This window comes from Micropterus salmoides, unplaced genomic scaffold (genome assembly GCF_014851395.1).
Source record: "Micropterus salmoides isolate LMB-PRFRI ecotype aquatic unplaced genomic scaffold, ASM1485139v1 Ms_hic_scaffold_8, whole genome shotgun sequence".
Lineage (NCBI taxonomy): Eukaryota > Metazoa > Chordata > Actinopteri > Centrarchiformes > Centrarchidae > Micropterus > Micropterus salmoides.
In genome coordinates this window covers 31984222-32272579 of record NW_024044570.1, presented here as the reverse complement: position 1 = coordinate 32272579, position 288358 = coordinate 31984222, and the positions used below count along the sequence as shown (strand labels likewise).

At 40.5% G+C, this 288358-nt stretch overlaps 6 protein-coding genes and 1 long non-coding RNA gene across 17 annotated transcripts; 1 reads left to right on the top strand and 6 right to left on the bottom strand.

Moving 5' to 3' along the window:
- Nucleotides 1-58875: 58875 nt before the first annotated feature.
- LOC119894352 (UPF0606 protein KIAA1549L-like) lies at nucleotides 58876-171305 on the bottom strand. 4 transcript variants are annotated; one of them, XM_038707052.1, is made up of 24 exons: nucleotides 170793-171305; nucleotides 132060-132821; nucleotides 129219-130013; nucleotides 127742-127857; nucleotides 120569-120791; nucleotides 116052-116185; nucleotides 114972-115140; nucleotides 106216-106275; nucleotides 105207-105367; nucleotides 102108-102279; nucleotides 99946-100106; nucleotides 98171-98206; nucleotides 91552-91745; nucleotides 83814-83962; nucleotides 76170-76294; nucleotides 75137-75357; nucleotides 73962-74115; nucleotides 70899-71140; nucleotides 70455-70623; nucleotides 68237-68334; nucleotides 64590-64735; nucleotides 64350-64504; nucleotides 64164-64237; nucleotides 58876-62431 (listed from the first exon to the last, which is right to left on the bottom strand). In XM_038707052.1, the coding sequence occupies exons 1-23, from the start codon at nucleotides 171037-171039 to the stop codon at nucleotides 64208-64210; spliced, it is 4719 nt and encodes a 1572-aa protein (XP_038562980.1). In that variant the 5' UTR covers nucleotides 171040-171305; the 3' UTR covers nucleotides 58876-62431; nucleotides 64164-64207. The 4 variants fall into 4 exon arrangements, with proteins under 4 accessions (XP_038562980.1, XP_038562982.1, XP_038562983.1 ...); XM_038707054.1 differs by having other exon boundaries at nucleotides 70455-70620; XM_038707055.1 differs by having other exon boundaries at nucleotides 73983-74115; nucleotides 170793-171039.
- A 3974-nt stretch (nucleotides 171306-175279) lies between these two features.
- On the bottom strand, nucleotides 175280-186288 carry LOC119894436 (dynein regulatory complex subunit 4-like). Of its 2 annotated transcripts, none has more exons than XM_038707184.1 (13): nucleotides 186204-186288; nucleotides 185566-185622; nucleotides 184454-184651; nucleotides 181824-182030; nucleotides 181678-181732; nucleotides 181383-181585; nucleotides 180703-180873; nucleotides 180328-180414; nucleotides 178421-178618; nucleotides 177320-177385; nucleotides 177048-177173; nucleotides 176796-176919; nucleotides 175280-175628 (listed from the first exon to the last, which is right to left on the bottom strand). In XM_038707184.1, the coding sequence occupies exons 1-13, from the start codon at nucleotides 186261-186263 to the stop codon at nucleotides 175624-175626; spliced, it is 1557 nt and encodes a 518-aa protein (XP_038563112.1). In that variant the 5' UTR covers nucleotides 186264-186288; the 3' UTR covers nucleotides 175280-175623. The 2 variants fall into 2 exon arrangements, with proteins under 2 accessions (XP_038563112.1, XP_038563113.1); XM_038707185.1 differs by lacking the exon at nucleotides 186204-186288 and adding an exon at nucleotides 185812-186115.
- Nucleotides 186289-196452: 10164 nt separating this feature from the next.
- Nucleotides 196453-229020, bottom strand: LOC119894438 (homeodomain-interacting protein kinase 3-like). Of its 2 annotated transcripts, XM_038707186.1 has the most exons (19): nucleotides 228180-229020; nucleotides 224773-225788; nucleotides 224316-224507; nucleotides 224005-224186; nucleotides 213043-213166; nucleotides 210079-210198; nucleotides 209360-209446; nucleotides 208899-209083; nucleotides 207893-208058; nucleotides 207377-207500; nucleotides 207018-207112; nucleotides 206697-206848; nucleotides 206214-206375; nucleotides 205756-206124; nucleotides 205329-205490; nucleotides 204937-205211; nucleotides 204608-204665; nucleotides 202179-202330; nucleotides 196453-200982 (listed from the first exon to the last, which is right to left on the bottom strand). In XM_038707186.1, exons 2-19 carry the CDS (start codon nucleotides 225784-225786, stop codon nucleotides 200303-200305), a joined length of 4299 nt encoding a protein of 1432 aa, XP_038563114.1. In that variant the 5' UTR covers nucleotides 225787-225788; nucleotides 228180-229020; the 3' UTR covers nucleotides 196453-200302. The 2 variants fall into 2 exon arrangements, with proteins under 2 accessions (XP_038563114.1, XP_038563115.1); XM_038707187.1 differs by lacking the exon at nucleotides 204608-204665 and having other exon boundaries at nucleotides 228180-229017.
- A 1392-nt stretch (nucleotides 229021-230412) lies between these two features.
- On the bottom strand, nucleotides 230413-239786 carry tcp11l1 (t-complex 11, testis-specific-like 1). Of its 2 annotated transcripts, none has more exons than XM_038706232.1 (10): nucleotides 239473-239786; nucleotides 239015-239113; nucleotides 236008-236161; nucleotides 235785-235905; nucleotides 235411-235631; nucleotides 234972-235108; nucleotides 234577-234749; nucleotides 234248-234429; nucleotides 233838-234010; nucleotides 230413-233715 (listed from the first exon to the last, which is right to left on the bottom strand). In XM_038706232.1, the coding sequence occupies exons 2-10, from the start codon at nucleotides 239103-239105 to the stop codon at nucleotides 233501-233503; spliced, it is 1467 nt and encodes a 488-aa protein (XP_038562160.1). In that variant the 5' UTR covers nucleotides 239106-239113; nucleotides 239473-239786; the 3' UTR covers nucleotides 230413-233500. The 2 variants fall into 2 exon arrangements, with proteins under 2 accessions (XP_038562160.1, XP_038562161.1); XM_038706233.1 differs by having other exon boundaries at nucleotides 236008-236140.
- Nucleotides 239787-241166: 1380 nt separating this feature from the next.
- Nucleotides 241167-247954, bottom strand: LOC119893840 (DEP domain-containing protein 7-like). Its single transcript, XM_038706201.1, has 12 exons — nucleotides 247766-247954; nucleotides 247214-247399; nucleotides 246883-247024; nucleotides 246704-246799; nucleotides 245731-245915; nucleotides 244842-245043; nucleotides 244217-244368; nucleotides 243854-244012; nucleotides 243509-243651; nucleotides 243175-243300; nucleotides 242247-242322; nucleotides 241167-241579 (listed from the first exon to the last, which is right to left on the bottom strand). Exons 1-12 carry the CDS (start codon nucleotides 247830-247832, stop codon nucleotides 241368-241370), a joined length of 1746 nt encoding a protein of 581 aa, XP_038562129.1. The 5' UTR covers nucleotides 247833-247954; the 3' UTR covers nucleotides 241167-241367.
- A 1131-nt stretch (nucleotides 247955-249085) lies between these two features.
- On the top strand, nucleotides 249086-268807 carry LOC119893839 (sporulation-specific protein 15-like). Of its 4 annotated transcripts, none has more exons than XM_038706198.1 (21): nucleotides 249086-249188; nucleotides 251538-251627; nucleotides 251828-251968; nucleotides 254498-254569; nucleotides 254750-254821; nucleotides 254914-254949; nucleotides 255116-255190; nucleotides 256852-256890; nucleotides 257631-257766; nucleotides 258821-258900; nucleotides 259113-259235; nucleotides 259387-259446; nucleotides 259682-259786; nucleotides 261302-261403; nucleotides 261592-261732; nucleotides 262632-262836; nucleotides 263059-264791; nucleotides 265470-265569; nucleotides 265747-265886; nucleotides 267274-267356; nucleotides 268192-268807. In XM_038706198.1, the coding sequence occupies exons 2-21, from the start codon at nucleotides 251583-251585 to the stop codon at nucleotides 268367-268369; spliced, it is 3666 nt and encodes a 1221-aa protein (XP_038562126.1). In that variant the 5' UTR covers nucleotides 249086-249188; nucleotides 251538-251582; the 3' UTR covers nucleotides 268370-268807. The 4 variants fall into 4 exon arrangements, with proteins under 4 accessions (XP_038562126.1, XP_038562125.1, XP_038562127.1 ...); XM_038706197.1 differs by having other exon boundaries at nucleotides 263059-264842; XM_038706199.1 differs by lacking the exon at nucleotides 261302-261403 and having other exon boundaries at nucleotides 263059-264842.
- LOC119893841 lies at nucleotides 253118-263406 on the bottom strand. 2 transcript variants are annotated; one of them, XR_005442842.1, is made up of 4 exons: nucleotides 263277-263406; nucleotides 259614-259759; nucleotides 254108-254269; nucleotides 253118-253406 (listed from the first exon to the last, which is right to left on the bottom strand). It is a non-coding gene; the product is annotated as an uncharacterized LOC119893841 (long non-coding RNA). The 2 variants fall into 2 exon arrangements; XR_005442843.1 differs by having other exon boundaries at nucleotides 254108-254194.
- Nucleotides 268808-288358: the final 19551 nt, after the last annotated feature.

Sequence of the window (288358 nt, the reverse complement as noted above, 5' to 3'; positions counted from 1 at the left end):
CATGTTAGGTGTCAGATTCCCAAAGAATTACCCCTTGATTAAAACAATTTAAATGATTTTACTAAAACACAGTTTGAATAAATGCAATATGCTTGTCATGCCTGGTTTAAAGTTGAACCCATGAGTGATTGCATTAATTAACATGACAATTACCACTTTATTAAAGCAAGATCACACTCTGAAGATGGGCCAATGAGATTTTTTTCAGTTGACAGTAAGTAACCACTAAAGAAAAAATGAATTATTTTGATACACAATAGCTTGTCATTGATGACAGTGATGACATTTCTTGCAGGACTTGACTACATTCCCTACAAAATGGGAAATCCTTGAGTCTGTACAGTGTTTAGCATGAACACAGCTTTTTAAAAATGTGAGAGTTCAATTTGAGTGCCAAAGTTCTATTTCCAAGAAAACATGGAGGATGTCTTCATGGGCTTGCAGTACTGCATGGTGAAAAGAGAGTTTCCTTCATGTCTCCCACTAATCCCAGACAGCGGTTTTCTTAAGTTCAGAAACCAATAGGCCAATTAAACTCCCTTTTTTATCAAAAGCTTTTCTCTGAGCTGACGATCAATGGCATGAAAATTCCCTGGGTTTCAAAGAAAGTCACAGCCTAAATGTTTAACCAAATCCCTGTGGCTGCGTGTGTGCCAGAGGCATTTTGTTCAACACACACACGCAAACCAAACTCAGTGAGTCCTAAAGACAAGGGCTGAGCTTAAACTGCTAATGAATATCATGCTACTTGGACGTCATCTTACTTTGATGCATTAATCAGAGATTTGAAAGAATACTGGGATAGAACATGTCTTTCTCCTAATCCATCTATCAGCTGTCTCCTTCTGATTTCCCCACAGAGCACATGCTGATTGATTTAAATCTCTCGCAGCTCGTCTCCAAACCTCCCCTCAGAACCGCTTTAACTCAATCACTTTCTCCTCCTCCTCTTCCTCCCCTTCCCTCTGACTTTCCACAAACAGGCACTCAATGCATTTGTAAATGAATCTTGCGCTACAATATAATCCAGGTAGGGAGCAGCTCTTATCCCTCTCCCTAATGCCAAATAAAGGTCTCGGTTGATGTACAATGCTCCCTTAAAAGCCTCATCAGCTCTAGAAACTAGAAACCAAAGAACATCCCTCCGCGGTAAATGTGAAAGAGTTAGAAGCTCATTAAGTTACTTTTTATTCTTTTTTCAAAGACAGAGAAATAAAAAAATAAATTGAACAAAATGAAAAAGCTTCTCCAGGTAAAAAATGTGATCAAAACAAATGTGAGCTGCGAGCGTGTGGGCTGGTTTAAGGCTTTGATCAGCAAAGGTATTAGAGCTCACTAAGTCTCATTAAATGTAAATCAGCATTTTATCTGACAGATGAAGGGAAAATGTTGAGGTACAGTACTTACAGCAGAACTACGTTGTTGAGATGTGTGGAAGGAACAGAGCTAGAACTGCTACTTCAAAGTTTATAAGGGTGAAGTTATAAATCCTTAAAGCTACACTAATCAATATTTTTACATTTACAATAGATCAAATGTGTTTGCTTGTTGTAACGAACCCATCACTCAACTCTTGTCCCTGTCCCTGCATTTTTGCATTTTTCAGATCTTGGTTTTACAGCCCACATAGTTTGTTTCAGGAGCAGTTTTTAGCAGGCAGCTATTAAACCCAGAGCACCTTTCCTGCCCAGACACCAGACAGACACAGTTAGCAGCTAGCTGGTAAACAAACCCTGGGAAAATGATAGGATTCTTTTGATCACATAGTTTTGATTAAAAATAAAGACTTCTCAAGTGTTGCTGAACACAGTTAAACTGACCTGATGATCAAATGATGTCTTCCAAAATACTTAAAATTTGCGAACACTGGCTTTCAGGTCTAAGAACATTAGATGTTGGAGCAGACCACAAAGAGCGTCGTGAATTTATTTAAAAGTATAAGGGATTTAGTAAAGCACTTCATTTTAATCCTGTTTCCCACTTTGCTGCAAACTGCTGTGGACAATTTTGTGTAGAGCGTGCATACGCTCATTGTAGCAGATCAATACAAATTATGGAGCATGGCATCACCTCTTAAGAGTTCTTTTTTTCAGTGATCCATTTAATTCGGAACAGTGCTGTGAGGAGTTTACAGGAAATAGTCAGCAGAATGATATAGGGTTGACTTCTTGCTCTGCATCCATCTATGACATTAGTAGTCCATTCCGACCTGTTAAGCATGTCATTACTTACTCACTCCATTGTGGCTGACTTTGTTGTTGGATGTATATGATACACCCATTTGCATGCATGAGGACACACTTTAACACACACAGACACCATGGTCGATTTATAATCTCCAAGATGACTCTCCTCTAGTCCAGTGCTCCGTTTATTGCCATTCCATGTAATTTGATTTCAGGGAAATTAAAAACTGATTGTACAGGGGTTTAGCTCCAGCCTACCAACACATACACACACATGAGCAAGCACACACACACATACACACACACACACACACACACACACACACACACATGAACGTGGTGTTAATAGTGAAATGCAATCAGTTCAGGAGATGATATGAAGGTATATTTCTGGTTCCATCTCATAATTTGATGATGCCATGATGTAGTTCAAGCTGTCGAGTAAAGTAGCACTTATGGAAATCAGTTTAAAGGTGCCATGTGGGATCATTTCATTTATCATAAATTTGTATATTTTGTAAGGTGCTTTCCCCATCTTGCACTGATGATTCCTGTCTAAGGCGCAACAACACAACAGTAAAGTTTCTTCACAGGGAAATGACACATGGAAGAAAACAAATTCTTGACGTGAGTTAATCAGTTTAATTTCCTGTGCAATCACAACTTTCAGCAGCAGTTGAACTTAAGATGAAGCACAGAATAAATTATTATAAAGCATGAGATAATGGATGTTAATGCCTTACTGAATAATACCTTTGTGCCATCTCACAGTCTCACATTCAAACACAAAAAGAAAGTCAGTTGTCTACTGACATTTATTAAAATGTCTGTCTTTCCTCCTTTTCTTCATTCTTAGCAGATGTCCTGCTGACTTCAAAATAAACAAGGTGTGTGTGCCCTGGTACTGTAATGAATGTGTGCATGGTATTTAGCATTCAAACTGGGAAAAACACTCCATGCTGTCATAAATTATTAATCTAGCAAGGAACCTGTTGATTTTTTTTCACTGAGATGGCTGTACATAATGTTTCCAGACAATTAATGCTCATCCGTTCAGAACCTTTTTTTGAAGGGGGTAGTTATTATGTGAAAATTAATAATATCCCAAATATTCTGAGGCCATCTACTGAATAGAAATGATGGTTGGTCACATGTTTGTGATAATAGAGGGTAATGGTGCAAATCACAATAAGTACTTCATTTTGAGCAAAGTGTGCTAATGTGTGAACCTGTAGCAATATGGAGCAAACGTTTTTAAGAGTGGATGCCTATCTTGGTTGTATCTCGTGCACACTGACAAGCTCATGGATGCAAAGAACGTAGGTTTTCCAAATTCCTTTAAAATCTGCTATTTTATAATTAAAGAAATGCATCACATTTGATACTCACAGCTCTTTGGTGACACTGAATGTAAACAGAATTGTGGTTGTTTAGATGAAACCTCCACAGGATTCCTTTAATCAATGATTGTGGAGGTTTCAAGCTCTAAATTTCCTCAGTCACCATCATCTTTTCTAAATGTTAACAGCAAATTAAATCTAAAACCATTACTTTCTAACTTCAAATAGGCTATATATTGTTACCGTAGGGAATAATGCAGTTGAATGACTTTACTTCTGACAAACTATACTCCCTTTAACACCAGTCAAGTCCTAAAATCTACAGTATAACCCAATGGATTTTTCAATTTCATTAATTAATAAAAAAATACATGTTACACCATGTATATTAGATTGTACATGGAATAATGGAATTACACATGACTTTTCTTTGTTTTGATCTGCATTATATATCGGCCGCCCCGCTCTCTACAGGTCGGCATCAGCCACTGAAAAATCCATATCAGTTGACCACTAATAATTATAAGTGTTTAGCAGGAACATGGTAGCATTTGGTGGCCTGCAACCACAGATCCAGACTCTACAGCTCCGGAGGCAGAAAAAGCTGCACATAGCGACAGCAGCAGAGACGAGAGAGACGAGAAAGCACAAAACTACAGGAAGAAGTTGGGTTAGTAATATGCATTAATGGGATAAAAATGCATACAGATGGAGAGGGAGAGGAGGAGAGAGGAGGTCAGTGTACCATTGGAACTCCCTACAGCAGCATAATAAGGAAAGTCTTAAGCCTATTCTTAAATGTGGAGAAGATATCTTCCCCTTCTCCAAAGTGGGACCTGATTCCACAGGAGAGGAGCTTGGTTTATGTCTTGAAAGCTTGGTTGTGGTATCTGACTGAATGCCAGCCATCAGATAAAATTTGTCTGATGTTCTAGTGAAGACATCGATAACGATAAAATGTCAGCGGTTTCTGATCCTCTTTTTTTGGTATGTTTACCTCCCCGCTCTTGATAATGGTGAGTCTTATCTTACTGTTGCAGCCTGAGCAGAAAGTTTATCACATAATGAAGAGATCACATCTGTTAGTTTGGAGAAGTGCAGCTTTGTAGCTATGATTTGTGTACTGTAAGTGTACTGTATAAGCGGACAATGAGTATAAGATTTTACCCCAAAAGTTTTCTAGCTAGGACTCCTGTAGTATTCAAGTGAACCACTTAAATGTTGTACAGTCAGCCACATTGTGAAGACACAATGTAATCAACAGATCGGAAAGTAACAATGTTGAATGAGAATATCAGGATGTGTGGGCAGACTCACCTTCACTGCACTCTTGATGACTGTTCCTTTGTGTTACCACCATTACTACATAACACTAATTTAAAGCTGCTAAAGCTGCTTTTCTCTCAGCTGGAAGTCTGGATCAAAATCGCTGAACAATTCAAGGGTGCAAGCAGTGAATCAGTGAACCCTTTTACTGTAATTGTGATGCTGTTTCATGTGCTTTGAGGTTTTTAAGTTCAATTTTTTACTAACACTGGGGACTTACTTGATTGAAAGTATTTTTCAGAACGTTTCATAATGTTGACCCTGTGTGTCAGATGGTTAATCAAATATCTTGCCTGCAGTTTGATGTCTTTTTAAACCACATGATGGAAGTTAATCGTGGTCATGATTGTCCAACTTGATCACGGCTGAGCAGCAATATTCTGCTGCTATCTTGACGCTGACAACGTGAGCAGCTATTGGCACAATATGCTACAAGGTATCTCTACGAGGCATTTAACATGACATGCAGTGTGCTTGCTGGATTGCATTGCACTGCGGCCATAGCTGCTCAGACATACTAAAGACAAGGGCCTGAAAGGATGAGGCAATTATAAGGAAGAGTCCTATTTTGTCCCACATGCTTTCTTATAATGCAGACTCTTTGCTGTTTGCTCTCAACTTTGCTTATATTCTTTTGCTGATATCTTTATTTCTGCTAAAAGTTATAGACAGTGGACCCTGGATACCAGAAAACAGTCAGAAGAAGATGGCCTCTAGTGTTTTTGCTGAGCCAGAGGACACCTATGCTAATTGAAGGAACAACCCACTAGCAAAATCAGTGTGCTGCACTGAGTGTGAGCGACTTATTGAGAGGAAAGAAGATTGAAACGCAGCAACAAATATGTGAGAGTGAGCAATTGACGGACTCTGTAGCAGCTACTAAACAAGGTGATCAGCCACCAAACGTTAATAGACTGTCTTTATGCACAGGATTACATCAAATGTCAACTTGACACGCTTCCCTGGATGTGTCCTAACACCACTGGATTAGTTGCGAAGGCTCCAAAACCAGCCTTTCCTAATGACACTTCTTATAGCCACAGCACTGGCGCTAGACTGACATCATCAACTCCAGCCAGGACCTGGCCTGACGTTGTCCAATGCTGAGACAAATCCAGCAAGAAAGCAAATTAGACTGCCCCACACTGACTCGGACTCCAGGGATTAGACAAAATGTGTGATAACTACATTGAACCCAGGAAAGCTAATCACACTACTAGCATTAAGGTTTGCCTACTACTGGATGATCTGTTGCTGGTTTATTGGAGGTGACTTGTGAGATAGATAGAGATCTGTGGAAAACAGATTTTTTTAAATAATTATCAAAATTAATGCAACAGACTTTTGGTTCCCTGAATAAATTTTTGATGAATACATTTCTGTCCGTTGACTTATTTTTGGAACGGGTGATAAAAGTAATACAGTATAAGTTTATTTTAAACACCATCTTCACTTTTGCAAACTGTGCAATGTCTTTTTTTCCTCTCAGTTAAATGTCTGTTTTATCCATGTGTTAACTGTTGTCATGTTTTACCTCTAGTGGTATTTTGCCAGATCATCTCTGAGAGTTCTGCCTCCCTCCAAATACAATGCAGGTTATTAGATTTTACGTTGTGGTGCTTGTGGCATTTAAAAAATGCATAAAACAATTTAGCAGAAACATGCCTTCTCAGAAACAGTGTCCCCTTTATTATGTGTAATCCACAGGCTTCACTGAGACCATAGCTTCAGGAGAAAGTAGTTGTCAGTGATGTCTGTGGATTGTGCCTTTTGCTTGGGACACTGCTTTTGGAAAGAGATGTTGCTGTTGAGTTTTTTTTTCAAGATTTAAATTCTTTCAGCCCCTTAGACAAATTCAATTGATCTTAATTTTATTGGGGTGACTGCTGAAATCTTAGTGATAAATAAATACAACACAGATCAGCCACAAGAGAGTCTTCCGTAACCCTGTACTTCTCACCAGTATACGCTGCTCGTCCAGCCAGGAGAAAAGCTGATGACATAATTCGGTGTGTTGCATTTTATTTGTCCAGTGCATTTTACTCAATACATTTATAAGTGATGAGTCAAAAACATTTAACATATGAGGAATACATATAGATTGTGCTGATTTATTGTTTTGATAGCATTTTATGTGGAAATACTAATTACTCTATAAGAGAATAATGTCAGGTATTACAAATTTTCACTAAGCTGATACACCTTTTTGTATAACCAGGTAACGCAAGCTGTACAACAAAAAGTCCAGGAAGTGGAGCTTGTACTCATTGAAGATGGAGAAGGACTACAGTTACATCCAGAGTGCCATCCTCCTCGGACGGTTGTCTACTGCTGAGGAGATACCTAGAAGCAGAACCAACAGGAGACCTGATGATCCCCGTCAACATGGGGTTTTAGTCAGGTGTCCCTACCTCAACTGTATTGCTGGATACAGCAAAACCTACAGCAAAATGTAATATGGTTTGTTTTAAAATGTGGTAATCATGTCAGAGAGGTGATTGTGCCATATTAAATCATCTCCACAGCTGCGATACGATGCTACATGCAAAGTCTGAACTGTCTTCATAATCAGTCAAGATACCTCTGGACACACATTGTCTTTCTTCCTGTATATACTTCTATTTGTGATAGTTTGTAGTTTTAGTAGTATGTAATAACAATAATAAAAATAATAACAAGTGTTATACCACATTTGGATGTCATTATTTCAGACTTAAGACATAAATGTAGTTGCTTGATTGCTTATGCTGCAAGTGTAAAGAAAAGGCATTTATCATTTTCAAAGTTTTATTTAAAACAATAAATTACTTCGCACCTCTATAACGAGAGACAGGTGTGTCAGAGGGGGGACAGGTAAGTAAACGCACACTGTCTAACTTGCAAAAAATTGTATTGACACAACGTTTCAGTGCTAGACCTTTATCAGGCAAATGGTGTTAATAGGTGAGAAGCCATCTTTTGTAGGAGTTGACTTGTTTGTATACACCAATCACCTACTAAGGCAAGTAAGTAAGGCAACCATTACAAAGGCATTCATTCATATTTCCATGGTATGAGTGTAAATTTCTGTATATTGAATGTAAAACAATACATGAACTGCACTCATGAACAGACATGCTCTCAAATCTTACTGGTACCTTCTATATCAATAGACAAATAGCTTAGAGGAAATATCATAATAAACACAACAATAGATAAATAGAGGAAAAATAGAGGAAAAACATCATAATACATACAACATATCGCCCAAAAAAATAGGCCAAAAGACAACACTATCAAACTTCAATATAGATATAGAAAAAACACCTTAAATGTTAAAATCTCCACATTATGTGTACAACAAATGACTTGTGGCATCAGAGCATACATATATAAATGAACACAATCAACAGGACACAATATTTTTTGATGGTCCTGATAATATATGTACATATTCATACGTATCCAGGACTGTTTTGAGTTAAAACAGGGGAGCCCTCAGGTAAATCTTAAGTAACAAAACACAGCCTATATAGACAATAAGTGAGTAGAAATGTAGACAATCACAAAAAAATGTTAAGCAGGAATTCATCATTGAGTCCCTTTGGAGCCAATGTTTGCTAAGTATAAATCCAGTAAGCCTCACGCTGTTTAAGTAACTTATTGTGGTCACTAGGTGGAAGGGTGACCTGTTCAGTGCCACAGAACCGTAGTGAAGCAATATCATGGTGAGCATCATTGAAGTGTACGGCTATGGGGTAAACCCGATCATTTCTGTGTATTGTACTTTTGTGCCCGCTTATCCTTTGTTTGAGTTTTCTAGTGGTTTTCCCACATAAGCAAGACCACAGGGACAACATATCATGTAAATCACGTGTGGATACGCAAGTAATGACACTGTTAATAGGAAATGTTTTGCCTGTGTGAGGGTGGGTGAAATGATGTTTTTTGGTAGTATTATTACACTGTGCGAAACTGCCACAACAATAGTTGCCATTTGGAAGAGGGTGTAAGCGTGTCTGAATGTCCTGAATGGGCTTGGTTTTGTACTCCAAGTTGGCATGGACCAAGTGATCCCTAATATTTTTCCCCCTTTTTGTAACAAAAAGAGGTGGATCTCAAAAAACAGACTTTAAAATGTGCCAGTGTTTTTGAAAAACAGATCGTATGGCAGAGGAGTGGACAGAGTGTTGAGAAATGCATGTTACAGAGAATTTTTTTTGTTTTTTAGCACTCTTTTTGAGTACGCTAGAACGCGTTTTCTTAAGAGCCAAATATGCTTGATCGATCCAATGTGAAGGGTACCCCCGCTGGGCAAATCTCTTTTTCACGTCTAACGCTTTTTCAATGTAGTCCTCCATGTGACAGATGACAGATCCTTCTCAGTCGAAAAAATTGACTGGTAGGTAGACCCTTTTTCAAAGGAGTAGGATAGATAGATAGATAGCTTTATTGTCACACATGCACAAGTACACAGTGAAATTTGTTTCTATTGGAGTAAGCCTCCGGGCTGCAGCTATATTCAGCGCCGCCACTCGCTTTCCAGAAAATAATTAATGCAGACAGCTACATAGTATACATGACATAACAACATACAATACATAATAATACACAAGACAACACACATTACATGCGGTCACATGGTGGGATTTTTGGAGGTGACTTGTGAGGAAGAGAAATAAAGAAGGCGGTTTCGAGGCAGTCGGGGGGGGGGGGGGGGTATGGTGTGAGTAAGATAATGAGTCTGTGTTTGTGAAGTATGAGGCTTCAGACTGGCTATGTTGTTAAAAAGAAAAGTTCAGTTCATTGGCCTTGTCCTTGAGGAGAGATAAACCAGTGTGCAGGAGAAGATAGGAAGGCCAGCTGCAAGTTGTCTTCCCGCACGGGTGGAGGAGGGGAGGGGGAGGGAAGGGGCACTAAGACAATAATTTTTAATCAAATTTAGGTGATTCGGTAACATTTATCCGGATCAGTGTCCTTCAATCGCTCTCATCCTCAGCGTCATACGTGCATCCAGTTCATGTAGTGATTTCGACATTGCTTCTAATTTCATTGTCAGACCAGTGGTTACTCTCAGCAGCTCACCAGACTGGGCCCCGATGGTGTCAATTCTCCTCTGCGCTTCCACAGACCGGTCTGAGATGTTACGAAACAGTTCACCGTTCTGATCCGCCCTTTGATGTAAAACCTTCAACTTTTCATTCACCCCAGCTTTTGGGTAAATTTGCTGGTGGCTGTCTTACCAATTTTACGATATATTAGGGAGATTCCAAGCCCGATAATCAGGAAGCCCACAAACAAAATTCCAATTATCCATAAATCTTCAATGTCCTCCACAGATAAAACATCCAAGCAAACCGCTTGCCAGGTCTCCCACGAGACGCGAGCGTAGCCTGCAGCGAATGTTCCACTGGGACAGTTCGGTTCACCCGGTGAAGCACGTCTCTGGGTGAAAATATTGTCAATAGCGCTGAGTGACCAGTTGATTAATTCCATTTTGATGGTTTCAGGAGAACAGCAGGCAGGTGGTCAAAAGAGAAAAGTTTCCACACGACCAAAGTAGACAGAAAATAGGAGCAAGCCAAGATAAGAGGGGAGAGTAGGAAAAGCACGACTACTCTCTACAGTAGCAGGAAGAGGAAGCCATGAAAACTTGTAGCAAGTAACAAAGTGTTTTTGTCAATATCTTTTTTATTGAACATTACACACCAGGTCAATGTACATAACACAGATGAGGTCTGAAGCAGAGCTGTAATTAATCACTGTGGTGTAATCAGTAACAATAAAAAAGTAATAACAATAGTGATTGATTACATTTATATCGCACTTTATTTTTTACACCCATAGGGCTTTGGGGGAAACCTCAGAGAAACTTTGACAAAAGTATACTGGGAATAATATACTAATATTAAAAAAAATATATATATATATGCAAGATGGCGCTGAGTATGGCTGCCTCGGTGTTGGGTGCGCTTTGTTTTTTTTTGTTTTTGTGTGTTAATTCAGTTTTTGGCTGTGATTCCTGGAGCTCTTTCACGAGGGAGGAGCTCATGAACATCAGGGGAACAACTCCCACGGATTTAAATCCCACTTTTCTCGCGTCATCAGTGGAATTATTGGACATTTTGGTGAAGGGTTCTCTCGCTGTCGTTTGCACTGTGAAGCGCTGCAGGAGAGGAAAAAGAGCCAGGTCGCTCGTGGGTCTTTGCCAGCGGGGACTCCGCACACCGCTACCGGCAATATTTCTCTCCAACGTGAGCTCACTGTGCAACAAACTGGACAAACTTCAGCTTCTGGTGGGGAAAAACAGAGACCTTTATTCATCTTCTGTTCAGTGCTTCATGGAGACATGGCTGTGTGAGCTGATACCGGACTCCGCGCTGCAGCTTGCAGGCTTCCAACTGTACAGAGAGGGCCGCGAAACAAAAGGTGGAGGTGTCTGTTTTTTATTAACAATGGCTGGTGTACCGACGTGACAGTGATTCAGCAGCACTGTTCTCCTAATCTGGATTTCTTATCATTAACTGTAAAGCATTTTACTCCCCCCGTGATTTTGCTTCATTCACTCTGGTCGGAGTTTACATCTCGCTGTACGCAAACATGCACGACGCACAGCGCATGCTGGCCAACCAGATACTGTGTGTGGAGCAGACAAACCCGGACTCCCTTGTTATTATTCTCTGTGACTTTAACAGGGGAAATCTCAGCCAAGAACTCCCCAAATACAGACAGTTTATAAAGTGAGCGTCACACGAGCTCCACTGGGACACTCTGATCATGTGATGGTCCATCTGATCCCTGCTTACAGGCAAAAACTAAAGCTCTGTAAACCTGTAGTGAGGACATCAAAGAAGTGGACTAGTGAAGCTGTTGAGGATCTTCAGGCGTGTTTGGACTGCACTGATTGGGACGTTTTCAAGAAGGCTACCAACAATCTGGATGAGTTTACAGAGGCTGTGACGTCCTACATCAGCTTCTGTGAGGACACATGTATACCGACACGCACCAGGGTGAGTTATGACAATGACAAACCCTGGTTCACAGCTAAACTCATACAGCTAAGGATGGAAAAGGAGGAGACATTTAGGAGTGGTGACAGGGCGTTAAAGTACAGGTTTAGCAAGGAGGTGCGAGAAGCTAAACGACTGTACTCAGAGAGACTAAAGAACCAGTTCTCTGCAAACGACGTCACTTCTGTCTGGAGGGTGTTCAGACAGATCACAAACTATAAATCCAAAGTCCCCCACTCCATAAACGATTCTCGCCTGGCAAATGAGCTGAACCAGTTCTACAACGTTGTTCTTCCATTCCATATTTATATATTTCTAGATTTATTTATGTCAACTGTATGTTTGTCTATGTGTAGCACCTTATCACCACAGCAAATTCCTTGTGTGTGTAAAACACTACTTGGCAATAAAGCTCCTTCTTCTTCTTCTTCTTCATATATATAGTATATACCTGTTCATATGCCGTTGTTGCAGGTCCTAGAATATGCGCTGCTTAGCTTGCACCTTGTCCTCCCTGTCCTGCCTCTAGCAGCCTCTTGCTGCCCTCCCTCCTCTGCTTCCACTCGACCCCGGTCCTGTCCAGGTCTGTGCTTGGCTTTGGAGTGCAGTCCTCATCAGAGACAATAATGCTGTCACCGGGAAACTCTAACATGCAAAACAACGTAAATCTAACATGAGTCTAACACGAAAATCACGTTCATGCAGTGTAACTGATGGAAACGGGAAAATGTATTGGCCTATTGGCCTGTTTTTAGCTTTGCCCAAAGTTACCGCAGCTGTTAGCACAGCTACCTGTTGCTAACAGTTAGCTAGCCAGCTTGTTACTGAATCAAAGTCAGTCTTTTTAAACCTATCTAATATTAACATGCTAGCTACATAGGGAGTACTAACAGCAGGGTTAGTGTTTATTTTCAGCTAAAGTTAGATGTTTCTTGTCCCTGATGTGAGCAGCTGCAGTGCACTCCTCTCTGCTCGTCACACTGTGCTAGTCGTCCAGCGGTGTCGGCAACACGCGTTCACGTGCTTAAGGGTTGTGGCTTTTTAAGGAGCCCAGGAGGTAGGGGGTGGGAGTTTCTCTGTTGGAAACTTTCAAAATCGAGCAGTTTCTTGCTAGTTTCTCAAACTTACCTACCCTGCCTTTAACGAACTAGTCCTAGAGAATTAATCTGATTGATGTAAATTTTTTGCTGTGCAGTCTAAAAGGGAAATGTTGTGTTACGTGTGAGTTTTCGTTCAATGGTGTGTCTATTGCCGGCAAAGTTCCATGCTTCGTCAAGAAACAGGAAGTCGTCGTAACTTCACGGTACATGCTCAAATCTGCACCAAACTCAAGTGGCAACCTGCCGGTTTCCTGGGTGAAGCCGAACCAGAAATGCCTAACACTGCAATTCATCGAGTGGCCACTTGAGGCTGGCTCCAAAAGGGAGTCAATCTCCATTGACCCCATGTTAAAAAGCCCAACATTACAGAAGAATAAAACATGCTTACAGCCTGGTACAAAAGATGGTGTTAGTATAGCTAATTTTGTCCTTTGTTACAAAAGTGAATTTTTGCATAAACTAGACTTTAGACCGCTGATATTACACTGGAAATATAGACTGTAATCTATGTAACGGAGTTAAAAATGCACTTTAATCATTCTTATTTTCAAATGTGCATCTGTGGATTTTATTTATCATTTAATGATTTTATTGAATATTTGTGAATTTTATCTCATTGAGTTATTTTTATTTATCTTTATTTTTGCTAATGTTTCCTGTGAAAATGACCCTGGCTGCACACTATCCCTTCTGTACCTCCTAAGCTTCCGTAATGCTCCGTCTCCCTCAGTTCCGTTTTGCCCTGCTGAGGGTAAGAAAAGTGCTGCTGGGCTAATGTACTGTTTTCTTTGGAAATTATATATAATTATAACTTTCAACACATATTGTTTGATGTCAATACAGTTATGTTACATAGCAGTTTTGTGTTAGTTCAACCGTTAAAATAAGTTTTAGCAGTGTTTTGATTTTACATCTAGATATTTTGAGGTGTTCCTGTCTTGTTACGTTTCCAGAGTTTATGCTGTGTGACCATAAACTTCAGTTACCACAGTCACAAACTAGTAGAAAACTAGTTTTGCTGGATATCTTGTTCAATGTGTTAAACATGAGTAGCTAACATAAGCCTAGCTAGTCATGTCTGAGTGCACAAATGCACTACAGTCAAGCTTCATGCTAAGACACTAGCTAACTATTATACATGCCATTCTAAAAAAGCAGAAAGTGATAGACTCCGTGGCCTTGCCAGTGGTAAATGTAAATGCGGCCACAGGCTACCAACCTCCAACCAGACATGCTCCGGGTAAAAGCTACTTCTGTTAACTCAGAGTAGCATATAGCATTAGCTCCTTAGCCTGAGCTAACTCGGTCACGTTGAACTAGCCAGGCGTGGTTTCAGCAACCAGGCACCTCAGCTATACCCACGACCAACCTCTTTGCACATTTGTGGTTATCCGGGAGTCATGCGCCGTGACGCGCCGCCAATTTTGAGCTTCAAAACGGCTCTTCGGAAACCAACTGGTGATGCCACTGACACTTCATCCATTTTCTTATATAGTCTATGACCAAACTTTACATGCTTGATAACGGTCCAACCTTGAATATGTCTACATGCCAATAATCAGTAATAATTATAGTGCCACCAATTGGTAAGGGGAAGTAAGTTCTGTGTGTCAATCATTACACGATTTCCATGAAAGTTTAAAGATGTGTTTAACACTTGACATACTGGGATATAACGTATAATTATCGGGTACTCTCCAGTGCCACCTAGGCGACAAAGGGAGTGACGTTTAAGTCCTTTGTGCAGCGTCCGAAGAACATGACAATTCAGAGCCACATTGGCACACCTGTGGCATCTGCAGTGTGGCTGCCTTTTTATATCCAGTCTATGGTTGCTGCGGCATGTCCCGACGAGCTTCACTTATCGTTGAATCTCGTTGATTCGCCAAGAAAGTAATGTAAATTATTGTTAAGAAGAACCTCAATAAATCCTACTACTACTACTACTACCACTACTACTGTTAACTAAATGTTTGTGAGTTAAAGTTTGACACAACACCAAGAGTTGCTCAAGGGGCGAGTTCGCCTAGAGATGCTTAGAACTGTGAACATTTCATATCCCGATGAGTTAGTGGTTGTAGCTCAATCTCTGTTACCATAGTGTGCTGACCACATTGGCAAAGAATGCCCGCAGATAAGAAAAATGCTGTGCTTCTATCAAAACCAGTTGGGTCTAATCTTAAAATTAATTCATGAACATGTAATGTGCTGTGTGTGATATGGTTGATAATCATTCGGCTAGCTGCGTGCTGTGCATAGCGTTGAGACTAGCATTATTTCTCATGCAAATAAGCTTCCTGTAAGCTGTGTATGGAACCCTGCTAGCAACTGTGTTTATGAACTGTAAAATGAGTAGTTTTATCTAAGGTGCACTGTATGCTGTGTGGTAAGCAGGAGGGTGTATTTAATTTTTTAGATGTTTATGCCTTGTACCTTGAGGTACACCGTGAGTTGCATTATTATGAGTTAATGACAAAAGAAAAGGAGATATAGAGAGCAAGAACTATAGTAAGTTAGATCTCAGTGGACATTTATGATAAGTAACTGTGCTGCGCATGTGTTATATCACATGTTTGCATTTTAAAAGACTGACTTAGGATTTTGTGACATGGAAAAGTTTGACCCAGCAGGTGGCATTTTAAAAAATGTAACGTGGCTGATGTAATGGAAACCTTTAAAGGAATCACTGTTGGTCTTTCACATATCACCCTGCCATTCACAGTGAAAAAACTTACAGACTACCAGTTAATGCTGCTGCCTGCTGCTTGCTTCTGCTGGGCAGGTCACTGCCATAGGCTGCTTTTCTTTTTTTTTTATTTGGCTGCCCACGTTCTGATTTAAAGAATGTACAGTTTGAGTTTAAGCTATGTAAAATATATCATGACTTAGGCCTACAGTAATTTGTACGTGACTGAACACGTTTTTCAAATTAACATTCTTCCACTAGTGTAAGTGTTTACAGTAACAAAATTACATTATAGATACCACTATGTATCATATTTTATTTAATTATTTAATTACTGCTTAAGCACTTCTGGTTAGATTCCATCTGCATTTCGTTGCTTTGTATCTAGTGACATGCGCAATGACAATAAAGTTGAATCTAATCTAATCACTACTGGTGATATCACCACATATATACAAAATCCCTTTAACCTGTCTTTTCAGTCTTTTTGCATTTCATGGAAAATATGTGAATGAATGAGAATGTACGTACATTGATGTATTGTATAAGGAAGTTGATAACTTTTATATTCACATTATTTAAAAAAAAAGAAAGAAAGTTTTTTAAAATTTTGCATCATTTATTCTAGCTCTTCTCTCCTGATGTACCAGAATCTAAAATATGGCCTCTGCCTTGTTTTTTTTAGCTAGCAGGCCAAGTTGTAGGAAGCCCAGCAGGTCTTATCACATCTCCAACAGGGAAATTACAATGGACTGTCCAGCTGGAATTAATTGGTTTCACATAACAGACCTTTCTCAAAGCGGATATTTTGACATATCATAGCGGGGAGAACGCTAACGTTGATAATGACTGTGTTCTGTTTAGGTATGCCAGTAAACCAGAATGCACAATAGCACGGCCCTGGCACCGAACACCTGAATGTAATTCACTCATAATTAATGTTATTAGTTACACCTGTGAAAAAAGTAACTTAGACATGCACTGGCACATAAATGCCAGCAAAGCTCACTGCCAAATATGCAAACTATTACAATTGTGCAGATTGGCACAAAAGCATGTGGCACTCATCCATGTTGGATACCTCGTCCCACCCCCTTTATGCGTCACTTACATCACTGAGCAGCTCCTTCAGTGGCAGGCTGATACACCCACGCTGTGTGAAGGAGAGATTCAGAAGATCTTTTATTCCTGCAGCCGTGAGACTTTATAATCTGCACTGTTAAGTATTAAACAGTAACCAAAACTCACAGACTGAGTGAAAATCTATGCACAATGTCACTTTGCATTGTTAATATTGGAATTTGCATATAGTCACATGCAGTGTTTCATATTTGGTATTTTGTTTTATAGGTGTAAAAACATTTTAATATATATAAATTATAGTATTGCATAATTTATTTTTGATTTTTGATATTATTAGTATTATGTTTAATGTCACTTATCACGTTACTTTATTCCATGCTGCTGTAATTTTGAAATTCGACGGCACAGCTGTTGCAACATCTGGTTCCTGAAACAAATTACAAACAAACGTTAGGCTCTGCTAATGCTGTAGTAAGGGCTCTCAGGCACTTAGGAGGGTTTTGACACTAAGATATACACGCAGACATACAGTATACTGTTTATATACTGTACATGATATACATGAGGCTACTTGCCTGTCACCACAGACAAACTAGGAGCAAGAGCCTCATATTCTGCATCTTGGAAACCAGCCAGGCTATATAATAAACAGCCTTTCAGTGCAATGAGCATTTTCCATTTATATTCAGCTGCCTCTAATTGATTTGTTTAATTTAGCACCATGTAATTCATTGTAAATTGTATGGTACACCAATTACTGAACAGAAAAGCAACTGTTTATCTTTCTAACCATTGCTGCTCTCTTGGCATATTTCTAACTCCAGCATAAAGTAGTAACAAAAAGTAATTTGTACGTTACATAAAGCTGCTTGCAAGAGGAAAAAACTTTCTGGGTGCAATCTAAGAGAAAATAAAATGCTTCCCAAGGCCTTTTGGGAAAAAGGCAGAACATCTCCAAAAAGTAGTCAGCTACAGTGTGAATCATTGCGCATAAATATAACCCACTCGTGTGAAACTTCGTGTGAGTCTGTCATAGTGGTACATTTCATGGCCTTTGGGGAGACATTGGAACTTCTCCAAACAGCAGTCAGGGTGCAGATATGTGAATCTTGAGGCATAAAATATAACCTCTGAGCATTAATATAAACTGCAAAGAGAGGGAGGCTGGGGCAGGAATGATGGAGAGAAACACATGGAGGGATAGAGGAAGGTGGTGTGATATGGGAAGAAGAGAAACTAGGTGACTGCAGAGAGATGTGGATGTCCACAGTGTGTGTTTACTTTTAAAAGGAGCAGGCTTTTTCTTTAGGGCAGCAGCATTTGGCATCAAGTCCATGCTGCTTTTCTTGTAACAGCGAGGACAATTTCCTCACGGTGATGAATCACATGCTTTGTGGATTATGCTTTTTTAATTTCATTTTTAAAGATATTTGTCTTCCATTTCAACCCCTCGAGAGATTCAAGGGCTGTGATTCATTTTTAAGGGCTGGATTTTACTGGCATTCTGGCATCAAACAGGAAAAACAATTCTTTTTTATTAAAACACTGTGGATGTTTTGACTGCACAATAATTGATTGTGTAAACAAATCTTTGTGTGAGTGTAATGCAGATGTATGCCTGTGTCTGTTTGAGGGATTTGTCATCCTAATTTCATGCTAGGAAAAATACTTCCACCGAAAAGAACATTGCCGCCCACGTTAGGTCACAAATGACCCCTCTTGAGTCCTGCTTTTGATTTGATTTCAGCTTTCAAGGTAAACCAGTGCAGTTAACCGATAGTCTAAGCCTAAAAATAGGTCCAAAATCGTCCTGACAAGCAATCAGACAATCCTACCGGTTGCTGGATTACAACTTTATTTGAAGGTTGTTGGGCCTCACAGTCTGGTAGACCAAAGACTTGACCTTCTGATATCCTACAAGCCTGACCCCGGCCTGTTGAATTCCCAAAGCCTGCCATGTGGCTTGACTACACAAAGCAAGTCAGAGAACAATGGAAAGCTCAGATGGCTCTGTCAGTTAATACCTGTGAACTCTTAACTTTTAAAACCAAACCAAAGGTTTGTATTGGCTAAAGCTTTCAGGGGGCGGAGTACTCCCAGGAAGTACAGCCATTTTGTCAACGGAGGTATAAAACCCAACACCTCCGAACCCTCAACCCCCAGTTCTTCAGAGGACTTTAAGGAGGTAAACAAACTTTGCCTTTTTGCAACTGCATTAGCAGCCACAGGGGATATATTCTTTCAGCGCTGAACTTTCTTTGTTCCTGAATACAGCCGCCACTCGCCGGACGAGCAACTCTGTTTTGTTTCTTTTTTACCTCTATTATTTTTCTTTGTGTTACCAACACAATTTTGGATCCCTAAAGAAACTTATACACAAGATAACATTTCGTGCCTGCAGAAGAAGACGGATAAACTCCGTGCTTAACTGAGAGAAGATCACCTCTGTGTTATACCTTCTCAACCAACGTCGACTTCACTGATTACTGCCGCCAAAGAATCAGCTGTGCCGTTGAACCTACCGGCATAGCTGAGTGTTTGGAACAGTAATTAGGATTTTTGGTGTTTGTTTCTGTTGTCTGAGAACAGATACAAGTGCACATTATATCTAATCCAAAGCCAGCAACCACTGCTGAATGAATCATTCACTGCTGGTGGCTGTAAGATAGTTTGTGGTATATTGTATGTATTTAGCTTTGCTCTGTGCCTTTCTCTCCTCCTTCTGCTTACTAACCCCACATGCACACACCACGTGATCTGTGAAGCTAACCAGACCTGTGACCCACAGTAGGCTAGCATCAGAGTGCGTCCCCATTTTTTTAGTTCAGGGGAGAGAAATTTTCCGCCATCTTGATCTTGAAATCACATGGTTTGACCCGCCACATTGATTCCAAAATCAGCTGGCCTCTAGCACAACCGGATCTGTCACCACCCACGTGGTCAGATCCACCCCCCTCTCTTAGTATCTCCCCCTCCTTTGTCTCTCACTAAAGTTACTGCAAGTAACTGCTAAAGTTATTGATCATTGATCTACGCTTGAGTTGAATAAATCCTTTAATAAATCCTAATATTATAATTTTAAGAAGTCGTTGCCTGTGATTATTTGTGTATAATGTTTTAGTAAGAGTTGGTTGCCACGGCCAGTGTACAGATTCACCATTCTCTGTTTGCCATCTATAGGTGGACAAACCCTATTTTAGACTGATCATACTTGGCTCATATTTGGTTATTGGTCCCTGATTCCTGGGTGGTGCCCCACATTTATTAATTATAATTAATAATTTTATTAATATTTCTAGAATATCTTTGATATTCAGCTAATAACCAGAAGGCAAGAAAACTTCTTGCCTTGCGCGCTCATTGAGCAACTTCCATTCTAATGAGTCTGCGTCATATTGAAGTCCAGTATCTAGTTCTGTGGATCTTTCTGCTCTGGTGCCATTTTATAATCAAGTGGCTCATGTAGTCTGTCTAGAGGGAGCATTTGTTCCTCATTCAGACAGGGGAAATAGAGATGAGAGAAAGGAGAGAAAGTCATGGACAGAAGAGCTCATAGTTTGAGATGCAGGAGATTTAACCACTTGAATTTCTCTGGATATAAAACCACATCAGTATTTAATCAGTATGTCAGCCCACCACTACACCAACTTTGAATATCTCATCTTGGATCTTAATCTTATCTGTGACTGAGACAAAAATTGATTGTCCTTCGCTTGCAGTGAGGGCTGCCCTTTTTAAACTTTCGATTCGTAGTGATTCAGATTAGGGCCGCTCGGTGGGAGAATGTTATCATCTCTTGACATATTGGATGCTAGAAACGGCAGACTGATCAAACATGCTTTGAATCAACATTGGCAGCTCAGAACAATCACACTGATTAAAATTCCTAGGAATCAACACATGAAAGACCTCACATGCATATAGGTATCACACACATTCCACCCTTTGCATGTATTCTTCACTGTCACTGTACCATTGATCTAAACTTTAAAAGAACTGTCTGGAAATTCATTTGATACTCCCAGTGTGTGTGTGTGTGTGTGTGTGTGTGGACCAGATTCCTCAAAAATGAATGACATAATGAATGTTAGCTTCAGTTCAGTTTGAAAGGTTGTGAGAACATGCTTAACCATCCAACAGTTTTGCTTTCTGCAGAGAAATAAATATTATATTTTGATGGGGCTGCTAACATATGTCGTATTTTGTCACACTTTGCAAGTTCAAGGGATGAATTTTTCTGGTTTAGAAATAACAACAACTTAAAGATAAAGTTTTGCACCCACATTCATGCTCTCTCAAGAGGATGAATCCTAAAAACTTGCAATGAAATTTGGTACAGATATTTGTGTTCCCCTCATCAGGTCAAAAATTTATTTGTGACCAAATAGCTGCAAGCCTATGCCATTCCCATCAGCCTCAGCTGTACTTTTGTTTAGTGCTAACACGATAAATTAAAATCAGAATCAGAATGAGCTTTATTGCCAAGTAATATTTTTCACGTACGAGGAATTTGCTTACAGACATACAGTTGTCATAAATAAATGTAAAAATATATAAATATAGAATAAGCAAGTTATGGACAAATAATAGAAGATGGTGAACATGGTAAACGTACCTGCTAAACATCAGCATTTTGAGCATATAAGCATGCTCTGACATATAGAGCTGCTAGCATGGCTGTAGTCTTGTTTAATGGACTTGTGGCAAAATGTGTGGGCTACCAAAGGAGACATTTCAAGAAGTTCCCAAAGAAAAATATTAATGATTCATATTGGTTATTTTAACATTCTAAAACATACCTGCATCTTCTTGGTCACTGCTTGATTAGCAAGCACACAGTGTGTATATCATATAGCTTTGCTTACCCTGTAGCAGCTGACGTCACATATCAGGTATTGAGTGGAATTGAATTTTGCAAGAACCAAAAGGACAACAGATTCTTACAAAGTGAAGCCTGATGTTCCCATATCCCACACTGTATCATACTGAGATTACACACTCAGCAGTGAATGAACAACAATTTTGTTGCCAAAGAGAATGACATAGACCAAACCCAGCATGGCAAGCCAGTATCAGTAGTTCAACATACACAACAGTGATTAAAGTACAATTACACAAAAAAGTAACACAGCCTGTTTCAACAACTGCATTTCCTTCTAATAAGATTAACCAAAAAATGTAATTGATTGATGTTAGCAGTCACAGTTCCAGAAACAGTGTTGGGGTTTTTTCCCATCAAAAAAAGAATAATTCAACTGAACCTCTACCAGCGACTGAAATAACATAAGGGATTTTATCAGGTCACAAAACATTATTGTCACAGAGCCTTTTATATTCAAATATGCGAAGATCTGCATTCCATATTACATTTAGGTGCTAATCTGAACGGACATTTTTCAAATCAAAGAGGCATTTTCAATGCCAATGTGGGAATAAACAAAGATTATCCCTAACATTTGTTATGTTGAGACCTCAACAAGATGTTTATGCTACATTCTGCCCGAATGCAGCGTGGAGTCAGCTTTTTTTTTGATGCTCAAATTAACTTGTGATACAACAGCTGTATCTACCGTCGCTCATGTCTCATTCACTTAGCAAACACACACAGTTGTGGCCGGAGTGTAGCTTAAACATCCAGGCTGTTTCACTTACAGGTACACTTACAACGATACATGATACAAATGTTGACTGGCAAGACAATGTTGGTAATGATGGCAAAGATGGCGGAATATAAACGTGATCGATGGTACAGTGCTGTATCACAGGTTAATTTGGGCGTCCTGCCACAGCTAACAGCGGCCTCCACTTTGCGGTCCATCTGAACGCCAAACACCTCAGCCTGTTTCTCTTATGTAACTAAGAACACATTTAAACACAAATCAGACAGACAACATAAAGATTTGGATGGTTTATTGATGTTTTGCAGTGTTTTGAACAGCAACACAGTCACCTCCACCAACTAATTTGCAGGTAGGAGAGGTCTCTGTGAATCATTGTGCAGCTAACGATGTAGCCTGCAAACTATATTCAGGAGCATATATCTACATGATGATACATTACTTAGATAAGCAAAGTTATCAGAACGTATTTCCTGGTTAGCAGTCAATGGATCCTGAAGCCATGCCTGCGACACATCTGGGACTATGACCAGTTAATCTAGCCACCACTCTGAGAGTGGCTCTGAGCTCTGGTAGACTGTGGTCAGCTGATGTGGTGGGCAAACTATGCAACACTCATGACATGGAAGGGTCCGACTCTGTTTCTCTTTTTTGAATATTCATATATCGGCTGTTATAAACACTGAGCAGATATATCTGCAAGTAGCTTATATTGGCCGATAATATCTGCAAAACGATAAATTGGTCAGGCTCTATTAAACATACAAAGATTACATACAAAGAAGAACCAATTTCTTTCATTTATTTGAGAAGATATGGTAAAAGTGCAGTTTGTCAGACAGAGCAATACATATTTTCAACTCTATGACTATGTACAACTTTTCCAGTCATTGCTAATTCAGATCATCCGCCTTTGCGACTCATCTACAAACTGTGACTCAGTTAAAACATTTCTCCCTCCCGGCAACTCTGTCCTTTGAGTTGACTCTGCAAAGAAGAGGGAGACAGCAAATAGACTCCCAATTCTGATGAAGAGCACACAGCCACTGCATTTATCAGCACACAGCAGAGAGGAGTTTTGACATGCTTACACACACACACACACACACACACACGTATACACACATTTTTATTGCAACTCAATGCACACTGATACGTACAAACACAACATCTGACATCCAAAGTGCACACACACACACACACACGGCTGTTTGATGAACCATTAAAGTGAGGTGGATCATATCAGTCATGTTATTAGACTTTTCTCCCCCCGGCTCTGTTTGTTTGCCTCTCTGTAGAGCTGCCTGCTAGTTGTTGCCTGCAGATGTTAAATAGTCTATTACTGTAAGACAGGTTGTCACAGGGTTTCTCCGCTTATAGTTTGCGACTCTCGGGAGATCTTTGTAAGCTTATTTTGGGTAATCAGTAGAAAATAATAATGATCAAATACAATAAATTGTACATATCACATGAAGCGTTGACAGCGACATATACTTCCCGCCGAGATCCTTATGGTTGGACATCTCAGGAGCAAAACACAAGATCTAACATTTTACAAATACACAATTTGTGCCACAGCCATATATTGATGATTTATATGATACAACAATTATTCAACTGAAATAGTGTTCATAACGGCCTTTATAATTTCTGTTCTGAATACCTGATTTCTGTTTAAATCATTCCACAGATTTATGAGTTACACGGAAATGTCACTCCTAAAATACATTTGGTAGGCCCAGCAGTCTCTGTCTCAGACAAACCTAATATGATGTGTGGATTGTGATTCATTGAAACCTTGAGTTTTGTATCACTTTTTATGATTCAGGTATTAGGGTGCCACTCAAAAATAAAGTTTCTAATTTTCATCTTCCCACCCCCCCAAATGAGTTAATAACGTGACAAAAACCAAGTTGACAAAATTTGAATGTTTTCTAATAATTTTCAACACAGACAAAGTTTTACAATATTCAGCATTTTCCGATTTTATCATGTAATATTAACTTTAATATCATAAGTTAGAATAATGTAAAACTCCTCAAAAAGATGACACATAGCTGCTAAGAGTTACTTCATAAGTTAATAATAAACCCTTAAGTATTCATAAGTGTCCAGAGAATGACTGTATTGCAGCTTAAAAACCAGCTACATGTGTTTTTTTGTAGGCTAGCTCTCCAGCTCACAGAGTAGCTGCAGATTTCTATGAAGTGGATGAAACACATGCACATGTAAACCAGATAGACTTTCAGATCTTAATTATGGAAGTGTTCAAGCAGCATAAGTGGGCGGCTTTGACTCAGGGTAGAACGGTCGCCCCCTTAAAGGAAGGTTGGGAACCCGAAATTGCTCTTCGTGGCTCTGCCGTCAGTGTGAGAATGTGTTAATTTCTGTTTCTGATGAGCAGTTGGGTCTCTGCTCATAGGTGGGTGAATGTGATGTAGTGAAAAGCACTTTGAGTGGTCGAAAAGACTAGAAAGGTGCTATACAAATACAGCCCATTTACCATATGAAAATGTTCGGACTGTAGATCACCGAGCCCAGTGGAAAGCTCTGAGAGCCTAAATGTGTACGTCCGCACTGCGCTCTAATAAATAGAAGCGACAGCTGCAGAAGAAGCCCTTGTTAAGTGACCTCTCTTGAAGTGTCCTTCTTTACTGTACCAGAAAATAACTGGTAGGTGGTGCTAAAAATGAGAATAATTAAGATTAACATGACACACAGATGCGACATGGCGGTGCAGTGAGTGTAAGTGGTTGTCTGTGTATGTGTGGCCCTGCGATGGACCCCGCCTTTTGCCCACTGTCAGCTGGGATTGGCTCCAGCCCCCCCGCAACCCTGTACGCAGGATAAGCAGCTGACGATGGATGGATGGATGGATGACACACAGATGCTACATGGTGGCGCAGTGATTGGCACTGTCACCTCACAGAAAGAGGTACTGTGGATCGAGGCCCAGGCCTTTCTTTGTGGAGTTCATGTTCTCCCTGTGTCTGGGTGGGTACTCTTCATGTTCTCCTGCTTCCTCCCGCTGTCCAAAGACATGCATAGGTTAATTGGTGACTCTTTGCCCTTAGGTCTGAACGTGTGTAGGACTTGTTTGTCTCTATGAGTTAGCCCTGTGATGAACGAGCAACCTGTCCAGGGTTCACCAATGACAGCTGGGACTGGCTCCAGCCCCTTCGCGACCCTGCACAGAGTTAACTATACTACTGACTACGGCTGCAATAGTGCTAACCCAAAAATAATATTCTGATTACATAGTATTTAAACCAAATAATAACACAAATCAGAACACTGAAAAAGAACAGTTAAATTATATAAAAAATTATAACAATACTTACTCAAGGATTAATTTAAATTGGTAGAGAAATTTTGAATTAAATAACATTTTATCACAATGAAAGTAAATATAAAAACATTGAACCCATTGAGCTACCAGTAAATATTAATATATTCGAATGAAACTTCTCACAGTTACTATGCATCATAAAAGGAACAGAATGAGGAAAATGTAGAAAAAAAAATTGGCCATTACATTGAGTGGCACCCTATTCAGGTTTAGTACCTTAATGTAGAACTTAACGAAAAGTCCATATCCAGCAGTCTTGCAACGACGACTCATTTATAGTCTTGTTTCTGGTGACCTGACATATTTTCGTCCAGCATTCACTCTCCTTTTAGCTCTGTTTTTGTCTTTTCCAATTCCTGAGTAATATATGTGGCTTGATAGCTTGCTACGTTCCCCAGCACTACGTTCACCATTTAGTGGCTAACTGTATCTCTCTGCCGGAGCGTACAGTGTGTTTATCAGATAATAAAGCTCTGTGAGTTCAGCAATACGAGTGACCCCTTCACAGAGCAATTTGACTATGAAAATGAATAGATTTTTTGCTGCAAATCAATACCAAAGTAAACTCTCACAAAAAAATGAGTTCCCTCCTAAGAAAATGTTTTGTTGCTCTCAAATAGATGTGTCAATCTGATCCCCAACCCAACCCGAAGCGAAACTCTAAACAACATGACGAAATGAATTTGTATTGAGCCAGCCCTGTGGGCAGTAAGGACTGAGTAAAAGCTGCTTATTTCTGAGCTGATTCTAAGCCCACACAGAAAAGTAATAGTCAAACTCACCCAGAGAGGTAAATGGGTAAACACATCAGCACTTGCCCCAGGGGTTAAAGTATTGGTTCTTCACCTTCTGCAAGTTTCCTCTTTAGCTTTTAAAGATTAGATAGATAGAAAGCAATTGTTTGGATAAAAAAAATCTATGAAGAAAATGTTATCATGACCACATACAGTATATACACATATAAACTTTAAAAAATGTTCTCATGTTGGGGCAAAAAGTGTACCTTTTCCTTCCACCAAATGCCATGTATAGTGCTGATTTCCCAGCACCACAAACATCCTAAATTATACATGATTGCTCCACTGGGATTTGGTTACAGCCATTTTTCCAAATTCTTCAGCCTGCAGCCATTACCGCCTAGCTCTCTATTATAATCAAAAGTATGAACTCTTTGCCACAGTCACTGTCACTATTCAAATAATTATTGTGGTTATTATGGAGGCCCCAGCAGCTTGCCAGGTCCCTTTCCATTTGAAACTGTTGAAACCCTACTGAGAGTAAAGCCAGCCACAGACCAAATGGCCAAAACCAGCCAGCATTACTAATAGTGCTTTGTTACTTTGTGAGAGTTATCCCACTGAGCTGCGCTGGCACAGAGGATTGATGCTCTGAACACTCACAGCTACTTTGACAAGGCTGAAACATAGCTGATATAACAACATCAAGTTGTCCCCTGATGATGATTCTTAATAATTTTGATACTGCGCTGACCTTTTGATTAATGTCACAGGCATACCTGTCAACCCTTACGTTTTTCCTGTGTTGCTCTTCTGTGTCATCCCGTTTAGATATTTCCCTGTAAACCTACTGTATTTTTAACCTTTAAAAAAAAACCCCACTGGGCCTATTTGAAATGTTTGCTGTGAAGAAGAAGAAGAAGAAGAAGAACAGTAGCGTGAGGGGATCAGGATAGATGATGCATTGCTCTACAGAGTATTTCACTTGCATATTGCCCTAAAAAATAGAACGGCCTACATATTTACGATATGCGAGTTTTGACATAAATACATAAATTTGAAATTTAAAAAAATAACAATAAAACAACAACGATTAACAATTAACAACAAATATGTGCAATGTTCCAGGTTCGTGCATGATATGAAATGAAGTGACATTTACATGTGCAGAGACGTATTATTTGAAAGGGGGGAGGGACAGTGGGGGACCCGGGTCTTGTTAATGAGGCTAGCTGCAGATGGGAAGAAGCTGTTTTTGTGGCGAGAGGTTTTGGTCCTGATGGACCGCAGCCTCCTGCCAGAGGGGAGAGTCTGAAACAGTTTGTGTCCAGGATGGGAGGGCTCAGCTGCAATCTTTCCTGCTCGCCTCAGAGTCCTGGAGGCGTGCAGGTCCAGAAGAAAAGGAAGATTGCAGCCAATCAGCTTCTCTGCAGAGCGAATACGCTGCAGCCTGCCCTTGTCCCTGGCAGTGGCAGCAGCGTACCAGATGGTGATGGAGGAGGTGAGGATGGACTCGATGATGGCGGTGTAGAAGTGCACCATCATTGTCTTTGGCAAGCTGAACTTCAGCTGCCGCAGGAAGTACATCCTCTGCTTGGCCTTCTTGGTGAGGGAGGTGATGTTCAGCTCCCACTTGAGGTCCTGAGAGATGATGGTGCCCAGGAAGCGGAAGGATTCCACAGTGGTGACTGGGGAGTCACACAGGATGATGGGAGAGGGTGGGGCTGGGCTCTTCCTGAAGTCCACGACCATCTCCACGGTCTTCAGAGCGTTGAGCTCAAGACTGTTCTGGCTGCACCAGGTCACCAGATGGCCTACCTCTGGGCGGACTCATCCCCACCAGAGATGAGCCCAGTGAGGGTGGTGTCGTCCGCAAACTTCAGGAGCTTGACAGACTGGTGACTGGAGGTGCAGCTGTTGGTAAACAGGGAGAAGAGCAGAAGGGAGAGAACGCAGCCCTGAGGTGAACCGGTGCTGATGGTCCTGGAGTCAGAAACATGTTTTCCCAACTTCATGTGCTGCTTCCTGTCTGTCAGGAAGTCAGTGATCCACCTGCAGGTGGAGTCAGGCATGTTCAGCTGGGAGAGCTTGTCCTGCAGCAGGGCCAGGATGATGGTATTGAAAGCAGAGCTGAAATCCACAAACAGGATCCTGGCGTAGGTTCCTGACTCCTGTCCAGGTGCTCGAGGATGAAGTGAAGGGCCATGTTTACTGCATCATCTACAGACCTGTTGGCTCTGTTGGCAAACTGCAGGGGTCCAGAAGAGGTTTGTGATGGATTTAAGGTGGGACAACACAAGGCGCTCAAAAGACTTCATTACCACAGAGGACAGATCAACGGGTCTGTAGTCATTTAGTCCTGTGGTCCTTGGTTTTTTTGGGGGGCAGGGATGACGGTGGAGGCTTTGAAGCAGGCTGGCACATGGCATGACTCCAGTGAGGTGTTAAAAATGTATGTTAACACGGGAGACAGCTGATCAGCACAGTGCTTCTGGGTGGATGAGTCCAGCCCAGCTGCTTTGCACAGTTTCTGCCTCTTGAACAGTCTGTTGACGTCGCTCTCCAGGATGGTAAGAGTGGGGGAGGAGGTGGGGGATGAGATGGTGGACTGTGGCCGATCAGTGGTGTGATGGTGGTGGTGTCAGGTCTGTCCCATTGTCTTTCAAAGTGACAGTAAAACTGGTTCAACTCGTTGGCAAGTTGTGGAGTGGTGGGATTTAGGTTTGTAGCTGGTCTGAAGCCTCTCCAGACAGAAGCAGAGTCATTCCGTGAGAACTGGTGTTGTAGTCTCTCTGCGTACAGCTGTTTAGCATCTCGCCCGCCTTGCTAAACCTGTACTTTGACTCCTTAAACCTGGCCCAGTCGCCACACTTCCTCCTTTTCCAACCTCAGCTGTCTGAATTTAGCTGTAAACCAGGGTTTGTTATTGTTATAACTCACCCTTGTGCGTGTTGGAATGCAGCTGTCCTCACAGAAGCTGATGTAGGACGTCACAGCCTCTGTAAACTCATCCAGATTGTTGGTAGCAGTCCTGAAAACATCCCAGTCAGTGCAGTCCAAACACGCATGAAGATCCTCTACAGCTTCACAGCAGAGTTTTATTTTCTGCCTGTAAGCAGGAATTAGATGGACCATCACGTGATCAGAGTGTCCCAGTGGAGCGCATGTGACGGCGTGATAGGCACTGCTAACTGTGGTGTAACAGTGTTCCCCTCTCTGGTTGGACACTTTATAAACTATTTGGGGACTTCTTGGCTGAGGTTTCCTTTGTTAAATTCACCAAGAACAAGGGAGTCCAGGTTTGTCTGCTCCACACACAGTATCTGGTCGGCCAACATGCGCTGTGTGTCCTACACGTTGGCGTGCAGTGGAATGTAAAGACCGACCAGAATGAATTAAGCAAACTCACGGGGGGAGTAAAACAGTTTACAGTAAATGATAAAAAATTCCAGATTAGGAGAACAGTGCTGCTGAATCACTGTCACGTCAGTACTCCAGCCATTGTTAATATAAAAACAGACACCTCCACCTTTTGTTTTGCCGGAGAGTTCTGTGTCGCTCTGTACAATTGGAAGCCAACCAGCTGCAGAGCGGAGTCCGGTATCAGTCCACACTGAAGCACAGAACAGAAGATGAATAACAGTTTCTGTTATTCCACCAGTAGCTGAAGTTCGTCCAGTTTGTTGCATAGTGAGTGCACGTTGGAGAGAAATATTGCCGGTAGCGGTGTGCGGAGTCCCCGCCAGCGCATGAGCGACCTGGCTCTTTTTCCTCTCTATACAACCACATTTCACACAAGTGTGTGGAAGTGTGCATGTAGCTACTAAAGTGTGCATGTAGCTACTTGTTAAAGAGGTGGTATTATGCTCATTTTCAGGTTCAAAATCTTATTTAGGGGTTGTACCAGAACAGGTTTACATGGTTTAATTTTCAAAATACACCATATTTTTCTCATACTGCACATTGCTGCAGCTCCTCTTTTCACCCTATGTGATGTACGTTCCGCTCTTGAGCTACAGAGTGATGCATCTTTCTTGTACAAAATCTTTGTTGGGAGTTGCACATGCGCAGTTCCCAGGTAAAGACTACTAGCCAATCAGAAGCAGAGAAGGGCGGGTCGTAAGAAGCAAGGCAGTGTGATCCAAATCAAAGCCACTTCAGACTGCATCCGTAACGTAGCAGATGGTATAAGTTAAGTCCACAACCACACATCATCATTGTTCCACATCTTACCATAAACCACTACAAAAATCACCATATTTCAACTCAATTTTACATAAAAATTGGCCAAACAATTTGAACATTTGCTAAGTAGCTTTCACATTAGCATTGTAGCTATAACTTTAGCTGTGTTAGCCAACGTTTACAACAACTCCGTGTAACAGAGTTAAAAATGCACTTTAATAATTCTTATTTCCAAATGTGCATCTGGGGATTTTATTTATCATTTAATGATTTTATTGAATATTTGTGAAATTTATCTCATTGAGTTATTTTTATTTATATTTATTTTTGCTATTTTTTCCTGTGGAAATGTCCTTAGCTGCACACTACCCCTTTTGTACCTCCTAAGCTTCCATAGTGCTCGTCTCCCTCAGTCGCGTTTTGCACCGCTGAGGGTAAGTTGTGTGGAAAAGTGCTGCTGGGTTTATGTATTGTTTTCTTTGGAAATTGAACCATTTACGTTATAACTTTAAACACAAATTGTCGGCAGGCGGGCCATGTCATGTCACCTATGTAGTTTGTCGGAGTTTTTAGCGTCTTGTCAATTGAGTAAACGCTGTATTTTTGTATGTTTAGGAAGCAGAGGTAATGTAAGAGGAGGCCAGGGGGCAATTGATGTGTGCATTGTGTTCTGCAGGTATGTGTTTTCCTTCTGTTTATTCATGTAACTTTTGTTGTCTCTGTCAACTCCCACAGACACTTTTTATTCAGACCACCAGGTGTCGCTGTTAGGCTATGTTGTTTTAAGGAAACCTATGTACTGTTTTTATGTAATTGTTGCATTTAATATTTAGTATTTTCTGAACAGTGTTAATGGCTTTCTATGAACACTATGTACACTATGAGCAAAGTAACTCATGTGATGTTGGAGTAATGTGTTTGTAATGTATTTTTAATACATGAAGTGCTCAGTCGCGTTTTGCACCGCTGAGGGAAGCAGAGGAGGCCAGGGGGCAATTGATGTGTGCATTATGTTCTGCAGATGTATGAGCCTATAAATTGTGGAAAAGAAGTGATCTCAAGAGTCATCCTTCACACACCCGACCACACCCGTTACATCCGCACTTGAATAGTCTGTGAAGTTACATTGGCGTGTTTATTTTAAATATAATTCTCAACCAATAAAGCATACTTACAGGTTGTGAATATTGAATTTCCTGGCCCAAACAGAGTCTGAGAGAGAGTCGGGGAGAGAGTCGGAGTTAGAGAGAGAGAACATCGTTGAACTGTTGTCGGTGTTCTGATGATCTATGCTGCCTTGCCAAAAAATGTTACCATAGCGCAAATCGGCCCTGCTCCGTTTTCCATTGCAGGTAGTACCCAGAGATAGTTGTAGCTTGTCGTCATAGCGACGCCACACACAACTGCCGCGACGTAATGTTCAATGCGACACACACAACAGCGATCCACACAGCTTTCCTTTTTTAAGTTAAAACATTTCAACATTCCTCAGAATGTAAAGACAGATAAGCGGTATGAAAACCTTCCAGCTGTGTTTTCCTCTGTCTTTGTTGCTGCAGCGGTCTGTATGACGGCGGGAGCAGGGGGCTGTGTGAGCGGGCGGCTGGCCGGCATCACACGCTCCTCCCGCGGGTTGGCAAAGGCAGCCACTTGCGGAGCTCCTCAACTCCGAAAATATTCAAGCACATTTTTGTTCCGCCATCACTTTTCGTAAAACTGTCAATATTCGAAATCTACACAGCGGATTTCTCACTTCAAAACTTCTCAGAAGTGGATTTAGTGATGAAATTCTATATTAAAACTTTCTGTTGCTGGCCTCTGTCTGGCGCAGCAATGATGATGCAGTGAATAGTGAATATTCTCTCTGACCAATCAGCAGTCTGTCTGTTTTCACGTTACATTTTAGTATCCCTCAGCTCGCTTGGAACCTCGACGGAGGTGAGGTGATACGGAAAAAAGTACCTGGAAGCAGGTGCAACATTTCTACAATGGAAAACCAAACAAAGGCGAGTCGAGCTGGTACTGTGCAGTGGAAAAGTGGCTAAACTTGGTTTGAGGGCGTGCCTGACCCCGCTAGCCGCTTGGCAAGCTTTATGATGCCTTTTCATTGTGACATCACAGTGAAGGAAGGGAAACGGCTGGACTACAAAAGAGCTATTTTCAAGCGGTTCAGAGCAGAGCTTCCTGTGGGAGATGGGAACTCCCTTTGGGCTGGACTTTGGGCTTTTTCACTTTGCAAACCTGTTACATGCACAAAAAAGAGAGATAACTCAATAAAGGAGAGGGGAAAAGCCAAAAAGCACAATACCACCTCTTTAATAAGTGTCTCAAAATACAGCACCCATACAGAAAACTCATAATTATTAAATAGACAACAAGATGGGAGTAGGGCTGTCCCGGTGAAGTAATTTCAATCCATTCAATAATTGTGGAGACATTTACCAGTACACGCCGCATTTCACAATGTGTATCGAGAAATGTCTTGAAAGCTAATGGATTAATCAAATTTAATTAATATGGTAGACATATTCATGTCCTCCAAAGGATAAATTGTAATAACGTTGGTAGACCTCTGACTTTTACGCTTATGCCATCATTTAAATTTCACTTTGTCCAATACTTTGGTTTACAATCAAATACCTGCAAATCTAATCACATTCTCATCTGCCTCAGCTGTACTCTGTGGAATATACAGTACTATAATACAATCGTGAGGAAGATACATTATCAGCAAGTGTGTTCATAATGTATGATGGCGATCACAAAGACAATAAAATCATTCCCAACACCAACAACACCAAAGATATGCAGCAGGCGATCAAAAACATCCCAGGTTTAAAAAGCAGGAGCATCATGTGTGTGGCCACATTACCAGATGAGCTTTAACACATTTTATGTTCGCTTTGATCTCAACAAAAAGTCAGCTGTAGAGTCTAAAATAGTTTTATTTCTATGACTTAGTATTAATCCACCCATGTATTATATATAATTGTCATATATAGCGTTTGTTTTTGTGAGTAGCATACAAGGGAACTACAATTTAATCTTGTTATACAGCTCTGTGTTGTAAAATGATGAATACCTTCACCATGTACCTTGTTTAATGCTAATTAGCAAATCTGAGCATGCTAAATCAATATGGTGAACAATATACCAAACATTACCTGCAAACACCACCATATAAGCATTGTCATTGTGAGCATGTTAGCATGTAACATGCTCAAAGCACAGCAGTAGTGTAGTCAAGTGAGAGTAGGTGATTCATATACAGTATACCAGAACTGCCCCATTTTCTTTGAAAGTGAGAGTAGAACTCATTCAATTTGTTGGCCAGTCGCAAGTTTCACTGCCTCTGTGTTGAGGACTGTAGGTATCGGTCCTGAAAACATCCCAGTCTGTACAGTCCAAGCACGCCCTAAGGTCCCCCAATGCTGTGATATCCTCACAACAGGTTTACAGAGCTTTAATTTGTGCTTGTATGCAGGAATCAGGTGGACTTTAAAGGGGTCGCTCGTAAAAATAACAGTAAAATAATATATCAAATTACCCTCTGTGGAATGTAATATGCAATTACATTAAATAAATGTACATGGACTATGTTTTACCTTGCTGAATGAACGAGCCCTAATGCAAGTCATTACTTGTGTCCCAGCACTGTCATCCATCATCCTCTCAAACAACCACAATTATATCCTAAACTATGCAGACAGCAGGTTCTTACAGAAACGTGACAGCAGGCCACTGAAATTTAATTGCATCCTTCCAAATGTATTGCTCTCCTTTGATCACATGGTCTTGGTCTCCCCTCTCCTCCGAAATACTCCAGGTGGTCTTATCTGTACTGCAGTTGGAGGATGAAAACAACAACATTTAAGTAAGATAATCCTTCACAAACATGACACCTTTGGCTGGTTTTGACATGCTTTAATTGTGGTGAATGCACAGGAACGATGTTCTGGTAGTAAAAGTTGAGAGGCAACGGCTTTCCTGCTCAGATTTCAAAAATCTATTAAATGCTTTTTATTGGAGGAAATCACTTATAGTTGTTTTACATGCTTTCTAAAGCATGTTCATGAAACAAATATAATAATTGAATGCAGAGCAAATCCATCTACTGTCCGTACAGCCAATGGGAAGGCTTGACATTGCATTGGTCCCTGGAACCAGTCTCCAGAGTAACGTTTCTGTGTCAGCGTTGTCATTGCTACCGGCTACAGGAATTCTGGAACCTGCAGAGATGTTGCGTCCTGATGCATTAAAATCCGAAAGGATGTAGTAAACTCCCATGGAGGAACGTTACATTGTGAACAACAAATTTGTGTTGAAATCCTGCTCTCTGTGTCGGGGCTGAGCTCCAAAAAAAACGTACACACACGGACCAAAGTCATTGGTCAACATAGCAGAGACGCCTGTAGCAGGTCTAAACTACATATGATTTTTAATAAATTTATGAGAATACCCAATTATGAATTTTAATATTCAGAGAATATTAATATCTAAAGCTCTCGTTTTGCGGGGGCACCACGGAGATCCAATCCGCCCAGAGTCTCCGGACCTCTGGGTAGCTTTTAATAATTATACAATTATCCACAGTGATCAATTAGCTAATAATCGCTCAACTATCTTAAATCGGTCAGTCTGTCTCATCTGAAGGGTAAATTCTCTTGGCAGGGACTTAGAAATAGGCAACACACACAATTCCTTGATTAACAATGGTTAAACAATGAGAATGGACGTCTATTGTGGGAGAATTTGACTCATACGGCAGCTAATGAACGCAATTAGATGATAACTCAGTTAAACTTGTCTAGGGGTTTAAGGACTAAAGATAAATGGATTAACAACTATTGGACGTCACTGACCACAGAATGTAGGGTTTTGGTCTTACTGCTTGTGTTTCTCCCCGCCGGGATGCTGGTAAAACGGCCTCGCATTGGCAGGGTCCGTGCGTTCTTGGTTAGGACAGCTTGAAGCTGTCGGCCAGTCGCTTTCTCTGCCAGGGAATTGCTCCAGGGGTCCGTCTCTGGTAGGCTTATTGAAGAAACTTGCAGTGGGGGCCTTCCCAACCCTGTCTCGGGTCAGGTTTAAGTCATCCTTTGTTACTGCTGGCGGGCCACGTAGCGGCGTCTGACCTCCATGGGCTTAGCTCGACGTATAAAGCTTAAAAAGAACTTGGTTGTTCTTGAATGAACTATTGTAACTTAACGGACAGATAACTTTTAACAAACAAAAAGAAAGAAAATAAAAACAAGTAAAGTTGCTGTTAAACGAGGGAAAAATCGATTGTCGCGGCACTTCGCGTGTGGAACTTCAACCGAAGCGAAGGCGTTTGTTGCGCTGGGCTGAACTCTTAGGGCGTTGCCGGGAGAGGGGGCACGCCGGGCACAAAGAACAAGAGAAGAGTCAAGAGAGTGAACACGTCATGTGTCGCTGTTTTGTTGGTTGGGGCGGGGTTCCCCAGAGGGCAGTCCTTAGTGGCCACAGGGTGGGCCGTTTCCGGTTTCCCGAGGGACTGTCTTTCTAAACTTTTAATATGTCTAAAAAAAGGAAAGAAAATCTATTTGCACGTATTATAATCAAATATCTTCCCACAATCAAACCTCAATTGTTGAACGGTTGTACCGTTCTAAGTTTAAGCATTTGATAACAGGAAAACAATTGTCAGTAATTAGACATGATAAATACAGATAAACATTTATACATTGGCATGTAATACTGATTTTGTCCACTTGGGGGAGCTCAGGTTATATGACGACAGCTTAGATTAATCCTAAAACACTCTTTGCTCAGGAACTGGGAAATTTAGTTATTTAGCCTTAAATTCAAGCTGGCAATTTATAGAGTATAGGATGACATTTCTTTATCATCATTTCTAAAGGTGTTGTCAGAAAGCATTGTGAACAAGCATTGGTTACACATAAAATAAAGGAATGTCATTAACCTTGCTGAAAATTAAAACACTGCAAAACTAACTTATTTAGATTCTTTTCAGCAATAATATCAACAACAGATAGCAACAACATGGTAACATAACTACTCAAATAAGAGGCAGCGCCACTACTAATTTAGTAAGGATTATTATTTAAAAAGAGAACAACAGTTTATAATGAAACATTGTTTTAGCTCAAGAAGGCAGGAGTTGTGCCCCCTTTCGTATATCCCGGCTTATCACGTTTGCACTTGAATCTTTGTTTGCATAAGGGAGTTCAGGTCTGTGTTTCTGGTGTCCTGGAGTTTCTCGTCTAGGCGTGAAAAAGAGTATCTCTTTGATGAAACACCAAGCAAGGTCAGTTGCCACAGTTACATGTGTGTGTGTGTGTGTGGGGGGGGGGGGGGCAGTTTAGGGTTTCCTGCCCCCTTTTAAGGAGAGTTCTGATAGGCTGTTCAGGGAAAAGCTAATTGCTGGTTAATGTCCCTTTTGTCAGTTTAACAGTCAGGCACCGCGTTATCAGGCTGCGGAATCAAAGGTGCCAGTTTTACAATCAGGCTGCTCAGACACAGCACTTAGGAGAGAAACCTTTCACCTTTTCCTTTGGGTCTCTTCAGCCGTCTGTTGAAAGTTGATCTCAACCCCCTCCTTTCTTTCTCTCAAAGAGAGAGGAATAATTTTGAGTAGTCCAAATTTATTATTTTATCAAATGGCCAAATCCACCCTGTCAGTTCACTACACGCCACTTAGGAGAAGTGAACCAGGTGAAGTGAAGATAACTCCAAGATTACTCAAGCTGACGACAATACGCTCGTTACTGTGAGTGCAATAAAACCTTTGTGAGAAAAAAGCCAATACTTAATTAATACACCTGTTTAACAAGCACATGCATGGAAAAATTTAGAAAGTGTATATAGTATAAATAGAGGATATAGTGACTTTGCTGTTGTAAACATTACTGTTGCTGCTCTAGAAACAACATTTAGTTATATTTAAAGTATTCAATTCTAGTCCTGTTCTGAATTCATTCCTTTATATAATATATATTTTTAAAAGCACTTTTAGTAATGAAAAATAGCCAATAACAGTACTGATAAAGAACCGAACCAATATGAGTAGTAGTATCAATAAAATCGAAGTCTTACCCATTTTTAAACACAATTTGTCAAAAAAACAAATTTTTGGAGGGGACCAGAGAAATTTTGAAAGGAGACACACCACTTAAAGAATCCTCAATACAACTCTAGCCCATAACGCCAAAGATGGCGATTATCTTGCCCCTCCAGCCTGAAAACCAGTCGTCTGCTTTTAACAGCCAAGGCAGGAAAAATATTAAGCCAATTGTGTGTTTCCAATGACATAAGGGTCTACTACGCAATGCATCACGACCACCATGCATGCATAGTAGAAGTAAAACCGGTGGGGAAAAACGCTTTTTAATCCTTACTACTACTCACTGTTACATGACTGTACTCCACCAGAAAGCCCATGAAAATAAAAATATTCACTTGGTTTTACTAATACTTTTCCTAGGCAGTCTTCTAAAGAGAACTGTGTCATTTGGTACTAATTACAGGAAAAACAGAGATAATTTCCCTCAAAGAAATGCCCCATTACACTGAAGAAAATATTAATTTATCATTGAAAACATTATTCTCCATATTTGTTGAATTTTGCCTTTAGACTAACGTCAGCTGACCTGCTGTGCACTGCCTTAAGTACCCTCTCAGTTACATTAGCAATTCATTTGAATTAATTAAAAGTGTAAAAAGTGATAACTCCTCCACCTCCTTGTCCCTGTAATAAGAACTAAATCACATGGTGCTTTCTAGGGACTTTGTTGTGAATTTACAGTTACATTTCAGTTCCTTCCTAGACAATTATTAGGAAATTATGAGACCTGTAAAAGAAAGTGTTACTGAATGTAAAAGGTTTACATATTCGCAACAATCCCTGGTTCAAGACATTACTTGCTTCTAAAAGCATGGAAATCAAGAAAGGACAAATTAATTCATCAATAAACAAAAATGCAGTCTTCAGTGGGAAGCAGAAATGAAATGTGATCATGTATCATGCCTAATTGGGGCAGATGAAAAAGTGTCCTTTTACAAGACACTGAACCCCAAATTATTCCTGATGGTTTCAGAGTTCTGGTTAAACATGTTAATATTGTCATATCCTCTTAAATACTTTGGCATTAAGCTAATTAATGGAAACTTATTCACATTTCATTTAGATGAAATTTTAGATATCCCCTTAACTTGCAAACATCTGGACTTATTTACATTTCCCACAATACCTTTTGGCAACCTCTAATTAGTCTAGTTTCATTCAAAGTCTGGTGCTCTGTCATGCATGTGTACAACCAAGCCTCTTACTTGAACTGCTCTATGTCTTAAGGTTGCATTGAATTGTGGGCAGTGATGCTGCTGGGGGAGAAATTGCTATTTTCCTCTCTTCTGTGATGGATTCCTCCCTGGTGAGGCCACGACCAAGCTGTTACTCTTTGATTCTTGGGGACTGACACCAAAACGTGACATTTCCATCAGTGTTTGATGTTTCCTTGTTGCCTGTGGCTGTTAAAGTGTTTTAGGGTTTTTTTTCCTAAGAATTATCAACAAGTGATAATCTCTGAGCACGATGGCACATCATCTTTTCTTCCTCTTTCGACGTTAACAACTAAAGCCATCCCACAAAGGCATTGCTATGAAGTTGTTTATTGACTTTATACACACACACACACACACACACACACACACACACACACACACACACACACAAAAAAGGAAGGACCCAAGTGGAACACCCAAGGCTATGCTCTGTGATTTATTCATTCAATAACCAGCAGGACAATCATTTTTCTCCATTTGGCTGCATTAGCCCTAAGAGAAAAACTGCTAGTAAATAAGAAATAGTGAATGGAGAAAAAGAACTAGAACTACATTATTGAGTCTGACCTTCTACCAACTGATGACATGATCTCCTGATGGTAAAATTTGCAGTGCACATAACTCATGCCAGATGAGTAAATACACTTGGTGATGGAAATGAGAGAGGAGAAAGGTTTTTGAAAGCTGCTGAGTGAGATGCTGCTGAATTCATTTCACCTTTTCATATCCAATTTCTTGACTTCTTTCCTCCATCCTCTCTACTTCCCTTTTATTCCTTCATTCTTTTGTTCTTTTGTCTTCACCTCAACGTATTCCTTTGGGGTAATAGGCCCGTCAAAGATTGGTTTGCGGGTCTACTGTACAGATTCCAAAACTTTTTGTTCCTACCAGTCCCCAAAATATGTGAAATAGGGCCGAGGTTTGAAAATACCAAAATCACCCTTTAGGTCGTACATTGCAAAGGTGACATACTTAAAGAGGTGGTATTATGCTAATTTTCAGGTTCAAAATCTTATTTAGGAGTTGTACCAGAACAGGTTTACATGGTTTCATTTTCCAAAAAAATATGGTTTCAAAAACACCATATTTTTGTCATACTGCACATTGCTGCAGCTCCTGTTTTCACCCTGTGTTGAAGGCTTCCTTTTAGCTATGGAGTGATACATCTTGTCTCTAATTGATCTTTGTTGGGAGTTGCACATGCGCAGTTCCTAGTTAAGGACTACTAGCCAATCAGAAGCAGAGTAGGGTGGGCCCTGAGAAGCCGGTAAACACGGCTTCGGTTCAGCTGTATATATTCCTCTTACCAGTTTAGCAACATGGACTGGAGCAAGAGTTTCAGAGTGGTGAGTTATTAATCTGTAACAAAAGTATCTTTTATCCATAAAGTTTTAACTGAGCTCTGTCTCTACATCACAGGAACAACTTTATGTCCATTGACTGCCTGGAGGGTAGCTCAGAGTGTTTTTCCACCAATGTTTTTGAGGGCATGTTGGACTAGCCGCTTGGCGATTTATGACGCGCATTTTGCTGTGTATTCACAGGGATGAAAGGAAAACGGCTGGAGTACAAACGAGCTGTTTTCAGGCAGTTCAGAGCAGAGTTTTCTGTGAGAGATGGGAACTCCCTTTGGGCTGGACTTTGGGCTTTTTCACTTTGCAAACCTATTACATGCACATAAAAGGTATATAACTCCATAAAGGAGAGGGGAAAAGGCAAAAAGCAGAATACCATCTCTTTAAGAGATTACAATGAAAGTGATGGACTCTTAAGGTTTCAGTATCTGGGTTTCTCTTTCTATAGTTAAGATGGCTGACGGTGGCGGAAGGAGCTTTTGGTGTTCATTATCTGTGAAAATTCAGGCTAAATTCACCAAGTTTGCAGATCCACCATGCAAAAATGATCATTTAATCTATTGCTAACATAAAAATATAGATTAGAGCAGCTTTGCCCAACAGCACCTTGAATTTTCTTTACGAGATGAAAAGAAAATTTGTAAATTTATGCTTTCTTTCCTTCAACGCTTTGGTTCCAAACAACCTCGCTCACAGCACACATTTTGATGTCAACAAAAAATATGGTGGCGAATAGAACATATATTACTGTTGGGATTGTATATCAGGAGAAACCAACTGCGTATTTGCAGAGGGAGGGAGAAGCTTGCGGTCGAACATGTTCTATTATATTCTGTCATATGTTCGTACTCTATTCTCTCTGTGGTTGCAAATATTCTGTTAACTAGTTTATTCATGACAACAGTAATGTTAAAAATCACGAGTATCAACTGTTCAAGACCCCTAAAGAACATCTCTCTCTGTTCCCTGTTGTCAACAGCTACATAAATGGCAGCACAAATAAGCTTTTCAAAAAGCACAGACGGAAATAAATCCAAGACACTCAACCCTTAAAAAATTAAAAAGCCAGCTTTCTGTCGTGTCTTCTTGTCTCAACAGCCTGCCTTCTGCAGCCTTTCTGTTCCTGAATTCATTTTTTTCATTTTTCAGTCATTACTGTGTTGCAATGGAAATGGAGCCATAGTGAAATTTAATTAGATTACTACTTTTCTTACTGCTGTCACCCTTTCATTTTTCTCTTGGTCTATTATTGTATTGAGGTGCTGTTAACACTTTCATGCTTTTCTTAGAATGAATTAACTTTGTGCAGCTTTTGTTATATGCAGTCAGCTTTTCACCTCATTTCTGTGCTCCAGCTGACCACCAATAAACCCAATATTAACTTTGTTTGCTTCAATGTATGCCAGTAAGTAATTGTGAACAGGAAATAAGACTGCATCATTCGGAAATGTTACACAGAAAAAATCTCACTCATCAGGCAATGTGGTGTTCTCTTTTTTTTCAAATTTTGTCACTCAAGCTTTTAATTAAATTTAGTAAGTAATTAACCAGATGTTTAGAAGTTAAATAAGGTAAGAAGTGAGTGTGTTTGGCAAAATAAGTGAAAAGAAGGTGAGAAAGTAAGGAAAGCTACATTAACTGTGGGAGGGAGTGAAGTGCACAGTTTGTAAGGAAGTGAGTAAATCAATGTGTAAGTAAGGAGAAGAAAATTAAATTAAGGATGTTAGGGATAGGGAATTAATATGCAGCTACAACGTGAGAAAGTATGAAAGTACTTAAAGAAGTGTACTGTACATTAGTGCTTATTTCATATCATTTTTGTATATTTATACATAGGTATAAATAAGTAAACAAATATGAAAATAAGGTCTGTAAGGCCGTTATTGGAAACTGGATAAATCTTTAACCAAAACATTTTATCTGTAGGTCTGAATTAAAATTTTAAATATGCAATATATTGAGACTGTCCTGACCAGAAAACAACAGCATTGTTGCGTTTATGGACTAAGATTACTATAATGTTTAAGTTCACCTGATGAGGACCGTGTGGCTCTACTAATTATAGCTGTTGTCTGTCAGAAGCAAAGGTGGAAGAAATGTGTCATTGTATCACAGCAAAACTTACAGTGAACAACCACGGAACAAGATGCAAGGGAAGTTTGCCCTTATACATTTCCTATGAGTGAATCAGCTTCCAAAGCACTGTGGGATAGCAGACAATGCTGGACTGATCTGCAATGCAGTGACAGCGCAGTTTGTTTACTTCCTGTAGGCTTCAGTGGGTCTGGAGTTGATGGAAAAATGCAAATGGATGCAAATATGACGAATTGAGGTGAAGACACATCCTTGCAAGTTCAAAATGTTTCAACTTAAGCAAAAAGATTGCGCACATCCTGAGGCTGTATGACTCCACTTCGTAAACGTTCCAAGATCAGAGCAAAGCTGAGAGGCTGGAGGAAAATAAGAGAAAAGAGTTTCTGTTGAGTCTGAGCTAGCTAGCTACAGCTAGCGTCAGAGCAGCACCACTAGGATTTACATCTACAGTATACTGGAAATACAAATGAAGAAAGTAGTGTACCCTTTACAAAGCAAGGTGGAAATTAATGATATGGTAGGTAGGTAGGTTTGTTGTCACAATATAACAAGTTATAGAGTGAAATTGAGTTTTGTAACTCCCTTCTGCTACATAGCAGACAATATACATAAGTGCAGAATCAATTATAAAAATAGTAAACAGGAATAAACGATTATCAGTGGAGCAGTGCTGAGGATGAATTAGAGTTTAAAAGTCTGATAGCTTGGGGGAAAAAGCTGCTCTGCAGTCCGGTTGTGTGGCAGCAGAAAGTTTTATATCTCTTACCAGAATGCAGCAGGGTGAACAGGCTGTGGCTGGGGTGTAGTGGAAGTGGAAGTCGGGCTGGCAGATGGGAGTGTAGCCTTCACTTTCTAACCTTAGCCATACCTCAATCAGTTTATTTGCCGTTCATATGGTACTAGTATAGATATTGTAGATAAAAAACCTGGGGAAAAAAACATCGCTCAGTGTAATTCCCAATCATCCAATATCAACATTCTTGTTTGGCGACAAGGTTGTAACGCTTTTTGGTCCCAACTGGACTGCAAAAAAAGTAGGCAGTCAAATTTGCACAAATGACTCAAGATAAAAATGAATTTCCTCATCCTCATACATCATGCCATAAGGGAGTTTGGGGGTGGTTGCTGAGCGGTTGCTTCAGCAAAGCGTGCAACATGTTTTCCTAGTAACAGTCAATGTTGTTAAACTGTGATCTTTCCAATGCCTTCATCAATTAGTTATTCATTTAATAAAGCTTTCCCAAACCATAAAGTCTCTGTGCCTAACTGAAGCATTACCATAGAGGTGATGGAAATTACAACAGAAACATTTTGTCACAAAGTTTGGAGGACTTGCAGTCAAAGTTTTTGTTTACTATATCACCAGCACTAATTACTATTCATATGACGTCTATCATTCTCCCCCACTGTGTGCTGCTGTCCCACATTTTGTTCTCCCTTCTAAAACAGCCATGGACCAATGTGATAATGTCACCGATATTGATGTGCTCTCACCAGGAAAGCTGTGGAGATTAGATAGACAGAGAGGAAGGAACAGTAAAAGAGGTGCAGATGGAGCCAGAAAGTGGATTACCAGCAGCCACCCAGGCTGAGAACCAGAGAGAGAGAGAAAAGAGCAGAAACAACAGAGGGGACAGAGAAAGCGAGGGAGCGACAGACACAGAGTTCATGTGGTTCGCAGGGGAGCTGTGGTGCTTGGATGTAATTCACTTTACTCTCTCCAGAGGAATCCATTTACCCCCTTCCTGCAATTATGGGGCCTTGTTTCCTCTCTTAATCCATCTGCAAGTTTGTTTGTGTTTATTTCTTGTGACTATTAGAGCACACACATATAGATGTACACACACACACACACACAGACACACGCACCACAAAGCCACTCTTCTCTGTTATAAATCCCTCATTACTGGCAGTAGTTGTTTTCCTTTTTCCTCTCTGGCAGTTGGATCTGTTTTCCCTCGCTCTGCATTATTAGGTTTGTGCTGTGGAATCACAACATGGAGCCTCCTCACCCCACAACACTGGGGCACAGGGAGGGAGCGACAGGAGGGAATACAGACTGAAATGCTACAGTCACCACAAATAATCATTTTGATACAATAATCACAACAGTTTCTTTGGTGATGTTTCTTCCTGTCATACTAAGTCATCAGTGATCTTATTCACAAGGTCCTGGTGGGAATTATGGGACATTTACAGACTTCAGAGCACCAGATGGCACATGCATCATTAAATAGTACTCCAGCAATCTAGTATTGTACTTTCATAAAGAGGCAGACTAAAGATGTAATGGCCTGAAACAATGCTGAAGATCGTGACTTGTAGTCCCTGGTATGGGTCAAACACCAAAATGGATATTTCCCATAATGCAACCAATTGCATCTCCAAACTCCATATCTCCAAACACACAAATGCACAGGAGAAAACTTGCTTGTGATGAGCATATTTATTTCCATGTATAAATTGGTGGAATGCCCCTTTAAAAGTGCCATGTATAAGAACTGAGACTTCTTTCCGCCTGTCGAATTCATACATAAAAGAATGGGATTAGCATATCACAAATCAGGTCATAACTGCTGCTGACTCCCATTACCTAGTGAGATCAGTTAATCATGCAACTTAGCGGTCCTCCCAGCAGCCTCCCAGTGAACCGAACACAGACTGGACTATCACCTCTTGATGTACAAAGTGGTATCATGAGACAGTATGAGCCTGGGCCGGCTCGTTAACATATTTGACATAATATCAGAACTGTTACTTCTTCACATTATGTTGAGATTATTTGGTTCTTGACTTCTCTCTAATGACCACTCACAGGGCAGTTGGTTCATTACTCTAGCTGGCGAGCAAACTGCTCACACGCAAGCCAGCTGGGAGCATGCTAGCTCTAGTCAGTCTTTTCTCTGTACTGGGACATTCAGACTCACTGGGCCTCTGTTTGCTATTGGTCAACAGTATGAATTTGTGTGTCAAAATTCACCAAGATAGAACTTTATGAACAGATTTACTTTGACTCTGGGAGCACATCAATTGATCAATTGTTTTTGGGTGGAGGCAGACATTTTTCTCAAGTGAGATCAACTTAATGTCAAGGCTGAGGTCAGAGCTGCAGGTCGTTTGTAGAAATACCTTTTCATAGGACAACATTCAGTGTGGATTCAGAGGTAAGACGGGATCTTTTGGTTCATGGTTGAGATGTTCCTCTTCCGATTGGGTCGTAGGACTGGTGCTGATGAGACACTCTACTTCCTTTTTGAGTGACAATAATACAAAGCTGACATGCTGTGCAGGTGGCATTTCCATTTAAAAAGATGCTAATTAAGTCAATAAAGTTTATTTGTCAGTGTGATCAAATAAGGCACCATGACAGTGAAATGTAATATGTCATAGATTTGTTTTGATTCCACTACTACTGCCATCCCACTGTACAAAAATGAAAAGATATCAGGTGAAAAGGGTTCACTAGGAACACTATGGCATAATTCCAAAAAACAATGCAATCACACACTGGCCATTCTGTTTCTGTTTAGCTGACATACCAAAGCCTAATCTGCAGCTGCTCCACTGACAATGAACATGAGACTGTGTAAACGTAAACTTTGTATGAACTTCATGGGAACTATCAGCAGGGCTGGAATAATATCTGACACAGATTTCTTGGTTGACAACATCACATACATTTTTTACCAACAATTTGATTGGTCAATCAGTGATAAAATATGTGTGGTCCTGATATATTTCATTTAAATTATTTGTTTGGCACAATAGTATAGGTTTTAGTTTGCATATCAGCTATGGAAAGTAACTCAAGAATGATACTTAAGTAAAAATACTTGCGGTCTACTTACCTTAGTATTTCCATGTTTTACTACTTTAAACCTTTACTCCACTACATGTCAGAGGGGAATATTGTTCTTTTTACTAGGGCTACCCTATATTTATCTGACAGCTACAGTTACTAGCTACTTCACACATTACTATTCTACATGCATTTAATTTATTAAAATATGATGCATAGTTATGGATTGACTTCCTCAATACATATACATAAGCATATGCATATGTAGTAGTTAAAATAAGGTCTATTTAATCAGCAATAAAATAAAAAAAAATACAGTGGGTACGGAAAGTATTCAGACCCCTTTAAATTTTTCACTCTTTGTTTCATTGCAGCCATTTTCCAAAAATCAAAAAAGTTCATTTTATTTCTCAGTAATGTACACTCAGCACCCCATCTTGACAGAAAAAAAAAAAATGTAGAAATTTTTGCAAATTTATTAAAAAAGAAAAACTGAAATATCACATGGTCATAAGTATTCAGACCCTTTGCTCAGTATTTAGTAGAAGCACCCTTTTGATCTAATACAGCCATGAGTCGTTTTGGGAAAGATGCAAAAAGTTTTTCACATCTGGATTTGGGTATCCTCTGCCATTCCTCCTTGCAGATCCTCTCCAGTTCTGTCAGGTTGGATGGTAAACGTTGGTGGACAGCCATTTTCAGGTCTCTCCAGAGATGCTCAATTGGGTTTAAGTCAGGGCTCTGGCTGGGCCATTCAAGAACAGCCACGGAGTTGTTGTGAAGCCACTCCTTCGTTATTTTAGCGGTGTGCTTAGGGTCATTGTCTTGTTGGAAGGTAAACCTTCGGCCCAGTCTGAGGTCCAGAGCACTCTGGAAAAGGTTTTCGTCCAGGATATCCCTGTACTTGGCCGCATTCATCTTTCCCTCGATTGCAACCAGTCGTCCTGTCCCTGCAGCTGAAAAACACCCCCACAGCATGATGCTGCCACCACCATGCTTCACTGTTGAGACTGTATTGGACAGGTGATGAGCAGTGCCTGGTTTTCTCCACACATACCGCTTAGAATTAAGGCCAAAACATTCTATCTTGGTCTCATCAGACCAGAGGATCTTATTTATCACCATCTTGGAGTCCTTCAGGTGTTTTTTAGCAAACTCCATGCGGGCTTTCATGTGTCTTGCACTGAGGAGAGGCTTCCGTCGGGCCACTCTGCCATAAAGCCCCGACTGGTGGATTGCTGCAGTGATGGTTGACTTACTACAACTTTCTCCCATCTCCCGACTGCATCTCTGGAGCTCAGCCACAGTGACCTTTGGGTTCTTCTTTACCTCTCTCACCAAGGCTCTTCTCCCCCGATAGCTCAGTTTGGCCGGACGGCCAGCTCTAGGAAGGGTTCTGGTCGTCCCAAACGTCTTCCATTTGAGGATTATGGAGGCCACTGTGCTCTTAGGAACCTTAAGTGCAGCAGAAATTTTTTTGTAACCTTGGCCAGATCTGTGCCTTGCCACGATTCTGTCTCTGAGCTCTTCAGGCAGTTCCTTTGACCTCATGATTCTCATTTGCTCTGACATGCACTGTGAGCTGTAAGGTCTTATATAGACAGGTGTGTGGCTTTCCTAATCAAGTCCAATCAGTATAATCAAACACAGCTGGACTCAAATGAAGGTGTAGAACCATCTCAAGGATGATCAGAAGAAATAGACAGCACCTGAGTTAAATATGAGTGTCACGGCAAAGGGTCTGAATACTTATGACCATGTGATATTTGAGTTTTTCTTTTTTAATAAATTTGCAAAAATTTCTACATTTCTGTTTTTTTCTGTCAAGATGGGGTGCTGAGTGTACATTACTGAGAAATAAAATGAACTTTTTTGATTTTTGGAAAATGGCTGCAATGAAAAAGAGTGAAAAATTTAAAGGGGTCTGAATACTTTCCGTACCCACTGTACATGTTCTGGTTTTCAACCTGGGTCTTATTTACATAAATGTTTCTTTTCTGACTAATATGTCATGCTAACTTTACCCTCACCAACGTGGTGAAGATTCTGGCAAAACAACATACAATATAGGCGATCATGTCACAATCTGCCAACAACCCGTTCCTTTGGAACTCTATTCTCTCAACTGTAGAACTTCCATATTGCTACATATAAGCGCAACCTGGCTGCACACCGTATAAAGGAAATGGATCTCTGACAGCAAGGTAAAGCACTGAAAATAATCTAAATATAGCATACAATTGAACTGATATTGATTTTTTTGGGTGATTTGTCTTCTTTTAGGTGTATAAAATAGATTTGTTGCTGACCCAGTCCACAGAATTACATTGCTTAGCTTCTGTGCTAGTACTCCTGTCTACTTCTAATACACTGACTGTGGATACACAACATACAGCCCCAATTAAAAAATTCAAAACTATCCCTTTAAGACATTGACGCACAACTCTTTTTTTCAGCTTCCATTTTTCTGCACTTCAGAGAGACATGTCAGTCAAACAGTGTAGGTGTGTGGTGTGTTTGTCATTGAATTTTTTTAGCTTCAGCAGTGATAGATAGCCATGCTATCTATCACTGCTCTTGCAAATTACCAGTTATTCTTCTGCCGTTCACTCCAGGCAAACTGCTGCTGTTGTGGCATGAAAACTTAAAACAAACGACCCCCTTGGGTGCTACAACAGCACCTCTTCCATCAGCTGTTGGTGTGTTGAATCAACTTTGTTTTATATTATACAGATGTGATTGTAACTCAAGGCTAAAATAAAAAAGTTGATGGAGTTGCTTAATTCTTGGGTTGCTTATTTTCCACCTGATAAGATAGGCTTGAGTTTCCAGTTGTGTGTGTGTGTGTGTGTGTGTGTGTGTGTGTGTGTAATTTACACAATCTATCTAATATTTTCTTCCCACAGTCCAGACACATGCAAGTCAGATGGATTAACATGAGTGTGAGTGAATATCTGTGTGTGTGTGTGTGTGTGTTAGCTCTGTTGTGACCTCCCCAGCGTGTCTTTGACGCAATGCCTGCTGGAATAAACTCCATGACCCTGACAATGATTAACCGGGTAATGAAATTGAATGCTTTCTTTAAAATGGTATTAAATAGTTTCATAATTAGGAATATTTTTCTTTTAATTAACCTCACACCAAATGTCAGACAAGGTTACATCCATTGATATACAGCAAATTCAATCCTTGGACCAAAGCAACATGTTCTTTTGTGAGTGTGAGCATGTGTGTGAAGACATGTCCAGACAAGCAGACAATGGAAGGTAATGATCTGACACCAATTAAGATGATCACAGCCCACAGTGTTGTCAGAGGACCTGTCAGCCTCCAGCTGAGGTCACAGCTCCGAAAATAGAGGATGAGAAAATGAAGTGTTTCACTGATAGATAAATTGATAGATGGAGAAAGGTGATGGAAAGAAGGGGTGACAAATGAAAAGATAATATGTGTGTGTGGTTTGACGGATGTGGGTGGAGGGAGCCCCCGGGGAGATCATGGGAAAATAGGGCTGGTGCTGTCACAGGAATGGATATATTGAATGTAACATGTTTTTAGTCAGGGTTGATGATGTGGAATAAATGATGGCTTTCTTTTACAATATCAACAACATTATCTCATCTGAAACCTGTCTTATATTATGCCCACGGAAAGATGTATGTAAAACCGTAAGCTCTTCCCGTCTCCATTGAGCTATTTTGGAGTTTGATGTAGGTGATACATGTCAGTGTCTGGAGCCACTTATCTGTGTCCAGGGAATGTTACACCCTCTCAGAATCACTGGATAATGACACATGATGACACTGTTTCTCCATCCCTTCCCATGAAAAATAAGTTTTGGAGTTACATGTTTCTAGTGTTGTGTAGCAGGAATGTCTTGCAACAAAAATGCACTAGATAAGAGGCAATAAAGGCATCTGATCTAACCAAATCTATTATGAACCACTGCAAGAATTGGATGACAGAACAAGAGTTTGGGTTTTTTGAGGGCTTTTTCTCAGTGGTGGTGGTGTAATAAAGGAGATTTCTTATTTTTCCTAGTGCATCCCACAGTGCCATCTACTGGTGGTCTCCTGTATCTTTGTATTCCGCATCAGCATATAGGGTAAATGGAGCAGATGCCCTGAGGAGCCTAAACCCACAGTATGTATGCAGGTATAATTATAATCAAAAATTAGCTACCAAAATGAATAAGGACCTCAGGGCCTAAATTAAACTGGGACCTGGATCCAATAATACAGTCATATTGTACTACCTAATGCAGCATGTTTAATTATATCTACATAGAAGGAAGAGAGTGGGGTCAGTAAGTGCTTATTGTACCTTTGTGAAGGGGTGCTTTAGTATTGCACTTCCATAAAGTTGAGGGAACTTGCAAGAAATCGATTTGAATGGTCCAAATTTAAGCAGCAGAGGACAAGATAGCCTGACTTTTATTTGTTAAAATGGTCCGAGCTCACATTTACATTTCTCATAATCCACCCCTGATATGATCTTTCAAAAGACCTCGTTAGCTGCCTGGTAATTGCCCACCTTTTTCAAACTCCTCCTCAAGGCTTTGTAATATAAATGTGTAGTCTCCAAGCTCAAACTTTAATGACATTACTGTGACATCATCAGGGTTTTTTCCTCAAACTTGGCAGAGCTCCTTCAGAGCCACAGAGGACATTATACAGCTGTTTTCACATGCTCAGGAGTAGAGTGAGTAACTTCCTGTTTAAAATTAGAGGAAGTGGCCCAAGCTACATCGTAGAATGATATTTCAGATAGTTATGTGCTTTTGGTTTTATGGCAGGTCTATTATGACGTGGTTTTCCCAGTTTGGTGTCAAATAACTCATAACCTCAAACCCGTCCAATACCTTTGGGATGAACTATTTCCCAAAATCGGTAGTGACCTCACTAATGCTCTTGTGACTGAATGGGAGCAAATCCTGCTGGAGGCTGAAGATGAATGACCATGGCTCTGAAATGACATGTTCAACAATTACTTATAGGGCGCTTTGTTTGGTTGTCCAAGTGTGCAACATGCAAAGTACATACACCAGAATGCATTTGCACAGACCATTAAATATACTGATATCAATTGAGAGCTTTAATGTTAGAATTTGATATTTTCTTCTTGTGTAGAATGTGTACTTCGGTGACGTTTATATATTGGTTTGCAGCGTTAAGCTCCTGCCAACTTATGTGAATTGATTTGTGGATTAACAGGTGTGAAAAGCGGCAAAGGAACCTTGTCTTCATAGAACATGAATTGTAGAAGAGGAGGAGAGGGCGTGAGATGCCTACGAAGCTGACAGGTGAGAGGGAGGCCTGAGACCCTGCAGCTGTGCATCCTCCAAGGCATCTCACACAGCCTGCTAGTGTTGTCTGTGGGTCACAAGAGTTGAGCTGAGGCAGTTGATAGCTTGCATTATCTGCAAAGTTATTATAGAGGTGGTAGGTGTGAATGGGCATTCTTTACCTACCTGTGAAGTCGTTGCAAACAGAGAAATATCCAGGGGAGGAAGAGGTATTAAGACCCTTTACTTAAGCAAAACTAGCAATAACACACTGAAAAAACTCCATTACAACTAAAGGTCCTGCATTCAAAACCATACTTAAGTGAAAGTATGTAAGTATTACCAGCAAAAGGTACTTCAAGTATCAAAAGTAAAAGTACTCATTCTGCTAAAAAAAATGGTCCCTGTCAGTGTTTTACTGTTATATCTGATGTTTCTGGATTAATATTACTGCTGCATTAATGTGCATGTTGCATTTCACTGCTGTAGATGTTTAAGGTTGAGCTCATCATAACTACTTTATATACTGTTGGTAGTCTAATCTACAGCAGTTCATCATATTCTGTAAGATCATCATATCGTAGCTTTGTGTCCTGTGAGAACCAGGTATCTCTAACAAGTCAACTATTCATGAGTTCTGTGATTTTCCAGCTGATCCAAAAGTTTATATAGCTTTATTAGGAGCATTTTCTGTCATCCTTCAGTTTAACAGTCAAATTCTAATTCAAAATTGACCAAATTTGGAGATACATGGTTTTTACTTTACAGGAAGGAAAATTTGTAATCTGAAAAGTAACTGGTAACTAAAGCTGTCAGACAAAGGAAGCTCAGTGTAAGTTTGACAAGGATGACTATATTTATGCTTCACTCATTCACAACTCTCATTCTCATTCACCTCTGGCTCATCATATCAGGGCCCAGTTCTTCATCCCTACCACCAACAGCATTGTCAAGACTGCATTAGTGGGGGTAACCTGTTTGCCTTCACCACCCCCGTATAATACCACATCATCACAATGGGTCTAATCATCAAAGACGTTTCACATTTCTCATATTAACTGTATACCTGTCATCCACCAGGCCAAGTTAAACACATACTGGGCTTTCTGGCCTGGAACCTGCCCCAAGGTAGTTAACAAGTATCTCTCTTTGCCACTGCATCATGTGTATTTGTGGGACATGGGGACCGACATACTTGCCTGCGGGAAAAAAGCAGAGGAGTCTGGCCTTAGTGGTGGGGTCATCGTAGCAACACAGTCTTAAACCTCATGGCTAGTTTCTGCAGCATTAACCAGAGTTTACCTCCAGGGTTGGATATAGTGGCTGAACTGTGCACTCGTCTGTGTGTATGTGTGTGAGTGCGTGTGTGCGTGTGTGTGTGTGTGTGCCTCCCTCAGAGCACCAGAGGAACAGAGGGCTGCTGGGAGACGGTCTGACCATCAGATTGTGGCCAGAACAGCCTACACATGGTCAGAGTGAGGGAGCTGGGCAGGCACGGAGGATTATTGACTTCATAGGAATCTAAGGTGTCAGTGCTGGGTCAGAAAGTTTGATTTCTGGAATCTATATATATATATACACACACACACATATATTTATTTATTTGAGTTGTGTACTTACATTATCCCAAATGTTTCCAACAATGTTCAAACCCAAAGAAATCCGTAATTTTATTTAAGGTAACAGTCCATTTTATAAGAAATGCGGGATACGTCAGAGAGTGAGTAAGGAAGTTGGTGAATCACGTCTTCACTGAAAGTTATTTTGAGTAATATGCACAAAGTTTAGATATTTTGCTTCTTCTGGATGGCATCTATTGAGATAAGGACAGGACACATTGGGAGAGAGAGAGGTACGACCTACAATACGGAAAACGACAAAATAAAAATGGGGACATTTTGTCTCAAATAGTTCGACTTACTTTCTTGCCAAGACTTACAAGATTGTTAAAACCCTTATGTCTTTACGCTAAATATGAAACTAAAGTTATTGACGATTAGCTTAGCACAAAGACTGGAAGCAGGGGGTTAGCACCTCGAAAGTTAATGTTATATCTAATTTGAGAAAACGAAACAAAAACGAGGGTAAAGCGACAAGTTGCGGATTTCCAGTGGGGTTATGTTGCCCCCTACTTCCTGTCTGTATGCAGAGCTAAGTTAACCATCTTCTATATCAAGTTAAATACACAGATATAAGTGGTATCAGTCCCATGCACAAAATTCTACTAAATGTAACTGAGTATAAAGATTAGTTACCATTTAATGCTTGAGCTGCTATGAAATTCTCACTTTTATCAATAAGGACAAAGGGTAGAAAAACTGTAATGTTGTGTTTTTCGAGTCTGAAATTTCTAAATAATTTCTTATCAATTTCAATGGAGTTTCTTCTTTTCAGTCTGTGCACACATCAGCTGAACATGGAAAAATGTGAAATTTGTTTTCACTTATAAATAAATGAACATTTACTTGGATTTAAAATTAGTATAAAATTATATAGATCTTTCCAGGAGACTGTTCTGTATTTTAATTTTGTATTTATTCTTTTGCCAGTTGCTTTTATCACAAGCACAAGATTCACCAAGCCACAGCAGAATAAGGAGAAGCCGTGACACTCAGTTCCACCTGCTGACAAGTGCCACAAGTTTGCAAGTGAATGAAGAAACTGCATAGCTCTCTCTCTCTCTCTCTCTCTCTCTCTCTCTCTCTCTCACTATCACTCTCATTATTATGGAAAAGTAAAATAAAGCATTTACGGCCAGAAACCACAGATTTCTCACTGACTGGATTTAACTATCTCTGGTAACATGCAGTACAGAAAGCGCACTTGAGGTACCAAATGATGTGATCTGCTGGGGTCAAACAGGTCATTTAAACTGGGGACACTGGGGGCATGTCCCCACCACTTTTTGAAATGGCTGATTTTGTCCCACTACTTTTTGAAAGCATTTGCTAAAGGTTTTCTGAAAATTAGCTTGCAACAAGAAATGTTAAATAGCAAAATATAAATTATATGAGAAAGGTTTACTTGTACAATAGGAAAATATCAAATGCAATGTAAATATAGAAGAAACAGATCTGCCTTTAAAAGTAACTAAGGCTAAAAAAAAACAAGCTGCTGATTACATCACATTCAATAATATTTTTATATAATGAAGTGTCTCCGGTCACATGAATTTTGTTTCCCTTCGTATAAATTTCCACCATGAAAATGTCTCTAGAATGCAGGAAATCAAAATCCCCAGACCCCCCAATCGAATTGCCTATTTCATCAATGAATATTTCTTCTAAATAGCATTAGATAACCTTGTTGTTGTTCTCAAGACTCCAATAATTTGCTTTCTCACATTTCCTGGCCTAAGTGTTTCCACCCCTCATATGAGCCCTTAAATGTCCCCACCACTTTTCAACACACCCTTGGGACAAACTGTAATGAGCCACCAGTATCCCATTGTAAAAACATTATTTATTGCTTTCCAACCACAGTTCACTTTGGCTCATAGCTAAAGAAGGACTGCTCAACAACTGGTAACAAAGCAGATAGCGTGAATGAGTAACATTTCACTCCTGTCTGCACTCTTTCTTTTCCTCACCTCCTCTCCCGTACTGTATATAGAAGTGTAATTACAGTGCCTTCTTTTTCTTATTAGCAGATAAGACTTTCATAATGGTTCCCTGGAGAGCCTGTCCAAACTTAATTAAAGCTGGCTAAACAGTCCCCTCACTCCCCTGTCTCTCTTGCTCTCTCGCTCCCCTCCTCACCCCGGCCTCTCTCTCTATTTGTCTCTCTCCTACTCAGCAACGGCAGCTGCAGGGAGAAGGAGCCAGCCCTTCAGTGATAAGTGCTAGGATGCCCTGCACCGGCAAATGAAAGCTGGGCTTGACACAGGCTTGACTCAGACAACACTGAACAGCCATTGGGGGGTTCTTGCTGTTGTGTGTGTTAATTTAGTCGTGAATTGAATAGTGTGTGCGTCTGTGTGTGCGCGCGAGGATCTAATTCCTCTGAGCGGTGTAAGCCTTGAAATTGTGCTCTGATCTTCGGCTGCATAGCCCGCTCTTTAAATTCCCATTTGTTTGACTTACAGAGATTAGCCATTAATTACTGGCTAGAGAAATTAAGCACACACACACATACACACACAAACACAACTGCACGGAGAGTGTGCTGTATAGCTGTTAAATAGAGCTTGTTACACCAGCCCTACCGCAAAGGCCAAAGGCATGCAGAGCTGAGACAGCATCGTCTAACAGGACTCCCATACATACATATGTATGCAGACACACACACACACTCACGCACAGACACACACAGCTACTGGGGAAACTATTGGACAAAAGATGCTGTTCTGGGCGAAATCTGTCAGGTTTTAGCTGAGTATAACATCAACCTCCCGCATGAGAGCGCGGGGGATTAGCACCATTTGAGACAAGCTGACCAAAGCCAAGACAGGATGAAGAATATCACAAAAGTAAGGCACCTGAGCAAGCACAAAGGCAGGCTGTTCAGTGTTTGCACAGAGCCCATCAAAGCTTTCCAAAACACTTTATATCATGTTGAGATTCATTTCACAGTGTCCAAAGAAGTCCTTTGACCCCCTGAGAACAGAACAGAACAGAAAGAACTCTGGCAACAATAACCTTAAAGCAGCACTAATTATTTTTTTTACATCTCAACAATGGATCAAATTTCAATGTGTCATGTAAAAGGGTTTTCTTTAGTGACAAACCCACATATAATTAAAATTTGTTGTTTTGGTTTTCTGCTGGGCGGTGCGGTGGTGCAGTGGTTAGCACCGTGGCCTCACAGCTCTGCTTCCTCCCACCATCCAAAGACACGCAGGCTAGGTTAATTGGTGTCTCTAAAATTGTCCTTAGGTGTGGATGTGAGTGTGAGTGGTTGTTTGTCTATGTGTGGCCCAGCGATGGACTGGCGATCTGTCCAGGGTGTACCCCGCCTTTCGCCCAATGTAAGCTGGGATTGGCTCCAGCCCCTGTATGCAGGATAAGCGGTTGATGATGGATGGATTTCTGCAGTGCTTGAAGTGGAAAAAAGCTCACATTATTCAAATGTTGGAGTGTGTATCGGCTGGTATCAGCAAATTACTAAGCATTATGTTCTGAATGCCTATAGTGAATAAAGTAAACTAGTTAAAGATACTAGATACTACTGACGTTCAAAACTGATTTATTTACCCAAGGGGATAACATTCCAGTTATTAAAAATAATTGTAAGGTTAACGTAAACTTACTACATAACATAACAACACACTCCACAAAAAAGTTACCTTGTTACAGATCCTAATAATTCCCTTAGAAATAAATTTTCTTTGTCTAGATTATCAAGTTCCCGTTAAATTGCATTTCATAAAATAAAACAATGTATCTCAAACCTGCCTTTAAAAAGGATTGGCTGGTACACTGTAAGACATTTCAAGTTAGTTTAACCTGGAAATGCAATTTCACCTGCTGCCTTGATAATTGCAGGTTTAACGTTGATATAATTGCAGTGTTCTCATTGTCTCTACTTGCTTTTTTTAGTTGACTGAACTTTTTATAACTTGTTTCAACTTCATACTTTAAGTTAAAACAAATAATTATTTTACTTTTTCAATGCAAGAAAACTTATCTTGTCTAACCGGCATCCATGTCTGCATTATTCTGACTCACAGTTTCAAGTTCAAACAACTTAACCACATTTAAAGTACTTTCCATTTCAAGTAAAGAGGATTTAAATTCCAAGGTCGTTTCAGTTCACATGCATAAAGGGCTTTCAGACACACCACAACAACTGCACTGCTGCGCTTTGAAAGCCATTATTTTCAGTGGCTTCTACCGCACCGAGGCGGCTTGTTGCTGCATCAAAATACGCGCAACGCACCTTTTTGCAATTCACTCACTCCACAGTGGGGCTCAACCTTGATGTGGGCGGGACTAACTGGAAAATATGCAAGTCTGAAATTGGAATGGGTTTTATCCGAAGTTGCTTCATTTATTAGAAAACTATATAAAGAGCAGCCTCAGAAATGCTCTTCAGAGCAATGTTTCTGATTACAATAGGATTTTAAAAAAAAAAAGGTTTATTAGAAAACAATTGTTGACACATTTTACTCTGCTGATACTGGTACTTGTAAAAATCTGTATCGGATACTTGTTTCAACAGAGTACTCGCTCAACCCTAATCATTAGCTGATTATGTCTGTGTTTTTCACAAACTCAAAAGACGCGGTAAATAGGCAATTTTTTTCTCTTGCTCCAATCCCCGCACACCCATTTCACTTACTTTGGCAAGTTCAAGCAGCAAGACAGAAGTTTCAAATAGTCAACACAATGACTTAATGCAAGTTTAACTTTATAAAACTCAGTTGAGTTCAAAATCCAAAACTCGTCAGTGCTCTTTAAACTAAAAATAAGAAGTAAGTTGACCTGACTAAATGGGTCTGTAATGTTTTACAGTGTAGGTTTAATATATGACTCGGCCCTTTAAAATTAAGTTATGTAAGCTTGTGAATGCAAATGCTCTGTATTTGTATAGTGCCTGTCTAGTCTTTTCAACCACTCAAAGCGCTTTTACACTACATGCATTCACCATTCACACATTGAGCCTAAGTGCTCAAACAGAAACTAACATTCACACAGTGGCGGAACAGGCAATTCGGGCAATTCGGTTCTTTGCTTCATTTTGAGTACAGTAACAAGAAATAAACTAATGACAACCTTTATCTTCTCCTGAGTTATTACCTTCATTTTATTCCAAAATGAAAAAATGTAATTCTCTAAAGTGACGTATCATCATTCCTTTAGGTTACAGTCCCTGCTATAAAAAGCAGGGCTGTCTGTACTGTGATTCATGGCTGTGTCTGTTTACAAGACACTTTACAAGAATCAGTCCTCACTGCAGCCACATTTCCTCCTGCTGACTAACAGTTTGCTTGCGTTTGAGGAGTCAAGGTCACTGACAGAAGGCTGTTACAGCAGCTCAGCTTTGATTTCAGGGACAGATTCTCCAAACATGTTTTATTCATTATGCTACTGCCTCACCTTAAAAAGAATGTATTTTCCTTAATTTGCAAGTGGCTGCCAGCACAAACAACACAAATATGAATGGACATGAATTTTCAGAAGGTGGAGAACACTGGCTGCAGCAGTGTGTCTGACGGAGAGCTGAAGATCAGGCATGTATGTGTCTGCCTCCCTCTAGTGGTGTTAAGACAGCGACCTACTGTATACTGGACATGCACAGCTGTTTAATATGGCCCATATACCCTTCCATCATCTTCAACTTCTTATCCAAGCAGGGTCACGGGTGCCAATCCCAGCTGACATCGGGCAAGGGGACCATATCTGTTGAAGCACACAGTTTCTGTATAGAAAAACAACAACCACACAATGAAACACAAACAAAAAGAATAAAGCACGAGAACCGAGAATAGTAATTTGTCTTTATTGTTTAAATTCACCAAAAAGTTTTCTGCGTTACTACATCCAACAGCATTCATTGTTGTCGTCACTGAGACCTCATCGACCCTTGAGTGACGATAGTGTGACATCATCAGTGCCACCATGATGTCATAGCATCATGACGTGACTCACACGGCAGAAAAAAACTACTCACAGTCAACCCATCCCAGAGTCCGTCATCAATAAAAGCATCTCGCCGCTACCCGTCAATAAAAGGATCTCACCGCTACCCGTGTAAAGCACAAACATTGCACATCAACTTATAGCATAGCATCAAGTCTTCTTCTTAAAATGACCAAAACCCACCGCTCTCGTTGACATGGAGTCAAATAAAATGTGTGAAAGTGTTTTCTCTTTAATCATACATGGGTTTATACATTTGAAATATGATGGTTTGCCACAGGCCTCCAAATAACACTCCAAATATAACTCAAATAACTAGCAAAGCATATACACAAGTTCAAACACCAATAGCACCGTGTGCGCTCATAATGCTCCAGTACTGTCATCTCACACCTTTGCTTTCTTTTCCCTAAATATCCACATCTAATATTTATCATGTGCAGGCATAGATTTCAACACTGACAAAGAAAACTTCTTATCTGTGCTACTTTCTACAAACAGGCTTTATTTGACAGATTGTGTATTAAATGTTGTATTTGTATTTTAAAACTATGGAGATATATTCCACATGTGTTTTTTCCGTTGGAATTTAAAGTTGAAGTCATAACTCTGGAGGCAGGGCCGTAGAGAGGATTTTAGAAATACTGAGGTCAAGAGTATCTCCCTACATAAATGTCTATAAATGGTCTAAAAGCAGTTTCAAATCTGGCATCATTTTGGGGTGTTTTACGCCTAAAACAGTCAAATTTCAAAGCAATATCATGATCTGGCTTTAAAACTTCACTATGTGTAATTTGTGTCATATAGTAAAATGTAAACTCCTCCTCGGGTCATTAAACCTACGGACCTTTTTTGCATCCTTAATAAAGTCATTATAATTATCCAGTGCCCTAAAATAATACAGTGCACATGTCCTGTGTGCAGCCCGGTCTAAGGGTTAAAAAAACCCATCATCATTTAGCTGAATACAGATGTTTAAAATGTTTTTACTTTGATTTTGTGTTTACAGTTTCAGGCTCAGTTGAGAGGATTTCTAAAATGTTTGTAGATTTACATAATCTGAAAATGTCATGCTATACAACAGCATTTTTGTATTGATTCTGCCCTTTTCTGACAAGGTTTGGGCTCTTTATAAAAGTGCTAATTTCATGTTAAACCAAACTTAATACCCTATCTTTTGCATTTTTATCTCTACTACTCTTCGTTTTCCCTGCCTCATCATATCTAATATACTCTCATTTGGTATCATTTGCCACTCTTCAACATAACACTGTATATCTTAGCTGCTTTATGTCCACTTGGTGAAGTTAATCTATGGCTATAATCTCCTTTAGTACCATCTTAATGATGAGGAGCCTTACATACAGTGTGCTAACTGATTCCCAGTTCTCCTCAGAAAAAATGAGGTTAAATATAATTTCGGGTGTGACATTCTTTGCACTAGAAATTGCATTATTTTGACTAGTATGGCTATGTTAGCTTTGTTTAAACATACAGAATACACTAATGCAGGGTAAGATCTGCTGGACAAGTGCCTTTTTACTGCATGTCACTCCATCTGTTTCTTTTGTAATAATTTATGTTATATTTTCTGTTCTGTTAGTAATACTATGAAAAAAAGATGATGAAACTGAAATGTGTGCATTGTTCAGAAAGTCAAGGACTTTCAGGAACAGTCTGATCGTCCTTCATGAATGCAGTGGAACTACAAGGAAGAATAATGGCATCAGAACAATGTCAAGCTAAATATCCCTCCCACAGAACTTGCATAAATCTCTTCATTAAATCATCTGCTATATACAGTAATACATTTAATCGTTACATATACGGCTCATCCGAGCCTGGCAAATCTCTTGAACAGTACTATACCATAGTCCAGTAACCATATAGTCATCCCTCTTCATCAAGACCAAAGTAACCAAAAGTCACATTTCCTTATACAGTAGAATACAGTAGACATCTTTCAAGTAAAAGAACTGCTTTTCTAAGAATACTGGTGTGTTCACAAAATTGTAGCAGATCTGAGTCAAATCAGAATTGAAATCAATTCTAATCCAAGTAATCATATGGTAAATGTTTTTATCTGTTATTTTTTTGAAGAGTCAAACAAACCCTGCAGCGGCTGCAAAGCTACAAAACGGAACTGCATGTGAGTGGGATTTCAATGAGTGTATTTGACCCAGGTCTGCGTAATGGTTAGCAGACAAAACTTCATAATCAGATGATCGACAGAACATAGTGACTAATTCTTGTTTTCATTGCTGAAACTGATGAAAGAAAAAAGCATTTATTTTTAAAAGTACAGAAATGCCATCATAACCACAGACAACAAAGCCGCCGATTTCTCTGTTTTGAAGAATGCCTTTTTTTTTTGCCTTGAAATAAGGTGAGTGAAAGGGAAACACTCACTACATCTTTTTTGTACAGTAATCCATTGATAATAATCAATGCACAAAAGTAAAAGACAAAAGCACACAAATATCCAAAAACTGAAGTTGAGACAGCTCAAGACAGAGTTTTTTTTTCCTTTTTCATTGGATTTTTTTTCTCACTTAAATTTAAAATACACATATTAACCAGCTGTAGAAGGTTTACATAGGAATTTGGATTCATCAAAAACAAAAACAAAAAGCACAGTTTTAAGTCAGTCCAGCTTTCCTGGCTTTATGGTGGACCTTATGGGCAAGTCCAGGATTATCCAGTCCAGTCCAGCTTAGAGGAGGAGTAGACTACTGGCCATGGCTGGGGCACTACTGTACTGATAATGCAGCGCTGTGTGCCAGATGGCAGTTACTGTACGATGACTGCTGGGGCAGAGAACTAGTTGGAAGGTTGCCCTTGTCACACTGCACATGACACTGTATTGTACACACCCTGTTTATCCACTCTGCACACGCGTGTAATTATGCAGGGTGGCACGGTAAAGCTTCACGCAGCTCAGTTCAGTTCAGCAGTGTGAGGGGCCTCTTTCTGTACAGTGGTGATCACCACAGAAGAGGCAGTCTACATGGAGATAATGACAAGGGGCCCAGAGGGGCCAGCAAAAGCCTATGAGGCCAAGGGGGGCTCAGGGAGCAGAAAGAATACAGAAAGGAAGAGAAGTATGGCTGAACGTTTGCATTGGTAGGAGACTGAAGCAGAGGTTTGACCGGGGGATGGGGGTTATGGGGCAGAGAAGTTCTGGAGATTGAGAAACGTGTTGAGCTGCAGATGAAGCGGGCTAAGAGAGGATAGATCAAGGCCAGGCCAGTGGAGAGAGAGGAAGCTGGAGATAAGGCGGGGGCAGGGAGGGGATCCACTGGTGCTGAATGAAACAGAGAGGAAGTGAAGTGAAGGAGGCGTGATAAAGCTCCAGAGAGTTTTCAGGGAGAGAGAGGTCCTCTGCCTATCCAAAGAGACACCTGGAGGAGAAGACAGTGAACAAATATGAATGACCTGCCATTACATTACAGATTTATGTTGAATGTTCACTCAGCTGCTGCTATTTGGGACTTTTTTCCTGTCAGTGTAATGTGTAAAGGCCTGGACACAGCGGGATTTAAAATGGCGAAATTCATTGGTGAACTTTGACACACAAATTTGTGCTGTTGACCAATAGCAAGCTGTCTTGACAAAGCTGACCTCTGAGGAAACGGACGGCCAGAAGAGTCCACAATAGAGGAAGCTAAAGCTAAAAAGCCCATTATAGCTTATTAGCTGTGTTGCACCATCCGCTTGTATTTGACCTCCTCTGTTGGGAGTATAAACTGCTCAACCAAAGAGCAATGGTTTGCGGAATACATCTTTTAAATAAATGGTGTCTAATTAGCGATCAGGCTAGGCTAACTGGCTGTTAGCAAGCTCGTATCTCGGAGAGCTGTATTATCCCTCATCAGTTACTTTTTATTGCACAAAATGGAGTGCAATAGTGAACAAAATGCCAGGCCGACCTTTGGGTAAATGGTTTGCTTGCAGCTACAGTCTAAGACCAACTGGCACAGCAACGATATCACCAATTTTCTGTCCCCATCTATTACGTGTGGATGAGCACATGTCACTTTGTGGTGCGACAGGAGTTAAAAGATCTCATAATTAGGTCTGGAGGCTTTTTGACGGGAAATATTTAGCAGAATCAATAACACCTTCTTGTTTTTGTGGGATGTGCTAATCTTCCTATCATTTATTTAGTATTCGTTATTCCTTATTATTGCTTTTTATTTCTGTGTTTTCATCAAATTTAAGGGGTTTCATTGTATGTTAAGTTCAGTTGTTCAATTGTATGTTCAGTTCAATAGTTTTAGTCAGTGCAGGTACAACATTGCCTTCCTCTGAGCATCATTACAGACATTTGATCCTGTCATCCTTTTAACTGAAGGCAGGTCTGAAACTCCAGAAGAGATATTGTTGCTGTCTGGATGGAATTACTTGCCAAAGGCTTTTAGACCAGGGAAACAAAACCGACCAGGCAAACAAACATTTAAACAAAAGGTTTACAAACTGATTTTAAGTAATATGTTATAAGATTTACATGATTTTGGATTGTTAAAGTTGCCCTGTGAGTTATCTTGTTTACATTCAGTGTTACTCATCAAAAGGTATAATGTGTATCCTTGTTGAGTGCATTTGCTTCCTCATAAATCATTTGCAAGGTGAATTATTTGAAAGCTGCACTGTTTACATCTTTGCTTGCTTGCTAGCAGTCTTCTTATTCCATGTCTTTATTGGCGTATCGCTGCGTTTCTTCGCATGTTACCATCACCTGTACTTCAGTGCGTGTGCATCCTTGTGCGTGAAAACTCATTCAAACTGGATTATAGCAGAGGCAATGTAGGTTGTATTCCTATATAAATATGTTGATAAGTATATTATTCTGCGTATATGCTATGATACATGTTTTTAATGTAGATTTAAAAAACTCAAGCCCAGGGACAGATCACTAAAAATGTCAGCTAATTGTAATGTGCTTCAAGTGAAATTTCAATTTGTCACTTTGTGTGTATGAAGATTTCAAGCCCAAAACCCAGCCTGAAACCAAAATAACATTCAGGCAAATCAGGTCGTCTATTTCAGTTATTGATAATGGAGTACTCTAACTATAATTCTCCACTTACTAAACAAGCATGGCAACGTAATGAAATGAATGATATGACCCACCAAGGGTGTTTCCACTCAGTGACATGTCACTCAGGCAGATGACTTCAGCAGATGGTTTCAAGATGACGTGAGTTCTGCAGGGAGAAGAGAAGAACTGCTTCACACACTGAAAAAACACTGTTACACAAAATGTTTGCAGCTTGTCATGTATTAAACTACATTATACAGGAGCTGTATGTATCTCACCGGTGTGTCGTTCCACTGCCGTGGCAGGTCTTCTGGCTCGGGCGGGTAGGACATCCAGGAGGGGCTACGGTATGAGGACGGCGGTGACATTACAAAGTAGTCTGAGTAACCCGGGCGGTTGGCTGATATAGCGTAGACTGCTGTTATTGGGTTTCCTGTGAGATGTAAAAATGGATTTAGCCAATGAATGAATGAACTTAATCACAGCTACTATCTGCACTTCAACACCCCCTGTCATACCTGAGTAGGTGGTGATGGATTGGTCGACAGTGACAGCAGGAAAGGGGGTCCTGGACAGTGGCAGGTACGGAGCGCCGTTGTGCTGCTGGGCCTGCAGCTCTGAGGCCTCCGACACACGAGGCTTCAGACTCACATCAGGCGTGGAGCTGTCAGTGGAGAGGAGGTACAGACGTTAATCTGATATATAGTAATCACACAACAACCAAATTAATTTGTATGCTTTTAACAGCAGTTGTTGAATATAGCAGCACAAAACTAAAGCTCCATGTAGAAGAGAGAAGTCTGCACTCAGGTGAGGAGGAGATGTTTGCGCATTGTGTAAAAATATACTAGAAAGGTTTTCTCGCACTAAATTTTCTGGGTATAAACAGTTTAAAATGTGAACAGCATGTTTGCATGTATGGGTGTTTTAATTTAAGGTTGAAGCACTGAAAGGGTTTGAAGTGTCTGTTAAAGTGTAATCACTGAAAGCAATTTAAATTTTAGTAGGGCTGGGCACATTAACACGTTATTATCGCGTTAACGCATTAATTAATTAACAACGAGAATTATTTTATCGCACGTTAACACAGTATTTAGTATTTTGAAAGTCCGTTGCTCACTGGCTATGAATACACATGCAGTCAAAGTAACCATGCAACGGCTTCTGTGCGCTACACAGCTGTAGCCTTTTTAACTTAAGATAAAATTACAGGCTACATAACTTTACCTGAGAGGCCTTCATCTAGTTTTGTAGGGATGCCCTGTCATGTGAATTCCCTCCTGTTGATGTCCTATTTAGTTAAACACACAGGAAACTCACAAACAGCGAGGATCAGTCTCTCTTCCAATGATTTGTGTGCCGCGTCGCGTACAAAAAGTTCAAGGAAATTCAACTTCAGCGGCGGCCGGGCGTGTGTGTGAGGCGAGCACAACCACGACAGTTTCAGGGGAACACACCCGCTTGTCGCTACGCCTTGTGCTCGACCACTTCACTTCGCTCTAACAGGGACACTTGCTGCTGAACATAGGCTGTTTCTGCTGCTCCCTGATAAAAGAATAATGTTTCTGTTGATATCTGAAAACAGATTTATATATGTTGACCTGTTGCTCAGAAGGTGCCTGGTATGATGTTATGATCGTACCTCTGGATTCTGATGGTAACTTATTTTAACAAGCTAGATAAAAGGTAATGCCCTGGCAGTGACAAATAAATTAATATTTGATTTGATTACATTAATGTTTAAGTTGAGATTTACAAGAAATATTTTATTGCTACTGTGTAAAGGGAATACTGCTGGTAAAAAGCAACTTTTTAGTTGTTTAAAGTGTTTGCCAACCACATGTTATTGCACTTTTGTGTACACAAATTAAAAGTGCGCAATACACTACTTTAGAATTCATTATTCAATTTTGCGTGTAACAATGCGATTAATCATAGAAAATCATGCAATTCATTGTGATTAAAAATTTTAATTGTTGCCCAGCACTAAATTTTAGCCCTGAAGACAGGGTTGAGTTGTCTGTTTGTATGTAAGCACTGAAAGCAGGTGACCTGTTAACTGCAGAGAAAGAGGTGAAAGCAGCTGAAATATCAATCTTAGTTATGAAAGTACTGACACTTGAAGAGTAAATAATACATTACAGTCAACATCTAAGCCATTACAGCAGTGAAATTTGAGTTGGTGAGTAACATGAAAGCAGTTGAACTGTCATTTGAAATCTGAAAGATAAAAGCTGTTTAACAATCAGTTAAAATGTGTTAATTAGGTCAGTTGACATGTTTACTCAGCACACCAGATTCGGTTTTTAATCAGTTAATGTATTTTAATCGCAAAATTCATAAATTGCACACTAAGTATGAACTAATTATATACAAAACATTCTTCTCTTTCTTCTGTTTGTCATAAGGTAATAAACTATTTAGATTGTATGAAAACAAATACATGTAGCGAAATTCATTCTCTGCATTTAACCCATCCCTCAAGGGAGCAGTGGGCAGCCACTGTGCGGTGCCCAGGTACCAACTCCAGATCTGAGCCAATGTCATTGGTCAGTGGCACTGACTGGAGAACCTAACATGTTTTTTTGGGGGGGAACCAGAGCACCCAGAGGAAACCCACGCAGACACGGGGAGAACATGCAAACTCCACACAAAAAGGGGTTTGAACCCAAGACATTCTTGCGGTGAGGCCACAGTGCAATCCACTGGGCCATCGTGCCCCCTAAAGGTAGGGGTATGAATGTATTCAACTCGGTAAGTCAACCCACAGTTTCCCAATCCAGTCATGAGTAAGTTCACTTAAAGCGGCGGTGTTTGCAGCAGGCAAACATGGACCTACTTTTAGGCCAAATGAAGGATTCAATATTTCCCCACCAGATTTTTTTTCCTGGCAATAAGGAGAAGGCCTTGCGTTTACAACTAGACCTTCATCTTGACAGAAAATATAACTCAACAGCTGACCCCTTTAAATACAATATGAAAAATCCAAACATTTTTAAGACTTTCATTTTGATGCCTGCTTGCAATTTCATGGACTTCAGGGCTCTTCTCTTGGACTCATAACCTCACCATCTGAAAAGTCCTAGCTAAGACAGTGTTGTTATTGCTCTCTGTGTAGAAACATAATTTTACATTTTCACTGTGAAAGGTTTGTCAATATCCTTTTCTACCTCTTCTACATTGTAGCACCCTCCTCTGCACTGTAGAAATACTAAATACTATACATGTTACACTACTGTAGGAGACCTGAGGGCAGATGATGTCATTGGCAGGGCTCAGGACCATAATGCGCTGTGCACAGTAATGCCTCACAGTGCATACTAAAGAGGAATTAAATGCTCACACACCTGAGGGCACAGAGGAACTGACGTATGATGAGCTGACTGATTATTAAAACATAACTGTTTCTGGTTTTAGAGCAAGACTAATGGTCACACATCCATAGTTCTGATTCAAAATTAAATGAGCAGGTATTAGAGTACTGTAAAACCAACTGAGCTGTCTCTGTCGTACAAAATACAAACATACAAAATGTGTATTATATCTAAGTGAGTTCTTCAATATCTAAATGACGTATACGTGTTTTCTTGCAGTGTTGAGTTTTCCCCGTCGGTCTGCAGTACATCACAGCTGGAAGGTGTTTATTTGTAAGTGTTATTTTCTCAGTTTGTCCACTAGATGGCAAACATGCCCCTCCACACAATCTACAGCTGCTGCACAGTCAATCACTCTCTGCAGTGCTAAAGTGCCCAGCAACACGGTGCACACAGCAACAGCATTTAAATGAAGAAGCTGCTCAGTTCAAACGATGCCGACTAACATATGGGCTTGAGAGAGAGAGAGAGAGAGAGAGTGGATGTGGAGGGCAGTCAGTTCAAATGATGCTGATTAATATTCTGTAGCTTTTTTTTTTACTCTGTATTCTTCTGCGCGATCTGCACTAAGAATTCATCTATTTGTCTGGTACAGTGATTAGCCACAGAGCTGCTTTTTGATTGGCTAAAAAGAGATGCAATATGTGAACATTTCCTTTAAGTGTGATCTCTGAATATAATTATGGGCCACATGCTCAACACAGTCGAGTTTTCATTTACTTTATTAAAATATATTTTCTCATTCAACTGCCTGTAGTCTATATTTGTGTCTGTGTATGTGTGCTGGGTACCGTCGTAGCGAGGTCCCAGGTGGTGGTCCTGGCCTTGAGGGGATCAGTGGCGGGGGAGACCCGATGCCCATATCAGGAAGCTGGGTGAACCGGAAACCCTGCAGAAGCAACAAATCTAATTTAGACATATATTTAACTAGTATCTGGACGCTACAGTATGAGTACAACATATACAATTTTACCTTAAGCCAAATTCAGAAGACAAGTGGAAGGAACAACTAACTAATCTTGACAAAAAAAGGGTTAGAAAATCACATAGATGTCTGATCAGAGGCAATTTTATTCGTTGGTGGGTGTTCAATTCTCTTTTTAATCTCTGGAAAGCTTCTCCCCTGCTGATCAGATGTTGGCAATGCACACACCGACAGCACTGATGGCAGCTTTTCTGACTGTCCAACCTCTCTGCGCAAGTCTGTGTGCAAACATTTTAAAGGATCTAATGAGTGCTGTAAAAACTGAAGGACGTTGGTTTTATGAAATGTTCCTTACATGGCCCGATCCACTGATAACAATTCAATGTGTGCAAAAATGAATATTCACGACCTTGACAGGCTCAAAGAGCCATTTTTAAACAGCACTATTAGACTTGTTCTGCACAACCTTTAGTAGCATATCCTTACGCTTATGTGGCATAAAATAAAAACAATAAAAAGTGTAAAGTAACTAAGTACACTAACTCAAGTACTAAACTTAAGTACAATATTACTTGTACTTCACTTGAGTATTCTTATTTTGTGCAACATTGGACTTAAACTCCACTAGAAAGACAATGTTATATAAATAATATTCTTTTTATTTCATAACTTTGTAATCAAAACTCAATGACAGAAAATTGTCACAGGTTAAACTAATCAACAGTAGTAATGAAAAATAATCCTGACTGAATTAAATATTTTTATTTTGACATAAACAGTGGCTCACGTGTTTAATGTAAAAGCAGTCAGTGAGAGGTAAGCCCACAGAGAATCACTGTCCGACCCTGCAGTTCCCCTCAGCTCTAGCTACAGAGTGTTTTGGTGCCTTTTATCTCATATTTCGGGTTCTTCGGTCACAACCTCCCTTTTCTGATTCTCTTTCACAGGTCACAGCAGCACTGTTTCCAGCAGCAGCTGTTTTCAGCTCTGAAAACCAACTGTATGCTACTTGCCCAGCACCAAACAGCAGACAAAGTTAGCAACTAGCTGGTTAACATGGTGGAGCATTAAGCAGCTAAAGAGCCAACTTTGTACTAGTAATATCTATAAGGAGAAGCAGAATTGATAATCATTTCATGTAATTTTTTTATATACAAAAAAGATCCAGGTTCAATTTTCAATTCTATTCTCATCTAGTCTATCAGGTCCAATCCATGCCACAGATCATATGGAGACTTATCCTAATCCGTACTCTCCATAGACATTACTGTGAGTGGTTTATATTGGAAATACTTTCTTCTGAAACAAACAGCCCACTGACAGCAAAGTCTATCATATACTATAGGAAAGACGTTGCTGTTGAATGTATTTCAATGCTGTGAGCACCTGAAATGTAATTACATTCACCTCCACTGTATTGGTGTGGAAACTGAAATCTGAGAAACAGATTAATTATAAAAATTAATTTTTATAACTGGATTTGGTAACAAAGACCTCGACTTGAACACATCCCATTTCCGCTCAAAGTATTTAAGCACACCTCATCTCTCTCCCCTCTGACTCATTTTTCACATCCATTCTACCCAAACCCCTTTCTCCTTTTCTCTTCTCACACTTTCTGTCGCTTTTGTTTGAATGCAGCAACCACTGGAGGCTCTATCCATAGCAGAGCACACGAAGAGACGGTTCCCCCACTCAGAGTCTCAACTCCCCTGGTTCCCTCCTGTCTTACCTGCCACCAGCTGACACCGATCCATCGTTCTCTGGCATCTATCCATCAATCCATCCATCCACAACCCTGATCCGTCCCCTAAATCCTCCATCCCTCACCTTTTCATTCCCTCATTCATCACCCTTTATCTCCCTAACCTCGACTCTCATCCCCACATCCCTCGAACCCTCACTCTGCTTCCTCATCCCTACATTCCTGCATCCCTCCATTCAGACCCTTAATCCATTCTGGTATATAATCTTAGCTATTTTCAATAATATCCATAATATACAATAAAATATTCTGAATCCATATCTCTAGTGGCGTCCTCTTTGTCAGTGAGTCAAGCCTTAAACCTCCTGCTAGTGCTTACCGGTTTGGGCAGGCTACACTGGTGCATGTCTTCGTAGCCTGTGCTCCTCTGCCTGCCTCCACAGGGATGGTTCATGGTCCCTGGGGCACTGGTCACCCCGTCACTGTAGTGGCTGGTGTGGGACGGGTTGTAGGCTCTGTGGGCATGGTGGTGGTGATGGTGGTGGCTGCTGATGAGCGAGAAGAATGTCAACAAAAAAAAAAAAAAAAGTTTAGTAGAGAGATACACACCCACTCTCTCCAGAGTACTGTGCACAACCAAGCAGACATGCTCTGAAAACTCTACTTTGTGAAAAACAGCTTAGAGTGGGATGTATGCTCTTACACACTGGGATTTCAAATCATGTACCAGGGCGCCTCTCTCTTCTCTTTTCTTTCCTACACAATACTGTAAATCATGCAGATGTGCTAAGAAATACATAATCAGTGAAAAACGTAAATTTACTTGGTTGGAGGAGACGGGGGGTCGTGGTCCGGAGGTGCCAGGCTGAAGGCGTTGCCTAGCAACATATGCATCTGCGTGCGGACCTCGTCAATGGATGGCTGAGAGCTGAGTGTGGAGGAGTCGGAGCCACGGTGAGCTTTCACCCCCAAGCTGCCGTTCCCGGTGCCATTAGATCCACCTCCATAACCCAGAGAGCTCATGAGACGGTCCACATTGGTCTCCTCAAACGGTTCTGGTTCGCCCTAGAGAAAACACGGTCAAGTGAGCAGGACAGGGGTGCATTCCATCAACTTGCCCATCAAGTGATGGGAACATGGAAACCAAAATCACACATTGTTCTGACAAAGCAAATAACCGTCTCTCACCACCTGATGTATGAACCTCTTTCCTAAGAAACAAATGCTCTGAAGAATATACATAAATAGATATCCATAAATCAAATCCAGTGGTCTTGTTAAAATCAGTTCATGGAGAAGCTGAAAAAAAGGGAGAACTCACAAAATATAGCGATCAAGATGGTAAGGAGCAGAAGCCCACAGAAAATGCACCACAGAGATGTTGTTTCCCGGTAAGGGAGTCTAGAATAAACCAATAATTTTTTTACATTTCTTTCTCTAATCATCAGGTAGAATCATCAGTTCTCCTCTAGGTTCTCCTGCAACATGACTACGTACAGTTCCAATAACAATAATATAATATATATATATATATATATATATATATATATATATATATATATATATATAATATATATATATATATATATATATATATATATATATATATATATATATATATATATATATAATATAATATATATATATATATATATATATATATATATATATATATATATATATATATATAGGTGTTGATTCAACTGTATTAACTCTACTGAGGGTGCAGCTTGGTGGTGTTGAACTGTACTGCATTATACAGAGAGGTGTTTCAGTTAATTAGCATACCCTCATTGATTCTATTCTACGTGATCTCCTTTTGATAACTAATATAATAACTAACTCCCCGTGGGGAGGCCTTCCTCCCACCTTGAAAACCTCTGAGTTAGTTAGCTAGCTGTACCTAATAAACTGTATTTTTATATATTATTTGGGATTTATTTAAAGTCACTTAACTGTTTAAGTGTTTAAACTGTATTACATCAGACAATGACAACTTCAGTAACTACTTTAGTCAGTTTTTAATTAACATTTGTATGGATTAATTAATTTGGATACAGAAAAATGTAATAAGATTGTAATATTACACACTAAAAGTTGATCAACAATAATATTATCCAAAATTATTACCCAGCACTCAAACATATAAAATACAAAGCAGCACACACACACACACACACACACAAACATGAAGCAGACAAAGCAGCTGTAGCCCCAAACCAACATAAACTGTATATGTATATATAACCTAGTATACTGTAGCAGGTTGCATATAGCAACAATTCTAAAGCATGAAAACCAAGCTGATAAGATACATATATTCTACTGTATGAATATACACATACAGACAAGCTCCTGCACAAACACACTCAGGGTTTTTCCTGCATAGAGAAATTTTTGGAAATGTTGAACTCAACTTTTATTATTGACAAGACTCTGCATAAACAAATGAGAGACTAACCAGCATGTAGAGCATCTTTCTTGCACAATAATTTAATGACTGAAAATAAACAAAATAAATGAAAGTGCTCTTTTGTCCAACTGGAATTAATGTTAGGCTACTAATGGTAAGCTATAGTAGCCTGTACTATTATCTGAAATTATAATGAATACACAAACATTAGCACTAATCAAACCTTAACCACAGTGGTCTAGGCTAATATCAGAAAATGGTTTTATTTGTGAAACAACTGAATCTCAACTAATAAACTATCTGTAGGCAGATTATCCAAATCAAGTGTAACCTGTAAATATATTATTATACTAACATTATACTTTCTATTTAATGTTGAATTATGTATTAATACTCTAATTTATACCTTTACTCCTCCAGATTGTAGATATATTGTGTTTATTAAATGGAAATAACAAGAAAATACATAGATTTCAGTCATAAGGTAACTCATTGACTTTACTGTATGCGTACCGATCAAGCTTATTGTCCCCCCCCCAAAGGCCCATCCTGAGCCAGGAAAAACCCTGCACACTGTGTTCTCTTTGTGCCGTTTCAAACAGTTTGGTGCATCCAAGGCTATTAACTGCTATCGAGTCTCCCATCTGAATCCATGAATAGGCTATAATCATATTCAGAGTCATTGACATTCAGCTAGGTAGCACAGTCGCTGCTGTTACTGTGGTGCAGCAGAGAAGCAGCAGAAAGAGATTTCACTCACACTTGCTACTATCTGTCCCCATTTTATCTCCTTCTCTCACAGTCTTTCTTCCGTTCTCCATCGTACGCTCTCGTTAAAATGAAGAAATCACTGCTCTAATCTTCTGGTCATTTCCTCCCTTTCTGTCATACTTCCTCTGTCTTTATCTTTCTGTTTAGTGCAGGTTTATAAAGTTCATCCGCAGGTGATTTGTTAATCCTCTAGGTATGAGCTCGGAGCATCAGGGTGAGAGCGTAGGATGGAAAGGAAGGATTAAAGTTATAAATGCTCTCAAAAGATTAATTTATTAGTTTGAGAAAGTGCCAGAGCTGTACTTTGCCACAACCATCATGTGACCTATTTGGAAGAAGGAGGATCCATCCAGCGTTTCATCATCTCTCTGTATGACTCACCTGGTCAGAGGCTGAACCTGAGCTGCTAAATTACAGTTGGTTACAGGATCCAACTTCAGAATCCTTCAAAGCTTCGCATGGTCTTTGTCGCTGGGTACTTCTCTGAATATCTCCTAAAGTAAAGCTCTCACATTCTCTACTTACACACCCTTGGTCCTGGTTAAAACTTAAGAGTTATAGAGGCTTCAAATCACTAACATTTTTAAAACTCGTGTTAAAAGCAACATTGTTTCACTGTCCTCTTCCTGCTTCGGATGTGATCTTCTACCTCACAGTTATAAAAGAACAAAGAACGTTTACCCGGCTTTAATTTGAAAGTACCTGACTTGTCCAGGTACTCACGTCGTAGCCGTTGTTACGGATGCCCCTCCTGGATCTTTCTCTGAGCACCAGCAGGTCCATCTCCGTCTCTACTGGGCTCGGGCTACTCAGAGACTGCCGGCTCCAATAGGTGGGCTCCCGTGGGTGCGAGTACCTGATGGTAGGTGTGTGAAAAAACACACTTAACACTGTAACTACAGCAAGGTGTCATACTGTAGCTACTTCTGGAGAAAGTTTTATCAGGTTTCAGAGAGTGAGGAATGTTTACATGTAACACACGTACTTCAGCTAGCTTCACATGGTGGGATTCAGGGATACTTTTTTTAAATAAAAAGCATAGTGTTTTAAATAGTGAAGTCAAACTTTTCTGAGCTGATTATTCAATGGCTGTTAAAACATACTGTATAACACCTGGGCCATTTAATGTTTTCATTCACTTATTTTTATTTTTTATTTCATTTTATGATCCTGATTCCCGCTTCATTATTGATTACCTCCTGTATAGGCTACTTGTTGTATTTGCAACAAAGTTTATTGGAAAAAAACAATAAAAAAAAAATTCTGGTTGAAATGGACATGAACTGTGTAGAGGTTGAATGTGTTAAATCAGTTTGAGACAAAGAAAAGCAAAACAGACACTTATCCGCATGAACTGTGAAATATGCGCTGGCCAAAAATCACCCCTCACTACTCACTCACTCCTTATGTGTTGCTTAGCAACTATGCGCTACACATCTACAGTAGATCTATCATTCTTGGTGGAAAAATACCATTTATTTAGCATTAATTATTACTGATCCAACAACAAAATCACATTTTCATAACAGTAAGATTAAGTCTGCCTAACGTCAGTCAGTAAAGCACTTAGTATAATTAATAATAGTTTACTGCTTAAATAATTATGAAATGAAATGGAACAAAACATTCGCTTCAATAATGAAACAGAACTCACTTTTAATGCTGAAGTCTAATCCTCTAATTTTGGGAGCATCAAAACATTTTAACAGAGATTTTGCCCCAGCCAACATTTGAATATAATTTGAGTTAATTCTTTTGACTTCTTTAACCACCTGCAGTGAAGGCCAATGAAGCTTATGATTTAATGGAGATTCTTATATTTTCAATGACCAAATTATACTATTTTTTCCAGTATCTCTGGAACCCCGACTCCATACCTCTTATGACAACCAGCGAAGGAGGCCCTCTTCTCCTCAGCGGTCATTGGCTCCTTGACCGCGCTGTCGTGCCGACTGTGCCTGGTATCACGGTGACTATAACCATGGCTGCCGGTCTCAGACAGAGAGAACTCTCCGTAGCCTTTCCTCCGGGCCTTCTGCCGCAGTTTGTTCCTGTAGTGCTCGATGTCCGACTTCTGCTTCAAACCAACATGGTTTGCCTGCAAACAATCCATTCAGGTATTGAATTCAAGTAATCATATTTTCCTGGCTTCAATTCAGCGTTGTTTTCATGCTTTATGATGAACTGTTTCATATTTTTTTAATTTTTTTTGTCCCTTCTTTCTAGTGCTGAGATATGTTTGAACAAACATTCCCTACAGCTCGATAATCGGAGAATGTGTATCATGTTTAGGGTAAACATGATATTTTCTGCTAATGGAAACCAATCAATTGCAGATGAACTAGAAAACCAGAGAGCCCCAGAGGAGATTTCCTGGTCTTATGTTAAGAGATTGAGAGATAATTTATCATTAGCCTGCGTATCGCTGTCTTAGCTACAGAGAGGTGCACAGAGGTTAACATGGAATTGGAAGGAAAGGGAGGAAAACAGTGAGAGGTGACAGGCTGAGAGGGAGGAAAAGTGTTAAGACGGGTGAGAGTTTAGAGGAGGAGAGGAGGCATAGTGTTTGTAGCAACAACAGCTAAATTCAGCATCAGTGCAGCATGTCCCAGAGGAGATGTTATGATTATACTACAGTAGAGGCAGGGCAGGATAACAGACGCCTGAAACTGAATAATGTAACATAAAGCATTGACATTTCCAAACACAAACCTGAATCTCTGCCACACCCTCGTACACAGCTACCAAATGTTGCTGCACAGTATGTTTCTGTGTGACTGATGATGATGACGTTCTACTTTTTGCTCTGCCATGTGCTGTCAACACTGCAGACTCATCTTACAGCAGAGTGCGATTAAGCCTCGAGGTCATGTGTACATCATGTATATGTGTGTGCGTGTGCAGACTCACTTCCCCGTTGAGGACCACAGAGTCTTGGCTGTGGGATGAGGAGGAGGGGTAGGAATAAGTTGGCTGGGCCGTCATAGGTTTGATGGTGATGAGACGCAGAGAGCCTGAGTGGTCTTCGTACGGGTCTGGGAAGAAGAGGAAGACAAATGGGTTAGCGAGACTCAGACAGAAACAGTCCTTCCAGGAAGCTGTGATGTTGCAAGTGCAGGGATTTTCACAAATTCTACTAATCCCCACATTATTCAAACAGCAATTATGTTCAATCCGCTGATTGTAATTGTCAAATTGGGGGGGGGGGGGGGGTTGCACATTTTTAGCCAGTCTGGCAGTTTCTGACTGCAAATTGATTTAACTTGACCTTCCTTTTTGGCCATAGTGTCTTTCCAGTTTGAGTACATTTAATGTTAATGTCACGTCTTGTTCATTCTGCAGTAGGGATAGACAGGGAAAAATTAGAGTTAGATGAGAAGATTGATACCACGCTTATGTCTGTATGATACATATGTCAGAAGCTAGAGTCAGAAGCTGATTAGCTTAGCTTTGCATATAAAATGGAAACATTTTATCTTGTTTGTTTAACCCCTGCAAAAACCCAAGTGTAAGAAAAACAGGCTGTGGTTTATGCGCAGAGCCAGGCTAGCTGTCCTGATCCTCACATCTAACTCTCAGCAAGAAACCAAATGAGCTTTTTTCCAAAAGAGGTCAAACCTTTCCCTTAATGAGGCATGGTAAAGAGTGAGAGTGTGACTGCTTCTCCTGCTGCAGTTTTTCTTGTCTCCTTTTCTATGACAAAAAAAAAGTAGTATTGAATAAATTTCACGTAACTCAGACATTGAATCGGGACCAGCAGTAAAAAATGAAAAAGCTACAAGGCCCTACTAAATGATAAATGTGTAGAAAACATAACAACCCAAATACATACTACCTAATGGGAATGCAGAGAAAATATGTATGTACAGTAGCTGTGTATTTGAGAGAAATGTATCTGTACGGTCCTCACACACAATTCTAAAAGTCGGCTTTTCATCCTGCTGTTTTGTTTCATGGTTCCCAAGCTTCCAGTGACCTTGCTATGCTTTCACACACTCCATAATAATGACATTTGTCTAATATGTCTCTATGGTAAGATTCACTTGTTGTCATGGCAACTCTACAAATTTAGATTAGAGCAATTCACCACTGTTCACAGTTTAGGTCCCATGGCACAGGATTTCAAAAAACACTGCTCTGTGCTGTTTTCTTTTACTCGCCTCTCAGAGAAAACATCAGCTGTATGATGTGTCGTCCGCCTCTTCCAGTATATGAGGCTCCTGCATGTATGTGTGCATACGTGAGAGCGGCAGATGGAAAGTGTTGTGTTGTACTGGGCCCACTGTGACTCACTGCCTGACTGACATCATATGGCAGACTGCTTCGTTGTATGGCTACAACAGTCTGCCATTAACTCAGCTCCAAACCCACACTGTCACCATTCGTCCTGGCAGCAGTTCAGTCTGCTCTATTTGTTGCAGTTCTTGCACAAGATTGGAAACCGCGACACTACACGTAAATAAGGTGCACGCATAATAACATCAGATGCCGAACATTGGCCAGTTGTTTTCATCAAACATCTAAAGTATTTTCATATGATCATGTAGCTTTATTTGGTTGCTACAAAACATAATACATAATAATTCTGCAACAACTTAGTGAGGGCAATTTTTTTGTGTGTGTTGTCTGTACACTGGGACTCAATTGAAAATCTCCTTGCTAATAAGTACTGTGCTCTGATTTTTTATTGCTTCGGAATTATGAATTTTGTTGTTGATGGTGGAAGGAAACAGGAGTGCCCAGGGAAAACCCACGCAAACACGGGGAGAACATGCAAACTCCACACAGAAAGGCCTGGGCTGAATGAGGTCTAAACCCTGGGCCTTCTTGCTGTGAGGCCACCGTGCTGCCCGTTGACAGAGAAGAGAAACGGGAAACAGGATTTGGGGGGAGGGATGTGAGAACTGAGAAATGGAGAGAAAGGGCTTAGATAGGCTTATATACGTATGTACAGGTGATTGGATTAGAGAGGCACAGGTTGATGAAATGAGTGAAGCCCTGGTGGTTGGATTAGTGAGAGAGAGAGGTATGGTCTTGTTCCTGATCCTCAGTTATAATAACTACATGTACAGAGAGTGTTTTAGCCACACTAGGGGAGTGGCTATAGGGATGGCAAAATCAGGCTGTATTTAAAAAAAAAATAAAGGTTTGTTAGGTAACTATGTACATGGCATAAAAATATTTGCATTTGTACCTTGCAGATTAGAGAAGGGCTGGTGTCATTAGCCATTTCAATGTGCAGGAAAAAGGCAAACGAATGATGAGGATCAATTTGAGGGTCAATTTGATCTCTACCAGGACCTGTGTCGTATGTCATCCTCCTTCCCGTTACACACTTTGATTCAACTGTTAACACTATCTCTACATTGAATTGACTTGTTTCCGGCTTGTGTACTTCAGCTTAAAGAAGGTGAGTAATAGAGACTAATCTGTCTGATGAAGAGACTCACCCCACATTAAATCAGTGACATTCTTAAATACACCAACAGTGTCCAAACTCATCTTATATGCTAATTTTCCTGCACCATCTGTGACTGACTAACGAGATGTAACTGTTGTCTGTTCTCATTGTTTGCCATCATCAATGCTCATGATCATCACTACATTGATCATCAAACAGTTAAATGTGTTTTCTCCTAACAGCCACTGTTATCACCACCAAAGGGCTGAAACATAAAGCTGAAACATCATTAAGTTGATCTGATAGTGGAAGCGCAGATAACATCCTTTACTGCCCTCACACACACATCTGATTTAATTTTAACCTATTCCCATACTGGGGTTAAAGAACATGATGTCTGTTACCATTGGTAACATTGGTGAACTTTTTGCTCCACTGCTCTCCTTAAATAACAGATGCTGATGTATTTTAAAATCAAAATAAAATGTCATTGTGGACACTTATTTTTGTCTGTTGGCTGGTCACCAAGAAAAAATATTGCATTAACAACTTTCCATAAAACAACAACTTACGACATGTTAATTACTAAGCTTTAGAGGTGCTATTTCTGTGTTTTTCTTCTTTTTATCTTTTGTATATTTCATTGTCCTTTGTCTACTTTAGGTTCTAGAAATGAATTCAGCATAACTGTGAATACAAGTTAATAAATAAAATGTGCAGTCTTTGAGTTGTCTCTCTAACAGGAAATTCTATCTGTCACGCGCCCGCGCCCATACCCCGTGCATCAGATCGATTCTTCTCATAACACAGTCTCCTTTCTCATGCCTGGTTTGAGTGCTTGCTGCATATACTAGGTCAAGGTCAAGTGCTAAGATAATAATCTCTGCACACACCCAACACATTTTCCCAACAGACAAGCATTCAGTAAAATTCTCCTCCTTAAAGCAATAAGCTGTGTGTACTTTTGATTAGTTGTTACAAAATGAACCTTTAGTAATTGTTTCCCCTACGCCTTCTTCTGATTGTGTATATGATCTTCTGTTCCTCTGAATTGTACATCTATGCTTCTAGTTTAGTGGATTTACCCTTTAATTAATCTTTAATTTCTTGAACAGATTTCCAGTGTTCTCCAGTCAGTTTTTCTTTCGTCTCTCTCTTTTTTTCTAAAGATCTACTCCTGTCCATCCCCATTTCTCTGAACAGTAGTGAGAAAATGAAATAGTTAGTCATCCTCTTCTCCTCTCCTTCTCTCCTCCGGGTATTCAATCATTCGCTTGCATAAACACTATAAATCACAGAAATTACTGTGAACATTGGTTGGCTGATGCAAAAGAAATTGAAAATCACAGCGTCCTAGAATGTCACTGAACAGACGCAACGTTGCAGCGTTATCAGTGATCAGAGCATTGTTTATGCAACCAATTCGGAATGTGCAGAGCTGGAAAAAGATCTGCTTGTTAATCTGTTGAACAAGTCATATTGAAGGTGCAGTACATTTACTGCCACCACTGATAACAGGTACTGTAGATAAAAGCATGTGTAATATGTGTCTGTCTAGGAATCTTTATCAAAGTATAAATGGGATTATAAAATATATTCAACGGACACTGGAAACTGAGCTGTACAGATAAGATAATTCTCCAAGCAAAAGCAATTACTTATGATTAATCAACTTAATCGAACCTCTGTGACATTTCAAAAAGACCATTATTACAAATGTTTGTTTTGCAGCAACAAACTTTTAATTTAATTTCAAATCCTAGTCAAGAGCCCATGTACGCAAAATGTGGAGTTATCAATTTGCTGGTGGTGCATGCAACCTTAATCATTTCTTTTTGTTTTAAGAAAAATGTTAATTTAGGAACCTAAGTGATGTGCATTAAACATGCAGATACAGAAATAAGAAAACACTGAGAACATAAGTTACCATACAGTAGCTAACAAGTGCAAATGATGTAACTTTTAAGAAAAGCATCACCAAGAACTGCTTCAAATAGTAAGTTAACACATATCTGACTACACCGAGCGTCACTGACAGGTCTGAAATGGTCAGAGAACACTCTCCTACCTCACCCTACAGCTGACACACCATGGAGTACACAAATCACATCACTGCTACAACCAGAGGTCAGCAAAGTCAAGATTTTCAGCAGGCTAACTCTTTCAACCATCATTCACCACAGTGGAAGCATTCTGTATGTTTGATAGGATAGGCTGACACGGTGTTCATGTTAGCTGATTTCTTATTGCGAGGAAGGGAGGATTTGTTTTGTTTTGCCCTAACAAATCAGTAGCGAGTCACATATCTGTCCCACCAGCGATATTCTCAGTCAACACAGAAGCTATGGGGTTGTTAGCTGGAAGCAGTTCACTTTTTTCACAAAAGTTTAATAAGCAGGCTACAGTATGTCGATTTAGTTGTTATTTCTGTAAGTCGTCTTACAACAACCTCTAAAGCTACATAGAGCTTTGTGCCACTTTTGTGGGTGTCATTTTGAAGTTTTTCATGGATGTAACCAGTTAGCTAGCTAGCTAGCTATGTAGTAAGGTGTCAGGGGTAAATGAGTACAATACGTGACCTAGTTGTATTAAATGAACAAATCAAAGATGTTCGTGGTGATTCGGACATCTGGAACAAGACTACATTTTTGAACCTACATCAAATCAAAAACCAGGCAACACAGAATTCTGATTTAATGTTCTCTGGTTTGTACAAAATTAATGGAGTTTATCTTAAGTAACATTTTGATCATGTTTCTGGCTCTGTGGTCCCAGTTTTAAAGAAGACAAGGGTCTTTATAGGGTTGTGAGGTTGATAAGTTATAACTAATGACATTAGTCATGGTAAATACTGACCTATTAATGACTTGCTAACGTTGAGTCTGAAATGGGTGTGCGAAAAGACAAAGCAAGTGTCTCAAGGTAGATAAACACCATCGAAATCATATTGCCTGGCAACCCACGTTTTGCTTTTATCAATAAGTTAGTAATAAGCATCAGAAAATGATTGATGAAACAATAACAAAGCTAGTTACAACTTATAACCCCTTTATAAAGGGTGCCTTACATTAAAAGTGGTATCCTGACTGTGACTAACCATCATTTTGATTGTAGTTCTGTCAAAACCTGGTGGTGTTTTGTTTTGGGTTTTTTTGTATGTAAGTAACATATCTGCTATGTTTCAGTGTTTAAGTTGATTGGGATGGATCACCAGGGTAAAAAAGTAATCCCTTTACTTGAAATTACAGTACTAATTTGTTTTTAATAGCTACCCAGGGTATCAGTGTCTTTTCTCTCTGGATAAGGATTCCTCTGAGTGTCATGGGTTCAACGATGAGTCATTCTTCTAATGCACAAACCAAATGCTGTGGGTTGTATGGATTTGAATAACACCTAACTTGACAGTATGCTGTCACAACTATTGCCACCCACTTTCCTGTCTTTCCTCTGTGATTCTACTCCAAAGTAACTTGACGCACTGCTTAAGGCACACACACTGCCAGCCGTTGGCTTTTGTCTCTATAAGACACTTTTAGCTTTGCATCCTGGAATGAGGCAAGCCAACTGAAAACACCTAAAAACTGCAATACAAAAATATGAAATGCATCTTTTGATTCAGTTAAGACCTATATCTGCTGTTTGTGGGTATGAGTGTGTGTGTGTGTGTGTGTGTGTGTTTGAGGAGTAAAAAGATATGTGAGAGTATGTGATTTGAGTAAATGTGTCCTCACCATTGCAGTAATGTAATAATATTACTTTTCCCAGTAACTAGTGGTGTAACAAATTATTTTTCTAAAACAGTAATATTATTACAGTTACTAATGCGTGTTAATGCTGCGTTACTCGTTCCTGAACGCACCATCCTTGACGTGAATCCACGACTGTGCGGCAGCTCAGTGGCACAGGACTTTGTTGTTCATGTCCGCTGAGAGCCAAAACTAAAGGAAGAGTGGAGAACGAGGGCGAGAGGCGTTCTTTCCACAGCTGTAAGTAGCCACTGCCATTATTGTGTCACAGTCTAAGATGCAAAGAACATTGTCGTCTAGTGTAAACTCTGTGCGAGCAGCAAAAAGCTTTCAACCGTCAACATTTCTACATCTGATTTATTGAAGCATCTGCTGAAGCAGCACAGCAACGTGAAACTTACAGAAAGAAAGCACTGATGCTTTGGACTCGTCGGGAGAGAGTGGCGTTAACGTAACGTTTTGTAACTACTGAAGACTGCTCTTATAAACAGGCTACATGTGCAGAAAAACAGTAGTTCAAAAGTCGGGATTTACTTGCTTTATTTTTTATTTCAGCCGGTGGTGTTAAGAAACGTTAGGCCGCGGCTATATGCTTTATAAAAAAACACACTCCTTGCTGCTGTTATGAATATGATATTAGTTAAAAAGTCGGCTGCTTTGTTTGTGAGTGAAGGGTGGTAGTGAAAGCAGTGTTTCCCATAATTAGACAATAATTTGGATAATTATCAACACGGACCGGCATTTTTATTAGGCATATTTAAAATCATATTTGATTGAGGAGTATAATTCATGCAGCACCTCCTCACTCGCTCCCTCTTTCTCTCTCTCCTGAAAATCGCTGCACAAACCTGTCCAAAGTTAGTTAATAAACCCCTGCCCCCCGTAACGTAATGAGTAACATAACTAGTTACTTTTATCACCCAGTAATAAGTAAAGTAATAATATTACTTTTTTAAGGAGTAATAAGTAACTAGTAATATATTACAATTTCTGAGTAACTTGCCCAACACTGGTCATCACTATCATGTTCAGCTGGCTGAGTCACTGTTTGTATGAGTGAGTTCCCTCTTTGTGCTCATCTGCACTTCACGATATCATATTAATTATGCTTTGGGTAAAATATCATAGTACAAGAAGTGTGTGTGTGTGGGGTGCACTTGTGTTCATGAGTAAGGTTAGTGTATGTGTGTTTCATTTTCTTATTTTTTTTAACCAATGACAGACTTTGTGATGGGCACAAACATAAAGAAAGACTATCTATCCATCAGTGTGTGTCTGTAGGCCTATAACATTAAGTATTTCTTCTTCACTTAATTCTTTGTCTTTCCTCCCTCATCCATTCTCTGTACCTTATTTTCTCTCTCTCTCTCTTTACCACCCCTCCCTCCTCCTCCTCCCCCTTCTCACCGTTGGTGCTCCTCTTGTGTAGCTCCTCCTTGCCGTTCTTGCCGCTGCTGCTGCCGGTCGCCGTCCTTCGGGCCGAGGAGCTCTTGCTAGTGTTCAGCTTCCCAGAGCCGTTACTCGACATGGAGCCGTCCTCCTCGCTTGGCAACCGCCTGTAGTATCCATGGCAACAGAGAGAGGCATGGGAGAAAGGAAAGGGGAGTCTCAATGTGTACACAAACAGGGCATCATCTCTTGGCTAATACTGGCAACACACTATCAACTTTTAATGTAAGTTTAAAAACATACCATTAATGGAGCATTAAAAATAGATTCTAAAACGCCAAAAAATGTTGGCTGGAAAATCATCCAACAATAAATGCAACCCAAAATTATTAAGAGCTTCTTAAGAGCAACAATGTGAAGTGCAAAGCAATGGGATTTCATTGTAAAATCACAGCTTCAGCATGACTGTGTGCCTGCCTTTTTGTTTGCGTTTCTTCTTTTTGGTTGGTGTCTCTTTTCTTCATGCTTCTCAGTTCTTCTTTACTTTTCTCATATTTTCTTTGTAATTCTGAGCCTGGTCTTTAAAATAACTGGACAAATGTTCTAGTGATGGAGATTGTGTGTGGTGGGGCTCTGCTGTCTGTCATATCCTGTCAGGAAATGACCACAGAGCTCTGATGCTTTCGATGCTATTAGCATTCGTGCAGTAGTACCACGACATCAAAGTTCCTAAAAGCTTACTGCCAACCCTCTGTTAAAGACATCTACAGTACTCTAAAGTTATTGACATTCACTATGAGCAAACGTTGGCAAGCTTGTTTGCTCATTTGATAGCTTCTTAGCTACATCCATGCAAAGCCAGCCATTTGTAAAATGTGTAAAAACCTGTTTTGACTCAGATTTAAAGCATTTTAAAACATTTAAAGTTCTTGACAATAAGAAACTGGACATTTTTAATAGTTATTCAGTTTATTCAGTGCAATTTGTGAATGCCACACAAACAACTATGTTAATTTAAATTAATATCAAAATGCTATTTGTACCTCCAAGTAGTCTACAGCCATGGACGGATTATGCAAAAATGGCACCCTGGACACAGATATGTAAAAAAAAAAAAACACCCCACATACACAGGAGCAAGGCACCCACACTCAAAGACTAAAAATGACTCCATACATGACCCCGTACAACGCTGTTCTGGGTTTACATCTTCTTGCTCCTTTTTGTGTCTCTTTCTGGTTGTTACGTGCCATTTTGTGTGCATTTGTTTGTGGTCATTTGATTGACTTTCCCAAGACATGGTAACAGTCACTTCATGCAGAGGTTCTGGACCAGGTCCTGGGCCTGTACCGGTAGGCCTATTCAGCAGTCCATCTGATCCACCCCACTGGTTATCAGACAACAGAACGAGCCTAAACAGTGATTTGATTGTGGCTCATAAATGCTAACACTGACTGCTAAAGGGGCAAATCAACTCCTGTACTACTGCATTGTACTGTACAGTGTAGCTATTTTTCATCTTTTGTAAAGATAATTATTTTGGGTTGAAGTCATTGTGAGATGGTTTGCAATCCGACGTTTCTTTGCATTTTTATTAACAGAATTAATCCCATCAAAAACCATGCTATATTCAAGCTTAGAAAATGTTGGGAAATCCAGGACAAATGTAAAGGACAAATAGAGCAGCAACAATCCTGATTTTGTTGGGCAGGTTGTTCAACAGCCAGGGGCCTTGATGGAAATAACTTGATATATATGTATGTCACTTACACAGGCACACACACACACACACAAACATGCATACACACTACACACACGGCTGTAGAAGAGTCAAAAAAGTCATGGAACAACGTACATGAAGACATATATATATATAGACATCTTCTAGCCTGACACACACCAGGCACGTAACCATGTATACAACACACACACACACACACACACACACACACACACACACTAATAGCCTTGAGGCATGTAAGCCGCAGCAGTTACCTAACATGACAGGCCAGTCTACAGGTGGTGTGAGATGCACAGATCAGCAAGACTGGACATTATAGAGCCACAGGCGAGGCTAACACCTTGTCTGTGTTAACACGCGCGCACACACACACACCCACACACACACACACGCTGGTTGAGCTGCAGTCAATGGTTGGCCAAGTCACAGTATAAGTCATGTGGTATTACAGTAAGCAAAGAGACAGGGGTTGGGTGGAGGGAGGAATATAGTGTGTTGTCCATGTACATCTGTGTGGGAAGGTCAAAGAGATGAGCAACAGAATCAATAAACACACTGCTGGAAAGTAAAGTTCGACACCCTGCCTCTTTTCTGTAGCTACACGGAGGATGCAGTGAGCAGAATAAATGCTCTCCCTATGAAAACTCAACACAACTCAACAGTCCACAGCTGAGATAATTGCTGTTATAACACAGTTTCACTTGTTTTAGGTTTTCAACAAACAAGCATCTTGACGCAGAAAGTTCAGATCACATCTCCTGTTGTGCCCAGACAATAGCTGAGACAAATTAACTTGTTTTATGAAAAATACAAGACTAAATAAATAAATAAGTTTGTGATTAAACAATAATGAATGTGGTTTTCCAAAATCAATTTTTATCATGGAGCATCTGCTTTTTTGGAAATTTCATATAGTTTATATTGTCCAAAAGTATAGCATCAAAGCAATGGTGGTTTATAGGACATGTGTATTAGTATAGGATGTGTATTTCAGTTTGTTAACTCAAATTCAAATAGTATAATCTGTGCATTGTGTGTGTAATCATATTTTGTAGCAAAATATTGTTGCAATTATATGCGTGAAGGCACTTAAAGGCATTTTGACATGTCACAGTATGAAAAGCACAGGTATAAATAATGAAATTAATGATGGCTAAATTTCATTTAAGTGCTTCAGTTTCAGGGTCCTGGTTTTGTGCATGCTGGCTCACTGTCACACTGCCATGACATACTGGGACACTTGAATAAAACAGAGCCAACAATTTCAGACAAGGTTTTATTTTGTTTGCTTGTCCCAGTCATCTATATTTCCAGCCATGAGCACTTTTCTTATCAACCTTTTAGCTTCTGATTTATTTATTTATTTATTAACACCAAGCCTGTTTGTGCCTGTGCATCTGAAGAGAGAAAACACTTCAGAAGTCTTGTTATCATTATAAAATCCCAGAATAATTGCATCCCTTGTTGCTGTTTTGGTGTGAAATTCATCCTCTCATCACATTGCACTCCATACTGAACTTGAAAGAGGATGAGATACTGCCTCATTTTCTAATTAGTGTACACCCAGGTGGTAGATTAACCTATGATACCTTCTTTGAAACATGGCTCCCCATAAGATATACCTATGTGTGCATATATACAGGTTGGTAAAGCTCATTATCACACTAAGCCAGCTCTTCCGGCATTTTAGACTTGGCATAGCTATAGCCAGGGTTATAAATATACATGTGTTTATCATCCTTGACAAGCAAAGCACAACTAATCCCACCTCCATTCATTTTTGTTTAGTAGTGTGTAAATATAAGGCACTGTCTTGTGTGCATGTTTCTGAATTTGCATTTCTGTGAGAAGAAGCATAATGCATCTCATTTACTCCAAACTTCCTTAAGGAAAAATGTCACAATTCAGTGTGGGTGGATGGGTGGGTGAAGCTTGTAGTAGAGAAATGTCTAGGGATGGAAAAGTTTAAAAAAATTTGTTTTCCTCATTCTGTTCTAAATGTTTTCTTGTTCGTGCACAGAACAGATTATACTTCATAATCCTAGTGAAGTCTATTGGGAATGAGACTGTTTTGCACATTTTGGCAAATATATTTAAAACTATGTGATTCCAGCAGATGTTTACAAATCATATTCATCGCTCATGCATAGAAAATGGAGGACAATAACAAAGAATCCTCTTTGTTGTAGTGCAGAAAACACTGAATAGTACAAAAAGATAGATAAAATATATGGAAAAAGACTCTACACTAAATTAAATGCCAAATTGAGACAAATAACATAAAACATAAAGATTAGCAGCAGTCAAATGCACCATAAATTATGCAATATCCACCATCCATCTTTGTAATCTTATATTATCCCTGACAGTAAACTAGTCTAATCCACTATAGTTTCTCAGTGGCTGTGATGATATCTGTTTAGATGAAAGGTTGGATTATGGCACCTTTTTTGTGAAATCAAGCCCGACTACAGTATTTCAATTTGAATTGTAAATATCAAAAGTGTTTGATATTTGAAGTCTGGGAGATTGAGTCAGTATCATTAAGATTATGTCTGTAAACTCCTCACACTACAGGATCATTTGGTCAGATAATATATTCAGATCAGCCTCGAATCAGGAACAACTCTGCAAGTGTAGGGAGCAGCGAATCTGACCGAAATCTGCACAAGTACCAGCACTTGTATCTATCATGTTTGTTTCCCAACTGACTCATTATTCTGGATCAGAGGGACATCCGACTTTCCTTGCATACATTTACATGTCTACTAATTGTCTGCATACTACCCAATGGAACTGAAGTGTTTTTACCCCTGAAAGTCTGTCCAGAATTTGGCAGCAAAAAACCATCTAATTTCAAGTCATCCACATATTTAAAAATGTGTGGGTGAGCACAGAGGCTTGACATTCATTAGTGTATAGGGTGTATACAGTCCTGTGCTAGTAGTTCTTGCTAATTAGAGGAAACAGTTTCTCTCCTTACTGAAAATGATGAAAAAATCGTTCATCCAAAAATCTTATTTAACCACAGAAACACCCGGACTGCAACAGGTGAATCTGGATTTACACCAGAAGGATGAAGGGTGGGTGAGGAAGTTGTTGGAAATCATCTAGACTGCTTTATTTTCTGTGTTAATTGTTTTTTTCTGCTATTTATACTCCTCTTACCAGATATATCTAAACTGATTCTTAAAAAAAGTTGTAAATGGTTAGGCAATTTAATAAGGAAAATAAGTCAGAAAGTCACTGGTCCATATTCCATGATTTAAGATATAAGGTTGCGTATGGGAGGAGGCCTGGATAAATGTGTCTACAGAAACAAAATGAGAACGCTACTAACACAAAGAAAGTGCCATAATCACTGGGCCATATTGAAGTTGTGCATGCAAGGGGAGGGGGCGTTCACACAAAAGCATGCGAAGGCTAATTAGAAAAATCTGAAAACTGTTTTGGCCGTGTTGCAAGCACTTTTAAGTTGAACTTCAGTTTGGCAGTTTAATCTGTCATGGTGTCCGAGGTTAACATTATGATGTCAAAACAAAACCTCTGCAACATCATTCAAGCTTTATTCTGCACTGCACATCTGGTGAAAAAGTTACAGAGGATGCACCTCGCTTAACATGAACTTATCAGCTGGATTACTTTGATGCAGAAATAAAACTATGAATGTGAGGACTGTGAGGAAACATCTACAGTTATAAGGAGCTACCTTTTTATAGGATTTTCGAACCTGACTTATTGGCATTTATGTTTGAGGCCTGAATTTTTTAAACTGGTAATGTGCATCATCCACAGGATCGTACTTGTACAATTTATTAATTTCTGTCTATTTTTATCTAAAAACTGTGTCAAATCTGCAGTAAAACCTGTTGCAAATGTTGATCACATTCTGTTCATCAGTGAAGGAGAGACGCACATTTACATTTATAACCTATTATACTTTTGCACTCTCTTTTTGCTCCAAGAAACATTTCCAGCTCACTAGGGTGGATGTGTCAGACCATGGCTCAGATAGGTGTTAAGCTGTCAACAGCTCAAAACTACAGTGGCAGTATCCATGCTAAAATGCTTCATACTTCATACAATACTTTCCTTTGCTCTTGCAACAGCACACAGCTTCGGTGTAGTGGGCTTTGCACTGTTAAAATCTCCTCTTATTGTCTCCAAACAGCTCCTCGTTAACACTGGACTTATCTTCAGATCATGTCAATCTGTCAGAGCCTGCACTGCTTACTGCCGGCTTCTCTCTGGCTTAACACTGCGATGCACAAACAAACACGGATGTCTGGTCCTGCTGAAAAGCTCGGGGTTTTGTTGCTGGCTTGTTCACTGACTGAAACAGCTGCTCGAGAACTTTGTGGTTCCCCTCCACAAGGCTTCCAGCTGGGAACAGTATGTCTGATCTTCTTGTTATTTCAACTCTGTACCTGTGCAGAATCACAGACTATAGGGATGTTTTGAATAAGCAGGCTTTGCCAAAACATCCACATGTTCAATGACTTATGTCTTATGATGTCAGCAGTGTGATAGAAGGGATCTTTTCTATTCGCCCCAGTCTCTAACACACATCTATCACAGTTGTATTAAGTTACATAGTAACACCTAACAAGAAACAGTAAACCCCACATTTTCTCCCAGCCACTTTGGGGTCTGGAGTCTGTCTTTAAATATGTAAATTTGTGTTCTGTAATGTTTCTAAATCAAATAATGAAAAACAATATTTAGGTTTGACACCCATAGTAATTAGGGGTGTGAAGAAATAGATTCTACATTTTGCCTTCCCCCGTTCGTAGGCTATGCTGCTTCTCGTGGGTACCATACACCACCTCAGGCACCACTCTGTATATCGCAGGACATCCTAAACAAATAGATTTGAAAGAACATTAGAACCGCAGGTGAGGAAACTCAAGTACCCTTCTGCCACCTAGCCATTTACTTTCTTATTTAACAGTTCGCTCCCAATTGACTATTTATTAAGTTATTGTTATTCAATATTTTTCAAACTTTAAATTTGACCATATGGCCTTATGTAGCATTCACATGGATTCTGGTAAACTGGATGTCATTTTAGAGCAGGATGGTAAAATTATGTATTGCATTCCAGTATTAAAATATTGTCACTTTTTGCCTGGAATATACAACCAGACGTTACATAGCTTCCTCTCACAATGAGAAAACATGGGCGATCTGAAAAACGAGAAGCTAATAATTTTGGTTGGTAAACAAAGAATGCACCAAGTGCAGTTGTCCTTTCACTAACTGACCTATCACACTATATCCCATATATCTTTTTAAAGAAGAATAAAATAACAGCAGTCAAACCAATGATCTGTTGATCTATACAAATCAAGACTCAATAGTCTAACAATGGCATCGAGAGTCAAAACTAATCGTGGATTTGGAGAATTGTGACTAATACAACACATTCTCAATCCCAACCTGTCACATATGCTGCTTGGTAAAGACCAAGACCCCTTGGCATCACTTTTTAACACACCGGGTACCCTTTTAGTGACGTTATTGCATGTGCAGGGCTCTGCAGTAAAGCAATAATAAATGATAAATGGACTGTTCTTATATGTCACATTCACACACATTCACACACTAATGGCAGGCGCTACTATACAAGGTGCCAACTGATCATCAGAATGGAACTGACATTCAAACAGTAATTGGGAGCAATTTGGGGTTAGTACCTTGCGCAAGGACACTTTGCCATGCAGACTGGAGGAGGCTGCTAACAAACTGCCGAATCTGATCATTTGGACAACCTGCTCTACATCCTGAGCAACATCCTTGTGTTATCTGTGTGACATATGTCCAGTGCCACACCCAAAAAAATGAAGGTGAAGGGTTTCTTAGACAATACTGCCCAAATTTTTTAAATCATATTTTACATATCTGATGCATCACAATGACTTTCTGATATCAATGTCAGGTCAATGTCTTTACCAAACTGATCCAAACAATTTAAGCAGACGTGCAAGCAAATAAATTGGTCAGTAACGGTCTTACCCTCCTTTGTGTATGTCTGCAGATGGAGGCCTCTTGCTGGCGGTCCCATCCTGGTGGACCTTCTTATCTAATGACAGTGATAGTGGAGCATCTCGTACAGGCAGCCCCAGCACCAGTGTCTCCTTGGTAACCGAGATGGCCTCATCACCAGTCCGACCCATGTGCTTCTTGGCGTAGTCAAAGCCCTGGACAGGCTGGAAGAAAAAAAAAGATAACACACACACCAGGGGTCAGAAAACCCTTGATTTTTACATGCTTTGGTGTTTGTATTTCTAATTTATTGCAGAATATCTGAGAACGGGTGATTATAAAATGGGTTTTGCTTTCAGTTTGCCTGTTGGATTAGACCAACAGCAACTTGATGCATAAAAACAAGCAGCAGTTTTGAGGACATAAAGCACATGCAGAGACAGCAAAAAAGCAAGACAAGATACAGTAGTATTCCACAGTACAATACAGTTTTTCATCTTCACTACTGATAAGTTAGGGTAATGTCATTTATAACCCACAATAATGAGTAATGAGTGATAAGCAGCCACAAAACGTATAGCACTGTGTATGGTTCAAATGAGCATAGTATAGCAAACCATACCTAATGTTGGCCAGAGAGCATCATATTGGTATGGAGTCACAAAATGAATTTGACAAAGCACACAGCAGCAGACAGATGAAAGAACAAAAGTGCATCATCTTAACTGGACAAAATGACACTTGCAGGTAAGTTTTTAAACTGTCTCAAGAGTTGCAGTTGACCAATTAGCTGACTAGCCTGCAAACTGATGTTAGCAGAGCACTTTGCCCCTGTGGTGTTGTCGGATCAAAAGTTGACTTTAGTAGAAAAGCAGTCGGCAGTCATTTAAAGCCTGTGGCTCTTGTTTTTTCTAGCTGTCTAGTTGTCAGTCAGTGTGACCGTCTGCAGTGGAGTTACTGCTTTACACAAAAACAGTAATAATAATAAAAGAAATGATTTGATTAGCTGTATGAAAACACGTTCTCTATGGGAACAGCATTCTGTTCAGGTTAGTGCAAACATAGGGGACGCCATCATGAATCCAAAAAAAGATTTTAAAATATAAATTTCTGTCTTTTGGGTTCTATTGTTGACATTCCATTTGCTGGAGCAAAAAACAAATAAATTTCATTTCATTTCATACTAACCCAAACAACTGTGGGATGTTTGGGAGCGGGTAAGAAGAATAATCTGAAGCTGGGGTTGCAGTATGATGTAATACTGTTCTTCAACAGACTTGAGTGGAATATTCTTAAAGCTGTGGTCCTTGATGAGGACGACAACAGTCTCTCTCTCTCTGCGACTCATCTTCTCAAAGACGCCCCTCCAACCCCTCGCGGCCCAGGGCAGAGCACCCCAAGCTTCAGAGGCATTTACAATATCTAAACAGCAGAATGAGAGGCTAGTACACCAAAGTCCCCCCTCAAAAGTTATTCTCCACTGATTGTTATTTGCCACTCGATAAAATTACTTTTCCAGCACTAGCAGTGAGTGGGCACTCTGTTTGAAAAAAAGCTGGAGTCACCATCATGACATCCTTTACCAACAATTTAAGCATTTTTCGTTTAATGCGTCAAAGGCTGGTTGGGCTGATACTTATTTATTTTATTTTATTGTAGTTTTGAAATTGACTGACGTAAATTCTGTTTTAAGACTTATTTTCTGCAGTAGCAGTTAACACTGTATCTGACATGCGGTTGAGATCCTGAAGCATAAATATCTAGAATCTAAGTTGGCGGTGGGACTGTTTATTTAAACGGGTAATAAAACCACTCCAAACCATTTTTAATTAATAAAACAACAACAACAAATGGATTAAGTCTATTCTAACTCCAATCTGATCAACAGCAAAGTTCTTTCAAGTGTAGCATTTAGATTTTCAGCTCAGCTGTCAGAGTTGCTTACAGCTAACATGACATGGTCTCCTGAATATTAAAGAAAAACCTCCAGATAAGTGTTTCTCCCATTCCTGATAAGGAAGGTAATTGGATGGACATCCCTCCCTGAACCAGTTTTTTATCGGTCTCCAAACACCACGGCTGGCATAATGAAAAAGTTGAAAAAATAAATAAATTAGAATGCTTAACAGCACCTTTGAAGTCAGGGGTTTTGGCATTAAGAGACAAAGAGAGAAAAGCAGCCGCAGACGCATTTTGCTAAGCCTCGGAGGCCTGGACACATTCTTTGTATATCTAAATGCCTTGCAATTTACTGAATAGGGAACGAGAGAAAAAAGGAGAGAAAGACCCTTTTTAGGTTACACAACAAAGCAGTCGAAACCCTGATTATTTTTTTTGCCTCCCCTTTTCTATTTTGAGCGGCTCTAAAATGGGACGCCTAATGCATTTGATGATGCATGCTAAATTCTGAGTGCATGTGAGGTTGGGCAGCGTGGGCATCCGGCTGACGGCGTTGTTAATAATTCATCAGTCATACACACCGCTGTGCCATCAGTCAGCTCCACCACACGTGGCTGCAGCTGTGGATGAGTGTCAGGAAATTGATACATGCTCATATAGAACACACACACACACACATTTGAGAAAGAGAAAGAGAGAGAGTGGGGACAGGCTCTCTCACCACGGCATGAATGTATGCATTGAGTGTGCGTGTCTGTATGCATCTTCTATCCGCTGAAGTGATGTATGATGACAGTTGTGACTCTATCGTGTGAAAGATGTATGGCGAGTGCAAAGATTCATTTGCCTATGCTGTTCACAGGCTGAGTGCGAGTTACTCTGTGTGTGTGTGTGTGTGTGTGTGTGTGTGTGTGTGTGTGTGTGTGTGTGTTTATGACGAGCAAACAAAGGGCAGAAGACGAGGGAGGTGGTGAATTAAATGTGCTGTTTCAATCATATCCCTCTTGCAATATGCATTATGCGTATGGATTATTAAGTAACAAACATTAGATGTGTTGTTGAACTGAGCCACACTGCACGTTGACAGTAAAAGCTGTCATTCAGTGGCTGATGGGTAATGGCTGGTCATGCATGGAGACAGTATGGATTCTCAGAAATGACAGGGCCGAGGGGTGTAACCTTGAAACGCATGCTTGACATTTCACGACTCGTGTTTTACCACACTGGCTTTCTCTTTCTGTCTGTTCTTTTCACACTCACAGAAGCTTCTTCCCTATTTGTCTCTGCCTCTTCTTCCTTTCTAATTCTCCGTCTCTTTTCCCTATCGTCACAACCACCACTCGCTCTCGTCCACTGTCCACTGACAGCGTGTTGACTTAACAAATGGCCATTTTTAATCTTCTGCGATCAGCTCAGTTTAATGAAGACTTCTGCTGCGGACAGGACTTGTGGTACGGCGCGAGCCTCTGATCAGTCTGTCAGAGATGGATGTCGATTTTTCTCCACATCCATTTAGAACAGTGACGGAGGAAATGAGTAGGAGAGGAGAGAGGCAGACGGCGACACAAGCACTGACCGTTTCTTTTAGACGTCATGTGTAGTGACAGTGAGCACGACCCCGCTGCACCAACAAATTAACCACACTTATTTTCCTTGCGTGCACTATCAAACAGAAGCGTCTCTTCTTGTCTAATTTTAACTCAGAGCAACAGCCAACAGCAGCTTGATGAGGTACAGCAGATGGATGAGATATGCTCTAGTCCCCCTGCGGCCATATTGATTTAAATTCAGCTCTAGCAGGACGAATGGCGGAAGCGCACCACAGAGCTGCATGCTAAAAAAAATATCCCAAAGACTTGGTACATTTAAGAAGTAAATAAAAAACACAGTAGGGTAAACTGGGCTGCACATCAGCATGGTGCTGCACCAGTTAGATACACTCCTCCTGGGGCAGGTTGAGACATGATGCAGCAAAATGCAAAATACCTCGAGTCCTTTAAATGGCAGCCAATGCATTGTACTGTCATTGAACACATTACAAATGAAAAATAGATTGCCTCTGGTTTTGCTGATTCCACATCTATTGTACTCCACATGGAAGCGGGCTATCTGGGGCTTTCACGCCTATGTAAGAAGGCACGGAAGGAGTAAAAGCCATTTAGAAGAATTTTCTGGCTACACAGCAGACATGCAGAGTGATGAAGGGAGCCGGACTCTGCAGAATCACTCTTTAATGCTTAAACACACATGCAGACCTAATATAAACCCCAGTATTGATCAGCGGCTTTAGCTTGTCCTGCGTGGTGACTGATAGCTACAGTTGGTTTGGGAGCAGATCACACACACATGCCTACACACACTCACACAGTAGATCAACTTGATTAGACTTGAAGTCTATTATTCTGCTTAGGTCTGATTAGTATTCATATGACCTAGACTGGGCCTGTGGGTTTCTAACACAGACCCCATTTACACCTGATATGTTAATGCAAAGTATAAAGCTAAAAGGAGTAGCATGCATGGTTCGGATGCCATTATCCAGATAACAGGTCACATGTTAATATCAGGTGCAAATGGGGCCATAAAGATTAAAAGACAGGTTCATATTTTTTCAAATCTGTCCAGTGTTTCCCATGTGTTTATTTATTTGTGGCGGCCTGCCACAATATCAACACTGACATATTGATTTTCGTTTTTTTTACTAGGCCTATTTAAAATCTATTTAAAAAGTGATTGCAGAGCTGCAGGCAGCGCGTATTCGTGCAGCACATCCTCTCGCTCGTCCCTCTCTATTCCTCTCTCTCCCTCTCCCTCATGAACACAGCTGCACAAATCAGTCCATCACAACGCTGTCAATGTGAGAGAACTAGCTTAAAAAGTTATTAGCAAGCATGTAAGGAGCCTAGCTAATTAGGAGAGCTAAGTTAATGTTAGAATACAGCTGGGTTTTCGAGGCTAACACGCTGTATATAGCTGGTAGTCAATATCGACAGCCCACCCCCCCATGCGTCACAGTTACACTGTCATTCTGTGGGAAACACAAAACCAAAGGAATCAAATCAAGCAGGTATCTTGCAACATTGCAGTCTATACAGTATGATATTCCCTTTTCTTTGACTATCCCTCCACTGCACATCAGCACATTTCCATTGGAATGTGTACTGATTTGTTCATAAAACTCCTTTAAATGTTCGTATGAACTGACAAGTACCAGTAGCTGCGTCTGAATTGCCCGTTGCAAACAGGTAGGTTCAGTTCACCGTTCACCAAAAACACACACTCTTTTAGAGAGCACAACACTGCTTTGCATATCCAGGTGACTTGCTTAAGATGTAATTGCTACGTCCTCACTTTGGGTCCTTTGTTCCATGTCATCCCTTCTTTCACCTCATTTCCTGTCATATCTCTCAGTGCCTAAGAAAGGCAAAAACTCTGGACAGTAGGACAAAAAACAGCCCATATTCATGTGGGTACGTGAGTCTTGTATTAACATAGTAACAATGTGAACCTATGCTTTAATCAACTGTTTAACTGTAGTTTGCCACAAACTAAATCCCTGTGTGAAATATTTATCTTATTTTGCTCAAGCATGCTACTGCTTGGGATTGGAAGAGGGTAAATAACGCTGTGGATAAGAACAGTGAATGTAGCCTCACGGCACATCACTGGTGAGTTCACATTTCGGGACTCTTTAATATTTGATGTGCTCTTTCATAAAACATAATATTAAACGTTTACAAACCATTGTGAAAACAAACAAAACCATGTAGCTTAGAAATAGAAATGTTAATATAATACTACAGTGTAAGGAGATACAGTAAAGGCATTATGTACATATATTTGGAGTGTTTACACCCTGCTGTGCTGTTTCACCAGCTCTATTACCCACCAAAAATGTCGTGTCTACCCATCCCTCCATCCTTCACTCGCCTTACTTGCCTCTCAAGGGATGAGGACGAGAGAGGCTGGATCAAAATAACCTGCAAATCAGCTGACATGCCCCACGACTGCAACAGTAACCACAGACACGGCCTCTGCATGGTCCTTTGTAATTCAAAGCGTTTTAGCTGCTCGGCTTTGAGTCTAACCGTGATAAAGTAGCTGCCATAATTCAGTGGAGAACCTCATATAAAAACAGAATTGGGTTGGGGGTCCGCGTAGGCTTCCTGCTGAGCCACTGTGGGATGAGGGTGGCTTCATCTGAGAGGATAAAAGGACTGGCTTGAAAGGGAAAGGAACTGGCAGAGAGGCGGTCTAGGCTGATGACACAAGCTTGAGTCACTTTTTATGGATGCTACGAAATAAAAATAGATTGGTTTGGTTCGCAGCTGTTGAGCTTCCTTTCTGCTCTTCATGTTTATGACCCCCGGTTAAAACTGGCTTCTTCTGGCCGTCAGAATTGAGCTCATTTGCCTGTTTTAACGAGCTAGCCTCTCCTTGTTAATTCAGCCAATTGACTCAAGCCAAAACAATTTAAATCTTAAGGAACGTGCCTGTGAATTTAACACCCCTATTATGTTTTTTTCACCTTTCCTCACTGCCCCCTCCCCCTCCCCTCTCTCTGTCTACTGATGTCCCACAGACAATGAGGATGTTGAAATAAGTCATGTCCACAGCACAATAGCCACATGCAAAAAAATTACCCAGCAACAACGACAGGCAGCACATACAGAAATCAGCAAACAAAGCAGGAACTAATTCATTCATCCATACAGTCAGTAATCCACCCAACCAGTGTCTTAGTGAATACCTGGTGGTGGTAACTGCCCTCCCTTCGATATGAGGTCTAAACAGGGAGAGAGTCAGAGGGACACGGTCAGGGAGGAGTTAATATAATAATGGAAGAGAACAGGAAATGACAATATAGGATAGGAGAGAATGCATCCAGTCTTCATAGTTTGGCCATCAATGAGTTAATAGTGTAATATTAACAGCTGCAATCTGGGAAAATCATGGCATTGCTGAAAAGAAGTGCGACTAGGCGAGAAAGACGAGCAGTCAGGCGGTCAGATTTTTATTGATATGGGCCACAAATCTGTGGATTTATTTACATTTGGTGCTCTGGTGACTATAAGTACACACAGTTACCAATTATTAACAAAATTTTGGGTGAGCTCACATTTGGTTTTACCTGAAAATAAAGTAGTTAGATAATCTGGCTAACTTGTCTGACCTTATTTCTTGCCCGTCAGTCTTTGCTATCACAGTGTCACACTGTTCCCTGTTTTACTCATCAAACAAAAGTATGAAAATAAGAGTCAAGTTGTAACCAGCTATATTAAGGAGTATAAAATATATGTGTTGCCTACTTTGATGCAAATTTGATGCAATTACTATAATCAGCAATGCAAATTAAACTTCAACTAAAGTCAAAACGGGTATCAGGAAGCTGGTTACAAATCACAATTTGCAGCTACCCATCCAACACCAGTTACACCATGTTACTGCTTCACTTTTGAGTACATTTTGATGTCAGCCTACAAAAGTATAATTGCTCCATCAGGATAGTTGCCAGGATCTTTAGAAAACACTGTACATATATTTGTAGAGATTTTTTTTTTTTTTTTTTTTTTACTACTGCTCAGTTGACAAGGGAATATTTTACTGATGGTCAAAGCTTTTAAATGTTCTTTGATCAGGAGACAGATATGTTTTGTGCATCGGTTTATTCATAGCATTAGGGAGATTCCTTTGCTGGGTATCAAACATTTTGCAAACAGCTTGGCCTGAAGAAATGTGGTCAACAGAGGGGGGTTATTCAGTGCTTGCGCAGCCACTGACAGGAATTCTCACTGGAGGGGAAGTCTAATCGTGATAACAAATGTGACAAACACTTTAAGATTATGGAATTCTGAACAAAGGCGTGCCGCTTCAAGAGCCTCTTCAGAACAAACGAGGCTGGCCAGCTTATTGCTTGTTTACCACTTCACTGACTGCAGTGACACAAGCAGCTGTTCTGGCGTCACTGCACTGTGTCCAGGAGAACAATCTCACCCGCTCAAACCAGCTGGTAGCAATCTATTACACACATGCTCATGTCAAATGATCGATTTTTATTTAACCTCAAATGAGGTGATGTTGAGTGAACGCTATTATTGTGAAAGGTCCACATTACCCTAAGGTTCACTTCCAGCACAGTGAGCCCTGCCCTTTTCTTCTCGGCCGATTAGTGTTCACAGCATGCATGATTAGCAATGACCACAGGCTATTGGGCAGCAAGAAAACCAATGAGTGCGGCCCGCACAGATAGGATTCCATTTTTCTGACCTGAAGGAACAACTTAACACAGACAGTTTGCTGTGCGATATGTCACTCCTTTACAACAGGGTTATGTAGTCGTTGTTTAAATTGCGCTGTAGAATTGGTTACAGGGACAGGTTCAGGTGAAGCAGTGATGTTTTAATATTTTGGGTTGAGACTTTGCTCCCCAAGAGTCAGCCAACAGCTGATTTCTATTAATAGTAGAAGGAGGAAGATGAACAAGAAGAACAAAGGAGAAGAGAAAAAGAAGATGGAAAGGCTTACCTTGGAGCGGGATTTGAAGGTCCTGAAGGCACCAGTTTTGAAGATGACCCTGTTCCTCTTACACAGAATGAAGGCCACCATGCCGATCACCACCATCAACAGGAAGAGTGGTGTCAGAACGGCCATGATCCACAGGTTGCTGGGCGGCGTCTTTACCACAGCTACAAACATATACATCTTATTCATTAGTATTTGATTGTGCGTTCAATTTCTCCTGAGCAGTTTAGCTGCTAAGAGACCCTTCAGTGATTACAGAGCGCACAAGACAAGCAGGAATAAACACACTACAACACTTTTTTCAGATCGGGTTGTAAATGTTTAGCACTAGGCTTGAGAGAATAGTTCGACAAATATGGGAAATAAGTTTATTTGCTTACTTGCCGAGAGTTAGATTGACTGTATGCTGTGTATGGAGCCAGCAAGTGGTACAGCTTAGCTTAGCATAAAGACTGGAAGCAGGGGGAAACAGCTGGCCTGGTTCTGAGGTTGGAAAAATCCACCTTCTTGCACGTATAAAGCTCACTAATGAACACCTTATGTCTCATTTGTTTAATCTGTTCAAAGGAGGATGTAATTTCCACTGGGGATAGGGGGGCATGCTCCCCTCAGTTTTCAAAATCCTAGTTTTGTCACCCTTTTATTTACAGTTTCAGTTAGATTTAAGGCTCGTGCAGACTACATGACTTGCTGTCTTGTAACATGAGTCTTGCAGTCGCTGTGGTGTTCACACTACGTGAATGATCGCTGACAGGGGGTCACACACTACACCAGCTGACAACGACTGTCACCCGACAACTCTATCTGGTCTCCAAACCACGTTTTGTCACGAAATTACACGAAACTAAACATTTTAAAGATAAAAATTATAAAGACAAAGAATATGGGTGGAAGAATGGGTTAGCAAACGCAGGTAGCAGGGATTGTCGGTACTACAGAGAGAGCTGGAGATGCCAGATATGCGGCTTGCGTCTGTGATCATTTGCCCCCGATCACAGTCCGACTCTCAGCGAGCTTGGCGACTGGAAAATAGGGCCTAAAATGGTGTAGTGTGAACCAGGCTTTACAGTACTCACTTCATAAATCTCTCTAAACAATATTTTCTTACTGTCCATCTGTCGAAATCCCGATGAGAGCAAAGAGGAGCTGATAAAAATGTGGCCTTCAATTAATACTGTACAGAAATTATATGAATGATTTGCAGACTTTTTGAAGATTTCCTATTACTAAGTTAGGCTTACTGTCTTCTGACTGCCTTCTAGCTTCATATTTAGCACACAGACATGAATCAAAGCAAATAAGAATATTTCTTTCTTTGAGCTCAGTTTGCCAAAGAGATGTGTTTTCATTTTCAGGGCCATCAAGGTAAACTAAATTAATTTTCCAAGAACATTGTGTTCAGTTTCCAGCTTGTGCATTGTTAGGAGGATCTGTGAAGGGCGCTGATTGTTTGTGGTATCTGTTCAGTTTGTTAATTATGCATTCCGGGAAATGATAGGGAGAAAAGGTGAGAGGGAACACTTTGTCCTATCCAGCAGCTACAGTATGAACATCCTGCTGAACATTTTCTGAAAACCATTTAATAACAAATATACACAACTTCAGTCATCTGAGTTAACACCAGATAAGGGAGGAAACACAATCTTTGATTTGATTTTGGGAGTTAATGCTTCATTGGATGAACAGGGAATTATGGAAATTTATTGAAATTTATTTAAAAAATAAAAAAAACATATTCTAGCCAATGTCACGGTAAGCCAAGACTGTTGCGCTTGAGTTCAGCAGATAAGTCATAAAGAGCATTTAAACTGGGAATGTTTGTGGCAGTGTGCTGTGCCTACAAAGGCTGCTGAATCAGAAATGTGCTCTATGACTCGACTGTGGGTCACAATATTACATATGTGCTAATAGCTAAATGCAAAAACTAAATCTGTGTACATACAGTATAGTCTGTGTGTAAAAATGTAAATATATGTAAATATAAAAAGAGTTCCCTGTCATTGGAGTTAAAGGAATAATTTAACATTTGGCAATCCAAGAGCTACATGAGGAGATTGATACCACTCACATATCCATTCAGTAAATATGCAGCTAGAGCCACCAACGGGGCAGGTGATACATGATAATGCATTATATAACACTGTACAGTAAGAGAACAAGCTTACGTTCAGCCTGCACTTGTACAAAGTATCCCAGTGTCAGAGCCATGGTCTGGGAGTCCAGACTGCTGAGGGTCTTGGCAGCGCTGGCTCCAGTGACAGGGGATCCGTTCAGCTGGACGTAGTATGTCATCTCTGCAGGGTTCTTGGGACCGGGCAGTCGACGCATGCTCACCATCTGAGGACAAAGAAAGTGTCCAATATGTCAATCATTCTGTAAAAAAAGTTTTAAGTTTTAAAAAACTTTAAACACACTTTAAAAGTGTTTAGATGGCTTTGAATGGTCTACATACACTTACAAATGCATTACCATATCGTATTAGCTCTGGACTCCTTTGTTCAAAAGAATGTCACAGACATAGCTCATTTTAAAGAAACAAAATACCAGCACAACCTATCATCTATTGCCAAAATCCTTTATCTCTCCACACTGATTAAAAATCTCTGTCGTATCTACAGTGGCCCAATCAAAGTTCTGAATCGTCTAGGCTGCTTTGATCATGGCGAGCCATTTGCTGCAAGATGACTGCACTTGGGGAAGACACTCGAGGATAACTGAGTCACTTGAAAATCTCAATTTCCTTTCATCACACATCAAACACCTTTTTTTAATTTGACGAACACATCTCACGGTTTAATCAAGTCTAGTAATTTGATTTTGTCATAAAAAGAAGGGATGTGTTTTTAAATGGCTGGATGATTTCTCCCCCTTGCTACATTTTCTACCCCCCAACACCCCCCTGATAAGCCTCTCCCGCCTCCAATTCTGCAGCCATAAAACTGGTCATCTGTGACTTCCCATAAAAACTTGAGGGTGTGTACAGAACAAAGCCCAGGAGGAGTCAATCACTGGCTTAATTTGCACACAACAACAACACCGGGCAGGGAGATGACACATACAGAAAATATCACACACACAAACCGTTGTACGTCTGTGCTTATGAGAACCTTCAGTTCAAGTACACTAAATCCCTCATGTTCATCCCAAACTACTACCTCAGTCTAATGTTATCTTGCCTGTTTTTAAATGACCATATTCGGCGAGAACGATACCAACAAATCAAAGACATGATATTTTCCAAAGCATACTGTGCTGTGAGTTTGTTCATGGTTTTCATTGGCAGCATTGGTTTCATTTCAGCTGACAATGAAGATCTACTTGCAGATTTGAGGCCTGTTTTAAAAAAATTATAATCCATATGAATTTATTTGCATATTTAGTTATTTATGTTTGTTTGAAGGTTTAATATTGTGTGGCATAGGTTTATGAACTCCCCTTCTTGATGGATTTAAAGATAGCAACCTTTTTCATGCAACAACTATTTGAGGTATGGCTACAACTAACAATTATTTTCATTATCAATCAGTCTGCTAAAAAATTTCTCAATCCATCAATAAATACACAGGATAATTTTTAAAGCCCAATGATATCAAATTGCTTGTTCTGTTCAACCAACAGTCTAAAGCCCACAAATTTCAGTTTGCTATCACATCAGACGAAGAAAAGCAGCAAATTCTCAAAATTAAGACGCTGGAATTAGGGAATGTTTCGCATTTTTGGCTTGAAAACAAACCTCAGGGACTGATCAATTATCAAAATAGTTACCGTTTCTGTAGATCAACTACTCACTGCAGCTCCAATTGCCTATATCAGTTTTTCAACGCATGCTGATTTCTCTTTCTATCTTATGTTTCGGACAACTTCCTTTCTGATCACTGCAGGCAATTACAAATATAAACAAATATAAAATCCTGGATTTTGGAGCTTTCTTCAACACATCACCAAGGAGAGTTTTCAAATCTGACCCAGCTCAGACGTGACAAGATGGTGCTGTCCACGGTAGGACTGCAACTAATGATTATTTTTGTAGTCGACTCATCTGTTAATTATTTATTCGATGAGTCGACTAGGCACGATTATTTTTGTCCCCCCCAAACCCTAACCCTAATTAAACCATTTAACTAATAAACTTCAAAATGTCTGAAAAGGACCATAAGAGTGTTACCACCTGCGAGGTGCAAGCAATTCTCGGCAGGCATCATGCAGAATTGGTTCACAACACCGGCACCGCTAACCTTGCGGGTGCTTGTGGAGCTTCTCAGCCCCTAAAACTTTTGTAAAACTGCCAATATCAAGTTCTACACAGTTGTTTTCTTCGCCTCAAAACCTCTCAAAAGTGTGTGATTAAATAGCGTACAAAACTTGTAAAAACAAAAAACCTTCAGCTATTTCTCCACTTCTTACTACTTCTTTGTGAGTTACAGTCAAGCAGTCATGGCAGACAGCGCCCCCAGCACTTCCTGTAGTGCATTGCAGTTAGAAATAAACAACCAGAAATGTTGTTAAAAGAAGATTGCTATCTCTCCCTAAAACAGCATCTTTGTAACGTTGCGTCGGCAATGAAATTTCACCTCAGCGAATTTTTATAATCAACGTCGTTGATTACGTCGACTAATCGTTGCAGCCCTAGTCCACGGTGCTGAATGTGAAGCTGGCTTGAAGTTTTATACCAACATTTAGTGTCCTCGGAGGATTAATCGGACTGACCCGGTGATAACTAACTTTTAATTGTAGGCCAGTGTGACATCTCCACATTTACTTGATGTATTGGCACACAACCTGGGACAGTGCATAGATGGTTTACAGAGGATGAATCCTGATTGGTCATCTCCAATTTGAACAAAACTATGTTTATGACCATGGTAAACATTACACCTGTAGGCTCTCACTGTTTTGTATTTTTGCTCCTGCTAAATCAACTTGTGTTGTGTTCTCTACGGACTACTGGAAAAATCACAGTGGATTCGACTACATCACACAAAATTCACTTTGACAGAATATGCAGGTGATTACCTCTCCGATTGAATGATTGATTGATTGATTGATTGATTGATGATTGGTTGGTTTATTTTTCATGCTCTAAAGTTGAAATAATATCATAAACTATCACCCTGCAGATGTGAAAACTGTTAAAATAGTTTCATTTGGAAAGATGTGCAGACTGGTCCTTTTAAAGCAAAGAAATGTACAAGCATAAAGAGAATCTGCCATCGCTACCGCTGGTATTACACACAATGACACACAAAAATCCTATTCGCACCTACCTGTACAGTATAACCCCCCACGGTGGTGGCCCGCCGAGATCGTGCTGCCCGAGAGCCCTGCCTGCCGGCCACCAGGAACAGCTCAGCCAGCCGCTGCTCCATCAGGCTGGCGAAGCTCTGGTAGTTGGCCTCCAGGGAAGAGCTGTCCACATCCTGGATCACTGTGAGCAGAGACCAGAGAGGACAGAAGAGGGATTTAGGGAGTAAAGAGGCGTTCAGGCATGCAAAGAGGGGCGAAAGAGGAGGCAGGTGAGGGGATGGTGGGGGGGGGGGGGGGTTGATAACATGAGGCAGGAGAAGAGCAGAGAGAGGGAATGGGAAAACGGGTGATAGGAGGGAATGTGTGAAGACGGAGGAGGTGAGAAAATATCAGAGGAAGATCATTTCAGGACAGTATTGATATTGAGGAGAACAAGGGAGGAGAGAGGAAAAGGAGATGAGTGGGATATTAGACAGCACTGGATGATCGTCCTTTTCATTTAAAAGCTGCTCATCCGGAAACTTTTATTACAGCGTCATCTCAAGCACACACACGCACACAGAAATAAACACAAACACATATCGATGCACACACACACACACACACACACACAGGTGCTTGCATCAACCTTGCTCCTGAGTGTTTTTCTTACTAGAGGCTATAAGTGAGATGGAGCAGTGGACACACTTCACACACACACACACGCTTCAGCATCATTCACGCCCGGCCGTGATGTGATGTGAAGTGATCTCTCCCTCTGCCCCAGTCAGGAAGCTGTGAATTATACATCAATAGGTTTTCTCAGGAACAGAGCGGCTAAAGACACTCTGAGCACAGAGAGCACGGGCAGGCGGGTGAGGGAGGTAATACAGAGGAAAGGACAATGTAGAGAGCACCTCTATTCTGCTGAATTGCACAACAGCGAGCACCGGGGCTTTTTACTAACTACTGTTTGGTCCAATCGATGCAGCTCCTGATTACCGCTGATCACCCAGTTGCACTTTTTGTGTGTGTGCAAGAGCAATTTACCTGTTATCACCCAATAGTTCTTGGTTGCCATCGACGTGTTGAGATTATGGTATTCAAGGGCTGAAGAGAGAAAGAGAGAGGAAGTTAAAGGTTTTTGCGTTTTTTATAAAGCCTTCTGCAACACCACCTGGATTTGGAGGACCACCAGTTAATAATGCATTTCCTACATTTCACACATAATTCCCTGCTCACCACTTTCCAGCTTTTTACACAACTTTTAACCCTAACACAAATTTAGCTTATATACGATTTTATAAACTTTTCATAACATATGGGTTGGATTAACCAGTTACGGCCCCTGAATTATGTTTTACATCTACATAATAAGGAAACAAATAAAGTGACATTGTGTTGATACAAAACATATCTGCAAAATGTTGACTGACAATTTATTTTATTTGCTTTCCAACAACATTCACTCCTACTCGCAACTAAAGCATGATTAACACTTATCATTGCTATGTTTAGGCACTAACATTTAAAAACAACCCTGTCATCAGACCCCAGTCTTTGGTGTCAAAGCGCTCTAATTCCATCCATCACAACCACCTCTCTGCAACTTCAGTGTGGTACAAAACACGTTTCCTTCATGGGAAAAATGTTGCCACTGAACAAACAAAACCATGGAACAACTATGTTTTCCTCAATATGAATCAGTAATTTCTGGAAGACAGAGTTACTGCAGACTACACATGGAAGTCATTAGAGACAAAATCTGAGGTTGTGTGTGTGTTAGGGCTATCCCCTAAACATCATTCGAAAAGTCCCTGAGTCAAATCCCTGTACTTGTATTTATTTTTTATTTGTTTAATTCATTGTCATTATACACAGAACACTGCAGGATAACAGCACAGCAGTCTATAAACTTTTACAAACAGAGTCTTGTCTTAGAAACACTTAAAACTACAAAACTAACTGTATTGGAAACAGAGAAGGGTGATGGAAACGGAGGGCAGCATGACGCTGGTACATCCTGTTCTTCTGCTGTTCAGATCACAGATAGTGAACAAAGGCATTGACGTAAAACTCATGTAGGCTGTAATATGAGTTTAGTGTGGGGCAGCTGGTGCAGATGCAGATGATCTGGACTGTACTGTAAAAGTAAATGTCTGTATCTGTATAGCACCTTTCTAGTCTTTGTGACCACTCAGAGCGCTTTTACACTACATCACACTCACCATTCACCCACATTCATACACTGGTGGAACAGCCACCAGGGGCAATTCGGGGTTCAGCATGTTGCCCAAGCCACTCCTGGAGTGAATAATATATTTATGATTATAAGTCATTAGAGATACTAAATTACGATCACGACTGGCCCCCTGTAGTCAGCTTGCTCATCAGGTGAAAACAGTGTTGTGACAGCTTTAACCAGAAAAGTGTTAAAATCAGATATGTTCAATCAAAGCATAGGTGTTACTACTACTATTTACAATGGGTCCCCGTAAGCATAACAGTGTAACAGTGAGTCAGCATGCACAATATTAGGAGCAGATTAATGTAATTCATTTTATAATTACACCTGTGCTTTTCCTACTGCGACATGCCAACACATATACACATATTTTGAGAAAAGGTCAAACTATGACAAACCTATTTACCCACAGTGAGACTTTTGGGGCCCCTGGGAGCCTAGAAGTCCATATGCCCACTTAGAAATCTTTGGGTAACCTTTTTATGCCCAGGTTTAGAAATCAAGGAAATTTGAACGCAGTTTGAAAAAGAATCTCCTCAGGTGGTACATTCTGTCGGAACGGAGTTTTGTGGAGGCATTCAGGACGTGACTCCACTTTCATGTTGATCGAGGTATTTCCGACACGTGCTAAAAAATTTATTTGGAAATTTTGATTTGTCTTAGTCAGACTGCTGAAGCCTCATATTAGCTGTAGCTGAACTTGCAGAGAATGCAGTTATGCACATAACAAAGATGTGAGTTGAAAAGGGGTAAAACTTAAAAATGTGCTAAATATGCCTTTTATTGGTGTATTTTAATACTGCTGATTCAAGTTTTGACGTGATTACTTTGATCAAAAGCCTGTTAGGGATCCATGGAAGCCATGAAAATGTGACAGATGTTTCTGTCCTGCAGAGACAGATCTGCAGAGGAGGAGATTTTTAGCAGTGGCCCTTGGCACGGATGATAAAATCCGATTAAACACAGCTTGTCAGGTTTCATTACCAACCTTTACTTTCTGACCTCTCACTGTCTACTTCCTCTATCCATCTACACCAGCTCTCACTTTCTTTCTGCCTGCGTGCCTCTGTACCTGCCTCATTCTCTACCTGTTTACCTGTCAGCTTCTTCATTTCCTAAAATGCCTGTTCCTTTCCGTTCAGCCGACTGTCTCCCTCTGTCTACTACCCATCATTGCTCCCTCAGTCCATCGCCCTCTTTCTGTGTCCTATTCATCTGTCAACCTATCTCTCCTTATTTCCCATCTGCCTGTTTCACCATCTGTCTCCACCTAACTCCTCCGAGCTGGCAGTCTGCCGAGAGTTGTGTTCAGCTTGAGTCAATGGCGCTGCAGCAGTGGTAGCTGTTAATACCAGCAAGTGTTTCTGCTATGCACTCTGTCTGCCTGTCTGCTGCCGCCTCCCTGGTGCCTGTACGTGAACAAATTCACATTCACTGAGCTTTCTTCAACTTCTTCAAACAAGCTCACATGAACACTTAAGACATACAGCACTGAAGTGTTAAGGATCAGACACATTCAGTACCCTTCAGAGAATCATTTCAATGGGCCAACGAACTATTCATTTTATTACCACAGCAGCTGGAAACTTTTGTTGCATAATTCCAAAAGAGAGAGAAGTAAAAACCTCCAATCGAATTATCAGCAAATGTAAGATGATATGTGTTTTGTCCTACTGTCAACAAATCCAGTGACCAGACCTAAACCTACAATGAATTGTCTGTCTCTCAATACTTTGACTTCTCAACCCTGTCTGTGGCACTCAGTTTCATAGTTTCATTTTTTAAAAGGCTCTAAAATTTACCAGCTGAGCACTGCAGTTTTTAGCAAACTCAAACAGGAGTAAACAACAGGAGGGCATTTGTTGCGCACTATTTTCAGCCATGAAATAATACACATTTGGTGCTCTAGGGAGTATTTCCAGCAGAAGGCACTACTTGGATTGTTAATAGTTGTTTTTGTCTTTTCATGTCTTTCATTTGTTTAAGAAAAATAAAATATATAGTGTAATATAGTTTTTTCTGCTCTCTCTCCATCACTGATTTAAGATAGATTGAACATGTGAAAACGGCACATTTGCTTAGCAGTTGGGTAGGTCTTGTCAATGAAAAAATAAAGTGATGTGTATGTTTTAAGAGCTCAGTCTTAAGTGTGACCACAAGAAGCCGCAAGAAAGCCTCAAGATTATGGCTGAACGGGCTTGACTGACGGCTAATAATGAATAGGATTTTTGAGGCTGACACCAAGATTCATATTAGAGAGTTAAAAAAAAAAAGAGATAAATAAACATTTTTGATAAGGTAAGGTTTTTAACAATTGCAACCGAAAAATGTAAAGGGCAGGACATTTAACAGTTAAATGAAGAAAAAAAAAGGTTCACCACTATTTGGTACAAACAATATAATGTTGACACTGTTTCAAAGCATATATTGTATTTACATACATCAATTTCTTATAATTTATGGATTGCCATAAAGGCATACCAATATACCTTCGATGAGCTATTGTCGACAGACTTATCAGTCGGGCTCTAGCAGCCATGCACAGAGGAACACTGTTGGGTGTCTGCTCTACGCAAACATGTTCACACAGGTGCAATCAACACCTATAGTAGATAATTAAATTTAAATTATGTGGCTATCCATACATGGAAAGTACAATTCAAAACTTGAAACTAGTTGAAAAATTAGGAAAAGCTATTTATTCATTCTCAAACAGGATATTATGAACTTTCTGTAATCATAATATAATAATTTGCTGTATTGTTGGATGGGAAGTGGGAAAGTACTGTACATGTACTGTTTATCCTCCAGAGTACAGATTGTAAATGAATCTCTAGTTCAGTGTGGTAGTGCTCTCCAGTTAAATGGTTACATGCTGTAAACATGGAGGCAGCTGCCCACACACACTCCTCTGCATGTAAACAGATGGTGAAGGTCAGTATTCTGGCTGCTTTGATCACATGAGAATTTATCATCCATTTGTGCTCTCAATATAACCACAGTTAATGCATCTGTGCCAATAGATCTGGACTAGTCACTGTTATCACTGATGTGTGTCTACTCACAGCCATTCTTCAGCCGATCATTAATTTACTCATCGCTTCATGTGATTCTGTTATCATTTGCTCATTGTTTTGTGATTAGTCAAGTAAGCTGTTCTTTAGGGACAAACAGAATTTCTCTGGTGATGTCAAGTGGGTATGGATGTGACCATGCTGTGGAGTGTGATGTTTTAGCCCTTTGGGTGTTGAGAGCACGCACAAATGGATAGTAATCTAATCTCACCAGGCTAAAATTAGCTCATTCAGGGGACATGGACAACAGATTGCCTATGGCATGATTCAGATGATAGGGGCTGTACAGCTGTTTGCCCTTTAAAAACCCACAGATGGCATTTGAGGCTAGAGTGGAATACAAACAGAGCTCAAGTGGCTCATCTACGGGGTCTATGGTCTTTTAAGAGTCGGAGTCTAATTAAACAAACAATGCCTGTGTGCACTGCTGTAATAATTAATGTAAATAATCATGTCAATTATGATGTTTTTTTAAGCCGGATGGCAGATGATGTAAATAGTAAAGAATAAAAAAATACTCTAACTAGACCTAATTTGGCTTAAACCTACTGTAGAAAATCCTAATAGCATGTTTCAAAACAACACGGAGATGGGAATCCAAGTTTCCATTGTCAAAGTCCAGTTGTTTTTATGTCCTGCCGGCTTCCCTCTAACTTCCCTTCATGCGGCAAAAGGTCACACACATGGTCACACGAATTGTAAAAAAAAACAAAACAAACTTATTCCAGTCCACAATTATGTTTTCTCTCTAATGTATCTGAAAAAGCAAATAAGTAGTATATAAATGTATTTTGTAGGAAGCAGGGTGAGAATGTGAAGCGCATTCTAAGCTGGAGGCCATAGTATAGTCTGCCTTCCTTCTTTACTTACACAATATAGATTAATCCTGAATTCCCCCTTTGAGAAGCAGGTCAAACATACGCTGAGTCATGAATCATGCATTGCCCTGCAGTGAACTCAATGGTTCTTAGCAGTCAGTGTTGTTGAAGGCAGCGTACATATGGCTGTGTAAGTCTGTCTCAGCCCAGCAGCACACTACTAGAGAACAAGCAGGACAACAACTGTTATGTAATGGCTATAAAATTAGCACAAAGAGCTTCCTAATGTCCAGTTCTGTGCTAAGAAAACAGACAGCATGAGTGGCCTTTTCACCGGGGAAACTGACTAACTAGGTTGGGTTAGGTCCTTTTCTGTCCCCTCTTCAGCTCCGAATACCTTTGTTCCTCTTGTGTCAATAATATAATCCTCTACTGCTGGCAGTCCTCCATCCTACCTCCAACCTCTGTCTGGAGAGCCTTTTAAAGAGGTGGTATTATGCTCATTTTCAGATTCAAAATCTTATTTAGGGGTTGTACCAGAACAGGTTTACAGGGTTTAATTTTCAAAATACACCATATTTTTCTCATACTGCACATTACTGCAGCTCCTCTTTTCACCCTGTGTGATGTACGCTCTGCTCTTGGGCTACAGAGTGACGCATCTTACTTGTACAAAATCTTTGTTGGGAGTTGTACATGCACAGTTCCCAGGTAAAGACTACTAGCCAATCAGAGAGCAGAGACGGGCGGGTTGTAAGAAACAAGGTAGTGTGATCCAAATCAAAGCCGCTTCAGACTGCGTCAGTAACGTAGCAGATGGTTTAAGTTACTCATAAGTCCACAACATCATTGTTCCACATCTTACCATAAACCACTACAAAAATCACCATATTTCAACTCAATTCTACATAAAAATTGGCCAAACAATTTGAACATTTGCTCAGTAGCTTTCACATTAGCATTATAGCTATAACTTTAGCTGTGTTAGCCAACATTTACAACAACTCCGTACTTGAACAGTCTGTGAAGTTACTTTACCGTGTTTATTTTAAATATAATTCACAACCAATAAAGCATACTTACAGGTTGTTGTGAATTTCCAGGCCCAAACAGAGTCGGAGTTGCATCGCCTTTTAGGACTAAACGTTGAACTGTTGTCGGTGTTCTGACAATCTATGCTGCCTTACCGAAAAATGCTACCAAAGCGCAAATCGATAGACTCGACTCTACTCGGCCCTGCTCCGTTTTCCATTGCAGACAGTACCCAGAGATAGTGCGTAGCTTGTGTGTGGCGTCGCTATGATGCTATGACGACACCACACACAACTGCCGCGACGTAATGTTCAATGCAACACACACACCAGCGATCCACACAGCTTTCTCTTTTTTAAGTTAAAACATTTCAGCATTCCTCAGAATGTAAAGACAGATAAGCGGTAACCTTCCAGCTGTGTTTTCCTCTGCTATTGTTGCTGCAGCGGTCTGTGTGACGGCGAGAGCAGAGGGCTGTGTGAGCGGGCGGCTGGCCGGCCTCGCCAGTTCCTCCCGCGGGTCACAGCAGGCTTCCCCCGCAGCCACTTGCGGAGCTCCTCAACTCCGAAAATATTCAAGCACATTTTTGTTCTGCCATCACTTCTCGTAAAACTGTCAATATTAGAAATCTACACAGCTGATTTCTCACTTCAAAACTTCTCAGAAGTGGATTTAGTGATGAAATTACATACGAAAACTGTAAAATATAAAACTTTCTGTTGCTGGCCTCTGTCTGGTGCAGCAATGATGATGCAGTGAATAGTGACGATTCTCTCTGACCAATCAGCAGTCTGTCGTGTTTTCACGTTACATTTTAGTATCCCTCAGCTCGCTTGGAACCTCGATGGAGGTGAGGTGATACGGAAAAAAGTACCTAGAAGCAGGTACAACATTTCTACAATGGAAAACTAAAACAAAAGTTGAGCCAAAGGGCCTCCGCTCAGACTAGCTTGGTAACTCAATAAAGGAGAGGGGAAAAGCCAAAAACCATAATACCATCTCTTTAAGACTAAAATAAATCTTTGAACGCAAAAGTATTTTTTTAGGATTCAAGCTCAGCTCTGTACACTTGTTCCCTTCCTGCTTCTGAAAAGCTCAGAAAACACTTGGAACAGGGTTGTGGGCCCAGTTTCTATCCTTTTTGGGTTGTCAAGTCAACCTTCACAGCCTACAGCCTAACACTGAAGCTAAATAAAATATGGCTCCCTTACACTTCCTTGGCACATAAGTGGTTTAAGATTTTTTGCTGTAACAATATTTTGACACAAGACGTTCATGAGCATGTCCAAGTCCATTATTGTGTTCTTTACCTTCGAGAAATATAATGCAAAAGGTGCAAACATAATGATGCAATAGAGGAAGAAAATTTGGTCCTAAAAAGGTAGAGAGGTGATTAAAAGCCAAACAAAGATTTCTATGTCTAAAAAGTCACCTTTTCAACTATAAATGAACACTGACTTTAACAGAGAGAGCATCTCTCTAGTGTGTCAGAGGGAGCTAAAATAACACCCATTAGGACAACATAATGTCAAGTCAGTAGAATGTCAGCACCGATCCTCTGCATTGTACTTCAGCGCTCCTAAATGTCATTTTGGATGAAACTCCTGAAATGGCAGACAGACATAATGCTGTTTTGATAAGCTCTGACATGGTGCATTGACTCAAAAAGTGTATGTGTTACTACAGCATTTAGTTAAACATTGCAAATTGGATATTTGTGTTAAACAATGCAACTGTCAGGTCCACGCTGCTCGTCCACAGATGAATTGCTCAGTTTCATTTTCACTTACAGCCCTCTGTGAATAATTACAAATGCATCATAATTGTCCAGCAGTGCCTCTGAGAGGATGGCTTGGAGGTACATCAAGTGAATGAGTATTAAGCACCCTGACTGAACTCTAATTTGTTGGCTAGACACCATTAATTCTGGGTTAGACAATGCTAAGTCTTTGTGTGTAGCCATAAGAGCAAAGCAGCCCTTTGTTGCTGGGATTGCTCAGAAAAGAGCAACGAGCGAGGGATGAATTGTTCAAGAGTAGTGATGCCAACTCATGTAGCTGCTGGCTGTGCAAAATATTCAGACAAGTTGCCAGATGACCTCGTTTACTCATTTGCATATGAATATATTTGGCCTTTCATTGTATGGAAAGCTCTGTAATCATCAGACCTGTTTGGATTAAACACTGAATTAAATACTACAAATGCATGTTCACCGGCATAAACCAGACTATCAAGTGAATTGGAGGGCCAAACTCAAGGGTCAATTTATCCAAATATCAGAAAACAAATTTTCTCGCTTGCCTGCGGTAATCTGACTAAGACTGTAAGCTAGCAAACAATGGATGAGGGATTTAAAATAGTTTTATGCTTTATGATGAAAGAAACAACAGTTTTGTTAGAAATAAATAATGCGTTTTGGGGGAAACAGTTAGAGAACATCAGAGGAAACCTTTCACAAGAGTTAATTTGTTGGCTACAGTACAGAAGAAGTACTAAAGAATGACTGCACAAAGGCAGCCAATTAACCAGAGAGCTGAGATCACACTTAAACATATTTATCATTAATTAGATGTGATTAGAAACGTCCTCACCACAGCTGTACCTTAGGACCTTCAGGTGCAGTGTGGTTTTACTTACGCTGAGCGATGACCAGGGGTGGGTAGAACAGAAAGTATCCCACAAGCTCGGCGGTCAGCTGGTTGAGGAGGCCGCTGGAGATCGTCCCGTTAAGGATCGCATCCTGGTTCTTCACCACGTACACCAGGGAGACTGACGGAGAGCCCGGCTCCTGGGACACACTCTGGATCTGAGGAGAAGCACAAACACACAAACACATCAATATTTTATTTGAATCAACTAATCAAATAAGTTATGTTCCCCAAAAGTACAATATTAGAACGATTTTTCAATTCTTAATGTATATCAAACACACAAACAGGCAGCAGCGGACACATGCATAATTCAAACAAACATTCATAAAGAAATATCCAATAGCATCATACCAAATGTCTAAGATGCCCATAAACAATGCATAACAGAGCTCCAGACACAGTATGACACTTTGAATGAACAATGTTTTTTTGCATTCTATAATAAGACCTGTGTGGCGCTCTGAAAATAATGTGAGTCATCATAGTAAAGTGGATGATGATCCGAGATACGAGGAATTCCCATCACATTCTTCCATGTGCGTTAATATTTCAGAGGATGAATTATGAATGGACCCTATTTCTGCCTCTGCTTGCTGAGACCTACTTTATTATTATGATGCTGTGTGCATGTATATCCTGCAGTCATGAGAGTACCTTGACAGCCACAGAGAAAGAGATAGAACATGAGAAAGAGATAATGAAGCAAAGAAGAAAAGGAGGGGAAAAAACCTGAAAGGGTTCAAACATAAAGTAGCACTGTAGATGAATGAGCTTTCAATATGTCTCCAGAAATAGATCATTATATGCCACTACAGTCACCCACTCCTTTAAATGTAAACTGCTACCAAACCTGTCATTTGTGACCTTTTATGTATTTTATGTCTTAATTTGCAGTAAAGCCCTTGCACAGTGGAACAGCAATACTGTGGTCACAACGTAAAAAATTGTGTCCAGAATTTTATCTAGAGCTTTATTATTCATATTAGCCTGATTAGCATGCTACATGCAAACATGTACATACTCTGCATTTTGCACTAAATATAGCCTCCACGAACCCCTGTCATACCTCCACAGTGAGCCTGTTGTAGGTCTCCAGCACTTTGTCCTGAGCCTCATCGAAGGCGTTCTCCAGCCTCTGCTCCAACATCTGGACAAAACTGCACGAGTAGATGTTGTCTGTTGGGCCAACGAACCTCAACACTGGGGGGAGAGAGATAGAAAATGATATTTAATCGATATTGAAATGGGAATTTATTTCAGAATTTAAATAATTACAGTGCAAACATAATTGAGGATAAAAGAAAGTCGATTTATTTTCTATTATAAACCCCAAAATGTGCAACAGACAGTCTTTCAATGTCATCATCATTTATCAAAAGGTTGCTCTGTAAACTACACTGCTCAAAAAATTAAGGGAACACTAAAATAACACATCCTAGATCTGAATGAATGAAATAATCTCATCAAATACTCCTTTCTTTACATAGTTGAATGTGCTGACAACAAAATCACACAAAAATTATCAATGGAAATCAAATTTATCAACCCATGGAGGTCTGGATTTGGAGTCGCACTCAAATTCAAAGTGGAAAACCACACTACAGGCCGATCCAACTTTGATGTAATGTCCTTAAAACAAGTCAAAATGAGGCTCAGTAGTGTGTGTGGCCTCCACATGCCTGTATGACCTCCCTACAACACCTGGGCATGCTCCTGATGAGGTGGCGCATGGTCTCCTGAGGGATCTCCTCCCAGACCTGGACTAAAGCATCCGCCAACGATGTCCCAGATGTGCTCAATTAGATTCAGGTCTGGGGAACGGCGGGCCAGTCCATAGCATCAATGTCTTCCTCTTGCAGGAACTGCTGACACACTCCAGCCACATGAGGTCTAGCATTGTCTTGCGTTAGGAGGAACCCAGGGCCAACCGCACCAGCATATGGTCTCACAAGGGGTCTGAGGATCTCATCTTGGTATCTAATGGCAGTCAGGCTACCTCTGGCGAGCACATGGAGGGCTGTGCGGCCCCCCAAAGAAATGCCACCCCACACCATTACTGACCCACCGCCAAACCGGTCATGCTGGAGGATGTTGCAGGCAGCAGAACGTTCTCCACGGCGTCTCCAGACTCTGTCACGTCTGTCACATGTGCTCAGTGTCAACCTGCTTTCATCTGTGAAGAGCACAGGGCGCCAGTGGCAAATTTGCCAATCTTGGTGTTCTCTGGCAAATGCCAGAACGTCCTGCACAGTGTTGGGCTGTAAGCACAACCCCTACCTGTGGACGTCGGGCCCTCATACCACCCTCATGGAGTCTGTTTCTGACCGTTTGAGCAGACACATGCACATTTGTGGCCTGCTGGAGGTCATTTTGCAGGGCTCTGGCAGTGCTCCTCCTGCTCCTCCTTGCACAAAGGCGGAGGTAACGGTCCTGCTGCTGGGTTGTTGCCCTCCTACGGCCTCCTCCACGTCTCCTGATGTACTGGCCTGTCTCCTGGTAGCGCCTCCATGCTCTGGACACTACGCTGACAGACACAGCAAACCTTCTTGCCACAGCTCGCATTGATGTGCCATCCTGGATGAGCTGCACTAGCTGAGCCACTTGTGTGGGTTGTAGACTCCGTCTCATGCTACCACTAGAGTGAAAGCACCGCCAGCATTCAAAAGTGACCAAAACATCAGCCAGGAAGCATAGGAACTGAGAAGGGGTCTGTGGTCACCACCTGCAGAACCACTCCTTTATTGGGGGTGTCTTGCTAATTGCCTATAATTTCCACCTGTTGTCTATTCCATTTGCACAGCATGTGAAATTGATTGTCAGTCAGTGTTGCTTCCTGAGTGGACAGTTTGATTTCACAGGAGTGTGATTGACTTGGAGTTACACTATGTTGTTTAAGTGTTCCCTTTATTTTTTTGAGCAGTGTATGTAAAATCAGACGTTGAGCACCCCCATATCACCAAAATGGCATGATCCTTGTTTCACTGCGAAGCTTCGACTGTGAGATTGACAGTCAAATCAGGCTCCGCCCATCGAAGCATCAAATCTTCGACTATTTGGGGTCAGCCCTAATAAATTCAATACATTTTTTTATTTATTTCAACTTGTTGATACATTTAATTCAGGTAGCTACTTAACCAGGAGTGTGCAACCTCTCTACTCCCATATCTTTGTAATATTTTCAGTAGTTAGCCATAGTATAGTATGAAATCCTTTTGAAATCAAGAAATACCCAAACTGTTACAAATGCATCTACACCACCAACAACAATTATCTGGTGTCAGAATTACTAAGCCACAGGAAGAGCTGGGAGAAGATAATTATTTAGAAACTCTGCCACAATCTTCTTCATCCAGCTGTGTCTGGAATCTGTATTTGGGGCTGTGTTTTTGGTATTAAAAAAAGTAGCGCTCTAAATAGATGTTGTCTGTGTGACCGATAAACCTTTGCAGTGAGACAGAGAAAGAGGATTATCGCCACTATCTAGAATGAGAACAACTAAAAGAGTGGTTGTCTGTCAGCGTCATGCAGCTCCCCACCGGGGAGGAACAGGGTAAACAATATTGAGTCCATCAGCAGATTACGGAGGATGTTATTAATGTTGTCTCAGTCCTTTTACCACAGTCAAACTCCATTCTCTCTCTGCACTCTGTCTTTCTCCAATCTTTTCAAAAAACCTCTAAAAGGGCCGGGATAAGAGAGGTGGACTATTCTGACCTAAATTCCAACGTTGTGGTGCTTATGAGTGCAGGCTACATCTCCAAAAAACAGGCAAAAAGGACTCTATATCCTTCACTCGTCTCATAGTCTGCAACATGTTGCAGGCACAAACAGTGATGACCCAGTTGGTAATCTTATGCAAATTGTGCTGTGGATGGTAAATCGGCAACTACTGTGTATTTATGGTTTATGAACAAGCTGAACAAGCCAGAAATGGATTTTTGTTCTTGCCTCAAGTGCCTACTTCATACACAGCTGCACACTAACATGGGAAGAGTCCTCACTGCAGTGTGCATGACACTACAAGCTATGAAATGTGCAACTTGGCCATGTACCATAGTTCAGTGGGTATTACAGAAAATTTTGAGGACACAGCACATATATTTGCTGTTTCCCATTGTTGATTAAAAGATCACTATGTCAAGGATTTGAAAAATCTCCAGCTATGACGCCACACAGTAGTGCTGTAATATCACAAAAATCCCCTCCTTCAAGATTCCTAAATACAGCAAGCAACACCCTTGCCTTGAAAGCAACACATAATACTGCAGCAAGATTCACGACGACTATCTCTTTTTTCAGCAAACAAAAATGTATAAGAACACTATTCATTTCTTTTTGGTCCACTTGGTAGAACACACCAGTGACATAAAATCACCATATAACTGAAATATGGCAAACATGTCAGTAAGCAGTTACCTATTCAAACACCCAGCAGACACAGAGCAACATAAGAATTAATTTGGAGTTGTGTTTCTGTCTACCCAATGAAAGTGAAAATATCCGTCTGTTTGGCTGGTAAATGCGGCTCTATTTCCACCAGCTAATTGCTAACTTTGACTGCCGCTTGGTGTTTGACAGGGACTGTAAAGACTTGTTTTACAGCTACCAGATGCTGCTGAAAACAAGGTTGATGATAGCAGTGAGCGTGACCTAAAACATTCAAGTTGCAGACCATAAAACCAAAACAATGAGCTGAAAAGCACCAAAACACTGCAGTGTTGGGTGCTTACCACTTTTCAAGCATTTTATAATTTTTGTGCCCTGTTGTATTTCCAAATTGTTTCCAGCTGATTATAATTACTGTCATCACTGTGAATCTCATTTCATTAAAATCTGTATAATGTTATTGCTTGATTTTATGGCCTCCGTCCTAAAATGTTGTAAATCTTTCTTCGATCATGTAAAGCACTTTGTAACTTTGTTTTGATAAGTGCTGTATAAATTTAAGTTTATTATTATTATTATATGACATGAACTGTAGTCATTTGACGCATTGTTATTATTATAAATATATTCATGCCACTTTAGGAAATGGTATAAATGTCTCAAATTTGAATACTGGCCCGACAGGAATTTAAAAAATAAAACTCTTAGTTGAGAAAAGTAATGGGTTTCCAATCTGCACATGTATCTTTTACATAACAATTTGTTAATTGCACTGATTTTCCAACCCCACAAGACTCGATTTAGATGTGTGTGTGTGTGTGTGTGTGCTGAAATGTGTTTTTTAAGAGGCTTAAGAGGCTGACTAAATGAATGGACCAATTTGCTTTTGCTCTGCAATCATGGGAGTTTGTATGGGATTTAGGGTATCAGAGAAGAGTAAAGGAGAGCAGACATGTAATCAGAATTTTCTAATTTTGTCTCTGCTCTACTCTTCCCCTGTGTCTCTCTCCCTGTCCTCTCATTGCATTTTCTTTCTCTCTGTTCTCCCTCTGCAGAAATTTCCCCCCCTCCTCCTCTCTGCATATATCTAACCTCTGCTATTCTTCACCCTTTTACACTCCACCTCCCAAATGAACATCATCAGACCATTTTTGTTACATTGTGCTATGTATAGGTTGACCCCTCGGGTTTCATCACCTGTTCTCAGCTGCAGATGAATGCTTGGAGCAGGCAACCAGGTTTCCACGGGAACCAGAACTGCCTTAACCAATGGGGTGTGCTGCCTGATGTCCGACAGCAGCTTGTCAAAACCATAAACATTCAGTGACTCAACCACCAAGGAGGAAATGTAGACAGTTTTGCCGCTGGTCACGTAGTAACCCAACGTCACATTGTGGGGGCTGCAGTCATCACGTTCCACCTGTGACAGAGAAAGAGAGAGAGAGAGAGTGAGAGAGAGAAAACAGGAAAAATTCTTGTAGCCTTTAAAAACTGCACTTTCATCTGTATTTCAAAAGAAGCTGTGTACATATATCCTTAAACATGGTGATGTTAGTATGTCTGGAGGATTTGTGTTCTTCTTTCAAAGCACACACACCGCAAAGAAGAACCAGACAAACAGTATCAGAGAAATCAGCGCTACCAAGTGAAACAAGTTCAGAAGACGATACTGGAGGTGAGGTATAAAGCATCTTTTTCTAATACATGTTGTATTTGAGCTATGGGTTTAGAATACAAATGCACCAGACTAGGAATATTTAGCATTTTTCTTGTTTAAAAAAAAGCCAAATCTGCCCCAAGCGCATATTTAAGCTTGAGCCTTCAACAGTCATAAATGTGAATAACTGTGTCCTGGAAAAACACATACAGACAACAATCAGTGGTGAGTCAAGGCTCATATTTCTGGAACTAAACACCGCCCACCTTCCTCTACCCTCCACCTTCATCCACACTGAGCAGCTGTGGCTGCTGTTACTATGGCGCTTCCCTCATCCTTCTTTTCCTCTCCTCTTCTCTGTAGGCATTAGCTGGCTGCCCCCAGCTAGTCTTTTGTTAAGAAAAAAAAACATCCCTCTTAGTGAAACTGTATCTCATTACCTCTCCCCCTGCTCTCCTCTCTTCTTCGTACCAACGACAAATTCAACAAAACTCTCCCTGTTTTTCAAACGACACCGACCTGCCAATCTTTATTTAAGCCACTTTCTGTTGCAAGCACTTGCTAAAGCTTTAGCCCCAGTTTTCCAAGCAGCCCTTTAGTTTTTAATTATACTCAGCAACACATTCTTTTATTCCAGCAACCCACCTTTGGGTTTTGCATTTCATTAGACAAAAAGAGAGCTTTCGGATCTTTCATTCAAGTCTTAACTCAAATGGAATGAGTGAGGAATTTTCATCCTATATATTTTGGTTATATAGTTTCAAACACACTTGTACATCTGCCTGGGAGTGATTTGTAAATGTGTATAAACAGTTAATGAATCTGTGTTTATATAAACACACTGTACTTTATGTTTCTTTTTCAGGCTAACAAATAGTAAACAAATATGTTTTATCAGCATTCTAAGTTGAGGGGAATGTACTAATTTGAAGAATAGACTTGCATCAGCAGGTGTTTCGGTCACAACACATTAAGTTCTGTGCAAAATGCACATTCATCATCAACAATTAAAAACAGCATCCATTGTATAAACTTCAGATATCCTTAGAATAGCCTTCACTTATTATTAAGAGCGTGTATTACACATTTCTTAAGTGTTTAAGAATGTGGTGATGGGTGATAAACAAAAGCAAGACATACGAACAAATGCCATAGTGAAGTGGATAGCTACACCCTGCATGCTGATTAGTATTGGGGAAGAAGGTCGGTCTTACGAAATGTTCTTAAAATTGCAACAGACAGGGAGACAAGCGCTCCGCAAGTAAACAGCAGGCGCTCTATGGATAGTAACCATGGCAACGGCTTCTGTCTGCTACACAGCTGCAGCCTTTTTAACTTCAGTTAAAATTACAGGCTACATAACTTTACCGAATAGGCCTTCATCTAGTTTTGCTGGGATGTTCTGCCATGTGAATTCCCTCCTGTTGATGTCCTATTTAGTTAATCAGTAATAGATTCTGGAAACTCACAAACAGCGAGGATCAGTCTCTCTTCCAATGATTTGTGCTGCGTGTCATGTACAAAAAATTCAACTTCGGGGGCGGGCGGGTGTGTGGGTGAGGTGAGCACAATCGCAACATTTTCAGTAGAACGCGCCCGCTTGTCCCTATGCCTGTCAGAATGCCCGCACCTCACTTCTAACACACTCACCTTTCATTAAAAATGAATTACTAGGGCTGTGAATCGCTTCCCATGTAAAAAGGCCTTAACAGGGACACTTGCTACTGAACATAGGCAGTTTCTGCTGCTTCCTGACAACAGATTTATAAATGTTAACCTGTTGCTCAGAAGGTGCCTGTTATGATGTTATGAACGTGCCTCTGGATTCTGATGGTAACTTGTTTTAACAAGCTAGATAAAAGGTAATGCCCTGGCAGTGGCAAATAGCTTTGGTTTTATATTTGATTTGATTTACAAGAAATATTTTATTGCTACTGTGTATACTGCTGGTAAAAAGCACCTTATTTGTTTAAAGTGTTTGCAAACCACATGTTATTGCACTTTTGTGTATATAGCAGTACATTGAAATAAAAAGTGCGCAATACACTACTTTAGAATTCATTATTCAATTTTGCGCAAATCAATGCGGGCAACATTTAAAAAAAAAAAATATTGCAATTAATCGCATGATTTTCAGTGATTAATAGCGATTAATGCAATTACATTTACGTTGCCCAGCAGTAATATTTACGTTACCAGTAATATTCCATCTATCCATTCATCGCCAGCAGTTTATTCTGTGGAAAGGGTAGCCAATTCCAGCTTACATCGGGTGAAAGGCGGGGTAAACCCTGGACAGGTCACCTGTCTATCACAGGGCCAGACACATCGCAGTCACACCCACACTCACACCTAAGGACAATTAGCTGTCACCAATGACCAATAACATGGTATTATAGAATTTTGTTTAATGTGTTGAGGTTTTTCATAAAAATGATAATACACTGAAAAAAGCAACATAAAAAATGGAGACTGCATTACTGATCATGTGACCTACACACTGCCTATTTAGACCACCTGTGAGTGCTTTTGCAATTTCACTGGGTGAACCTGAAGAAGCCACAGGCGAAACGCGTGGTTCACAATAAATACAGTAAGTAAGTAATTTCACTGTGCGGTGGCTTGTTTTAGATTTTTCATGTCTTATTGGTTTACAGCTACACTGTAATGTGTTATACTGTATTATGAACCATCATTTAATTGATTAGATACTATTTAATAATGTTAAACCGGGGTGTTAAAGCTGGTAGGCAATTTATTTCAGATGCATTTTTTTGTCATATTTGTTGAAATTCTCTGACACAAAAATGAAAAATATCAGGTATCACTAACCTGTGGTTACTATAGCTGAATCATTTCATCTGGACCAAATGAAACTATTGGCTGCCCATGCACTTTGCGCATGAACATGTGTATTAAGGGTGTGGCTTTGGAGAGGGGCCTGAAAGGAGGGAGTAGGATTTTTTCGGTTGGATACTTTCAAAATCTCTTTGCAAGAGTCTCTTGCTGGTTTGTCCAACGTGACCTGCCCTACCTTTAAAATAAAGTGTAACCCATTTTGAATTACTCATGCACCCCACAGAAGGTTTTTATTACTTTTCTTTTGCCCATTTGAAAACCAGCACTGTTTCTAATAAAGCCAGCTAGACGTGCCCTTGCCCTCTGCTGTCACTTCTTTCTCCCTGCCAACATTTTCAAGCTGTAAAACTGGCCAATTTTGCAAGCAACTACAGTTAACCATTTTGTTGAATGATGCATCACATTAAATACTGGTACGTGCTAATTTCATGCTGTTTGACAATCCCTGCCACTGCTGAAGCCAATATATTTGCCCATCAACAATGCCTCAAAACACTGCCGACATATCATGGCTTTTAAAGCTCAGGACTATATTATGTGTTGATATTGCTGGTGCTGTCTTTCAGTAGGCTGATCCAGATTGCCAAATAATAGTCTACATTATCTGATAGAAGAGGATGAGTACTGAGGAGTGTGTGTGTGTGTGTGTGTGTGTGTGTGTGTGTGTGTGTGTGTGTGTGTGTGTGTGTGTGTGGCAGGGGGTAGATGAAAGTGGACTAGAGCTTAGAGACACTGAGTCACTCCCAGTGCAGGCTCACAAACAACTGGATAAAAATAGAAAAGGCAGGGAGATGAAGACAGAAGACAGACAGACAGACAGACAGACAGACAGCGAGATGAAGAGAGGCAGGTGGACATACAGAGAGGCGGGCAGGCACGACAGGAAGACCAACAGACAGGTCCCGCCTGACAGGTTGGCAGAAAATCAATCAACTTAAACCTAGGGAGTAATCAGATGGGGGAGATGGAGGAAGGGAGCAATATGAGAAATGTAAATATTGACAGAGGAGGGCAGGAGTGATTATTTCAGGGAGAGAAGAGAGACAGAGAAGATGAAGAAGAAATAGAAATAGACTCCGTTCATAAGGAATATAGGAGAGGTTGGACGAATTTCACATAGAGCAACAGATTAGAAAGATCATTTGACTGCATTGCTATGTCGCAGTGAAAAGGAAAATAATAATTTATTCTGGATTAATTTTCCATTTCCATGTTTGTGTGACAGAGAGTGTGCATGAGTGTGTGTGTGTGTGTGTGTGTGTGTGTGTGTAATAACCTCTCTAAGTAAACACTGTCTGACTACTCAACAGGTTATTTCTATTCCCACGCTGACTGCATTAGTCACGTCTCTCTGATCGTCTCTAGCACCATTCCGATGAGTCCTTGAAAGGTGAATGAGCAGCAGGAAAAAATTATGAATACTGTAGAAAATTGTAATCTGATGACACACTCAACAATAGGACATCTGCACATGTGAAGAGCCAACACTGTGGCGAAATTAAAATGTAAAGATTACATTATCTTATTAGCATCAGATAGACAAGCTCTTTTTCTCAGTGTAATGAAGCAGATAGCCACTTGTGGTCTTCTAATTTACATCAAGAGCGTACAGACCTGTTGGTAGTTGGTAGTGAGTATACTGAATGTAAAATTGGTATATTATAAGCAAAGCAAGCTAAAGCGCTGAAAACCATTTCTGCAAATGTTCTGTACTAGTGTTTTACTTCTGCTGAGACAACTCTAGATTTAGATACAAAATGAACTGCTTATGACTTTTATTTACTAGCCACTGATGTGTTTACTAACCCATTACCTTTACTTACTAGCCACTGACATGTGTTTACTAGCCAATGACCTTTATTTACTAGCCACTGACATGTGTTTATTAGCCCATAAACTTTATTTACTAGCCACTGATGTGTTTACTAGCCCATTACCTTTACTTACTAGCCACTGACATGTGTTTACTAGCCCATTACCTTTACTTACTAGCCACTGACATGTGTTTACTTGCCAATGACCTTTATTTACTAGCCACTGACATGTGTTTAGTAGCCCATGACCTAAATTTACTAGCCACTGACATGTGTTTATTAGCCCATAAACTTTATTTACTAGCCACTGACATGTGTTTACTAGCCAATGACCTTTATTTACTAGCCACTGACAAGTGTTTATTAGCCCACTTTATTAACTAGCCACTGACATGTGTTTCTTAACCCATAAACTTTATTTACTAGCCACTGACATGTGTTTATTAGCCCACTTTATTTACTAGCCACTGACATGTGTTTCTTAACCCATAAACTTTATTTACTAGCCACTGACATGTGTTTCTTAACCCATAAACTTTATTTACTAGCCACTGACATGTGTTTACTTGCCAATGACCTTTATTTACTAGCCACTGACAAGTGTTTATTAGCCCACTTTATTTACTAGCCACTGACATGTGTTTCTTAACCCATAAACTTTATTTACTAGCCACTGACAAGTGTTTATTAGCCCACTTTATTTACTAGCCACTGACATGTGTTTCTTAACCCATAAACTTTATTTACTAGCCACTGACATGTGTTTCTTAACCCATAAACTTTATTTACTAGCCACTGACATGTGTTTACTTGCCAATGACCTTTATTTACTAGCCACTGACAAGTGTTTATTAGCCCACTTTATTTACTAGCCACTGACATGTGTTTCTTAACCCATAAACTTTATTTACTAGCCATTGACATGTGTTTCTTAACCCATAAACTTTATTTACTAGCCACTGACATGTGTTTACTTGCCAATGACCTTTATTTACTAGCCACTGACAAGTGTTTATTAGCCCACTTTATTTACTAGCCACTGATGTGTTTACTAGCCCATTACCTTTACTTACTAGCCACTGACATGTGTTTACTTGCCAATGACCTTTATTTACTAGGCACTGACATGTGTTTACTTTCCAATGACCTTAATTTACTAGGCACTGACAAGTGTTTATTAGCCCATAAACTTTATTTGCTAGCCACTGACCTTTATTTACTAGCCACTGACAAGTGTTTATTAGCCCATAAACTTTATTTACTAGCCACTGACCTTTATTTACTAGCCACTGACAAGTGTTTATTAGCCCATAAACTTTATTTACTAGCCACTGACAAGTGTTTATTAGCCCATAAACTTTATTTACTAGCCACTGACCTTTATTTACTAGACACTGACATGTGTTTACTTGCCAATGAACTTTATTTACTAGCCAATGATCTTTATTTACTAGCCACTGACATGTGTTTACTTGCCAATGACCTTTATTAACTGGGTACTGACATGTGTTTACTAGCCAATGAACTTTATTTACTAGCCAATGACATTTATTTACAAGCCACTGACATGTGTTTACTAGCCAATGAACTTTATTTACTAGCCAATGACCTTTATTTACTGCGTACTGACATGTGTTTACTAGCCAATGAACTTTATTTATTAGCCTATGACCTTTATTTACTAACCAATGACCTTTATTTACTAGCCACTGACCTTTATTTATTAGCCAGTGACCTTTATTTACTAGCTACTGAAATGTGTTCACTAGCCGTTGGACGTTATTTACTAGCCGCTGACATACGTTTACTAGACCATTACCTTTATTTACTAGCCACTGATTTGTGTTTTATCAGCCACTGATCTATGTTTACTAGCCCCTGGCGTGTAGTTACTTCTCAACCATTCTTATGAATTCCTAACATGTTCACTAGTCACTGACCTGTGGTTACTGGCTGTTGACGTGTAGTTACAAGCCGGTGAGTTGTGCTATTAGCCACTAACCTGTGGTTACTATAGCTGAATCTGTAAGAAACACTGACCTGTGCATAGGCTGTGGAGTCGTTCAGGGCTCTCTGCAGGGCGTGGCTCAGTCCTTTAGAGAGGTTCTGTTTCAGGATCAGGTCCAGGCGGTTCCTACGCAGCTCAATGGACAGAACTGTAAAGGAAATAATTATAAAAAGTCTGACTCAATGACTGTCCACTATGTATTTGAATTTAGCTTGCTAACATTCTCACTTTGACCATACCGATTGCCTCAAATAATAATACAATGCAATACAATATGATTTAATTAGGATAGATAAGGACCTATGGACACAGGATTTTAGACTTTGGCAAGGGTGTCACTTTATATTGAAAAGTGGTGGGGACATAGGGGCTCAGATTAGGGGTGTGAAGAGAGACTTAGCTCGCGAGACATCTCCTTATGTAATATTAGGTTCACGAGAACGAGACTAAAAAGATCCTTAAACAGTGTTTTAAAGATATCCTCCATGCTGAGATACATGAGCTGGTGGTCTGGGGGGACGTCCCCCAGGAAATTTTGATCATTAAACACTTCATTTCCTTCTGGTGAAAGTCTCTGCACCAATTTATGGTGGAAATGTTTTTATTTATGTAAAGGGAAAGGTAGCACATGACATTTCAAAATATATAAATATAATTGCAGGCATTCTGTATAGCTTCCAGATCTGTTTCTCCAGTAAATCAACTCTTCTCATGTAATATCATCCCTGCTGAGGCAACACAAAAATTATTTAGTCTTCCCTCTTTTTTTGTAGTTGTCACAGGGAGAGCATGGAAAACTTGGCCAAATAGAAACTGTGTCAAGAAGTATTTAAAGTTACTAATTGCTGCATGCACGTGTTTGGGTCATTTCATAATCAGTAGCTTGTTTTTTTTAGTTTAAGGTACTTTTTTGGACAATGCACATTTGTTTCTTCTATATTTTAATTGCATTGCATGTTTTCTTAATGTGCAAATAAACCTTTCTAACTGGCACATGTCCCCATCGTGCCCAGTGTAAATGACACCTATGGTCTTTGGTTAAATGTCTCCTCACTTATCACTTTGCCTACCCCAGTAAAGACCTTAGTAATATATTATCACATCTCTGGTAAATGTAATCAAAGGCTACAGTCTCTCACTTCCTATTAATGATAGAGTGTACACTCAAGGAGAATGTGCCCTTGCTTTTGTGCAAGTTTTAATTAATTTGTGTGCATGTAATTACTTCTTGTACAAATAATAGGTACACTGTGCCTGGGCTTCTGAAATGGCATTTTACGTGTATTCATCATTACTTGTAATAATGTTTCCAGAAGAATGGTTAATGTCTGCCTTTACATAATATTGAGTATGTTGCAGTACCTGAAGTAACAGCAAATTGTTGTTATGGAGAAAGCCCTGATCTTTTAGCCATTCATCCTACTCCTTTTACTCTCTGTTCTTTATCTCCCTCCCATGTCTAAAATGATTAAGATTACTCCAGGTTAATCCTAATGATTAGTCTCGTACCTGTTCTGACCCAGTTCTTCTCGGTCACATTGCATGGTAGAGGACTTTCCTCTGCACTGGTACTGGACGGAGGCTCTGTGGTCGTGGTGGGAGGCGGTGTGGTTTGGACCGGGATGAACACAGTGGTAGCAGGTACCTTTGTTGTTGTGGTTGTAGTGGTAGTAGTAGTGGTGGTGGCAGTAGTAGTAGTTGCAGGTGTAGTAGTGGTTGGAGGAGTAGTGGTGGTGGTTGGGGGGCCTGTAGTAGTGGTGGTAGTAGTGGCAGGTGTGGTTGTAGTGCTGGTTGAAGGCTGAGTTGTAGCCGCTGTTGTCATTTTGAGGCTTGTGATTGGCTGAGTGGTTGTTGCAGTAGTGGTATTGCGTGGTACTGTTACAGCTCTCCCAGTGGTCACCGTCTGTGTCATCATATCAACAGAGGTCACAGTAAGAGTGGTCGTTGAGGGCGTCATCGTGGTTACTGTCGTCAGCTGAAGGCTGTCATTGGTCACAGTGTCCTGGCTTGTGCTGTTAGAAACGGTAGTGGATCCCAGTGGTGTTTGTGTTCTAGCCGTGGTGGATAACGGTAAAGCCGAGGTGGTGGTGGTGGGTGATAGAGATGTGTTTATGGTGGTGGTTGATGTGGTTGCGTGCCGTGAGGTGTTTGTGGTGCGCACAGGTACGGTAGTGTTCCATTGGTGGGTGGAGAAAGGGCTGGTGACGTTGGCAGGAAGTGTGACGTCGTGGTCGCCCACTGTGGACAGTAGCGACTCGGGGACAGTGGGGAGATCCCAGGCTGGCAGGCTGCTCACTGACTCTTCTGCAGGGAGGAAAACAATTGGAAGTCAACGTGAAAATAGATCTAATGATATTCTCATGTTTTTTATTTGTCAACTAATCCCCTGAAAAGACCAAAACCAACAATGAATTGATCCTATTAACAAGTACTGTTTGTGAAGCCTGATATAGAATATTTTTCTGTGTCTACTGTCCAAAGCTACTAAAAAGACATCAATGAGCTACACTGTTGGGGAGACATGTTCCTTTATCACCATGAACACACACACTAGTTTATTTTGAGTAAATCCCACAAACACCATCCTTCTGCCACAGATACACACAAGAGTAAATGTGTATTAACCAACAGCTAAAAAGAGATTTTGGTCTAATTGTTTTGGTCTTTTTATGGCATTTGTTAACAATAAGAGAGTTTTAGAATATTGCCAGCCATATCCTTCAATATATATGACATGAGACTATATGATAGAGCCATATGCTCAGAAAAGGATCTAGCAATGAGGTGGAAAAATAGCAATGTTGTATTGTCTGAACTTAATTTAACCCTGCACCCTGTTCCCATCTAGACCTGGCTATGACATGGATCCCTAAAGTTTGGATTGGATTTGGATTTTTTAAAAAGTGTCAGTGCAGTCAAGATGCAAAGATCGCATCGCCTAGTTATTCTCTACCTTGACACAGATGCATTTTATCTCTTAACAACAAAATGTAAAGCAGTGCATCTTAAATACACTTAAAGCAATGATGAAAAGGGAGCCAAACATAAAGAAAGTCATGCAAATGAAACAGTTGGTAGGTTAATTGAATAGAGGGTTTCTCGTGAATGAGTAACAAGAACGATGAGGAGGTTATTGTCAATTTAAAATACATGAAGGGATGAAGTGAGCGGTAGTTTCAGTTTTGCATATGAGACAGAAATCTAATTTCAATTTGTAAACCAGAGAAGTATTGTAATGTCGGGGGTTCATATAATCCATCTAAATCCTCTCTAGACAACATACTGACATGAGACACTGTCGATGAGACGTTTAAAGGAGGCTGGAGTGAACAAGAGGGATGCAATCAATTCTGTCAGAGTAAGAGAGATCCAGTTCTCTCTTCTCCTCCCCTCACATCAGCACACGAGGACGTATTGTATTGCGAGTGTATTGATCTGATAGGAAATACTGGGCTATGGGACTTTAGCTTCTGTTCATTCTTTTTCAGCTGGAAGCTGAAATATATGTGGAGGAATTACCTTGTAGATGATGTCACTGTTATTGGGATGATGGCGTTGCAGGAAGTGGGGAGACATGAAGAAAGTGGAATGGGACAGGACATGGTGTTGAGGATGCAGAAGAAGACAAAGACAATGATGAGGATGAGGATGAGGATGAGGATGATGATGATGATGATGATGCAATATGATAAAGGTGGTGACAAAATGATGATGCGGGCGATGAGATGATGATCATGTTTGTTTAGGCTATGATGATAGCTGAAAATTACATTGTGATGATAATGGTTAAGACGAAAAAGACGTCAAATGTGTTGGCTAAAATTAAGACAGACTTCACTACTGTAGCTAGCTAGCTAAATAACTCAGTAACAACTGTGAGTTGGTTGAGAACTTTATGTCTACCTGCCAGATGACTTTTAAATCTTTCTTGCTGACTTGTTTTAAATGAGAACCCTGTAAAATGTCTAAATACGTATGTGATAGCTGCACATGATATTGTGCTAAAAGCCTGAGGCTAAAGCTGCATGAAACAGGTAAAAAGTCAACATCCTAACATATGTCACATCACACCAATCCTTGCTGCCTTGCACTGGTTACCTGATTTTGCTGCACGTTTTTCAAGCTCTGAACGGTTAGACTTTGTTACTTGGTTTTGAATAGTGCCATACAAAAAAATCTAATTAAAATATTATTGTAATTGGCAGAGAATGATCGGTTCTCTGGTTTGAGAATGACTGACCAATCGCTGTTTGGGGGAGGTGTTAAGTCAAAGATTAATTACACTGTGAAAATGTTAAAATGACATTAATTGTCATTATGGCAATGTCATTAAACAACCCTGCGCCATACCCAAACTGGAGCTGCTGTTGCTGTTGGAAGAGTTGCTGTTGACAACAACCAGAGAGACATTGTGTGGTCCTGCTGTCTGACTGTCTCTGTTATTGGCTGGAGAGGAGGACGAGGAAGAGGAGGAGGAAGGCAAAGAGGATGCTTTTGTTGTAGACGAGGAGGAGGAGGAGGAAGGCAAAGAGGATGCTTTTGTTGTAGAGGAGGAGGAGGCCTTGGATGACGATGAAGAGGAGATTTTGGTCCAAGCAGCTTTAGACAGGAGTCCTAAAGGTTTTCCTAATGCTGGTGCCTGCAGCTCTGCCATCTCTGCCAGCATGGTGGGGACTGATGAGAAGCCTGTCTGCTCTCTTTGGCCCTCTCCACGCGTCTGCAGCCTCTGCTGCCCCAGCCAGGCAGTAGGGTCCCTGGGCATGCTTGGCAGGTCACCCGCCTCCGCATCCACCGGCCTCCATTCAGCACCGACTTCAGCCCAGGCGCCGGTTCCCGTCATAATCCCAGCCTCTGCAAAGACTTTGCCACCCGCCAGAGCACGTGCTCCTGCTTCTGTTTCAATCCAAACCGCTGTTCTGGCCTCAGCAAACACTTTACCCTTAGGCAAAGCTCCGGGTCCAGCTCCAGGACCGGCGTCAGTGCCATCCATTGCATCTTTGTCCTTAGCCCCAGCTCTGTCTCCAGTCCCGGGGGTGGCTGAAAGGTTGGAGGGTGAAGCGGGGTCGAGAGGCAAGACAGCCTGTCTCATTGACTCATAGTGACCTCCCTCAGCTGTAGGAAACAATAGGGAGATGGAGGGAGGGGTAGATGAAAGAAAAAGCAGAAACAGTTTTTAATGAGTTCTGGGTAGCAGAAACATTGTGATTGTCTTTGACTCCTCTGTCCTACAGTTTCAGTTCTTTGTTCAACTCATCTATCATGTGCCCTTACACGTACACACAAACATACACACACAGACACACACACACACACACACACACACACACACGCACGCACACATACACACACACAGCTGAAGTCCTCATAATGCCGCCACAACTGTCCCGCTGCCAGGCGATTTAAAACTGCTCTGCCTGCACTCACACACACTCATCGTGAGAGCATACACACTTCTCCTCTACTCTCTGGCAAATGCACACATACACATTATTTTTCTTTCTCTCCTCTGTCTCGCACACACATATCCAAAGGGATTTAGACCCTCTAAAACTGAGATTGTGGAAAAATAGTAATAATGTCTAAAGTAGGTCACTTATGTTTTTAGAGGATAAAGCATAGGGAATTAATTTAGATGTTCCAGAGTGCATAAATTAGGACACACACACACACACACACACACACCCTAATCAGCTGTGATTTCACAGATACTAATCTGATCTGTTAGGTTAGCCATGCGAGCCTATGAATTTATTATTCCTAGAACATACAAACCACTCAGGCTCAGGCTGAGCTCATAGCTCAGACCAATACTGATGAGACTGAAATATATTTTCTAAGCAAAGTTTGGTGTGAGTTAATTTATTATAATTAACGACAGTATTATGCAGTCATTTGTGTTTTACTTTTTTTTTTATTCGACACCAAATGATTCAGATACATGAAAATGGAACACCAAAGATAGCATCCAGTCTAAGCATTTAGCCTTTGTCTCCATGCAGTGAACTGTCTTCATCTTCTCTGTTGCCTCAACAAAGCCTGAAGGTTTGGCAGACTGAGGCGATTATCCTGCCTAATACATTCAATCTCAAAGGCACCTTGCTTTAGTGGAATTGAAAGATGAGAAAAAACAAGGCTGACCGTCTGACTGGATCGCTGGCTGCCTCCACTGGGTGACACAGTTTATTGCATCTGCTCATTTGTTCTGAAGTAGAAAGGTTTTGCTTTGGCTTCACTCCAGGTTGTCGTTCAGTTTCTTCTGTTCTCAACGTAAAATATCATAAGAGGGAAGCGAGTGCCAGGCAGAGTAGTAGAGTTATTTAAGCGCACACTCATTTCAGCATGCAAATGTGTTAAATGTGCATGTGTGTCGCACACTTCCCACACTCCCCATGTCTCTGTGGAGGACTGGTTAATTAAAAGACAGTGATACTGAGCAAGAGAGGCTTTACAGAACCAGCTCTGTGCTTAGCTGCTGTATATCCTCTGGGCACCTGCTATAAAGCATTTCAACCACCCTGCTATTAACCACCACCACTGAGCAATCTGTTCATTGTTATAGGATGTCATTTCATAAATGTCATTAAAAGAGGAGATTAATCCAGTGACAATCTATATGTCAACTTCTTCATGGTCTATGTTGTCTGTTAGTGACAACATCCAGAGCTCCATTAGTCAGTTTAAAAGAGGAGAAAACGACAAAGCCTGAAACGGCAGGGACAATTACTTTGACAACACAGGGTGAGTACTGTCACAACTTCTTGTTAAACTTACTTAAAGGCCATATTTCTTTTTGCAGCAGTTCCTCTCGTCTAGATCCACTTCAGCTTGTCAGCATCATAGGTGTCATTTACACTGGGGACGCTGGGGACATGTCCCCACCACTTTTCAACACAAAGTGATGCCCTTGGTCAGCATGTACTGTTTCTTTGCATTGTTGGTAGTGTGAAAGGGAATAAATGCTGATGCAACTACTGTGCATATCAATTAACTAACAATACCAAGCTTTGAGAAAAGGGACATGTGTGTGGATACCTATTAGGAATCATTTATTTTGACTGGAGTAATGGAAGGATGAATGGATAGATGGAGGAATGAATGAATGGATCGGTGGATGGTTTAATGGATGGAAGGACTGTACCATTTTGAGTGTTTTCTCCTCCAACAGCTAGCCACCTGCTCTGGCTGAGAGCAACATATGTGACTCTACCATCAGACCTCTGACAAAACGCTAGGAAAGAAGAACCTCCACTGAGAACAAATATGGACAGGATGGATGGATGGATGGATGGATGGATGGGTGGTTGGTTGGTAGAACAGAAAGTGTGGATTAAAGATGGATAAATGTGGCTCAGAGCAGAATTGCTTAATCTATTTGGACAAAACAAACAGGACATTTTTGCCTATTTCCGTGTGAGAACATTCATCCAATAGCAGATTATGAGAATCGTCACATGGATATGGTTCACAAAGCACTACTGGCCATTTACAAGACTTTAGACAAACACAGTCATGTTGTGTATTGACCATAGTGCCTCGCCAGCTGGCATTCTGTCCACTGATGCCCTGCTGAATCTCTGGAGATGCCAGCACAACCCTGTAAAGCCTTGCCAGGTCACTACAAGCTTACTCCCCATTCAGATTAGCTGATCGCAGGTGCCTGTGATTATATAGTGGTAAATGTCTATGGTCTGTGGTCTGTGGTCTATGGCCATGGCATTGCCCTCCTGTCTAGTGTACTTGGAGCTGTGGGCCAAGTAGAGTCAGGGTGGCAGAGATCCATGCTGCCACCCTGACTGTGAGCAGGACAGGTGGTTAGGAAGTGTGAGAAAGGTACTGAGCCAACTGGTTCTCAGCTCTGAAGCTCAGAGGGAAAAGTGAGGAGGGAGAGCATGATTAGCTGAACCTGCCAACAAGCCAACTGTTGGCAAGTTTTCATTACAGTTATTATTAAACAGGCCAGATGAAAAATAATATGTCTTAATCTCCGTCTTAGAGCTGTGCTGGGCACGATTCTCTACAAAACTACACCAGAGTTTCTTGTCTAATTTATTAGATTTGGCTGCAGTACAGAGTAGTGTCACATGATTCACAATAATGAAGACACTGTAGAATCACCTCATTAGTTCAAGCAAAATGGTGTTGTTGGTAATGGTGGCAGAAAACCTTCCAGCCTCATGTGAAAAAAAACAAAATAACACAATGTGCTGAAAGCTGCACACTAACAATGCCTGAACCTCCTGCAAAATATTTTTCACAATCTCCATTCATTTATGTTACAGAGAAGAAAGTGTGTACAGATAGATGGCATCATATTATTAGTGAAAGTTTGTTAAACTTTCAGGAATTCAGTTAACAGCAATACCCAAATAGCACTTTGGGCTGCAAAAGTTGCTACGCATAGCTTCATGTCTTATCTAAAAGCTACACAAGGAAACTTTGTGAGACGGCAGCCTCAAAGAAGAAGCTGATTGATTTGAAATTCCAGTTTCAATGTCTGTCATGTGAGTAGCTGTGGTAAACTGCACAAGGCACACTCTTCTCTACTAACCTGTCCAGAGGGGCATACTCCTCTGAGGATAATTTCACGTTTCTCTCACAGTAAAATGTGCCCCTTTCTGTGTGTGACTACACTCAACAAAAAATGTGTCTATTTGAAAGTGATTTAGCTCCACAAGTACATGCAAATATTGGAAAGTTAACTGCTCAAAGCACAGCTGATGCCGTACTGCCTCACAGAAAGATAGCCTGACATACCATTAGCATACACAATTGTTATGGCTGCCAACTGCATACTATGTTTTTCATATACTTTATTGATACCTGAGGGGAAATTTGTTCTCTGCATTTAACCCAGCAGTTAGGGCTTCAGGAACCTTGCTAAAGGGCACCTACGGCAGTGGTCCGTGCTGGACTTGAAACAGCAATCTTCAGGTAGCGCATCCAGCTGACAGAGCAACATGGTCATCCCACTGAGTCATGTTCCAAACAAGTCGAGGCCAGTATTCCTTCCTTGGTTAACCAACTCCAAAACATTTGGAGTAAGCTAAAGTACTTATTTTTGTTTAGCTTATTAACTCAACTTTTATCACTAGCCATAATTACAGTAGTCTCTCTTTCAAGCGGGGCAGTTATGATACAGATGTCTTAGCTTTTGTACTGGAAATGGCTACCTATATGGGTTACTATGGGAGGCTTATGAGAGCGGTTCAGGCTGAACCATACAGTAAATATGAAAAACCAAAACAATTAACTAAAATAGAGGCTAAAATTTGTGAGTAAGCCCAGCTCTACAAATACTATGTGCAGCTATTTGACCTATTGAATATTAAGAAAACTATTGTTTGATCAAGAAGACAAAGCAGGCAGATGTAATGTTTGAAAGGCTAGGCAAATAAAGGTCATAGTTTCATACCATGTGTGTATGGAGTCATTCTTTTTTCATTGCCAATGCATTTAAATAACTGACTTTTTTAACCCTTAAAACTTAAAGCCTTTGTGATTAGAGTTGGAGTGCTGGTAGCAAAGCTCTGATATGGTCAATGTAGTACGAGACTCAGTGGGAGTAAGAATGGTCCCAAGCCAGTAGGTCTTGTCCAACTGAGTGGCCATCCAACAGGATGGACATGTAACCATTTCCTGGAACTATTCAGGGCATCCATCTGTCTGTGTGGAGGCGAGAAAAGAAAACGGTTTGGATGGATTGTCAAACGGATGGTTGGTCAGGGAAACAGATCAATGGATGATAATGCAAGGAGAATCAGTAATCTAAGTCTTGTCTATACTAAATAAATAGGCCGAGGTGTTTTTCAAGTTCATTAGTGTAGTCTTTAGTGGGTTATGAGTTTCCATATTTGCTTTCAGATCAGTATGAACGGGACTGTTGCTTTGACAGGCTCTGACAGCACCAAAGTACCATCTATTTGTGTGAGGAAGGGCACAAAGTATCAGTCAGGATCGATGGATAGATGGAAGACGTGACAACATAAGGCAAGTCGTGTCCAAGTGTGACATCATCATAATTTATCTCCATATGTAACACAAGCATTGTAGCAGCAATCTGAATGTTGTTATTCTCTGGAGGGGAAATAGTGAGTAGAGGTAAGGGAAAATGTAATGCTCAGAAGAACTGCCAAAAGTGAGAAAAATCTGCCTGACGACAACAGCTACCCAATGTGTGAAGTGACTGCAACAGAACATAGCAAATAAACAGAGAATATGAAGAAGCAGTACATTTTTGCAGGTTTAATAGTTAACTTTAAGATTATGCTAGTTGACATTTTTCTCATGATTGCTTTTTATTCACATCCACAAAGCCTAGCCAAGGTTCGGTTACCATAATCTGGTCACAGCCAATTTATCCATTTCACACACATAGTGGATGGATGGATGGATGGATGGATGGATGGAACAGCTGTTGCTTGATGGTGAAGCACCTCGGTTTCTGTAAGTTGCATCATCAATTCAGTTGAAAGGGACACACACACTCTGGGGTGAGGGAGGCTTTTGCAGTTTCCACCAAACTAATATGTATGTTGTCAGCGTCTTCAAGTGATGTAGTGCTTGAAAGGGGAAAGCTAGTGCACAGTGGGGTGAGAAACAGGAGCTCAGGCATAGAGGAATAAAAATACTATATATTTGATGAGAGGAAGTTCTTAGTGCAGTTTACTAGTCTAGTCTATTCACTAATGAAGCATAACACGTAAATATTTCTACATTTACTTGTTATGAGGAGTCAAACACCTCAGATGCTGAAACCCTACTATTTCTTTACATTGGCTTAAAACAAAAGACTTCAACCTATCATCTTCTACTTCACTTGACGTGGTTTCTCCTGGGACATCACAGAGAGTTGCTTTAAGTCTGACATGACAGTTGGCCTGGGGTTGCCTGACTTGATATCAGAAAGCCAGATGTGAGACTAAGGTGTCAATTTGAGTGCAGTAAAATGTAAATGTAAATAAAATACTCTGTATATCACTAGCATTATTACATGTATGCACGCTATCCTATCTGCAAAGTTATACTGTCACAACATGCAGCTAAAGAGGATGAATTCAGACTGATGCACATTTGTTTACAGAAAAAAGTTAGACATTAACGCCAACCTACTCCAAGTAGCAATGAAATACATTATGAGCGTATACAGTGCAACAGAAGAAACAGAATACTTAACTTATTAAATCAACTTTACTTAGTATTGAAGACATTTCAGGAGAATCACTAAGGCAATACTGCTCTGTCTGTTAGGAATTTCTAGCTAGCTTGAAATATTGCAGTTCTTTGTCTGTTGTTAGGAAAAGTACAATGGAGTCAGTAGCTGCAACATGCCATCATTGTTTTGGTTGTTTCTTTTTTAATGTTTAAAAAGTATGGTTTTCATTTACTTGTTTTAAGGTTTACATCCATGGTCTACATATCCAACGCATTCTCATCTCAATGCGTCATAACTGACGCTTTCAGCCAGCGTGACAAAGCGTAAGGATTTTTTACGCTAAAGGTACCCTTCAGCATCAGTATGAAACGCACTCGTTTGCTACGTTGCAGCAACACAAGGGAGGCAAACCCTAGCTGTTAGCACATCGGCCATGAGGCTTAGCCGGTCGACATGCATAAAGTCAGTGACTTAGGTTTAGGTACTAATATTTCTGATGGTTATGGTAAGGGTAGGGGCTTCGAGGGGCTGTCAACACCTTTATCAAGACGCACCCGGTGCGTCTCACACAGATGCTAAAGGGTACCTTTGGCGTCAAATAACTAAATTTTGTCACTTTTTCTGAGAGCGTTGGTATTGGACGCCCTGAGATGAGAACGGGCTATCACAATTACAGAATTAATGCTTAAAATTTTTTTACACATCATAAACATAAACATTCCACTGAGCTCAACTTGATGCCACGTAAGACTGATAGGAACAATCACTGAAACATTTTACTATAAGTTCATTTGCAAAACTATTCCTGACATGGAAGAAATGTTTCTGATAAAATCTACTTAATGCTGTAAAATCAGAAATAGCTATTTTTATGCACTCTGTTTTAAAGTTGAATCATTTAATCCTTATTTTACCCCCCTTCAACAGGCCATCGACACACTGTACCATGAGACTGAGTAGGTTTTTGCTTTTGTGTGTGTGTGTGTGTGTGTGTGTGTGGTCTTTCGACTGGTGGAGGGAGCACAAAAAGTCACAGAATGCCAAGCTGAAATGTCATTTTTCACAGCTGCTTAAGCTGAACATTTTCAGTGTTTGGGTCAATTCAGTCCCAAACATAAAATAATTGCTGTGTCAAGCTCTGTGTCGTCCAGTTTGTATTGACTGGAAATTAATAGAAGGACAGAAAAAGTAAGGGAAAAATGCCTCTCAGGTTTTAGACATGTTTCACAGTGAACAAATTAAGAACCTAGGAGCCTTTTGAACCATCCATGTTCAGCTTCTACTTCAGGACACTTTCAGTGTAACAAGGCTTTGATAACCTAATGTCCTTCAAATCAAAGAGAAAAGAGAAAAAAAGGAGAAGAGACATCTTATAATATGCTAATTCTCAGAGTAGCATATACCTATTTTATGCCTAAATGCATTAAAGAAACTTAATAGAGTTGCTTTCAATATAAGATGTCAACCTCATACACCAAAACAACAAACCAATGCCAGGACGATCATTAGATGAAAAGAAACAGAGACTGAACTTGTTTGAAGTAACAATAAATGAACAGCCTTGTTCAGCTCGACAGCAGGGCTGCTTCTGATGCTGGGTCTCCACAGCAACCACAGGGATGCTGTCACCAGGGTAACCATTACCATAGATAAAGAAGACGACAGAGAGCTCTATGCTTACGTGACGTCTGTCCTGCCTGACGTGCATCGCCCTGAAATACTGCTGTAACGTCAGGGAGCAGTAATAAGGCGCTACAGTGTTATCAAGATAAACACATTATCAATTTCACACAACAACTTTCAACTTTGCAGGTGAGCAGAGCACAAAATTAATTCATGTTATTTAATAAATACGTAAAAACAGCTATCGTCTCTGGCTTCCAGAGGATCACATGGAGTACAGATATCAGATAAAGACCAACCTATAGTGGAATCAGTGCCCTGCATTTACACAGCTTATGGTGAGAGGCAGCCATTATTATTAATGGCAGGATGAAAACGCTTAACACACTTTGGCACCATTTCAAAGATAAATAATAAATGGTCCAGTAAATTGTTTATTAATCTGTCATGATAACATTCTGATCACTGGGGAATAATGAGGATTAGTTGGCTTCATGAACAAGTAACACAACAGAAACTAAAACAAAATGTCTGCTGTCATGTGAATGTATTTCCTTCCAAGAGAATTATTCATTAAAATGTTATATTGCAGTTATAGCGGACATATGCTATTAACAAGGGTCAGTGGAGATGAAAACAAAGCAAATAATAGATTAGTTGGTTTGCCCCCCTACCGATTGACCTACATCAAAATACCCAACCCTCCACGCGCTATATAGCAAATTACACTTTTTCCACACATGGATTTTTAATTGCCACAGGGGTTCAGCAAACTGAATCTGAATACTGAAAAAGTTATATAACAAAAAATTAAACACTGAAAGTAAGATATCACTATTTTTATGTCCTGAGATGTGAACTTTAAAGCAGATTCTTGACTTGACGAAATGCTCTGCTATGGTGAAGACCATCAACAACATAATAAAACATATGGACTACGCCACGGCAACTCATGGCAAAGTGGATTATGGGGCTCAAAATTTCAAAGTATTTCAGAGGAGGGGTAATATGACGAACAATGTTAATAAAAAATTTCAATTCAATTTAATAGAATATCAATAACTATCATGATGAATGTCAAATAATTAAGTTTAAAAGCTGCTCCTGAGTGAAAACTGAAGAAACCAGGTTATTTGTGGCTTTTCTTTATGTTCAGAACAAACACGATGCCAAACAGTGGATCACTTAACAAACAAAAGGTAGAACATTAAAAAAGATTTTTTTCAACAAATATGCATGGGTAAAATTAAGTAAAATCTTCTTTCTGTGCTTGGAGTAACAAACACCAAACGTCATAAAGGACTTCACATGAAAAACACATCCTAGACATTGTACATCGCTGTGGTCAATGCCTTGATCTAGACCACAGGGCCATACAATGAATATAGAAACGTACTAAATCAGTTGCTCAGGTACACTTGATTTTCCTTGAATGAACCTGAAGTAATTCACTGTAGAAAAGTCACACATGAAAACCTTTTGAGTTGTTTCAAGGGCATCCTACCAGCTCTGTATGTCGTCATCTTCTCTCATACTGTTATGTCAACAAACCACCTAGAATATATTCCAGTTCAGTCCTTGATTTTGTTTGAACACAGCATGGTCACATACATCTATTCATTGGCCATCAAAAGCAAAAAAAAAAACAACAGAAAAAAAAGTATGTTTTGGCAATCAGATGTCCTTATCTTAAAATAAACTAATGTCTACTACAGTCTGCTTCCTTGATTTCAGTTGTTGTTAATCTATGTATAACAAGGCAGTGGGTCTCACAGTACATTGCAGATACAATGACCCCTGTGATCATTAGGAAGGTAAGGCTTTATATAAGAAGATGTTGGACATTGATCAGAAAGAAAAACTGACACAGAAGTGTGCCTCAAGGGAAGCTCAACAAAATACAAAATGCAGTTCAAGTGATTTAGGTCTCCTTAACGTGGAACCGCACTGTTGGTGGTCAAAATAAATACAGGTGTCAAACAGTTAGTGGCAGATTATTATCACACTGCATTCCAGAAATGTCAGAAAATTGGAGGTAAAGTAATAATAATATTGCCTTGTAGGCGGCTGCAAGCTGCCAGGTGCCTAACAGGAAGCAAAATAATACAGGGCAGTCTGTTGGGACATCTATTATTGCTTGGTTGGTATCTAGCTCCCTGGCTTTGCTTCTTATCAGGCATCTGGCATTGTCTGGCATTTCTTTAGGCTGCCTGGCTGCTGCCTGCTCCTGCTTGGCTCCAGGGGAGGCTTTAACATGTTCTGCTGCCTATTAGACTGATTATATTGTTAAGAAACCTGTAGATCATGGGCCATGAATTAGATAGGGACCACAGGGACTTTCCTCTGATCGGTAGCTATGTGTCGCTGCTGTCTCTGTGCCCCCCTCGCTTGGAGACACCTTAGTTCTGTTTGGTGCTTCCCACTGAAGCAGCTGGGAGCGGCACTTTATCAGAGTTGTTGAAAGTTAACATTTGTATGGATCTGTAGTGAGATTTATGCCTAGTCAGAATGGTTTACACTTGTCTCAAACAGGGTTCTATGTCTGTCAGTAGGTCTGAAGTGGATACTACCACACCAGTAGAGCAATAATGTAAGCTAACGTACAGCAGAGTAGGATAATACGGCAAATATAGGGGAATATTCTCAAAATATTACAACTTTATTCTTTAAATATCAGAGAACACAGATATGTGGGATCAATTTTTAATGTGCAGAAAGCTTTCAACATGAGCAGAAAACTTGATGAAACACAAGAGCTATTAAAGTCCAGGAGTTTATAACTATAACTATAACTGTATTAAAAAGAATTAATTTATCATTGCCGTGAACAGGTGCCACAAGCACATTTAAAGAGGTTACTTCCCCGAACAAAGGACACAAAAGAGGGGGAAGCCTAAATCATGCCTGCATTTGTGTTGGCTCAGCCGAGGTAGTGATGTTAACTAAGAAAAGTTGATTTACAGGTGAAAATACATAACTGAAAGCAATACAGAATACCTGAGAGCCTTACTGCATTATATTCTACACTGAACAAAATTAGACTTTCTCTGGACCCCCCTGGACCCACCCAATACAGTGAAACTGCACATTTTCAAGTGGCCTTTTATTGTGGCCAGCCTAAGGCACACCTGTGCAATACCCATGCTGTCTGATCAGCATCTTGATATGCCACACCTGTGAGGTCGATGGATTATCTCGGCATAGGAGAAGCGCTCACTAACACAGATTTTGACAGATTTGTGAACAATATTTGAGAGAAATAGGCCTTTTGTGTTCATAGAGAAAGTCTTAGATCTTTGAGTTTAGCTCATGATAAATAGGGGCAAAAACAAAAGTGTTGCGTTTATAATTTTGTTCAGTGTGTTATATATTTATATTTTGCCACCTGTATTCAGTCTTTCCCTTTACATAGTGAAATTTTTTCCATCATAAATTGCAGCATGCAGGAAATGAAGTGTTTAACACTAAATATGTGTCCCCTCCAATGTTGAAACGAAACCTACGCCCTTGCTGTAGTTACTCCGTTAGTTCGTTGCTTGGCTGAAGGGATCAACATTCTTGGTGCCGTGTGTTCATCACCAGGGGTTGGCTTACTGCAGAGGGAGACATGGCCAGCTTACAAAAGCCTGTTGGGTAGATAGGCACTTGTTGCTGTTCCTGCTTCTATTGAAGGCTGATAAGAGTTAGATTAGATAGATGAATTAGTAGTTTTCAGAAGGTGATGTCACATTTATTTACTGCAGTAAAGACATCTTTCCACAATGATCACTACAATCTCAACTTAAATCTGAGAATGATTTAAGTTTTGTTTTAAAATGTATATCAATTTAGTTCATTAAAACACAACAGTGTACATTTAGCTTTAGCAGTCACTTTGGCCTAGCTTTTAAAACCTAACTGAGCGCCAATGGAATAGGTCCACATGCAGGGAACAACAAATATGTGCTTTGGTGAGGTTTTGTGCATTTACTTGATTATAATGAAAAGAAAATTCCTGTCTCTGACACGTTAAACGTGGCGTAGCAGTAGCACAAGTAGAGGTCAGTGACTTGACCCAGTAATGTCAGTTACATAACAACATCTAGGTTTTATTAGCCGAGCCCTGGAGTGGTTGAATTAAGCAAGATGTGTGTTTATTAACTTATGAATTTAACTTTCTATATGTAAGAGAAAGTGTAACTTCTTTCATAAAGAACCTAGGCTTGTTTTAAAGGTATACCAAATAAGAGACAATTACTACATCATTCAACAACCTTGTTGAGCGTCATAATATTAGTCTAAAGACTGCTAGACTTCCTGGTTGCTATTCTTCTATTTCTTTTTAAGTTTCAAATTTTACTACTTCTGATTTTGATTTTAACCTTGTACTCCTTATTTCTTATATTAATGTGTATATTGTGTTTTTGGATACACAATTGTGTATACTCTTTGTTAATTTGTGAATATTGTATTTTTGGAAAGTACTTTGGGTCAACTCCTGTTGTATTTAAATGTGCTATATAAATAAAGGACTTGACTTTACTAATCCAAACAACAGCATATGTAATTTTATGGTCATTGTGACAGCAAATAAGGACAGACGAACGATGCGAACCAGTAATCAAAATGAAACCAGAGTAGCTGTGAACAACCTGAATGTCTAAGGGGAGTTTACCTGAAGGAGTCCCTTGGATGATTGTGTAGGCACACACCCTCTACACACACTTTTACCCACAGAGAGGTTCAGTAAGTGGAAAAGGCACTTTACAACACCAACACACACAAAGTAGGTAAAATATCAGTAAGGCAATACGTATGCAGTCATGCAATAATTAAGTCACACACAGGCAGGCAAAGGCAGCATGGCACCTCATCTGTGCTGCTCTGTCACAGGGTCCCGTGTGACTGGCTAACACAGTCATGTGACAGCTCTGGGGCACTGGGTAGGTCAGCCAGTCTAGCATAAACAGAACTGGGGAGACATCCTGGGCTGCTGTGACGTGCACGTACACACGCACATGAGCAGAAGGACCTTTATTGCCGCGTGTACGCCCAACACGCACACACATAAACTCACAAAAGCCAGCAGACTTTTATTCTAAGGCGTAGAAGAAGATTCCAGCACAGGCACTCACAAACACTCAGACAGACGCACATTTTCTGTGGCAAAAATAGACGGATACTGGCACACACGCTCTATCTCCACTTTCTCCCTTTATACACAGATATAAACAGACACGTACACAAAACACCACTCTATCTCCACTTATTCCGCTGTCTGTCCTTTGTCACACACACACAATGTACATACACCAGAGTGGCGTCACGGCCACAGCAGCGCAGCGATGGCTATATAAAGATCCATGTTTACCAAGACTTAGAAAGCAACCATCCAGTAGCGTAGACAGACATAAAGACAAAAAACAAACCTTGACTGTAAGGATTAAAATATGTTTCAAATTGTGCTGATATAAGTCTGATATACTTCTCAAAAAAATTGTTTGTATTACGTTAAAAGCTTTCAGGAGACTACAGAGATGACATGCAGAGAGAGTAGGGCATGTGGCACAAGGCAAATGTAGGTATTTCAAGAAGCGTATTGATTGATAGGCAGTAACAACAACAATTCTAGGAAGCTACTATGGAAAAAGATGGAAGCTTGAACATATTTGTTAGCAACATCTTCAATCTCCAGCAGGGATGGAGATTAGTTGTATTCATGTACAGACAAGAGCAGACTGAGGCTGTGAAGCAGAGAGGCGACAGATTCTGCATCCATTGCGAAACAGTTCTCAACACCCCCCCAGCTGGCTGAAGCAAAAGCTGTAGCTGTGTTCAGCAACCTCCCATCTGGCCAGTGTTGTAGTGCTGTGGGACGGAGGTACTGTCTGATGATGACCCCCTGAAACACTGGTCGATGCTGAACCAACTGCGTCACACACAGTAGAGAGGATATTCACCATAACAGCTGATTATCTGTTTTTAATCTACTTTTTTTTTTTTTGACAGCTTCTCAGGCATTTTGTGTGTCATTGTTGATATCTGATACACAGCATTAAAAGCACCGCAGATGGAAACATATAATTGACCGTACACACTACACTGCCTGTTGCATTATAGATATTCAAAATAAAGAAGTTAAATAAGCAATTAAACACATCCTTGCTCACTCTCAGCAGTTTAACTGTAACAGCCTTACTTGGTCTGGTATGACCAGTAGCTTATGGTAGCAAATACACAGATATTACTCTTTTACTAACATTATTGAGTCACTTTGCTGACTTGATTAAACATTTAACTTGTGCTACTGTTACACCATGTCTTCGCATTGACTAACATCCCATCACCCGGCAGTGGTCCTGGTCTCCATTCCATGGACCCAGTCGATGCTGTTCAGAAAAAGTTGCATAGTCTCCCTTCAAGTGGAATAGGGCCTACGCTTTTCTTTTTTTTTTTTTACATGAGTTCACACCCTTTCTTAGAGCGCTGATATTTCTGTCGACATTGTTTTGTGTAATATTTTACTATACAGTTCAGTGTTTCCCCTAGGATGGAGTTGTAGCAGCGGAGGTGAAGCAAAAAAGATTTTTGTGCGCGTAGTCCGTATTATGTCTGAATATAAAACCCCAACACAACATGTCTCAGCAGTATTGCTTTTGTGTCCGTGAGTATGCGATGCATATTAGAATTAAATTTCAGTGTTTTGCCCGTTTTATGTGAGCTTTAGATGAATGTTTTGGTGGTGGAAAAATGTATGTTTTCCAATGAAAAATATGTAATTTCACATCATCTTGGGCCATTATTTTCACCAGATCTCTGAACAAACAGTTGGAAAAGCTAGATAGTAGCAGATAATAAATAAACAACACCCAAAGACCAGTCTACTGGGGAGGAACTACAACCTTTAGATTTGGGGAAAGTTATTTGGTTGGTTATGATGCTCTCCACAGTGATTTTACATTTATGGCACAGCATGTTTTGGACATCACCCCCTAAAACCCTGTTAATATGACCTCAGAATCATTATAGATATGATTGTTCACATGGCCTTTTGTGTCTTCATTTTACAGCTTTAGACATTTATCTGTAGACATAAATATAAAAAATAGGCAACATGAGAAACCTCCTCACTTCTGAGCTGCAATTTATTTGCACATTAAAATCCAAAAAGAAACGTCTCTCCATTAGCTTAAAAGGACTAGTTTGCATCACTACTTTGTTTTACTAACCTCAGCTCCTGCAGTCACCACCGTCCTTTCTTTTCCCAATAACCACTTTTCTATCCATCTGTAAACTGAAAAATAATTTAGAATGAACCAGTCTGTACAGGACAGAGCTATAGGCTGCAATAATAATAAAATACGGCTCCAGTTACTTTCTATAAACTGAGCTAATGTTAAGTTACATACAGCTAAAGACGTAGACTACTGTAGCGCAGCGCAGTCTGAAGGGGATGGGAGATGTTAGCTGGCGCAAACAGGCTTCACTTTTTTTCCCCCAACATTTGGGAAACCACAAACAGACTTTTCTTGCTCTTGAGAAGCTGACACACCGCGCACCGCCACTCCTGAATGCATATAGAGGAAACACTACAGTTGTGCAAAACTCCAAATAATCAGCAAATCCAAAATATAAACTAATGCAGACAGAAAAAAACACAATTCCAGTGTCCAGTTCCAGTGTTGCTATTCATTGGTTTTTGATGAAATGCGACATCTTCACCATCTCAAACACACTCAACTGTGGAGGCTCACAAACTGCCACCTGCCATTGGGATCGTCTATAATCCTAGACACCATAGGGGTCTTCACACTTGCTGCCTTAAGCATATTCCCCCAGCAGGAGTGGTGGCTGGAGTTGAAAGCATTTGAAGGAAGCAAAAACAATTTGCATCTTATTCAAATGGTATACATGGCACATGGAGCAGGGAGATTATGGCACTGTCACTCCGGACACAAGCCTGCAGGCTCACTGCAGGAATTTGGAAGAGAGTCTTAAAAGAGGTTTAACTTTTTATGGTGTGTGATGTTACCATTACTGGTTCAAGAACATGGAAGACTAAGTCAACTTTTTTCCACCACTGGAGATTGTTTTTTTTTTTATTATTATTCACCAAAACCTCTTTCCCGACACTTCTTTCCTTGAGACTTGCTTGTAGAAGTGGATTCACCAAATACTCTTAACTGCATGAATACTTATGGTCTATAGAATAATGAATAGATAGGAACCAAGTGTCCTTCTTCAACAGGTTCTTGCTGGAGGACCTGATTACACAGATACCGACACATCAGTGAGCTGAACGGAGAAGATGTGCACACAGCTTCGTCCTTGTTGGCTGGCTCACCTTTATCATTACGACAAACCCCAAAATACTCCCAAACAGGGCCAAAGGCATTTTTTACTGTTACCAATCCTGTAACGTTATCCCTACCACTCACAGTCTTCATCGAGCCGCTCCTTTTTGTGTGCATAGTGAGTGTGTGGCTGAGCGAGAGAGAGAGAGCGGCAGGTGAATGCAGCCGGGCAGAGGAAAAGGCGAGCAGTGAAGTTCAGCTGTAAATGTCAGCGAATAAAGGCTGCAGCTAAAGCTCCTGTGTGTTGTTTACCAGCTGACGGAACAGTGAAGGGGGTTATTGCGTTGTCGAGTTGAAGATGATGTCAGATAGTTTAAGCAGCGTCGCAGACGACCATCTGTATTTGTGACAGTACTGAAAGCCATCCCATTTATAGGTCAGCCCTAACACTGTCTGTAGGGGGCTGTTGTCTTGTTTTGTGTTTCATTCACCCTTGTCACCTCCATGAGCAAGCTTGGTAGCTAGTTAGCTAACCAGCTTATGGATTTTGGAAGTTTTTCACGAGGAGAGATCGGCGTCCGGGTTGAATGACATCTTTCCTCAAAAAGATGTGCAGTTGTGCACAACAGCCTTTGTTTTCCCTCATTTGGTGAGTGCGTCAGAGAGGTTACCCAATCAGCAGCAACGTATATGTAAACACAGTCAAAATAAAAAGGCAATGAAGTGCAGTGCGCTTCCGTACACAAGTAAGTAATTAGAAGTTTTGTCAGGGCTAAACTCGGCCCAACTTCAAACGTCACTGGTGCTTTGTAAAGCACTTTCGTTTATCTAGGCTTTTTGCACAATAACATCTATATTTAATTCAGTACTTCTATACGTGGACAGGTGTAATATTAACAAATCCTTGGACTATTATTCCACACACGAGACTAAAACTATTAATGGCGAGGTGTGGCGGCTTTACGATTTACAAGCCACCAGATGTCACTGTGTTTGCTGAGTAAATTTTCTTCTGTTGCCGAATATTCCCTCCAGAGTATTGATGACCACATGCTCTTGGCACTGTATTTTGCTATGAGAGCAGCACATATTATTATAGGATGGATTGAACTCTACTCCAGCATAGTGTCAACATGTGTTGTGTTTTAGTTTCACAATGATGAAGACAATTGGAGAACAATTACAAAATATACAAAATATGATGTGGGCTCTACAGGATGATTTTTTTCCCTGGGCAACAATCATGTTTTTCCCAAATGACGTACAGATTTTTAGGTATTCTATTATCTCAAACGACTTGTAAAATAGTGCATACAGCTTTCACTTTTATTATTCCGTCATTAATTTACTGTGTAAGGTAGGCTTACATCCATTTTGAATTTAATTTTCTCAAACCACGGCTAAAGCTCTTGTTGGTTACAACGCCGTACAGTGGCATCATCCGCACGTCATGGAAAATGTTCCCCACATTGCTGTAGAAAATGGGAGCAGCAAAGGTCAATTGATTCTCTCTGTTATCTAATGTCTTCTAATCTGCTCGCTAAACTGGTCTTTCTGCATGACATGTGGATACGCTGCACTGTGGGACGTTTGAAACGGAAAGCAGAAAGCTAAACAAATTAAAAATAAATATAAGAAAGCTGTATTTTATAAATAGCAGTATGGTACACATTTCTTTGGAACACAGCAAGATTACATAAAATACTGAGAAGCCTGATGAAGGTTCAGGATGAAGGATTTCGCCTATTTCATCCAAAGCAATACGTGATGTCAGCCTCAATTATGCTAATTTATTTTTTATTTATTGGCTGTAATGGTTGTTAAAATACACACCACTTGGCCTCGAAAACGGCCTTAAACATAATAAAGATCCATCTTCAATATCGGCCGCAGCTTTCCTTTTGATTTACATACACTCTGTCTAAGAATAAACCATAAAAAACTCTCAGCTAAATTTGTCAATTTGTCAAATACTGCACTCTGGGATTATAGTTTTGCTAAGCTGAGTACCTTCCCATCTTTTTTTAACAAGATGCACCTAGTGATTGCCCACCACAGACACACACACATGCACTGTACATTAGTGTGTGTGTGTGTGTGTGTGTGTGTGTGTGTGTGTGTGTGTGTGTGTGTGTGTGTGTGTGTGTGTGCCACAAACTGGACTCCTGAGCCTTTTGCTCATGTGGAGCGACACACAAGGGGACAAACACTATTACATCATCTGCCTAAATCCATTTACTCACTGGCACACACAAAGACAGAGCCACACATACAGTGACAGGGACAGTAACACACACAGACAAATACACACACGCACACACAGAAACCCAGACGCCCATGCACATGAACACACAAACAAGCAGAGTGACACACACAAACGTGGAAAAACAGAGGACCACTCGCACAGGAGCAAAGACAGACTTGTATAAGAAAATTCATAGAACAGGAAACACATCCAAATGTAAGAAACACACACACATATACGTCAGCTCAGATCCCATCTCTCGCTTCATTTCCTACAGCCAACCTGCTGCTGAGGCCTTGCTTGTGTGACAGCAACTCTACGATGAACGATGATGACGGATCGCTGTGGAAGTGTTCACGTGAGTGTATGTATGTGTAATATAAGGTGAACTGATGGGTACTAGTTGCTTTTGTTTATTTCTGTGATGGGTTTGCCCTTTGAAACCATTACCTTGTCCCAGAAACATTACAACTAAAACACTGAAGGATTTAAAGTTGAAGTGTGTAAGATTTAGTGGCATCTAGGCGATTAGAACCTGCGAAAATTTGCTGGAGTTGGAAATTTTCAGCTCACGCGAAGGCCTTCGTGAGTTGAAAATTTCCAACTGTTGACGCCGCAACATGGCGATGTTCATGTAAGGGGGGACCCGTGATGATGTAGATATAAATGGCTCATTCTAAGGTAATAAAAACACAACGGTTCACTATGTAAGGTCTTTATACACCACTGAAAACACAGTTATGGATATTATACTGGATTTCTGTAAAGAGGGCCACTGAAATATTACACACTGACGCTGTGACACTTGAAGGAGACTAAACCACCACCAAGTCAACATGATAGAAGCCAGATAAACAGATGTGTGAGAGAGGAAGAAATCACCTGTTTAATTGGTGGTGGTTTTTAAAACAGCAAGCCCATATAAAATTCCAGGAAAGACATGAAGCACATATGTGAGCCAATTTAGTGACAGTAACATTTATCACAACGCCAGCAGGCAGAGATTTGGATAAGAAAATAGACTTAAGCAAATGTAACTTGTGTGTAACACCCGAAGTGTAAACAGGGTATAATTAAAGCAGAAGGCAGGAGTTATGTGAGACTGAGACATTTTACTCGCTGTAGAGCAGAGGAAAGAGTTTTAATGAACAGGCTGTGAAAATAAAAAAGCAAAGCAGTTTTGACAGAAAAAAAGAATATGCAGCGGACTTTGAAGCAGAACAGAGAACTTGGTAACTAAAGGAGGAAAGAGGAGCCTAGTGCATCATGGGTCAGGGCTGCTCACTTCTGTGCATCCTCTGACACTGTTTTTCTGAAATTTTCCAGCACGAGGACCTATCCCTAAGGCTCAGCAAAGCAACTGTAGGACTGTTCAAACTGAACAAGCATGCGGTTAAAAAGAGAGGCAGAGGAGTAGAATATCACCGAAATGCATCTCAAAGTTTGAGCAAACGTCAGGGGATTTATAAAATGTCAAAACATAAAGTGCACGAAACATCCAAAAAGTTCCATTTAGAAAGAATGTTTCTAACATTTCATCAACGGCCGTAGACCGTTCGGATGCACTGGTCAGTCGGTAGGTCACATGCTTCATGAGAAACTTTTTAAACTGGATTGTCTCCAATTTAATGTGAAACTAGGAATATATCCAGGCTGCAGTATTGATTGCCAGATTATTGTTTGCTGCTGCACATTTGCATTTGATATAGTGTTGGAGGAGTTGAGTTTGTAGATTTGTCAGAATGTTTATCTCCCTAAGGACAAGAAGAATGTTTTGAAGGTTGTTGATGTCAAGCTTACTTTTTTTATTGCATCTTTTATGCGGAGATGTTGTTACCAAAGTTGTGAAATGTTTTGGAAGGCCTTAAAGCTGCTTTTTACAACCCTCAACGTTACGTTTTTGTTCACACTTACCAGTCTAATCAGCGTTGTTTTCAGGTGCAGCAGGCAGCTGTAGTAAGAGTGTAGATACGCCTTACATTCACCATGTGGACAGAAACATCTGCTGGATGTGTAAACAGGCAACAGTTTGCTAACATGTTCAACTTAAAAGGTGATAATATGTCAATGTTGTGCTTGCAAATTGTTTTTGTTGCCCTCAGTGGTAAAAATAAATCGGCAAATGCAGGTTTAACAAGTCGTTGCTGGAAGATTTAAGTTGGGAACCATCCCTGCCACAGTGCTGCCCTGCTTGCTGTGTAAAAAAACAGCTATGTGAACATGAACATACTAGATGCTCAGTTGGGTTCACACTTGTTCTCATTCAAGTTAGGCAGGCTCTCAAATCAAATTATTGAAATATTTAAGAGTCAAGATTTATAAACTGCTTCTCTCAGAGCTCCGACATTTTATCAGTTTTGACTTACCCGTATAAGTTCAGGAAAACAGCGGGTGAGGATTTCTAATACCTCGCATGGGTCACTGGACACCCCAAAAAACCTCTTAGTGGCTTTTAGCAGTGCTCTACATCCAAACAACATCAAACAGTGCCGTTTGTTTTATTTTTAGATTTCAATTTTCAACTCTGGTAAAGGTAAAATGGAGTCTGTTAGACAAAGTAGTGTCTGTTTTTGGAGCAGCGATGTGTCACTGGGGGGAATTTCGATCTAGTTTTATTGAATCCAGACAGCAATACCAGAGACCCAAAATAGTTTCACTTCACCAATGGAAGGTGCTTTAATGTTGTCTCATAAAAGCAGAGACTTGAGTTTTGCCGGTAAAAATGGATTATTGCTTGACTTGCAGGTGAGTTCAAACAGACAGTGAATTCTGAAATCCAATAAAATAGCTTTGGTATTTATGTGATAAAGGATTTTAAAATTACTTAATTCTAAAAGTCACAGAACATTGTTCATAACACTATATCTGTTATTGAGATAAGATGCTACAGCACCAAAAAGTACATTTGAATATAAGAACAAAACTGACAGTAGTTAAATAACTATTGAGGCCTTTTATTTATGTAAAAGTATTAATACCATAATCTAAAAATTAGAACCCAGGATTTTTAAGACTGATACCAATTTGGATTATTATTTAAGGATTTTAAAATCCAATTTTTAGGGATCCAAGCAGCGAAGCTGCAATTACCACAAAAAAGGCTTGGCTTCGAGTCCAAATTCTTTCATCACTTTCATCTCTTCAGTCATCTGCAACTGGTCTTCCTCCTCTGGAAATGTCAAATGTTGCATTTTTCGCAACCTGCTTGGATCCCAATCATTGCTGCTTGCAGCTATTTATATATTTTTTTCTTCTTTTTTCGAAACATAACTTGATAAGATCTCACCAAGACAACATGCATTAATGCAGTTCAAAAATGCACTTTTTGAACAAAATGTCAGCTGGACAATGCTCATGATTGAAGGATCCATCTTTCAGCTCTCCATTTCTTTTTTAATTGTCATTTATCAGCTGTTAACATATACGATTTATCTGCAATATCGCCCACTGATTTATCGATCTGGCACTCGTAAAAATATTTTTTTAGTGCAAATAAAAGTACGCAATTCATAATTTTACATCGGTAGAAGCACAGAGTACAAGTATTAAAACAACAACTGTGCTTAAACCTTTTATTTACATATTATTACCTTTTAAAGTTATTACGATGAACATGTTAGCCAACAGCTGCCTCTTTACACATCCAGCAGATTTGCAGGAATATATGCATTCATTTGGAGTCTTTTTAGCTCTGTTTGGGTCTCCACCAACCCCTTAAAATCCTATAAGTAGTATAAGTGGATCATATGTTTTGTATAAAGTAGCATGAAATGGAAATTCCCAGTACCTTAAAATTATAATTTAGTCCAGTATGTGTGTAAACTTTTATAATTTAGTTACTCTCTACCCCTGAAAGCTGAAGTATAAAATAAGCAATACAACTATAATTTAATAACATCACCAGCATGGTGTTACATAAACACACACACCCAGATGACAGCAGATATTATTCACAACTATAAAAGGTTTTACCAGCTCAAACTCAATCAAACAATCAATGACAGGAGTTTGTTTATAGTTTCATTTCAAAATCAGTTATTGTAGGTGATGTTATTTTATTCAGCTTGTACTTTGTCCAAACTATTCTTAGTGTGTGTTTCTGTGTGAATCCCAATGATGTAACTATAACATACAACGCAGAACAAACTATGCAATCTCAACAAAATTATTTCTGTAATTTCTTTGCCACCCTGTGAGCCACAAACATAACACTTTGACATGGAGAGTGTACACTGCATGTTTCAATTCAGTTTAAAATCCAGTCACATCAGGTTGTACTTTCACACAGCTGTCATGTGTTTGTCAGCTCGAAACTGCCGGTTTTCTAAAAACATGTGGAAACTGTCAAATTATTTCAGACAACCATTTCCTCTGAGGAATGTCAGAAAGGAGGACAGGCTAGCGTGACACACAAACATGTCACAAACACACGCACTTACTGTACACATTAAAAACACAGGAAGGGAAGTTCAAAGCTCTTATTCGCTTATGAATTCCTATTAACTCAAGTATGCTTTCAAAACAAAACACATCAAACACTCGTGTCGCCACACAAGTGAACTCTCATACGCACTCAGACACACTCTTGCTCAATCAGACACACACACACGCTTATGTGGAAACAATAATCACAGTTGGTTGTTCTGGCACTTTGACTGATGGTTTTTAAACATTGTGTGTGTGTGTGTGTGTCTGTGTGTGTGTGTGTGTGTGTGTGTGTGTGCATACAGCATTTGCGGCTGTGTGTTAAACAGTATTGATTCACCAGTAAAATGCGTGCCAAAACTGCTGCAGGATGCACCATGTGACTCTGCACAAACCAATAAGTGAGCTGACTGAATTTGATTGGCCCTGGGCGCCTGATGTGTATTTGCCCTTACTGTGTCCCCTGTGGTAGCAGGCTACTCTGTTGTTGTGTGTGTGTGTGTGTGTGTGTGTGTGTGTGTGTGTGTGTGTGTGTGTGTGTGTGTGTGTGTGTTCTATGAGACATATGGTGTATGTACAGAGTGCCATTTCATTACTGACTGCAGAGATCACAGACATTAATCTGATTAAGCGCAGTCGTCGTTATGCTTAACCTGACTCATACTGTAGCAGTCACTGCCTCCACCCGGTGATGACGTTGACATGATGAAGATGGCGATGTTGATGGAAAAAAAATCTCTGCAGTTCTTTACAGTAAAGAGAATAAAATCTACACTAATTAGTCTCTCCCCGTTATGTAACCGTCTGAAGCATAAAATCACACACATACGCAGACAGAGCAGACTCCAACATCTTCACAGTTTGCGCCAGTTACGAAAACATCGCATACTTCTAAAGTCTCTACAAAAAGGGATTTTACTCAGCAACAGCACTTTACTTTAATCCTAAAGTTTAAAATAAATAAAATATAAACCGAAGACACTGTAATCCACTTTTTTCACCTTTCATCTGAAGGCTCTCAGTGGTTAAACCGCCCATTGCCTCTGCGGTTAAAGACCTCCGATCTTCACAGTGAATTTCATACAGCCATCTGAACCAACGGGTACACTGGCATTTCAGCGCTTCCCTTTCACAAACCCAGAATCTAATCTGGGTTGTTGAGTGCATGAGCATCTTACAGCTTCCTAACACCTAAACTAGGTCTTGAACAGCATGTCTTATTATGCACAGTTATGAATATTTTATGAATATTTTTTTCTCCAGGCCAGTAAATAGACAGCACAGTGTGTGGGGAGGTCAGAACCGTGCGGGTCGTCTTTTGATTTACCCAGGGGAAATAATTACATTCCTCATCGAAAGCAATTGTTCCGTTTACACAGCAATGCAACTTCGGTCCACCAGACAGACATAATGAGCAAAATAAGCTGCCACACGGAAATGAATTCACTTAATTGCCGCCATTGTAGGACTTTGATTTGAACCACAAATGAAATGGTTTGAAATGTATTAAACTGTCATTTAAGTAAAATATCATTCATGAATATTACCAAAATGTTGTGGGATTAATTATCCCGGTTTTGAAGGCACTTAGATTTAACTGCTGTTAACATGCACTGAGTGTGCAGGATAATTGCGACTGAGGTCAAGTTCAGGATAAGCTGTTTATATGCATCTTCATATTCTGACTATACTGACGAGCAAAGAGAATATCTCAAACATCACCATGGAAACAGAAGACACATACTGCAACAAACAGGAGCATATCTTATAAAAAAAAGGGTCATTTTAGGCTAATATCGCCATACTGCAGTTATTATATCATCATACTCAGACGGGTCTTCTGTCAGGCGCCAGTGCGGGAGGTAATGTGCCCTTTATGTAGGGAGGCAGAAAGTGAGGGTTTGTCTTTATTAATCCCACAGGAAAATGTCTTCAAATGCAACTATACAACAATTCCTCCAAAACAGTTAAAAATCCCTAATACAGAAATGACGTCTATGACTTCTTTGTGATCTCCGACCTCAGTGTTTGGTCAGGTCGAGACACACATGCGCCTGGGTTAATGTTAGGAGGTGACTGTGCTCATGGTTTGTTGACGGCTGTGATGTTGATGCTTCATAGGTGACAGCAAACAAGCAGCGGCCTCCCGTGTCACAAAACAGCTACTTTCTATGCCCAGCCATCCGCCTCGACCTCCTCGCTAAAAGACAGTTTATACTTCTGCGTCCAAGTGTCGCTCTGCAATTACACCCCAAAAAAGCCAGTTGGTTGTTCCACTGTGTTGAGTTTCTTCTCCTTCGTTGGTGTAGGCTGCTACAAACAACGGCGACTGAAACTGAGTGGATCATGTTGTAGTTAGAACTGAGCGATGCACTTACTTTTAGTGAAATTACTGATGGTTTGTGTAAGTGCCAAATCCGTACTGGCTGCCTGATCCCTTCTGTACATGCGCAAAAGTGTTAGTTAGTTCAAATGATCCAACAAAATCTTTCAAATCAAATTAACAAAATGGTTTTCCTCTGGAGATGAAAATGTTCACTATGATGTGATAGGAATATATTTAAGATATGAAAAACCTTATTCAACAGTACATTTTTAATTTCTAACAATGACAACAATCTAACAATGTAGCACAGTAGGGTGAGCCGGTCGACATGCATACAATCGCTGACTTTGGTTTGGGCGCACACACCTGTGAGGGTTAGGGTAAGGGGCTTTGGGGTTCTGTCAATGGCTTCTACACTAACGCAATTAGCGCTTCCGGTCAAGACAGGGCATCTCATACGGTCGCTCAAGGGTACCTTTTGCATCCAATAACAACGCTTTGTCAGCCTTTCTGAAAGCGTTGATATTTGCCGCCCTGAGGTGAGAACAGACAACAACACACGAGTAATTATGAACAGGCACATTTTGGTAACCTTCTTTGACTGACAGGACCACTTTTTGCGCATGTGCAGATAGGGATCGGGCAGCCAGTACGGATTGGGCACTGACAGTATGTATGGTTGGAGCAGAAGAAGGACAAGCCGGAAATGCTTGGCAGGAAAGCAAATGCTACCAAGCCGACCAATCTTGCGGTCTGCGTCGCTGCAGCATGTAGTTACATTTTTTGGGAGGTGCACTTCAGGCTATGGCATAGAGGACAGCATAGGGTATTGAGCAGGGTGCGGATTACCTTAGGCGATGCCAAAACTGGAAAACAATAAAAATTTTCTGTCAAGCCGCAATTCCACTGTGGCTAAGGCTACAGCTGCAGTGAATGAAGCTCACTATGGCAGAGCACGCTTCGAAAAGGAGGAAAAGAATTTGGCTGTTACACACACAACTGTGACTTCAAGGCCACATGACACATCAGACACAGAAATGGAAAGACACTTGGACAGACGGGTGCACACACACACACATATACACACACACACACACACACACACACAGAGCTCAGTGAGTGAGTGATGGAGTGAAGAAGGAAGGTGAGCAGCTGCAGTGATACATGGTGAGTTGAAGGAGAGGAGGCCAAGCAGCTATAAATCCTTCTCGCTCCCAGTCAACCCTTAAGAAGCAAGGGCTGATTAAATTTTCATTCTGTCTCTCGCTTTTCTTTCCCTCTCCCACTTCTTTCTTTTTCAGATGCTACAGTAGAAAATAAATCTCTGCCGCCTGTCTGTTGCCCTGTATTGGAGGCTGAAACAACCTCCTGTGGGTACAAGGAACTCTTTAACATAGAGTTTTTTTAAAAAAAGGCCTACCCTTTAAGTTTCATTTGAACACATTGATTTTTCTCACAGATATCACAAGCTGGGTTGCGTTTTCTGTGTCCTGGAAGATTTTCTAAAGCAGCTGATTTTGAGTTGTGAACAGTGGAACGACATGAGACTCGAGTGAAGGATACAAACACACCTTGAAGACAAGACGGCAGAGTGAGTCCCGGCACAAAAACACGAAGCCTTTTGAAGGCAAACTCCACAATCGAAGTGATTGTATAAAAGGCTTATAAGAACAGCAGGGGGGTTCAGACAAAAGCGATGTACCTCATTTTTATTTCATTTCATTTCAGTGACAGATGAAAAAAATACATCGTCTTGTTCAAGGGTCCTGAGGCCGAAGGCAACAGAACGAAAAGAATACTCGCTTTCAGAGAAAATTCTGCTTTCCTAGGTAAAAGGCTTTGACCAAGGCCACGTTGTATGAAATCAAAATCCAGACTCTGAAGGGTGAAGTAGGACTGAGCCTGTCACCTTATACCTATATGACTGAAATCTGTGGTTTACATTTCTTTGAATAGATACAGATCACATTTAACCAATCACTGCATGGTTGTCTGACTCTGTCTTTCGGCTCCACACGTCCACCTTGACTCCTCCAGATGGAAATTTCCAGTTCCAGGTTTCACACTTCATCTCTAAAGTAGTTATTACCAGGGAGAGTGTGCTCACCATCTGGGGGAAATCTATCATTTGTCGCCTTTACAGGGGGGGATCACCACGTCATGAAAAATCGTTTCCTGATGGGGTCGCACCAAAACCCTTTTTTGTCAATTCAATCACACAACGAGACAGAACTCTGAAAAGGACACAAAATAGATTTTTATGACCTTGAAGAATTACTATTAGTGTCCAAATTTCCATTAGTTCCATTTCAGCTATGAAATAATAAGATTTCATTGACATGTCATTTCACGTTTGGATCATCAGCTAAATTTTCTCAATTGTTCCGTCTGTCAGTCAGATTTCTTGGGAATTTGTTCATGTTTTTGAAGCTGCTGAAAGACTGAATCACACAAACAGGAATGAAAAGATGGAAAAAATCAAGTACAAAGGTTTGTGGTAGTGACTGCACACTCAGCCCATAAAAGGATTTAATAAAGGATAATCAATACAGAACAAACATGATCAATCAATCTCTCTATGGGAAGACATTAGGCTTGGGCGGTATCAAGGTATTTTGGTATAGCAGGGTATTTAGGCAGTTTGACTTTCAGTACTGTCAAAGATCCAGACTCTCCTCTTTCTATTAAACTGATACAGAGATGCTGTATTGAGGTGATGTATTGGGTCCTCCAGAAAGATTTGTGGAAGGAAGGCACTTATTGTCTGTCAATTGATTATTCTATGGGCCATGAGCATTTAAACCAAGCAAGACTTGTCAAAGTAGGCTAATTGTGTCTTTGACACACAGCATTGTAGGCTAGACAATGGCATGCAGGCTACAGTGATTTCTATTACAAGCAGTTCAGCTTTTCAATTTTTTAAATAAATACCGTCATATAGTGTATATATCTTGGTGAAATATAACCCTAACCCGCGCAAGCCCAGAGGACATAATGTAAAGCACTAAAAATATATGAATAGTACAAAAAAGGAATGGAAATATATTGTCTTTTAACAACTATGTATGTAATTCTTAGACCATAAAAAACAATTATTAAGATGCATTGTCCTGAAGACCTCACTCTGTGTACTAATAAGCCTTTTTCACAGCAGACATTTTGACTTGTCACAGTAGGAAAAGAACATGTGTTACTAATAACATTAACGTTGGCTCTGTTCTTTTCAAGTGTCCCAATGGGTGTGACAGTGAGCCAGCATGCACAAAACCAGGACCCTGAAATTGAAGCAACTAAATAGAATTTAGCCATCATTCATTTTTATGCTTTTTCTTACTGTGACATGACAAGATATTTGCTGTGAAAAAGTTAGCATTTTATTTTCAGCTTAAACCCCAGCCTGGTATCCAAAAGAACTGAGCAGCCAAAAGCACATTTGAGCGGGAGACAAGGCGACATAAACATTTTTAAAATCCACTCATTTTTGTTTTTATGCCTTGGTCAGTACACATCTGCATAGTTCTATAGTTCACTTTCAGACATTTCATTTCAGTGTCATAATTCTGAGTGTGAAAGGCCCACAAAAATCCCCACAATGGATCGTGGAAATCGTCCTCCAAAGCTAGTGATAGAGCGATGAATCTGTCGATACCTGCACTCATGAGGCCGATATATCCTAAATGACAGTGGCTGGCTAGCATTAAATATATATTGTTGAACTGCAGAGATTAATGCAGTTGAATGACGTCACTTCTGACAAACTGTACCCCACTCTCCCTTAAACACCAGTCATGTTCTGAAATCTACAGCAGAACCCATTTTCTTTTTTTAATTTCATTAATAATAATAAAAAACATGTTACTGGTTCAGAGTGATGGAATTATACATGACTTTTCTTTGTTTTGATATCAGCATTAAATATCGCTCATTGGCTGCCCACCCTCTAAATATTGGCATCAGCCATTAAAAAACCCACTTCGCTCCACCACTTTCCAAAGCCATACCCCCAAAACAAATTTTAAAGCACAGTGAGTCCACAGGCAGAGAGTGCGCAGGTAGACAGGCAGGTACGTAGGCAGGTAGGACAGCCAATCATTTAAGTCGGGCTAAATTAAATGATGAACGCTTGTGGCATTTTTGTGTGACCTCTGTGTACCTTCTCTTTAGCACATAAGCTAACTAAAATGACTGGGTATCTCAGAACCTCTGCAAATAAACCCAAAACTACCAGGGATTATAATCGGGGTGAATCAACCCTTTAATATACATTTTCCTCATTGGTAAATTGGTCAACAGCGAGTGGTCAAGAGTGATCAAAATGCGGCACATTGCTTGCATTAAACAACATCTGGAGGGGAGCGTAGAGGAGGCTGCATGCACACACAGATGTTTCCAGTGTGCTGCAAGGAGCTAAATACCTGCACACCTCTGCAATGCATGCAGAACTCCATGCTGTGACTTCTCTATGAAAACGTTAAGATGTGCGCACTGCATGGCACTAAACAGACTACATGTTGTGTTCCGTGTGCACACACATGAGATGTGTTCTCATGTAAAGGCGCTTTTGTACATCAAAGCATTTCTCACACAAGACTGTGAGAAAGTAATTAACCTTCCTGAAATGCACCGGTGAGGAAACATGCAACCCCTCACAAGTGTGGCTAATTGGGATTATATAAATCAATTTATCCAAAAGAGCTTCAGCCTACCCGTAAGATTTGTAACAAGGCCCAGCCTAGTATAATACATTAAATGTACAAGCTGAGGAAATATTTATGATCTGTACATGAAACCTTTCTCTCCCCCTCTCTTGATATTCCCTACTCAAACATACGCACGCTCACACATAGTCCAGAAAAAAGATGATTAACTCCAGAGTGCAGCAGAAAGGAGCTGTCTGTTACACCGATGAAACTGAGTGCTGCGTTGACTGTTTGTGTGCATTTTGTGCCATTATGTGTGTGAGAATGGGTAAAAGGCTGAGGTGCATAACAGCTGAGATAAGGAGTCTTTGTCAGAGATGTTGAGCCCGGTTAGCTCGGTCACAGCCACAAAAACAACATTAGCCAGAGCCGTAACTGAAACAGAATTGTGTCAATCATATCATCAGAGTTCATCTTTGTATAATAAAGCTGCTTCGCTGTGTTTCTGCCTGGCAACAGCGAGAGGAATGACAGCGCTGCCAGTAGAGACGTTTAACATGACAGACAGCAGGCATCATCACACAGTGTACCTGCATTTAGATGACAAATATAACAAAGAGGAAATGGAGGTGTCTGGCAAAAAAACCAATGAGAACTTTATCATGAAACGTCTCTTTCTTGCAGCCCATTGTACTATCATTAACGGGGATTATTTAATGAAGTCTCCACTGCCTTCCAATGTCAGAACATTCTCATGGTTAAAATCTGCGGAATATGGAATAGCCAAAACGTCCATCCAATTTCTTTTTTTCCCCCTACTTGTAGGTGTGAAAAGCTCCAGCAGTGCAAAATCACAGTGGCACAGAAAAGTACAGAGCTGAGTGCAACCAAGCAGAGCGATGCAAAATGAGCCACTGCTGCTTTAATGCCAAGAACATGTGCGAGGACGACGCAGTGCTCGTTATGCCAATGGGAGCACATGCAGGATCTTTGGCCTTGGATCAGAATCCTCCTCTTAGATGTCCTGCTACACCTCTGATCAACCTGAGCTCTTTAGACAAAGGAAAAAATGGACAGCTGAGGTCTGAGCATGAGCAGCTGGCACAAATTAAAGCGGCAACATGGAACGTTCATCCTTGAGGCAGTAACAGTGTGGACGGGGCTGTTCTCCGCCCTCTCAGGTTCCTGCTCCAACTCTTGTCACTCATCTTGATGAAATATCTGCCAACATCCAGCATGAGGCCAAGGTAACCAGCCACTGCTTAGCCAAAACCTATACTGACACTCTAGGTGTTTTGAAACATTCCGCTTCACTCCACTTTTTTCCTGTCTGCTTCCGTCTGTTGTTAATGCCATGTGTTCTCTTGCTCTGTGGCCACGGAGGCCATAAGCTGCTCCCACATCAAATGGTTCGTACAACAAAACAGTGCTCTGAACAGCAAAGTGGACGCAAATATGGAAATTTACATCTACTTATAACGGAGTGACTATATTAGACTATATGACTAATATACCAGCCCTGGAAGATACTTGATTATAATTGATTTTCAGGTGTCTGTTAAATGAAATCGATACACATTCAGGTCAACAATTTAATCACCATTCTAAAGCAGAGCTCAAAGTAACCTAAGTAGTTAAAGCAGAGTAAATGTATGTGGATGCTTTTCATTAAGTAAGTGGTTAAACTGAGTAAGTAAGGTTCAACCAGTGATGCTCACTTTGTCAGCCTGCCTTAAAGGATTAAGGGCTGGCATCATTCTACCTATTCTTGTTGTCTACTGTATCCCAACACTGTCTCACTTTCCTACCCTGTCTGAAGCACTCAGCCACAAGCCCATTTGTTCCGTAGGTGACAAATTTATTGCTTTTATTGTTGTTTTTAAATAGCTCAGTCATTTCCTATAACAGCTGGGCACTGTCATATTTTTAGCAAACATTACTCAAACTGGAAGATAGCATTTTGGGGGGACTGTTTTCCACCACAGATTAATACACATTTGCTGCTTTTGTGGGTATTTATGGCAGTAGGATGTTTTGTTTGTTATAGGAAAAACACAGGCTAATACAATTTAGTACCTATGTGACCATTGTATAAAAGTGAGATACTTTCAATACTAAGACATCTCACCTGGCATTGTGTCTTACATACTGTATATTGTTGATACAGCATTTATGGGTGTTTTAGTGTCAAAACTTTAAGCCTTGTTCTTTTGATTGATAATAACAGATTATTTGGAACTAGAGTTCTATGCTTAGTGCAAAGAAAAAGACTGACAACAAGGTAAAGCGGTGGAAATGTTCTTAGTATTGCGTACACTTAAAGTGACAAAGAAATTTTTTTTAGGTGGGCCATTTTTACATGGGTAAAATATGTTTTTCAGCTGTCCCTGTCCACAGCACTGTATAGCTTAGCTTCCCTACCGGAACCCCTGTCAGATTCTCCAACAAACTGGGAGTGCGCTGTAGGTAATACACTGACTATGGATAAGTACCTCATACAAACTCACTTCAAAATACACGACTATCCACTGTAAAGCATGTACTTTATTTTCCAATGTTTGGTGACATACCCTTCTTAATACATTTGACACAAAATAAATTGCGCAGAAGTGAACCGTGGCTTTGGTAACCTTTGGGATTGAATCTTGGAAATGTTATTTTCTTCAGCGCTGAAGAGGCCACAGCGGAGCGGGCTGCCATTCATTCAATTTGTCAGGGTTTCTAAGCCGATGAAGTGAGCGATCGCATGTGAGCGAGAATCCTTATGAAGCCAAGTAGCTGACATCAAATAAAGCAGGTTGTAGCACAGCGAGCGTTCTCATCTGTCAACCATCATCAAAGTCTGCAGAGCTATCACATCTGACAGTCTCCATGCATTAAGCACGAGCTCGGTGCTTAAGTGCACCATGAAGCTTGCGGAATTCACCACAACTATGAGTCAAATCTACTAAAAATTGACATTATGCAGAAGAATACACAGTAAAGTCATTCTGCTTTCACATTTAATAAAGCTCTGCAAAAAGATAAATATTTATAGATTTTACCCTTTTGATAATTTAACGCATGGGTTTAAGACTCACTGTGACATTTGAGCTGAAATTGTATCAACCCTGCAATCACATTTAAACCAAATCCTCAGTAAGAATCTGACTGATTACCTGCTATCTTTCTCTCCTGTCCAGGCAGCTAACACAACAACTAACAGCAACGTCGCTAACAGGAAACTTTTTCTGGGTACAGACACAAACTTTCACTCAGATGGCGGACTCTCAGCGCTCTGATCCTCTGCCAACTCCTCCACTCTCAGAAACCACAGGAGACAGAGAGGCGCCAGGCTATATTGTTCTTAATCAGCACACAACTGATCACTTTAATTGATGGCAGCAGAGAAATGATAATCAGCAGAGGATTTATCAATGACTCTGTGGCCAGCCATTCAATTCCTCACTGTCCCTCCCTGGTTATTAGGCCCCAGGATGTGTCCAACTCCTCCATTTAAGTTAAATTATAATATATGTTGTCTTCTGCTCAGTCAGTAAGAGGATGCATTATGGTTTCAAATGTCATGAAAATCCTGGAGTGGGGCATCATTTATGGGCTTTTTGAAAATCTTTAACTGCTATTTAAGTACAGCACCTGCACCAGAGGAGTCAGTGTTAATTTTTAAACACCATAACAGAGCATCAAAATGTGTCATGCCCCAAATTTTGATAATGTTGAACTACTGCTTGAGATACTGTCTGAGTTTCACCTTTTTCCCTCTACAAGCATCAGGCCAATTTTATTTTCTTGACAGAACACACAAAATATATCGTGTAGAAAATGCATAACTTTTTAAGTAAAATAGCTAGCATGCATACGTTTGAAGGCTTGTCAGATTCCAAAAACAGAGCTTTATAACAATCTCAGACAGGATTTTACAACTTTGGGAAGTTATCAGTGTCAGTCATTTTGTCTTCCGTTTATGAGACAAACAGTACAATTACAGGGTTCATGTTACAAAGTAATCTACCAGAAATGTGTGCTTGCGTATATGATTGGCCAGCACAGTCCCTCGACGGATAAAGTTACATTGCATTGTGGCAACATTTGAGTGAGGTTTAGCCTTGCTAGACGACCCTTAGCGTTGTTTTGCCATCTCAAAAAATTAAGTTTCACTTTTTGTCTACCTGCACACAGACCTACTCTGGATCATTCACAGATGTAAACAGATTTTATAGGGACTTTGTTTCTAAATTCGATGAATTTTACTGTCCCTTTAAAATTGTTGCTCACAGTTGGAAATATCAGATTTGGTTGCTAGTGTCTTTTGCAAAAAAGCCATTCAAAGAGGGGCTCTGATGAAATGGAAACTTTGTGTTAAACAAAAAGAGGTTTTAGAGAATTTTTGTACTGTAATTTATACCTAGACTCTGGTATCGTGCTGACAATAGTATTGAGCAACACTGTGTCTACTTGTTTCCAATATAGCAGGCTCACATTATAATGTATGTATTATATTTGAATGTTGTATTCAGCAACCACACCATCAGACTATTTATTTAAATATAAACAGAAAAGCTGTGAGAGGCGGCTCCCTTGTTATTCCCTTTTGTTACAGATTTATGGGGGGAAAGAAAAGAAAAGACAATCTAGCATCTTGCCACTTGCTCTTGTTAATTTTGAACAAATTAGTTCCTGGCTGCAGTCCAATCTTCCTTTATTCCCCGGAGCCCTCTGGACACTACTGGTACATCTAAATTACGGCAAGAAAAGCTGTCATGCTGCTTTAACTTGAAGTGTTTGCAAAAGATGTTGAGTTCAGAAAGAGGTTAAGAAAATGTCACATGCTGTACACAAATGAGGCTTTGTTTTAAGAAAGCAACTGCAGTGTGTGGCGAGTGACTCAGAGATGTCCAGAGAGCCGGATGTTTAACAGCTGGAAGGGTTTGAGTTCAGTTCAAACACCACAAATCTCTGCTTTAGACAGCGTTTTATCTCCACTGGTGTATCATCAGATGCTGATTATTAGGCAACAGACCTGACACTTACTCAGATGTTATTTCAATCCCTGACTGACAAACACGGACACACAGCGAGAAAAGTACTAGCTGCAGATCTGTTCCCATGGTAACACGGACCAATAGATCTCAGCTATTGACTGAGGATGAAGATCTCTGTAGACCTATTAAAGAAAACACCAACACACACACACACAAACACACACACGTACTGTATGTGCCCGCACACACATACATAAATCACACTGACTAGGCATCAGCCTCCAAAACATCGAGTGGGGGGGGGGGGGGGGGTGGTATAAATGGAGAATATAAAAAAAAAACAGAAATGTTTTCTCTCTAAACGACTTGAAACAGCTGAATGCTTGAGTAACCAGGTAAGAGAGGGAAAGTCAAATCTCCCCAAGCCATGCTGTGGAAAAGCTTGCTTTTAAGTGGCACAGCAACATGGTATAAAAGAGGATATGTTGAGAGTGAGTGGGCGATTTGCTCAGATTTAACTGAGGAGGCTGGGCAGATAAACTGTCTTTTTCCAAATACTTTGGCAATCTTCTCCATATTCTGCATCTCTGCTTTCATTCTCAAGTCTGTGCTTAACAAGGGGGTCTGAATTTAATACATTTGCGCAGTCTTTCGTTATTACCCCCAAATGACATCCTGAGTGGTGTCATGTGTTAGTCAGACGAGACGCTATTTCATTATTTTCCAATTTGAAAGTTAATAAGAGAGGTTTCCGAGGTGGTGCTGACAGAGTCTTCTTCTGACTTTCTGACTCTGGGTGTGCAAGTTAGCCAGTTATCTGCTTAAATAATTATGATAATATAAACTAGCAGCACGCCAACAGTGAACCTTTCAACAATTTAATCAGACTGCCGATGTCAGTGTAAAACAGAAGAAGGCCCTTTGTTCTGGTTTTGTCCTCAAATTACTACATTTTAGGAAAATGAGGGGGATGATTTGGAAGGCTTGTTATTTTATAAAGTTCGGTGTCACTCACCTGTGTTTGTATATGGTGTGTTTGTACATGGATACATCGTTGGCACCAAGTTATGTTCGCCTATTATTTGTTCTTCATAAAAGCTAATTATTTCAGCGGATCTCCTTCAGGTAATCAGTGCTAATATGAGATCTTCAAATATCTCCCAATTAATTGATTTGAAGCTACATTTAGGAAACGATTAATCACTTAATCTGTGATCTTGACTTAATGTATGTTAAAACAGCCTGTTCTCATGCTCAGGCGTCACATATACACGCTTTGGAAAAGCCGTGTCTATTGTACGCAAAACGGCGACTTTGCGTGTATAGTGGACACCCCGGGGTGACCGCTTCCGGTCGCTAACTAGCCAGCTAGCTAGCGATGTTTTTGTTTAAGGAGTTGACACCCCCCCCGAGGCAACTTCCCTAACCTCAACCATAGCATTAGTTAGTGCCTAAACCTAAGTCAGTAAATATATGCTAACCCTACAGCTGTAGGTAGGGTTAGCATCCTCCTTTGTGTTGCAACACTATATGTATATGTTTGGTTTGGGTGGCGGTTGACTTAGCTTTCTTGTATTTGTGCATTTTTTGTGACAGCTAAGGTACATAAAGACTTGTTATATTTTCTATGTTCTGCTTTTATAAGATCATTACAATTGAGAAAAGCGAATGGATATTTTAAAAACTTCAGCAGCGCCTTGTCTCATACTGACAACCTTCCACAGTTGTCTCTGAAATATCCTGAAAACTAAAGCCATTATTCATTATTCCTGGAAAGAGACAAGACATTTGACATTTAAGGTTTTTCAAATGTCATCATCAGCGCTGCCAGCACCAACTTTAAAATTCCATCCACATCCAGTGTGAGTTGGCATCACAAGTCTGAGTGGCCAATATCTCCAATCCTCTGCAAATCCAATCTAAACTCTAAACTACCCACATAGGTCAAATGGGCTAAGTGGAAAAAACAAGAACCTTTTTTTTTGTTCATTGGGCTGAATGACTAGGGGTGGTGATGGCGCATAAATAAGATGATTGCCTTTGGTGTGGGAGACCTGGGTTCGATTCCCACTGTGAGACATCCACCATTGTGTCCCTGAGCAAGACACTCAACCCCTAGTTGCTCCAGAGGCGTGCGACCTCTGACATGTATAGTCTGGATAAAAGCGTCAGCTAAATGTAATGTAAAATGAATTGCTCCTTTAATAGCCAGTTGCATCTTTGAGCACCTCTGGACCTGGCTTGAGTAAGTAAAGGACATTTTGTCCCTTAGCATGTATATGCATGTCAGCTGTAGGCTATCTATGCCTAGCTCTCATTGATATTGCTTTGTTTTCAAGAACTTGTCAAAAACCTAATCAACGCAAACTGGACCATGCGCAGTCAAGACATACTCCAAGTTTAACCAACTCAAAATGAAATGCAAATGTGATTCAGTGACGCCTGGAGGTTGTTTGGGGTTGAGGTTTATGCTGCAAGAGATCTCAGTCAAGCACCTTCCAGTGCTTTGATAAACATGAAATACATTCCTTTAAGAAAACCTCTCAGGGAGTTCAAATATTTAGAAGCATACCTCAAATCATAATGAAAAATTGCTTTTTGTTGTATATTATATTAAAATTATTACAAAATTATTACCCGTCTGTTGACTAAAGAGTCTTGTCCTCTTTGTGAGCTGTAGTCAAAGCAACATGACTGAAATATGTTTTGTCTTTGTTGCTATTTTTGTGCTTTCCTCTGGTGGCTGTGAAGACGCGGGAATCATAAATTATAAATCGGTTCTGACTATAAAACGTCCCCTATGGATCTTGTTCGAGGTTTACGACTCTGGGGCTGAATGCTTCATTAATGAATAAAAAGTTTCCTCCTTAACGCCAAGAAACGGCCGCGTTGAGAGTGTTGCGGCGGCGCGGCGCTGCGGTCCACCGTGCGCTCCGGCTGCGTGTTTGGGGACGTGACATCGGTTAGGTCCTGTGTACGACCACGCCGATGGTTTAAATACATAACAAATACGTTGAAAATGCAGTCAGACCGATAAATCAAATGAATGAAAATATATAGGTTGTGAAAATAACAACAAAGCCCTCAGAGACACCAAAACAGCCCCAGACGCATCAAAATGGCCATTTCTTACACTGCCCAGCTGTTGTTTTTACTGGTTATCACTTACATCTAACAGAGTCTGGTGGAATCTTCCACACATTGGATAAACTCTGATCTTCTCCTAAACTGGCTAATAAAGAACTGCATTATTGATGTGAAAAATCAAGCCACCTTGAGACTGGAGTGGGAGTCAGAGCGTTCAGTGCCACTCGGGCTGCCGTCATGTAGTGTTTATGGTTTCTTTGTATGATTAGGCTATAACAAATAAAGGAGCACTCTTACAGGTTGGATAATAATACAGCATCCGTGTCTTACCGTCAGCGGCCAAGGAGCTCTGCATCATCAGCATCAGCACCGCGCTGACGGTCACAAACCACCGGGCCAGCGTCCCATCCAGCGCCCGCGTCCTCTTCCCGTTCCTCGGCGAACAGACGGCCACCATCCCCGCATCCAGGATCCATGCCGTGGGAGAGGAAGAGCGGGGGTCTCCTTTATTATTTACCCCTCCAACCCCGGGGCCACTGCTGCCGCTGCTGGAGAGGGGCGCATGTTTGGGAGCCATTGGTCAACGAATTAATCCTGAATGGAAAGCATCTAACGGCGCTGGTGTGGTGAAAGGCATCCGATCAACGCGCCCCCGGTGCGGACAAGCAGGGCTCCGCTCTCCATGAGCCAGCTGGAGGCTGCGGGGATGGGTAAGGAAGGAAGGAGATTTGTTTGTCCCTTAGCGCGTATTGCTCTGTCAGTTTATGTGTGCAGGCCTAGTACGCGCGCGCTGTGTGTGAAGTCTGATGTCCCTACTGCGACCGCAAAGCGCTCCCCATCTCTGCTGGCAGCTGCATCAATAAGCGGACACAATACCGGAAAGCACAGTGTGCCGCCTTCAAAATAAAAGCGTTCACTTTTTGTGCATTTGGCATGGTGTGGTTAAAGAGTCGCTTTACGGGTGTGCACAGGTGTGTCTATCTAGTAGTATCTAGATTAAGTCTGAGAAGATCAAAATGATGTCATTAAGATTATGTGGATTTGGACATTTCAAAAATTAAAACTTTTATTAGTGTTATGCTATATGTCACTTTCTCAGGGAAGCCAGGAGGAGACATAAACAATTGAACAGTTTTATAGAAATGAACAAACTATGGGACAATTACTATGAAGGTAATCACTAACATGACACCAGCACAAAAAGTCCATCAGTACTTCCAATGACATGCAAAAAGTTAATGAACTGCATGACTTTAATCTGAGATTTGAATTTCAGGACCTCTGAATGGAAGGATGTTTTAGAGACAATTCCTGTCACAGAGCAGAACGCAGGGCTAGTGGTAGAACCCTAGGAGGTCACAACACTTTTTAAACACTGGGCCGTATGGAATATGTGCATTCTTCCTTAAGACATGTGCAGAGGAGCTGAAACCTGCATGGTGCCCCATCTTTCAAAAATCAGTAGACTCACACACCGTACCCGCCTTGTGGAAGACATCAGTAATCATACCTGTACCTAAAAAAAACTTGCCCAAAGGTGAATAATGATTTCAGGCCTGCAGCACTGACATCCATTGTCATGAAATGTCTTGAGAGGATAATGGTGTCATTTCTTAAGTAAGCTGTGGAGTGTCTTTAGATCCCTTTGCTTATAAGCAGGGTTATGGTACAGATGACGCTATTAGCAGCATTTCACATCTGGTAAATAAACACCTTGAGGACCCCAATGCCTATGCAGCATTTTGTTTGTTGATTTTAGTTCAGCTTTTAACACGTTGCAGCGTCATATCTCATCCAGAAACTGAAGCACATGAACTCTTTTGTTCTCAACTGCCATCACTGGGGTAGTGATGGAGCAGTGGATAAGACACATCCCTTTGGTGTGAGAGACCCAGGATCAAATCCATTTTGAGACACCAATGTGTCCCTGAGCAAGACACAACCCCTAGTTGTGTGACCTCTGACATGTATTGCATTTGTAAGTCGCTTTGGATAAAAGTGTCAGCGAAATGAAAAACAAAACTGGTATTTAACTTTTTTAACAAACCGTACTCAACAGGTGAGAGTAAACTCTCAGAGCCCAGGCCAGTCAGCACTGGTGCCCCCCAGTTTTTGGAAAGCTGCAGAATGGACAGAGTCTAAAACAAATTACCCTTTGAGGACAATAAAGTATATCTTATAGGCTATCTGGACTTTAGCAGAAATTTTAGGTACTTGGGTTTTACTCGAATATTTTGTTTTCCAGTGGTGGAAGAAGTATTCAGGCATTTAATAGTCACAATAGAGAGCCTAAGTCCCTCCCCTTGAATTCAATATTTTGTCATTCCTTCAGGAATTGCTGGAAAAAGGTGTCTTCTTTTCTTTGATGAAGGTCTATTTGTCAGCTATCTCAGCATGCCATAAAGGATTTCTGGAAAACTGCCTGCTTCTAATCCTCCGGTGGTGTGTTTTATGAAGGGCACATTAAGGAAAAGACGGATGTGTAAAATCATGGTCCTGCAGTGGGATCTCTGTCTAGTTTTAGACGCATATGTGGGGAGCCATTTGACCCACTACAATCCATTGATATGGATACAGTCCCGTATAAGACATAAGTATAAGGTAACAATGCATTATAATCCTGCATACATCCTTGAAGTGCCCGCTGTGTCATATAGGATGTTAGTTTGTGAACTGACATGCTTTTCACCACCCCCGTTTGCGTTGGCAGAACAGCAGCGCTTGAATGATTAGCCCCAGGGGAAGATGGGACTTCTCCTACCCGCTACAGTCTCATTGGTCTTGACAGTTTTCTTTCAGGTGGGTCTCATGATGTGTTGCTCCTCATTTCCCTCCCTCAGGGAACATATTTATAAGTTCCATGTTGATTACGCGTCTCTAACTGTACACAACCTTGAACAGTGTCGTCGCTGCAATTAGGAAATCATGCACAATCCTATCCCCAGTTTGTTTGGAGCAAGTGGCACTGTAATCAATTATAGATTGTTACATTAATGAATGTTAAGTCTTTCAACAAAAATGTTTTGCTTCTATGCTTTCCAAGCACGCAGATGACACCTCTATCATTGGGTTTGTCAATAACAATGTCTAGAAAATACAGACAACAGGCGAATTGGGCTTTACACTGGTGCAGGGACAACAACCTCTTACTGAAGCTGCAACCTCCGGTGTGAACATGTACTGGATAAAAAGGGGTGTGAAGCCATTGCGGAAGTGCCTTAAAACCTGCATTATTTCTAATGGTCAAGCCACAGCTTGCAAAAAGAAGTCTGACTGCATTGGAGTCAATGACAAAATGACCCTACTTCTCAACTGATATATTACCTCAGTAAACACTTTCCTTATGAGTTTATGGTCTCTGTCACTAGTTTCAAGGCTTCTTCAATACAGCATTATGTTAATTTTGTAAATTATGGTCCATTTTAGAGGAAAATAGATGATAAAGCAGGGTATCCTTTAGGGCGTGGCTATGATGTGATTGGCAAACCGTTCCCAAGACAAGAATAGAGGCGAATTGGATCCACTGCATCGGGTACATTTAACCAGTGCCCTTAAAAAAGCTTGTTTAAAGGAGCAGTAGAGAATTCTTTTCAAAATATTTTTTGCATATTTCCTCCTTCCTCCTACTGCTCCTAATGCCATTTGCAAGAATCCATCACGCCTGAGTCAAAACAACCAATCAGACCCGGGAGGAGTCTCTAAAGCAGTGTCAATCACTGCTCATGCACATGCAACGCAGCCCTCCTCCTCGTGCTTGCTCTCACTCAGTCAAGCTTAATATTTTCAGCTCGTAGCTTCATAAGTTTTGCAAACACAATGGCTGAGAAACAACCAGCAGCACGTGTTATCATACCCAGGCTCCACACAGAGCTGTGGGCTCATTATGCCAAAAACAGAGGCATCACTGACGTTTCTTTGCCTCAGAATCTGCCTTTCCATTGACAGCTGTCCACAAAGCCTCCAGTCTCAGGACTTAACTTTGTCTGCTCTCATCTCTTATCCCAACAACCCCATCCACATTCACCCCCCAGTTTCATTTCTCCTCCATGCCACTTATTCTGTCTCCGGTTCTACCGTTCCCAGCAATGCACGTCCCTCCCAGACACCAATCTCTGCTCCAACTGCCCCATCAACCATACCTGTGCCACAACTGTGTCCCTCCAAGGCCAGGATAAATAAGAGAAAGGTGGAGCCAGATACTAACTAGTAAATGCATTGTCTTGATGTCATCTATAAAACAAGATGAAAGTGTATTGGTGACATCATCTGTCTAAAATAAAGTAAGATAAAATGAAAGCATAAATACACAAATAATGCTAAATTTAATTCATAATGATAAAATATCGGTAAAACTTCGGTAATGTACATGACAGCAGCTCCTCTTAAAAGCATCAGACAGTTTATTGAGTCAAGGGTTTGGGAGAAAACAGTTCTTCCCAAATATCCTTTTCAGGGCAGATTTGTTTTCAGGAGACACTGAAATTCCTGTCAGCTGCACAGTGTGCACATTTCTTAGTAGACATTGATATCTGCGGGCCACAAGTTGTAGTAAAAATGAAATTACTTGATATAAACTTTAATTATTATTAGATAATGATTATCAGAATATATTTGGATTATCCAGAGCATGGACGTTTTATGGAGGATGATCCATATACTCCAAACGATCTGTTTCAATTTAGAATTGTGTGGACCACAACATGGCAGCCAAATGAGTTTGGAGTGATATGAACCCTTTACTGTTTCTCAGTTAACAAGCCTCCTATTGCTTGCTTATTTTTATTCAAAATTTTACAAAAGCAGACCTGTACACATTATACAATCCAATACACAATTAAGTTATTTATTGCACACGAAGGGGAAGGACAAGATTCAGAACTTTATGTTCAAACCATTACATGTTACAATTATACATGTGGGGGATACATCTCCTGAAATGGAAAGTTTAACGAAAGGAAATAGTAAGAAGAAAGGGTGATGTTCTCTTCAGTAACAATGACAAAGTGATTTAAAGTGTAAAAGGTTTTAGCTGATGCAGCCCGGTCATCAGACATCTGAGGCCATTCAGAAGCTCATGGAAATCAAAAACATATAGAGTGAATTTCCTGCAGCCTCAGCACAGCAGAAAGAGCGTGCACGCCTCCAAACTACTTCAGGCTCCTCACACTGGGGACATAAAAAACGATGTTATACAATGAACATTGAGACATAAAAGTTTCTATGGAGATTAAAGCTATATGGATATAGAAGGGAAAGAAGAGGGGTCCTTTGTTATTTTATTTATATATGTATATGTTTAAGATTATGTGTATGTATGTCTGAAGGATGCAGGGAAATAGAGGATGGGGGATGATTGTTATTCTGATTTTGCTTGATCCTTTTGGAAAGTAATTATTGTAATCAATTATAACTACTAAAAAGAGCATAAAATAGAGACTTCCAGCAGCAAGGCAAATAAAATACCAGCGTGAAGAAATCACCCCCATATTTTGTTTGTCATTAGTGTTTTTTAGGCTAAATGTTCAGGATTTAGGCTGGCAGGGTATTCACGCCTGGACTATGAACATGGATGATGTCCTGTAATAGTGTTAAACTGGTATCATTGAATGTAAATGGTCTAAACCATAAAATCAAATATTATTATATATAAGTCAAAAAAAGAAAATGCTTGAAATGAAATTGTATTTACAAGTAGCAAGGTTGACTGGTCAAGAGCATCTATTGAGGACGTTTACACACCAAATGATGATGATGATAAAATCACGTGGGTGTCACATGGGCCAAGAAACATGAGCAGTCAGAAGATCAGACATGTTGGAAAAAAACCTCAGGTTAGTCAAGCTTATTTGGAGGTGAAATTCAAAGCTGAACTAAAATGATTATGTTGTAAACATCCATCACAGACTTCCTGCCTTCTCCTCCATTCAGCTTACTTGCCACAGTTCTGGGCACACAGAGTTTTCCAGCGCAATGAAAGTATTATTTAGATGTGCGCTCTGTCAGTTTGACCTCAAAATAAAGTGGTTAAGATAATTTGGAGAAACTGTCGACTCTCGACAACCCGTCTGATCGCCTGACAGCTCACATGTCTTACGCAATATTGTTGTGTTCGCACATCTCAGTAATAAACTAGTACAGTGTTATCAAAACTGATGCAAATGATGATGGCCAACTGTGTGAAAACAGTCCTAAGTTAAAAGCAAGAATTATCCTTTAAGCAGTAAGTATTAGTATATCGCCTATCCATCTTGTGTTATTCAAACTATAAGTAGAGGAGGAAAAACAAAGTGACTTGGGTTGGAAAATATCCAGGAAGAGCAGATGAGTGTAAACCTGAGAGCTGCAGGAATTCATGGTCTGGACAGCCAGCGGTGTTCAGTCCCAGGGTGTCCTTTTGGACAGAGTAGTCCTCAGAGATGCACAAAGCCATCAGTTCCTGCATCAAGCCGTCAAAGTTCTGCCAATTAAAGGTTTATCTTATTAAGACATGACAGCACTACCTGTACTGACTGGAACAATATCAGATAACACTGCACAGCAAAAGTTACTCTTAGATCAATTCAACAGATGCATGAAAACACTTACCTTGCGATCTGGAGGAAAGTTTTCCTCCGAGGTATTCCTGATGCATTTTCTGATGTCACCCTTTGGGAGCCACTTGTCTACAGAGACGCCCAAAGCCGTCGCTTTCTTAACCATGCTGTCATACTCCTGCCGATCACACGCTTATTTTAATAAAACATGACAGCATCTCATGAACCAAGCAGAAAACATCAAACAAAGCTGCACACCAACATCTTCTCTCAGATCAACAAAAACAAATGCATGAAATCACTTTGAGATAACTGATGACCAACCACTAAATCTCGAGACAAGTCATCCTTCAAGGCACTGATGGTGGCTTCTTTGGATTCAAATAGTTCCTACAGGTGAAAACACACTGGTTTGTTCTCGTAGCACAACAACAACAGCAGCTCACACACTGCAACTCACAAAAAATGTCAAACAGTGTAAATCACAAAGAAGAATGAAAGCAATACTAAAAGTATCTAGACCCACCAGTAACAGGTAGAGGCTGCAGTGTTCATTACACCCCAAGCTATAAAAATGTTGGGACAGAACAAACACCATACTGATGATTTAGCTGGTCTAGAAGCAGCAGACATCACTATGGCAACGTTCAGACGGCACGCCAAGTGACCCAAATCCGATATGTGACTCAGATCTGATCTTTTTATAACAGTGTGAACACACAAGCCGCTATGCGCTAGTGTACTGAGCCTGAGAGGGGGGGTCCGATTTGATCCGCCTCTGAGCCGGGAACGCAGTAACAGAGACGGAACGATGTCTGACAGCATGCCATTGTTGTACTGACATGTAACGGTCTTTATCTACGCCGCTGGTTCCGGTTAAGCCGAACAGTTATGTGAAAGCACACATGGTTGCATGGTTATGCCGAAAACGTTTGTTCAGTCTGAATTAGCAAATGTGGCATATTGGCAGATATTCTCTCTGAGTTTATTGCGGGATCTCTGTATGAAAGCGGCTCCACTCTCCACTCTTTCCCTACAGACTCCTATCCCCCAACGCCCACCCCTTACAAATCTATTCCAATCAAACACAGGTAACATGAAACGAACATAAACAACAACCAATGATCTAATTTAGATCCCTGTGTACAGCAGGGACCAATTTCAGTGTGACACACAACAAACAAGAACGCCGGGCTGCTTTTAGCAACCATCAAATAGATATTATATAGCGATGTTATGCCGAATACATTTACCCTTCCTATATTTAGCCCCCAAAGGGAAAATCTACCTGCATTTGGCGATTGGCGGGTGTTAATTTCCAGCCCTGTGTGAATATATATGACCAGGTAAAAGTACCACTGCTTGGGAATCACTGCTATAAACTAATGAACATGGGGTGAAATAAAGTGCGATATAAAATCGTACCTTAATGTTTTTTGCAGCCGTTTGGTCTCCCTGTCCGAAGGCGAGCACCACCCAGAGTGTAAGCTGCTCCTTTTCCAGATTTTCTGTCACGGCCTTTATCTTCCTCTCCAGCACCATCTCCTTCAGGCCACTTTTCTGCTGCACATCCAGAATGGCCTCTGTCTGCCTCTTCTGCAGCTCGTCGTCCTCCTGCTCTACCTACGGGACACATGAATCACATGGATACCAACCAGTAGGATTCGGTATTGCAATGGACCTCGGGATGCGATACATATCACGATACCAGGGACACAATACATTGCAATACTCTACATAATTTACTGAAATTTTTAAAACAGAGCCGAAAATACAACTTGCAGTGTACCTCCTAGGTCTAATATGAACATCACATTAGATTGATAACTGTTCAGTGATGCAGTGTTGTTCTGCCCTTTCTTGGCATGAAATGTCTCCACCTAGCGGTCGCTGTATTTTTAGGCCACTGGGATTTTTGAGTTTGAGTACTGACACTCTGTGGATGACAGATATAGCATCAATTTGTTTGTGCTCCATTACATCCGTGATGGAGTACAAGAGCGCCAAAGGCTGCAGGTTTCTGCATGATATTAAACTGATGCTCACTGAGGCTCTGTCTCCAGAGGACAGAATAGAGAAAGCCTGGCCCCTTGTGAGTAAAGAGAGGAGGGGGAAAAGGCTTCTTTCCTTGTCCCCTTTACTCTAACAGCTGGGGGGAAAAAATCAATCACGCAGACATTGATTAACTACTTTTAAACTAACATGTGATGGACTGAAACCTGCATCACAAATTCTCAATCCCTGTGGCCAAAGAGTGAATCTAACGGTCCAACTGTCACTGGAGCTACAGACTGGCTGAACTCTTGATGGGTCTTCATCCAATTCAAGAAACACTAACCTCGGTATGGGGGGAAAAAGGAACTGTGTCTTGTTTTGTTGTTTGGATAAGAGTATATATAGCAGAGTATTTTGGTTGTTGTTTTGAGACAAATTAAATTATCTTACCCATTATATAGGCTATTGACCAAATGTCTGACCAAATTGACCAAATACCCATGCTGCTGGATCAGCATCTTGAGATGCTGCACCTGTGAGGTGGATGGATTATCTCGGCAAAGGAGAAGCGCTCACTAACACATATTTTGAGATATTTGTGAACAATATTTGAGAGAAATAAGCCTTTGTGTACATAGAGAACGTCTTACATCTTTGAGTTCAGCTCATGATGAATGGGGTCAAAAACAAAAGTGTTGCAGTTATAATTTTTGTTCAGTATAATTTAAAAAAGCAATAGATTTATACACTGTGACAAGGGTCTATTTGATGAGCTTCCTTGACACCATATTGGTTACTTTATCCTCCATCTATTCTCTTTTGTACAATTTACCCCTTTTGAATCCTCATTTATTTACTTCTTTACTTCACATTTATTTATTTACTTTTTCTACAGTTGTTATCACTATCTGATTAGGATAAGAAAAAAGTGTATGTATTTGTTCATATAGGTCCTTTTTGTGTATGTATATTTTATGTGATGTGTTTTTTGCTCTTTGACATTGTAGTGTGTATTTTTGCGTATCTGACTAATTTGGAGGAGAAAAAATGAGCAGATCCAGGCAGGGTAGTTAACAGCACAGGAAACATAAGCCTGTAAGTATTTGCACAAAATGTCGTTTAGGATGTTAAGCATGCTAAATGTGTAGTTTATGTTAAGATTATATTATCACAATCGCAATGCTAATGTCTGTTAGCACGTTAATGGAGAATCCGATTATATGTTAGCACTGAGCTGGCTTTTTTTGCACAGCCCAAGGCAGCATTCAGGGTTCATTTACTGAGCGAATTAATAAAGGTAAAACTTGAGCCATGACAAATCAATGTGAACACTTTACCTGTATGTGTTTCATCTCCAGCTGCTGGTGCTTCAAATACAGGTCACGTCTCTCCTCGAGTATACGTGCCGTCATTTTTTCTCCCCTCTGTTATGGAGACATTATCAGAAGTGTACTTACAGTTTTAGCCAACATTCCACCAATGGATGGCTGAATGGATTTCAATGGACAAAAAAATTAAATCTCAGAAAATAAACAAATATTCAACATGATTTGATGATTTTACATCTCAACTTAAAATACCAATTTGTCCAATGTCCAATTTGCTTCATTATATCTGTTGCCTATTTGTGTGTAGTGTATTATTACACCTAAAAATTGATATGTACAAGATAGCTTGAACAAAAAGCCTGCAAATGAATCAGAGCTGTGAACCTTCAATCTCTTGACCATGGCTTTGCGCTCGATGGCCATCTTTTGGCTGCTCTCACGCAACTTTTGCTCCATATCCCGCAGACACTCTGTCAAGCATTTGTTCTTCTGCACAGTTGCTGCCATCTTCACATGCAATCTCTTGTCCTTATTCTTCTCAACTTCGAGTTGTCTCTAGCAAACGGCAACAAACAATGGCATATCAAGCAGGAGCCACCAGGAAAAACCATGCATTCAGTTTTCTAAGCACATTATTTGTGGAATTTTATTTCCAAACCAAGCATCTTCACATGACACCAATATTTTTAAATTGCCGTGGGCAACAAAATGCTTTTTTTTTCTTGACAGACTGAACACAAATTAAGTGTCATATGCCGCAGATGTGGACACAACATGAGTAGAATAAGCAAATAAATAAAGTTCAGCCACAGCAGGCATACTGCACTGAGGCTGAAGTAGACACTGTGGCTCTCCGGTCCGCCTTGAAGGGGTGGTCTCTGACCGCTGTTACGTGAACGCTGTCATGTGTACCCTGTCATGTATAGAGGTTTGACCAATAATTAAACGCCATTTCCACAGCATGGCTTTTTATCAGTTGGAAAACTTAAACAATGTACCATACTCATATGAGTTTGGTACAAACCGAACCTTCAGATGTGAACCCGCCCTTTAACATCTTTTACCTTGAGCGTCTCCATTTCCAAGTATAAGGAATGATTTTTTACGGTGAACCAGTTGATCTCCTCCCAGGCTTCGTCATGCTCCACTACAAGTCTTGCAGTGCATTCTTTCATTCTCTTGTCGATCTCTTCGAGCTCAGTTTGTATTTTTTGGTTGCTCTCTTCAGCCATGATTTTCATTTTGTTCTCATATTTGGCCTCCATTTCTATTTGAATAGCAACAGAGAGAAATCCTAGAAGAGTTTTTGAGAGTACTTTTTGACTTCAACTCAGAAATTACCACAAAATGTTCTTTTACCTCTGACCCGCCTTTCGTGGCTCTCATTTAGTTCCCTTAATTCATCCTTTTGTTTCTGTTAAGAATAAAAGGGTGACATGTTGGTAGTACAGATGCTTACATGCAGAAATAAAACAACTGGAGAACAAAATGTGTGGCATTCACACCTGTTTGAGCTTCCCAATGTAGATTTTGGTGTGGGACTCTTTCTCTCCCTTGTCCACCTGTAAGTTGAGCATTTTCTTCTGGAGCTCGACCTCTGTCACCACATGCTCATTCTGGCTCTTTGATGTTATGGCGATGGCAGCCACCTTCAGCCCACAGATCTCACTGTGGTGTGCAGTCTCCAATTGTTTCAGCTTCAGCTTTTGTTCCTGGAATCAATGATAATGGTGTGTTCAAGCATGATGCTCATACACCTATTAAATATAATTTACTGCAAGAGCATTACTTCACAATACATATATTCATAGATCAAAGCAACATAGAATAAGTGCAAATAGGGCCGTGTCCAGCTTCCAGTGGGATAGTGTCGTTATTGTGTGATAGCTCAATTTAATCAAGCAAATTGTAACTGTAATTAAGTATTTGAAGTTTTTGTGAAACACCCAAAGAGCTTTGACATGGGTCAGTAACAAAAAGGAATATTCAAGATGACGAAAACAGTCTTTAAAGATCCTCTCCAGATATGACATATAATAATCTGTTTTCAAGAAATATTTGTGTTCAATATGTTTTTTCTCAAAAAAGTTAAATTACGTACTTAAAAATTTATCAAATGAAATATACTCTTTCTTCCTCTGTACAAATTGCAGGATCTATGAATATGAAAACATTTTGCATTTCTGAGTTTAACACAAAATGTCTCCTACTTTACTATGTGCTGGAGGTGTCAGGTTTCCACATCACATTTGTCCCAGTTACACTTTGGACCACCAGGGGCAGTTTTTTGTTGAGCTATGGACTTCTTATTTGTGGTGTTGAATTATTTGGCTTTGCCAGTGAAGGACATTTTCTTTGCTTTTGGGTACAGGAACACATTTTAAATTCAGCACTGAAAAATCGAAACAGCCTTGTTGCCTTGTCACTGATTATTGCTTTGTTTGTGTGCATGCAGTTAGGTGGTTAACATTTTATTTGTTACATTTTATTTTATATATCACATTTTATTTTAAAAGCATGTGCAATACTCTGAGCGATGTCATATTTCTCTTCATACATTTCCTATGTTTTTGAATGTGTATTTGAAGGAATAGCTCACCACTTATTCTTTAGTATCTTTCTTACTGAGTGTTACACAAGAAGATCGTTATCAATCTCACGTCTGCATACTGATTTGAGGTGCACAGTTTGATATTTGACTAAACACTGTGTCTGCCACTAACCAGTAATTTATCCTTGGTTGATTGATGATGTAGCTTGCTTAAACCAAGGAAACTGTCAATGATTAAATTTTTATCTCTAATCTTGCTGATCTAGATGAGAATTTTATTTCCCTGTTCAGTAGACAAGAATTTGTCATCAGATTCCTTTGTGGGGTTTGTTGGAGGAATATACATTATAATATTTATATATACAATTCAACAGATACTCTTTCATCCTTCACAAAAACCGACATGAACCTCTTCTTTAAAGAGTACAGTACCAGTAAATGGTGGTACTGTAAAAAAGCTTTTTATAAATGAAACCTCTTTGAAAACAAATCCCTATTGCCTTGTAGAGGTTTCCCTCCGAGCAAACATTGGGAATTGACTATCTATGAAAGTAGTGTATGACACACAGTGCACTCTTACATTGTTATTAGGCTACATGTATTGCTATGGGAACTGGCAGCGCTTGTAGAAGCAGCTGCCGGTAGCTCCTTCAAACTTCACAAACATTTTTGTTTTTCATCTGTTTGAAGACGGGGTTAGAGCAGCAGACCACGATCCACCCGGGCCAAACAACCGGACCCTGGTTCATGTTTCGAGCTGTCAGCGCAAGACTCCGGCAAGATGAGAGGAGGTGTTTTATTGATGATGCTTGGTGCTCAAACACAGTCAAGATGTACTCTGTTTCCCAAATGTTAGACTGTTTATTTTGAAGATATTCATATTATTATTTCATATTATCATCTGGTTGCTGTTGTTTACATTCACTCCAGATGCAAATTCAAAAATGCACTGTGGAATGTTGTATACATATATGTAAACTGTATATAAACAACTGTATTGTTTCATTTTATATGTTACCATATTTTAATATAGGCCTACAGTAACTACAAATTTCATTTTGTTATGCAGCCTTGTGCTGTATAATGACTAATGTGAAGGAGATGTGTTGCACTGCGTGAGGCAAATGGTGCTCACACCAGATACTGACTGGTTTCCAGACCCGCCTAATACAGTGAAATTGCACATTTTCGAGTGGCTTTTTAATGTGGCCAACCTAAGGCACACCTGTGTAATACCCATGCTCTCTGATCAGCATCTTTATATGTCACACCTGTGAGGTGGATAGATTATCTTGGCAAAGGAGAATTGCTCACTAACACAGATTTTGACAGATTTGTGAACAATATTTGAGAGAAATAGGCCTTTTGTGTGCACAGAAAAAGTCTTAGATCTTTGAGTTCAGCTCAGTTTTGTCAAAAACAAAAGTGTTGCGTTTATAATTTTGTTCAGTGTATATGAAGGACCTAACTTGTAATGAAGTATTTTATTACATTATTGCAGAGGTTTAACTTTCATAAAGCAAAACACTCCCAACTGTCCATGGATAACTAAATTACCTTCTGAAGTGTCTGTGTGAAGCTTACTTCAATTTCTGTCCGGCGGCATCTCTCTGCCTCCTGTTTCAGCCGGAGCTTTTTTCTCATACTGGCCTTGGTCTCCTCCAGGTTTCTCTTGGAGTTGTCCCAGAATCTTTGGGCCTTCACCCTCTCTATCTGAAAGTGCTTATTCTCCCTCCTCATCCTCTCGAGTTCCTCCTGAAGGCTTACACATTCCTCCCACAGCTGCAGGTAAAAGACGTCTGTGTCAGTGTGTGAGGTGAAGAATAAATGACAGAAAGAAAGGATTTTCTAGGAGCTGTAGAGTATACCTACTAACACCTGTCAGATTATCACATTAGGTCTCTTAATGTACAAACTGGCCAGCTGCGGAGCCCCCACAAAGTTGGTGGCTCTCACATAAAGTAAGATAAAAGTTAAAAAAAAACATTCCCATTTAAGCATGTACATGCATACAAGTGTCCAACAGCTAAGAAAAACACATTGAACTATCTCTAAACTACCACAGCCTACACTGCTCCAATCTCAATCTAGTTAATTAAGCTTTATCCTTACCAGTCCCTGAGCAACAGATGACCTTTTAGACCAGAACCTGAATAGATTATTATAGAGCCTAGCAGGTGTTCGCTCCATAATAATGGTGTGAATGAAGATGGGGTAGACAATAACATCGAAAATGCTAAGGGAATGGCAGCTCCTTCACACTTTGCTACATTTTTGTCTTTCATCTGTTTTTTCCATAGACTGTATATAAAAAGGTTTTTTCCGGCTTTATTGCTGAAACACCTATTACCATTGACAGAAATATAGTCATTGGAAAAGGAAGCCAGGGTTTTAGATTAACCGGACCAGGTACCGCAGCAGGTGCAGTGATAATCCAGAGGAGAGGAAAGAGAGCTCAGATAGGAGCCATCCTGGCCTAGCTTGGACCTAAGGCTGCCTTTTTATATACAGTCCATGGTAAGGACTGAGCTTTAGCTAGCCTACCTTTCATTGAAAATATTTGGCACAGCTGACATTTTAAGCAGCTTGAGCACTTTCTTTCAAGTGTGAGTTTAAATACTTTCATTGTATACATACAAACTGACAATTTAACTGCAAAGAAATTTCAAAGGCTTTCAGTGATACTTGGCTCTAACCTCGTCCATATTCATTTCACCTGCTGAAGACCCGTCCACTGCAGGCGTCTTGTTTGGCTGGACAAAAAATTAAAAATTAACACACATGAAACCCCTTCACATTAGCTAAGCTAGTTTCCCAACTGTTCGCTAGTTTTTGGTTGATGCTAAGCTATGCTAATTGTATGTATGTACAGTGTGCTAACTGTAACGTTACTACTCCACAGCATTATTGAAATACACAGATTAAAAAACAAGTTTGCTCACCAATGTGAAATTTCGCTGTCACATCATTACTCCTTTATAATATACTCCTTTAACTGCCACTCTTATACAGTATTTTACATTGAAATAATAAACACTTCACATCAGTAACTTAAGTGTAAGCAAACATTTATAATTTCTTCAGAAAATGTACCCTTTTCTAGCTAGCTAGCTTTGTTAGCTATCAACAATTAGCTATAACCCCAGCCTCTTTGCTTCTGACGTTTGTCTTTGGTGTTAGTCTTAGATGGCTGGACAGAAAATAAATAAAGAATTACATGATTAAAACCAGCAAACAAAGCTGATTTCGGGATGATGCTTAGTTAGCTAACGTTATACCTGCCATGCTATATCACAATATTGTGATAAACTGATTAACAAACAAGTTCACTCACCATTGTGAGATACTGATCAGACAAATGTTGGCAGTTAAAATGCAAATTTAAATAACACATTGAGGTCTGGTTTTAGCAAGATGCACTGTCATGGCAACCATGTCACATGATCTTCTTCAGTGATTTTTGTTCTGTTGTTCTGTTGTTCTCTGGCAAAATGAGAGGAGGTGGATTCTGTGTTTTCCATCGATGATGCTTGGTGCTCAAACACAGTCGAGATGGACTCTTTCCCAAATGTTAGACTTTTTATTGTAAAGACGAAAACCATTTTACATCTTGTTGCTGCTGTTTACAATCTCCCCAGGTGCAAATTCAAGAAATGCACTGTGGAATGTTCAGGGAAATAAAGTCGGGATTTCAGAGTTCCCAGTCAGACATTTCGACTGCAACGCCCCTTTAAGTCAGATTTCCAACTCGGAAAGTCAGGAGAACCTCACAAACCCCAGTCTCAAAATCCAATATGGCAGCTCCGAGCATCAACAGAGTGAAAGCTTTATCCAACGTGTCTTTACTTGCGTTTCATTAATCATCGTACATCGTTGTACACACAGTAGGCCTACTTTCCAACTAACATGTGTGGACGTAAGGTACGGCCACAGTGTTTATGTGCAAAATACCACGTATAACTAGGCTATAACTGGAATTGCTAACAATTGCTAGAAGCATCCGTCTTGGTTTTCTGACTTAAAATCTGTTGTGTACTGCAACACAGTCAACTCGGGTGTGACATCATTCCCAGCTCTGAATTACAATTTCCAAGGCAAATTTTTATTAGACCTGTCCGGACCACTGGCTTCAGTGCCCCTATAGCAACCAGTGGTCTGGGACCAGTGGTCCTTGGTAGCGACCTTTAGCGCCCCTATTGTGGTAGCAACCTGTGTGGTCCATATCACTATCTTCAGCACCCTTAGCAGTAGCAACCAATGGTGTGTGACCAGTGGTCTGCAGAAAAAAGATTCATCTGCATCCTGCAAGCCTGCAGGTTATGCACCTTCAAGGTGCTTAGAGGTGTACCCTCCAAGGGCATTCAGGCGTTCATCTGTTTCTCATCTATTTTAATTAGCAAGGAAGCTAAATTTAACTTTAAAGATATGATGTTCAGTGTGATAAAATGCAAAATAATTAGTGTTAATTAATTAATGTAGTGTACACAATGAATTTATGTACAATTTGTCAATGTCAGTATTGGCAATATTTAAAATGCATTGACAATCATGCCGTTTCTGTTGTCAAAATTATGCAGACAAACTCAGAAGGGTAATTAGACAAAGTATAATGTAAATGGCTGTCAATGAGGTTAATGTAACCAGCTAGATTCAGAGAACATCCATCCATCCATCCATCCATCCATCCATCCATCCATCCATCGTACAGGGTCGCGGAGGGCTGGAGCCAATCCCAGCTTACATTGGGCGAAAGGCGGGGTACACCCTGGACAGGTCGCCAGTCCATCACAGGGCCACACATAGACAAACAACAACTAACACTTACACCCACACCTAAGGACAATTTTGGAGACACCAATTGACCTAGCCTGCATGTCTTTGGATGGTGGGAGGAAGCTGGAGCACCCGGAGAGAACCCACACGGACAACATGCAAACTCCATACAGAAAGGCCACTTCTGTTGTATAAAATAGTCACATCCTGTGTCTTGCTGGTTCCAGCACTTAACTGAAGCTACAACAACTTGATAATGGTGTAATTTGCATAGGTACAAACAATTTCCAGGTGACTTAGCTTAGGAAAAGTATTCCGACTGATGCTCCTACACTATTAGATTTCAATTTGTGATGTTCAGGGAACAAATGAATGTTAATAGTATAGTGAAATATTCAAAACCAAGGTGCCATAGTTTAGTGGCTGTGTGGCATATGGGGTATTTACCCACTCACTTGTAGCTATGTGCTATGTTATATGTTGTACATACCCTTTATTGGGCATCTTTCTGAATTTAATATAAAAGGCACAAGAGCAACTGTGGGCCTGCGCTGTGTTCTTCGGTTTGAAGTTACACCAGAGAATATCAGTAAAGCCACTTTTCCTTTATTCTTTCAGAATAAAACCACTCTCCCTTAATATGTTCATCCCGTCCATGTGTGATTTGTGGGTGCAACAGCTGCAACATTCAACAGATCAACATTCAACATATCAAAGAGACAGATTAAATATTTTGTTCATCATTCTATACACAATTCCCTGTAATTTATATAATCAGGACATATTTGGGAACGTCTTTAGTAATATTGAACCCACTATGGTAGAGTGGAAGAGGTTACTCAGAAAGTGCCTCCAGCCACATAAAAACAGTCAATGCTGCAAGATCATTTTCAGAGAAGAATTCTTGCAGATTTTGTCTCTGTCCACATCCCCTGAAGCATTCAGTCTTTGTAAAGAGAGACAGGAGAATACATACATTGTTCTGTCCTTCTATACCTACCTGAAAACTTATTCCAGCTCACCACACCTAATGACAAAACACCACAACGGTTCATGTGTAAAATGTAGGTTCAGTTTTTTATTTTACGTGAAATTATCTGGTAGTGTTTTCCCATTTAGCAGTGGTAGATCCACAGAAAGGAATTTACCACCACAACAAATTTAATGTGAAATTGACATAAAATAATTTTAATCGTAATAATTATTCGATTACGATTAAAATCATTTTAGCACTAGAACCTTGACTCGAATCCTACCTTAGGCCGAAACATACAGGTAGGCCTACAAACCCAAACCTTTTCTATATATTCCGGTGCATTCTTAGATGCAGAACCTCTGTAGAAGTGTCACTCACAGGTATGATTATGAAGTCTGTCATCATCATGAACACTAAGTTTTGCTTATATTTTAGATAACATGTCTGATTAGAGTTTGCTTCCTGAATGATTTGGTATGCTTTGAAACTGGAGCAGCATACACGGGTTCTGCCAACCTGACCCACAGCATGTATAGCTAAATCACAGTAAATTCTGTCACTGCATTACCACAATGCTTGCAGAAGTAGAAATATGACTTAAGTCTGGCTTTGATGGTGAATTAGTTAATTTAGTGCGGTTAATCGTTGCAATGTAAGAAGTGGCAAGCCAGCAGTGCACCTATAGCTTACTGTTATGCTGTGAGTGAGTGACCTTCACCTATAGCGTAGAGGGGTTTTGCCTCTAAAAGGATGGGAGGAGGGCCACAGGAACGAGGCAAAACGTGTCCAGCCAGCAGAAGTGCTTCCTTCAGAAAAGATTCCTCTCTCACTATCCTCCAAAAACATGTGCACTTGAGAGCCAGTATAAAGATTGCAGGGTCGCCACATGGATGAAGATCAAGCACAAAATTTACTCAGGCAGCTGTGAACATGAGTCAAACTGCTCATACATATTTTAGTTTTAAGGCAATGTTCAAAATCACAACTGTATACTACTAGTAGAGAATTTGTACATTTTAAAAAATAACCCTGCCTAAGTGGGTATGGGCAATGGATGGATGGACCTTCCCTACTATCTGTTGGACGAAGCTGGAAGCAAATAAAAAAAAGTGTATTAATTTTACCCAACATTTCATCAAAAACATCAAAAACTAGTTACAACACTTTCCAAAAGAGTCAGGTTCTCTGAGGTGTTATAGACCTTGAACTTGTTAATAGAACAGCTAAGAAGAACTTCACTATGAAGATAAATAGTAAACTGGCGATGAAGATTTGATCAACTTTAACTATAGATATTGTGTCCCTATCCACAGGCAGTACTACTGGTTGATAGGCAGGTTGTATTTGTACTAAGGAAACTTAGGTGTCAGCATTAGTGCCATGTGCTCAGGCAGGTTCAGGTTAAGGACACAAAGGCAGAAGAGGTATTTTCTCTCTGAACAAACTTAGAGCAGTGTCCAAATTCAACAAACAAAAAGAACAAAGGTAATCTGCAGGTCAGCAAAATACAAAGTCCATAAATAGAGAATAATCCAGGAGGTCAGGCCATAAATAAATAACAATTCTAAAGGTGGCAGGCAAGCAGACCAGCAAGGACAAATCAGAAATGACATTTATACACTGGCTAATGAGGAGGGTGGGAGCTCAAACAGGTCAGCACACAGACACAGGCAAGCAAAGTGATTGACTGGACGGTCAACAGAATAATGAAGAATATACCTAAATAATCATAAACACAAGCAGACACAGACCATAACCATATATACAACCAAACAGGCTGAGGTGATGAACTAAGACAGGACACACAGGCAGAATTAAAATAACCAGGACAAGCACACTGAACCAAAACCTTAGAAACACAGACCAAACAGACCATCTCAAAATAAAACAAGGAAACAGACAAAGATCAGAAAACAGAGAACATAGAGCAGAGCAGGTCAAACCGTGACATTAGGAAGTCCTTACCCTCTTCTGTGTCCAGAAGAATGGGGTACTTACAAGCTTTATATGACCTTATTTATGTGAAATTCGATAAAATAATTCACAATCAAATGCAGTTACGATCATATATATTGAACAAATACTGAATTAAAGGTTAAACATTTCTTAAATAAAACTGTTCATGTATTCTTATATTTATGAAATGCAGTTAAGACAATAAGGCACATTAATTACAAATGTAAAGAGTTAACCCCACAACCAAAACAAAAAAAGACAAAAAAAGATTGGAACTTTTTAAAATATGTACAGTATGTGGAAGTACCAATTGTATATAGTCAAAATATATTACCAATTTACCCATTTAAAACCAAACAAAACCAAAACCAAAGCTGTGCATTCCTCAAGATTTTATAAATAAAAAATGTTTTAATTAGCATCTATCCAAAGCGACTTAAAATTGCTATATGTGTGTGTGTGTGAGTTCACACACCTCTGGAGCAACTGGGAATTTTTTATTTATTTATTTATTTTTAATCTGTCCTGCCCGGCAGCCTGGTATGAGTATGAGGAGCTGGATACCATATTGTGCCAGACAGATTTTACTTACAGATTAGCGGGCTTGGGGCGGAGAGAAAAACAAACAACAAACAACAAACAAAGACACAAAAAAACAACAAACACACAAACAAACAAAAACAATGAGACAACCAGCGAACAGCAGCAATAAAAACAGCTGACATAGGAAGAAAACCAGAAAAAAATCAGGCAACATAAATAAACAACACAGCACCGCCATGAGAACTGAAATAATAACAATTTGCCTAATTTAAATAAGTAACTGAATGAAAAACATCAAGAATAATTCTACCAGGGAGAACCTTTGTGTGTGTGTCTATATGTGAGACTGTGTGTGTCTGAGTGCCTGTGGGTGAGTGCGTCTGTATGTGTATGTGTTTGTATATGTTTGTGTACATAAGCCTGTTACGGAATGTAGCCTAGTTCGTAGTGAGAGTGGGATGCCACAACCGCGCCATACCGACTCCAGCAACAGGCAGGCAAGACCCCCAGTAGCCAATAGGGGTGGGAGAGAAGTCGACTCCCAGTGAATGAAGACAATTTTGTAATTATCCTTATGACTCTGCATTATTTTACTTGCTGTGTAGGCCTACCAACCAATCCACTCTTTTTTACCTGTTAAAATACATGTAAATGGCCAATATTCCTCAATAAATGCAGTATCTCACTTGCCAGAAAATGATTGAAACCTTTATTGACTGTAAGGTTATTTCTGCCCTGAAATTGATTTCATTCAGAAGAGTTATATTTGACAGATTATAGCTCACCTGGTACTTTTTACCTCTTAAAAATACTTTAAATGGCCAATACAACCCATAAAATGCAGTAGGCTATATACTTGCCAGAAAGTGATTGAAGAGACTGGGCAATACCGCTCCAGCAGAGGCGATCACTTTTCGGCACGACACCTGGCACCCCACCACCGCGGAACGGGCAACCAAACCGCCAAAATGCCACGCAATCATCAACATCAGCGCACAAGTGACGAACCCAACCCGCACACCGCACAAGCACAGTGACACCCACCGCCAGGCATTATGGCAAACCATTAGTGCCAAAAAACATCACTCTTGTAGCACAGCACGCCCTCCGGCCGCCATGCAACGCCAGCCAAAACAGGACGAGGCAAAATCAACTAGCCCAGCTGTATGTCACTGCCAAACCACCCAGCTGTCAAGGGCCAAGAACCCCAGTCACACGCCCAGAATAAACCCAGAGCACAGCTCCGCCCCGCACACATCCTGCACATCTGGACAACTAACTACCTCAGTCTCCAGAGGATTCCGACAACCGTCCGACAGAGAAACTGGAGCACGGATCTGAGGTCAACGAGGCAAATCAGGGACGCAAACTAGTCCCCCCAAGCTAACCAGGAAATGCCTCCCCTGGACTCCACTGCACAAACTAACGTCCAGCAGCCCCCCAGAGACCCTGTACAGAAAAAAAACAATGCATCGGCAATCGCCCCACAATCCCATCGCAGCCCTCTGAACCGCAACCAGACCGAACCGCGCCACGCCCAGAGAACCCACCCCCAGTAGCCAGGGCACATGTTCTGGGGAGAGCTGCACCCCGCCCCAAGGGAGAACAGCTGAGAGCCGTGCCGGGGAGCGATAACGCGGGAAAACCAGGGCCGACAGTCCACCAGCCCAGCCGTGCTGGTTTCACATTTCAATTAAAATCACTTTTATTTATATAGCGCCAATTCACAACAACAGTTATCGCATTGCACTTTTCATATAGAGCAGGTCTAGACTGTACTCTGTGATATTATTTCCACAGATTCAACTATAAAATAATAATTGTAGCAGCGGGTGGTGAGCAGGAACATGAAGGCAGCAGGTGACTCGCAACCACAGATCCAGACCCCACAGCTCCAGAGCCAGAAACACCTGTAGAAAGAGACAGGAAGAAAGAGTCGAGGGACGAGAAAGCACAGGACTACATGAAAGGGAAGAAGTTGAGTTAGTAACATGCATTAATAGAATGTGGTTGCATATAGATGGAGAATTCATGTTTCACAGATTCACGTGGTTCCTTTCTGTGTAATGAAATTAGAACAGCAGCCAACCTAAACGAAACAGCCCTGCCATAAAATCTATTCTATCTACCTGTACGAAGCTTATAATGCTCAGACGATATTCAGGCTGAGATGTGTTAATAATAATAATAATAATAATGTGTTGTGTTGTCTGAAGATATTAAATATAGAAATGTCAAAATACATTATTCATTTAGCTGACGCTTTTTTCCAAAGCAACTAGGGGTTTAGAGTCTTGCTCAGGGACAAATTGTTGTGTCACAGTGGGGAAATGAACCCGGGTCTACCACACCAAAACCATGCGTCTTATCGACTGGAGTGGGCTTTAAAAACGTTGCATAATGTCTTCTGTGGCCCTGGGGTAGTTTTCAAGTCTGAGAAGATCATGATGATGTCATTGGAAATTTCTGGGTTTTGGACATTTAAAAAAATACAGGTGTCATAAGGGTAAAGGTAATGCGCTCAGCAGGCTATTTTGACGGTTTGTTGTTAAAAGGACCATGGTTCCTACTCAGTTGTTTCATGTAGGCCCAAATGATGATTACGTCTGTGTTTCTGTTTGGAATATTCATGATCTCATCATCTTCCCTCAGTGGTGCAAGCAGCGTCCCATACTGATCCCAACAGAGTCCTTTAAAACACATTGGCAGGATGTGTTAATCATAGCCCAATTATTAAATAGTGACTAAAGTCAAGATGCAAAGTGCATTAGCATATCTGAAACAGGTGTTTAGTAGGGTGCTGCATCCTGAGGTAAAATGGTACAAAAATGTTTAGGGCACAGACTTTGCACTCAAGAAACGTTTGAGTCTCCCCTACTGTAATAAAACCTAACACAAATTCATTGGCACTTTTTTTCTGGGCATCCATTTCACAGGTAGAGCATGACTCTTTAAATGTTTTCACTCAGAGTTTACACTTTTTTTGTTCGGTAGTTAATTAATAAGTTTCATTTTTGTGGCACTATAAACCGGAAAACTTTAATTTTTAATGGGTAAACTGTCTAACTTCCGGTCTAGTTTTGGCTAACAGGGGCTAGCTTGATGCAGCTTCTAGCAGGTAGTTAAACAGCTTGCGTGTTTGGTGTAATTATGGTGACAATGACAGGAACAGACTGGTCATAACAGCCCCGCTAATTACCCTACCTCTGAAAAACTAAACGGACACGAGAGACAAGACAACTCACTTCTGTATTTCTTTCCTCTCAAAGCTACACGAAGCTCGCTGCATCATTAAAGGACCAGAAATGAAGGCAGGCAGTGACGGCAGCGCGGCTCTGCTGAAAGATGTGTTTTGGCAGATCTGAGTTGAGCAGGAGGCAGGCGGCCCCTGGTGGGAGCTGAGAGGACAGAGTCACACTGCACAATCTGAAAAGTAGGATGACAGCCACACCGGGGAAACTCGCTCATCATTAGACATGTCCCCATTGTGCCCAATTTACTGTAAAAGGCATAATGGTGAAATCATTATTTTGCTGCTGGAACACCATCCAGGACCTAACATTTGTAAACAGCGTCATCAAAATGCATTAGCCTAAACCTGCACAGAGGGAGGCTTATGAGGAGTTTATCTGAATGGCTTGTTTGCATAAATGTCAAATTACAAAACAAAAAAATGTTACCACTGACCACGTTCGCCAATTGCACATATTTTAATTTGGGGAGAGAAATAACCACTAGTCATATTTATTTCAAGTTTGAACAGATAGCCTAGTTTAACAGATAATGAACAGAGCAAGAAATAGCCCAGGCTAGAAGTTTTCCACTGAGAGTAAATCACCATTTTATGACACCCAGTTCAGCAGCCTATAAAATAAATTGCTCGTTTTATAGTTTTTCTCAATAGGCTGGTTCCAGTGGGCAGGCAAGGCATTTAAGAGACAGACAGGCTGGTGTTAACATTAGAAATGACACAGGAAAATGAAATGCAGAAAATGGCGGCACTTGAATGAAAAGCTAAGTGTTCACTGGTAAAGACTGGAAATGTTTTCCCAGTAGGTCTACATGTAAAAAGCTTTCTTTATCAGTTTAAGAAGTCGTTTTATTGTGTGTTGGCTACAAAGGAGAAGATGCTTAGGCGCCAAAGATGGTCGGGTCAGCTCTCATTTTGACTTGATATAGCAGATAACAACCATGGATAACAGATCAAACAAATGGATCGGTACCATGTAATAATGCAAAATGTTCATTGTTTTAGATGTTTTTCATGTTATTCCCGACACACTTTAGTTATAACAAAAGACGGGCCTACAATTAATCTTGTTAAACATAAAACATTTCACATTATAATGTGACTTATATTGTAATGATGTTATAACAAGAAACTTTTATAACTTGTTTCTAACATGAAATGTCTCCCATTATAACAATATAAGTTTGCAGAAGGGCTGGTACAAGAAAGAGTGTCTGCAGGCAACAGTGAAACATGGTGGAGGTTCCTTGCAAGTTTTCGGGTGACTTTCTGCAATTATGATAACATTGGTATGTTAATGCAATGCTGACTTCTGTATTTGACTAAAGCTGCATTAAATTAGTAAACTTTGATAGATTTATTATGCTCACGACAATGAGCACTGTGCTCATTGTCTTGTCTTTGATGTTCAATTCTACCATCTTTTAGTAGAATATTAACTTATTTTTAACTCAACGCAAAGCCCCAGCAACTTGTTTCAATAGGAAGAGCAAGCTGTATGTAAACTCAGGGCATAGCACTCTCGGCACGACTCACTGCTGCTCCTTCAGCTCATTGCTTCGAGCGTGCAGTAATAACTGAAGGCATCCCAGATGAGGCTATTCAGCAGTGTTTAGCCACTCTGATCTCTGGACTATGGCGGCTGGACAGTAACAGGGCAATGTTCAAGAAGACTTTGAATAACAACCTGAAACAATTAAAAAAGGACAAAAACAGAATTCTATATCACACACTTGACCAGTTGGATTAAAGGGGTTGCCAACTTTAAAATGTTATTGTATTTTTCACAAAGAATTATAACTTCATGGTTCATGTCTTTGGGTACCCTTAAAGGCAAACGTTGAAAGGTTACTTATTGTACACTAAATGACTGAACGTGGCAGCCTCATTTAGTTAAACAGCTACTATAAAGAGAAAAACCTTATTGATAAATGTTTAAAACGATTGATATCAAAATATTGACAGCAATAGAACACGCTTGTCTGTTGAACCATTGACCACTACTCCTGCATGCCATGTGTGCTTGTTGATTCCTAATCAGACAGTAACACCTGTATTTTAAGTATATCAACAAAGACAACGATGACTGAAGCAAAAAGATTTTTTTTTTAATTCAAAGTTAATCTTGACATAGTACACCATCAATTCATAATTTGACACTTACCAATAAGAGTCACCAAGAAGGAACCCGCTTTTTGTGACAAAGTACATAGGGCTTGGTCACATTGAAACTCACTGAGAACTAGGGGGTGGGAACGACCGCAAACTGTTAAGACACACATGAATACATCCAAACATAATCATTTTCCCAGTCCTCATATTGTTGTATATTGCACAGTGCAGTTGCTACATGTCAATCTAGTGTAGCAAAAAAAAAGAATCAAGGAAATACAATAAAATAATAAAGCCACACATGTCTACACATATTTAGAACAGTAACAGTTTCAATTTAGCAATCATGTCTACATATTTGTGTCTAAATACAATAAATGTCAACCCGATAATTAGATAGTTGTGGTACAAAATCTACGTAAAATGTGTCTTAGAAGTCAAATATTTCTTTTTTCAGCCCAGTACCCAAATGAGATGGTCACACTCGTGTTTGTTGAGTTGGCAGTTTTGTCATGAGGTCCCAGGAATTGAAGGCCCACAGGGACCAAAACCTTCATTTCTGAAAGATAGACTACAGCCAAATCTCTCTCTATTTGCCATATCCATTTTTTTGTTAAGAGGGACAATAAGATGAATTTCCCTGCTTTTATTTATACTTTAGACTGCTGAGCGCCATGTGCTTGTTGAGCTTTGACTGTAGGACTGTGACCCACATGTGACTTTGATGATGCAACTGTCAGCATTAAGGCTGCAGGGAGGTGGGATTATCTATCCTAAGCAATCAACCCAAAGTGGTGGGGGATTAGGGCATGGGACTCACTGAGGTGGGACATGTGTTCATCTCGTCACAAGTGCTGAGCTGACGGAAAGAACAGACATATGATGACAGATGAGAGGCTGCACACCACAGGATGAAAACAACATTTTCCTTTAAGTAAAGTACAGATGAGTGTGCCGTGACACACCTATCGGTTCTAATTTTAGGCTGCACACCACGTTGAACAGTGCATCCTCTCTTTTGTCTAAGGACCATCAACACAGTAGCATATTAGACGAGTACACAAAATACACCCATTACAAGCAATGTAGTAAAACCATTACAATGTAATACATTAAGTAGGGGTGTCCTGCAAAAAATATTTGCTCAGTTTCATGTTACAGTAAGACATTGTACATGTTACTATGACATTATTTCGCATTACTAGATAATTATTATTATTTTTATTTTTTTACAAGAAATGTTTGTTATATCAATAAACATCTCTTAAAAACAGAAGTATCTAGAATTAATGGGAAAATACGTCATAACATGAAAAATCTCTTGTTAGAACGTGAAAAGGATCTTGTGAAAACTCAGAAACAAGAAAGTTAGCAAATTTTTTTTTGGTCACAGTGGCAATATGCTGCCATAGTTGAGGATGGGACAACTTTGGACCTAAATGTTGAGTATGATTGAGAGATAAAGCATTTTGAAGAAACCCTGAAACACAACCTATGGTAATAGCTGCATACAAGATCTATCAACATCCCATCACAAAATGAGAGCAAATGCTGTGTAGCCATCAGAAATGCAACAAATAACTCATTTGCAAACCAAAAACAGATGTCTCGAGTTCCACAAATACATTCACGTTGAGAATAAAGCTTTGTATTTGTGTTTATTCAGGCCCTATGTTTTTGAGTACTGCACGGTGTTCTTGGTGAGCGCAATAAGTCCCTGACTTGTACTTTCTTAGGATTCTGTAAAAAAGATTGTTTTTAGACCTCATCTTAGTCAAACAAATAACTTTGGGGTTTTGTGAGCTGATCCCCTTAGAAGGAAATAGTCTACAAATTTTCAGACTGCTTTGATATCAATGCAAGACGTCATCTGTCAGCCACTTGTTTGAAGAAAGGCACTAGTTGTACAGTACGGAGAGTTGCAAATACAGTCCAATAACGGAAATAAAAGCCATGTCATCAGAAGAAAAACGATAATACATTAACACCACACTGGTTACAGAATCCAAGAGTGAACCCAGCCTACATTTCAAATACTGATGCTAAATGCACACGCACAAAAACACACACACACACACACACACACACACCAAAAAGCAACAGAATAACTAAATAATAAGAGAAAACTCATAACTTCCATTACAGCAGTTTACAATCACTTCAAAACAACAAAGCCAATATACAGAGGCACTAGCATATAGGAATAGCATTCAATATACTCCAAAATAGAACCCACTTCTATTGTCTCTAGTTTTCAGAACTACAATACAAGAGAGGGAGAATGCAGGCTAGAATGAGATTAATCCTCTAAATTCACAGCTACGAAGTGGCAGATAATCAGTACATAGCAGCTTATTATCTATACATTCCAAATACAATTTGCCAAACATAGCTCAGAAAAATAAAACCTCAACCTCATTTTTAAAATAGAGATCTCACAATATATTCCAATGGTAGTAACTGCAACAGTATGCTGGAGGTGAAAGGAGAAATTGTATCGACCATGCTTCAGAAATGATTAATGAACAGTCTTTGGTGCTGATTGGAGTAAAAATACCAGCTGATATGACAGGTAAATACACAGCTCTACTACACACTGGAAATCAAAAACACAAAATCAAGGCTATGCATCCACCCTGAAGGAATGTATCAAAACTGACAACAGGCTTCAATACATGGACAAAAGTTTTGCCTCACACAAATATTTGAAACAATTACCGATACAGATCTAACACTCAACAGCCCAGCAGTGATACTGTAAGTTTATAGGTTATTTCAAACACTGAGAAGCATTTAAAAGTAAAAACATAAAACAATCTTTTTTTTTTAAGTCTATGCCACTCCCAAAAAACTAAAACATAAAATGCATTAATGCAAGTCCAGCCTAAACGCTAAATAAAAACACAGCAACCCAGAGGCTATCTAGATTGTATTGCAGTTACAGTAAACAGTGACAATACTGTTATGAATTAAGTACTATAGTGAATAGAAATCGATTATCAAAATATCAAATCACTCTTTATGTACATAAAAAGCTCATTCAGTCAAAGCCCTAAATGTGCAGCCTCTAGCTAAAGTAAATCAATACTCTGAGTCACAAAGCAAACTGAAGTCCAACATTTGCCAATATTAAAACATAACCACAAGCATTATCCTCATATATATCCAATAAGCCCATCGTGTTCAGAGTCTGAAGGTTAAGTGCTGCAAACCCATTTAAATGTACAATCTATAAGCTCCTGAAGTAACGTCATAGACTCTGGTTTTAAGGCACTAGGAGACGGCAGCAGTAAAGTCTGCCTCAAACGATGACAGGAGCATTCAATCCTGGTTAATACAGACTTGGATGGCTTAACAAACAGATCTGACCGGCTAGCACATGCTACAAGGCAACAAAGATAAAGGGAAGGGGGAAGGCTGATGGGCCTGACAGCGATTACAACAAATGATTTCCAGCCTGTAATTGGATCCTATTCTCTTAACACTACTCAAACAACAAATGACAGGAGGTAATGTGCAAAGGACACATTCTTAATTAAAATGTCCATGTCATCATATGTGAATTCATTCACTTTTGTGATGCTCTCTTATAAAGCTTTGCAGTTTAATCAATCACTGTTTCCTCCGTTGGCTGCCATGATTTCGCAGGAGGTTTTCCAGAGTTGAAGTTGCTCTGACAATCAAATATGATCACCGACCTCCAGATTACAGAGGCTGTGTCACCATAAAACATCATCTTCAGCACTGTTACTCTTCTTTATCCACCCCCCATGTTACATTTTTATCCATCATCCGCTTGTTAACCATATTTTCTTCTTCCTCATCATAAGTGTCCGTTTTGTGCTCTGCTGCTAGCTCTACCTGCCCAGGTCGCAGCCCCAGTCCATTTCCTGTTGCCCCTCCTCACAAGAAGGTACTGCTGCGGCCCCGCCCTGCTCCTCAGATATAAGAGAACTGGGGGTGGTGGCTGAGCTTCGTGGGGCTCAGAGGGAAGCCTGTGTAGGCGGCCGGGGAGGCCATGTAAGGGTGAGGAGGGGGGAAGGGAGGCTTGAACTGGTGGGGGTGGTGGGCATAGCCAGGCTGGTGATGTGGGTGGATGGTCGGGGAAGGAAGGAGCCTGTGAGGATGGGGAGCGGGGTGTCCAGGGTGGTGGGGGTGGGTGCTGATGCCCAGGGTAACCTGGTGAACTATAGTGCCTCCCTGGGGGTGGGAGAGACTGTAGCTGTGCTGGAGGAGAGGGGGAGGAGGAGGGCGAGAGGGCAGGATGGTGTGGGGGTGGTGAGCGGCGGTGAGGGGGCCACTGGGAGGGTAGGACAGCAGGGTGTGTGTGGGCAGGCCTTGGCTGTGAGTGTGCGGGCCGGCCGAAGTGTGCGTGGGGCTGCTGTGCGGCAGGTGTGTGAAGGTGTGTGTGTGGACAGTAGGGGGGATGTAGGCGTGCGGTCGCAGCGGCCCATAGTTGCCGTTCCACTCTTTGTTGCTGTGGTTTGAACCGTACGGCTGTACCTGAGAGAGAACAGACGAGAACAATCCGTTTAACACCGCTACATTAGGCAGTCTGTTGAAGAAATGGTTTGACATTTTGGGAAATATGCTTATTCGCTTTCTTGCTGAGAGTTAGATGACTGATACCACTCTCGCATCTGTCTGTTCAATATGAAGCTGGCAGCTGGTTAGCTTAGTTTAGCAGCTAGCTTAAACATTTAAATCCAGCCCTTGCTTCAGGAACTGACCGGAGACATGTACACAATTTACTGTATCAGACCAATTATGAAATAACTCAACTGTGTCAATTCTGCATTATATATATATGCTAATTTACATATATAGTATGTTCTCTGGAGGCAAGACTTAAACTGCCTTAGTAACTAAGTATCAGAATATCTGTGGGATTTTCACATCTGTCTGCTTCCAACAGCTCCCACAACATAGCCTTTGGGTTCAGACTTTTCCAAACTTTACCAAAGGAAATACGGTTTCTTGCTACCCACACCTGATTTTGCAAGCAGTTGTGTAAGCTCATTAAAATACAACTTCATATGACACCAAGCAACACAGCCCCCATTATTTTCAAGTCAGGAAAAAAAACTAAACAAACAAAAAAACAACACAACACTAGTTTCAGAAAGAAAATTTCCAAACTTCTACTGCAAATCACATGCCATCCATTAATGTTCTAGGCCTGGCTACGGACCTTTGAATCTGCCCACTCCAACGAGCTGACTGATTCTAGTCTGGCATCATGACATGGAACAGCAGCTTCTCGGTTAAAAAGCGATCAATCCAATGAGCGCCATGGGGGGGACTAATCATTAGCCAATCAGCACCACGGGCGGGACCAACGCTGCTGTCAAGCTGTGCGCCGGAACCGAGGAGGAGAAATAACAATGGCGACTGCTACAGACTAGAGAGGCGCTGCTGTTGAGGCTGTTCTAAATCGATTGAAAGTAAGCAGTTTGTTTTTACTTTGTTCCACTCTTCCACTCACCCCTGCAAAATCAGTATGTTGTAATGGCTTCACATCAGTGTCAACTTAAAATGCCAGGTTCAAACAAATTCATTGGTCTTGAGTGGAGGTAATGTCAGAAGATGAAGTGTAACAATTGTCCAATATCCGTCAATTACTATTCACAAATACATTTTCAGTGTTCAGCTCCGGTATAATCCCCCATATTTTAGAGGGAGAAAGGATAAGAACTGACCTGTCCAAAGCCCAGAGGGTGCTGCTGCTGTCCCGTCACCTTTTGCTGCCGGGACAGGAGGGGGGCGGATGGGAAGAGGGGGACGGATGAGGGAGTGCTCTGTTGTCCTACGAAGTTGCAGCGTCCTTTGGACCGGGACCAGGACTCTGAGACTGGGACAGATAAGACAGGAGTAAGTCAGGTGAGGACATATATACTGTAAAACTAGATGCCAGCATTAGTTCACATGACCTGCCAGACAGTGAAGCTACCATCAAGACTTCAAACAACACACAAGCATGCATACCAGAGAGAAACAGAGTCACAAAGTGCATCATATTGTTCAATATAGAGAATATGAAAAATGTTCCTACAAGACATTCATTCCCAACTTGAACTTAAAAAGGAAAATGTTTTTCCACCACCCAGGATTCGACCGTTGACCACTGAAAATATCTCATCTACGTTACATTAACTGATCAAGATGCCCTAAGCCACATGTAAAAATATAGAAATTAAATTGTTTAAGCAACATTGTATTTGCATTAAGTGAGGCGGACCTTGTAGTTGCATTAATAAGGTCAATGTGTAGCACTTTACAATGCCATAATTTACAGAGTTTAATATTATGGTGGCTGTGGTGACCTTTAGGATGAACTTTTGCAAAGTGAATTATAAATAGAACAAGCACAGAATCCTCATGTGGAGCAGAGTATCTTCACAAAGCAGCTAAAGGCTACAGAAGGACTAAAGAGCAGCATATTATGTGACTGGTCGTAGTGGGTCCCAAACGCCTGAGGACACCACCAAACACAAAATATTTGCAGATATTTCAGAAATGCAAATATGAATTTGAAAAAAGGGCTGTGCAATGCACAGCACAAACAACCCAAACCCTAACCAGGCAAACCTGAGGGGAAAACAATACCTGAAGACAAGTTCATAAAGTTCACCTTTATGTGACACAGCGGCATCTGGATGGAGCCAAGTGAACAAAACCAGTCTAGGTATTTTAAGTACAGTCAAGTAGTTAACAGCTCCAACAATACCTACATTTTACTGACATTAATACTTTCTTTTTAGTTTTTATAACTATATAAACTGCGGATCGGGTGTCTCATCATCGACACGTCGCGATTCCCTCTGAGAACAAGCTGCAGCTGAAAAACCTCACTTACGACCATTATAAGTTTGGGAGTATTTTAGACAGAGACCAAACAACATGTTGCTTTGAAAGCTTGGAAATGCTTTATCACAATTGAGGATTAATTATTTTTTAGGGTGATGACGTTACAGACATCTGAAGCTTACTTCGAAAACCTCAATACAAGCTACGAATGTAGAGAAATGACCTTCAGTACAGCCCTACAATGGATAAAACAGAACAAATACAGTGGTGAATGTGTTGCTGACATGTTTCAACACTGGATCAACTACATGTTGGCAAAAGTATCACTTGATACTGCAGAAGCATGTCACTCCTGGATTGTGTGGAAGAGGTAGTAACAGAGCAGTAACCCTAATGAACAGAGAAAATTACCTTCTTCAAATGAAACGTCTGAGTTAGCTGAGTAGAGGAATGACAACTTAGCAGTGTAACTGTAATTTCTGCTGCTATTAAAGAATCATCCAACTTGTCTTGCACTTTTTCACAGTTGTGAATCTTCCCTAAAACTAGACAAAATCCATGAAGTTGGGGAAAGAAAAAGAAACAGATTGTTGGCACTCAGAAAAGGCACATGAGGAGCAAAGTTGATCCTTGGACTCTGATCTGTATCAGTTTTAAATTCACTCCACCATGAGGAGAACAAAAGGGTGAAAGTTAAATCAGATCAGTGCCTTAGGGCAACTTTTGCTGCATGACAAGAACCAGCAGAGAAAAAAAAAAAAAAAAAAAAATATATATATATATATACACAGGCTCTGACTCAACACCAAATGAAATGCATCCACCTTTCCCTCCACTCTTACTCTCTTGTTCAAAAAAATACATTTGCTGTACTCTGAACTAAACGCTCCCTCTTCTTCCACTGTAAACTATTTCTGGATCACTGATGCAGGCATAACTTGGTGTTGTTGAATGAAGAGGGGTTAGTTTCAGTTAAGATATTCTTTTGAAGGGTTGGTGAGTTACTTAAGGGATTAACAGAGAAAATAAACCCTGAATCATATCACTGCTCAGATGTGGGGAGCTTGTTTTACTCTTTTCTGCGCAGCATCCAAATGCTAAATATAAATCCCAACATTTTTGACAAATTTCAAATGATGCACATATGTAAACATTTATTTTCAATTTTTCTTTGGAAACTTTCCTGAAAGAAAACTGCTATTTTGATGGAGGGAAAGCCATTAAGGAGGACTTTCAGGTAATGTCAGCATTGCCTGCTATGGATGCATTTCTGAGGTATTGGTACAATTTGGCCAGTTCTCTGTTGGTGTCTCTTGATCACCTGTTAAAGCCTCTATGACCCACTAGGGGGCGGTAAGCCCCTACTGCTTCCGTATGACCTGCAATGCAGACATCAGGAAAGCACAGGTGACAGACCACATGACAGGTGGCAGATGAGGACACATTTATGCATGGAGGGGAAAACTTTTCTCGGTGTTGACACACGCTATTTTAGCTTGAAGTGAAAAAAATTGTTATAATCTCACAACAGACATCTCTGTCCATTTCTTTTCACCTATGACATTTATCACATGTATAATCAATAAGTCATACAGTTAAAACAAGCAGAAATATTTGTTCCCTGTTAGAAAGGTAAACGTCCACACTGACCTGTTCTCTGGACACGTTCCTCTGTCCCTTGAGTGTTGTTGTTCTGCACTCTCATTGGTGGAACCACCATTGTCCTGACACCACGGGGACTCCTGCCCTGCACTGCAGGGGAAGGCAGTGGTGCTACCATGGCAGCCAAAGGTGGGCGGTTGTTGTGATTACTGTTGTCAAGGAAACGGTAGGTACTGTTACCACGTGGGGAGGTTGATGTGTCGGACGTGGGGGAACCCTCTACTGTGTCACAGCCGCTCTCGTGGCCGTCGTCCTCGGACATGCTGAACACAAATGAGAAACAACACATTAAGATGGCTGGAACTTAATAGTGTTTTTCTCTTTTAGAACATTACTACCTTTGTCTTTTTGGATGTGTGTTCGTATGTCCAAGTAACTACCTGTTGGGTCTCTTGCATGGAGAGACAGAGGGGCTTGACTGAAGTGAGTTGGAGGCAAAAGAACTGGTGCTGAGGCTGCTGTCGGGGCTGCTGAGGGAACACACTCTCTCCATAGACACACTGGTGTGTCTGCAAGCCTCACACGCACACTCGTCTTTACACCTACGGAAGAACAACGCAGGTTTAGCTTTTCTAAGGCTCAGACCATGTTTAAAGCTCTTGGTAGTAGATTTATGGATGACTGAAAGCTTTAAATTTACAAACTGTTAGAGAATTTGCTTAAAGCAGACACTGCCTGACTTTTTGTGTTATATCAGGGGAAGGTCACAGTTCTCTGCTCAGCATTGGAGTGAGATCTTCTCTATGTCTTTCTATGGGCCTGAACAGGTTGATTTTAATAATCCCATTTGTTGCTGATGTCACTCACTCGCTCAGGCGGCATGTCTGAGGGTCTTCATCTTCCCCCTCGTCCTCTCCGTCGGTCAGTTCACTGTGGATGCTGATCACGCTAGCAGCAGGGCTTGGTGTGTCGCCCATCAGAACCGCCACATCTCGCTGTTGTTGACTGGAAAGGTTCAGCTGGCTGTTACCATTTGGCACCACCTCTTTGAAGCAGCTCACTTCCTCCTCTGCATCATCTTCCTCTTCATCTGTGTTTTGAACTTCCTGTTGCCTGGTTTCCATCAGAGGCACCTCCCTCTGAGGCTGCTCCCTTTGTGCCGCTGCCTGTCCGACATCGAACATCTTGGGGGTTCGACATGCTGATATGTGAACGTTGCTGGGGAAGGACAGGTTCCTTTGAACACAACAGTTATTATATTAGATATAAAGAAAACAGGAGAGGACTTTTACTTCAAAAGGCACGACTAAGGAGCCGAATCTCACCTGTTACTGTGGCTGTGTCTGTTCCTTTTATTGGCTGGCTGGGGCCACACAACATGAGCTATGCCAATATTGATTGGCTGATGGGCAGAGAGGGCCGGCATCTGATTAGTCAGGAGAGGCTGTTGCATCAGTGAATTGTAGTGACTGTGGGGACGCACTTTCCTGTTAAAATGCATCAAAAGAAAAAACTATAGAAAGTGCAAGAGAAACATAAAGCAGCCCTATACTTTTGGTGGAAATATGTGATAGGGATTGATTACATATATGAAAACAAACCTAAGTAACAATTCATAAGAATTCTAAAATAAAATGTGATGATTCCCAGTGTTGTATTGCACATTTGCAAATGAAAACCCCTGTTAGTTGGTTAAGCATTTACATGGACACACACACACACACACACACACACAGTAGGAGTACAGCTCTGTTAGCCTTTTTCTTGAATGAATGCAACAAGAGAGGTTTGAGAGTAGAATGACCTACCGCCAGTCGCTTATTCTCTGTGGGCCGGCTGTGGTGTCGTTGGTAAGGGAGGATGGGGGTGGCGGAGGGGGGTGAGAGGGCGGAGGACCCACTGGAGTCATCTGCTGCCAGGCTGCTGGGACGAGGAGCTGCTGTCCCCGGCTAGACCAGGCCTGCCACAGGGTCAGATCAGGGATGTTATGCAATTATCTATTGATCCCCACAGCTATGACCTATATTCGGTCCCCTAGATCTAGGCCTGATGTTGGGCTCAGAGGTTATGTTAGGGATTCAAAAAAAAATTTTAATCCAAAGACCAACCCTGCAGACAATGTGTCTTACCTGAGCAATTACACCAGGCCTCACTGGTAAGGGCTGTATTGGAGGGGCCTGAGTTACCATGGGAACAGCGAACCCAGCTGTTTGGTTAAGGTTACCTTAAAAAATAAAAAATAAAAAACAAGCAGAAAAACAAATCTGTCATTAATACAGGCCATGGCTAAATTTAACAGCATTTTAGTAAAGCTATGGTACCACTCCCTTACATTAGGACCTTTAGATTGGAACAGATTAAGGACTGTCTTCTGAATCATTCTCATAACACTGTAAAATCATTTAAAAATGCAACCTTTGTATTAAAATTACTAAAAAAATGTGCTTAAAAAAAATGTTATCATTTAAGCAGTGTACAGTCTACATACCTTGCATGGTGGGAGGACAGAGAAGAAGGGCAGGTGGGAATGAGTCACTGCACCCAAACTGAGCATTCCCAGCTGCTAGAGCTATCCCAGGATGCAACACTGAAGAAGCTGACTGGGTTATAGCCTTCATTAGAAAAAAGTACAAAGAGGCAGTAGCAGAGAGTTAAAAATAGAGAACATAGAGAAAGAGAAAATATGAAACATTACATAACTAACAATTACACATATTTATAGGCGTTTATTTATATTCGCCGTCCTGAAAAACATGGGGTGTTGCCAAGTGTTCTAAAATAACAAGCAGTACTATGTTTAATGACTTATTCATTTTAGAAGCTAAATAGCAGTGTTAGTATTTTAAAAAGAACTGACTGTGGTGTCTGTGAATCAAGATCTTTCTCACACCGACATAAATAATCACTGAGTAATAAAAAATATAATAATATGGGGGTAAAACCGTGGTCCAGTAAGACAGAAACTGTTCTCACAGCAAACACACACATGGCTACAGAATCTCACCTGAGTGTGGACTGGTATGTTGCTGTAAGCCAGAGGGAGGCCAGAGGAGGCAGTGGGGGCTACAGGAGGTCTTGAGAAATGAATGGTGTTCTGATTCAGAGCATCAAAAACTGCATTGGTGGGCCAACTGTGGCACATGTCCATGATACGGAAAGATGACTGCACACTGTAGGGGATCAGACGAAGAAATGTTTTAACTGAAATTCCTACTACAGTCAACAATCACACACTTATACCATCCTTCTGCAGTGTTTATCACAGGATTTGTGAGGCTATGGTGGGTGGACATCGACCCTCTAGGGGGGGCCCTGGGGGATGGCCCCTCCATAAGAAAAATGTGTACATTTTAAAAGTTTAGTGCATTAATTTATTGCACTTTAAAAGCAAAATAAAGAGTCTAGATCTATGAAGAACTTTGCACTCTTGTTGACAATTTTGTGGCCTAGTAAACATTTTGATCATAAAGACACTGTATAGACATAAAGGGTGATGAAACAGCAAATAAATCAACTAATTTATTTCATGTTTTTCCAGCAACCCTAAATCAAAGAATAATTTACAAAAGTAATTTATTGTATGATGTGCTCGTATTGCGAACAATTAATACTGAATAGCCTTTCTTCAGGTAAGACCCAATACTGTAACACTTTGTAAATTGAGAAAAAAGACAGAATAAAGTCATTAACCCTGCCAACACTGATGAAACCCTTAGTTAAAGTTACCGTAATGACATCAAAATAAAAGTGGTTGTCTCGAGTTTGATGCCAATGTGTGCGAGCGCGCAAGTTTACAGCAGAGGCGGAAACACAACGTTAAAAGTCTTTAATGTTAATATATTTTCGGTTCATTTTGAAACTATGGTGGAACAAATTAGACTGTGGCGGGCCACCACGGTCTCATTAATTAATGGGAAACACTGCTCTGTACATTACTAGTGACTACAGGACAGGGCAACAAAACAAACAAGAGCGTGTTTTTGTGTCAGAATGACTTGTAGCAGCCTTACTGGTTACTGTGTGGGTAGTCCAGCAGATGAGTCATAGTGAGGAAGGGGTGATTGAGGACGCTGGAGGGAACAGTTCTGTCTTCAGCATCGATCAGCAACATGCTCCTCAGCAGAGAGACAAACTCCCTCCTGTCAACCTTCTCTGCTTGCATGTCACTGTTATCAGGACTCAACACCAAGTTCACCTGATGGATGGAGGCAATGAGGGGCACCGACAGAAAACACACAAAGGGCAACAGTTCATGTTACAATTAAGAAACCCATGAACACTTGAACTGATCAGCTGATAGGATTGTTTTATAGCAGAGCAACAAGCTTAAATGTGTTCTGAAATGTGATCATGAAGTTAAACATATTCAAATGATCTTGAAACGTAACCCTGAAAATGCTATCTCTTGTGGCTCTTATGTTGGATTTGCTCAGTTTGAATTTGATCAGTCATTTGGCCTGGCTGGACTCACGTGAGCTATGTCATCCAGACAGCTGAAGATGTACTTTCTGGCCTCTTTGGATTTAAGTCCCGTCTCTTTCTCATGCTCTTCTGTTGTCTAAAGGAGGATCAGAAATATTAAGAATATTAAAAAAAATTCCAGGAAGTAAAGATTTTTGTATAAACACATGTATGCTGCGTGTTGAAAGCTACCACCAGATTCCTCATGTAAATGATAAAGAATGAAAGGTCAAAGTAATAGATAAAATATACACAGGCAGTGGGAGCAAACTCTGCGTTTCCATGTAAATCAAAAGTGTTAGGGATTTGAGTTTTTGCTGGAAAGTACACGGACAGATAAATATTAGGCTCACATTCATTTAAAATTTATTTAGAGCTCAGCCAGTAGTCTAAACAGTTTCACATTTCCTAGAGCTTTTCTCAGGGTGTTCTGGCTTTCTCCTGTTTTGACAAGCTTATCCAGCTGTGTCCTATTGGGAATGTACTTCCACTATCCCCCTGCTTTACCCCCCCCCCCCCACACACACACACACTACAAGGAGTTTCACTTGAATTTCCAATGAACATCCTGCTTTTTTCAATTTCAGATCTCACCCTGCCAGTTTATCTGTCTGTGCCCCCCCACCACCATAGGAATTAGTTACTGTTGATGATGTGTGGTTGACAGGAGGATATGTTTGCAGGTCTATAACATGCATGTAATGTGTGCATATATTTGTGTGCAGGTACTTTTAGTCTCCAGGAGGCGTAGGGAGAGTCAGACTCTTTGGAGAAGAAACGAGAGGTCTTGGTGCCCTTGTTGAGCAGCTGCTCGGGAGGCAGGCCCTGAGTCTGAGAGATGTACCGGATCTGAGCAGAGAGAGATGGGAAACGGGAAGGAAGAGGCAGTGAAAAGGAGACGAGAAAATGAAATGAAAAAATTAATTTATGTATAGCGAGATGACGGAAGAAGTGAAACATGACAGTGTGGGAAATGTGAAAAAAAAAAAAATCACACATCACAACTTGGCTGAAAGTAAGATGATCTAAAACTAAAGTAAACTTAAATGGAATTTAAATTTATTTTACCCAGTTACTGAATGACAGCAGATGTACTGTAATCATAAACAATTCTTTACATCAGCAGTTACTAGTTTGGAGGAAAATTTACTATTTCTCGCCAGCATGTAAACTGTAAACGTCAAAATCCCTGCACTTCAATCTTTACTGCTCTGTCAAACTGACATAGTTCAAGTGCTTCATGGGACCAAGGTGGATGCAGCTAACAAGCCAAACATACAGAAAGGGAGTCAGAGGTTACTGACATTTGTCAGCAAGATTTAGCAAAAAAAACACATCATATAATACACTGAAGATTCAGTGCAGGATAAAATAGCTTTTAAAACCTTCATTAGTCATAAAACGTGAAACGTACGTATTGACGAAGCGTCATTATGTCACACAAACATCAAAATAAGGGGTCGGTATATTCATTTCTCACATGCTTGTGGTTCATTGGTTCTAATCTTCCATATTTTACAAAAACATTATTACTGATGTTTTCTCTTCAATACACCTTACCTACAAATATGAGAAACATATTATTCACTCCCCTGCCCAGTTAGTGGCTGTTTAGCTCACCTGTAGAGCAGCCACATACTAAACTCCTGTATCAGCCTTGGTCTTGTGTTTTATCTGCAAGACCCATGTTTTAATGTCTGTGTGGAAATGTGATCACATATGATCAAATAAAATGTGTGCGTCCTGGTCATAGCTTAGATATCAAATCCTACTGCGCCTCCGAGCGTCTCTCCTGGCGGTTTGCTGACAGCGCTGGCAGCCTAATGCAAGTCACTTGACACTAATAAAGGAGGTTGTACTAGTGTCTGGTTCAAAAGTTGTGTAGCCAACTTCTGACAGTCAGTATCACGGCTGAGAGGATCAGAGCAGCCATCATACACAAGTCGTGCCGCCTTCCATTCCTCTTTCCCTGCGTTTCCATCGCAGGTTTGTGGATAGATCAATTTGACTCTGGGTTTCTCGTCTAACAGACAGTAAAATACATTGCATAGGGAGAGGTTGTTGTTGTTAACCTGAACAATATGATACAACTGAATCATGCAAATTGATTACACGTGGTCACTGCGGGGTTCCAAAAACATGGCTCTGATGTAAAACTGCTTCACTGACCATAGAAATGTATTTCTACTGATCTGATAATCAGTTTTTCAAGACAGATTTAAAGTTGTGGTTTCCAGCACCGTTTGATATCAAAGTTGTAAAATATATTTTGGTGTACTATAGTGAAATTAACCATCTGCAAATTTCCCAGACATGTGCTGACTTTTCCCAAGAATTCATCTGACTCGCTGGCCTGCCCTGTCTTGTCAAATGCCATGATACTCCAGAAAATCCATGACCACTGGACATCCTACAGAAATACGTTTCACAGCCTGTATGTGTGCATGAGTGCACGTGTCTATGGCCCAGAACAAACACACTGACTGGCCAGAGGGCACTGGACTGAGAACCTGCTGATGGTGCAGTGAACGCTCACCAGTGTGTGTGTGTGTGTGCGCGTGCACGCACACACATACGCGCACACATGTCTACCATCAGGCTTATGTTTATAAATACATTTTGCTGTGTAGAGTGGAACTGTAGTGAGCCTTGGCATAGCACAGCATACTTTTGGGGGCTCAATGTGCATGTGTGAGTGCGCGAGCGTGTCCTGGCATGGCCCAATGGTACAACAGGGCAGTCACTGCTCAGCGAAGCTCTATCTCTGACTGATGACTGTCCAAACTGCTAGCTACTGCTGGAGCCAGAAGTGACACCTCACTAAAAGCCTCTCGGAAAACAGACACATGCATTAACAGGGGCTCCCCAAACACGCCATCGATTCTTCCAAAAAATGTTAATATACAAGAACGTTTGGTCCTGGTGTGTACTATGGAAGTAAAGCCAATTTACTTCCATTTGGCAAATAAGGCTCAATAAGTTAGAGCTTTGGAGAACTTGCCCATAAAAAGGTCACATATTATCCCCCCCCCCAACATAATAAATGCCAAGACACGACAAAACAAGGGTGAAAACATGATGGGCTTCATTCTGGTCACAGAGTTGCCTATAGTCAAACAGGTAAAATCCTGTACTGGTCTGTGAATGCCCCGCAACCCTGTATGCAGGATAAGCGGTTGACGATGGATGTATGGTCTGTGAATGAGATGTGAGCCTTTTCCCATGCTCCCTCTCCCTTGCCGAGGGACTCCATTTAAAGTCCCAGCTGTGTACTTCACAGCGCAGAACAATCTGGGAAGATAACACATTGCCAAGAACAATTTCCTGATTCACTCAGTCCAGATTAGTATTTGGTGGATTTCATGCTGGATTTGTTGGACTTCAGTCATACAGCCAGCCAGCGAGATCAGGGAGCAACAACAAATAAAGGTTTAACTATATAACGAACATACCGTTTTGGCTACTGGGAAAGCACAGAACTAAGACACATTAAATATGTATTCTGTAATCTCTGAGAAACGTGATTTCCATGTGTTTATTTTGTCCTCTTTACTCCCCCTCCCTTGTGGGAGGGAAGGTTATATCTTTAGGTTCACTTCTTACCTCCCATAGAGTGTGTGCGCCCGTGATACAGTAGCTTGTAGCTCTTACCCGTGTGTGTGTGTGTGCGTGCGTGCGTGCAAGGAATGTTACCTGGTCGTACTCCAGTGCTCCGGGGTAGAGGGGCCAGCCCAAGAAGAGCTCAGCTATCACACAGCCCAGTGACCACATGTCTATGGCCTCGCAAAATGGCAGGCCTAAAATAATCTCTGGAGCCCTACAGAAAAGAGAAGCAGAACAGGTTAAGGCCAGGAGTTGGGTCGCCATATACAGTCGTATGCAAAAGTTTAGGTACCCCGGACAATTTCCATGATTGTCATTTATATAGGTGTTTGGATCACCAATTTCATTTTGAGCTAGCAAATAACTGAAAGACACATAATATATAACATAACATAATATTTCAGTCGTGAAATGAGGTTTATTGGATGAACCAAAAATGTGCAATATCCATCCAAACGAAAGCAGACAGGTGCATAAATTTGGGCAACCCAACAGAAATATCAAATTAATATTTAGTTGAGCCTCCTTTTGCGGGAAATAACGGACGGTCTCTCTCTCTCTCTCTCTCTCCCCTCTCTCCTAATAAGAATCTATCCATCTATCTATCTATCTCTCTATCTATCTCTATATCTATCTATATCTCCATCGCTCTCTCTCTCTCTCTCTATATATCTATCTCTATCTATATCTCTATATATATATACACACACACACACACACACACACACACACACAGAATGATGTGCTATCTAATTAGTGCTTTATACTCACAATATAGAAGCAAGCAGCTGAGTTTAGTTGTTAGTTATTTTTTGGTAAATTATACACAGAAACTGTCCATACAGTTATGAAAGCTGAATACTACATTATATAAAATAGGATGAAGCCTAAGCTTATTGCGCCTCCTCTTAATACTTAACAATTTTACTTACTCTTACTCTACCCTATCAGTGAAACAAAAATAAATATGTGATAAAGAAGCACACCAACATTCAACAGAAACAAATAAACAAAACACTATAATTCATTTCTCAGTGTTGTTTTCATATTTTCTAACTTTCAAAAATGTTTAACATTTTCTTAGAACTTACAGATATTGCTACATTATTTTAGTTAATTATTACAACTATTCCATAATTTAACCCCTCTAACAGCACCACCATTTCACATTACCCTCTTTTTTGCAAACATAATATCTCCTGATTGGCTACGTGCTCTCCTTCTTTCAATAATACATGCCATGGATTCAGTCAGGAAATTCTGTATTGTGCTCCAACATTAAAGTTCTGAAGTCTACAGAGTCCATACATTTTAAGGCAGATAAATTCATAAATAATGAGTTGGTTAGGTTTATAGTTATTAGGTTTATCATTATAGACAGACTTGCCGACAATTCTTATGGCTCTTTGATGCAGTATAAAAATGGAATTTGTGCTAGTTTTGTAAGTGTTTCCACATACTTCCAATATGTAATGTATGGAACTATGAGTGAGCAGTATAGAATAAATAGGGAGTTATGATCAAGATGCCCTTGGTTTTGTGCAGATTGCAAAAGACTTAAGACAGTTTTGATTTGATATGATTTATGTGAGGTTTCCAACAGAATGTATGGTCTATTACCGCTCCCAAGAATTTGTTTTCATACACTCAATTTCTACATCATTAATCATGAGTTACTTCAAAATTTATTTTATGATTTCCAAACACAATGAATGTTGTTTGACTTAGATTTAATGACAATTTATTACCGTAATCAGCAGATAATGGCTTTAACTAGTTTGATCGGTGGTCTCTAAAAAGGCCAATCAGAAAAGCTGATCAGATGATGCAATACTCGACAGACAAATTTTCAACGGCAGCTAAAATAGTTTTACTACACGGTCTGAGCAGTTTTCAAAGCTAGCTAGCACCAAAGTCCTTTTCAGACAGAGAGATATTGATGCAGCCAGTTAATCATTTACAATGACAGTTCAGCAGCAATCAGACAAGATGAGCAACAAGCAGGAGCGATCATGTGAAACTGTCGCGGTCATGCTAATCTCTCACACACACGCTGCCCGCAACCAGAGTTTAATTGTCTTGACTCACAGCGCATCAGGCAGAGAGAGACTGATCCTTCAGTGAGTGAGTTTCCTGATGGAAAGAGAGGCGCCACTCAATCAGCTGACTGCCTCTCTCTCCCCCTCTCTCCATTTTCGTTTTAAAAAACAGACACATTTTGCTACATTTCCGCCTCCCATCCAGATTAAAACGGCGAATCAAAAGAACTAAAACGGAGAAGTTTGACATCACCGCTGACCCCGTGGGCAAAAACGGAGGACTTTATAAAACAATGACACAGACACTCACATTTGGCTTTCTGATTTGGTCTCATTAGTGATGCAAAGTGAAAACACGATGCTCTGTAAATCACCTCTGTACTATATTCCGTGTGTGTCTCCATGTTCGGTCCCATTCAAGCCGTGTTTACTGGGAGGCTGCTGAGCGCAGTGTCGTTGACCGCTCGCTCGGCTCCGGTTCTAGGGCGCCACTCTGACGTTATCCTGGCCTGTAAACCTCCGGTGCTTGAGTAGAGGTGTAACGTTAAACACAAAACAGTCCCCTGGAGCTCCGAGCTGAGACAGCAGTGTCCACTAGGCTAACTGGGCTGATTATATAAAGGTGCGTTCCCACCGAAAGCGAATCCAGCGTTTTGGGCAGCTTGATTACATACAAAGTCAATGCAATTGAGGCGTTTGTCGCGCAATTCGCTGGTTTGCGCGAGTTCAAATTTTTCAACTTGGGCGAGAAATTCGCTTGATGTGATGTTGCGAAAGCCTATCAGCGGTGAAATTGTCCAAACGTCACCGCCGGCTTCGGAGCGTTGTTTGGAGAGAACCAGGCGAGCGGTGTAATGACAATCCACTGGCCGACGGGGAGCTGCTAAAGAACGGGGAAGTGTACGGGGAGCAGCGCTGCAGCTTTCGGAGAAATAAACACCCGTAGTGGGTCTGGATTCTGCTCTGACAACTACGCCGTTTACCAGCGAGAGGAGCTCAGAGTTAACTGCTTTTATTAAATTAGCTTTTTACTTTAGTTTTTGGAATTACAACTTGAGTTATCTTCCGTGCACATCCGGTTCCACTGTTGTTAGCGTCGGATGGCAGTAGTAGTCTGCTGGACTACTACTTAATTTTTATATACCGCGGTCTGCGGTTACTTTAGCAACAACAAGCAACACTTTGTTCATCAGCAAACTTTAACATTCATTTTATGACGCCCAACAGTTACAGTGTTGCCTTTGTAGACAGCGGACGACGCAGGCAGCGAGGCAGCCGACTTGCGATGTTGACAGAGCTGCCAACTGCATGTATAGCCACAGAACTAAAACTGATAGATTGTGCACTGTAGCACAGGTAACAAAACATTTAGTATTAGTATAATGCAATGGTATACAACACCTTGCATTATTGGGGGGCTCATATATTTACTTTTAGCTAGCATGTTTAATTAGGATGTAGTTAACCTTTGATTCATTTTGAAAACTGACTAAATGACACACATTTCAACTCATCTTACGGGAAAGGTTTTATAATTTATATGATCCTATTCCACCTTTGAAATTTTATTAAGAAAACGTTGAAGTTAAATTGAGTTCAGCTTAAGAATACCACAAAGCAAAGCACATAGCTGTTTTGTGCTAAGAAATCAGTCTCATCAACAGGTTATTGAGGGATCGCATACTGAACATTACACCACGTGACATGCATGCTGTGTTATTGCAACAAGTAACTAAATCTTTTTCAGCAAATGGACTTTGCCACTTACACAATTCAAAAGGGACTAGTAATCTTGCAGCAGTAGTGTGAGGCAGCATTTGAAAACAATGGGCTATTAGGCCTGGACACTGCAGCTGAGCAACAGTACCACAAATAGCAACCACTGCTGTGACGACCACAGGGGAAATGAATGTTGCCAAGCAACAACCTGAGGCAAGACCATCATATAACAGTCTTACAGGGTGATAAACGGGGCCATCACTCATCATTCCATATGTGTGCGACTGAGCACGTGTGTATGCCTGTAAACACACAATTGCAGATGTCAAATCCATCACGTTTACAGCGCAGCCCATGCTTTGAGTTTTCCTAGTCTTAAGTGCTCCAACAGAGGTGGATTTTCTGTGTGTCAAAGATGTAAAAACACCACAAAAGAATCAATCCTAAAAAAAAAAAATAAGGACTGCACAGACTTTATTTTCTTACACAGCTTTCAGTTCTGCTTATCCCATGCTGCACAAACTAAAGATCAACCAAGGTAAAATTAAGCAATTCCTCAAGATTACAAAAACCTAAAACCCATTCACTGACTGGAAAAGAGGAAACTGAGATGGGGAGGATTTCTACTGTACGTTGGTATCACATCCGTGGCTTCTGCTGTTGCTTAATGTTTGAGGCTCAGATGAAAACAGTTTCACCTCCCGCAATCTCCTGTTGAAACTAAAACTCTTTTTGCTGCCATAAAGTCTGGGAAGACATTTAAAACATTATCTTTGACAGTAATAAAAGTATTTTGACTTCAGACAGACGTTAGCTGGGCCCGTCTATCCAGGAGATGAGTGTTAACTGCGGATGTTGAACAAATGTGCACCAACACGACTCGCCATGGCCTGCATAGGCCCCCTGGCCATGTCTGACCCCAACCACTAAGGCCTTCAAAAATGAGTTCTCCAGGGAGAAAAATAAAAATAAAAATCTGAGCAAAAACAATAGGTTCCTTGCACTTTCGTGCTCTGCACCTGTTGGTGCCCTTGCACTTTCGTGCTCGGCCCTAAAAAAGGATTGTGTGTTGCTCCCGGCTATACTGCCAGAGTCATAAAAGCTGCAGCAATGGCCTCAGCTTTCCAGAGCTATAAAAGCTCATCACATAGCATGTATAACACACCCAGACACCCACAGGTGTTTGGCAGCCAGACCAGCTTCCAGAACTAACTGGTCACACTAGAGAGCAGCAGTTATGACAAGAACAAACACTGCATACCACACTGCTGCTGTACACATTGAAGTGAGAGAACTACAGATACATACACACACACACACACACACACACACACACACACACTTCAGCATGTACAGTGTAAGTGTGTTAAACATAACGAGATGGGACTCGGTACAGGACATGTGTGCAGAGTGCTTTAACATCTGTAGACAAAGCTGATCCATCATGATCACATATCAAACACTGTATTAGTAAAGCTTACTGTGCGGGGCAGCAGATCAAGTTACATGAGCGTGACCAACAAGAGCAACACCGCCTGAAAGACACCACTAGAAAATCAAACAAGTGGCATGTCACTACTTGGTAAATGATGCAGACACAAAGTTCTTTTAATATTGCTGCCCTTTTAAAATCCATGTAAAAAGCTGCTGAGAACCAGGAACAATGGGTGGAGAACTTGGCCAGATAGCAGAAGTCAAGGAGACAAGCAAGCAACCAATAAATGAATAAAATAAAGACCAAAGTAAAATCCAATTGACTGTCAGGAAACTAAGTCTTAGATGCAGTTAGGCTCAAACTAAGTGAATTACGACAATTTTAAACAAATGTAATGCCCCAGTTTAGCTCAAATTAAAAAACACACCATATACAAAAATCTCTTTACTCTCTCACTAAGCTACGCAAAAACACAATATGTATGCAAAATTAAATGCTTATTAGAAGAAACAAAGAGAGTGCAAGAAAGAGAGAGACAGTGAGAGAGAGAGCGAGAGAGAGCGAGAGAGCGAGAGAGTGAATAACTGTGTTCCCTCATGTTAAATTGTGACTTTGGACAACATCAGTTTCACTTTTTGGTATACCTGCCAGTTAATCCCACACTAGCAACTACTCTTTCTGGGTTCCACATCGATACTATTATTAAGCGAACTGGATATGCACACAAGCACTCAATTAGGAAAGGCAGTGGAAATCTAGCAACATATTACACAAATACACCAGTTCTGTGAGTGATAATTAGTATGGTATAGTAACAAACAACAGATGACATGCTACATGTCTTTTCCACTGTTTTACTTCCCAAACCAACCAAAAGAAGTCCCCACTTGTGTGAGAACCACTCATCTTCTAGCCTTGTTCTTTAAAACTGTGTGCGAGTCAGTCAAAACTTCTCAACATGTGCTTTTTAGAAAGAAGGCCCGGGGCTACGTGTCAGGGCTTACTCAGTATTCAAGAGATTTTAACAAAAGGCACATATCTGAGTATCTACATCAAATTGCTGAACAAAAGGTGTACGACATGTACTGTCGCAATGTGACTAGGTGCTAGTGTAAAACAACACCTCTGCAACAAAAGAAATCACACCTAGATGAAGAGCCCAGCACAACGTGCCCAAATCTGTAAGCATGCAAAGATGATAGCCGTCTTTCCTTCCACCTGATCTGCTTAGTTGAATTATTCACATAGCCTAGTGCTGCATTTCCACTGCGGGAGGTGGTTTTACGTCAGCGGCCTCCACAGGACTGAACAGTCACCTCACCAGGCCCTGCTGTGTCATGCTGCCATGGCAACAACAGCATGACGAAGTGCAGAACAAGCTTCTGCCACAGACTTTTAGCCACACAGCTGTGCTTAGTCATTAAGGCACAGTCAAACGTTTCACCTGTTTGCTAAAAGTGAAAAACACCCAGGGCCACCTAAAGCATACATGTAGATTCTCTTTGCCTTGCTGTGGACCAACAAGACCCATTAAGGGCCAATTACAAATTGACAAAGGTAGAATAATTGAATTGTGCAGAGTTTCATTAGAAATTATGTGGAATTCATCTTTATTTTCATAAGAAAATAAAAGATGCTATAAGCATTCACTTGAGACACTTCAACATGCAAAAAAGGAGGATCTGGGGATCAAAACAGCACCCTATAATTACTGGACATGCTACCTCCTGAGCCATAGCTTTGAATCAACTACCACCTTCTGCTGCCTGTGGCTTTCAAGCTTTGGGAACCCAAGCCCAAACACTCTGAGGTGCAGCACCACAACAACAAGCAGCACCCGAGCTGTAGATGTCCCAGCTCCAGCTCCCTATGCAGCATCTGCACTTTACAAAATAAAGGAAAAGAAAGATGCAGTACACCTACTATAAAATACAGTGGTCACCACAAGACCATGCTACTCATTTAAAGGTGGGGCATGCTCCAGAATAATAATGGATGGGAATGTACTGACAGGAGAAGTCAACCTGAGGCAGAAGCACCAGCAGCTCTGCATACTGTCCCATTAATACTCCTCCTAGTCAAAGGCAATAACTGAGACCTAAGCTGTTTTATTTATAGTCCATTTATTGAGACGGACACCCCTGACACAGACACTATGGGAACTGTTCAATCTAGATTTGTAGTGAGTCGTGTAAGTGGGACATATGCACACCCATTCATATTTATCATGACCCATCAGTGGGTGTTCTATGCTAATGGTTAAAAGGGCCAATCTTTTAATTTTTTCATCAGATTAATTTAAAATACAGGCACGTTTTACTCTACAAGGTGCCCATGCTGGTAAACAAACCCTTGCCAGCATCAGAATACATTAACAATGTGGATTCTAGTGTTGTCTATTGTTGGTTTGTGTATTATAACAACTGCTAGTTGTTATGCGATTGGAGGAATGCAAACCCGTATTTATTTTATATTTTTTTACATTCACAGATTGTGTTTTTAATTAGAGTGTTAAGACAAACTCATGACTTTTGCCTCAAATCCACACTACTGGCAGTGCTACTACTTATGGTTCTGGAAAATCCAGGGAAAACCCCGGAGTTGTAAAAAGAGGGGGGAAAAAAAGAGAAGAAAAAAAAAGAACTCCAACCCACTGTGGTGAGGCCAGCATTTCTTAACAGCTTCACTGTGGCAACAATACAGTACAGTCACTAAGCAATATGAGCAGAGGAGATGAGGAGACACTATGTCAAACAAACCACTCTCCTGATAACCTGAACATCCCCCGGACTCAAATTACATAATCATATAGACAAGACAAACAGTGCAGTGCAAAACATGTGCTGACATCTCCCTATAATACGAATATTTACCTAACCAAGCTCACACACAGGCCTACCAATACACAGAGTAAACAACAAATGTGTACACTACCAGCTGCTGTCATGGCAAAACCAACTCCAAGTAAGTAGCAAGTAATGGTGGTACTGTACTATTATAAACCAAAAGGTAGTCTCTGTACTCTTTATAACCGTTTAATAACCGTTAAACCCAACAGCCCTCTATTATTTGGCAAAATACACTTCTCTGCAGAGCAAAAAGACTAGATTGAAACTGTTGCACACTGCGGGCGGGCACAGCAGATATGGCCAGATGTTAACACTTTACAAGATTTCTGGCCAAGATAGCTTTGTGGCTCCAGCAGGTGACGTTAACAATCTTGACAAACCAATTTTCCATCTATCACATCTGAATTGAGATATTATGAAGCATGTTAGAGTACATTGTGTAACCTACATGAAGTATCCAGCCTTGGCAACTGTTGCATGGACAGGGGCACACGTATGAGCACACCCAGAAACACACAGGAATGTCTGAATGTTATTTTTTCCTGGATCTAAATGTGGGTTTTCACATACCACATTCTTCCTTGGCCTTCTGTGTCCTCAGTGACCTCCCTAGAACTCAATGCCAACGCTCCTCAAACACAAAACACACGCACACATACACACATAACCACGTCAAATGCAGAGCAAAGAGTTTGTTATGCAACAACTACAGCTCCATTCTCCTCCTAGTATCTCAGAGAAGGGGACCTAGAAACTAGCTCGCTTTCACAAAAATAGTGAAGTTGCACCCAGGGCTAATGCTGGCATTTTGCTTCGTTGAAGCCCTTTATTTTACATTTGGTGTAAAAGGAGTTTTCTTCAGGACAGGAAGCCCACACCACATAAATTAAAGTTGAAATAACTGAGAAAAGTTGTACTTCTTAAAGGGCAATGAATCAGGACTGTGGGTGTGTGCATTAGCTGCAGACATGACCAGTATCTCAACAGCATTTGTCAGAGATTGCACAATGTTTGCAGGGTGTGCAATAGTTTACCCGACCAACGTACTTGCTGAAACTTGCTAGCGCAGGTGATTAAAATTGCCAGACTGTTGTCCAGTGGTTATTGAAAAGGAAATTATTTGCCTTGGAAACAAGGGAGGATGTCCTTAAACGCCACTAACATCCACATGCCAACAAGTCCGTGATGACTATTAAAAAATGTACATTACATATCAAACAAGATGTTTTGATGTTGAACATATCCTCTACTTTTTGCGGTTGGCCCTATTGTATTGTGTGGCACAATGTGAGCTTACAGCTTAATAACTTAATGAAATTCTTTTGCACAACAGTGTGTCTCGGAAATTCACAATCCTGGCTGCGTTTCATGACAACACTCTCCCGCTCACCCCAGCGTACGAGACATGCCAAATATATGACGCCGTTCTTCATATAAACATTTCAGTTCCTCTGCACGTTATGCAAGAGCAGCAGAGTTTAGGGTGTGACTGAACTCAACACAGATCAGACATACATGCACAAGTCCAACAATGCATACGGGCAGGAAGGAGTGGGGGAGCCAGGCGAACAGAAAGAGAGAGGAGGGAATAAACACATAAAACCTGGGGCAAGACTTTGCTAAGCCTTGTGGGAAATACACAGAAACACACACATAAACAACCATTACCCATGGGACCAAGTCAGCTAACTGGGATGGCATATCATGATGACAAATGGCATGATATTCAATTCATGACATATCTGATCTTCCTAAATATATTCTACCCTGTGAATCTAATCTCTAAACATTCTCTACTATTTGAACCTGCTGAGTTTCTTCTGGAAATGTGCAGCTCTCTCTTTCTTTTGACTTCTGACTTTTGGGTTTTCCTCATATAAAACCTGAATAGAACTCAAAATGCAATACATCTCACTCTCACCTGTGGGATATTTCTTCTGCATAAATGGCGTGATTTGACTAATGGCTTATCCTAAATGGCTAATATACATATACCCATGATCACAATTATTTTAGTCAATATTGATATCCGGATTTTTTCACAATTACTCAATGACTTAACATGGATTTATTGAAACTTGAGCTGACAACAACTCGTTAATTTAAATAAAGCTGAAATTCACCTGTGATGTTCTATCGGGAGATACAGTTACCTAAACCAACAGTGAGTAAGCAAGGTACAACAGAGTACATTTAATATGTAATTTCTTACACTATGAGTAAAGGAAAGGTCCCCTAGCCACTAGGCTAATTTATGCTGAGCAAAATGCCGTAGGCTTAAGCTAATGTTGACTAGCAAGTTATAATCATCATCTTCATCATCTTGGCCCGAGCTGAACTAAACATGCCACAGCCTGGCTGAGTGAGAGTTTGGGCTTTTAGGGAGGGGTAAGGGAGTAACGCTGTAAAGAAATGCGGTGCCCTGGATTTATAACATGAGACAAAGTGAGAGCATCTTTGCAAAACAGAATGCAGCACAATATTTATTTATCTCGATTATTTTGTTTACATAATTGATGGAGGTCAAAATCATAATTGAAAATAAAATTGTATTAACTGCGCTGCCCTAATACCAATGCAGTCAAGAAACGGTGAGTGCAATGCTATTTCATCATCTGGCTTAAATGCACACACACAAAAAAAAAAACTAAATCTGTACCAAAGTTCATCACTGCTTATCCCCGGGTATGGGACAGATAACTCAAAAATGCAATTTCTCATTACATGTACGGCATCAGGGTTGTGGAAAATAACACTGAATCTGCAGTCATTTCTACACTTACAAAAGCCAGTCTAATGAATCTTCACAATGACAGCAATTTATTTTTGTGGGAACAGCTTTGATGAGTAACAGAAGAACACAAACACAACAAGTGTTGAATAGGTATGTCAGTCATCTCAAGCCTCACCCACTGCAGTGCTTTAAGAACAGGAAATACCCTGAAACATAGTTTTGAACTTTGTGAATGATGGATTATACAGAGATTCAACTGAATGCGGAAGTCCTCACCTGTAGTATCTGGACTGCAGATAGGTGGAGCATACAGCCTTGGAGACATGGCTGGCTGAGCCAAAGTCAATGACCTTGACTCTGTAGGGTTGCCTGGAGGGGTCCACCAGCATGATGTTCTCTGGCTTCAGGTCAGCATGGATCAAACCCAGAGACTTCAGCTTCTTTAAGGCCATTGCAACCTACAAAGATTTATACAAAATTGGGCGTGGACATGTCAAGCCTCAACAAAACATGATCTCCTTTGTGTCTGCATCAGAAAAAGAAAAAGTATCTGCATGTATGGGTTATATCCATGTACATCACTTTACCTGCTGCAGAATAGGCCTGATGATTTTAAGTGGCAGTGGACTGAACTTGTTCTGTTTAAGGAAGTCATACAGGTTTTGCTCCAGCATCTCAAACACCAAGCAGGTGTGGCTGCGATGCTGGAAACACTCCAGAGCACGCACCACATTGTGCTCATCTGCATTCTCGCTGCTCAACCGGGCCAGGATCTCCACCTGGGGGGTTCAGGAACACAGAAGAAAAAAAAAACCAAAAAAACAACTTCAGTTCAGACAGTCAGGTGTAAAGAAAATCCAGAATAAAGCTTTAGCAGATAGACAATTCTTTAGCATCTAAAAAGATCAAACTCTGCCTTTGTTGTAATTAAAAATTATACTAGAAGAAGTGTTGCTGTTGTTAGCTGCTGGTCTAATGCCTCAACAAAAACTAAAACACTGATTACACATTTACTCTACTCTCACGACAAAAACAAAGCCTTACCTCAATCTGTCCCTGACGTGCATAGGATGGGTGGTTCTTCAGTATTTTGACAGCCACCACTTCATTTGTTCCTCTCTTCCAGCACTTCACCACCTGACCAAAGGTGCCCCGACCCAGAAACTCCAAGACCTCGTAGCTGTTCTTCAAGGAGCACAGAACCTCGTGCTGAACTAACTGATAGTCACCATCTCCCGATCCAGTCCTGGTCACTGTAGCTCCTGCCACTGCCTCAGTACTGCCGTTAGGCCTCATTTTGGTCCCATCCATCCCGGTCACTGCCTCAACCCTGTTATGACTAGGCAATGTCCCTCCACCCCCTACTCTGACAGTCTCTGCATTGTTCACAGTGCTGGTTTGCAACATGGCCACAGGGGGAGGAAGTGAAGGTAGAGCAGACTCCTCCTCCACTATCTGCATGGTTCCGACGCAGTTGTTCTCCAGCGGATGTTCTCCACCTTTACCTGCCTTCCGTTCACATCTCTGGATGGCACCTGTGTCTCGAAGGTCAAAGTATGCTCCCCTCGCGTGTACTCTTCCGTTTGTGCCCTCTTCTTTGTCTTCTCTAAAATATGGCCCCCTTAGTAGCCCACAGTCCAATACTCCTTCTGATGGAGTTCCACAACTGTCTCTATGAAGCCTCACTTCCTGTGGACTCCGGAAAAGAGTCTCCTGGACCCCACCTGGAACTTCTCCTTGTCTCTCCCTGCCCTCCTCTCTCTGTAATCCTGCAGTCTGCAACACCCACTCCTCCCTCTCTCCAAGCTGTAGTCCACTGTGCAGTCTTCCTAAATCAGCACCGGTTGACGATGGGATAACGTTGTTGGGATAGGCGATACCGTAGTTGACTCCTATCACATAGGTCTTGGGCGGGGCTCTGTGCTGAAAGGCTTTGCTGGTGTTATTACTGCGGTGAGCTTCGTCTTTGTGTCTGCTGGTACCACTGTGGCTGGTTCTTAAGGCACTTGTTTGAGCTGAGTGCAGGTGTGATGGGTAGACCAAGACTTGTGAGGCCATACCTGAAGGACAGAGAAAACACAAGCCACATGTTTCATTTAGTCAGGGTACAAAGCTGACACAAACAGGTTTTCAGGCTTAAGGGTCAGAATTTGTCTACATGCTTAATTAATGTCCTGAGGGCTTTCGCTAACTTGCAAATATACTAAACAAAGGTTCAGTCACTGCACAAAAACTCCATTCACGCCAAAATTGTGTACACGGACAAGTGAACTGGTTAATAGCAAACTAGCAGCTTCTTATCACAATCATCCTGTGAAAGGGTGCTGTCTAAATAAAGCAGTAATAAAAGCTGCCAAAAACACATCTAAGCCATCATGTCACCCTTACTGGAAAGGGGAACTGTCCTAATGTAAAGGGAGATGGGGGAAGCCCGTTGCATCCCTGGCCTGCCCCTGCACGCTACACAGGTGGGTCAGTTTCACACAGAGTAGAACCGCAAAGCAAGCAGTACCCCAGTGGGATATGATAACTCATTAAGTGTGATGAGTGTTCTGTAAGTCAGTGACATTTTGCAAATACACCTATGCACTGAAATGACTTGTTACTGATTACATGGATTGATAACCCTTACTGTCTGTGACGCTACTCAAACATAGTTTCAACCATGCACATTAATATTGTTACTTAGTGTGATGACCACCAAGCAACATCCTCACTTTTGATCTGTTTCAATACCAAAAACTGAATTATTTAAATAAGTACATTTTTACAAAGAGAGTCAACTGTGAGCTGTACGGGCTGCTGTCTGTTATTTTTCATGCAGCCCTACCAGTGACCAGAACTTTGTTGTTTCAACTACTAACACATTCAATACTATACTAATCTATCTAATCAGTTTCACACATGCCAGTCATGCCTGTTTGTGGCTGTATAACAAAGTTTTTTTCCTTTAACTGATCATACTAAATAGAGTGTGTAACAGATAGGTTGTCACAAGTGAGAGACTGTTTCCCACTTTCAATCACCATATTTCAATGTTCCTCTTTGAGTTTTTTGTTTTGTTGTTTTGTTTTGTTTTTTTAAAAAGGGACATTCCTCTCCTTGCAGCAAGCCATGATGCCATGAGAACAGGCCTAAAACAGAGTAGAGGCCAATCCGGTCAGCCACACTTCCTGAATACATCCAAACAGAGACATAGATTGTGCCCCACTGGGTGAATCCAGTTTGAAGGCTACATCACGCGTTACAAAAACACACTTGTGAAGCTAGTTGTCTTAAGCACAGAGTTTTGTTTGACACCAAGGGCCTGCTGAGAGCCAGCGGCCTTCCAAACTACTGAAGCTGTCACACACAGGCTCAGACAGGCAGAGAGGTGCGCCTCAACGGCAACGTGACAATACAACACACTTCACTTCTCATAACTTGTGGGGCTGGTGAGTTTTACTGCTGACGGAGATTAACAACCACTGTCATTTACAAGCTTTCTTTTCAACCAAGGAAAACGGTTTTTCAGAAAGCTAGCAATGCTCTGCCATTGCTAAGTAGATCACTTTCTTCATTTAACACATATACAGCTGCAAATATGGCAAATAACAACTTGAAGATGCAACTGACAAAAGTTACAGGCAATATAGGAGAAGAACCATCACCATATGGCTGGCGTGGTGCAAATACTTCGTCTTGTGTATGCTTGCCAATGTGCCATACCGATCCGTCTTTTAAGGGACATTTGCACAGACACAGCTGTTACCTCCTGCTAGATCCCCTCACTGCCAAAATAGGTAGCCTGATATCCCACAGGGCAACAAGACCCGAGCCTGAAATGGAGAGCCATGACACAGTAGTGTGTGCGCATGTGTGTGTTTTGCCGTTGTAAACGAATGCCAGCTGTACACGCAATTTGTTACTGATTAATCTAGGAGACAGTTAACATATGGGAGGGGTGGTGTGTGCGCGCCTGTGTGTGTGTCTGGGGGAAGGGCGACACCAGCCTAAACACCTGTTGAAACTTATGTTTTAAGTGACAGGCAGCTAAATAATGTGTGTGTTGAACAAGGTAGGGTAGGTGATAACCTACTTTACCCAACTGGCCAACTTATACTTACTGCAAGACAAGAGTAGCATTATATTATTATATAAATTCTATTTCCATATCGACGATTAACATCTCCCAAAATACACTGCTAAAGTTACTGAAAGTTAAAGCATGGGTGAAGGCTCGTAATAGTTTCCTGAATAACAAACGTTATCTATTCGTCGTTAGCTCAAACTAATTAGCTTCCGCTGCTAACACTTGTCTGCTAAAGGGAACAAACAGAAGTTGGCTAGCTTAACAGTTAGCACATGAGCTAGCTTTGAGTACTTTCAACGTTGAAACGATCAAATACAAACCGTAATACAGAAAACGTATCTGACAACAAGTTCAGCAAAATAAGGTGACATAACATTACCTTAAATAATATCACCCAGAGCGTGAAGGAACAGGCTAGCAACGAGGACCAGCACCACAGTCAAATCCTGCATCGATGCTGCTGCTGCTGCCATCTTGTTCAACGACGAGAGACCGAGCGACTTTTCACACATTTGAAGCTTCAAATAATGTAAATAACTAGCTATTACGAAAACCAGCCATGACCCATGGTTTCGACAGCCGTATCCTGTTTCACCAAGTGTTGCTCTTGCCTGCGCTCAGGACAAGGAAATCCGTGTTTCTAAACTTTTGCATGTCAATACGCCGCGTCCCCGACAGACATAGCTGCTGGCTGCTAGCTGTTGCTTCTGGTTCGGTAGCTTGTTGCTTCTCCGCATGTGTGGAATGTTGGGGAGGGAGTTAGAAGTGGGGGGCAGAGGGAGAGGAGGGTCTCTGTCCAACTGTGAAAAGTAAAACATATTTCGCTCCATTAGAAACATTTAGATATGCTATTCAAAACATTTTCTTATGATGTGTTTATTTAATCATCTGTTGATCTTTGTTTAATATTTCTTATTTATTTACTGAGCTCCTTCAAAATCTGCCTACCTAGGCCTATAGAGGATTGTTAAACTATATCTCATCTATATGTTCACTACATGTCAGCTGGCTTTTGGAAATTTCATTATTGCAAATTCATAAGGGAACATCAACGGAAGAGGTTGTGTATTATTGCCCACTGTTGTGGCTGGATCTTAGCTGCTAGTAACTTTTTGTTAGAGCTGTTAAATTGAATTGTCTTGATTGCATTTATTCTTGTTATGTTAAATTCAAATGTAAACTTTTTGATTTTGTTGCAAAGTGTTTTGGCAACATTGTTTAACTTAACCATCCCTGCCAATAAAGCACATTGAACTGAACTGAACAGAAACCCTTTATTTTAGTTTTCCTTGTGTTTGCAGAGTGCAGTACTAAATCAGCACTGGGAAGCTGGTTGTTTCTCACTGTCTGGTCCTGTAATAAAGCTGCCATCTCTAGCCGGTTGTGTTGATAATAGGAACTTGGGAGGCAACAGCGTGCATACAATGTACAGAGAATGTAAGATGGAGAGTGTATAGGAGCCCATCAACATTTTTGACCCAGAACCTCAAACAGGTCAATCCAACCATTTGTATATTTTTATTATATATTTATTTTATTTCTTGCAATGATTTTTCATTGTTATGTAATGCAAAAGCAGCTTGATGTCATTTGTTTAAGTTTGTTGCAGATGTACCACATTTACCCCAAGTGTACAGGCCACTAGAGCACTTTCTCTTTCTTCTTTTTCTGACTTATAATACATTGAAAAATGTACAACTGGCTGTGACAGTAATTACAGTCATGACAATACAGCAAATTTGAGTTTACACTCTTCACTTGCTTTTACTCCTGTTAGTCCTTTTATTACCCTTGAACCAGGCACACGCCTCAGGACTGCAGTTGGCACCTGCATCTTGCCATGTACGGTTGCCACAGTCAGCTGGTCACAAAGGTCACAGACATCCTGCCTCAGGCATTATTATAACAAAAGACAAAAATATTTGACATCTCAAACACAAGCACATCATTGTTATTCAGGATAGACATGCCAGCGGTACAAGAGACCATGTTAAAATGTAATACTTTACACTACAAACCACAATAGTTTTGTCTCATTGGCTTACCTGTCTCGTCATGTTGTGGCACTTATTTTATTGTTCTTATTTTGATATGGTTCTTGTTGCAGACATGTTCGAACACATACGGGAATACTTTAGTCAATGGTCTGCCATCGAAATGTTATTGCCAATAAAATTCTGCAATTTAAAAAGTTGCTGTAACAACTCTCTGTTTGGTTGTTAGGGGCTGCTATGTAGTTATTGCATATTCTGCTGCTATTAAATTAAATTAATGATACAACTGTATATCAGGAGGTCTAGCTCCACCTAGTGTCTCTGATGCAAACTACACGGAAGCAGTTTGGTGAAGATAATAATGGGTCCTCTCAGTTGTTTCCACATGATATTCAGATGGTCTTTGGAGTTAGACTAGTCAGAGAACCTGCCAGTGAAACAGGAGTACACTGTCAGACTGATGGTAAATAGTAAGCTAGTAAATCACATGCTGGATGAAGTGGCTGTCACCGTTTAAACCAAGAAAATCAATAATAAAAAAAGTGTTTGAGGATTGAGCAGGCCAACAAAAAGATTAAACAAACAAGATGCTGAGGGATTAAAGACATGACTCTGGTGTGTGGGACAAACGATGCTTTATTGGCATGTTGGATGAACATTCAAAGACAAATACCGGTGTAACTAATTTGACCATCAATGAACACGTGTTATTCATTTGGGGAATAGGCGACATCATTCTGCCCGCAGGCGTGTAGAAATGTTACAAGGGATTAGTTGAGTGTGTAAAATATGTATGCCAAGCAAAGTGTTTGTCAAAAGAAAATATTCTAAACGTCTTATAAACCATCCGAAATGTGTTATGTTATAAATAAGTGAAAATAATAAGTAAACAAATAAGATAAGTAAAAATAAGTAACAATTAAAAGAGCAGCAGTTCAAGTTGGCCACAAGCCATCTGGCTTCCCTTCAGTTCATTTTCCTTTTATCTAACAAACTGTAAAATATCTGTATTTTGTGCACATACAGTGGATACAAAAAGTCTGCGCACACTTTATTTTTATATTGCTGTGCAGCAGAGTTAAAAATCTGTAGGAAGTAATTCACAGACTCTTGTTTTAAGAGGACCCCACTTGTTGCCTGTTCATTTTTAGAAAAGTTATGATTTTGGTCACATTTGGAGCTATGGCTCATTAAATAAATGGATCAACATTTTGGGAAATAATATTTTTACTATTACTGTAACCAAGCAAATCTGAGAAGCCTGAATAAGAATTATTTGATTTTAAGGCTAATGAATAGAACATTTGTAAAGGTGTAAAGAGTCTTTGTATCCACCATATTTCCTTACAACAGCAGTATAAAAGACACCATGCAGTCTCCTCTTTTACTTGTGTGTGCGCTACACCATTGACTAACCACTGTGAATAATCAATAAAAACTGTTTGGGGAAAAAGAAATAAAAGTTTGCTAATTGTCAAGTATTAAAAGCTGTTACTAAATACTTTGCCAGTGTTTGTTTTTATCAAATGTGAGTGTAGGGAATCAGTCCCAGCCAAAAATTATATGACTGATGCACATTTGGTCTGCCTTCCTCTGGAGTAAAAAGGTATTTTCTTAATGTTCTTATTCTAGAAAATGACTCCCATTTCTGCCAGTATTTAGGAGAGCACCAGGGGTGTTTTACCTGTTATGAGTTTACAGAAGATGCTGGTCAGGCAGGGACATGCATGCACATTCTGTTGGAGGAGATGTGTTTAGGGAATGCTTGATCAGCAGGTAACATAGTTACCCAAGCTATGTGTTACTACATTTCTTGTAATCTTGTGTGGCCTAACACAAGGAGGGAAATGTCGCAACTTCTTTGGAGATGTAACAAAATAGAGTGGTGAGGAAATTGATTTAATCTATGCATTAGTCTATCTGTGGCACTGCTGAGAAAAATCAAATGCTTTATTACTGCAGAAGTAGTTGGTTGTATTTTCTGCAGAGCATGTGTTCTCCTTTGCATCCCCAGCAAGATGACTCATGAAAATGATTGAGTGTCTGTCAAAATGGTATCTTTTAAAGAAATAGTTCAGCTTTTTTGGGACATAGGCTTATTTGCTTTCTTGCAGAGTACGATGAAAAGATCAGGTACAGTAACTTCCTGCAGTCTTGTCGACACAGTGAGGTTACTAGGCCAACAGAAGCCACTGCTCCCCAAGCAACAGTCTGGCAAATGACCCACTTAAAGGTGGAGTAAGCATTTCTAATCCAGTACACGTTGTTTTGTTGAATTCAGCTAATATTTCCTCACGGTCTGCTAGCTGTCCATTCTGTGTGTGTGCTGAAACAAAATCCGTGTTTGTACACAGCCCTGGCTCTGTAAATGGGAAACAAACAAAGTGGCCCACACCCGGCCAACACAACACTATTCCAGCCGTTATAGCCACGATGTTGTCAGGGAGCGTTAAATGACTTGCCCACAGACATTCAGTTTACATTCTAGTTCGCCAAGACATGCTGTTGTTGTGATGTTAGCTTTAGCAGCAGGATGGCTCAGAGAACGTCGGGTCCTCTCTGCATGTTTCCTTAGCTTTAGCGACAGTTTGCTAACCCACAACATAGCTAACATTAGTTACATTACTTGATGTGTTGTTGTTCGCTCTGTATCGAGGAATCTGTCATGGTGATGGATTTCTCCAGAATTGTTTACTCCACTTTTAAAACCACAACTTACGATTGAAGCAAACAGATATATAGAAGATATAATATGTTTATTAGTGAGCTTTAGAGGTAATGATAGTTAGATTTTCTAACCTTTGGACTGAGCGAGGCTAGCTGTTTTCCCGTTTCCAGTCTTTGTGCTAAGCTAAGCTAATCGGCTGCTAGCTGTAGCCTTACATTTTACCATACAAACATGAGTGGTATTGATCTTCTCAACAAAGAAAGCAAATAAACATATTTCCCAAAGTGTCAAACTGTTCCTTTAATAAGCTTATTGTCAACAAGTGTTCTCAAGACGTCTCTTCTTCCATGGAATGTATCCGAATGTCTCCCGCCTGAATGCCATCTTGTGGCAACTCCTGACAGGTTGAGACACCTCTGGAACACTCCTATATATCGGCAGAGATAGGTGCCATCTCCTAGCTTAAGAACATTGATAAAATACTACTAGACCTAAACACAGGACCAAATGTGTGTCACTCTGAGAATCGTTGGCCAGTTAGGACTGATATGTTACTGTGAGACACTTGATAAATAAAAGGACTTTGTCTTGCTGACTTAATTTTAAATGAGATATTTTAGAATTTTATTGTTTTGTTAATTGTATACTGCACGAGAACAGTTTTTGTAGAAAGAAATGTGTTTATACTCTGCAAAATATGGTAATCACTAAGTATTATTTTAGTGTGGGTTCTAAAACACAGGTATTGTATTGGCTAGGACACTGAACTCTTTCGATTGATACCCAGCCCTACCAGTAATACTGAACACAACTTAATGCAAGGTCTTTCATGAGGCCTGGATTTGATCAATAAGCAACACTGTGAGTTAATGCAGCTGTGACGGTAGCCAGTGTTTTTTGTCGGTTTAAGGTGCACGGCCTGCGGAGTTGGCCCCCCCCCCCCCAATACGGATCAGCTTCCTTGACACTTTTATCTAAATCTTAACCGTTACTAGTGAGGGGAAATGGCAAAATGACAGACCAGTCTCCACATTGCTCTTACTCTGAGAGACTCTCCCCTTCGGTCAGTATTTTGCGGAGAATCTTTTGGTAAAACGGGGAGAAGACCAGCTTGTTGAAGTTGACAAGGCGACTAAAGCGAACAGCAAGCTCCTTCAGCTCCCTGCTGACTGGAACCAGGCCTCCTGGGAGAGGAGGGGTCTGATGTTGACTGGACTCCAGGGAAGCCAGGAGGTAGCTCTGAACCCGAGAGTCTGAGAGGAGAGGAGAGGAGAGCAGAGGAGGGGACACCTCAGATAAATAAATGCGTACATAAAGCACCACAGTCAACCACAAGCTGTGCTGTGAAAATCCTGATAAGTGTCACTGTTTTTACCCATCAGCTTGCGCACTGTGTTGTCTGGCCGGATGGTAGCGGAGATTTGTCCTTTCAGAATGTTCTTTCGGTCGGGTGAAAATGGAGAGTAGCCATGTTGGCTTACACACTGACTCAGCTCAACACACATTTTCTCCCCGATGGTCGCTAAGGCCTCCTGTGCACTAAAAGACCTTTGGACAGACAAAAAGGAAGGAGTTAAGTATTACAACACAACTTGGCTACAAAAACCTGGTGCTAAAAGATGTTGAACACACATTAAAGCTGCATTGATTGACTTCTTTTTGTGTTTTTAGTCACTTGGTGGCAGCAACACAGACAACATATTAGCAAGAAGAATATCAGCTCTTACTGAACTGTGTTCTGCTGACGTTCATGTTTGTGTGACAATTAAAAGTGCTGGTACTCACGGCGTGTGCATGTCTGCAAGCATGACACTGACAGTGTTTTTAAGAGTCTCCATCAGCCCCGGCAGGCCTGAGATAGCGTCCCCCGTGGTAGTGTAGACGACGAGGAGCACAGAGGAGAGAAGAACTAACTGCTCAGCCTCCAGCTGCATCTCCTGGAACCGAACCTGATCCATCAACACCGTCTATAGAGGAGAAGAAGAGGAATACAGTTTATAGTGGCACACACAAACGTGAGGATCAAAGGGGTCATAATACCTTAAAAAAAAAAAAATATATATATATATATATATATAGAACTAACAAAGAGACGATGACAAATGATGCTTTACCTCTGGGAAGGGGTCTGAGGCGTGGTCCCACCTCAGCAGGCGTAAATAGGCATGATTATGGACATTAAGGGGGAGGAGTGAGGCAGGGTCAGACGAGGCAGCGCTAGAGCCATCCATCTCTCTCAGACATCTTACTGTGTCCTCAAGCCACTTCTCGGTGTAGTCTAAGCCATCTGAAGAAGAACAGATCTTTTTATTCTTTCAGCTTCACTGGATAGCCTACAGCAGTCCTTCGCCTCATAGTCAAAGCGGCTGAACTTCTCTGTATGCGGCATGTGGTCTGCAGTGATTTTTTAGCTACAAATGTCCGCACGTAGTGTAGGTTTAGATCCACCTGCAGTGTTTTAGCTTTAATGATATAATATGACAAATTTAATTGAAGGGAGATTCCTTACTGGGTTGTTTCTCCAGAAACTCCTGGAACTTGCTCCTCTCATACTCAACCGATTGCTGCATCAGATGAGGCCTGATGCTGCTGACGGCAAAGTTAGCCATGTCCACCTTCATCAGGTCCAGCGCAGAGAATATTGCCCTAAGAGGTAGGACGACAGAGACAGAAACATATGTATTGAAATTCTATCCTCTCAAAATACACTTAAGAGGTTTGACATTGCGAGTCCAACTGAGCTGGACTTGTTATTCACTTTCATTAAGTATGCATTGAGTTTGGGGACCTGCGGGCTCATCTCTAATCATCCTAACTGATAATGTCACTCCAGAATGCGCTGACTTCTGCGCTGTAATGGATTAGAATGAAATTGCACAATCTAAAAATAAACTAAGGCCCGGAAGCTGCAGAACTAGTAATAGTCTCTCTCTTATCTCTTGGCTTACTTGAGCAGAGGCACAATATCATGGATCTCTTTTAGCTTATTGATGTCCTTATCTCTGCAGGGGGCGCACAGAGAGCCCATCATCCCAACGATGAACTGAGACAGTCGACCGATGTCAAGCGCTCCATTCTCAGCCTGCTGCTGGATCAGCGGCAGGTCCAGAACCTCCTCGATACTGGAGCGCAGACGACCATGGCCCGGCATCAAGAAAGACAGCAGGGACTGGATAAGCAGGTAAATAGAGAATGATTAAAGGCAGGTAGTAAAGGAAAGACAGAATGATTGAGGGGGATGGATGTTTTAGTATATGTCCACATATGGTAAAGCCGTGCAGCCATGTCCCGTTCTACTTCGTGAATGAAGTGAAAACCTCACCTCTTTGATCTCAGCCAGCAGTTTGATGGCATGTCCATACGACGGCGGATCCTCCATCAACTGAGCTTCCAAGCAATCCCAGAATGCTTTGTGCATAATCTCCTTCACTTTGCGCTCCACACTGTACAGGGGCACAGGAGGCACTGTTACTTCTCCAGCAAGAAAGAACTCCCTCAAAGACAAGGACTCAAAAAACGGTTATTGTATCCTTTCAAACTCTCACCTCCCTTCAGGAAGCTCTGCAGGTTTGACTTGAAAAGCTTGGTTGACCATTATTTCATGGGCCAAAGCCATGTTGGTGACTCCTTTAGCAGTCTCCATCAGCTCCGCCACCGAGACCAGCTTGGGAGGGCTGGCTGTGAGGGAAGAAAATCCATCTTAAAAACAAAGTGACACATCAATGTACTTTCCTCCCAGAGCTAGCAGAACTTTCTTATTGTTAAAACAGAGAACTATTCCACTGCCAACCAACTGGATTTGAACTCATTTGCAAACAGAGTGCTTTATCGCTTTGTTACAAATGGATTTAGTGCGACTGTACTGAAAGCAGGCACACGCCAACTACAAGATGTGCTAATCCCCTAAAGGCATCCTGCAGTCATTGTATCCACAAAGCACTCTGCTCAGCACACCTGCCTTAAAGCAGAGTTTCTCTTCCTGCGCATCAAGGATAATCCAATTTATAACTATGAGCATGAACAGAAAGTCACAAATTCCCTCGCTCACATGTCGTCATCTGTCAAGTGTAGCGCTACCCAAATGCAAAGTTTGGAAAATATGCTTAAAAAGTCAAAGTGGGAACAATAACATTGTGTAGCATTTTCCAAATCTGAACTGACAATGCTAATCTTTTGGGTATAATTAAAGTGTCCAATGAAGTGTCATTGTCTATGGCACTGCTCCTTACAACTTTGAGTTTTATTTGTCTGGTTTCTGGCTTTGAGGGAGAGTTTTATATTGATATTCTGTATTCTATGGGTCAGCAAACTTCTTGATGTTTGGGCATACTAGACCTCATGGACAGGGATTTACTTTACAGAGGGTATGCCGTGTACTGTGTGAGCCTTGTCTGCCAAGCATCCTGTCTGAAGTCCATTAAATATGGTGTGTCCAGGTATAAGACTCCCAAAACCATGGCCACTGCTATTCTACTATTGAAACTAACATTACTTTACTGTAAACTGTAGAATTTACTGATAGTGAATATGTCAGGGAAACAACTGTACACCACAGAGGTGAGACCACAAAATCTGCATTTTTTGCTGGACATCTTCTGTACAGAAACTCAGCAGCCTCACCCACACTGTAAACTGCTTTGCTGATTTCCAAGGAAGGTTAAAATCAAAGGAAACTGGACTTGGTTGAAGTTACTCGAAAACGTTTCGCCTCTCCTCCAAGAGGTTTCTTTAGTTCTAGCTGCCTAGCAGGGACTCCCAGCAATTTAACCTCTGTGGGGTCGTTGTCAAGGTGATTCATAACGCTTGGTTTGTTAGTGCTCCTGGCTGTTGTGACGACAATTGTTATGGTCGTTGGAAACACCTAAGACCAAGTCTGAATGAGTCATTAGCATTCTCACATCAGGCCAAATGTGAGCGTTTCTTCGGTTTCCTGGAAAAGGATTAAAGGACAGCGTTGTAAGTGGGGGATAAGTGGTGTCGCAATACTCTTCCCCTGTGAAGAGATGGTTTCTCTACTCAGGTGTAAATGGCTTATTTGACTCCTCTTTCAAACCATCTGTCCTCCCTGTCCAAAATATGTACATTATCCCTTCTGTGTTGGGGCATGCGCTTGTGTGGAGGTTGTTTCCCCAATATACAGGTCAGCGCTCACTGCACTGGACAACATACAATCGACAGGACAGCTGTAATGACTGTCGTCACAACTGCCAGAAGCACTAACAAACAAAAGTGGTATAGACCATCTTGACAACGACTCCACAGAGGTTAAATAGCGGGGATTCCCGGACAGTCAGTCAGAAATGAAGAATCCTCTTAAATGAGAGGTGAAATGTCTTCCGAGTATCTTCAACTTCAGTTGCCCTTGATTTGAACTTTCTTGGCTAATGTGACCTGGATGACTACAAATGTTCACAGACTGCTTTGTTGATGGTCTTTAGTTGTACGTATTGCTACAGCACCACACCTGTCCTCAGGTTGGAGTGGGACATGTTGAAGTGACGACGAGATGAGAACTAGAGGAGCTGTGTTGTTGAAGAGTTAAGAGAGGTGAGCACAGACCCTGATAGAACATGCTCATGAGGCTGGTATTTCCCCTCACTAGAACATTCATTTTTCTTCCCTACCGTACAAAAAGGAGGGTTGTTTGTGTTGCTGTCTAAAGGCCCATTTAAACTCCTGCGTAAGGTCATGCATTTATACTTGTGCGTAGGTGTGTCATTCTGCAATTACACCCCCAAACGCCAGTCGGCAATAGCGCTACAGCATCCACTGTGTTGACCGCTAGTAAATGTTACTTCAACGCGCGGGGTACTTCTGGTCGGCTCGGAGGCATTGCGAGGCTACCCAGCCTACCAATCACAGAGCTTATGGTCCGTGTTGATTCGACGTGTAGTCTACATGTTTTTGCTAATAAAAAACTGCTTTGGAGAGACTAAAGAACTGAGCTGGGTGGTTACAGTATGTGAAAGGGAACAGATTGAATCCCAGCAGAAGCCAAGAACTTGAAAGCTTTACCCCACATGTTCAGGTCTAAAACAGGCCATTAGCAACAGTAGCTTGGGCGTCCTGGACCACAGTGTCCAACATATGTTCTATTCTGTTACCCAGGATGCAGGTCACCTTGACAATATCTCAATCAGCAGATAGCAGGTGGTCTGCCTTTCTCACTCCTGACATCCAACCACTTTGTGTTGTTTTGTAGTTTATGTGCGTCCAAAAACTGAGCTCAGTGAAGGAAAGAAGTGCCAGGGATCACACGGACTATTAGGAACCTATTTAGCACTTTAGTATTTCCATGTAGGTCAGGTTAATTTGAGAGCTTAATATTTTTGCATGTATAAATGGTGGTTGAGTTTGTGCTTTTGACTGGATAAAAAGCTGAATTTAGACTGGCAGTCCAAGGTTGTGGACTCCCAGCCCAATTGAAAACCCAAATGCATGTCTTAAGCTGAGCAGACTTTCTGCTTCAAGTGTTCCTTCCCCTACACAAATGAACCCCTGTCATTAATCGGGTCTGTTGCTCCGTGTAGCTGAAATCAACCGGTTTCTCACCTTGAGGAGCCTCCTCAGAAGCATCATGCATCCCCTCCTTCTTCGACTCCTTGTATCCTCCACCCTCACCCTGGTCTGCCTCCTTTGGCATGCTAAGGTCTGCAAGACAACAGATGACGTTTAAAGTTGCAAATGCGCAGTTATGTGAAACGCTGCAAAAGTGCTGAAAGTCAGGACAATGCCCAGCGACTGCACTATATGCGACACATTCTAGCTATACATGCAGGACTGTTACATCAGTGAAGGGTGTTTGTGGTGGGATTTTCATGTCACAGTTAAAAACAGAAGGAGAGCTGCAGGTTTGTTGTGATGTACAGATGATGACATCACCTAGACGGGAGGGGGGGACGAGCCAGCGCGATGCTAAGATGACTTGAGGCGGTGTGCACGACAGAGGTAAACAAAACCTCTCGGCACTGTGTCTGCCATTGAGTGTAATCTGCGGAAACGTTACTAACCTTGCAGTCGTCAGCCCCGAGGAAAGAGACGGGTTAGCTGTGAAGCTCAACTTGTCTGGCTAACGTTAGCGTTAGTCAGCGTGAACACAACAACAACAACAACAACAAAGCCTTGTGACACAGCTAATCCTTCATAGCCTCTGTCATGGCGGAGTTATCACTGTCACTGTTATTCACAACTTCACCACTGCCAGACACCGTCTTCAACAGAAGGAAGGCTTTGTTTCATCCCAGAAAACTCGGGCTTTTTAATGCCGCAGCCCTGCACTGACGGGGTCGCCGCTAACCAAGCGACTCTTCCTGTTTTGGGTGGAGCTAACATGACGTAAGAGCCGAGCCCTCTCGTGCACACAACAAACACAAAGGATATCATCACATTATCTTCAATATCAGCAAGCACTGAGGTTAGAACCCTCCTTTGACTATTGACATTATGAATGCTAAATGCAACAATGAACTACGTAATACACTCTGTAGAAGAAGGAACATTATCCGAAAGGTAAAGTCTGGGATTGTATCCACTGAAGAAGGCACATGGTTACTGCCATACAAATTGTGTATTAATGGATGTGCACTTCTTTAATCTTATTGCTAGTTAACAATAAGAGTATGAATGCTAAATGCAACATCAACTTCATTAATCTTATTGCAAGTTAACATTCTTATTGTTAGCTATAAATAAGATTAAAGAAGGGCACATCAAAAACATTGAATTTCTTGGATTTGTTTTTCAATGATGAACCAGAATCGTTACAGCATTTACTTTTCCACTGTATACATTCACTTACTTTTTGGACTCGTATGAAAGGCTAACGCATTAAACTAAAAGCAATGTTAAAATTGAATGTATAAATTTCATTGCATATTTCGAACATGTCCAGGGTGTACTCCCGATGTAAACCGGGTTTGGCTCCAGCCCCCAGCGGACCCTGTACGCGGATAAGCGGTTGACGATGGATGAATGGATGGATTTCGAACATGATAAATGTAATGTCAAAGCAATTGTAAACATACTGAATTTACAAGGCAAATTCTATAAATGAAAAGTCCCAAAGACTCTCCCCAACTTCTATGCGAATTTAAAGTACAATAAAACCCTTAAACTCATTGACACCAATGTAAATGTAACAGTATCATCAACTGCACAATTAAGCCTTTAATGAAAAACACTAATCTTTTTTGTTTGCTTGTTCCATTTTCTTTGTTTTGTTATGCTGTTCCTCTACAGCTTTATGTGAAGAATATTAGGCTATTTCCTTTCTTCATCTGCTCTAGAAGTACATAGAAGTATTGAGCCTACAACACCTACAGCAGCCAGTATGAGCACATTGGATCAAAGTCTCACACCACCCCACTATCTGCAGTCAGTACTCAATAGTGTGTACACTCAAACAAATTTCTTTCCGCAGTATTCCTTGGGGTCAATATTAATCATCTCAACATTATGAACAAGTTATAATTTTAATTCAATAGACCTCACATTTGGCAAGAAAAGTCTAGATCAAGCTGCTCAAAAGTTACCAGTATATAGAGATTTGTTATACAATTCATTTTCAACTTAATAAATGAAGTTTTCCTGTGATGGACTGGCGACATGTCCAGTGTCAGATGGGACTAACTCCTACCACCCACGATCCTGCACAGAGAAGCGAGTATAGAGAATGAATGGATTTATATTTAAGAGAAACACAGTGAAGAATATATTAACTGTTTATTTTGTTCAATAACACAAATACAGTGTAATCATACCTCCACAAAGATTTACTGACAGTCATAAACATTTCTTTGAAGTCAGTCAGCTTGTGTCTAACTGACCAAGTATTTACCCAAAATGTAAAAGGCAAAAACGGCTGTAGAAGATTTCAGAGACACATAGCCTATGCTATATGCTAAATCTATAGCACTCGAACAGCAGATTCCCCAAAGTACTGGATAAATATCTCTGGGTGGGCTTGGTAAAACTGTCCAAGTAGGCGCTTTCTCTCCTTGGCAGACATCTTGGTGTCCAGCTGGATGCTGTTTAGCAGAGCCCACAGTTCCTGGTTGGTGGACTTCTTTGTAGTATCAGCGTGAGTCCTGCTGGAGACCTGCTGACAGAATGTATAGCCTAAAGGACAGAAGAGAAAAAACATAATGTTAACAGGGAGTGTTTGTTCATTATTATAGAAATCAGGTAACTGTCACTAACAAATCGCAACAACTGGGACTTCAAACAGCAATAAATTATTAGTTTTAGCCACAACACTCATAATATTAACATATCACCATATAAGATTGTTAAGGGAAATGTGTTAGTAAGCACAAGCTCACTTCTAGCAGTTGGATTTTCTGGCCAAATATATGGTCAGTATTATACTGTATTTCATTAGCTCTGTGCCTGTACTCTACAAAATGACAAGATTAAAGTAATCTAAAATTTAATTTGATTTCAGCGCTCTGTCTCTTTCCACCAACTCCTGAGGGAAATATCTGGCTCTCTGCCTGCTAAATACTCGACTCTGTAAAGCAAAGTAGCTAGTTGTTAACTTTGTCTACATTTTGGTGTTGGGAAGGTAGTGTGTAACCCCCCCAATATAAGAAAAGTGTAAAATGTCTGACACCATTTTATAATCTAGTCTGCATTAACTAATATTGTGTGTGATTTCTAAATGCGAGATCCCTAATTGTTTAGTGGAGACAAAACCATAAGCACAGATTTGGTATTTTAATGGATCCCACATCTATGATGTTTTGATCTTTTATCAAAGTTTATGTTGGACACTGCTGTCATTTACCCGTCACGTCGGGTTGCTTCCCCTGTACAAGGCTGGCCAGCTTGTCACTCACGCCTTTGTGCAGAGCCCCTGGTATCTGGAGCAAAGAGAATAAAGAATTAGGGGCAAATGATTTAATGGCAGAAAATGGTTTGTCAATTCAATTACACTTGAAAAACTGTCTTTTTAATGCAAGATTAATACCACTTATTCTTTTCACTGAAGCCCTTACCCAAGTGTCTGGGACAGGACTTTCTGAAACTCAACAACAACTCAATTTGAGCAATTTGTTTACCCAACAATGAGTTACAGCACCACTGAATGTCAGAGCTCAAACAAACACTTTAAAGTCGGCCTCAAACCACTACAGAAAATCCTGAGTCAACCTTCTGATAAATTGTTGGGACCAGAAATTGAATTAGAAGCAACACATGTGACTTCTGCCAACTTCGTACTCCAAAGGATTTCTTTTAAAACCAGACTTGGTTTTGTTGAAACAGCGGTGTTTTTGTAAGTTTGAATGAAGGGTGTCTTACGATGACTCAAAGCTGGGGTAGGCAATTTATTTCAGAAGGATTTCTGTTATATTTGTTGAAATTCTCTTTACATCCAGAGAGCAATTAGTGTTGTAGTCAAGACCGCCTAAACCGAGACCAAGTCAAGAGCAAGACCAGAGTTTATCGAGACTGAAAGGGGGGGGGGGGGGGGGGGGGGGGGGAGTCCTGAGCCATCATATTGGACTTCTTCCACAAGTGATATTACAACACAGGATGGGCCGGGGCCATAAATTCATAACAGGAAGCTTTGTTACACATTGATTGTGGCCGTGGAGTTTGGAAAAACATGCAGGATTTTCTCATGAAAACTGCTGTTCAGTTGCATTATGGGACAGTGTTGTTAGAGCTTGACGAAGGAGAAGTATAATGTATTGGGCCTGCATTCCCCCTACCTTAAAAATGTCCTTTATGTTGCTGAGCATGAAGACCACCATCAGGTCCTCTTTCTCCTTTGAAAGAGCCTTGCTGAGGAGGATTGCCCTCGAGAAAGACCTCTTCACTGCCAGTCTGTTCTCCATCTACAGGTTCAACAGCACATCTTCAATATCAAATTACAGAAAAACAGCAGATGGTAAATTTTTGGAACAAGCCCTCTTTTTCATCCCACCCCTCACCTGCCTACCTGAAGACAGGTGCCAGAGTGATGACTTAACATTCAAAAATCATTTTCTTGGATATTTAACAAAAACGCATTATCGATTACAAGACTCAGCCACCAGCTCTCACCTCCTTGTCCAGCTTTATCCCCTGCGGGTCACCTGCCAGAGCCATGAATGTAAGCAGCCTGCGCAGCTCGTCTCTGCAGGAGGGAGGCAGCAGCTTGAGACACAGCTGCAGAGCCTCAAGAGCTGTGCCCAACTTGGCATTGACTGGGAAGGCAAGAGAGGCACAAATGTAAGTGATACTGAGGTTGCTCAAATATAAGAGGAGTTTGTGCAACATGGCTAGAGAAACAGGCTTGGTTACAACCCCTGCTTTACTTAAACTAGGACAGTGTGAATCTAAATACATGGTGAAATTGACTTTTCATGTGAGAAACCACAGTTTCTGAGTCACAGTCCAAGCTCTTACCCAGCAGGTCAGTGATGGCTGTGTAGATGTCAGTCATGTGCTGGGGCAGCAGTGGAGGTCTGTCTGCGTGGCTGTAGTGTTTCACCAGGGTCCTGTACAGCAGCAGCTTACACTGGGCCAAACCACTCTGGGAGAGACAAAGCTGCTCACCAGACTGCCCTGAAGCCAGAAATACAGAAACTTATATAGGAATTGCTTTCAACACAAACCTGTCATACAGTATCAAACCATTACCAAAGCTTCTTTAGACGTGAGGATACCAAACTCAGTCAGGTAGTGGAACCAGCCTTTGTAGGATACCAGATACCTGGCCTTGCTCTGGAGGACTAAACGCCTTATTCTGATACTCATCCAAGCACTTGCCTCCATCTTGTGAACTACCACCAGCTGACACTTGCTCACAGCTGTCCTGATCTTGTGGGAAACAGTGAGGCAGCTCCCTGCTCAGCTCTACCACTGGCTGATCAGGGAGGAAGTCCAGACAGTCCAGAGCTGTACAGAGCCACTCATCTTCCCTGAGGGACAAGGAGGAATACATGAAAATAAACAAGCACATTTTATATATACACACACTATATGGTTATACATTTGCTGAATTTAGAATATGGATACCACTACCAAGTCTGTACTGTAAATATGAAGCTACCTCCAGCAGCTGAAACAAAGGCAACAACATTCACCTAGCAGCACCTCTAAAGCTCGATAACTAGCTTAATACATAATATTTTTGCACAAGGTAGATTTTGTTGCCTTTTAGACAGAGCTGTTTCCCCGTTTCCAGTCTTTGTGGTAAGCTATGCTAACTAGCTGCTGGCAGTAGCTTCATATTTGCAGTTTAGACATGCGAGTGGTTTGTTGTTAAACTATTCCTTGATATTATTTCTCTTTTTTAAATGCAATAACTGAGATTTCCTGCCTTAGTTCGCTAATAAGTGTTATATAATATTAATTCAACAGTCAAAACCACTGATTATTTTTTCCAACATACTGCGAGTTCCTCAAGGCCTTGAGGATCTGTCTATCCAGGTGGTTGCTGCTGTAGATCAGGTCTGGGTTACTGTGAGCCAGCAGGTTTAATGGAGGGGGAGAGGATGGGGTCTGGCTGCACTGAAGCACCCCTTCCAGCATGGGGAGCTCCACTAGGTTTAAAAGCCTGAGCAGAGTCTGCTCCTGCCACACCTCCTCTACCACTGGGGAGAGGAGCATGACAAAAAAAAAAGAAATACTTAAACAAAAATGATATTGTACTGTTGAATAGTTTTCTACTCAGGGGAAACAAATAACACATTGTTTTAAAGATAAAAAAGAAATCCTCCCTAGTATATAACAGCCCTTTATCGCCTCCTTTTTTACCCTTTGATTTAAAGGTTTAGAAGACTTAACATTTGGGTTTTTTATATCAGCATAAAATTAATAGAGCTCCATTTTAAAAAGGGAACTTACACTCCTGACTAAAACTAAATCTAAGATTAACTGAACTAGATCTGCCTCTTCAAATTCAGCCATTTCAAATATAGCCCCAGTAATTCTAAAATTTGAAAGGGTTTAGCCATTTGTTTCCATTTGTCAATTCAATTGGTCAGTTTTGGGACATTTACAAAGCAAGTGTGAACCCCCCCCCCCCCAAAAAAAATAAAACATGTACATAAACCGATGAATTGTGCTATGGTGCACTGGTGTCCTACTGAGAGTGTTTTCTTGCCTTTCACCCAGTGCATGCTAAGTGAGCCTCCAAACCCTGTGACCATGAAGAAGTGTGTTGCTGCTCCCCAAAAGCTTAAGCCTGCACTTTAACAAAGGAAGAGTGGCACAACAGGATGAAACACACACACACACACACACACACACACACACACACAATGACACTGGCGTCTTACATGACTGTGGTAAAACAGTGTCAGTCTGTACTCTGCTGGGACTCAGACTGTCCACCAGAGGCTCCAGTGACAGCCTGGCACTGGCAGGAGTGTCCGGTTGGTTGGCTTTTATGGATGTCTGAGTAAATCGGACAGGGGTGGACATCTGAACATGTAACCCAGTGGGACGTGTCTGCTCTTCCTGCCTGGATTGCAAAACAGAGAAACTGGTGACAGGTCGGAAAAGCATTTTGAGGATTCTAGTACAGGCTAAGCGATACGACAACAAAGACATGACTGCCTAGTAGAGATTTTGCTATCTCGTTTATACAGTGGCAGCTCTCTCATTAATATATCTGCACTGGACAATGTTCCAAATCAATTAACAGCAACCGCGCGATGGCAATCAACACATTCCTGTCTGGCAATGTTATCTTTAAAAGGCCAACTCCCCCAATTGTATACTTCATAGTCTGTTTAAAGGTCTTGGTCTTGGTTAAAGGTCTGATGCACTGAGAAAAACAAGTACCTTGAGGCTCCAGAGGGAGCTGCTTGAAATCTGATCAACTGTCTCACATGATGTCAGAAATTTGAAAATGAAACAGGTTAGAAAGAAGTGAGCTAACCCTCCCTACATTAGCCACTATTAGCATAAGACACACAAATCTCGAACTGAAATGTTGGTGGTCGAGTTGCACTGTGGGTAATGGAGGCAACAGGTTTTGACACAGAAAATTAAATGTATTTATTCAATAGTCCTACAGTACATCCAGTCTTTGTGAGTCATTTAATGTTCGGTTTATGCTAACACTATGAGATAGGTGTTCAACCCTACGGTCATCTGGAGGCTGTAGTTCGCTGTGTCGTTGGACTGCATTATAGATATAATGTTTTTAAATATAGATGTGTGACAGAAATATACACTAGGAGATAAACCTCTAACTGAGTGTATGTAATGTATGCTATGTAAAAGTGAATGATTTAAGCTTAATACCTGTCTGAATTAGCACTGCAGAAGAGGTTTTGGATCCCATTCACCAGCACACTTCTTTCCAACTCATCGACTGAAGGAGTACACACATCTACAAACCTACGTGTAAAAAGACTAATCATGTTAACACATTTACTTTGTAAGAAAATGAAGGAGGCTTGATGAGCATGGTTGTATCTAACCTGTAAAGAGCACTCTTGCTGTCCTGAAAGGCATCCTGCTTTTTGTCTTTTCCAAAGACTTTGGTTCCCACCGCCTCAAACACATTACAGTCCAACAGAGCCTGGCACACGCACACTACTTTGCCCCGTGACACAGTAGCACCTTACATTTTAGCCAAACAGAAAGAGGAAACGGCATTTTGTTGAATGTATTTGGGTCCATAAATAAAAAGAGAGAGAAAAGATGAGAAGACAGCCTGGGTCAAACAGATGAAAAATGCTTTAACGTATTTGGTGTAAACTTTGAGAGTAACAGAACGCCACCACATATAAAAATGCCCAGCACACACACCCTCAATGCCTCTGACACGATTAATGTGTTCTGCCAGCACGTCCGCAGCCTCTGAGCCGAGGAAACAGTCATTGTGAGACTTGAGGTGGACTCGTCTGCGCTTCACTGTCACAGAGGACCTGAGCTGGGAGATGAGGCCACTCCACATGGAGAAAGACTGGACTGGTTTACTGGCCACTCCATGTGCTGAGAGAGAAAGGCACAGAGAAAATCACAAGGACAACACACTGAGTCAGTATCAACATATATTTACAGATGACCTGTACAGGGCTGGAGGAGAGATTTATAGGAGGATGTATAAGCCACTGTGAGGAATGACAGCATGAAGAAGAGGACAGGCTAGTAGAGGAAGACAGAGGAAAAGTGAAGTCTTACTAACTAAAATAAGCAGCAGTGAATTGGGGCTTATTGTTAATCAGTAAACAACCTTAGTCAGTTTTAATGCGCTTAGTTTATAATAGCTGACCAGGATAAAAGACTGTTAGGTGAGCAGGCCTCCATGTACTGCAGGAATCTCACCGCCTCGTTGAAACGTGTGTTTAATTAACTTACCTTGAGGACGCACACACAACTTTTCTGCAAGGTTCAGGGCCGCGGCTCTTTCTTTTATCGAGGTCATGCCTACCAAATGAATCGAAAAGCAGCTGAGTAACGCTTATTTAATTGATCATAGGTGGGCGAGACAGTCAGGAGAAAGCAGCCGGTGAAACAAACAACGTCCGAGCAGAGGCGCCTTCAGCATATGTGCAACTCCAAGATTGAACCGCTAGATGGCACCAATCGCTAAGTCACAGTGAACTCTGCTGCCTGATCATGTCCTGCTGTGTTCACTTCTTTTTATATACAGTCTATGGTTCACTTGCATTAATAGTAGACGTACACGCTGAAACAAAAGGGGGGATTGTCACTCAGCCAATGGTGCCTTCAGTTGATTTAGTTTGCATGCCATAATCCTTCTGCTCTTTTAACATTGAATGAAAGAATATAAAATATTGTTATTCGCACTGTATTTTGACACCAAGATCACAGAGGGACACAAGAATTCCTGCATCCTCATCTGTTTAGTGTGTGTGTGTGTGTGTGCAGGTGATGTCGGCTAAATAAAAGTTAGACATTCAGTTTTCCTCTCTCGGTGATGCAGCACAACCAGATGTGAGCACAAATCCTGTCCGATCTTATCGCTTTAATGACCCACAGGCGGTGGTGTGATAGGGCCCATACCTGCAAGCTCTGTGCTGGGGCTCTGCAATAGAGGAAAACAGTCGAACATTTGAGGAGCTCTGTCTTAATGAAACCTGCACTCTTTTGCATGCTAATTTAAATCAGTTCACTGCACTGCACATTATTAATAAATGGAGATGAAAGAAATATGCATTTATTTATTTTGTGGATGTAGACTAATTTTAACCATTAAATTTGTGGTTTTAACAATTTTTAGTGACCTCTCTGCCAACAGTTAATCATCAAAGGTTAGTTAGTTTACAAGATGGTAAAAAAAAAGACAAGAAAGGAGAAGCTGAGCCTTTTCTCTTGCCACCATTTCATTGACCTAGAGGCACAAATAAGTTAGCATCTTTGCTAGCTGGGAACGGTAATGTAGCTAACGTTAAGGCTAACATAAGATTAACAAACCACACTTTACCAGACTAATTCAGTTAAAACAAAAAACATTTATCTACATATTTTAAATCATTATATCTTAAAATGAATGTACAGTATTATTTCTGGGTTCATGTTAGCACGTATGAGGCTCATGCTAGCTGATTTTCATTGTTAGCTAGCTTTTGGTTTAAGCTAAAGTTTTGGCTAACTTCAGTTAATTCCTACAGGAAACTGGATTGATTGTAATTGAGAAGCCTCACACTAACTTGTATTTGTAACGTTAGGCTAAGTTAATGTGGAGTTCATTAGCTAAAACTGCTAATTGGCTTAAGAACATTTAACATTAAGTTAAAGCTGGACAAAAGACATTAAGGTAAGTTAATGTTAACTTAGAAACTGTCTTCACCTGATAAATGAATCAAATATGTAACTTTATGAATTACAAGAAACAATGGATAACTCAAACAATATGGCAGTTTACAGTAAATTTTCCATATATATTTTAAAATCCCAGTAAAGTTAAAAATACCCACTTTCATAGAAAAAGTTAGCATTTAAAGAGCTTGATACTTTGCTTTAGTTGTAATATGGTCAGTGAGCGGATCAGTGTTTGTATCATAGACTGTATAAAAGAAGGTTAGTAGCTTATTTATACAGTGTTTATTGATAAATTTTCAAACACCTATCTTCATTAATACTCCAGCATGATGTGGTATTGGGCGTGTTGGACAATCTGACTTGCTGGAAGCTGGAAAAGCACAGGTGTTTCTATTAACGTTAACGTGTCCCACTAAGCCATGAGAGTGTTACAGTGAGCCAGCATACAATACAGGACCCTGAAACTGAAGCAGCTAAATGAAATTCACCCCTCATTTATTATGATTTGTTCACTGTGTTGGGCAAGCTACTTGGAAAATGTAGTGACCTAAGCTACTAGCAACTCTACAATAAATGAAGCTTCACTACCCCCCCAGTGAAATGTAGCAAGTTAAGCTACAGCAACATGGAAGAAGTAACTTAGTTACATCTTAGCTTAGTTACACCAATTTTATATATATATATGGACACACGCACTCAGTATGTGTTTTGTTGAACCAACTTCGTTTCACAGTAGCAAAAGAAGAAAGACTAAAAACAGTGTGTGTGTGCTAGAGAGAGCTAAATGTATTTCCTGATGCAACAAATGGATAACCATTGTTGTTTGTATAAAGTAACTTAATTATCACATTGCCATGTATATGTGTATATGTGTATGTCATGTAACACTGTTTCTTATTTTAATAATTGTTCCTTTGAAAAATTCTACTGCTTGTCAAAAACATTTTTAATGTAACAAAGGCCTATATTGTGTTTTTGTTGTTTTTATTCCTCTTTCTTTAGTTTATTAATTATATTTTTTTCATTGTTTATATGTGAATTTGTGCTCTGGCAACATTGCAACCTAAACATTCATGGCAATAAGTCTGAGAGAGAGAGAGAGATGTCTCATCTCATCTCATGGAAACAAGTTTCTGCCACTACATATCAAAGTTTCCTCCTCACTAGGTGAAGAGAGGCTTGGGAAAATGTGGCGTATGTGGAAGCTAACGCACTACTCGGTCAATAAAAGAGCTTCGTTACTGAAAAGCTATTTGATTGAGAAAATAGCGACGCTACCACCAAGCTACTGAGAAATGTAGTTAAACTAGTAACGCTACTGCCCAACACTGTTCACTGGTGCTTTTCCCACTGTTACATGATGAAACGTCTTCAGTAAGCTGTAATGTGATTACTTTTAACAATCTCAGGGCTGTAACTTTATTTTTCCTCAGTGTCTGTGTTACTGAACTGTAACTAACATAAGTCATCCGAAGGTAATACAGACATGATGCTTGATAGAAAAGTTCCCATTTAATGGATGGCAGTTCTTTTAATTTGTCTTGTCATGGCTTGGGCATGGTGGTTAATACCTTAATACTCCCTCACTCACGGGCACACACACATTCAGGGTGTGCACATGAGACACACGTACTCGTATCACTTTGACACACTAACACACGTTTGCACATCCCCTCCCTCCTCCGCCTGGGGTCACACTGTCATTTTATGATAGTAGCCAATTCCAGCAGGGATCATTTAATTCTCCAACATGATTGATACCAGCACAGGTTAAATGGGAGAAAAAGGGACTGTTCTATTAAGAGATCAGTGGCTGGTGGAGACCTCCCACTTAAATAGTCACATTTTCCCGTAGGTGTGTGTTTGCGTGTATGCAGTGTGTGTGTCACTCAGTTTCTTGGTTATGTTGAGGGGACAGAAACAGCGGCAGAGTACCATCTACAGGTCAAATTAAATAACCTAGATAATTTAAAAAGCATTGACAGAGCAATTTGTCCATTCAGTGTTATTGCTCTGACCCCTATTAGTGTCAATGGGCTGGTTCATTTGAACCTAGATGGCTTATCAAGGTGTTATCTTCTCACTGCCATGGAAGTGGTGTAGAACAAAGAAAGAAAAAAGCCTAATGGTCATTTCAAAGCCATTAGGTTAGATTGTAGTGATTGAGAAACATTACAGGGCTTTAATGTGCTAGTCTATTATTTCTAATAAAATCATTTAGCAGTAAAAATTGCAGATGAGAAAGTAATTAAAAGTTGATAAGTGGAAAAGCAGAGTGTTACTGCTTATTAAACAGCCAATTCTATTAACCTTTTTCAACATTTTTTTTTTTCTTGATTAACAGGCAGCAGAGCCCCAGTGGGACCTTGGCCTGCCCTGAAACAACTTGATGGATCCCAGTGCTGACTCCGGGACACCCCCCACCCACACCACTGTAAGTAACGACTTCTGACAGGAGAAGACAAAGCAAAGAAGTTTATCAGCTGATTTGTTTATTCATTTAAAGATTAGAAAAAGCGTTTGAAATAAATAATGACTATATATTGTACTCATCTCAGTTTTGTTTTCAATAAAGACATGGAATATGTTTTCTGATATTTATACTTTATTAAAAGCATTTATTTTGTCATGCAGGTTGGAGGACCTGTGTTGGGGCATGAGTTGTCTATGTCCAGCGCTCGCTGTCAAACAGAAAGTGGAGGCAACATCTTACTGCAGTTGTTGGAATTTAAAACCCATCTACTTGAGGCTGTAGAGGAGCTGCACATTCGGAGGGTATAGCAACACCACAGTCTGCGTATATAAGTTATTAGTTTTAAGGTAACGCAGCTTCAAATTTCAGGACTTAAAAATGAGTTCTGACTTAATGTCTTTTGGCCATTTAATTATCTAGGTACTGCGAACGTTCAGGTTCAGGCAAACTACTAGACAGTCTACAAACACACTTCAATTTGCATTGACATCTATAGGATCTTCGGTTTTCTATCCCCCAAAAAGGGACGCAGCCATGCTGTTTTACAAAGTACCCGTATGTGCTGGTCTGGTAGACTTCCCAGCATGCATTGTTTGAGAGTTAAAACACTTCAGAGACCGTTCTTTTTGTAGTTTAAAAAAACGTACACGATTTAAACTTTTGTGTGCCTTTAATACATGTTAAGTCACGGTTGTTTCTTGTCATAGTAATGAAAACAATGCAAACCATTGTGAAGGATAACATTGTATGCCGTCCCTACCCCCTTATGCATGCTTACAATTGGATAAAGTTGTTGGAAGCAGCGTCACATGATGTCTTTGTACTGCAGCAGGTGCAGTTGGATGCTCTCTGAACTGACAACTAAGAAAATGTATATAGAAAGCAAATCTTACTATATTTGTCAGTGTTGTTGGTGCAGTTTAATGGACTAGTTTGCTCAAGTTCAGTTGACTTAACTCAGCTGGTTTTACATTTTTGAAACTCATAAGACAACTTTGCACTAATCTAAGTTGAGCCGGCTTCAAATGATTTACAGTGAGCTCTATCAGAAATGACAAAATCTGTGTATTGTTTTGAGCATTGCTTACTTCCTGTGTTCCTCTGCGTCACATCACTATTTACTGAGAAGAACTTAGACACCAATGGCTCTCTGTTTGGGTAAAGAGCAGTGTAATTTTGTTTAACATAGTAGGGGAGTTGGTGTCATTGTGTCCTTAGAGGAAGCCAGCTGCCCTTTTAGACCATCTGGACAAGAGCCAGCAAGGTTTAATGCACATTGCGTCAAGATGGGGGTCACATAAGCCATTTGGCCCCTGACCAATAAGTAGAAAGGAAATTTGTTTGTAAAAGAAATGAAATAATGTTTTCCACCCTCCAGCAAGTACTTTCAACCTGACAACACATTCTGAGTGTGCTTAAGGATTAGGGAAGCAAAGATGGGATGTTGGTCATTTGTTGCCATTTAGTTTTTATTGTTATAGTCATGTTAACTGGGACACAAACATAAGATGGTCTATCAGTCGGGTCGTCCTCAGGCGCTGCTGCTATCAAAGTAGCGCTTTGTAGTTGTGTCGTTCACGGGGTGGAGAGGTTGAGAAGCGAGAAGGATGTCATGATGGTGCCGGACATTCCTCAGCAGGTCAAATTCCAAAGGGTTTGTTTTCTTTCTTTTTTTTTTTTAAATACAGTACAACCCACTGCTTTGGTTGGTGAGAACGTGGTATACTGGTAGACTTTACCCTACATGAGAAAGCACAACATTTAGGAAAATATGTAGTTAAAGGTGAGTGCGTATGACATTTAGTATGAGCTGAGGAGCCTTTTGCAACGTGCAAATAACCAGTAATTACTCTAAGTGTAAATGAAGACACATGATAGAAAACTTTAAGATAAACTTTGTCTAACTTCTTCCAACTAAACTATGAAACCATCGCCTTTTCATTCACAGATACTTCGTTTTAACGCCCAGTAAAAGTCATCCATTCAGAACAGCAATAAAAAAGTAAAGAGATGAAAAACCATGGCAAATAAATAACGTTAACGGTCATGAATTTTCATATAATGAGTAAAATCATATATTATGAGATTTCTTTAACAATATTAAATATATAATTAAAAGATTTTAGTACCCTCAGCCCTAAATTGATCTGAATGTGTCTGTTTTGATTTACATGGATTACCAGTCTTAGTAAAGCTTTCTAGTGTCACATATACACTCACACAATGACAGGCACGCACACACACACACACACACATAATTACCCCTCAGTGGAAAAATAACAGCTTTATCTCCGGTGCACTCCTTTTTTCTTTTTTTTTAACTGCAGTGCCCTGTTGGTAGCATAGTTTAATAGGAACTTATAAAATAATCTCAGTGAGTTAACCAGCTCCCACATGCACATAAAAAAGTCCTGTGGATATAGAGAGCAATTGACTTTTACCTGCCTTCTCCAGGGGAAGAGGGAGGACAGGGATGGCTTTCCACAAATATCACCTCCCCTCTAATGTTCCTCTTTCTCTGTGTGCTTCTGCAAAAGATACGGAGGAATGAACCAGGGACACTTACTGCAGTTTGCAGTTCTGGCTCAGCTCCAGAGAGTTATCTGCCAACGGAATGGAAGAGATAGCTTATTTTCAGTTTGTACCTGCTAAGATCACATAGTACCAGCCATCACCCCATCTACATTAACTGTCTTGTTATTTAATTTAGCAGGTGTCCCCAGGCTGTCTGTGTTTGTGATTGTGAGTTAACGCCTTAGCGTGTGTGATTGGGGTCAGCTAGGATGGTTGAGTATCAGGTTTTATGTAAATGACGCCTTTCCATGCTTCAGGATGCAGAGACACGCTTTGAGGATCAGATCAGTAAACTGGTGTTGGAGAAACAGGAGCTGGAGTGGGAGAAGGTACTGCTGGGCCTAGCTGGCTTTACATCAACATCTTTAATATCTATATTTTGGATAGGTGGACATTCACAAAAGATCACGGCTACTTGCATTCTTATTTAACAAATATTACATTTTGATGTTTTCTACTTTGTTGATCATCAGTTGTCTTGATTTATTTAGTCTTTTCTTGAATGACAGGAATCCCTACAATATCAAAGTGAAACAGTGGCAAACCAGCACACAGAGTCTCTCATCAATGTTAAGAAGCAGGTGTGTTTTTACCATATGGTTACAGTTTTATATCTAAACAAAGACTTTTAACAATGCATTAAGCCTATCAGACCACTTTCTTTCTTTTTCAGTTTCAGGCCAAAATCAGAAAAATTGAGGAGGAGAAGGTATTCCCAAAAACGTCAGAGCATTTTATTCAATTAATGTTTTTAGTGGAGTAGTAAATTCACTCATCTCAGTTGCACAATCTTGGCCCTTGGACTGGATTCTTTGGTGCTGTGCTTTGGTATTTATTGCTTTTTTGACACTCACAGTAATAATATAACATTTCAGGGGAAATACCAGGCCAGTGCTGAGCTAAAAGACAAAGAGATTAACAACTTGAAAGAAGAGCTGAAGTCGCTACAGGTACTGAGATGCGCAACACTCACAGCCTCTTCTCTCTATCTCTTCATCTCAACTCCCACTGATCCCATCATCTTTCTTTCTTCCTTTCAGCCTTGTTCTTTCTTCAAAATCATAAAAACAACTCATTTTACCATTACATTGTTCAAAGAGATAAGTAAATAAAGAAAGCTCATGCCCGACCAGAGTCAAGGGCATGTGGTGTCAGTGCGTAGGCCTGATCCAGTCTGGCTCCCAGAGTGTTCTCGTCTTCAGGCTTGACACCAGAGGTGATATACAGTCATCCCCATGGTCCGCTGCACTTTAACAACCCAGCCGTGTTACAGAGACAATAGGGACTGTTTTTGATATTCTATCTGGGGGACACTGACTGCGGTGTTTGGCTAAAGTGAGGCCCAGTTGCGTTCATTCTTGGGACACGGTCTGCTGGATTGCTGTAATTTAGCGCATTTTCACATCAGTGGCAGTTGGGATTGAAGTGATTTAATTGTCTTAGAGACGATCTGCTAAATTACAAATTTGAGCTCCACCTAACAGTATGGTTCAGTTAATCCATAATTAGATCTAAATAATTATTTTAATCTCAATAAATAACCTGGCTGCTATCTGCATTAATATAGTTCAAAATTTATTAGTCTCAAAATCAAACTGATGGGGGTATAACCACTACATTAAAAAAAATAAAGGCAAAGGGAATCTTAAAAAAGACTGAGGTAATGACCCAAACATTTGATTTACCATACGCCAACATTTATTATAATTAAGACTATATTTTTTTAAATCATCATTTGATCCTATTTATTTGACATATATTTCATGAATAAGAAAAACAAATATTTGACAAAGGTCAGAAATACATTCCCTCCCAACACATGAATCAACTTGCAACTCCTTAAAAGACAAAATATAATTATAGCGCTTCTACAGAAAGTAAGAATATGACGTGTAAATGGAGGAGTGTTTTGATTTCAATTTTCATAATCGATTAATTGTTTAAGTTGTTCTCTGGTACCAGCTCCTCCAGTGTGAAAATTAGTTGATTTTCTGTTTTAAACCATTGTAAATTGAATACATTGGTTGGACAAAACATGACATTGCAGATGTCACCTCAGGTGTTTGGAGACTGTGATGGACATTTTTCACCATTGAACAGACTAAATGATTAATGGCAAAAAAAAATTGAAAATCAACAGATTTATCAGTGATGAAGATCGTCATTAGTTGCAGCCTTCGAGAGAGAGGGAGCACATTTTAAGAAATATACAACATATTTAATATATATATAATATATAAAAATAACATACATATGTATACAATTATAAATAATATAGCAACATCATATTTAAATATAAATACATAATAAATATTTGTATACACTTACAGGACTTCTTATTCATGTTGGCTTAAAATTTCTCAAAGTCTTGACCTTGGAAACAGCAGCTGACTAATCAATATCACCTTGAGGCCCATTCAGTAGCAGTGCTGTGTCTGTGCGTTGTATAAATATGTGGCACCTTGATATAATGGTGTATTGCGTTAACATTGGAACATCTCATTTCAGTTTTTTGGATCCTCAGGAAAAGAGCGGGGAACGTTGTTTATTCGCACACTCTAACCCAAAATGCTCTACTCGTCTTGTTGATTTTCTTTTACTGGTGTTACAGTTGCTGAAGTACAACTTGGAGAAGAAATCCGGTGAGCTGGTAAGGAAAGATTCTCCACTTACACAAATTGTTGACAGAGGATGGGTGGGAGTGAGAAAAATTAAAAGAGGAGGATGAAGGAACGGTGCTAAGGAGAGATGGGTTTGGAGGGAAGAGCTCATCAGGAGTAACGGATAGGGAGTGCGTGACACTTTGAACTGCCAGCACAGCAGAGAAAATATCTCTATTAAAATATTTTATAACTGGGCCTCGCTCGGTTTAACCTTCTTCACATAACAGCGGCTCAGCAGAGTGAGAGGGAGTCGAAGCGAGCTGGTGTTTTGGAGAGAGGGATCGGAGGGAGTGAGAATGAGTGGGAAAAGGAGAGAGAAGGAAGGCATTTGCTCAGCTTGATACAGACAATCAAACTATAATGGCAGTTGGAAGAGCGATAAAGCGCTCTGAGACATGCGCTGAGCTGATTCCTTCATCCCACAGAAAGAGACAGGCATTAGCTGTGTTAGACCACGTTCCAACTTGACAGCTGTAGTTTTCTATGTCTGACAAAATGAGTACGGACCTAGAGCCAGCAGCCAGTTAGCTTAGCTTGACAGAAAGACTGAAAGCAGGGGGAACAGCTAGCCTGGCACTGTCCAGAGGTAACAAAACCTGACTACCAGCACCTCTAAAGCTCACTAATTTACATGCTGTGTCTCCATGCACAAACCAAAATGTGAAGAAGACTCCCTCTGTAGAGCATGCTCATTTCTTTGTCTGTTTGAACTATATTCCTTCCACAGGAACAGAAACTAGCGTTGCAGAGCAGGTCAAAGGACAGCCACTTGAACCAGCTGGGGGAGGTTGAGAAACGTTTCAGTGCTCTGTCATGGCAGTGCGCCATTGTCAAGCAGGCTCACGAGAAACTAGAGCAAAATGGTAATTAATGGAAAGAACAAACAATGTTCTACATAGATCAGGATACATGCAGTACATCATCAGTATGTGTTATTGACTGTTACTGAGGTAGTGTGCCTTAAAAAAAAAGAAGAGGCCCCTGTTTTGCTCCAGAACAGCCTGAATTCTTTAGGGTATGAACGTAACAAGGTGCTGGAAACAATTCGCAGGGTCCACGCTGGCTTGATACTGTAGGATGACTCAGCAGCACATTAATTCCTGCAAATATCCAGTTTCACTTCATCTCAAAGATATTATTTTGGGGTCAAGGTCTGGGTAATACGCAAGGGTCAGTCATGTTCCTTTAAATGCTCCTCCAGAGTAAACTGTGGCTATAAAGAGACCTCCCAGGTCAGCAACAACGTTTAGTGTCAGACAGTGCTCAGTTGCTAGCACAAGGCTTTATGTGAGCCAATAAAATATTCCCACCTAACAGGTCAGGCTCTATGGGTGCATGCTGCTGACAACAAATATACATCCTTCAGCCACTATTGTGACCATGTGTCAAATGTAGCTTACTCTACTTTTTGTCACCTGACAATAGAGGAACCAGGCAGGTGCCACAAGGCTCAATAAGCGGTGTTTTTTGAGACGACTTTTTGCCCACTATCATGAAGTTTTTGGCCTCATGTGATCCACCGATTAGAGGTGTTTTCTTTAAAAGGGGTGCAGATTTAATAAATGTGTGTGTACAGCATTCAGTATGTCATGTCTCAAATGTTTTGTATTATCAGGTAATTTCAAATTGAAGTTAATTACACTGTCACAGCTACCTAAACACATTTTTAAACACATTTATCTCAAATTGACACAGTATTTCTGTTCATTAAGAGGTGATAGAGATAGAGATACAGTTGGCTTGTTTTACCATGGCTGTAATAAAAACATACTTTTTTTGTGATGTTGCTGGGAAGTGTTAATTATTTATTATAAGAACACAGGACAACCAGAGTGAAAATATTAAACTACAGGAACTGATATAATATATATTTTGAAATGAAGTTATTGTTGCCTATTTTGCGTGTCATTCTTATAGTTAATGAGGCCATGAAAATAAATGACAAACTGACTTCTGCAAATGGAAGACAAGAAGCAACCATTGTGTCACTAAAGAAGGTATGTGGAAAGTGTCCTAACATTTGGAATTATTTGAGGCAAGATGTCATCGCACTTTAATTACGAGTGTTTGTTGTCACAGCCAATAGCAAGGTTGCTCAAGAAATAGTATTAAAGAAATAGCATTAAAAAGTATTTAACCAAAATCCTGAGTAATCGACTTGAGTAATTTCTGTACTTTTGAAATGTTTGAATGTACGGTGCTGTCTCAGGAGCTGGAGGAGGTCAGTACAAAGCTGATCAAGACCAAGATGGCATCAGCTAGGCATGACAAGACCCATAGTCCTACAGGAGGAGAGCAGCGTATACAGCACCTGAAACTGAAACTGAACATGGTAAATGATGATCAGTAAATAAGAATACTATTTTTATTTTTGCCAACCCTTAACCAAGTTGACACTGATCTCTATCAAAAAATCACACTATAGTATTGACAAAGACTGTTTGCCAGAAAGTTAATGATGCATTGTTTCCCTTGCATGTTAGGAAACTGAAATTAACAAGAAACTGGTTGAGGAAAATGTTGCTGTACGAGCAGAAAAGCAGGTAAAGAAAACAAAAAAAGGAAGAAAACATGTCACCATAACCTATTCCTCTAATATGTTCAGAGGCTGATTAACTGTCCAAAGTAATACTCAAAGAAGTGTCTTTCCTTCCACTGGCATTTCACTTTTTATGATTTAAAATAGCAAATATTGTAAAACAACCTTTACCGTCATATAACCGTGTTGTCGTATTGCTTCTTTGTGGATACCTATATTGTGTGTGTGTGTTTGTATAGGAGGTGATGAGATCTCTGCAGCACACCCAGCAGCTGATGTTGAGTCAGACACAGGCAGTAAGCAGAGTAGAGCTGGAGCTGCAGACACAAAGAGAGCAGTACCAGGTCAGTAGTCAGAATCTTTCTGCCTTTGCTGGTTTATGAACATAACTGTTCATATTGTACACATAAATGTACATACGCATAGATTTACTTTCATACATGGCCTTAAATTGCTTATTTTTACAATTGTTTTCTTGCCACCTGATCCTAGATTTATACCATCTTGTCCCCCACCATATCAATTACAGATGTGTTAGTTTTGATATACTTTAAATTTTATTTAAATTTTGAGCTCAAAAGCAGATAGCAATTGAGAAAAGAAAAGAAACCTATCTTATAGTAGAACTTTTACCACAGACCTGGTACATCACCATGTTTTACATTTTACTTTTTGAAATGAAAGTAAAGCTGTTTTGCAGCTACAAGTGGCTGCAATTTTGCTGAACTAATAAAGATAATAAAGAAGAAGAGGAAAGAAGTCAGACAACATGTCTGAACCGACAGTGTTATTATTCTATTATATGATCATGTTAAAGAAAAGACAGGTTATCTGGAATTTAGACATATACTTTCATATTTTAGTGTATTTTAAAACATCTTTTAGAACAGATAAAGCAGAAAGTCATGTGGAAAACATCACACTGTGTAATCATTCGGATTGAAACTGGAAATTGTAGGATTTTATTCAGGAGCAGGTAAAATATTTTTTAGTAAGATGGGAATAAAACAGAGGGTGGCATGGTGGTGCAGTGGTTAGCACTGTTGCCTCACAGCAAGAAGGTTTCCACGGCCTTTCTGTGTGGAGTTTGCATGTTTCTGCGTGGGTTCTCTCCGGGTGCTCTGGCTTCCTCCCAAAGACATGCGACCTAGGTTGATTGGTGACCCTAAATTGTCCTTAGGTGTGAGTGGTTGTTTGTCTATGTGTGGCCCTGCGATGGATTGGCGACCTGTCCTGGATGGGAATAAATCCATCCATCGTAAAACAGGAGAAGTATTTCTGAGACGGTATGTGTGAATCTTGTGCTTAAAAAAACATACTCATCAAGTTTATGCTTTAACAGATGTAAGCAAATGTATGTAAAATGGATTTGAATGCTATAATATGTGGTGTAGTTTTCCAGTTGAAACCCTGCGCCACCTTTTGGTCCCACACACATCGGGAATTTTTCAGGGTCTTTTTAAATGATTATGGAGTGAATTTACACAAGGACAGAAATAAATGACGACCAGCGTTTCTTCTCATAAATGTGATGAATGTGGAGTTGTACATCACAACATATACATTAGGGAATATGGTCCCCTCCGCAACTGAATGATAGTTAGTGTGTTTATTCTCCATTTATGGCTTTACAGTTTATTATTCTCTTTTCTTCTCTCTGTACCCCCTTCTCATTTTTAATTCACCTACTCATTCATTTATTAAAATCATTATTAAAATGACACAAGCCAACTGATTTGTATTAGCAAGAATCCCTCTCTCTCTCCTTGCCCTGTTTAAGACCTTCTGTTCACGTTAAATAAACACATAAAAATTTAGTATTGCATTAAAAATCCTATGGGTGATTAATTTTATGGCAGGGCCTTAAGCAGGAACACAGGGTGAAAAGCAAGGCAATGGAAGACAAGGTGGCCCAACTGATGGAGAGCTACGCTGCTTCCAAGACCAGCTGGGACAAAGAGGTAGAAGAAAGACTGTAGTGTGAAACGGGAAGTGTGATTGGGACATTTTACAAACACAAACAAAAGCAAGTGTCAGGTTAGACTGTACTGTTAAAAAAATCATAATGTTAGTGGCTAATTGTTGTTTGTCACACTGAAACATCTGAAAGAGTGATTTTAATCCGTCTATGTACGTTTGGATTAAAAAGAAAGCAGTGTATCTGGACCGCATCAAGAGTGAGCAGCAGGACCTTCAAGCGGTGAAAGAGGCTTACTACGAACTTCATCAGAAATACACTGAACTGTCCTCACAGGCCAAAGTGCAGGCTCAGCATGTATATGAATTGGAGGTACAGACACACACGCAAAACACATTTATAGTGGCCTGTGTGTAACCAAATACACAGAGGAGTTAGTAATGTCACCACGAATACACCCATACATACAGAGACAAAGCTATTTCAGTAGCATTTTAGGCTCTTACCTCACAACCTTACAAGGTTTTTCCTGGCTAATATGAAGCAATTGTGGTACTTCAGTTGTGACCTACTGAACCTCATAAATCTTTTTCATATGAAGATATAATGTAAATATTCACTTGGTCCTAAGCAGATCCCATCTGCTTATTGTGCACTAGATAATGTTACGAATCAGGAAGTAAAAGAAAGTGTCTTACAATAAATCTCTCAATATGGAGCTTAAAAACTGCACTGAAATACCAGAAAAAACTTAAATACATGAACAAACAGTACAATCCAATCACCTTTGAATCCTACCATTATGAAGCTTGTCAGCAGTTTTTTGTTGAGACTTCATTGATTTAGTGCTGTGGTCAGTTTGGAGGCTATGGCGCTGCTGCTGTTCTAATAAAATGTTTGAAAAAGCAATTGGAAAGCACTGCCAGTCCACAATGAACCGTTTAAGGTTCAGTGATAGAGTGGTTGTCTGTAAGCCTAAAGAAGCACTTTGTGTGGTGTCACATACTGTAGCAAAAGTGTGAATAAAAGCAAGTGACATCCAACGTGTGGTTATAGAAACACCTGTCAACCAAAACAAAAACACAGATAAACAACAGATTAAAAAGTTGCAGAGAAAACTCACTTCCTACAGCTACCAATGCTATTCACCATCCACGTACTGTAGTGTGAATGAGTGAGTGAATGAATTTGGCCACAGCTGGCGATGTTTTTGAAAAAGGTGAAATAAAAGCAATTGGGCATCCTAAGCATGTGACTTTTTCTCTACACAGATGAGACACAGCAGTCAGAGCCTCAGTGTTTCTACCCACATCTTGCCCACTTTTGGAGATGAAGCTCTTAATGAACCCATCTCCAGCTCTGAGCTTCCTAGCTTTAGCAGTGTGCAGCACATGGCCTCTACTCAGACCAAAAACCCAGACAGTCTGGAGGACACAGGAGCTGTGACTACACTAGTTGCCACAGGATCAGCTAGAGGTCAGTCAGCTAAATTTAATCTCAGTGGATAAACATACATTTATTACTTGTTCTGTTCTGAGAATTAAGCATAGTTTTTTTTTTACCCAGAACACAAGTCATTTGTAAACAGTCTGTAAAACAGTAACATTTATGCATTATTTTACTTTTATATATTAAGCTATAGCATTTTCATGACCAGAACAATTTTTTTCTAAACATGTATGACGTGTTCTCTTTCAGGACAAGATACCCCAGACTACCATCAACAATCTCAATTTGAACAGTCCCTAAACCTTATAAACTTGTTTAGCTGCCCACTTACCAAAAACAACCATTACAGCCTCTCCAGTCTTTGTGGATCAACAGGCAGTGACACCAGCGCATACATGAACAACAGTAACACTAGGAAGAGTGATCCTGATGTAGTTCAGAATTCAGAATTCATTCATACTACTTACTCTGTGTCTTGTGCTGGTCTGCAGATTAGCAAAGGTAGCTGTGTGAGCGACGCACCAACTGTATTGAACCACAGGTATATTGATGGATCTGCAGACTTACGGAGCAAAGAAATGGGTGACGAAGGGAATGGAGGAATGAGTGAGAAAGAACAGGGATTGAAAGATGATGTGAAGGAGGGAGGAAGGGCTGGAGAAGAGAGAGGAACGCTCATGGCCCAAACAGCAGATAGAGCAGACACACAAGAGGATAGCCAGCGGTCAAGAGAGGATGCAGGGGACACCACACAGCCTGAAACAGAAACAAAATTTCTTGCAGGGGGAGAAGGGACAGATGGAGCGGAGGAGAGGGGAAAGACAGGGTTACACGTGCCAGAATCACCACAAACCCAGATACCGGCCCAGACGACTACCGAGAAGAGCGACGCGCAGAAGGTCATTGACTTCATGGACACTGAGCCACCGCTGGCTGCCTGTGAGCCCTCAGACTGCTCACAAAGGCACTCTCAGAAAGTCAGTGAGAAGGAAGCTGACTGCAAGGAAGCTGACTGCAGTCATGTGAACAAAGGATATGACATCAGGAGAGAAGTACAAACCCTCTGTTCTGGTGAGCACCAAAGTGTCCGCCAAGGGCCAAGCTCTGTCATTCAAGCGGTGCAACGCCTCTGTCATGATGAGGCCCAAACCGTTGCTGAGTCACTCACTCAGCTGCCCAGTCCAATACATCAAGTGTTCGACAAAACCACAGAAGAGAAGCCATCCGACAAATTAGCAGCCAATATCCCCACTGATGTTTCTGAACCTCTCAATCAGTCAAGTATTTGTGGCCCACAGACCAATACTGCACCAGCAGCTCCTCAGTCAGATGGTATTGTCAATACCCAAGAGTTAGAGACAACGACAACACAAACACAACCTAGTAATCGTTCTGACACTACCAGCGACATGAAGCAAACAGATGAAATGTGTAATACATACACTTTTCATCTGTCTGAATGTGAATTGGTGAGAACAGTGGTTGAACCACAAGCACTACCCCACAGTCAGGAGGTCTCAGAGCAGGAGACTGGACAGCTGGAGTCTCTGGTAACTGATGATGAGGAGGGGGATTCTAGTGCAATTATGAAGAGGGAAAGTCAATCAAATGCAGACACACGTGAAAACGATGCCTCTGGGACTACCCAGAAACCTATGGAAAGATCTAATTTGAAGGATGCCGGTGTTGATATCGTCGTGGACCTTGAATCTGAGGGTGAGAGTGGCAGCTGCCAGGAGCACATGAAAAGTGACGAAACAGAAGAAGCAGGAGATGCAAAGACTACTAAATGTGAAACCGACGTGAACCTGTCTGCCCATCCAAGTCATAAGAATGATGCATCGCCAGAGGCGGGCACCTCAAAATGCTGTGAGCAGTCTCCAGCAAAAAAAGTGTTCCTTGATGAGACTAATGAGTCGCCTCTGCCCAGCAATAAGACTTACAGGTCATCATTCGACTGGGGCAGTGCTCAGAGAAAAACTGTAAGCTCCAGATCGAAGTCAGATGTCTCTGTCTTGCGTCAGTTTGTTCAGGTATTATAGTTAAAATATTAACGCATGACCATGTAGTGGCCTTCAAGAGAGCCTTAAAGGTACATCTGTATTGGTTATCATAACATTTTACTTGCCTTTGGGGGTGCAGTGTTACACAGCTGTATAATACAGTATACAGAGAGACTACAGGTTTTAGGTAATTATATTTTTAAGGCAAAAATTAAGGTTAAATGAACCCAAACTGTCAGATGTAGACCTTCAAAACTTGAATTATATTTGTGCATGCACACATTTTTACAGTGCAGTTTAAATCAACCTTTTCAGTTGATGATTTGTGTATTCATAATTGAGGTAAACTAGGAATTTTTAAAAACCCATCTTATCATCTAATTGCTCATGTTGCTTAGCCTGCCGGACTAGATTCTAAAGCTGCGTCTGCAGGTAGGGCTGTGACCCCAGCAATTAAATTGTGTGCAAAATATGATTAGACCAAATAGGAATAATGGTCCGGAACACCAAAACAAAATAAAAAAAAATAAATTTCTTAAAAATCCAAAATGCATTGCCATTTAGACTTAGAAATGTCCTAAAGCACAAAAAATGTGTTATTGGACACAGTATATGGTCAGTATTGTTACAGTGGTTGTTTTGGTCTCTGTGAAATAGGGATCCCCAATGTCTGAGCAAAATATAAGTGATCCTGGTGGACTCCTCGGACATCCTCCCAGCACAATACCCATGTTCCTCAAAAGCAAGCACAGCAAAGGTGATTGTTGCATTTATATCTTTCATTCCATTAAAAAATATGCCGTTTTAGAATCACAGTAGTATTGTACTGTAGGTCTCCCCCCTGACATACTGTACATTCGTCTTTCATAACCCCCTAATAATCCTTCATTCTTACCTTCTTGCTGTTCTTGCCATCTCACCTCATTCTTCCTAGTCCCCTTGGTGATTACCAGGGCGTCGGATCTGCTGAATGCCTTCAGCGTCTCTGGGACTGCAGCTTACTCGAGGAGACACCAGCAGGGAGAGTGGAAGGCTCTTGGGGAGACCTGTAGAGAAACAGCAACAGCAGACATGGTCAGTAAGAAGCTGCTCTCTTGTGCTATACTCTTGTTACATACTCACGAATTGATTGACAAAAATGATATTGACACACCATAAACCTTCAGCCTCTACACGATACCGAACCGAGGTAAAACAGCGCTGATGATTTGCATGCCCCATATCTCATTTGATGTATTAATGATTCCTCACTGGATGATCTCAACTTACAGCTATGTGGAAAATTTCATTTTAACTGCTGAAGCCCACGTCCAAGTATATTTCATCACTGTAAAGCCACAACATTGTTCCGCATTACGACTTGATGCTGAACAGCAGGCCACGGTGTGATGTTCACACAGAAACATATGAGCCGCCTCAGAGGAAGTTAGAATGACCCTTATAAAATATTTTCTCTATCAAATAAATTGGTTTGAGGTCATTTCTGTTCCACAGATTCTGAGTTTCATCATTTTCTACAATGCATCTGAGTGGACCCCAGGGGAAATTTGCACTAGTGCTTAATGAATACGCCTGTTATATCACCCTGACATGTCCTCATAAGAACGAGACATTGTGATGCTTTTTTCAACATTTTTGTGGTCCAAAATGTGAGAGCAAGCAAATGTTAGCACAGGCCAATACATTTAACAAAACGTACAGAATATTTGAGAAAGATTTTACACTTTGACAAATGTTAGGTTAGGTGTTGAGTGAGAGGATGTAGCTGATGTATGCTGAACTCATAGACGTCCTGTAGACAGCCAGACAGACAGAGAATGAATGACCTGTGGAAGAAAATCTACCTAATGATGCTTGGGTACCTCTCCTCTCTCACTTACTCAGTCTTTATCCATTCCCTCACTCTCTCTCTTCCCCTCTCACTTCATCATCCCTCTCTCACTCACTCACTTTCTCCATCCTCTTGCTAGTATTCTCTTTTTCATTCTCGGTTTTTGCTTTTTCACTCTCACACGCTCTCAGGCTCTCTTTTGTCACCATCACCGCAAACTGTCACTCTGTGTTTTATAAGATCCAGGTGCTGGCAATTGAGGGAGATAGAGTGCAACATGCCTCGAGTATGAGAAAAAAATACTGGTCTGATAGTTAAACAAATTGTAGTGAGCGCCAAAGCCCTTATTTTCTGCAGACTCTGAATGCTGGGAACGTCACACAGAGTTCAGTCTGGGCCTGGCTACTTTCTCTAGGCTGGATACTGTTACATATCAATTGCCGCTGGTTACTGTCTGCCCTGCATTTGTTTATCAGTTAATGTTCCTTTCACGAGAAGGCACTGGGGCTTGAGAAATAATGAGTCCTTTAACTGCTTTTTCTTTACTGGCTAAATATCAGACACGGTACTGATTCAGAGTAGATGTTTGAGATCTACTATTTGTACTTTTTGGTGTCCATTTTTACATAGGATAGCAGAGTTTCCATGAGCTCTTTTCCTGTTTCCACGTCCTCCACCACAGTCAGCAGACTGTCATGGCAGACCACCGCCGGGTAAGTACATTTACCCTACATAAAGAGGGCCCCCATCCTTTGAACTAAAAGAGACTTTGTACTACTCTGCAAAGTACTTGTGTGTTTTTGATTACTGCAAAGACGTGACTATTATTGCAGTTTTTATTTTGAGTTTTGAGCTAAAATCCACAACTTCACACATTGTAGGGAAGAGGTTATACAAAGTGATGCTCGAGCTACAACAGAGGATCATCCAAAATGACCCCCCCCCCAATATATGTTTAAAAATGTATTTAAACAATGGCTTTGATCTTTGGACCCACGTAAGGTGCAGATGCCACCAGTGCACAAAAAATTGGGCCTTATGAAACAATTTGTCAGAGCTCTAGATGAGGAGTCAGCAGCCTTCAAGTACTTACAAGATTCCTTCCCATGAGCTGCCTCAGGCAAAGATCAAAGCCGGTGTTTAAATACATGTTGATTTAGATTCATAAGTTGTTTTTTCTGACTTTATGTGACAAAGACACACGTTTTCACGTTTTCTCATTGAAAATAGGAATATTTCATAATATGACTGTCCTGGCCGTAAAAGCAAAGTTTGTGGGGCCATTTTCTTTACATTCGAGGCATAAGCTATTAGGAAATAACACTTAACTACCCAGGAACAAAATGTTGTTACATAGTGTAATTCAGGATTACATAGACCTACTGTCGTATAACAAAAAATATGATATTTTAACAAAATAAGTTATTTAATCCATTATTTAACGTAATATGAAGGTGATTTCATAATGCTTCATGTCAAGAGCTCTGTCATTGTCATTGTATAATTACTAACTGAAACTAGCTAATGTTAGTTTCTCCTTAAAACCAGGTGTAGCAGAGCTCCTACCTCAGCTGCAGTTCCCAGTTTTGAGTCAGACTGGGAACCCTCTCGCTCCCAGGAGAGGGAAGACCAACAGTCGTCATTCAGAGCCCAGATCTCCAAAATCGAACAGTTCCTCAACTCAGAGAGGCTCCGTCTGCCCAAGAGACGAAGAACTGACAACTAAACCACCAAAACGTTCTGGATGCTACTGTATCCAAAGTTACATCACAAAATCTTCTTCTGTAGCACATATTTGGTAACTACCGGTAGTGTGAGTTTAAATGTTCTGAAAGCTATCACTATTATAATATAGATGCATTATTGATTTCTTTCAGCTTAATATTCCCTTCTGATTACATTTCAGTGGGTTTTATTTGCAAAGTCAGAAGAGCCTAAGCCGTGAAACATGACACGTGACAACAAAGGGTGTCTAGTTTTTGGCATAACTCTTTGCCTGTTCATGTTACTGTTAAACATTTAAATGAAAAACCTCTCTGTTTATTAGTTGTTTGTGTTGCTTTATCTTTTTTTGTTTTAACATACAGTTGTATCTGTATAAAGCCGTGTTGAAATGTTTGCATTATCGTATATACAAGAATAAAACATTTGGCTCATGCTTGGATTTACTTGTCATTTGAAGGCTTTCTGAAGTTGTCAGTTGTATCGCATGTTTTCCAAATAATCTACATAAAACTCAGCAGTGAATGTGGTCCTAACCCTGTCTCTCCCCTCGCGAGTACATTTTGATCAAGGACAGTACAGCCAGCCCTCTACTGCCTCAATGAACAGTGCAACATAACTTGGCACAGCAAACCCCACAAACAGCTGGTGGTTCTTTAAAGGCAAGGACGCATTTATTGAAACAACAAAACAGTATGTGTTACATTTGGTTTACTGGAGTCACGCATTCACAGTATGTCAGGCATTTCATAGCAAACAGCCAGATAAACAACCAAGACCAAGCACCTTTGTCAGATAGTAAAGCCTGTAACTGTTAACATGCTAATTAACATTAATTAGCGTCATGGCCAATCAGGGTTGCATGTCTCAGAGGAGCTCTAATTGTGGAGGCACCTTTGGTGATACCCTGTTGTTTCTACCGCTGCTGCTGTTGTTGGGTCAATTACGACTTGGGACACAACTCTGTTAACACGTATTAACATGAATTGAGAGATAACAATTAGCACAACCCCCCCAAGCCTAATTAACAAAAATCAATTAGCAATCATAGCATCTAATTAACCCATTCTAACGAGCCTCTCGTTAACTTTATGTTCCCTGTGAGGATCATGTAGGGAAGAACGTGTGAGCATGAAACAGCTGACCACAGATACATGCTTCTTATCAGTTTGACATGTACTTTACTACACGTTTGATGTACCCTAATGAACTGGCAAAGCTTTTGGAAGCGGGCTGGAAGATCAGCACAGTATAATAGAGCTTTGGTTAAATAAACATTTCTGAGCAGTAGAGGCAGAAATGATCTTGGTTCTCCTCGGATCAGTTTACAGGATAGTATAGCATGCTGGATTAGTTTGTAGAGCGACTGCAAATTTAGGGTGTCTCCAGTCAGATTCCTCGTAGGAGGACAGTTATCCTGGAAACTGATCTATGCTAAAGCCAATCAGATACTTAAACCCCAATTGGCGAAGCTGCAAAGTTTCAGCCATTGATAACAAAAACATTTAGTTTACAGTCTGGCTGAAATATATACAAAAACGTACATGCAAATCCTATTTTCATTCATATCTTTTAAATGTCTTCTTAAAACCAATTATCTTATAGCCTTTTCTTAACTGGTGGTATTGTAATTGTTTTTATAAATAATTCCTTTTTTTTTTAAATATATTTTTGTTTTATTTATTTTGTGCCTTAAAATGCAGGGGAGTGTGGGTGGCAGTATTGAGCACTCGTGTGACTGCACTTGTTTTGTTCCAGCCAGATCTGTGGCAGAATATGTTTGGACATTTACTACACTCCAGAGCTGACGTTTGTTGGAGGGTCTTAATGTAAAATCTGGCTTCTCTTTCTTTACATCCAAGGTGCATCTCTTTGGCTATGTCATTTGGGGTTTGTGTCAGTTGGGGATGAGAATAGCAATAAAAGGGATTTGTGAAAAGTGTGAAAGTCAGTGGAAATGTTTTTGTGTGAGAAAGGTGAAGCTGATTTAATCTTTTTTTCACGCGGAAACTTTTCAAAATCCTGATGTAGGACAGGTACATGGATCAGGAAGTCTCTGCCACTGGCTGCAAAGCTTTCGCAAACATTCTGCTCACGTACTAAAATTAACAGCGCACATTTGATGATGGCACAAGGTCTCCGCTTGGTCCATCTTAGTACACTTACTGATAATGAATACGCCTGAATGTTAATGTGCTCGTAAAGAAATCTGGTGCGTTTGAGTGGCTCTGCCCACCACTGCTGACCCTTATCCTCACTGGGAGGAAGGGAGGGGAGGGGAGGAAAGGTAGGGGGGAGGAGTGGAATATAAAGGAGTTAATTTTAATACACTCGCGCACACAAACACATACATGTTCGGTTCCTCTCTCACATACAGTTTCTCTCTCTTCCTTATTATCTTACACACACACACACACACACACACACACCTGGGTTATGAAGTGTTGGCGCTTTGAAACAGTCAATTACCCTCTGGCTAGGGAGGATACCTGCTGTTAATTACTGCTCTGTGTTTTATATGGAGAGTAAATAAAGAGACCGCTGACATTCACATTCCATCAATGTGTCCCCCAGCGCACTGTATTGTGTTGTGGATGTTAAAATAACCCCTCAGAGGTGGGCACCATGGGAAAAAAACACACATATCGTAGACATTAAGATTGTCAATGCCTGTATCATCGGCTGTATCGCATGCTGTATTGCAGCAAAACAACAAAATCGGTTCAATGTAAATGTATCTCTTACTTCTAATGTAAATGTACTTTATTTCATGTTTCAACAGAGGTTGAACCCTTGGACTGATAAAATGCAAATGATGACACAGTACAATGCAGTAATGGACAGTACCCCCCCCCCCCCTATACAGTAAAGGAGCGGTCACAAGTTTGAATTCAAGCCTGATTTACTGCCCCATTTTATTGAAATTCTGTACACGAGAAGGGAGGAAAGCAATATATTTGCCAATCCTCCAGCTAAATGGGTCTCACCACTAAACATTGTTGAATAACCTGGGGTTATGGGGCCATGTTTTGTCATATTATACCTCTTTGCCTCAAAAGCCATCACAGTAAATCTGGTGGGGAAGTCGTATTAAACGGTGCAGTAGATGTCTGCTGAGACGGAGGCTGAGTGCAGTCCTGGCACTCTGAGTGTACTCTGCAGTCTTAAAGTGAAGAAGTGCAGCTGCTCCTTTGGCCCTGTAAAAATACTTAAATGAGCAGATTATTATGGAGAGAGCAAGATTCTGCTTCTCCTAATTCACCTTACACTGTAGACTAGAGCTTCCTTATTTAAAGTTTTCTCTATATGGCAACCTTTCTGAAATATATCCATTTATCATTATTTAACTTGAATTTAAGAGAAAAGGTTCATTTGTTACTGATTTGATAAAGGCAGTTAAAGGCTAAATTTGCAATTTTTCAACCTTATTTTCTCATTTTTTTGTGTCTATGTGACTAATTGGGACAATACTTTTTGAAATCGGTCCAGTATTGAATTAGTGCGCTGCGGGTGGCAGCGAAACAGGGCTGCAACGTAATCTTTGTGGGCAATTCCACCCCGTCAACGTACTAAAGTGCTTGTTTTTGCCACTGACAGGCTCAGATTGTTTTACAAGTGTCTGACGACATTGTAGAAAGGATCCCTACAGAGACAAAATTGGTGTTTTTAACCCTTTTAAACACCAAAGTCACACAATAACACAAACAAACTAAGTGACCGAGGCAGCGGTAGACCAGCAACTCCTGCGTACTGTGAGGTTAAATTACTGGTTTTGTCAATGTCTCGTGCCTTTGAGTAGAGTGATATAGTGACTGTTTTTTTGGTTAAACAAAAAGGATCTTACTCTTTAATAACAAGTCTATCTCTGTAGAGATCCTTTCCACACAATGTTGTCAGATACTTAACATTCTGAGCCTGTCAGCGAACACGTTACCTCTCAACTACAAATAATCCATCCATTCATCTTCATCTGCTTAACCCGGGGTCGGGTCGCGGGGACTACAAATAATGAATACATTAAATACTTACACATCCATATACACATTTTGCTGACCATTTTTACATGGATTTTAAACTGTTAAGTAGTTTCACTACTGTTTGGACCAACCATTGGTTCCCATTTATTTCTGATATGAATATCAATAAATAACTCAAACTTGCATGCATTTGTTAATCCATTGCAGTTAACATCAGGTCTGTATTAGTTTTGGTCAATGTTACATTATTGTTGATGGCGGAGTTCAGACTGATTTAATTGAAAAATGGTTTGCACAAGGGTGCGTGAAAATGCTTACATGAAATGTATGAAATTGACTAAAACTTAACCATGGGTGTGGGTTTTTTTGTAAACTGAAAACAAAACTGGGTCCCACTCCTAAAACAATCCTTTATTGTGCCACAAGTGATCAAAAACTCCACAGGGTACCTTTAAGGTGAAAACATGCAGCTGTTGTTCCTTTTTAGAGGCACATATTTCAACTATAAAACTACACTCAGCATTATACAGTCAGCTGTTTCTGTTATTTAGTTCACCCACACTGGTATAAACGGGGTGGACAAAATAATAGAAACATATTTCAGTATAAGGCAATATAATTCAACAGTATCTAAAATCCCCATACAGTTGAATCAACACGTCTCTAAAATGGTTTCAATAGAAACTTAACATTATAACCTTAATTAAGGTTGAATTTATTGTATTACACATCAGTTTTAGCTAGTATGTGTCTCAACTGTTTTCTGAATTCTAAAATTGACTCATGTTTTACTCTTCAATCATAATCCCCCTTGAGCACTACTGCTGTAATGGGTAGACTCCTTTATATTCAGATTTTCACAATATGAAAGTAGGTAATTGTTCAAAAATAGGAGAAATATACAAAGATAAAGATTTGCTCAGGACCACTATGCCGGTTGTACACACATCTTTTGATTTGCCACTGCACTGTAGCTGTTATTCTGTTGCCACATGCATTGTGCTATGCGCTATAAGACAACAAACTAATGTAAAACTATACAACAACAATAGTCTCATTGTATGGAGCTATCCTTGTGTTTTTTCCTTCTGATCATTTCACTAAGTTGAGTTTAAGCTACATGGAATACCTTTCTAAAGCCATTCCTCCCAAACCAAATCTGTGAAAATCTCCTGCTACTGGATATGAGTGAGTTATCCACACAGTAAATCAGTGAACTACCCCTGTAACAGTTGAACACATCAGTAGAATTAAAAGAAAAGAAAATAACAGACATCTAAACTAAAACCTCTCAGTGTTTTACTGTTTTCTTCGCATAGCATTTCTTATTTTCAGGTTTGAAATATAGTTGTGCCGTTTGTCTTCTGTGGTTTCTATCTCTGCACATTTTTACTGCGGTGAAACCTCACGACGCTGATAAATAACAGGCTTCACCTTTCCTGAGCGGGGCTCAGCATGACTGACTGCACTCCTAGTCTCTCTGAGAGTGTGTCCTCAGCTGTGAATCACTTGTGTTCAACACACACCTCCGCTCACAAGCGCACACACGGTCCGCTCGTCTTTCACCCGCAAGGAGAGAGCAGAGCAGAGAAGATAATCTCTGAAACGTCTCCCTGCTGTCAAAGGTCAGCAGAGGGGAAGGGTCGCCCTCCACATCATTTATAGGCTCTTAAATAAGCCCAGGCCTCATGCTTCAGCCAACTCTCCCTTTTCAAGCAGTTATCAGACTCTACAAGTTATGAATTATCCTCCCGATGTGGTCGTCTGTGTACTGAGAGATCAGAGAAACAGTGACAGAGAGCATTGTGGGAAGAAGAACAGATGTAGGAGAGAGAAAGAAAGAAAACAAATACAGTAACAGATGGAGACAAAGACTGGAGACATTGGCCAGTGGTACTGAAAGTGGGGTTTGGGGAGATCCAAGACTTCTTGAGTGGGTTCTTATATGTCCTCTCCTTCTGTCTTTTACTATACTACTATACTATAAATAAAATCATTACCACTTGAACTTTTAGACATTCACATCAATGTCACAAACAAAACAAGTACTTTGTAATCTAAAAAGATAGGCGATGCAGTAAATATATGATGAACAAGAATGGGAGTGTCCACAATTATTTGCATGCTCCCTGGTTATTTTACTTACCTCTGCTCCTTCACACTGTTGACCACTTGCAGCTGTTACTGTGGGGAAACATGTCGATGAAGCTGAGTAAAAAGAGCATTTATTACCATCTAAAGTGCTTCCAGGCTTTTCACAATTGTTTAACCCCACATGTCATCTGTATGACTCTTGGACTTGTGTTCCAAGGTTCCAATGACTTCTGTTGTTTTCACAACGTTAGAAATACAATACAAAAAAACATTATAAGCTTTATAAATGGCCAACTTTATTTAATTGAACTATGCAAAGTTATGCAATGAAAAAAAATTATTAAAGAAGGGGAAATAGATGGACTTTGAAACACATTTCCTGATCATCAAATTTGAAAGAAATTCAACTAAATTAGATTAAAAGTCAGCAAATAAAGGTTTATAGAAAGAATTCTCCTACCCCATTAGCTTCATACTTCCTACATCAATATGTGTGTAAACCAATGAGTAATGTGTAATGATAGCAGTAGCTCAGCATGTAGGGACTTGGTTTGGAGATGTGGCCGGTTCAAGTCCAGCTCGGACCACATATAGAGTGTGGACTGCACTAAATTAACAACCCATATTTACATTTACTGTGGTAGCGACCTCTAGTGGCCGTACAATGCTAGCACATAAGAATGACGGATCAGATATTATAAATAGCCAGAAAGTACTACTGGGGAGGTGGTGGGTTGGGTGGATGGATAGACATTTTGCGGGGTTTCAACCTTGAGGCCGGCGTTCGGCAGCACTTCACTTCACCTTTTGGTGAAGTTACGTAGGTTGTGTAACTTATTAAAGTTATGTATTAGCATTAATTAAGTTTGCTACATTAGTGTCGTAGCTTTAGCTATCTACTTTAGCTAGCCAAAGTCTGTAGCTAACTATGTTAGTGTTAAAGGCGCTGACATCTTTCCGAAGCCCCTTACCCTAACGTTCACAGGGATGAGTGCCTCACGGATGGGCTAGCGGAAAGGATTAACCTCCTTTGTGTTGCTGCGGTCTCCACATATTTATATCATGCGACGCAGGTCACATGATTTGCGTAACGTAGGTCTGGTGGGGAAATGGAGTTTGAAATGGACAAATGTCACCGGTATGGGGTGTTAATTTAGGAAATGCTCGTATGGGTCGTATTGGGAGGCATGGATAAAACAACCTTTATTGCTGGAGGACTTGAGTCTCAGACTTCTGATTCTCAAAAAAATTTATTTGAGTTGTTGACATAGTTTTGCGAGGCAGTGAAGCATGTTATTACCTAAACAACTCCTCATAGTTTGCTGATTGAGTTAGGTCAGTCAATTTTCAGTGGATAGAGACTGATCCCCTGCAAAAGTAAGTAACAGAGCTGTAGTCTGGCTCTGCAATGCTAGTCCTTGAGACAAAATGTTACCTAAAAGGGTTCTGTGATCTAATGTGAGTCTGTGCCATAAAGAATCTTTGCTAACCCTTAAGAATGTGTCAGGAACGCAGGCAGAGAAGGGATAAGCCAAAGAGAGGTAAAGATAGGATGAAGTGAGAGATAGAGGAGCCGGTCTGCTCTGTGATACTTTGTGGACTGTGGTTGTGACAGAATTATCCTCCATGGAGGACCACCGTGGCGGCAAACATACGTTTCTGATTTCCTGGGAAGGCTTTAACTTCTTATGGGTACATGTTCCTCCCACAGACCAACACTGTCATTGATGCCTATATATCTACAGGAATGTGTGTGTGTGTGTGTGTGTGTGTTAGAGCATGTGTGGGTGGTTGTCTCTGCACATGCACGCCGCTCCAGAACATGAAGTCATATTTTGTTATTGATTATGAGTATAGGGGCCTAAAGGTTGGGTCTGGGTCACACGGACACAGAAACACGTGAATGCACACACACAGACTAAAGGAGGTGTTAGTGTGTAAGCCCCTCCTCAATGGGTTACTTGCGGCCGGTATGATGGAGAACTCTTTCTCACTCCAGGGGATCCTATAAACCTGTCGCAACCATGATCTCTGTCTCTTACTCTCTCTCTCTCTCTCTCGCTCTCTGACTGTTTCTCTGCTTTTCTTTGTCAGTTTTGTGTTTGTGAGTCAGTGAGACTTTTAAAGCGTTTAAACAGTAAGAAGCCTCACATGAGATCCAATTCTGTTTCTCTCTCAGTCTCACACACACATGCACACGTGCACTGCCCTCTAAATCACAGGCCCATATCGAGCTGTCAAGCTCCATTATGCTACAAATGTATTTAGTTACCAGTTTTGAAATGTCAGAGATTGGAGGCCTTTCGGTCCATAACAACACTGTTGTGTTCTTCTTGTTTTGATGTTGAACCATAGCTTGAACTCACAGATAACGGTTGCTATGTTTGACCTTGTTTTCTTAGATTTTGTTTCAAATATATGGGACCTGTGAGGCTGAAACCATAAACTGAGGGTGTCATGTAACGTGTGATTTGTGAATACTCCTGACTTTGAAAAATGTTAATTTCAACAGTGCACATTGAGTGTAGCAGTAAGAACTGTTAATAACTTTAAAGCATTAAAAGGAGAGTGCAAAGACAAAATGTGAACCTATTCGAACCTGTGAAGTCCTGAGCAGGAATTTAAAGGCTCACATAGATCTGACGTAGCTGGATTTTATTGAAACATGGCACCATGGCTATCCTTCTGTACAGAATATATACATTGAACAAAATTATAAATACAACACTTTTGTTTTTGCCCCCATTCATCATGAGCTTAACTCAAAAATCTAAGGCATTCTCTATGTACACAAAAGGCCTATTTCTCTCAGATATTGTTCACAAATCTATCAAAATCTTTGTTAGTGAGAACTTCTCCTTTGCCAAGAGAATCCATCCACCTCACAGGTGTGGCATATCAAGATGCTGATCAGAGAGCATGGGTATTGCACAGGTGTGCCTTAGGCTGGCCACAATAAAAGGCCACTTAAAAATGTCACACAGCACAACGCCACAGATGTCTCAGGTTTTGAGGGAGCGTGAAATTGGCATGCTGACTGCAGGAATGTCCACCAGAGCAGTTGCCCGTTAATTGAATGTTCATTTCTCTACCGTAAGCCGTCTCCAAAGGTGTTTCAGAGAATTTGGCAGTACATCCAACCGGCCTCACAACCACAGACCACGTGTAACCAAACCAGGCCAGGACCTCCACATCCAGCATCTTCACCTCCAAGATCATCTGAGTCCTGGACAGCTGCTGCAACAATCGGTTTGCATAACCAAAGAATTTTTGCACAAACTGTCAGCTCATCTGCATGCTCATTGTCCTCTCGACCTGACTGCAGTTCATCGTTGTAGTGTGTGGCACCCACCATGCAAACTCCACACAGAAAGGCCGGGACGACCAGGGTTTGAACCCGCAACCTTCTTGCTGTGAGGCCACAGTGCTATCCAATGGACCACTGTGCCGCCCAGTATGAGCAGGCATGTGTTATGGACAGGCATGTGTTATGGACAATGATCACAGGACCATTTATTGATACCGTGACGAGATCCTGAGGCCCATTGTTATGCCATTCATTCACGACCAACACCTCATGTTGCAGCATAATAACGCACAGCCCCATGTTGCAAGGATCTGCATACAATTCCTGGAAGCTGAACACATTCAGTTTTCATTTTTGAGTGGCCTTTTATTGTGGCCAGCCTAAGGCACACCTGTGCAATACCTATGCTGTATGATCAGCATCTTGATATGCCACACCTATGAGGTGGATGGATTATCTCAGCAAAGGAGAAGTGCTCACTAACACAGATTTTGACAGATTTGTGAACAATATTTGAGAGAAATAGGCCTTTTGTGTACATAGAGAAAGTCTTAGATCTTTGAGTTCAGCTCATGATGAATGGGGGCAAAAACAAAAGTGTAGCATTTATAATTTTGTTCAATGTATATATAAATTTATTTTTTACAATAGCATCTCCCAGCAATAAGAGAGCGTTACAGTTTTGCCTTAAATTGGCTGATGTTCTCATGGCAACTTGTCATGCTCTTCTGAAATCCGTTGCAGTGGAGGCTGTTTTTTGACAGCATCCTGTGTTCGATGTATGTAACGATATCCATTGCTGTCTAGTGAGGGTGTACCTGGCATCTGATGCTAAAAGTAGCTCACATGGCACAAGTAGGGAAACTACTGTGCCTTTATAAACTTAGTTATAAAGCCACAGGTCATCAGACCTAGCGTAGTGATGATCTGGTTAGTACAAAGTCATATTGTCTTTGGGGGAGGGGTGATGGAATGATGATAAAAATGCAACACAGACAGACGGCACAAAGGTAATCAAAGCAAAAATAGACTAATATTGCCTAGAAAGTTATAAAAATGTTGTTCAGCTGCCCGGGGATTTTGATATTCAAATCCTGCTTACTTTCTCACCTCAAACACTGCTTGTCAAATTGTCTGTTGCATAGATTATCAGACACAGACAGAGACAGGAGAGCAGAAAGTGTTGTTGATCGTGATTAAAAATAGTCAAGTAATCCCACTGACTGGCCCATTAACCACTTAGACACATCTCAGGTCTATTTGTTTTGATAATAAAGCAACAGCGACACAGATGAATGTCTTTCTCTATTATGATTCCATTAGCAAAGCCAGGGTCATTTTCCCCTCTCTATACGGCCCATGGCCTCTGTGGTTTTCCATGGGCTGGTCTGCCCAGAGACCCACTGCCCTCTACCCAGAGAGGGCCTTCCCAACTGGGGGACACGTCTGGATGACCCCCTGGTATGCTGGAGGGGGCAAGACCCAGGAGATAAAGAGTGAATAAAAGGACAAAACAAATACAACCAAAATGGAAAACGATCTCACTAGAGGGTAATATATTTTTTTTGTCCTCACTCGCTACAGTTTCAGTTTGCACAAGGTCAAAGATATAAATTTAAAACTGACAGGGAAGTAGGTCCTATGAGACACTGTTTAATTTCCCTCTGTGTACGTGACAGTCTAATACTGACCAAGTACTGGGCTGGTGATTGCGATCTGTGTGTTTTGAGTTGACAGTCCAGGGTGTGTGGATTCAGTGAGGACACTTCTTAGTTCCACTCACATTGGCATTACAGTTGGTAAAGTATTGTGATCATTCAAAAAGTTGCATCTGTCTTCTTTGTGTATGTATTTGTGGTTAAAAGGAGATGTTGGGGTGGAACATAATACAGAGAGGGGCTGTCCAACAGTAGGTTGGACAAGTGACTTATTACATATTCTTGAGCTTTGCAAACACCATATTCTTAAAAGTGAACATGCCAGCAGCATGAGGTTGCAGTACGGTAAATTTACAGGAATAGTGAAGACATTCGAAACATTCATATAATATACAACATTTACACATGGGATAATTTTTGTCTGTCTGTTGGTCTGTATTGTAAAAGGCATCATGTTTGGTTGTGTGTGTTTTAAAGGGTTGACATCCAAAATACACCATGTTCATTTGTAGAAATGCAAGAGTGCATTTTTAAGTAGTTTTTCATGCATCGCGTTGTTAAAAGGTAGGATGTGGATGATTACTGAAGGTGCAAAAGCCATTTTTCATTTGATTGTTACTTTGAAATATTTTCATCTCAGACTCACACTGTGTGTTGTTATGGTTGCATATAACCCCCCCCCCTTAAAACTGCATATTTAGCAAAGGGGAGCCGGGGCAGTAGTTGAACTTAATTATGCAGACCTGCTCATCCTCACTAACCTCCACAGACTATGGGTTCATGGTTCCAGCAAAATACTACAGTTGTTCTCACTTATCAGTGTTCCGCTGCATTAAATTCATGATTCCTCCTGCAGCCTACAGAAGTGTATGAAGCTTCACAGACGTTCAGTCTTGTGTGGGAGACCAATTTGTAGATGGAGTCTGTAGCTGCGCAGTCATTGTGTGCCAAACAGTGCTTTTGTTGTAGAACTTTAAGTTGCAAAGCTCATAAATTTCTCTACAGGTTGTGTTTTAGTGTTTTAAAGCCAAGGTTCATTTTTCTATTTTGAGGCTTAACATTCACATTCTGTTGACCAGTAATTTTAGAAACGGCTCCAATGGCTGATTTACTGATACACAGAGGTCAGCGCTTTGATTTACTCACTTCCTGTAGTGCCTGTCTGTTATTTGTTCTCATGTTTTTCCCTCTTAATGGTTTTTCATAACTGGTAAACATTTTCCATCATAGATTCTTTTTCTTCTTTTATGAAACTAGCTCTTTTTTTAAATTATTTGAGAATAAAACGAGGACTAAGATTCTGTAAAACAAGCATTTTAGAGGGGTAGATGAAGCTCACAAGGTTGTAGCTATTACACAACTGCAGGTCCATTTTTTTTTCTGAAAATAGTATTTTGACAACTAATTGATAAAGTGATGGATAAAGTGTTTTTTCTTTCAAATAACTATTTGGAGGGAGGCAATAATGTGAGCCGATGGTAATCTGTTAGTTGTTGATTGATAGCATTTTGTCCAGCCCTTAATGACCTGTCAGATGGCGGGAAAAATGAGTTCAAAGGTCATCGGATTCAGATCAGCAGAGCTCCTGCCCATTGCCACTGTGATCATCTCTCTCTGAGTCTCTGATAAAGACGAACCGTGTTTGTTTTTTTGTGTGGTTCTTCATGTCGGAAGTGAAGTTGGGCCGTCCTCCAAGAGCAACATGTGGAACTAGAAATAGAAGGTTGAGATTTGCAAGGGAGTCCTGATGGAAAGAAAACAGATAGAGATGTTGAGGCAACTGTAAGAAGGTAGAACAATCTCCTACTGCGGTGCATGGTTCTCTAATTCTTTTTTATCTCAATTAAAGCCTATCAGGAACTTTAGTCTGCAGTGAGTCTGATGAGCTCATTGAATGTTCCAAAAGTAAAACTGTTTTGTAACTTCCCATCATCAAAGCTTTGTCTCAGCATGAGATGCCTGCAGACTACAGCACTAAAGCACAATGTTAAAATAATCTATTATTATTACACTCGATGACTGAGCCCATACCCCGCCATCATCATTCCCTGTCAGCCCATTTGTTATTAAAGTGCTGGAATGTGTCTGGTACTTCATCATGGTGAGCAGTGGTGAGCGGTCACTCTACAGCAGGAGGCCGCATGACTGAGCTACGTCCTTACCCCCCGCTTTAACACACACACATACACACACACGCACAATCTATAACAGAAACACAGGTACACACATGCTTTCATCCAGGGACCACAAGACACATGAAATGAAATTAGTCCACACACATACTGTACTGTAAAGAGACACATACACACACTGAGGCGATGATGGCCAAGCGGCAAAGCTGATGGATGGTCTGAGTGCAGGGAGGTGTTTGTCTGGCAGGGCACAATGGGTGCCCTCAAATCAAGTTTATTCTGCTTTATTTTTCACGCAAATCTACCTGAAATAAATTCAACAAATAGTACACCGGCAATATCGGAGTAAATATAGTGCCATTCTTGTTTTTCTTTGTTTTATTACTTGCTGCTCAGCTGCTAATCTTGCACCTTCTTTAAGTGAACTATAAAGAAACAAGACTAAGGGCTCCATTTTCGTGTCGGCAAGATAAATTGCAATCCCTAGAGCCTCGCTGCTTTCGCTACAAAAAAAAGATGTAGGTCAAAGTACAAGAAGCAAAATTAGAATTTCTTTTTCAGGTTGCAAAGTGGGTGGAGCTATCTTAGGGTACATCTGGAAGTAAAAGTGATTCACAGTTGGAGCACGTCTATGGCCTGGATTGGCATTAAACGCCTCTGGTTGAATTATCAGAACAGAATATTTACAACTGCATAACAAAATATCTAGTTCTTTGATAAAAAGCTGAAGTTGCAAGCCTGTGGAAATAAAAACACTGAGGGGGAAATTAACATCAGCTCCCAAGTTAGATTTTGGCAGGAAACAGAAACAGCTTAAAATTCTGTGATGTGTGCCCATACTGAGCTAAAGCTAATGACTACAGAACTGAGAAAAAACTGACATTACAATCTACAGCTTATTCAATTTAATTTTGGATTCAGTCAGCGACTATGGCGCCATGTTTTGTTTACAACTACAACAAGGAAGAATTTAGAATTTGCTACCGTTTGGATTCACACCTCTGACTCATAGCAGAAGCATCCAAGGCTCATGGGTATTGTAGTATTTAGACCTGTCTGCCATACCAAAAAAACCCCACCTTAAAAACATGTCATTGTGTAACGTAGGCTGACACCGGACAATAATAAGTTAGATGCTTGGAACACTGGCAGTTGTTTAAATTAGCCAGGAGAATTGAAACAGCATAAATGTTTGTGAAGAAAAAGCAGGGAGCAAAGGAAGTTTCATTGGTTTACGAGATTAAACCTTTTCTTGTAGTGAAACCCCTCTTTTATGTGAGTACAAGCCAAGAATGTCCTGTTTTTTTCCTTTTTCTTTTTGAAAAACACTTTAAACTGACCAGCTGGTGAACCCAGCACACATACACATGCAGTACTTCCTCTGTCTGATATCTGTTTCAGTGCTTTTCTCAGTTTTCTTGCCAGCCGGGTCATCTGCCCCGCTCTGACTCCCTGTTAGCTACTTTATTGTGCTGGTTGGCTGACTGACTCTGGCTCATTATGAGCAGGTGGCAAGGACAAGATGAAGATGGAGGGCAATGTTAGATCACTGGAGCCTGAGAGTCAAGTAGTCAGTCCACTGTGGAAGGGTGGGAGGAAACACACTTAAGAAAGTGTTCTTTGCTTTCTACGTGCATGTTAAGTGCCTTTATTTCTATTGTGTATATTTCTGTATATGTGTGTGGATGTATTATTGTAGCTCAATATTTGAGGCAAGGAACTACTTTCCTCTGGAGTGATACGACCATCAATTACCGTGTCATGAGACCCCCACTAATATATATACAATGTTAATACTTCGGGAAATGCCCTAATGAGAAGAGTGGTACACCTCTCATGTCTGTATGCTAAATATGCATCTTAAATACAATAGGAGACAACTTAGCTTAGCACGAAGCAAGGGGAAACCGCTTGGCTGACTGTCTGAAAGATAACAAAATCCATCTTCCAGCACCTCTTTAACAGGTTATGTCTTGTTTGGTGCGGCTGTGGCTCAGGAGGTAGAGCGGGTTGCCTGTCAATTGGAAGGCTGGCGGTTCAACCCCAGCTTTGAGTGGTCGCAAAGACTTGAAAGGCGCTATACAAATACAGAGCATTTACATTTGTTTGTGCAATTCGCACAAAAGCGTTAAGTGTAATGGCTCATTCTATTTCTTGGCATCATGAGGCTGGACGCATTGACTTCCCGTGAAGTTGCCAGGCGTGTCAAAGGGCCTGGGCAAGAAATAGCCCAGCACATAACCTCTGTTAAAACTACAACTTTAGTTTTTGTAGGAATTGAACAAACAAGCTATAACATGTTTATTTGTGAACGTTTGACTTGTTTATTATCTTACGACGGAGCCAGGCCAGCTGTTTCTTCCTGTTTCTAGTCTTTACCATTAGCTAAGCTAGCCGGCTGCTGGCTCCAGTTGCGTATTTATCGTACAGACATGAGAGTGGTTTCAATTTTCTCATCTAACTCTCGGAAAGAAAGTAAATCAGGGTATTTCCCCAAATGTCAAACCTTTCCTTTATTATGTATCTGTGTCTCTGAGTTTGCATTTGCCCAAAGGAAGACGCTGGTTGGTACATTATTAAAGGATTATTCTGGCTTACTATATTTGTGGTCTTATTTTTGTCGGTTTGACCTGTTTCTGTCGGTAATAATAACATTGTACTCCATTCTACAGTCTAGTGTGCAGGTACTATTTCTTTATAGACTGCCACACAAATCATGAGGTGACACTTTTAAACTCCCAAATTCAAACAACACAACCAGTAAATCAGATTGCTGTAAATCATAAAGATAGTTTTACTGTTATTCTATCACCATTTCAGTAATATTATCAATATAGATAGTTTTGTTAAGTTGTCTGTTTCATTTTTCATGTATCATTATAAACATAGTGTCTTATATCCAGCATATGCGACTCAGAGGTTGGTTACTATGACAGTCTGTGCAGCCTGTAGCACAACATCAAAACACCCTCCATCCCCACCCAGCCATCAGATCCTGCTGTAGCCTTGACTGAAAAACTTTCACTGTTCACACTTTGTTGCATTTCACTTTTGTCTTCACTCTTTTATCTTTTTTTTCTTCCTGATACTGCTTAAGAGCCTGGCAAGTTGGCGTGGCTCAGAGCTGGTTGGATTAGGTTTGAGTTTTTTCTTTTCTTCCTTTCTTTTAGTTGCTTGTTCATGTGGTTTAGGGCGCAGCAATAAGTTTCCTTTTACACCAGCCTTTTACACCACCTGAAGAAAAGGGTTGGCTGAAGGCAAAAAGAGTTTGATGTCTGTTTATATCTCCTATTTATAACCTTTGTTTTTCCAGTGGACTATCTTTATCAGACCAGAGTCAATTCTGGTTTTGTATGTTTATATGAAGTCGGTTTAGTATTTTTTTTCCATCCCAATATCTGCACTTCCTCTGAACATGACCTCTGAAAAGGCCAAATAGTACCTACAGACGTTTCACCAAAGTTTAAGGCTGGAGTAAATATTCAGATGTAGACTGATATACACGGTATACGGTACAAAAACTGAGGTCTCCGCAGGCTACATTCTTGTTTTAATTGATGGAGGAGATGATGATGACCAACACCGGGGCTGTAGTTAACAAAATACTTTACAAGAGACTGATGAATCACCAGTTCTTTTCAGGCTGTTTTAGCATCAGACAATTTCAAGTGTCTGTTGAGTTAAATCAAAGACATCTCAAGTGGGACAAATGTTTGGATCTATTTTCAGATGTCTCCGGCTTCAGATTGTGTCGGTGGATTTGGCTGGATATTAGGGAGAGAGCTGTGATTTGTTGCTCCAGTATTCAAGTATTAAAATATATATACATACTGATTTAGAAGTTCTTCCTTCAGTTGTCCGCTCAGAGACAGAGATAGTATCTTTGAAGAATTGTCTGCAACAGCCAGAACATAACTTCGCACAGGCTGCTAAAGCTGATAGCAAGCCAACATCTATGTGTGTGTGTGTGTGCGCCTGTGTTTGTGTGTGTTTGACTGTCTCTATATATTTCTCCCTCTCCCTCTGTCCTCTCTTTCACATCTGCCTTGACAAAAACATCTGTAAAGCCTGTTCATTTGTTCTTGGAAATCAGCATATCCATAAGAAGAAGGGAAGTTTTTCTCATGCACATTGAAACTAAGATGTTGCTGTCTTTTGTGGGAGGATAATGATTATTGCATTACAATGGCTAAGACCATATTCATAAGAAAATTAGTTACCTGCCACCTGACGGGGAGGGGGAAAGGCATCATTTACAAATAAAAATAACACAAACTGGTTTAGTTCTCATGTCTGTACTTTAATGCTTCAAAATCTAGATTTTTATATTATGCAATGTGGAAGGATTTGCCGATAGTGACGAACCCACAGAGCATTATTACTCTGTACACCCCCTCAGCTGTACAAAGCTCATTTTGGCCTGCAACTTTACTGTTTGGTTGAGTCACATTCCCAACAGCAGCAGGCAGCTGTTTTCAGATCAAAATGCTCTGTTAAACCCATGTACTCTAAATCCATCAACACTAAATGATGAAGTTAGCAACTAGCTAACCTTATAACTAACTAACAAACTTAGAAGTTTCAGCAGGAAAACCAGATGTGTAAATAATAGTGCTAGGCAACGATTAAAATCTTTTAAAAATTAAAAATAAAATTTTTTAATCATGATTAATTGCATGATTTTCTGTGATTAAATGCATTATGTGCAAAATTGAATAATGAATTCTAAAGTATTGTTTTGTGCACTTTTTATTTAAATGTACTGCTATTTACACAAAAGTGCAGTAACGTGGTTGGCAAACACTTTAAACAACTAAGGTTCTTTTTACCAGCAGTATACACAGTAGCAATAAAATATTTCTTGTAAATCTCAACTTAAACATTAATGTAATCAAATCAAATATTAAACCACAGCTATTTGTCGCTGCCAGGGCATTACCTTTTATCTAGCTTGGTAAAACAAGTTAGAGTCCAGAGCCACGATCATAACATCATAACAGGCACCTTCTGAGCAACAGGTCAACATATATAAATCTGTTTTCAGGTACAAGCAGAAACATTATTCTTTTATCAGGGAGCAGCAGAAACAGCCTATGTTCAGTAGCAAGTGTCCCTGTTAGAGCGAGGTGAAGTGGTCGAGCACAAGGCGTAGCGACAAGCGGGTGTGTTCCCCTGAAACTGTCGTGGTTGTGCTCGCCTCACGCACACGCCCGGCCGCCGCTGAAGTTGAATTTCCTTGAACTTTTTGTATGCGAAATGAGGAGTAAACATATTAAAGATCCAAACCACTTCTTCCCAGCAGGTGTGAGAGTATATTTGTGTTTGCAGTTGATTCATGGTTGTCTAGTAATAACCGAGGCTGCAGCTGGTAGTACCACTGTGAGTTTTCTCTTTTGAATGTAGTCCCACATCCGCTGACTAAGACCAAGCCCTTAGTGCTCTGTGTTATTGCAAGGTGGCTGGTGTTTATTGAAACATCTTCAGGGAATCCAATGCCCCACCTGTGTGGGCAGGGAGCCTCTATCCTCTACGGGTTGTAAATATGAGACCAACATTGACCAAAGAAAACATTATTCAGAGGTTGAAGGTCACGACAGCTGCACTTAGGTCACTCACAACCATTAATTATCATTGTCGGTGAAAAGAAAGAAAACGTCTGTAATATTAAAAAACATTCATACCAACTTTGGATTCTGACTCCATCTGTTTGTAGAAAGTTGCTTTTTCTTGACCTTAAATTCCAGTTTTGTGCCCGTCACTTGTGATGGCCATGATATGTGACCAAGACATAATCTCTCCTCGTCCCAACCCACTCTCTGCGCCGTCTACTCTGTGAGTCATCAAACCTAGTGTTTCAGTGGAAATGTGCAAACTTTAATATGCAAGTTTCGTAACACTGGTAGCTCATCTTTCTTCATAAGCCTCCCTCTTGACACCACTTTTTGGACAGTTTTCCTCTGAGAATTGAAACATAAAACAAGATGAGCGTTTTCTCATCTGTCGGACTCTCTTTGGTGTTGTAACCGGCTGTATTCGTCTGTTGCTATATCTTATGATATCCAAATGTTCACTTTATAATGGTACAATAGCGGTTTTTGGAAGTTAATGTGGGCGTGTCTTTGAGACCATTTCTCCATTGTTCAGCTCAAGTTCTGCTGTGTAATATGGCCGAGACCAACAGCATAGCACGAGGTCGAGAGCTACTTCAAATTGTGAAAGCAAAGCATTAGACCTGGAGGATCTGCTGTCTAACCCTCTTGCTATCTCTTTTTGACTCTGTTTTATTGATATGATTGTCAAATAATGGCAACTTTTTAAAGGAAGTTTGGCAAAAACAAAATAATATAGTAAAGTGATCTCTTTGTTGCCATATCGGTATTCAGCTGTATGTAGAAGAGCTCATACTTCCTCCTTCATATCAGTAAATAGCTTAGATGGGAGGATCCAGGATGGACACACACACACACACACACACACACACACACGCAGTCTGACTGTAAGGAGAGCAGGGAGGAACCATCTTGGCCCCAACCAATCCCGACACAACCTTCTGAAACAAAAGAGGGCTTGACACATACAAATATTGTTTACAGAGGCACAAAATACACCTGGGGTCATCTGAACACACACACACACACACACACACACACACACACACACACACACACACACACATATAGAAGCAACACACATGTAGTTTACACACAGGACCACGCTCAGACCCAGACCCAAACTTTATCTGATCCATGCATCTTCTCACTGAACTCTCGCTGTACAGTTTATCATATACGATATTAAAATGGATGTTAAAATGAATGGATGTAA

Bases quoted from the DNA above. Each gene is read 5' to 3' on its own strand.
- LOC119894352 (XM_038707052.1), bottom strand. From the start codon at position 171,039: ATGGCTCCCAAACATGCGCCCCTCTCCAGCAGCGGCAGCAGTGGCCCC. The intron at 120,792-127,741 runs GTCAGTGTTTCT...TCTCTGTCACAG, and splicing joins ACTCCACAGCCTATGCACAG to GTGGAACGTGATGACTGCAG. The intron at 74,116-75,136 runs GTATGGAGTCGG...ACCTACCATCAG, and splicing joins TTCGCTGGTTGTCATAAGAG to GTACTCGCACCCACGGGAGC.
- LOC119894436 (XM_038707184.1), bottom strand. From the start codon at position 186,263: ATGTGTTATTTAAATTTGCATTTTAACTGCCAACATTTGTCTGATCAG. The intron at 180,415-180,702 runs GTTCACAGCTCT...TCTCCATAACAG, and splicing joins CCATGGTCAAGAGATTGAAG to AGGGGAGAAAAAATGACGGC. The intron at 177,174-177,319 runs GTTGGTCATCAG...TGTGATCGGCAG, and splicing joins ACTTGTCTCGAGATTTAGTG to GAGTATGACAGCATGGTTAA.
- LOC119894438 (XM_038707186.1), bottom strand. From the start codon at position 225,786: ATGGCCTCACAAGTCTTGGTCTACCCATCACACCTGCACTCAGCTCAA. The intron at 204,666-204,936 runs GTCAGTGTGGAC...TCTGCATTGCAG, and splicing joins GGAACGTGTCCAGAGAACAG to GTCATACGGAAGCAGTAGGG. The intron at 202,331-204,607 runs GTGATCAAGAGA...TATCTGTCCCAG, and splicing joins GGTCATAGAGGCTTTAACAG to TCTCAGAGTCCTGGTCCCGG.
- tcp11l1 (XM_038706232.1), bottom strand. From the start codon at position 239,105: ATGCCAAAGGAGGCAGACCAGGGTGAGGGTGGAGGATACAAGGAGTCG. The intron at 236,162-239,014 runs GTGAGAAACCGG...TTTGTTTTTAAG, and splicing joins TTCTGAGGAGGCTCCTCAAG to ATGGATTTTCTTCCCTCACA. The intron at 235,906-236,007 runs GTGAGAGTTTGA...GCCCCTGTACAG, and splicing joins GCAGAGCTTCCTGAAGGGAG to TGTGGAGCGCAAAGTGAAGG.
- LOC119893840 (XM_038706201.1), bottom strand. From the start codon at position 247,832: ATGACCTCGATAAAAGAAAGAGCCGCGGCCCTGAACCTTGCAGAAAAG. The intron at 243,652-243,853 runs GTAAGAGCTTGG...TTGCCTTCCCAG, and splicing joins AGCCATCACTGACCTGCTGG to TCAATGCCAAGTTGGGCACA. The intron at 243,301-243,508 runs GTGAGAGCTGGT...TTGAACCTGTAG, and splicing joins GGATAAAGCTGGACAAGGAG to ATGGAGAACAGACTGGCAGT.
- LOC119893839 (XM_038706197.1), top strand. From the start codon at position 251,583: ATGGATCCCAGTGCTGACTCCGGGACACCCCCCACCCACACCACT. The intron at 256,891-257,630 runs GTAAGGAAAGAT...TTCCTTCCACAG, and splicing joins AGAAGAAATCCGGTGAGCTG to GAACAGAAACTAGCGTTGCA. The intron at 259,787-261,301 runs GTCAGTAGTCAG...ATTTTATGGCAG, and splicing joins CACAAAGAGAGCAGTACCAG to GGCCTTAAGCAGGAACACAG.